At 36.7% G+C, this 288,358-nt stretch overlaps 1 long non-coding RNA gene across 1 annotated transcript; it reads left to right on the top strand.

The window, feature by feature from the left end:
- Positions 1–64,839: 64,839 nt before the first annotated feature.
- Positions 64,840–263,702, top strand: LOC309662788. Its single transcript, XR_014264963.1, has 2 exons — positions 64,840–66,960; positions 258,504–263,702. It is a non-coding gene; the product is annotated as an uncharacterized lncRNA (long non-coding RNA).
- Positions 263,703–288,358: the final 24,656 nt, after the last annotated feature.

The raw sequence follows: 288,358 nt of genomic DNA, 5'->3' as shown, positions 1-288,358 counted from the left end.
AAAAGCCCCTGAAAACTGTCAGAGAGAAATGGTGCATCATTAATAAAGGAATCCCAATTCAAATCATAGAGGATTTCCTTCTTAATCTAGGAAGCCAGAAGAAATTAACACAATATTTTTCAAGTGCTGAAGGAAAAGTTTTATCATCCATGGATTCTATGTTCACTGAAATATGCTTGAGAAATGAAGAGGAAACTGAAGCATTAAGACAGATATGACCTATCCTGGAGAAAGTTCAATGTTCACTTGACAAGAATGTGTATTACACTGCTCTTGGATGGCATATTCTGTAAATGGCTAAGTTCATATCATTTAAAGTTCATATCATTTAAAGTACAATGTTTACTTATTGATTTTCTGTCTGGATAATTTTCCCATTGATGAAAGTGGGGTACTGGAGTCTCTTACTATTCTTATTTCTTTCTATAGGTTTGTTAATATTTCCTCTGCATATTTAGGTGTTCCTATATTAGGTGTATAAATATTTACAAATGTTACATGCTCCTGTTGTACCGTTTTTGTCTCTTATTACAGTCCTTGTCTTAAAGTCTGTCTTGTCTGATATAAGTGTAGCTATCCCAGCTTTCTTATGGTTTCTGTTTGCATGGAATATCTTCTTCCATCTGTTTACTTTCAGTCTGTGTGTGTTCTTAAAGCTGAAGTGAGTCTCTTGTAGGCAGCCTCATATTTTTTTGTGTTTTGAGGTTTTTTTTTTTAATTCTTTCAGTCACTCTGTGATTTTTTATTGGAAAATTTATTTTATTCACATGTAAAGTGATTATTTATAGAATAGGTATAAACTTATTGTCATTTTGTTAAGAGTTTTCTGAAAGTTTTGTAATTCCTTTTTCCTTTCTTCTTCTCTTGAGCTCTTTCTTTGTGGTTTGGTGGCTTTCTTTAGTGGTATACTTACACTCCTTTCTCATTATCTTTTCTGCAGCTACTCTTGGTTTTTGCTTTGTGGTTACCATTAGGCTTACATGAAATATCTTAGAGTTATAACAGTCTATTTTAAGCTGATAACAACTTAAGTATGAATGTGTTCTGAAATTCTACAGTTTTTACTAGTTTTCTCCCCCCTCCATATTTTATAATTTTTATTTTCACAGTTTACATCTTTTCACTTAGAATATCCATTAACAAGGCACTGTAATTATAGTTATTTGCATGGCTTTTGTTTTAACCTTCATACTAGATTTAGTAGTGATTAACCCAACACCATTGCAACATTGGATTACTTACCAGTGATATTTATAATTTCATATGTTTTGTTTCTTATATGACAGTGTAAGTATAAGGGTTCTCTTAGAGTCCTTTCATTTCAGCTGAAAGAAGTCCATTTAACATTTCTTGTAAGGCCGGTTTACTGGTGATGAACTCCTCAGTTTTTGCTTGTCTGGAAACCTCTATATTTCTCCTTCAATTCAGAAGAACAGCTTTGCTAGGTAGAATGTTTTTTGTTGGTAATTTTCTTTTCTTTCAGCTCCTTGAATATATCATGTCCTTTTGGCCTGCAAAATTGCTGCTGAAAAGTGTGCTGATAGTCTTATAGGGGGTCTCCTTGTACATAACACATCATTTTTCTCTTGCTGCTTTCAAGGTTCTCTCTTTGTCTGTAATTTTTGACAATTCATTGATAACATGTCATGGTGTGAGTGTCTTTGGATTTATCTCATTTGGAAATTTTCTGGGCTGCTTGGACCTGAATGTCTGTTTTCATCCCCAAGTTGTGGCATTTTTTTAGCCATTGTATCTTCAAATAAACTTTCTGCCCCTTTCTTTCTCTCTTCTTATTCTGGGGCCCATATAATGTGGATAGAGTTGACCCTTGAACAACATGGGCTTGAGCTGGGAGGGTCCACTTATAGGGGGATCTTTTCAACAGTAAATCTTACAGTACTCTACAGTCTGTGATTGGTTGAATACCCAGACGTGGTACCGCAAATAACAAGGAAGTGCAGATGTGAAGGGCTGACTATAAATTATATGCAGTTTTGACTGCACAGAGAGTTGACACACGTAATCCCCATGTTGTTCAGGGGTCAACTGTACTAGTATACTTAAGTTGGCCTATAAGTACCTTAAGCTACCTTCATTCTTCATTCTTTTATTCTTTTTGCTACTCTGGATGAACTTCATCTTCCTATTTTTGAGTTTGCTGATCCTCTTTTCCACTTTATCTAGACCACTGTTGAAACTCTGTTGTATTTTTCACTTGAGTAACTGCATTCATTAATGTGATATAATGTTTTATATTGTGATTTCTGTTTGGTACTTTCTTATATTTTTATCTCTCTGCTGAAGTTCTTTGTTCATGCATTATTCTCATGACCTCAGTAACTTGGAGTCTTTATGGCCATTATTTTCAACTTTTCATCACGTAAACTTCTAATGTCTGATTCACTAAGGTCTTTTTCTAGTGTTTTACATTGTTCTTTTGCTTGGGACACATTGCTCTTTTTTTTCTTATTTGCTTGACTTTCTGTGTTGGTTTCTATACAGCAGATAAAATAGCTGCATAAGCCAGTCTTGGAGGTGTAGCCTCATGGAGGAGATGATCCTTATTGTTCAGCCCTGCCCTAGCTCTTTGTTGTTTCTCAAACCTTAGTGAATGCCCAAGCGACCTTCTTTTTTCTTAGTGGTTCTCAGGAGTCGAGGGTGTCCCAAGACCTGTGAGTGTCCCAAAGGGGAGGATCTCAGTCACCACCCAGATCTAGGCTGATTGCAAGCCAGACCCTCAAGCAGCAGTTTTGTTTTTGTTTTTTACAAATTTATTCATTTTATTTATTTTTGGCTGTGTTGGGTCTTTGTTGCTGTGTGCGGGCTTTCTCTAGTTGAGGAGAGGGGGGACTACTCTTTGTTGTGGTGCATGTGCTTCTCATTGTGGTGGCTTCTCTTGTTGTGGAGCACAAGCTTTAGGTGCCCGGGCTTCAGTAGTTGTGGCACGCGGACTCAGTAGTTGTGGTGCACGGGCTTAGTTGCTCTGCGGCACGTGGGATCTTCCCAGACCAGGGGTCCAACCTGTGTCCCCTGCATTGGCAGGCGGATTCTTTTTTTTTAAAGATTTATTTATTTTATTGATTGATTGATTGATTGCTATGTTGGGTCTTCGTTTCTGTGCGAGGGCTTTCTCCCGTTGTGGCAAGTGGGGACCACTCTTCATCGCGGTGCGCGGGCCTCTCACTATCGCGGCCTCTCTTGTTGCGGAGCACAGGCTCCAGACGCGCAGGCTCAGTAATTGTGGTTCACGGGCCTAGTTGCTCCGCGGCATGTGGGATCTTCCCAGACCAGGGCTCGAACCCGTGTCCCCTGCATTAGCAGGCAGACTCTCAACCACTGCGCCACCAGGGAAGCCCGGCAGGCGGATTCTTAACCACTGCGCCACCAGGGAAGTCCCAAGCAGCAGTTTTTAAAGTATGTAAATATACCTCTTTCAGGGGAAGACTGGGAGATGGGCATTTCTGTTTGCTCCTGCACTGAGCACCCGGGGGGACTGCCAGTTAAGAGCTATTTCTTTGTTTGCTTACCAACGCCCCCGCCACCCGGTTGAATATTTGAACGTAAGCCCCGTTGGCCACCAGAGCCAGGCTATAAAGGCATGTGTCTTCTGGGTGGTAGCCACAAAAGCCATGGCACCAGATGTGTGCACAAGCTCCTTTCATAACAACATCAGTGACCTGGGGCAAGGCAGAGGAAGCGTGTTAAGATGGCCCCTACCAGTCTCCCAGGTCTTTGGAAAGAATTGCAGTTGGCCCATAGATGTTAAGGTAAAAGCTTGCCCCTTTCAAGATAAGCAAATAGGCCTATTTCTTGGGAAAACTGGATATTTTGGTATGCTGCCTTTGCACTGCACAGTGGATGGATAGCTACAATGAGTCCACACACGCCTGATAAGAACTGTTTCATAGTTTGTTATAGCCTAGTGAGTCTCATGATGCAAGCCCCATTGGCTTTCAGAGCTAAATGTTCTGGGATCTTGTCTCCCAGGTGGAAGTCTTATAAGTTGGGTTGCCAGTCATGAGGTCCAAACCCTTTACTTTTACAGTAGAGGCTGGGAATTGTGAGTCCCCTCCCAGTTGTTTGTCACTGTGCTGGGAGTGGGGTTTATGGTGAGATTGTGTCTAGGCTCTCCTACCCATTTTGATGTGGATTTTTTTCTCATTCACCTGATGTTTAGGAGCCATTCTACTAGTTTGGGTTGCTTTCAAAAGGAATTATACCATATGTAGCTATAGATTCAATTTATCCATGGGAAAAGGAAAATTCAGGAATCTACTATGTTGCCATCTTGAACTGGAACTTGTATGATTTCAAGCTTCTTAAATTTGCTAAGACGTTTTTGTGGCCCTTCTATGATCTATTGTGGAGAAAGTTTGTGGACTTGAGAAGAATGTGTATGCTGCTGTTGGATGGGATGATTTATATATGTCTGTTATGTCTATATCCTCTAAAATAGGATTCATGTCCAATCTTCCCTTATTGATTTTCTCTCTTGATAATTTATCTTTTGCTGAAACTGGGGTATTGAAGTCCCCTACTATTATTGTATTGGAGTCTATTCCTCCCTTCAGGACTCTTAGTATTTGCTTAATATATTTAGGTACTGTGATATTAGGAGCATGTATATTTACAATTGTTTTATCTTGTTGATTTGTCAATTCTTTATCATTATATACTAACCTACTTTGTCTTTGTTACCATTTTTGGCATAAAGTCTATTCTGTGTAATATGTTATATTCTGATAGAAAGTGTATTTTTGTCTGTCTTTCTTTTGGTTTTTACTTTCATGGAATATCTTTTTCCGTCCCTTCACTTTGAGTCTACATGTGTCCTTTAAGCTAGGTTAATCTCCTGTAGACAGCATATAGTTGGTTCTTATTTTTTTATCCATTCAGCCATTCTGTGCTTTGTGAATGAAGAATTCAATGCAATTACATTTAGAGTAATTCTTGATATCATAAGAATTACTAATGAAATCTTTTTAATATCTTTCTGGCTGTTTTACAGTTCCATTTTTCCTTTTGCCTGTCTTATTGCCTACATTTGTGAATTGGTGGTTTTCCATGGTGGTATGCTCTAATTGCCTTCTCTGTATTTGTGTGGTTACCATGAGGCTTACATAAAATCTCTTATAGATAAAACAGACCACTTTAAACTGATAACAATTTAACTTTGGTCGTGTATAAAACTCTACCTTTTTATTCTTCCCTTTATGATTTTGATGCCATAATTTATCTTCTTTTATATTATGCATTCATTACCAAATTATAGTAGCAATAGTTATTTTTAATAATCTGTTTTTTCAACCTTTATACTAAAGTTAATTTGTTAACACCCCATCATATTACAGGATTAGTATTTTCTAAGTGTTATGTATATTTACTTTTACCTGTGTGTTGTGTATTTTCATATGTTTTCATGTTACTAATTAGCGTGTTTTTATTTCAGCTTGAAGAACTTCTTTCTGTAGTGTTTAAAGGCAAGTCCAGTGGTTATGAACTCCCTCAGCTTTTGTTTGCCTGGGAGAGTTTTTATTTCTCCTTTATTTCTGAAGGGTAACTTTGCAGGATAGGGTATTCTTGGCTGGATTTGTTTCCTTTCATCACTTTGAATACATCATCCCACTCTTCTGGCCTAGAAGGTTTCTGCTAGGAATCCTGCCGATAGCTTAATGGATTTTCCTTTGTAGGTTACAATCTTTTTTCCTTGCTGCTTTTAGGGTTATTCCTTTGTCTTTGATTTTCACAGTTTTTTAACTAATATGTCTTGGAGAATATCTTTTTGAACTGAAATAATGGGGTGGTCTTTTAGCCCTATGAACTTGGAGTCCAAGTTTCTCCTCAGGTTTGGAAAGTTTTCAGTTGTTACTTCTTTAAATAAACGTTCTGTGCCCTTCTTTCTCTCTTCTTCTTCTGGAAATCCAGTGATTCTGAGAGTTATTCTTTTGATGTTTCTCATAGATTATGTTGGCTTTCTTCTTTCTTTTCATTCTTTTTAATTCGTTCTTCTCTGACTGGGTTATTTCCATTTTTTATCATCTAGATCATTGTCTCTATCTTCTGTTTGATCTAGTTTGATATTGATGCTTTCTTTGCAATGTCATTGAGTTCTTCAGTTTCAGAATTTCTGTTTAGTTCTTTTTAATGATTTATATCTCTTTGCTAAATTTCTCCTTTTGTTCATGTACTGTTTTTCTGATTTTGATGAATCATATTTTCTGTTTTCTTGTAACTCTTTGAGTTTCCTCAAAACAGCTATTTTGAATTCTTTATCAGTTAAGTCACAAAATTGCCCATTTTTGAGCTTGGTTACTGGATAATTATTGTTATCTTTTGGTGATGGCATGTTTCCTTTATTCTCCATGTTTCTTGTAGTTTTGTGTTGTCGTTTTTGCATTTGAAGTAGCAGTTGCCTTCTCCAATCTTTACTAGCTGCTTTCAGGTAGGAAATATTTTTGTTGGTGCTGCTTATATCTGGAGCTTACTCTGCCCTTTTGTGGATACACCTGCTCCATGCTTCTTTCTCCCTCTGGTGGCAGAATCCTTAAGCTTGTAAATCTTCTCTTGATTACCAGCCACCAGCTGCTGGAAACCTCTGTTTTGTTTTCCTGATGGTGGAGCTAGGGCTCATTTTTGTGGTTCCTCTCTTTCCTGCAGATGCTGTTCTGTTCTCTGAGAGCATTCTGTGTCTACCGGAGCTGGTTCTTGCTCCAGCCCTGGGGAGTGCACATGAAAAGCCAGCTACAGAGTGGGAGTTGGTGTGGGCTTAACACTTGAGGTATTGGGGCTGCCTGAGGGCCAGGTGGAGGGATCTTCAGGTGAGGTTTTCCTAGCAGCTATGGGTAGCTTTACTGCTGGAGTCCTTAAAACAGTCAACAGGAACCATGTCCTTTTTGTGCTTTCTGATATTCTTATTTGCTTCTTTCCTGATCTCCTGCCTTCCCCCCTACCCCCCGACCCACAGTGGAGGGCTCCGTTCTGTAGTCTGAGTGCTTTGGCAGAGAAATGTTTCTTTAGCTGTGTCCTGCAAAGCCAGAGAAGGCTGGCACTCACTCACTGGTCTCCTTTCCTCTGATGAGAGAAGTCATTGCTGGCTAGTTCAGCCCTATGCCCTATCACACTGGGGCAGGGATGGTGCTGGCAGAGTTCTTTGCCAAAGGCTCTCTCTTGACTGCTCATGTCTGCCCAAGTCAGCACTCTGCAGATATTCCCTGATTGTGGCTGAGAGTGGCTGAGGCTGGCTTACAGGCTCCTGCTGGTTCCATAGCCTGTACCCAGGTTTGGCTACCTATTACCCAGTGGTGGGTGAGTCCCTCCACATATGCAGCTGGATTCTACAATTTCCACAGAGGCACTTTTGTTCACGCACAGATACCAAATTTTAAATTTTAAATATTAAAATGGGGGGCAAAAAGTAGGGGTGTCTTGTGCTGCCATTACATCTCTCCAGAGACCCGTTTTAAAGGCACAAAACAAAAACAAAATTCAAAACACTGAAAACATTCAATTACTCTCCATTCTGAGCAACTGAATATACAAACAGACAATAGATAGACCATTTATAAAAATAGAACTCCAACCCACAACATGTGGCAGCCAGCCCAGGAAACCAACCCGTTAGCTACAGTAACCAACCCAAGATGCCATCCTGCAATCTCTAAGTCAGTCGTGTGGGGAGTCAGAAAAAAAACATAGTCTCTAGTAACAATCAAGGAATTAGCACAATAACTCCTGTAAAGTTGGCTGAAAATGGCCAGAATTTGATTAATAGTTCACAGCTTCCCTAATTTTTGTCTCCACTTTCAACTGAGGACCAAATAGAAAAAGCCAAATATGCACCCCTGACCAATCACATCATCACCTAGGAAGCCTCCTTTCTGCTTAGTTTTTCTCCCACTTCCCCATGGCAACAGCCCCCAATCAGGGCATGCTTGAAGTCTTCCCGTCTTTCCTCTGTAAAGCTTCCGCACTCTTCTGACTTCTCCTGGGTCTCTGCCAAAACACAAGCCATGGCAGCTGACTTCTTTGCTACAGCACCTCTGAATAAATAACTTTTGCTTGTTCTCATTTGGTTGGTCTTTGCTTATTTTCACAATTCCTTTCTTTAAGAGAAAAGGACAATGCGAAAAATATGCAGGAAAGACAGTTTTTTTACATGTATACCCATCTCTATATAAAAGATAAAAGAAAAAAGAACATAGGTGTTGTCGAGAATTCCTTGGTGGTCCAATGGTTAGGACTCCGTGCTTTCACTGCTGAGGGTCCAGGTTCAATCCCTGGTTGGGGAACTAAGATCCTGCAAGCCACACAGTGCGGCTAAAATTAAACAAAACAAAAGACAAAAAACAGGTGCCTTAAAAAAAAAAGAAGAAGAACTTATGTGTTGTCTAGAACTGTTCACAAATTAACTCTAAGTTATCTGGTCATTTTCAGGACTCAAAGCGGTTGCATTGCTAAATAAGGACAACATCTTATGCGTCCAGGGATGTGAAGGACATGGTTGGTATCATGAGAGTGGGACTATCTGTGCAGCAGTGCCTACTAACGCTCTCATTCCATGCTCTCTGTGTTACTCATTCATTGCCACTTATCCTGGCACACATTTATTAAAAATTATGTATTAAGTATCCTCTATGGATGTGATGGAGGTGTGCTAACAGTTGGGATAGTAGGATAATGGGAACATGATTTAACTTCTTACATAGCTCCAGCTCTGAGAGAGGGAAGAATACTAAATTGAAAGTAAATAGGCTAGAATTTCAGTCCTACTACTAAATTAGCTTTTTGAACTTAAATAATTGTCCTTGCTCTTTGTGTGCAAATTTCTCCCAAACAATCCCAATTATAAGTCTTAGAAGACTCCTCATATATAACCAAAGTCTTAGCCCAAGTTCAGCTTTGACCCAGAGTTCAAAGGAATCTGTGATCATGCTGCATTTGGTTGTGGTAATAATTTCTGAAAAGTCAGGAACACTGAAATGCAAGACAGTTTAAAGACTGAAAGAGATGACAGGCTTTGCTGTATGACAGAATGAGAGGAGCTGGTTACAAATAAGTGGTTTAGGTGGCTCAGATGGGCTGTCATCAAGGCAAACAAGCCCTTAGAGACCAGAGTGGAATGCAGCCCTTTGATAGGAAGGAGTGTTATCGATGCTTCAATGAAGGAAACTTGTAGATCTGAGATACTTACTTTTTGGAATGAATTAAAAAAGAGTGGTATGAAAAATCTACATCCCCTTCTTAGAAACAAATTGAGCTTACTTGCAATAAGTAGCAGCCTTCTAATTGTAGCTCTGGTGTTAAATAACTTACTGACCTTGAAAGAACTGAGTGACCTTTACAGAGCTTACGTGAGTTATTGTTTGATATACTGGAAAGATCAGAGACGGAGAAGTTAAACATCATTTGTTCAGTCCATGACTGGACATTAAATGTCACCTTATTAAAGTCTCTGCACTTCAGCTTTGTCATTTGCAAAGGAAAGGCAATGTCCTCAAGCGTCAGTGAGGAGTGGTGATGGTGTCAGTGAACCACAGGCATGACATGCAGCTCACACAAGTCTGCAGGGAAGAGTGGATGTGATGGTTATCATTTAAATGATGACATAGGGCTGAGATTGATAAGGTCACTTAACGGTCTAGGTTCTTTTACTCAATATATTTCATGGGGGATATTTTGGGTTTATGATATGGATAGAAGAAAGATGTATATTTTATACAGAAGATGATGAGTACCCAACCAAAAAAAAAAAAAAGCAATGAACCTACATCAACCTGATGGAGTTTTCCTGAATGTGTCAGGAGAAAAGTATTTAAATAGGAGTATCTGTATCTATAACTACATCTATAACTATGTCCTATGCTGTAAAGAATTACCAGCATCCCAGAGAAAACCAGAGTGAAAACTCTAGGCCATTCCCTCCAGTCTTCACACAGGTCTAGAACCTCCACAAAAGATTCAGATTCCTAGTCTCTTAAAATGGCTAAAGAACATATAGATTAACTGCCAGCCTTTAAATATGTTCCCCTCTTTCTTTCTTTTTTAATTTAAAAATCAAAACCAATTTCTAATTAGCAGTTACTTAAGTTTTCAGTCTTCATGGAGTCTTTTAACAGTTTCTGCAGCAGGATTCTCCATTGATAAAGGCTCAGTTAGGCAGTGGGAATAAAGAAGAGATAGTTTCAGAAATTCTTTTAAGAAGATGCTGATGCATACCATATAAATTATATTATCTCCTACTATAAATGCCATTATTACAAAGAAAAATTAATATGTAATTACCTCTGCTCCCACATGCAGACTGCACTTGGCAGAAAGGACTGAGAATGGTAGTTCAGTTTTGGCTCTACCTCTTCCTTGTTGAAGGGCAATCACTTAAATTTTCTGTGCCTCTGGAATTTTATCTCTAATATGGAGAAAGCAACATCTCAGAGATTTCTGTGTGTGTGTGTGTGTGTGTGCGTGTGTGTGTGCACGTGCACACATTTTAACCAAGCATTTTCCCTATTTAATGGAACTGCAAACTGAGTGGTAAAGTGACTTTCCAAAGTCAGAGCTTGTTGGTTCATTCAGTCAATAAATGAGCACCAGTTTCGTACCAGACCTTGTATGGGGTTGAGAGAAATGCAGTCCTGCCTTCAGGGAACACCTGGTATACTTGTGTTTTGAGGTCAGATCACTCACTGACAGAACACTATTTTGTGTCCGTGCTATCAACATTCTCTTTTGAGCAAACACTGAAGCTCTTTAGAGATGGTTCATTTTATAGTCGGCTTTGTGTCCTCTCTTTCAGTTTCTTGTCTGTCTGTCCACCTAAGTCTAGCATGTTCTTTTATTGATTGATTGATTGATTGAATTACAGTTGATTTACAATGTTGTGTTACTTTATGGTGTGCAGCAGAGTGATTCAGTTATATATATATATATATATATATATATATATATATATATATATATATATATATATGCCTATCCTTTTTCATATTCTTTTCCATTATGGTTTATTGCAAGATATTGAATATACTTCCCTGTGCTATACAGTAGGTCCTTGTTGTGTATAATATATACACACATAGTAGTATGTATATATTAATCCCAAAGTCCTAATTTATCCCTCTCCCCCGTCCCCTTTGGTAACCATAAGTTCGTTTTCTGTGTCTGTGAGTCTGTTTTTGTTTTGTAAATAAGTTCATTTGTAACATGTTTTAGATTCCACATATGTTCTTTGATGACATAGCTCTATTGAAAATGACCCATGGTGGTGGTGGTGGTGGTGTTGGTATAGCACCACTTATGGTGAGCATAGTAGGACCTTTTGACACCACTTTACTTGTATTGACCCATGGACTCCTCATAACAACCTGTGAAGTAGTTTCTGACATTAATCCCATTTTACTGATGAAAAACCCAAGGCCCGAGTGCACACAGGTAGTTAATGCTAGAGTTGGGATTCAGACCTCACTAGACTGACTTCAGAGCCCACACACCAGGGTTACCCAAAGTGGGATCCTCAAGTCAGAAGCTTAGAATCATCTGGGAGCCTGACAGAAACGTAAATTCACGAGCCCCAATCCATCCTACTGAACAAGCAACATCGCTGGGGTTTGGTGCCCAGAAAAGGGAAATCCAACAAGCTCACCATGTGATTCTCCGCCATAGAGTCCCTGCCCTGAGCCACCACGTAGCCCTGCCCATCAGTGACTGATTCAGCTTAGAATCCAGCTGCCTGTGACTCTGTCCTTGACCTGCAAGCAGCATGATCACCATCTTTAAGCAAGACCCCCGGGCTAGGTCTCCTCCATCTCAAAACCGTCAAGGGGAAGGGTTCTAATCTAACAGTGGTGCTCAAACTCAAGAAGATTTTTAATGATTAATTGAGGTGATATATTTAATCTAGTTAGCTTTATAGTTAGTCTTATAGACAGTAAAAAAAAATACAATTATGTGCTTACAGTATTATTATAGATTGTCAATATGCAGTGGTTATTACTTGCAATTTAGCTTAAGGGAGTATAGCTTGAAAAACCTCTGCTCCTTCACTATTCTGAAACTTTGTTCTAGGGTCTCCTCTTCATATTTTGTCCCAAAAGCCTCAGTAATATTTGCTCTCATGTGACATTTAAACATATACTGCCTTGGATTTGTTTTTGTGCATGCTGCTTCTTGTACTACATTGTAACTCTTTTGAGATCTCTTTAAGAATTAGAAGAGTATTTTCCAATTGCTTGCAGGAGTGGATATGAATGATAAATAAGAAAATAAAGTGATTAAAATATACCTTATAGGAGGCATTAAAGTGATGCTTACTTTTAAGAAATACTGCTTTATCTGTTTCGGTGATGCTGGAATGAATGAATTAGGGAGAGGGAAACTGACTGGCGGCCACTGAGTGATAGCAAAGTAGAAAGGTCTATGGACAGCTGAACTCCTTCTGTCTCATAAATGAACAGAGCCTATTAAATATGACAAAGTCATTTTTAAATCCATTTATAAAACTCCTAAGAGGGTGAAGCTGCAGCACATCTATTTTCATTTGTAATATGGGGCATGTTTTCTCAACAGTGGTCTAATAACTCAATGTGTGATGTTAGCAATTTTTATCCTCCGTGTAGTAGAAAACATTACCATCGAGCCCCAAAGCGTCATGAAGTTCTTAGCTGAGTAGAAGAATCTCAGAGAATGCCTCTGACAGTAGTTTATGCCTCTTGTTATTACTTAACTGAGAATTATCAAAATGTTTAGAGTTGATTACTTCATATTATTTTAGGACCTTATCGTTAGCTAAGGTGTAAAATAATGCTCATAGTACTGAGGAAATGCATTATATAATATGACTATTTGATATAAAAGTTACTAAATATTTAGCTAATTGGAACTAGAACTACTAAATAGCAAAAGAACTTATAGGAACGAACCAGTCTAATCCTGTTACATTTCAGATGATGCAACCCAGGTTAAAGAACTGATGTCACGTAGTTAGCGAAGTCTAATCTTTTATTCACTTTTATCAGGCATCTACTGTATGCCACAAAGGTAGAATACAGAGAGGAATTAAATACTTTCTCTTAAAAGGGGATCAGAATACTGCTATGATTTGGAGATATAAATTTTTGTTACACACATACCAATAGTTAGTTAAATAATAAGCAGTTATGTTGCTGTTGTTGATGAAAAATCTACTTATGAACTGAACCACATGCAAAATTAAAACCATCAATAAAATCAGAAATAGAATTTTCACAAAAAGAAGACCCCTTCATTTAGGGAACCTATTGTTTTCTTAAAGATGTAAAGGATATCTAAGGTAGTAGAACCAGTCTTCAGGACTTTAGCTATAGCAACAAGGTTACAGGGGTTGCCTAGGAACAGAGCTCATTCACAAGACATGGATGAGTGGCTGAGACACGTGATGGGTGGGGGGTGATTGATGGAGTGGTTCACTGGCTCACTGCTTCCCTGACAAAGCTGGATAAACTACCCCATTCCCACTTTGGCTAAGAGTTTGTAAGTGTGGCACTCCTGCTCTTCCATCAGAGCCAGCAATAGATGTGCTGGCATCATTTGATTTGATTTCATTCACAGGAGAGGATGAATGTAAAATGAGAAAAGAATGAAGGACAATGCCTGAAAGTATGTCAACATTTCAGGGGTGGAAGGGAAAGAACCTCAAAAAAATATCAGTTTTCTGATGAACAGTTTTCCTCTGTCACTCTTATACCTTGAAGTACTTAAGGAGTTATAATCTGTATTGATATGCTAGTTGGCATTTTTTATTTGTATATCCTGGATTTATTTAATAAGAATTTAAGTTAATAAGAACCATATTTAGTGTGCTCGTCACTTGTAGCACAATTCTTCAAGTTCTCAATAAATGCTTGTTAATTGATTAATTTAAAACTTTTCCCTGTAACATGAATGGTTAAAAAAAGTTCTCTTAAAAAGGTCAAGTTAGCTACAAAGATAGAATTTTATTTACTTGGAGGAATTATAGCCCACTGGAATGTCATAAAGATTTTCAGAAAACTTACTTTACTTAAGCCTTCTCTAATTGACGTATTTTCAACAAAATACACATAATCTTTAAAATTTACCCAATTATAAATCCCAGAATATGGTCAGAGGCAATGCTCAATCATCCCAATTAATTAGTGAAGTTTGTTGCTGATATTTTTATTTTTTTGAGGAAAATTAATCTGCCACTGTTTAACACATGCATCTAGAGATCTAACTACAATTTCAAATTTCATTCAAGGATGGATTCAGTCTTTTATGGCTGAGAAGTTCTGTGAAAAGACACCTAATATACAAAGGTCACTAATTTCTAACACGGACTACAAAAATCAACTAGTAACTTTGACCTCCAGTGACTCAAAATGGGCCAAATGGATATCAGGCAGAAAATAGGATAGTGGGCTCTTTTTAAGTCAATTTTTCTTCGTTCTGTTAATTGGCAGTTTATCTCCAGAAGGAAAGATACAAAATTTTCACATTAGGGAGTTTGATTTTAGATTAATGGAGGCTCTAATACAGATTATGAACCAGCAGTGTTAAAACTATCTAGTATTTAAACTCTCTGTATGTTGATTTACTTACTTGTACAATGGGAATGAATAATCATATCTAACATTAGGAGCTTCTGCAAAGATTAGAGATTGTGAATACTGAGTATTTATTATAGAGCTTGGAACGTGGTGAGAATGTGGTAAATGATCGTATTTCGGTTGTAGTTTTATTTTCCCTATTGTTTTTCTTTATTAGGATAATTTATTGATTAGACATAGCTATGAACAGCAATGATTAGAGGCGGAAGGCATCAGTGGAGTCCATTCTTTGGACTTGTTGGAACCACAAAAATAAACTATTCAATCTAAGCAGTGATGGATTTGAGCTTGCCAGCATGCTTTTTCTTCTTTAGACTTTGCAAAAATACGGTGGTCAGATACTTTATGCCACAGTAGTTAAGAGTTCTGCTTTTGGGCCAGACAGACATGGGCTTGGCCCAGCTTTACCATCAACTTGTGTGGTAGAGTGTAATTTCCAAAACCATCACTCTAAAGTAAAACTGCTGAAATCTGAATAGATGGGTGTACTGCTTCTATATCCATATCCTGGTTGTACACTATTATTTTGAAGATGATACTATTGGAGGAAGCTGGATGAAGAGTGGAATCTCTCTGTATTATTGTTACAGTTACATGAGAATCTGCAATCATTTTAAAACTTCAGTTAAAAATGTCTAAAACACTACGTCTGGTCCCACATGTTCTTCTAGAAACGTACCATTCCCTACCAAGAGGCAGAGTCTACTTCCTCTCCCCTTGAGCCAGAGGGGCATTGTAACCACTTTGCTGAACCAAACGTGGCAGAAGAGACATTGCGTGATGTCCAAGGCTAGGTCATAAAGGGCAAGGCAGATGCCACCTTTTAAAAAAAAAAATAATTCGAGTATAATTGATTTACAATGTCATGTTAGTTTCAGGTGTGCAGCAAAATGATTCATTTATACATGTTCATATATCCATTGTTTTTCAGATTCTTTTCCCATATAGGTTATTGCAGAGTACTGAGTAGAGTTCCCTGTGCTATACAGTAGGACCTTCTTGGTAATCTATTTTATATATAGTCGTGTGTATGTTAATTAAAAACTCCTAATTTATCCCTCCCCCCCTTTCCCCTTTGGTAACCATAAGTTCGTTTTCTAAGTCTGTGAGTCTGTTTCTGTTCTGTAAATAAGTTCATTTGTATCATTTTTTTAGATTCCACATGTAAGTGATAACGTATGATGTTTGTCTTTGTCTGACTTACTTCACTTATTATAATAATCTCTAGGTCCTTCCATGTTGTTGCAGATGGCATTATTTCATCCTTTTTTATGGCTGAGTAATAGTCCATTGTATATATGTACCACATCCTCTTTATCTAAGCACAGATGCCACCTTAATCCCCCTTAGCATTCTTGCCCTTGAGCCCAGCCACTCTGGTGTGAGAAAGCTCAAACAGCCCATGTGGGGGTTAACTGACATCTCCACTAACAGTCAGCCAGACGTATGAGTGAGTGAGCTTCAGATGATTTTAGCTGAGGCTCTGACCCTGTGGGTCACAGAAAGGCCACGCCCACTATGCGCTGTGCAAATTCTTGACCCACAGAATGTGTGAATCTGTGAGCATAATGGATGATTGTTTTACATTAGTAACTTTGGGGGCAATATATCACATAGCCACAGTAACTCAAATGACAAGGCTAGCTAGATTTACTTGGCAAATTTATTTAAGAGCTTCACACCTCATTATTCTTATGCAAAAACATCATAGAAACAATGTTAAATTCACAGTAGCATGAAGAATGAGTAAAACAGAATACATAAAGTTTAGTGGTTGACACTTAGAAATCTTGAAGAAAGGGCTTATTCTATTTATACGATGGATAATAGTCTTTTCTTGTTTCCAGAACCCATTCATCGCATCACCAGTCAGTCCCGAGGTCTGCAACGCCCTCCTCTCAGGAACACAGCGCATCAGTGCTGCTAAATTCCAGCCCCATGAGTTTCCTAATACCTGACTTCTTCAGTGAATTCCCGTGAGCCCAGGCGCATTCGGTGCCTCACTCTGTCTTACCTAAGCTCCTGCAATCACCTCTGCTCACCCACTTGCTGATCCATTTCTTGTATCAGCTGGCATGCTTTGAAGCCCGGCTTCTGTCGTGTCCTTCTTAAGTCATCACATGATCTCAGTATTTGATCCCAGTTGTAGTTTAGATTCCTGGCATTCCCCTCAGATTACCCCAGGCAGGATGAAGATCAAATAACAGGGAGCAAATTTGCAACCTTCAGGTCAGATCTGGTCAAAGGTTATTTCAAATATGCTTTGTAAAAATGGAAACCTTTAGCAAGTCGAAGAGTTCAAATAAAAATTCAGGTTTCTGGCTTATCTTTTGAAATACAGAAAAATGTAGTAATACCTGGCCCGTATTCCTCGCGTCCTGATTCCGCTGGAGCTGAGGAGTCATTCACAGGGGCTGTCACTCTCCAGTTCACATGTCTGCAGTCATGCAGGACATGCACGTACATGTATGCGCACCCAGCTTCACTCCTTCCCTTATTTCTCTTACCCTGGAGAATAGGAGCTTATGACCACTTGTTCAGATGTGTTACCTGATATTCAGGTGTTGCTGTCATAGTCTGGCTAAAAACTATTCTTCATTAAAATATTTTATTTTATTTTATTACTTTAAAAAAATTTTAGTTGGGGTATATTTGATTTACAATGTTGTGTTAGTTTCAGGTGTATGGCAAAGTGAATCTGTTGTACATATACATATATCCAGTTTTCTTAGATTCTTTTCCCATATAGGCCATTACAGATTATGGAGCAGAGTTCCCTGGGCTATGCAGTAGGTCCTTATTAGTTATCTATTTTCTATATAGCACTGTGTATGTGTCAATCCCAATCTTCCAATTTATCCCTCCCCCACCCTTAACCCCTGTAACCGTAAGTTTATTTTCTACATCTGTAACTCTATTTCTGTTTTGTAGGTAAGTTCGTTTGTAACCTTTTTTTAGTTTCCATACATAAACAGTATCATATAATATTTGTCTTTCTTTTCTATCTGACTTACTTCACTCAGTATGACAATCTCTAGGTCCATCCATGTTGCTGCAAATGGCATTATTTTGTTCTTTTTTATGGCTGAGTAATATCCCATTGTATATATGTATCACATCTTCTTTTATCCATTCCTCTGTGGATGGATATCTAGGTTGCTTCCATGTCCTGGCTATTGTAAATAGTGCTTCAGTGAACATTGGGGTGCATGTATGTTTTGAATTAGAGTTTTCTCCGGATATATGCCCAGGAGTGGGATTGCTGGATCATATGGTAGCACTCTTTTTAGCTTTTTAAGGAACCTCCATACTGTTCTCCATAGTGGCTGCACCAGTTTACATTCCCACCAACAGTGTAGGAGGGTTCCCTTTTCTCCACACCCTCTCCAGCATTTATTGTTTGTAGATTTTGAAATTAGAACACACCCTAGCACTGCACACAAAAATAAACTTAAAATGAATTACAGACCTAAATGTCAGGCCAGATACTATAAAACTCTTAGAGGAAAACATAGGCAGAACACTCTGACATAAATCAAAGCAAGATCTTTTCAATCCACCTCCTAGAGTAATGAAAATAAAAACAAAAATAAACAAATGGTACCTAATTAAACTTAAAAGCTTTTGCACAGCAAAGGAAACCATAATCAAAATGAAAAGACAACCCTCAGAATGGGAGAAAAGATTTGCAAATGAAGCAACCAACAAGGGATTAATCTCCAAAATAAACAAACAGCTCCTGCAGCTCAATATCTAAAAAACAGTGCAATCCAAAAATGGGTGGAAGGTCTAAATAGACATTTCTCCAAAGAAGACATACAGGTGGTTAAAAAGCACATGAAAAGATGCTCAACATCACTAATTATCAGAGAAATGCAAATCAAAACTACAATGAGATATCACCTCACGCTGGTCAGAATGGCCATCCTCAAAAAATCTACAAACAATAAAATATTTTGAACAGTAAAATATACATACATGCTAAAGAACACACACACATGACATACATGCATATTGTAAAGAATAAAACAATGAGAAGTAAATACTCCTGTGCATACCACCTCAAGAATAAGAATTTTGCCCCAACTTCTGAGGTCTCTTGTGCACCTGCCACTTTCACATTTCCCTGCTTACTCCCTAATATCATGTATACTTTGTGTTAATCATCCCCCATGCTACAATGTAGATTTAGTTGTTTTGAAGGGGATTACATTGTATATGTTATCCTGTTACTTGATTTTTTTTTCTTTTGCTCAACATTATGCTCATATGATTTATCTATATATTAGTCAATTCTTTTGTACCGCTGTATAGTATTATACAAACCATGAATTATTTATTTATTCCAATGTTGATGGCACTTCGAATAACCTCTCACTTTTATAAAATTATGAAGAATGTTGCTATGAAAATTTCTAAACATATCTCCTTATGTATGAATGCTAAGCACACAATGTTGTGAAATACTGATCATAGAGTATGTGCATATTCATTTAACAAGGTATTACCAAACTGTTTGTAAGATCAAGTTTGACCATAATCTAGGGAAGTCCTTTGTGCCTAGATCTGTGGAAATTTTTTTGCAAAAAGAAAACAAAACAAAAATAGACTAAATTCTGTAGGTAACTAGATCCATCCTCTGCCCACTTCAGCCTACCACGCCTAAGTTTGGTTGTTTCAGACTTATTTTCCTTTACTGACTCTTGTTCGAAGAATAAATATCTCAGTAATTGGGTGTCTCAATAATCTGGCCCCAGGGTAGAAAAATTCCTGTTGCTTTCTAATTCAAGTCAGCTTCTTAGAACACACTCCTAGCTTCTGTGACTGTGGCGTCTGCCATTCTCATCGGGGTCCTGGGTATCCCTGCATGGCTCTCAGACACCTAAGATACAGTACCAGCTACCGTAAACCCCAGCTGTCACATGTCTGAAGGATTGGCTTTCTTATTTGTTTGTTCGTATGTTTTGGGTGGTTCCGGGAGAACCATCCTAACTTATGTGAGCTCAACTATTTCTCAACAGTGTGTTATATGGGTTTGGTTGTTGTGAAGCAAGAAGTTTTCCTCAGAGTCTCTGGTCACTCATAATTGGATGCTTGCTGTTTAGAACCTTTTTATGTACATCCATGAGTAAGCTTGTATTACAATTTTTTTTCTTTCTCACACTGTTCTTTTCTGGTTTGGGTATCAAGTTTATAGTTGCTTATAACATGAGTTGAGTAGTGTGTGTGTGTGTGTGTGTGTGTGTGTGTGTTCTCCCTTTGAACTGTAACTTTATTTTATTTTATATTTTTAGTTAATTTTTGTTGGAGTATAGTTGATTTACAATGTTGTGTTAGTTTAAGGTGTACAGCAAAATGAATCAGTTATACATATACATATATCCACACTTTTTAAGATTCTATTCCCATATAGGTCATTACAGAGTATTGAGTAGATTTCCCTGTGCTATACAGTAGGTTCTTATTAGTTATCTTTTATATACAGTATTGTGGAGGATTATTTTTTTTAAAAGAACATGTAAAATTTGAATTATCTCTTTCTTGAATGTTTAGATTTTCTACTACTGAATATATACTACTGATTGTATACCTTTCATGTTCATATGATCTTTTAGGTTTTCTATTTCTTTTAAAATTATATTTATGAGGTTTTTCTCTTAGGAGTTTTTAAATTTTTTTTTTCCTCTTAAGATGTCCAATGTATTAGCATAAATATCCATACATTAAATAAATAGTGAGCATCCTTTCTGCATCAGACACTATTGTAGGTGCCTGGGCTGTATCAGTGAACACAGCATCTAAGATCCCTCTATTCATGACACATACATTCCAGTGCTCACTGGTACACTAACCATTCCCTCAATTTACCTCTAGTAAACTGGAAGGCACATGTCAGGGTCAGAGTGCAATTCCTGGTCCAAATCTTGCCTTTGGTTGTATAGTTTACAATCTCTTTGTTAGCAGCAAAGTCTTACAACCCTTTTGGTTCTTGTGGATCTTGTGGCCCCTACAATTTTGCCCAACCACTTGACTGTAATTTATGTTTCTCATTCAGATCCTGTATATATACTGAGTATTGACATTTCATGGAGTTTGGTAGCTTTTCTGTAAGACAACATCCTCTGACCATGGGTATTATTTTTACTCTTTTGTTATCCAATTTGATAATATCTGCCTGAATACCAGTATTTTTGAAGAATATCAGTTACTTCAATTAATTCACATCTATCATAATTACTGATCTTAATAATCGTGGATTTCTTAATATGTGAGCTTAATCACTGCAAAGCCTCCTTTTAGACTTACTTATTGTTTGCAGTTCATCCTCTTCATTCACGAGAGTAGCCAAAGTTTGTCTTTTTGTTTTTTGTTTTTTTAATTTGTAAAATATGGAACACATTTATTTCATGAGATTACTGTAAGCAATCATGAGATTGCTATAAACACATGATTTCATGAGGGCGTCAAGAAATATTTGCTGTTATTCAATCAATCCTCAGACTCTTGCTTTTCCAGCTTCTTGTGTTTCTGATTTTCACATCTTCACTGTTTCTTTGGGACCCTGACATCTTACAGTGACCACCAGAAAAAAGGAAAGTCAGTCAGTGACATACTGAGAACAGAGTTCCAAAGGGTGGCAGAGAACAAAGGAGGGCTCAGAGACTGAATAAACTTGTCCAGTTTGGAAGAAACAGTTATAATCTGTGCTTTAAATGTATTAAAATGTTGTGCTCCTGGCTTTTAAGACAAACTTACAATCAAATTTGGTTATTCAACAGCTCCTAAAAATGTTTATGAAAAAGGAAAGTAAATTTTTGAGATTAAATATCTCAATACTGGTTTGCTTTGTAAAAGTAAAAATACACTTGAAAAAAATATTAATTTCTTTTCAACACTAAGGGCTTGAGAGAAAAACAAATCCATTTGTTTCTACCAAAATGAAGTAACCTTGAACTTATGTGAAAGCAGACTCTTCAGGCTGTTTCTAAATTAGCAATAAATAAGCACAGGCAGATGACCCAGGAAATGTTCTGATACTATCTCCAGTAAACCTTGTTTTATAAACACATTATGTATGTACATATTGATAAATAATGGGCCATATCCTTCCTACAATAGTTGCCGGCCCTTCCTCCACAGGTCTTCAAAAGTATTTAGACTTAGAAAAGTGCAAATTCCTTTCTGCTGTGGCTCACTGGAGGAGTTTCTGCTCCTTCTCTAAGTACCTAAAGAAGTAAATTAATCCAGAAACATGATTCACAGTTGTCCCAATACCTTAAAAAAAAATGGGTCAGACAAATTCTTGCTCGAAAGTCAATAGAAATTATTCAATATTGGACTGATCCTTTCGCTTACAAATAAGAGCCTGTTAACCCAGTGTTGTTTGAAGCAGCACATGAAGTGTATCCTTCTGTCAACGCCAAGTGCAAATCCCACTGGTGCAGCTCATCATTATGACGTGCTTATCTCAGTTTCAGCGTGAATCTCTGTCCATAGGGTCCAGGAAAAATAACTGCTGGTTATAGCATTAAACAGCAGTGGCAGAATGCTAACATATACTAAGAACTGATTATGCATCTACAGTAGTAATTGGAATTTATTTAATTTTCCTCCCAATCCATACAAGGTATGGAGGCTATTGTGTAATTGAAGAAAACCTGATTACAGAAATGAATTAACTTATGTAACATCAAATAGCCAGTAAAGTGTAGTGCTAAGAGTTACCCTCAGCATTGTATGTTTTCAAAGTCCATATTATTTGCACCTACCCTAAGATCCCCACTTTGGTTTCCTTACCATTTTTTTTCTGATGCCTAATGAATACATTTTAGGAGTTCTAAGAGAAACGTTTTATGGGTTATTTTGTTTGTTTGGTTTGTTGGTTGTTTTTTACGTTGTAGACAATGAAGAAAATGTAAGAACATGGTAACTAAGCTTCAAAATTAGGCACTGAAGAAAGGAACTTGGGTAGGTTTCAGAGGTAGGAGTTCTATCTCCACATGTACCTGACTCTCCTTGCTGAAGGACCTTCCAAAAATGGCTTTCCTCTGCCCTGCCTCAGCTTCTATTGTCAGAGGGAACAGAGAGCTAATAATCTCTGCTCTACATTTGCCTCAGTGTTTAGGATCAAATAAATAAGATTAGAGTCCATGACTGAGACTCAACAAATGTGAAATCACCAGCAAGGTTAAATAATTAACCCAGCTGTTTGCTCCCTGCTTGTGTTTTGTCCCAGGGCCATTGATATTGAATCAAACATTCAGTTTTTTCAATCAGTAATTTTGTTTTGAATGCCAGACAAAACACAAAAGATCCTCCCCTCATAGAGCATACAATCCAGTCATCTCTAAGATATTATTTAAATAATCACATGTTTAAGTGGAAAAATAACAGCAGAAATAAGTTCTATAAAGAAGAAAGTGTGACTGTGGGTGGGAATGTAAGTTGGTGCAGCTGCTGTGGAGAACAGTATGAAGGGTCCTCAAAAGACTGAAAATAGAGTGGTCGTATGATCCTGCAATCCCACTCCTGGGCATATATCCGGACAAAACTATAATTCAAAAAGATACATGCACCCCAATGTTCACTGCAGCAGTATTTACAATAGCCAGGTCATGGAAGCAACCTAAATGCCCATCAACAGACAAATGGATAAAGAAGATGTGGTACATGTATACAATGGAATACTACTTAGCCATAAAAAAGAATGAAATAATGCCATTTGCAGCAACATGGATGGAACTAGAGATGATCATACTAAGTTGAAGTAAGTCAGACAGAGAAAAACAAATATATGATATCGCTTATATGTGGAATCTAAAATATGACACAAATGAACTTATCTACAAAACAGAAACAGACTCACAGACATACAGAACAGAGTTGTGGTTGCCAAGGGGGAGGGGGGCAGGGGAGGGATGGACTGAGCGTCTGTGACTAGCAGGTGCAAACTATTATATATAGAATGGATAAACAAGGTCCTACTGTATAGCACAGGGAACTATATTCATTATCCTGTGATAAACCATAATGGAAAAGAATATGAAAAAGAATGTATACATATGTATAACCGAATCACTTTGCTGTACACCAGAAACTAACACAACATTGTAAATCAACTATACTTCAATTAAAAAAAAAAGAAGAAGGAAGTGTGATACCATGAGATCATATAATAGATGGATCTGTTCTAGTCCGGGGGACAAGAGTAAAACCTTTTAGAGGAAGTGAAGATTGAGCCAACATGTTCAGAATTAGTTTACTAAATGAAGGGAGGAGAGAGGAGTTCTCTGTGGAAGAAGTCATTTTATGTAGATGCCACACAGTAAGAGAGAAGCAGGGTAAACTGGAGAATATTTTTTAAAAGGCCAGTAGAGCTCAAGTGTGTATGGATATTGTGTGTGTGTGTGTGTGTGTGTGTGTGTGTGTGAGAGAGAGAGAGAGAGAGAGAGAGAGAAGGAGAGAGGGAGAGAGGGAGAAGAGAAGTGTTAGGGCAAGTGGACGGTCAAGTGGTAGATAGAAACCAGATCATGTAGGGCCTTCTCTGCCTATATAAATATTTGGCAGTTTTCATACAAGTGTTTTATGAGTGATAAGGCCATATCATTTCCATTTCAAAACATCCCTTTGGCTTCAGTGTGGAGACCAAATTGAAGTTCAAGAACAAAATTGGATGGAGACTGACCATCAGGTAGGTTGATTATCTTTCTAACCAGAAGCTCTTTCATACAAAATATGCTGTTGTTACAGTAGGGCTGCAATTATAATAGAAAGATTTGCTGTATTCTTAGCTGTCTTTTCTTTTTGGATTCGATATCTGAAGAATAAGCTTGTTTCGCTTCACTCTGCTCATGGTATTTTTAAATGTCCCTTCAGAAAAATGGAGTAATTGTTTTCTATCACTATATTGATCTAGAATAACCCTAAAACCCCTATAGGGTTTCTGTTTCAGGCAATTTACCTGTAATATTTTTCACCTCTGCCCTTGTGCACAATGGAAGTATTTATAAAGTTCAGTTGTCCTCATGTGTTTAATCCTGAGATTTTTAGGAAGGGCACTGCAGGGTAGACAATGGGATTAACTCAGATTTGCAATTCTACCTTCTCTCTCTTCTTTTATATCAATATGTCATGGTGCCTAATAAAATATGACTTCAAACATTTTCTTTTTCTTGTGTAAACATATTTGGTGCTTACAGTAGATTTCAGAGAAAATGCTCATTTTATTTATTTATTTATTTTTAAATTTTAATTTTTATTTTTTATCTTTTTTTATTTTATTGGAGTATTGTTGATTAACAATGTTGTAGTAGTTTCAGGTGTGCAGCAAAGTGATTCAGTTATACATGTACATATATTCATTCTTTTTTAGATTCTTTTTTCATATAGGTTATCACAGAATATTAAGTAGAGTTCCCTGTGCTATACCGTAGGTCCTTGTTGGTTATCTATCGTATATAAAGTAGTGTGTGTGTGTGTGTCCATCCCAGACTTCTGTCTTATCCTCCCCCACCCCCCTCCACGTTTCCCCTTTGGTAACCATAAGTTTGTTTTTGATATCTTTAAGTCCATTTCTGTTTTGTAAATAAGTTAATTTGTTTCTTGTCTTTTTTTAAATTAGATTCCACATATGAGAGATATCATATGATATTTGTCTTTGTCTGACTTACTTCACTTAGTATGATAATCTCTAGGTCCATCCATGTTGCTGCAAATGGCATTATTTCATTCTTTTTTTTTGGCGAGTAATATTCCATTGTATTTATGTACTACATCTTCTTTGTCCATTCCTCTGTCGATGGATTTTTAGGTTACTTCCATGTCTAGGCTATTGTAAATAGTGCTGCTATGAACTTTGGGGTGCAAGTATCCTTTTGGATTATGGTTTCCTCTGGGTATATGCCCAGGAGTGGGATTGCTGGATCATATGGTAGTTCTACTGATATTTTTAGTTTTTTATGGAAACTCCATGTAGCTCCTCATAGTGGTGGTACCAATTTACATTCCTACAAACAATGTAGGAGGGTTCTCTTCTCCACACCCTCTCCAGCATTTATTGTTTATAGACTTTTTGATGATGGACATTCTGACCAGTGTGAGGTGATACCTCACTGCAGTTTTGATTTGGATTTCTCTGATAATTAGTGAATTAGTGGTGTTGAGCATCTTTTCATGTGCTTTTCAGCCATCTGTATGTCTTCTTTGAAGAAATGTCTATTTATATCTTCTGCCCATTTTTTAATTGGGTTGTGTGTTTTTTTGACAGAGCTTCATGAGCTATTTGTATATTTTGGAGATTAATCCCTTCCTGTTGCTTCATTTGCAAGTATTTTCTCCCATTCTGTGGGTTGTCTTTTCATTTTATTCATGGTTTCCTTTGCTGTGCAGAGGTTTTTGACTGTAATTATGTCCCATTTGTTTATTTGTGTTTTTATTTTCATTACTCTAGGAGGTGGATCAAAAAAGATATTGCTGCAATTTATGTCAAAGAGTGTTCTGCTTATGTTTTCCTCTAAGAGTTTTAAAGTGTTTGGCCTTATATTTAGGTCTTTGACCCATTTTTAGTTTGTTTCTGTGTATGGTGTTAGGGAGTGTTCTAATTTCATTCTTTTACATGTAGCTGTCCAGTTTTCCCAGCACTATTTATTGAAGAGGCTGTCTTTTCTCCATTGTATATTCTTGCCTCCTTTATCAAAAATAAGGTGCTCATATCCGTGTGGGTTTATCTCTGGATTTTCTCTCCTGTTCCATTGATCTATATTTCTTTCAAATTTCAAGGCATGTTTAAACCATTTCAGGTGTTTCCCTTAGTGAACAGATAGCAGAAGTGAATGTGGTCTAAAAAGGTTCAGAGAGACCAAGATACCCATTGGATTTCTAGCCCAGCCTCAGGAAGGTTTTATTCATGTCTGACTCTCTTGCCTGTCTGAGCTTTGTTTTCCATATTCTTCCCAGCACTGGTAAAATCATCCATCTAGGCTGATTCTCTCATTTTTCTCCTAATGTGCTTTAATCTTTCATCCACACCCCTGAACCTGTGTTCCATCTGCTTTAGCTCAAATGGCATCTCCTTTAAAAAATCTCTCATGACCCCCCTCACCCTCAATATCACACTTCTCTCCTTTGGATTTCACTCTGTTCTGGCCAGATTGTCATCATTATGCCAGTAACACTTACTTATATGAGTTTGTCCATCTCCATCTAAAAGATTTAAGCTCCCTGGAGCCAGGATTTCCCACTTATATGATTTTTCCCTGCTTCCTAATATTTTGCTCTTTGATACCTTGTCATCATTTAATATCAATTGCCGTTTGCTCTCTACTATACTTAACATCATTAAGGGTCCACCTCATAGCCTACTTCCCAATTCATACTTCCCTGACCACAGCAGCCAAAAATTGATAGCTGTTCATCCACCATTTCTGACTTATGTTAATGTGTCACTAACTGCCTCAGAATTTACTGGTTGAAAATTGCCATTTTATTTTTGCTCACAATTCTATGGCCCAGGAATTTAGGAAGGGCTCTGCCGGGTGGTCCATCTGTGATCCACATGGAAGTGGCTGGGGCAGACAGGTCTGGAGCATCTGCTTCATGAAGGGGTCCTTCCTTCACGTGTGGATGCCCAGTGTTCCTTGTTCTCTTTCCCTCTCCTCAGTGGGGTCTCATCCTCCAGAACCTCTCCATCACAGTGCGACGGCCTCACAAAATAGGATTTCTTATGTGGAATTTAGCTTCCTCTGGAATGAATTCTCTGAAGACCTGGAAGGAAACTGAAAAGCATTTTCTGACCTAACTCTGAATTATGCAGTGTAACATCTTCCTTATTCCATGGGTCAAAACATGAGTCTTACATGCCAACCATATTCAAGGGGAAGAGAAACTCAGAAGAGCATGAACCAACAGCCATGTTTGCTGAGTTTGGGGAGGTGCCTTGGGAGACTAGGGATCACATTTGCATTCTTTATTTGGCAGGAGACATGCATTTATAGACTCTCATTTCTAACTGCCCTGTCATTTGTGTATGTTCTGTGCTGTTCCATGGAGACCATGTCCAGGTTCTATCAATGGAATTCAACCATTTGTATATGATTGACTGAAGCCTAGAAAATCTCAAATCACTATTTTCTACCAGCCTGATAACCTTTTAATTGCATAAGTCCACAGAAAATCGACATTCATTAGCCAGGTTAGGTTAATCAAATCCAGCGATCAATGGAGATGCATATTTTGCAGCTCAGTTGCTCACCAAATCCTACATGCATGGTAAACATTTTTAAGACTGAGATCTCACATTTGTAATTTTGATTTTGACAGTACCTAGCATAGCATGATGGATGTATTATAGTCATGGAACTTCCTAGTTGAATAAACTGGTGAATAAATAAATAAATATTCTACATCTTTTCTGAAGATGTAATCTTAAGAAATGGACTGATACCTGGAAAAAAATTTAAGTTTGACACATGGAAAATAATTGTGAACTCAGAGCTCAATACCCATTCAGTACTCACGTGAATGATAGACTGTGTCTATCATGGATAAAAAAACATGAGGTGACCTTTTGCTTCCTTTGAAATGCCAGTTCCTGTGTTTCCCTTTCATTCAGCGTCATTGATGCTAAGTACACAAGGCATGCTAAAAAATGAAAAAAATAAATCAAGCAGTCATTTGTCTGCCAGTTGCCAAAAATGTTGTTTGGTTGTTGACTTTTTTTAAACAAATTGACTAGTTCAAATGTTGGCAACTTTTTCTTAAAAGGCCGGTTGATGGTAATATTTTACGCTTTGAGGGCCATATTGTTTCTGTCACAACTACTCAATTCTTTCATTATAGGGCAAAAACAGACATTGACAATAAATATGTAAATGAATAACTGTGTCTGTGTCAAATAAAACTTTACTTACAAAAACAGTCTGCTATCTCATAGGCCACAGTTTGCTAACCTCTGGTCTAGTTCAATTGTTAAGAAAAAAAAATAGGCACACATAATGTTTAACTTGTGCTTATTTTGTTATCTGGAAAAAATAAGACAAACTTTTTTTATGCCTCAGAACAGATTAAAAAAAAAATACTGAAATGCCGGCCCAAGAGAGCCCATGCTAGACTTTCAGTCCTGGTGGAAGAATAGTAAGAGATCCTACCAGAGATATACAGAGGTCAGAAAGCTTGCAAGTGCTTTGGGTCAAAATGAGGAAAATGCGTTTAAAATACCAAGTCCAATAGTTAAAGCCAGAGTCAGAAGTCACCAAAATGTGTCAAGATAGGGATATGGCTAAATACATACCAGCTGGCCATGCTCAGCTGCCAGGTGTCCAACGTGTATCTTTATCTGTGGTCACAAATATGGTACAGGTTCTGGGAAGACAGATGCCAGGTAATGAGCAACTTTATTTTAGATGAGGAATTTGTATTTAATTTCTGTGTCCACCACCCTTTACTCGTTCATCTAGCAAAATACACCAAAGAAATATCCCAGGACACGATCTCTACCACTGAGATGCTTGAAGTCTAGTTAATAAAATATCCTATATCAACATGAAATAGACAAACATATACAATGCTAATTCAGATGATACAGAATGATGTTCTATACCAGTGTTTCTCAAATTTTCATGCACATATAAACCACTGGTGATCATGTACAATGCCGATTGTGATTCGATAGATCTAGAGTGAGGCTTGGGTTACCACATCTGTTTCAAGCTTCCGTGTGATGATATTCTCTTTGTGCATGGACCCCATATGAATTAAACAATAGTCTATGCAATTTTAGGAGAGACCATCAGGGGCTGTGTGGTCAAGGATTCCCGAATGAAGTAAGAATGGGGCTATGCCTGGAAGTAGACATTCAAATTCAAATAACTTACAAAAGGCACGTGGTGTAAAGGGAGTGCTCTAAAACCTGGTATCATTGTTGAGCCATCAAGTGTAGGTATAGTTAAAGCAAGGAACCAAACTAAAAGTAACGATCAATCCTTGCAAAATGAGAGGTGCAGAGTTCTCCATCGTTCCATTTCCTTGTATGCAGCGGCACTGGGCTAAATCAGGGGGATCATTGCAGATGGGGAGAATCATCTCACACCAAAAAGCGCTAAGCTAGAAGCTCTTACCTTTTTTTGGACCCACGGACAGAGGTTAGTGAGAAGGGGAAAGGTTAGGAAAAGTACTACATCAAAGTAGAAAGAAGTGCTTCAGCTGAGGCCCCCACAGGGGCTTCCATGTGGAAGTGCCTGGGCTGGACATGCAGATATGCACATTAGGATGGCCAGCCTGGGAGGAGGGGAGCCTGAGTCCTTGACCATGACGTCCTCCAGAAAACTGCAATGCACAGTTGGGTGTACCAAGTCTAGTGTGGGGAGGGTAGCTTCCCCTCATGAGGCTTGCCTGGCAAAGCCTTGCAATTGTCCTGGTCAGGTTTGAAAAATCACAGATGGCATTCTGGCCTGGAGCTGGACTCCTCACCTATGTTATACCTCCGAATGATGGCCACTCTTCGTGATCAGCTGTTGTTTCCAGGAAGGAATACAAATGTTGCCAGATCTTCAGTTTTTTCAAAGGAAGCCACAAATTTATATTTATACATGAAGTTCTCTGATTTTCACATGCTGGTGACTATTTTCTAACATTATTATTCTTATTTTTTAACAGTTTGGACTCAAAACAAAACATGCTTTATTTTCCTGATCCAAGCTGAGAGCCAACAGTTATAACTTCTGCTTGAAAGGATGATAGAATTTGGCTGAAAGATAGGGTTATGGAGGAAACGTGGAGTGAGAACAGCAACAATAAAAAAAAATGCCCATCCTTTGAGGTGAGCTTGATGTAGTGTGGGATCAGGCCAATTTTAAATTTATTTTAGCTCGATGAACATTTAGGTTGTTTCCACATCTTGCCTATTGTGAATAGTACTGCAATGGACATAGGAGTGCTATTATCTCTTCAAAATCCTAATTTCAGTTCTCTTTCTATCTTGGAAAGGGGACTGCTGGATCATATGATAGTTCTAGTTTTAATTTTTTGAGGACCTGCCACACTGTTTTCCATAGCGACTTCACTGTTTTGCATTCCTACCAACAGTGTGCAAGGTTTCCAATTTCTCCACATTCTTGCAAATATTTGTCTTTTATTTTTTTTGATAATAGCCTTCCTGGCAAGTGTGAGGTAATATCTCATTGTGGTTTTGATTTGCTGGTATATAGGTATAATTAAATACTATTCAGCCCATAAAAAGGAAGGAAATCCTGCAATATGCAACAACATGGATAGACCTTGACGTTATGCTAAGTGAAATAAACCAGTCACAGGAAGACAAATAGTGCGTGATTCCACTCATATGAGATATCTAAAATAGTCAAATCCATAGAATCAAAGAATGTAGTAGTGGTTTCCAGGGACTTGGGAGAGGGAGAAATGGGGGGTTACTACTCAATAGGCATAAAGTTTCAGTTAAGCAAGGTAAGTTCTAGACATCTGCTATACATGTACCTTTGGTCAATAATAATGCATTGTATACTTAAAAATATAAGAGGGTAGGGCTTCCCTGGTGGTGCAGTGGTTGAGAATCTGCCTGCCAATGCAGGGGACACGGGGTCGAGCCCTGGTTTGGGAGGATCCCACATGCTGCGGAGCAACTGGGCCCGTGAGCCACAACTACTGAGCCTGCGCGTCTGGAGCCTGTGCTCCGCCACAAGAGAGGCCGCGATAGTGAGAGGCCTGTGCACCGCGATGAAGAGTGGCCCCCGCTTGCCACAACTAGAGAAAGCCCTCGCACAGAAACGAAGACGCAACACAGCCATAAATAAATAGATAGATAGATAGATGATAGATAGATAGATAGATAGATAGATAGATAGATAGATAGATAGATAAGAAAGAAGGAAGGAAGGAAGGAAGGAAGGAAGGAAGGAAGGAAGGAAGGAGGAAGGAAGGAAGGAAGGAAGGAAGGAAGGAAGGAAGAAAGAGAGAAAGAGAAAGAGAAAGAAAGAAAGAAAGAAAAGAAAGAAAGAAAGAAAGAAAGAAAGAAAGAAAGAAAAAAGAAAGAAAGAAAGGCCACAAATACCTTGGTATTCTGCTGGGTGTCTTGCCAGCCTGTAGATCAATTATTTCTAAAAAAAAACCAAAAAAACAAAAATAAGAGGGTAAACCTCATGTTAAGTGTTTTACCAAAATAACATTTTTTAAGGTCTTTAAAATTCATTTTATCTTCTAATTGGCTCCATGTCATGAGGCCCCTGGACCTTCCCAAAACTCCCATGTTTTTAAGACCTGAGCTCTACGTGTAGGAGACTGTAGGGCAAACAATTGCTGGGCTGTTTCTTGTTAAAATGTCACAGTTTTCAGAGCTATAGTTCATCCCATTCAAGCACCCTAGGAAACGATCGTCCACAACATGAACTCACAGACCCAAAGTGAAAATGTTTTTTCCCTGACATAATAAACATCTCTTTGTGCAGTTAAAGAATAAAGGGAGACATTTATTTTACAGGGCTATTGACTGTGTGATGGGGTACCTGAAATTCCCAGGGTGGCTATAACAATGACAGGGACTTGTTTGTGTGCCTTTAAATATGTACTATTGTGAATGCCAAGCTGCAAAGATAAATCCTTCTGAGGAATAATAGGAGACTTTCTGCTTTGGAAATGAATGGCCCTCTGGATAGCTATTCCCCAGGCTCCAAATCTAAGGGCAGTTTTTGTCTGCCCATCCCCTCCCCACACATAGAGATTTGCCAAGGCTTCTGCTGGAATGGTGTTCATATCTTTCTTTCCTTGGTGCAGGGATGTCCCATTTTACTACCCAAGCCAGAGGTTCTGCACCACATTTGGTAATTACTGCGTAACTTTCAAATTGGTCTCTCTCAATGTCTTCAGATTATCTCTGCCTATTACCTAATATCATCTTTTCAAAAATTTAACTCCAATTTCACCTTCAATATATTGAATAGACCAAATTAACAAAAATAAACAAAATAATTAAAAAGGGAAAAAGAAATAAGTTGATAGTCACAGCTGCCCTTCTGTACCACTTTATCTACATTTATTCCTGAGTTTTTTTACTACCTACATATTTCAGGCTTATATCGTCAAGAAATAAATCTTTTAACTTTATATCCCTAACCCCCTGGCCTTCTTCTTCTCACTTCTATGTTTGACCCTTATTCAGCATTTGCATCAAATTCATACCTTAACTCCATGGAAGCTTTTCCTTTTCTTCCTCAGCCCATAAACAAATGTTTTAATTGTTCAGATTCTTTTAATGTCTGAGGGGTTTTGTGTGTGAAGGAACAGTCACACTGTGTGCATTTGGTTTAATTACCTTACAAATCTATTTTTACAGGTAATATTCATTTTTATATTGAACTCTTAACAATATAACACTTATTCATATATTAAATTATCAAAATCCAAAGGTCTTGCACATCTTGTACAAGTTATCAATCAAAACGAAAGATACTGAATTTCTTTGGACTTAAAAGTTTTTATACACATATTTAACCAAATTTTTCTGAGCAAATTAATTAAAATAAAATGTCCTAGTACCTTTAAATAGACAAACAAAAATCATGAGATAATTGAAACCTCATTAATGCACTTACAGTTATATTAATTGTAAAATTGCTAACTCCTGAGGTTTAAAATTTTTCTTTGTAATTGCCAGTTTCATCATTATTACTATTCTTTTTATTTCCAAGGTTAGAGTAATCGTAGAGGCCATTTACACCTTTTTCGAATTTCAATAATCTTCCTAGTATCAAAGGAAAAAAGAGTAAACTGTCAGATTGGCACAGGTTCTGGATCTGGGGGATGTGAATGCACTAATTCCTCTTTGCAGAGGCCTTGGTGCTCAGTAAAACACGGTTCAGAGTTGAACTATCGATCGTTTATAATTAGGTCTTTGTTATTTAAAGTAAAATTTAGTAACACATTTCATATAGAATTTAGTTCTTGAAGCTTGGAATTTTTACCGTAATTTAATTACTAACTCATCATGGTGATATGGTATATTGTGATATATGGACTTACTGGTTTATGGAATTGAAAATTCTAGAAAGCTTTATCAATATAAAGAGTAGGATCTCATTGATGTGTCATCTACTAGGAGATGAGGGTTTAAATCTTCTTGGGCAATCATTTAAGAAACGACCGGGAAATTCATTTTGGAACTCACCATCAGACCTTCTTGGTACATCACCATCAATGGTGATCACTGGCCATATACTTTTTCAACCTTCTTATTTTATATTATCATTGGCGCTAGTGGATCTTAGTCTTTACTGAGAAGAACTGACTCAATTACAACTTATTATGTTCATTCCTTTCTAATTGCACACACGTACAGATGCACAACCCTAAAAGGAAAAGAAAAATGATCACCAATCTAGTATTCATTATTGTTAAGTATGTGTGTTTTTATCCCTATAATGTTCAACCACTTTTTATATTTATAATTACTTTTATATACTCCATATATGTTTGCATTTTTCATATTATCATAAATTCATGATATTTCATAAGTAACTACAGTTATTACTGTCAGTTATGATTATTAATGATGCACAGATTGTCACAGCCCGTCCATTAGAACCTCCTTGGTCCTTTCAGTGTTCTCCTGACACTCTTGAGTGTGTCCTTGAATTTTGGCAATGATAGGATAGTCTATGCCCATCCAAAGATTTCAGTCTACTCTCCAAAGATCCCTGCTTCTAGGTACACTATAACCTATAGAGAACCTTTGAGAATATTATGAAAAGATGGTGTTTCTTCCTGGTAAACACAGCTTCGTACCAGATCTTGGGGCTTGAAGCAGCAATGTGCCCTTGTGTAGTACACACACTGCACACCTGTGCAGAGCAGCCCAGCCTGCTCCCATGTAGTGGTCAGTATTAGAGACTAATAGTTCATTCTAGTTCATTCACTTACATGTACAAATTGGACACTAGTGCTACTTCAGATTTTGCACGGTGGTTAAAAGCATGGGTTTGTTGGAATCCCGGCTCTGCCACCAGCTATGTGACCTCAGGCAGCTCATAATCATGTCTACACTTTTGCTTTCTTAGGTCTAAAATGGGGATAATAATATTATCTACCTCAAAGAATTATGGTGAAAATTAGATAAGTCAACATACCTAAAGCTCTTAAAAGAGTGCTTGGTACATAATGAGTCCTAGAAAAATGTTTTCTATACCCACTACTACTGCTTTCATTGACAGGATTGAAAAAAAGGGGATTCGCATTCATGCCTTAAATTTACATGGCTATTTTCATGTATCCTATCATGCAGCTGTGCTCTATCCTTAAAACATAAAAGTTGTACTCACTATCATAACTTTCTTCTATGATGACCATTAGGACATGAAGGACAAAAGAGCATACTCCTGTAAACAAAGGGGAATATAATTGGCTGCTGCTGAGAATGAAACTAAGAAATTAACACACCATGCATCCAATCAGAGAGGAGGAAGGTCACTTCAAAGAGGCGTGTGAGGAGTCTAAAACATGTATCACTTCACTTAAGTTACTCTAAACGATAAAAATGATGTAGATTGTTTTGGGGCACGTAAGTATTTCATTATTTCTAACTGACCAATTAAAAACAGGACTACGATTTTTGAAAAACATGAACTATTTCAGACTGCTGTAGTCCTGTGTCAGGATGTCTTCCCTTCTGTACATCTAACACTGATCTTTTTTGGAAAAATCTTCACAATCCTATGCTTCTTATAATCTCTCCTAGCTTCTGTTTAGAGTATTTCCTAGGTGCCAGTATCTTTACTTAGGGTATCACATTTAATTCAGACAAGAACCATATGAGCTCCATATTTATTTCATTTTTCAAGATGAGGTAGCTGACGGTGACAGCAGTTCATCAAAAGTTCATCAAACTGAGTAAGTTTAAAGTTCAGGTAAATGCAAAGGCTGGGATTAGAACTTGGCTCTGGTTAAATGACTAATGTGCTGTTCCCTATAAGTCAGCTCACATCTGAGTTGAATATTGCTGATGAATTAATGCTACAATTGATTTGACTAAAATGTTAGAATAGGAGAGGTTTAAACAAAAGTATTAATTTTCTAACTTTTAAAATATAGGTCTCACCACTGATAATTAAGGTACATTAGTTTTTGATCTTTCTATGCCTCTATTTCTTTTATGGTAAAATGAAGACAATAGTGGTATTACCTCATAGACTGTCAGGGAGATTACAAAAGAAGTATATGCAAAGTTCCTTTCAAATAGAAGGAACTCAATTAGGGTTAGCTGCTGTGATTATTATTACCATTTTCTTGATTATACACTCCTCCTCATATAGATGAAGGTTGGAAACTCTGGAGTGAACAATTTTCCTTGACAAGCCCAGAGCCCCTTGTGCCAACCCTGGGCTCAGCCATCTTGTGCTGCTTTGTCTACAATTTCAGTTTCCATTTTCTCGGAAACCCATGGCCTTCTCTCCAGAGTATATTTTAACACACTCTACTTCATTCATTGTTGGTGAGTGATTTATTCTCTTTATTTTTCGTAGAGCAATGGGTTGTATTCAGGAGAGAGTCACCAAGGGAATGTTAAGTCCAGGAAGAAATGTCATGAGAGCATCAACCACAGTGACCAAAACCTGGTCTTGGTCTTGGAATTACAAAGATATTACAGTGAAATTGATGAGATAGGAAATACATATGCTGTATTAGAGGCACTAGGATAGAAATATATTTCAGTATATAATAGAGGCTTGTAGGAGGGCATTCCCATTTCTACCTTGTGTGGGTATGGGGGTCTGGAAAGAATTCCTAGGAGGACAAATTTGTTTAATTCAAAAATTAAGCAGCTTTGTTTACATCACGTATACCTTATTTCTGGTGACAATCGTCTCTCGCCTTTACCAATAAATAAGTAAAAGTCCAACTTCTCTGCTGCTTGCATTGGTTGATTTGGTTGACTTGCTGTCAAAAACAGTGTAGAATCCTCACTTTAAAAAATATCAAGAGAAATACCCAGGGACTTTTTTTTTTTTTTTTTTTTTTTGGCTGTGTTGAGTCTTCATTGCTGTGCACGGGGTTTCTCTAGTTGCAGCGAGCGGGGGCTACTCTTCATTGTCGTGCACGGGCTTCTCATTGCGGTGGCTTCTCTTATTGTGGAGCATGGGCTGTAGGTGCACGGGCTTCAGTAGTTGTGGCACAGGGGCTCAGTAGTTGTGGCTCTCGGGCTCTAGAGCGCAGGCTCAGTAGATGTGGCTCGTGGGCTTAGTTGCTCCGCAGCATGTGGGATCTTCCCGGACCAGGGCTCGAACCCGTGTCCCCTGCAATGGCAGGTGGATTCTTAACCACTGCGGCACCAGGGAAGTCCACCCTGGGACTTTTAAGAGATACAAATACCTTTTATTTTCACGTTCTTCACTTGGCTATCCCCATGAGACAATACTATCAAATAAAAAGAGTTCAGTCAGCAAATAGATTTTTTAAATATATTTTTTAATCATAAGGAGAGTTAACAGCTCTTTAGCTGTTTTGAACACGGCTTAATAAGTGAATGAATTGGTTTCAGACTCTCAAAATATGTAATTAAGCACTAAAGACCATAGCATGAAGATTTAAATTATTCACAGAAGATCCTTGGAGTGGCTTACAAATGCATTACCTGTTCTATGATTCAGTTATGCAGTACCAAACTTATTACTGTTCCTATTAATACAACTTGTACTTGACACAGAAAAGAAAATATCTTCCTTTTTTGTTTAACAAAGCTTCTTGCTGCAGCTCTGTTTGGCCAGTCCTCAGACATATGTCATTATATTGAATCCATAACCTTGCATCACATTCAAAGAAATCTCAGCTCATGCATGTGCTTTGGGAATAGCCAGGATAAGGGAGGAGGTTGTTGTAATCCCCAATGCTGTGTTGATAACAAAACTAAGCCTGGTGTGTTTACCACATCACTCTAATCCTTGGTACTTCCTAAGTAGCAGCTACCTAAGGGCAGCTCCTTCTTGAGTTCTAAATGAAGACATAGAATTTAGACACAATATTTGCAATGGAAAATAGTGTGTTCTTAATTACTAGGTCATTTCTAATTGGGAAAGAAGAAATACATTACATTATATGTAAAACACCTCATTGAGTGCAAGTGTGCAATATGTTATTTTAAAGTAGGGTTTACCACCCAGGATCCTGATATGTGGAGAGCAGAGGTCTCTTGCCTCTCACTGGGTGAAGCCAAGGAAGGTGAAAAGGAAAGCTCACTTCTTTGTAGGCACCTATCCAGAAGCTTGGTCTAGATGGCTTCAACAACATTTGAATTTGCTTTTTGAGAGGTGGAAATAAATTTATTTGTTTTGCTGTACATTGTTCGAGATTTTTTTTAAGTAGACCATAGTGGGGAGAATGTTAGGTGTGGGCTTGGTTGTTCTAGTGGCACATTCTCATGTGTTAAGATATTCACTCACCACTGGGGTGCCCACCAACTTCTCTTTTCCTTTAAAAGGGCCAATAAGCCTCCAAAATTCCTGCCTCCTTAGAGAGACATGAAGCGGTCACAGGTGCTAGACAACAATAAGATGATTATGTTCTGAAAATAATAATAATAATGTAAGGTTAGCATGCTATTTGGTATTTCATGTAAATAATCATATTTTGCTTTAAAACGTGAATGTGATGCCAACCTTGGGTTCCCACTGCTTCTAAAAAATCCCAAATCATCACCACATCATACAATGCCACCCATTTCTCTCTACAGTTATCTTCACTCTAATATTTTATGCTTATCATATTTTTTTATGCTCCAGCCATATTATTCTCCCTTCAGCTTCTTCAGTGTGATAAGCCATCACCCCTGAGGACCTTCACATATGCTGTTAACTCTGCATGGAAAATTACCCCCAAACACATCCCACTTTTATTTGCACCTAACCATCTTCCATGTAGGTAATCAAATCTCACTTTCTCAAGGAAGCCTTCCATATATTCTTGAACAGTCTGGAAAGGAAAGCAGGGTCCTCATCAGTTAAGTTCAGGGGCTTAGATTTTACTCTTGGCCATTTGCATCTCTGGGAGAAAGTTCAGTAGATGTATATATGACTGACTGGCTGGGGGGCTCATGTAGTTGTCAACAGCCCACAAGTTGAGGTGAGATGGACCCAAGTTCAAATCCAGACTTTGCTAAATATTAGTAGTGTCCTATGGGAAATTCATGCAACCTCCCTTTAAAGCCTGTTCAGTGTTTCTGTTAAATGGATAAGGGTGATGGTGATGATGATGACGATGGTGACGATGATGATGGTGATGATGATCATGACGGTGATGATGATGACGGTGATGATGATGACTGTGATGATGGTGACGATGATGATGGTGATGATGATGATGATGATGATGATGATGATGATGGTGATGATGAAGGGGATGATGATGACGGTGATGATGACAGTGATGAAGGGGATGATGATGATGGTGATGATGATGGTGATGATGATGATGAAGGGGATGATGATGATGGTGATGATGATGGTGATGATGATGATGGTGATGATGATGGTGATGATGATGACGGTGATGATGATGATGATGATGACGGTGATGATGATGGTGATGATGATGACGGTGATGATGAAGGGGATGATGATGATGGTGATGACGGAGATGGTGATGTCAGTGATGATGATGGTGATGATGATGGTGATGATGATGGTGATGATGGAGGGGATGATGGAGGGGATGATGATGATGATGGTGATGATGATGGTGATGATGAGACGATGATGATGATGATGATGATGGTGATGATGGAGGGGATGATGATGATGGTGATGATGAGACGATGATGATGATGATGGTGAGATGATTTTATAAGAATAAATGAAGCTTAGATGAATACGAGTTAGGGATAAGACTAGAGGAAGATTGTTGTTGGAGGAAGGATAGCACCAGTTGTTACTGCTCCTTTCTTTTCCCTGCCTAGCTGTTTAACTGGGCTAGCAATGTTGAAAGGGTAAGGGGTGTAAATCAGATTCCCTACTACCTCATTTGACAAAACAGTGGTTCTAAAACTCAGTATGTATCAGAATCATGAGACTTCCTGGTTCAGTAACTTTAGGCTTTCCAAGAATGCCATGATAACAAGAACCCCAGATACACAGACTGTACTTTGAGAAGCAGTCAGTCCTGCGCTAGAGGAAAATATGCTCATAAATGAGGATTAGCACAGACTCATTCTCATTGTGGAATTAAAGCACTAGAAGGGTTGTCAGAGACCAGTGGTCACTTCACAGCTAAGAAAAATAAATCCAGTAATGGAACAGCCCAGGGGTATGCTTAAGATTACATATCATGTTAGTATCAGAACCAGTCCCGGGACCTGGGTCTCCTGTGTCCTATCTATTTACCAGTTTTCCTTATTGTCCCCAAACTTCATTTGCTCCTACACCTGTTACTACTCCCTGGCTTACAAGAATGACACAGAACGCTTCTGGTGTTATTATGGACGTATTTAGAAGAACACTTTCGAGACATCTAAAGTTAGAAATGCATAGAAATGTAGATAGGAAGAGTCTTCATGCTGTGAACAAAGAAACACATTAAAATTCATGTATCCTGCCTTCCTGTCCCAGGAGGAGACAAGCCAATATCCCAATAGTTTCTTTACATTGCAAGGGAGGAAGAAGACTTACATGTCTCTCCATTGTCTAACTTGTGGAGGTTGTAGCATTGAGAAATCTTGGAAACTCTTGCTTAAGTCACTCTCAGTGTCTTATGTAGCCATCCTGGGGCATTTTTATTTATTTATTTATTTATTTATTTATTTTTGGCTGTGTTGGGTCTTCGTTTCTGTGCGAGGGCTTTCTCTAGTTGCGGCAAGCGGGGGCCACTCTTCATCGCGGTGCGCGGGCCTCTCTCTATCGCAGCCTCTCTTGTTGTGGAGCACAGGCTCCAGACGCGCAGGCTAAGTAGTCGTGGCTCACGGGCCCAGCTGCTCCGCGGCATGTGGGATCCTCCCAGACCAGGGCTCGAACCCGTGTCCCCTGCATTGGCAGGCAGACTCTCAACCACTGCATCACCAGGGCAGCCCCATCCTGGGGCATTTTGAAAGCCACATTGAGTCACAGAGAGAATATTACTTAAGAAGAAATCCTCACGGTATTGTTACAAGGCTGTATTGCAATATTCATGGCAGAGTCTGTATGAACGTCTGATTATATACTACAAAAGCCACAGTGTTTTCCTCTTTCCCTTGTGTGTTTTCCCTCTTTCCCTTGTGTGTTTTCAAAATATTTCTCCAGCCTCATACTACAAGCCAGTTGCCATCACTCACAGCCAAATTGGTCATACACTTGACCTTCACTGTGTTACAAGGCTGCCTAGCTATTTTCTGTATTTTCTTGTACATTCTAGATTACCCTGTAAAAATGAGGCCAATTTCTTACCTCATAATCACATAATTTAATACTGCCACTAAGAGAAGACTTCGATTCACTGTTAACCATGTATGAAGCTCTGGGCAATGTGCTTTGTGTGCATTTTATTTAATTCTCACAAAACCCTCTGAAGTAGGTATTTGCTCCAGTTTGACAGGACATCCCTGAGGCATTGAGAAGCTGATTGGTTAAATAATTGTTCAAGGTCCACAGCCAGTTTCTGCAGTTAATATGATTTGCCTTCTTTGCCTGATATTAACATGAATACAGCCATTCAGGAGAGAGGCATATTTTAAAGCTGACCCTTGCCAAAGTTGGAAAGTAAGCAGGGAATTTGGTAGATGAAACCCTTTAGTACTAGAGCATGACATTTATTCTTTAGAAATAATTATGTAGCCCTGACTTGATTTATTTGATAAGAGTTGATGGCTCAGGCATGACTACCCACAGATCTAAGACAAGACTCTCAGGTCTGACTGAGAGAAAGAAAGAAAGAAAGAAAGAGGGGAAGAGAGAGAGAGAAAGAAAGGAAGGAAGGGAAGAAGGAAGGAAGGAAAGGAGGAAGGAAGGGAGGAAGGAAGGGGGGAAGAAAGGGAAAACAGAAAACATGGTAGACATAAATCATAAATTTTGAAAAAGAATATTGAGTCACTTCTCTTCAACTTAGCTGCGTTTGAGTTGTGTTTTTACACGCAGCAAATAAACAAAAACCCTGCCTATGACTCCTTGAACTCAGTGCTAAGAACATTACATTTCTTCTTCTCTTTGCCTGGAAGTTTTCTTTCTGCATAATGAAACACTTTCTTTTCCCCTTATTCCTCCCTGACATTTTGATTATTATGTTTCCTTTAAAAACAATATTATTGGGAGTTGACTGGGTAGAGAGAAAAAAGAAAAAAGAGAAAAACAAAAGAAAAACAATATTGTGTAGTGCTGTATAGAAGATATTTATTGAAAATTATATTACTAGTAGTCAGGAATCTTATTGTTGAGATATTAACATTGATAACTATCCAATGCCTTTTTCAAGAACTATGATAAAGTAGACAACTTATTTCAAAAATGATTATATACCGTTGTTTGAGTTCCATGCTAGCTATTTATACAAAGAAATTACATTCATGCTCTAGGATAGTATTTTACCTGAATTATTTTGTAGTCCTGTTGATTCAGCTGTTGCATCAATAGTGTTTCAGTTTTAATATTAAAATTTAATTATACACTCCAAAACCCCTGACAGTATAAAAGTTTTCTTGCTTATCAAAGCACCAGATATGAGTATCTTCAAAGGTTTATTTCTATTATGTATATAATCCTGTTTACATGTTGAAGTTTCAAATTATAGATGTAGTGGAGGCATTTTTATTACTCTGCGCTTTGAGAATTCTGGATATTGTAATACACCCTATTAGAATTGATGTACTGTATCATTACATATTATAGATAAACTCATATACCACTAATGTGAGAGGGGTTATAAAATTGAAATAGAATAACAATTTTTTTCTGGTTTCTCTGGTGCTTTATGCACTTCATTTACTAAAAAAACATAAAATGGTCAGTAAAATATTTACTAGGACTTTGAAAGTCTCTAAAGACATAAATTGAATTGTGCAGTATCTCGGGTTTTCTATAAACCACCTTGGTTCAGAATACAGCAGTCCAGCATTTTTTTTTTTTTAATTGAGTATATGTGTCTTTGTAGGCCGATCTACTTCAATCCAGCATTAGAGAACATTTCCATTTTTCATTGAATACTTAGAATTTTATGTATAGTTTACTGATAAAATATTACTATATATGTGGTAGCTTTGCAATTATTTTATATGAAAGTTGATAATACTTTTACATATTTGCCTAGAACAGAGCAGATGAATTTATGTTTCTTAAAAAGCTAGCCTTTATAAAATTAAGAAGTTCCCCAAAATCTTCCATTAGTAGTGTCTCCTTTGTGTCATTATCTTTGTGCTCCTGTGGCTATGGTCTGAATATTTGTGTCCCCCCAAAATTTATACATGAAGTCCTAACTCCCAAAGATGATGGGATTCGGGCCTTTGGAAAGTAATTAGGTTTCAAAAGTAGATTCCTCACGAATGGGATTAGTGTGTTTATAAAAGAAGCTCCAGAGGAATCTTTGACCCCTCCTGCCAAAGTGAGGACATGGTAAGATGGTGGCAGTTTTGAGTAAGGAAGAGGGTCCTCACCAGAAAATGTGACGATGCTGGCTTGATCTTGGACCTCGCAGCCTCCAGAAAGGTGAACAATAAATTGTTATTGTTTATAAGCTACCCAGTCTGAGGTTTGTTGTTATAGCAGTCTTGTGCTGCAGGATGCATGGTGCATTATGAAACAGAGGACTTAAAGCTTAAAATATGTCATGCCTCCCAGAAAACATAATTTAAAGGAGGAACCAGAAGAACAGCAGTGTGCAATCCAGTGGAAAAATATTGCATTTTCAATCATATGGTTTTTGGGTCCCATTTGGAAAATGACTGATTAACGCTTGGAGGTCTCGTCAACCCTTTATGCCCATCCCTCAGGTTTGGTCATCTATACCCCTAAGGTAAAAGTCTGGTCCTGGCAGCTAATGCTTTTGGTACCATCAGTATAAATCTGATATGTATTAGTTTGGTTTTATGTGTTAAACAAATGTGATGCACACATTTAAAACTTGAAAAATATCTACACTTCAACATAAATGTTTCCTGTTTCCTTCTCTAGTCCCATGTCCCACTGTAATCACTATAGCCGTATACAGTCATACCTCAGAGATGGTGCGGGTTCAGTTCCAGACCCCTGCGATAAAGTAAATACGGCAATAAAGCAAGGATTTTTTGGTTTCTCAGTGCACATAAAAGTTACGCTTACACTATACTGTAGTCTATTAAGTGAGTAATAGCATTATGTCTACAAAAAACAATGTACATACGTACCTTAGTTTAAAAAATCCTTTATTGCTAAAAAATGCCAACCATTATCTGAGCCTTCAGCAAGTCGTAATCTTTTTGCTGGTAGATGCTGACGGCTGCTGACTGATCAGGGTGATGGTTGCTGAAGGTTGGGGTAGCCGTGGCAATTTCATAAAATAGGACAACAATGAAGTTTGCTGCATTGCTTGACTCTTCCTTTCAGGGGTGATTTATCTGCATCATGCAATGCTGTTTGGTAGCATTTTACCCACAGTGGAACTTCTTTCAAAATCAGAGTCAATACTCTCAAACCCTGCCACTGCTAATCCAACTAAGTTGATGTAATATTCTAAATCCTTTGCTGTCATTTCAACAGTTTTCACAGTGTCTTCACCAGGAGTAGGTTCCATCTCAAGAAACCACTTTCTTTGCTCATCCTTAACAAGCAACTCTTCATACTCATCTGTTAACCTTTCATCCTGAGATGGCAGCACTTCAGTCACATGTTTAGGCTCCACTTCAAATTCTAGTTCTCTTGCTATTTCCACACCTGCAGTTATTTCATCTATTGAAGTCTTGAACCCGTCCAAGTCATCCATGAGAGTTGGAATCGTGTTCTTCCAAACTCCTGTTAATATTGATATGTTGACCTCTTCCCCTGAATCATGAATGTCCTTAATGGCATCTAGAATGGTGAATCTTTTCCAGAAGGTCTTCCATCTACTTTGCCCAGATCCATCAGAGGAATCACTATCTATGGCAACTGTAGCCTTATGAAGTGTATTTTTTAAGTAAAAAGACTTGAAAGTCAAAATTCCTTCTTGACCCATGGACTGCAGAATGAGCGTTGGGTTAGCAGGCATGAAAACAACACTCATTTCATTGTCCATCTCCATCAGAGCTCTTGGATGGCCAGGTGCGTTGTCAATGAGCAGTCATATTTTGAAAGAAATCTTTTATTCTGAGCAGTAAATCTCAACATCAGGCTTAAAATATTCAGTAAGCCATGTTGTAAACAGATGCTCTGTCATCCAAGCTTTGTTATTCCATCTGTGGTAAAGTAGACTTAGCATAACTCTTAAGTGCCCTAGGATTTTTGAAATGGTCAATGAGCGTTGGCTTCAGCTTAAAGTCACCAGCTGCATCAGCCCCTGATGGAAGAAGTTTTCACATATGGAGGTATGAAGAAGTCATTCTGGCTTACACAAGATTTCACTTAAACTTTATGCTAACTAGAATAGCCTGTTTTGTGGCCTATTAAACATATATTGTACGTCTGCTTTAACCATTAAGGAAAATAATGCACTTTAAGTCAAAATGGAGTAACTGTGGTTCAGGCATTCAAAGTGGAGCTAAGAGGCCATTGTGAATGTGGTTTCAGACACGCTCCTCTATCACTGAACTGTATTAGATTCAAGGACACCATCATCCATTCTAAAAATAATATCTGCCAACAACTGCCAGCTGCAACCTCATGGTCATAGGGTCTCTCCTTATAACTATGCAGACATTTCAGACCCCAACCAATCCTTGCTTAACAAGCACCCTTACTTCTTGGAGCTCCAATCCTAAAGCTGGACAAACAAGTTATGTTATTTTGTGTGTTTTGCCTATACGAGCCTCCTTTATTTTGTAATCCAGCAGAACACAATTCAAATGTTTCTAAATCTTTGTCTCCCGGGTTATAGTCTTCAGTTAGCTTTGAAGAAAACTCTCTTCCATTCATAGCATAGATTGTTTTTTAAAATAATTTTTATTGGAGTATAGTTGCTTTACAATGTTGTATTAGTTTCTACTGTATAGCAAAGTGAATCAGCTACATGTATACATATATCCCCTCTTTTTTGGGTTTCCTTCCCATTTAGGTCACCACAGAGCATTGAGGACAGTTCCCTGTGCTATACGGTAGGTTCTCATTAGTTATCTATTTTATACATAGTATCAATAGTGTATATATGTCAATCTGAATCTCCCAATTCCTCCCACGGCCCCCTGCCCTTTCCCCCTTGGTATCCATATGTTTGTTCTCTATGTCTGTGTCTATTTCTGCTTTGCAAATAAGATCATCTATGCCATTTTTCTAGGTTCCACATGTATGCATTAATATACGATATTTGTTTTTCTCTTTCTGACTTACTTCACTCTGTATGACAGTCTCTAGGTCCATCCACAAATGACCCAATTTCGTTACTTGTTATTGCTGAGTAATATTCCATGGTATATACGTACCACATCTTCTTTATCCATTCATCTGTTGATGGACATTTAAGTTGCTTCCATGTCCTGGCTATTGTAAATAGTGCTGCAATGAATATTGGGGTGCATATGTCTTTCTGAATTATGGTTTTCTCTGGGTATATGCCCAGGAGTGGGATTGCTGGGTCATATGGCAGTTCTATTTTTAGTTTTTTAAGGAACCTCCATACTGTTCTCCAAGTGGCTGTATCAATTTACATTCCTACCAACAGTGCAAGAGGGTTCCCTTTTCTCCACACCCTCTTCAGCATTTATTGTTTGTCATAGACTGTTTATTGATTATTTCTGACAACACTGCTACCGAGATAGTCAGCCTGTAATTTTAAGCCTTAAAGCCGGGCATTGTCTTCTATTCTCTGTGAAAGTCTTAGATGGCATCTTCTTCCAATATAAGACTGTTTTGTCTGCACTGAAAATCTGTTGTGTAGTGTAGCCACTTTCATGAATGATCTTAGCTAGATCTTCTGAAAAACTTGCTACCGCTCCTACATCAGCACCTGCTGCTTTACCTTGCACTTTTATATTATGGCGTTAGCTTCTGTCCTTAAACTTCATGAACCAACGTCTACTAGCTCAAAACAGTTTTTTCTCAAGCTTTATCATCTCTTTAAGCCTTCATAGAATTAAAGAGAGTTAGGACCTTGCTCTAGCTTGGCTTTGGCTTGAAGGAATATTGTGGCTAGTTTGATCTTTTATCCAGAGCACTAAAACTTTCTCCATTTCAGCCATAAGGCTGTTTTGCTTTCCTATTATATGTGTATTCCCTGGAGTAGCACTTTTAATTTCTTTTAAGAACTTTTCCTTTGCATTCACAACCTGGCTAACTATTTGACGCAAGAGACTTAGCTTTTGGCCTGTCTCAGCTTTCAACATGCCTTCCTCACTAGGCTTAATCAAAATTTAAATTTAAATCAAAAAGTGCTTCCTTTCACTTCAACACCTAGAGGTCACTGTAGAATTATTAATTGGGTTAATTTCAATACTGTTGTGTTTCAGGGAATAGGGAGGCCTGAGAAAAGGGAGGGAGATGGGGGAATGGCTGATGGGTGGAGCAGTCAGAACACACACAACATTTATTTATTGTTTGCCATCTTATGTGGGCGGAGTTTGTGGCACCCCCAAACACTTACGATAGTAACATCAAATATCACAGATCACCAAAAGATATATAATAATAAAAAATTTGAAGTATAGTGAGAATTACCAGAAAATGACTCAGATAAAAAATGAGCAAATGCTGTTGGGATAATGGCCCCCATAGATTTGCTGGATTCAGACTTGCCACAGACCTTCAATTTATGAAATATGCACTATCTGCAAAGTGCAATAAAGGGAAGCACAATAAAACAAGGTATTCCTGTAAGTGGGCATGTGAGAGATTAACTTATATTTCTTTTTTTAACAACTTTTCAGCATTCTGTTCTTTTATCCAATTCTTGACTAAAAAATCAATTAGTAATACTAAGTTATTAACATTTATGCATTTGTTTGAATTTTTGCCATTGCATTTGATTGTTTCTTGTTATGTGAGCTATAATTTCCAGAAATAACTTATTTTGATTTTTTTTTCAAGAAATCTTACCACTTAACCCCTAAAATTGATTGATTTTACCCATCACTTTCTTTAATCTCTTCCATGAGAGGTTCTAGTAACTGGCAGTTGCTAGGTGGTGCACTGCCTAATGAGTTATATCATCCATCATTCAATGAAATTTTAATTGATGTTAGTGTTTTCACAGAGATAAGAGGAAGACAGTATTATCTCTTTAAATACTGATTATTTGGAACAGTATTCTCTAGGCACAACATTATTGCACAAGGATGTTCTACATAATCAAAACAGAATTAGGCTAGAATTAGCTAGAATTAGGCTAGAATTAGCCTAATTTCTTGAAAAACCTGCAGAAACCAAAGAAGAGAGTGTGTGTGAGAACTCCAGAACAGTATGAAAAAGCCTTTCATTCTTACCTCACTAATCTCATTTTCTTTATACTTCACGGGCTAGGTGCATTTTCAGAATGTTCCATGCTTTCTCTAATCTTTGAAGCTTTATATATGTTGCTTTGCTTAGATACTCTTCCACACAGTTTATCTGTGTACTTGTCAAAATCTCATTAATCCTTCAAAACTGAAAACAGGATTTAGATCATTTGTAAACACATATTTGAGCTTTATTTTCTGCCTTCCAGTCAGAAGAAGGTTCCTTGCTTCTTTTTCTCTGTGGCGTCTTGTGGTTACATTTACAATGACATTTATAATAGTATAAATGTATTTATACTATTATAAATGTATAACTGTATTTATACATTTATAAATGTGTTTATAATAGTATAAATGTAGCTTCATCTGGTAGTTTATTTTTGTTTCTTCTGCTAGACTATAAGCTATTTGATGGCAATAAATTTATGTCATTCATATGGCTGTCTCTGATTTCTTAAAAATATTTGCCGAAATGAAAATTATACAGATGGATATATGGCTAATCCATAAGTGATTTTGGATTTACTGCCCCAATGTAAAACAATACTTCTTTAAGATTAGAGTAGAACTTGAGTGAAAATGAGAGAAATTCCTCAGGATTCAGATAAGCTTAAAATAGACAAAATATACATCAAGATATTGAGTCATTATCTGATTCTTATTTCCTGATACAGCTCTCTGTACTTACTGTTTGGCAAAATAGTCAGAAATGTTAGCAAGAAAAAATAGGGTATATTTACAGGAAAGTGTGGGAGCAATTTGTTATGTTAAAATGTTTAATTACTTGAACAGATGTTCCTTTGGTACATTTTAAGCTAGGGTCTGTCAAAACACTGAGGATAAAATAATCAGATAATTCTCCCCTTTCCTTGGAATCTTGTTGTGTATTATGAGAAAGAGATACAAATAACCAATTACGTGAAATATCTCCTGTTTTCATAGTGATGTATTAGTTTCCTGTGGCTGCTATAAAAAAAAAAAGTTACCACAAACTTAGGGGTTTAAAGAAGTAGAAACTTGTTTTCTCACATTTTTGGAAGACAGAATTTCAAAATCAAGATGTTGGCAAGGCTACACTACCTGGACACAGAGTCTGGGGGGGAAAATCCAAAACCCATTCCATACCTCTTCCTCTTAGTTTCTAGTAGCTGCTGACCTGCCTTGGCTTCCTTGGCTTGTGGCTTCATTACTGGCTTCTCTGCCTCTGTCTTCACGTTGCCTTTTGTTCTTCTGTCTATATAATCTCCCTCTGCTTCTCTTTTATAATGACACTTATGATGGCATTTAGGATCCACCCAGACATTCCAAAATAGTCTCCTTATCTCAGTATCATTAATTACATCTGCAAAGACCCTTTTTCCAAATAAGGTAACATTCACAGGTTCTTGGGATTAGATCCTGGCATCCATTATCAGCTTACCACAATGATATGTACCATATGGAGGAGGAACATGGCACAAAGAACAGTGCATGCACTTGAAGAGCTTAAGAAAGCTGCAACAGGATTCCTGAAGTTAAACCAGAAAAAAAAAATGTAGAGGTATATGGATAAGAGGACATGCAAAGAGCATTATTCAAGTCAGAGGCAGGAAAATTAGCATAGTTAACATATATTCAATTGGAGGCTATTCTAGCGCCAAAATTAATTCCATACAAACCTTCCCTTTGAACAGCATTCCCAGCACACTTCCTAGCAGAATAATGTTGAGACCCCAGAGAACCTTTTTACATTTGAATATTTTCAGTCTGCTTTAGTCTGGGCTGGTACTATTCTTACTGGTAATACCGTTTCAGAAACTTTATGTGTTTTTTAATGAATTTGAGTCTATTCCAGTCTAACAAGTCAGAAAGCCACATCAATACTTATTTTCTGTATAGGCCTTTCTTGTTTGGTTTATTCAGTATTATTTAGGTGTGCCAAGCTTCTTAGATTCCTAGAAGCCCTTACTTCCAAGTGAGAGAAGTAGAGTGAAATTGTTTATCTTTCTTATCTTTTCTGTATATTCTGTAAATACCTGTGTATGCATATATTTTTATGACTGAATGTCAGAATAGGAACCATGGGAATCTCTTGAGGATACTTAATTAAAATGCAGATTCCAGAGCCCAACAAGTCTTACTCAGTAGGAACCTCTGATGTTATATATTAGAAACAAAGAATTTAGAAGATCAATGATTCAGATATCTATTACAGCAATATAGAAAATTAATATTTTAAGTTAACTTAAAAATTAAGTTATTTTTTAAAATAATGAATTGATGATAATAAAGATAAAAGAAGAAACTAATAAAATAGAAAACTAAATAGATAATATACAGTATAACAAAAACTTGGTTCTTTAGAAAAAAACAAATAAAATTAATAGCATCTTAACTTAATTGAACAGGAAAAAGTGATTAGGCACAAATATCCAATGTAGGAAATGAAAAATAGAAATAAGTGCAGACCTTATAGCTATTGAAAAGATAAAAACACATTATGAACAATATGGCAATGAAAGTTTAAATAAAATGATGAATTTAGATAAAAGACAAAATTTACTAATAATGTTGCAAAAAGTTACGGGAAACTTGAATAATCATTAAATAAATCAAATAGCTATTAAAAATCAAATCCATAATTAATAAGCTTCAACAAGCAATCCTAGGTGCAGCTGACATCATTGATAAACTGAAACAAAATTTTAAGTAGGAAATAAAGTTAACATGACACAATTGTTTCCAGAGAATGGACAAAAAGTAACATCTCTTCCTATACACTTTCCTCTGTATTTTTAAAATCTACATTATCGAACCCAGGTTCGGCAGCTCACCACCAGAAGCCAATAATTTGAGAGGCAAGTGTCAGTAGAAAGGAAAGGTGCTTTAATCAGAAAAGCCAGTAATCTGGGGAGAAGGTAGACTCATGTCCAGAGACCAATTCCCAAGATTCTGCTCAGCCATGACAGTTTTAAAAGGGAATAATGGGGGGTGGGGGGGAGAATCTCAATAACTCATCAAGGCAGGAGGGTGGGTCCTGCATCCTTCTCCATTGCATCCAGACTGGCTGACTCTCTCTTCAGATGTTAATTTGCCCCGTGTGATCTGCCTGCAGTTGATCACACAAGGTGATCTTTTCCTTATCTAGGAGAAGAATCAACAGGTTAGGCAAGGCATGTTGTGCTTCAGGAGAGCTTAAGTCAGGAGTTAGGTTAAATTGCCTAGTGATCTCATTCCTATAATGAGGTTCTTTTAAGGTTAGAGGGGAACAGAAATGGGCAAACAGGAAATGGGCAAAAGAGCTGCTTTCATCTATACAAAGGAGATAGCACAGTAGAAAAAGGAGCAAATTCTTGTACATAAGTTTCCAAAAAGACCTAAATGGCCAAAAAAGCATATAAGAAGATGCTCACTCTCATTTATTATCAGTGATGTGAAAATTAAACCATAATAAGAAACAATTTTGTATGTACCAGTATAGCTAAAATTAAGGAGATTAAAAATAGCAAATTTTGGAAAATATATGAAGAAACTGAAATTCCTTTGCAATGTTGAGAATGTAAATTTGTACAACCACTCTGGAAAATTATTTTGTGGTATTTATTACAGTAACAATATGCAAAGCTCTTTTGTATTTTCTTATACAAATATAGACAGCAGAAATGCATGCATGCATGCATATGTGCTCTCTCCCAAAATGTAGAAGTATGTGTATAATAGCATCATTCATGAAAGAAAAAATTTGAATGTTCACCCACAGATATAATGAGTTATATTCATACATTAAAATACTAGACAACAACAATAATGAGTAAACTATTGCTACATTCAACAAACATTAATGAATCCCACAAACATAATGTTTAAAGAAAGAAGTAACACATCCCCCCCAACCCCAAAGTTCATACTTTATGATTCCATTTATATAAAAGCCAAAAACAGGCAATACTTATGTATGGTCCTAGAAGTAGAGTCACCAGTTATGTTTGTGAGACAGTAAGAGTCTGAAAAAAAACTTTCCAAATGTGAGCAGTATTTAGTTTCTTTAACTGAGTGCTACTTATAAGGGGATGCCAATTTGTAAAAAGTAAATACCTCTCTTTTGGTTACATATATACATACATATATGTATACACATGTATTTATATGTGCTATATTTCATTTGATTTGAGTGTTTATAATAATTAAAACAATAAGCAAAAGACGAGCAAAAGGTGGTTTTTTGAGAGCGTAATTTTCTCCTCAATTTTCCTCCAAGTTTAAATACAGATACAAACCAACAATTCTTTTAAATAAATACCTGTTATTACATTAAATGTTTTACAAGTATCCTTAACAATTAAGTTTAAAGGGAAGAGGATGAAATGAAACAGAAGTATCATGCAGTGGATTAGAAGGATTGGTAAGAGGTTCTGTTTCCTGGAATTTAGAACGAAAACAAAAACAAACATGTTCTAACAAATAGAGTGTTTGACTGTGTTGAGTATTTCTGAGACGATCTGTGACTCACAGACCAAAAAGCAGCCTTTTGGATTGGGCAATTTTGGAGCTATTGTTTACTTTTCTAGATTGGCTTAAGTGGTGTGGTAAATGCAGAAACAAGTAGAACTGATTTCGGAGGCAGGCAGCAGTAAGTGGCAGCTTGCAGCAAGCTGCAGCAAGCAGGAGCTGGAAGCAAGATCTTAGTTCCGGGACCAGGAGTCCTAACCACTAGACCACAGGGGCCAGCGGCTAGGGCCTGGACCCTTAGTTCTTGCCTGCCTTGTCAAGAATGAATTCAGGCGAAGAGGCAGAAGGTAAAGAGAAAGGTAAAAAATTACTGGAAAAGCAAAGTACATGCGGAAGGGCGCACAGGCAAACTCAGAGGCAGAGTTGCGCCTTTGGGAAATTCTTACATTCTTTATGAAGGGGCAGTTTTCCGGGTCTTTGTCTTCCTTCTGGCTAAGCATCTTGCTTTGTCCCCCCCTGGCTAATTAGTCTCAGGACCCTCCCCTTAGGTGCGCACGCACCTCTCAGCCAAGATGGATCCCGACGTGAAGGCATCTGGGAGAAGCGAGAATCACGATGGCCTGGCGTTGTCCCCTGACTTTTGACCCCCAAGGAGCCTTTCTGTGCTTGTGCAGTGTCTCCCTTGACCCAAGCAGGGGGGAGCGGAGATCCCTTGATCCTTTCCTCAAACAAGGTTTAGCTCCTCTTTGTCTCTGCCATGACTGTCATCTTAAGGTGTCCACAGGAGACAAAGCCTGGCTCTTTACCCTGTTTCTGTTGTTGCTTCCATTTCGGAGGGCAAACAGGAGGCTGATCGTAAATGCCTAACCTGGAGCCCAGCTATCTCCTGTCTCAGGGAATGCAAACATGGGGCTAGTTGCAAGTGTCCGGCCTGAAGCCCACTTTTTTCTGCCTCTTGAAATGTAAACGGGAGGCCAGTTGTAAATGTCTAACCTGGGGCCCATCTATCTCCTGCCTCAGAACCTGTTAGAGATTTCAGAGGCAAAGAATTTTGGAATCTTAAACGACATCAGGTTCAGCCCTTGCATTCACTGTGAGCTCCGAGGCCAGCAGTAAAGAACCTTGCAGGTAAACTTACTGAAATTAGTTGACATCACAGCCTATGCTGCTGAGATCACCAAAACACCACCTTTTTGCTTTGAGTAATTGAGTTGTACCCAGAACATATAAGGATAGGATAAGCTAATTAAATTAGTTCTTTCATGGGAATTATTTCAAACATGTGATATAGAAACACAATTCACATGTTGACACATTTTATTAATGAATATGACGAAAACCCTAATCTCTAGGTGAAGACTCCTTTGACCTATTTTATTTTATTCTTTAGCTTTGAACATGATAATTTAGAGACTTAAATCTTGCTTTGTCCTGAGGGAGGGGATATATGTATACATATAGCTGATTCACTTCATTTGGACAGCAGAAACTAACACAGCCATTGTAAAGCAATTATATTCCAATTTAAAAAAATCTTGCTTTGTATCTGATATTTAGAATATTAAAATTTTATTAAGTTATGGCTGTTTACTTATTTAGATATTTATGTCAGTGGAAAAAGTATACAGTAAACCTGGTAGAGAGTTTTCACATAGGGAATATTTAATAAGCAGTTTATGACGACAGCAGACCAAAGATCCTACAATTCACATTTCCAGAGTCAGATAGCTTTTATTTCTCTTTTCAAGACAGAGACTGCTTTCCTAAACCAACTGGTTACAATACATTTATATCTCTGTGGGTGACACTGATGAGATTCCTAGCTTGGTTACCACACCTGTGTCCTGGATTGAATGCAGAATTTTGTTACCTAAGACATTTTGTAATTTTTATTTCATTCTTGTGAACTTGACTGTGATTTCCTAAATGAGACACTGGTAATAAGGCACCAGAAAATCAGGAAAAACAATGAATGTATTTTGACTTAACTGGTCTGTGATTCAAACAAGACATCAAACTTATGTATTCTTTTATTATAATTCTGCTTTCACAAATATGCTTGCCCTACCCTTCTGACATGTCAATTATATCATTTACCTTTCCCGGAGATCCTATGATTTATCAACAATGTCTGAAGAGCTCAGGGAACCAATAATTGCATCTAGCCTTTTTTAGTATTACATTTCTAGTAGCCACAATGAATAGAGATTTGTTAAATTAATAGGGTAAAGTACTCCTTTCAAAATACATGTGACTTAAGGGAAAGTTCATGGATGAAACTTGAAAACGTTAAGGTAAGTGAAAGAAGCAATACACTAAGACAATGTGCTGTATGATTCCAATTATATGAAATGTCTTGGACATGCAAATCCATAAAAGCAGAATGTATATTAGTGGTTACCGGAGACTGGGGGAAAGGAGGGTGGCTGCTAGTGGGTAAAGGGTTTCTTTTTGGGGTAAAAAGAATGTTCTAGAACTAGAACATTGAAATTTTCTAGAATTCACATCTCTGTGAATATACTAATAAAACATTGAATTTTACATTTAAACAAATACATTTTATCATATATGAATTACATCTGCATAAAAAATTAAAGAAACCCCATATGATCATATCAATAGAAGTATAAAAGCATCCAACAAAATTCTCCAGGCATTCATCATGAAACTCTAAGAAAACTAGTAATAAAGGGGAACTTTCCTAATATAATAAAGAGCATTTCTAAGAAAATATTACCTAACATTATGTTCAATCATTAGAGACCAAACACTTTCTATCTAGGATAAGAAATAAGGCAAGCAGGTCCTCTCTCACCACTCATATTCTCACATTCAGCATTTTGCCGGAAGTCCTAGCTAGTTCAATAGAAAAGTAAACAAATGAAATGTATAGAGACTGAAAAGGAAGAAGTGAAACTCTGTTTGCAAAGAGCATATACCTAGTAGATCCCCAAATATCTATTTTTTTAAGAAAATAAACAAACCCTAGAAGTAATAAGAGAGTGCAGTAAAGTGTAGGACACAAGATAAATATGCAAAAGTCAATTGCTTGCCTGTATACCAACAATGAATAACTGGAATTTTAAAATTAAAAAAAAAAAACAACAGTTAAATAGTGCCACACATACAAAAAATAAATACTTAGGTATAAGTCTAACAAAACATGTACAGGATATATATGCAGAAAAGATAAAACACCAAAGAAAAAAGTCAAAGAAGGTATAAATAGAGAAATATTCCATGTCTGTACTTTGGAAGACAATTTCATTAATGTGCCAATTCTTCCTAACTTTAGCTAAAGATTCAACACAATCCTCATCAAAATCCCAACAAGCTTTCCTATAAACATTGAAAAAGTTATTATCAAATTGATATGGAAAGGGATAGGACCTAGAATAGCCAACACAATTCTGGAATAAAAGGTCAAATTTAGAGTATTCATGTTACCCGATTATAGAACTTATTATAAAACCACCATAATTAAGACTGCATGTCGATTGACACAAGTACAAACACATTGATGAACAGAACAAAGTAGAGGATGCAGAAATAGACCCACACAAATGTAATCAAGTTATTTTCTATAAAGGCAGAAAGAAAATTCAGTGCAAGAACAATTGTCCTTTCTAAAAATAGTGCTAGAACACGTGGATATCCATATTAAAAAAAAAAAGAAACTAGACAGAGACCTCATGGTTTTAAAAATAGATCATAGAGATAGATGCAATAGTCAAAACTATTAAACTTCTGTAAGAAAATATAGCAGAAAATTTGCTAATAAACTTTTAGTTTTTAACACAAAGCAAATCTATGAAAGGAAAATTTGATACGTTGGCCTTTATTAAAATTAAAATTTTTGTCCAACAAAAGATGCTGTTTAAGAGAATGAAAAGACAACCTGTTCACTGAGAGAAAATATTTTCAATTTGGGGATGGTTAAATAGGTAAAACACAGGGGAATTTTTAGGGCTGTGAAACAGTTTTCTATGATACAATAGTAGCAGATACATGACACTACTAATTTGTCAAAACAAAGGGAATTTCATAAAAAAAAGAGTGGACCATAATATATGAAAGTTCAAATAAAATTCAGCAGAAGATTGGAGGATCTTCTGATGTAATGCAGACTGTGATGAAAGAATCTAATTCTATTCCAAATGTGGGGCATACGTGACTAAAGAGGGTGAAGGAAAAGGGGCTAACCTAGGTAACGCCAGAAAGAAGTAAAGACTGTAAGACTAGAGATGAGAACTATATATCAGCACTGTAGGTAAATTTATTTCCCATATGGATACAGGTTAACAGTTCTGAAAGCAGTGTTCATGTACAGTGGGATTGGACAAATAAGTAAATGTATGGTAGACGGTGAGAGCCAGATTTCTCCCTGTTGGAATGGGAGCTTAGTCATAAGCAAGCAGGAAAGGCTAGAATGAACCCTATACACTAGATGAAAGTTGGAGACATCAGCAGGAACTCACATTGAACTTAAAATAAGTATATATGTCCCGTGATGTGATGTGATGTTATGAGGATGGCAATTCTGTGGTCTCCATCCCATTAACCCATAATCCCAGTAATCATAAGAAAAATATCAGAGAAATCCCAATTGAAGGACATTCTACAAAATACCTGATCAATACTCCTCAAACTTGTAAAGGTCAATAAAAAAAAAAAGAAAGAAAAAAGAAAATCTGAGAAACTGAGACAAGTCTAAATGAACCTAATGAATCTACTTGTAGGAATATATGAACTAGATTAGGGAACAGAAAAAGAATATGGGGTAAAAATTAAGGAAGTATGAAAAAGTATGTGCTTTAGTTAAGAATAATGTATCATTATTGATGTATTAGTTGTGACAGACGCACTAAGGTACTGTTAACAGAAGGAAAGTTGGGTATGAGGTACATAGGAACTCTGTAGTGTTCTTGCAGATTTTGGTAATGCTAAAATTCTTCTGAAATAGAACAAATTTTTTTAAAAAATGCAACTGTCAATTATTGGCTTTGTGATCCTGGGGAAGTTGCTTATTATCATAGTATCTCAGGGTTTTTTTAACCTGAAGATGGGAATAATTGCATCAAATTTATGGATTTGCAATTCAGAGCAAGTGGGAAGTATTTTTTAAAATGCTTTTGAAATTGTATAGTAAAGGTGGGTGTTATTGGTACTCAAAGGAAAAGAGAAAAAGTGCATGCCCCACTAGGATACTTGATATTAAGACTTCCTACATATTTTACTCAAAGTGTGTTTGTATGAGTATATTCCAAGTAGTAAGTGTATGTGGTTGATTGTGTGCATATGCCTGTGTGTTATTGGTATATTTACAGAGAAAAATTATATGCTTCCCAATATATGATAAATATAAAATATCTTCCACTCTTATTATGAACAGATTTATTCAGAGCAAAATGAGTGACATACATAATAAATAAATGCAGATGTTATAAAAATAACAAAACTCTTAAGCTGTTTGATAAATCATGAAGATATCCTGTTGCAAAATATATAAAGCAATTTGCTCTTTGAAATACTGTAACAATCGGATATAGTCAAATCTCTCCTGAGTTTAACAGAAACCACAGAATGACTTAGCAATCCTTAAATCCACACATGACAGTACTTAAGCAGGTTTCATAAATGATTTGCAATAGAAGGAGGATTTTACTATAATTGTTCTCCGTGGCCATAAAAAGCATTATGGAATAGAAAAAAAAAATAAGTGCACAGTACAAGATGTGGAAGGGAAAACACTTTTAATGAGCTAAAATAAATGTATTATCATCTATATAAGGACTGAAGGGGGTCTTTCCAAGTACCTAAGACCTATCCTCTAATTTTTCAAACAAATAAGTCCAGTTTCTTCTTGATTAAGTCACAAAATAAGTGGGTTTTAAAGCTTTGGGGTATAGAAGTATCTCATGGGGTGCTTGTTAAAATTATCCTTGACCCTTATCATCAGAGCTTATATTGGTCCTTTTTTGAAAACAACGTTGTTTTGTTTTTATTTTTTCTCTGGTTGTCTTTTAAGGTTTTTTTAGTTTTCAGTAAGCTTACCATAATGTATCTATAGAAATGTTTGCTTCTTTGCCTTGATGTCTTGAATCAATTTTTGAAATTTTTGACTTGTTTGACTTTATAACCATAGCTGACTATTTTCATAAACTTGAAGTTTGAAGAGTTTTTGGACAGGAAACATATCTGTGTTATAGATAATTAGGTCTCTTTACCATATCTTGAACATATGCTCTTCTTTCTGTATTTTAATTCTTTGATTTTCTATCCTGTTTCAATCAGAATATTGTTATTCTGATTTATATGCTAGTAAACTACTCTCTTTCACACTGTCCAACCTGCTGTCTAAACCCCCAGGTAAAATGTTATTTTCATTTATTGGATTTTTGTGGTTCTTAAATATACATTTGAATTTTTATATAGTATCCAATTTTCTAACAAGATTATGTATCCATTTTGTCACCTTATTTAATAAACAAATTAATCACAGATATTATAAAGCCCATTTCTTACAAGAACAATATTTGACTCCTATAGTCTATGTCCATTTTTATCAGCTTTCTTTAGATTTCTGCATTAGATTTTATCTTTTTACATTCCTGGTGTTGAAATGAATTTTTATGCTCAAGATGGAACTGCTCTTGCCCCAGGTGGTCCATCAGCAAACCAAACTTTTATGTTCCTCTAAATGCTCCACTTGACCAGAAACATAGTTTATACAGTCAGCCAATCCCCAGATGTCAAGCTAACTCTAGGCTCCATAATTCTTTGTTCCTTTATCTTTCTAAAGAAGGTCAGATATGCAACCCCAGCCAACCATGGCCTGTTCCCATGTTGCCCCTTCTACTGCTCTGTAAACTCTTGCCCAAAATCCCTCAGGAAGAATGAACCACTGCTTGTAAGGCACTGTATTCCCCCAATCCATGGAATGCTTTCCCTTGAATAATGGACATCAAACTTGTTACTAAATTGTTTTAGTTTTGTGATTTGACCCTGATTATTGTTAACCAAATACTGTTGTGAATGAAATGATGTATAAATAATTTGAGGTACTGAAAAATGTTATAATGATTTACTTTTGTTTGTGACAGCCGGTTAAGGTGGGGACAAATAATTATAATACAATTTGAGATTAAGAATAGAATGTTAGTTTTAGGAAATCTGAGATTAAGAATAGAATGTTAGTTTTAGGAAATCTGGTCTAGACCTTCAGAGTGACATTCAAAGCCTGAGAGAATCTGTTATCCAATTTTTGTCTCCCATAAGACCATCAAAATCTCTGTTTAAGTTCAGCATCTTCACCTTCGATTTCTCCTAAACTTTTCATTCTCCAAGCATCAGCTTTAGAGTCATTAAGTTGTAGATTCAAAGAAAAACTCTCATTGGTTTCAGAAGATATGTTTGCATACATAGACAATTCAGTGGATTCAACAAATGAAAAGTATTAGAACTAATTTAGCAAGGTTGCAGAATATAAGGTCAATTTTTAAAAAATCAGTCACATTTCTGTATCTGAATAACAGTCAACTGGAAAATGAAATTTAAAAATTAATTTATAAGAGTTCAATTTCCAGCTCTGACATAAGCCTGGACTGAAAAACAATTTTCCTTGGATGCAGTTGAAAGGTAGAAGAATATGCCATCCCAAAACATGCCTCTTTGGCCTAAGGATTATTTTGAGCTGATTATTTTTGAGACACACAAAAAAACTGTGCAGACAGGAAAAAAACTCTGAAAACAGAGTAGAAGATTTTTTACCCTTTTGTAAAGACAAATCTACATTTATAAAGGCAATTTCCATTAGAAAGGTGCCTGTAACCGAAGAGAGCTATTACCAGAGACAACTTTTTCACCTGAGAGACTTGTTTGCTTGCCATGGCAATCTTTGTTTACCAAATATTTCCTCCTTTCACCTACTTAATTGCTTAATTGCTTCCCTCCCTGCCCCCAATATCTTTCTTTTGTCTTTAGCTGAAGATAGTATTTAAGGTGATGGCTTTGGCCATCTCAGGGAGTTGGATTCCTTGGTATCTCCCATGTGTCAACTGAAAAAAAAAAATGTACAACTTAGAAACTGAGAGTTATGTTTTATTTCATGGACATTCTGAGGACTTCAAACCCGAGACACAGCATCTCAGATAACACTGAGAAACTATTCGGAAGAGGAAAGGGCGGGATGGGGGGGAAGCCAGAATGTATAAAAGTTTTTGCAACAAAAGACCAGGTAGTCAGAACATCAAAAGATTACTGTTAGGAAAATCAGACATCTCAAGTTAATGAATTTAGTGCTTTTCTATGTTTGGGAAGATGCAAAGTCTGGGTTCATTGAAATCATTCCTTTGATATGAACCTCAGCTATCTTGGGCCAGTGTCCCGTTTTTTCTCATCCTGAGTATCCTCAAGGTGCACTTCTGGGGGTGGTTGCAGCATTCTGTTTCCATCCTGAGTTCCCTCGGGGCTCACTGTCAGGGCTGTAATGTGGTGGCTTGTTGTCTGCAACATCCTTTGTTTACTGATATGGCAGGCAATATTTTTCATTCACACATCCATATTGAGGTATATATTTAATAAACTTGTGCGTTTTTTTTTTTCTCCTTATTAGTCTGTCTTTTATTAAAAGGGGTGGCAGCCAAGAGTTCAGAAGGGTAGAGGAAAAATTATATTTCCTCCCTTACATATTAGAGAACTGTTTTAGGGGAATGCTACCACCCTGAAATCAAGAGACAGAGTAATCCAAAGAGACACAGCTGAGAACTGGTTTCCTGGAGCAAAATCTCCTGGAGTCGTAAACTGGTAGAAACGCTTAAAATGATAATTTTGACAAATTGCTAGAGGCCAATAGAGTACCAACATGACAGTGAGACACTCCTAGGAGGTGCCATCTTAGAGAGGCCCTGCACTTTTATTGGCTTTATTTTCAGGAACCCTACCAGCTTCTCATAGAGAAGATGCAATAAATAACCCCTGATGTCTCTGGCAGGGGGATGGAAAGAGTAATCCTTGTGAAATAGTCCTAGAGCCTTTTCCATAACAGGGACATACTCTCTGGAAGAAAGCCCTTACAGGGTCATGTTCCAGAACAACAAGAGAAGGTATTCCTCTCACTCTATCCCCCATCTCACCTAAGGAGTGGGACAAAGTTATACAAGAAGAAACACTTATGACATCAGAGGTGCCGACTGAAAAACAACAACAACAAAACACAGCACACACACACACACACACACACACACACACAATGTGAGAGCTATGAGTTCAGTTTTATTTGGGGCTTTCTGAGGACTATAGGCTGTCAAGAGACAGCCTCTCAGATAGCTCTGAGGAACTGTTCCAAAGAGGTAGGGGGGAAGGTCAGTATATATGTGATTTTGGTGAAGGGGTGGGGGGGGTCCATGCAATCAAGAACACAGTTTTTGCAGAAGATTGCTGCTAATCTCGTGAGGGTTACTGCTAGTCACGAGGAGCAGATGTCACCATGCATGATTTTAATGCTTTTCTAGGCACAGGAGATGCAAGAATTGAGCTCCTAAAATCTTCTCTTGACAATATCTAACTATCTGAAAGCCTATTCTGCCAGTTTTTTCCAGAGCACAGAGTGTCTCATTCTTAAACTCCATCCTGAACTCCTTTCAGGGTGTGTTGAAGGTCAGCGGTTGCTGTGGCTCATGATTTAATCCTAGTAGACGTAGATGGCAAGTGCCAATTTTTAGTTGGCAGGTATCTGCCATCAAGGCATGGCTCTTGCTTTTAAGGTTCAGGCCTTTGCCATGTCTTAGTTGGATATCAAAGATGTAAATGCAGTGTTAAAATGATCCATCTGTTTTGGATGAGTCAGAACAATATGTCCCCAAGCACTGTTCTTCCTCCAAGAATGCTTGATCTCTGTCTTCTCATTACCATTCTCAACTTCATAGTTTTCATGGTAGCTGCTATTTGGAAAGCCTCCATCAGTCTTCCTCTGTTTGTGTGGAGCGCTGCCCTCTGCTCAACAATGGCCGAGACATGAGCTTCTAGGGTCTATTCTCTGCTCAGCTCCTTAAAATGATGGTTACTTCACCTCTCTCTGGCCCTCATCTCTGCGTCCACTACTCCTCAACACTGTCATGAACTGCAAGGACTCTAGCTCTCTGTTGCAGTTAGAAATTGTCCCAAAGCAGAGAGCTGAGTAATTGTGGAACAGACTTCTTATGAGTCTTCCTTCCTTCCTTCCTTCTGCCCTATTTTCATGGAAAGTTTAATGTAAACTCCTTAAGAAAAAACAGTATAGTATCTGTAACTTATTAACATTAAAAAATTAATATGAATTGACTGAATTGCACTGAATTATCTTCAATTGATTAATCATTGTGAAACAGGAGGGAAGGGGAAGGGCACAACCTTTGAAAGAATGACATAGCCCAAGGACATGACATAAAATAATTAGAACCAAATGGGTCCAAGATGGAGGACAAGTCAACTTCCACTAGACCTCGAGCCTCAGTACACGCTCACTGTAACACATCACCAAGCTAAATGACACACCCACAGGTGCCATGACACTTCCAAGACTGACCTTAATGATCAAAATGTGGGCGGTGGCCCAATTCTTGGAAATCCTCGCCCCTTCCTGAAATAGCTGGAATACTCCTCCCACCCATTAGCCTATGAAATTACCCACCCCTATAAAAACTGACAACCCCATACCCTGGTGCCTTTCTCGCCTTCTGACTTGGCCCACACTCTGTCTGTGGAGTGTGTTTGTCTCTAAATAAATCCACTTCTTACCTATCACTTTGTCTCTCACTGAATTCTTTCTGTGAAGAGATATCAAGAACCTGAGCTTCATTAAGTCCTGAAACCAAGTGTGTAATCTCAGTTGGCGGACTGTGGGTTTTGGCCGGGTTCAAGTCCCGGCTGCTTGAGTTCAAGTCTCAGTCTAGGTTTTATCTGGGTTCGAGTCCCGGCCATGTGGGTTCAAGTCCCAATCAGAGTTTTGGCTGGGTTCAAGTCCTGGCATGGGGGCTCAAGTCCCAATCTGAGGTGCATGGTTTCAACTGGAAGAATTCATAGAAAAAAATATTGGACATATAAGAGTTAAGTTTCTTGAGAAAAAAAATTGCAGATGAAGCTAAGTGAGATAATTCTTTAAGTAATATTCTCAATTAAAACTTCAGCTAAAAGTAATTCACTGAATCATGTTTTATTGGGTGGGGAATTTTGTCAAGGTCATTTGGAGGTTGGGTCTAGCTGGTCCCAAGGTAGGTGTCTAGGAAAACAAAAGGAAAATCCAGTCCAACATTGAAGGAAGTATACTGTGACAAAAAGGCTGGATAAGTAAGACAGTCCAGAATAGAATCTTTGAGAATGTCCATCTAGCATTCTAGCATATTTTCTGGAAGATTACAGTAATAGCTCTATAGCAAATATTCTCATAGTGTTAACATTAAGTTTGTAACAATTACATAAAGTACACATAATTAAAATAGATGGACCTCAGGGACTAGTAAGTGCTTAGTTAAAAACTTTTAGTTAATCTTGAAATTTCTACAAATTGAAGGAATATACTTAGCAGTGATAAAAATTTGTCCCTTTGATATTTGATCTCTTCTTAATTTGAAGAATTTACCAAATTGTTCTTAAATATATTGTTGGTTTTTGAACAGTGCAGGGGTTAGGGGTGCCAACATCCCCGTGCAGTCAAAAATACATGTACAACCTTTGACTTCCAAAAAACTTAACTACTAATAGCCTACTGTTGACTGGAAGGCTTACCGATACCATAAACAATCAGTTAACACACATTTTATATGTTATATGCATTAAATATTGTATTCTTACAATAAAGTAAGCTAAAGAAAAGAATGTTATTAAGAAAATCATAAGGAAGAGAAAATACATTTATAGTGCTGTACTGCATTTATCAATACCATAAGTTTATGTGGTCTGTTTACAGATGAATTGTCTGTCAGTACCTACATCAATATTGTCTTATATAATACAAGACAATGTAGATGTTATATGTATTACTAACACTAGACATCAAAAATGAAAAGATAATGTGAAAAAGAAATTCATGTTTATTTACAGGCATAGCAATTCATGCATTGATAACAAAGAAGCAGCAATATGACTGCTTTATGATCACCTAGTGCAATCGATACAATTGCTTCATAGTAGCCTAGCCTATACACTAATAAATGAATTGTTACTAAAATTTTTATGGCATACAGTATTACCATCATATTCATAATAAACTATTGGGAACATTGTTACATTAAAAATAAAACTTAACCTGTGATGATAGGCTGATACACAGTTTCTCCAATTATAAGAGGGGGAAATTGACAGAGAGACAATACTGTATGGTAAAGTAATTCTTTGAAAGCAAAGTTATGAAAGAGCAATAAAACTAACACATTTAATTTTATTAAATTTATTAAATAATTTTATAAATATTAAATGTCACTCATGCCTATGCAATGGTAAGCTATCCACTCCAGTACAAGTCCGGCACACGGTGTTCTACATGATAAATACTTAAGCAGTAATAATGGTGATGACACAAAAAAACATTTAACACAGTTCTTGCCATATAGTTATTAGATTTTCACACACAGACATTCACACACACACACGACAGGTAAGTTTTCTAAGTGTGCAATATGATGATGATTTACTATTAGTTAAGTGAGGTGGATCATCATAAAGGTATTTATTCTCATTGTCTTCACCTTGAATAGGCTAGGAGGAGGAGGAGGAGGAGGAGGGGTTGGTCTTGCTGTCTCAGGGGTGGCAGAGGCAGAAGAGTTAGAGTGGGAAAGGGAAGCAGGAGAGGCAGGTGCACTTGGTGTAACTTTATCAAAATACATGTAACCTCTCTCTGACTTTTTTGCTTTTTCATTTCTCTAACAATGTTCCTATACAGGACCAATCCTTCTTCCACTGTTTGCTTTAGTTTTAGTGCCTGTGTCAGAGGAGGGTCCATGTCCTTAAAGAAGTTAAAAGCAGTCATGAAAAATCATAATCCTTCTGCTAGATTGTCTGATGTCAATTGGTTTCCTGGCACTGCTTCTTCTAGGTTTCCTCCTCATCATCTGTCACTGGTTGGGAAGCACTCATCTCCACCAGTCGTCTTCTGTTAATTTCTCTGGCATGGTGTCTATCAACTCTTGAATTTCTCCAAGACCTATATCTTGAAACCCTTCACCCACCCACCCCCACCTTTTGTGCCATATCTACAATTTCCTTTATGATTTCTTTGCTTGGCTCTGTCGTAAATCCTGTGAAGTCATGCGCAACATCTGGACAAGTTTTCTCCAGCAGGAATTTATTGTTCAGGGCTTAGTGGCTTTCATGCCTTTTTTGATAACAAGGATGGCATCTTCACTGGTGTAATCCTTCCAGACTTCCATGATGTTCTCTCTGTCAGGGTTCTCTTGCATAGTGTTGTCAATCCTTTCCATAGGGCACCATATGTAGTGAGCATTACAGGTCCTTATGACCCCCTGATCTAGAGGCTGAATTAGAGACATTGTATTTGGCGGTAGGTAGACCACTTTGATGCCATTGGGGTTGAACTCATGGGTTTCTGGGTGGTCGGGGCACTGGCCAATATCAAAAGAACTTTAAAAAGCAGTCCCTTACAGAGACAAAGCATCAATACAAACAACCCAAAAAAGGGGTTCTCATTGTTCAGGCCTTCTTATTGTACAACCAGAAGACTTGCTGCTGCTGTTTATATTTTCTCTTCAAGACTCGGGGCTTAGAAGCTTTATATAAGGACAGTCCTGATGGTAAGCCCAACTGCATTTTCACAAAGCAGTAGGATTATCCTATCCCTTCCTGCCTTAAATCTTAATGCTCCCTTCTCTTCCTTTCTAATAAATGTCTTTCATGACATTATTTTTCCAAGAATAAGGCACTTTCATCTGCCTTAAAAATCTGTTCAGGCAGATATCCTTCCTCTTCAACGATTTTTTTAATGGTGCCTGGGAACTTATCTGTTGTTTCTTGGTTGGCAGAATCTGCTTCTCCTGTTATCTAGACATTTTTAAAAGCCAAACCTCTGTCTGAAATTATCACACTGTCCTTTGCCGGCATTAAATCTCCAGCTTTAGATCCTTCACCTTCCTTTTGCTATAAGTTTTCATATAATGACTTTGCTTTTTCTCAAATCATATGAGAGTCTATAGGTTTGCCTTTCTTATAACAATCCTGCACCCACATAAAGCTACATTTTCAATATGAGATAAAAAGGTATTTCACAAAAAGTGCAAGGCTTTTGTGCCTACTGGCCACAGCTTCATAAATTTCTTTCTCTTTTTTTACAGTGGTCCTTACACTGGATTCATTTCTCTTGAAATGATAAGCAACCACAGTTGTAGACTTCATTCTATGGTATGTATCAAGTAATTCAACTTTTCTTGTCATGTCATGACTTTTCTCTGCTTCTTAGGGACACTTGCAGCATCACTAGTGACACTTTGTATGGGTCCCATTATGTTATAATGTTTACAGTATTGCGCTGAACACAATGAAAAATACACAAGAACCATGAGACGTCACTTTTTGCTGTGATATGCAATTAACTGGAGAGAAACTGCTCATGCAGAGATGGTTACTGTCACATGGTATTTTAATCAGAAACTCCCAAACCTTGAGCTCACTGCATTAGCAGCAGGAAGTGGCTACAAAATCATTACAGTAGTACAGTGTGTACTGCAGATAATTTTATTTAGTTACGATTTAATACTGCATCTTATTTGTTTACATTTCCCTCACCTGGGAATGGTGCCATGTATGGTCTATAAGTGTGTGTGTAAGTTTTGATATGTTTTAAATTTTTATAATAGATTTGTGTATATTTTATGGTAGTAAATGATAAATTGTTGTCTATAATATTTTATGCATTCATGACATACCAAACTTTTTCTTAATTTTTTCAACATTTGTAGGTTATGTAGTTTGTCTGAAAGTTTTTTCAAATTGTCACAAATCTAAAAAAAAAAAAATTACAGTATATTTATTGAAAACAATCTGTGTATAAGTGGACTCATGCAGTTCAAACCTATGTTGTTCAAGGGTCAACTGTACATGCAACACACTTTTTGCAGAAAACACACATGAGAAGAATCAAACCCCAAAAGTTATAAGAGAAACAGTATTGGAACACTAGCTATGTCGTTCACTGCTGTGAACAATGTAATAAACTAGAAAGGAAGGTAATAGGGTATGAAACTCCTTTGCTAGGGGATGGAGTATTATGCCCTAACAGAAAAAGGTGGCAAGCACAGATAACAGCCCAGCCATTTCAAACACACTGAGAAGGAAATTACCAAGAGTAGAATACATTTCAAATTTAAGTTTCACAATTATTTAAACATCTAGGTCTACAAAAGTTAAGGGTCTTTTCATATAATGAAATAAGTCATTTTCAAGATTATTTGCTCTTCCTAAACCTTCTCAGCAACCTCTGTAATATATTTCATTGTGTGATAGCTAAAGGCAATGAAAAAAAGATCTTCCTCACATTAGTCCAACTTTTCCCTGGTTTAACTAAGCATTCAAAATGTGTGGGAACACTTCTTGAGAAATTGCTGAAATGCAGAGTATTCTTTCCACCTAAGAAGAATACATTGTTTCCTTGTGAAAAGTAAAGGGATACACAATAAAAAGTCAATTTCTTCTTCATGATAAAAATAAAGCCAAACAACTAAGTTATTAAATAACCTACTAGATCACAAAGTAGACCTTTTTATATTCTCAGGTAAATAGTCCTTGACATTCACCAAGTGAGGAGAGAATGTAGTAGAGATCCCAATAATGTCTTCTTCAGTTTGGAAAAATGTAAATCCAAACCAACCAGTAATTAATCTTAATTCATGCAAAATGCTGTTTTACACGGGGAGTGAAATGGAGGGTTAGGCATGAATGTTAACAGTCATTTGTTCAAATGAATGTCTTTGTAGGCCATTCCATCATCAAATTCTTAGGTAGGGAGGAAAGCCAAAGGAGTGGAAGATGGCTATTAATGAGAGCAAATGAAACATTTTTACGTATTCATTTACTTTTCGTTTACTTATTCATTTATTTATTTATTTATTTTTCTTTATCTGCCTTCTACTATAAGATATAAGTACCATGAGGGCAAAGATCTTGCAGTTTTGGTCACTGCTGTATTCCAGTGTATAGAATGAAGTCTGAATCATACAAAGCACTCAATTACTGTTTTTCCAGTGAATAAGTGACTGACTAAATGAAAACAAAATTTTTCCCCCAGCTGAGTCCATGGGAAGTGTCTTAAGGTCTTCAAAGTAGTAAGATTCAAACCAGTTTTGATTCAGCGTGCCTGTACTTTTGTGTCTGGAGGGGTTTCAGTGTATGGTAGCAACCAATACTGATTGTTAAGAATTATGATTTCAGGAGCTCAGGCTTGATGGAGATTGAAAGTCATATGACTGGTTCAGAGTTATCTTCCAAGCCCAATCCATGAACAAGCTACTCTTCACCGAGGATGATAGAAGGTAGAGGAGAGGACCCAGGCTCTACAGCTGAACTTGGCCCAGATTTAAGACCAGCCTTACCTGTATGGATGTTTGGTCACTTTGCCACAGCCCAAATATTCTGCTTGGGAAACTTTATTGTTGTGCCTTCTCCAAACCACTTCTTATCTTCCAACAAAGAGACCTATTGGCCACTTTGTTGCTGAGATGTTTTAAGGAGAGTGAGTGGCACTTTGAGGTTCAGAAGTTCAAGGAGTTTGTTCTCTACCACCTCAGACTTATGAAGTGACTGTGAATAGAAAGGAGCCTAAACTCAAAGGGAACACATTGACTGGTCAAGTCACCATTTCACTGAGAATAACACGGGTGACTAGTCAGCTCTCCCCAGGAACATTAACAATCGTTTGTCTAGCTCCTCGGCTCCGGTCATTCAGTTCTGTATTCCCAAGGCTAACGTCTAGTTTCTATATTACCAAGGCTAGACACAAGAGCACCTCTTGCTTATCCAGACCAGAGTTTCAAACAAGCCTTAGAGGGAACAGAGTGAACTCCAGAAGTTTCTGCTCTAACTAGGTAAACCACATGTCTCTTTTTGCCCAAGACAGTTTCAGTTTACATCTGATATTCTGGAGTTTTTTATTAATATTTTCACCAAGAGTATGTCAAAAATAACCTAATTCAAATGATAAGTTATATGGAAGCTCTAAGATAAGGCGTACATAGTGCTGGAGCATTTCCATTTGGAGGATAAACTCAGATACTGGAGTAGCACAACCAGTTCTTTCAGAGGACACCCTGGTTAGCATTATAGATATGTAACACTGGATATTAATAAGTAGCCTCAAAAGGAATTAAATGCTTATCAAATTATAAATGTATTTAATAATTTAATAAATATTTGAATTCTGACCTTATAATCCAAAGACAGTACTAGAAAATTACTATGTTGCAGCAATAACTATGTCAGAAGTAATCATAATATGGATATTTTGCATTTGTAGAGTGGATGAGATATCAAAATTTCTTTATGTCCATTGTATGCATGGTTTTATTTAAACATTATAATGACTGTTAGCTAAGTTAGTTCTCCCCTACTTTATTTTTTTTTTTACAGACACAATAAGAGTGTTATGAGGAGTTTATATTTTAATGTATTTATTTTATGTGAAAAGGTGATGCTATAGAAGCACTCAGGACCATGTATTTTTAAAAAAATCTTTGCCAAATGGAATTGACTATATCTGGAAAGCCATCATCTCTCACCTCTTCTGTCTGTGGGTTCTGCTTCTTTGATTAGTGTTTAGAGACAGGTGAATGCAATTCCAGATAAGAGCAAGTCTATAAACACAGGTGTTCAAGGCTAACAGCTCTCCAGAGGAGTAAACACTTGATCTTGGTCTCATTGGACACCTAATCTGATCTACTGAAATAAGGGCTCCAGATGGATTCATAATGCTACTTTGTATCTACAAAGGGCTTTTCTTTAAAGTTCAGAGCTCCACTTAACATGGCATGGTTGGAATTTGACAACCACACACAGACACACAAAGACACACACAGAGACACACACACACACACACACAAGTGCACTTCTGTATGTAGAGACCTAGCTATGGGACTTCAATTAAGTATCATAAAAGTTAGAAATCTGAAGATCTGCATCTAGTATCTGCCAGTAAATAAAACAAACAAACAAACAAACAAACAAAACCCCTAAGATTCTAGCATTTTGAAAGAATTGCCATAAGTAATCCCAAACCAACCAGTTGTAACAGTGAGTGACCATTAAGTGAGCCTAGAAAACACAGTAAATAAATCCTTACATTTACAGGGAAATTTTACCTTTTGAACACATTGTTTTATTTCATCCATAAAATTCTCTCACGATGATTTGTAGGACTGTTATGATTCCCCATTTACAGAGAAATGTAAATAAAATTTTCTCGCATTTTACATAGTGTTCTCTAATTAATAATATCACATATATTATTTCCATGATTTTCAGAGTTGGTTAGATTTGAAACTTGTTCATGTATGATCTCACCTGGAGTCTCAGGATGGGTAGTCTAATAGCAGGGTGTTCACGTGCAGTGTGAAAGGAGTGGGGGTCTGTCCCAGCCCCATTCTCTGGGATGCCTCTTCATCTCATCACACACCTCCTGAAGCATCTCGCAGGAGCGCCCAGAACAGACACCTGAGCAACATTTTAAAAAAGTTTTCCTTTATATTTTATTAATCTTGTAAGGAAATCATATGAATTCCAGAAAAGGAACTTAAGAAATGGAGATTTAGTGATGACAGTCCTCTTGTCTGCAAGCAGTCAGTTAATACGCAGCCGTAGAGGACCTTGGACCTTGGATTTATGGTCCTTATCCATTATTTTTCCACTCTCTGAGAAATGATTAAAATTAAAGTTCCAAACGATCAGACTGCTTATGAATCCAAAAGAGAGCAGATTTCCTTGTTCTGGAAGTCTCCATATCACTGATCTGAATACACGGTAGGATTAATCAACCCATCACTATCCTGGCAAAGATCTCCAGCAGTTGGCTTTGTCCAATTTTGTTCAGATGGAGCAGAGAATCTTTTTTTTTTTTTTTTTTTTTTTACTACCTGAACTTCTAGGTGTTCAGACCCTGGATTCTATTACAAGAGAGCTTAAAGTATCTTCTGCTATTAAATAGAAGGCTGGTCCACTGGGGATGAGTCTTTGATAACAGAGGAGCCTAACTGCCTTCTGTGGGTTCCCCAGTAGATCAAGTGGCAGCCTAGTGTTCCCCCATCTAACAGCGTCCAGAAAGAAAACTGGATGCCACTTAGGCTCTGCACAGCTCCCTGGCACACCCAGTGCACAGGATCTGCACATGTATTCCCTGCTGTCTCCATTTGTGTGGCTCCCTTTCTCTTCCTGATCTCTTCTGTCAGCTCCTATTGAGTCAGGGAATGGTTAAAAAAGAAAAAAAAGTCTCTCTCCAGTTGTACACACAGATTTTGGTAATCTTAGACCATGCTTTTAAAACTTATGTTGAAGTATGCCTGATTTATTTCTTGGTCCTACAGTGACCCATTCTTCCAAAATCGGTGGCTAATTCATGTCCAGCTTCCTGAGATGGTAAAAGGAGAACATGAGAAGAGACTTTTATGAGTGAGGTGGCATGAGGATTAATATTTTGGAATATTATGCTACCAAATATATATTTACCACCTAGCTAGCTCTCTAGCTATAAAATCTGTCTATGAAGACAGCTATCTTAATTTACTAAGTGATTTCGAAATAAAGGTCTTTCTATTATGGAGGAAGTATATGTCTTAACTAAATTGGTAATTTCAAGAATTCTCTTCCTATTTCTATTTATACATATTATTTTTAAGAGAGAGGGTTCAGAAATAGTGTTTAATAAGTGTTAAATTTACTGAGCACCTACACACTGAACTAAAGACTCGACATGAACTGCCATATTTTAATCCTGATGAAATTTCTGTAAATTTGGAAAACTGAATAGGCTTTAAGATTCAAAATAGGACTTCCCCGGCAGCAGAGTCATTAAGAATCTGCCTGCCAACGCAGGGGACTCGGGTTCGAGCCCTGGTCCGGGAAGATCCCACATGCCGCAGAGCAACTAAGCCCGTGCGCCACAACTACTGAGCCCATGTGCCACAACTACTGAAACCCGTGCACCTAGAGCTCATGCTCTGCAATGAGAGAAGCCACCGCAATGAGAAGCCTGCGCACCGCAACAAAGAGTAGCCCCCCGCTTGCCACAACTAGAGAAAGCCTGCGCACAGCAATGAAGACCCAACCCAGCCAAAAATAAATAAATAAATTTATTAAAAAAAAAAAAAAAAAGATTCAAAATAATGCCAGATGGCAGAGTGGATTGGGAGACAGTTTGGGGCAACCTGTAAGCTCAGTGTTATTTTATTTCACCTTATCTATTCTTAAAAGCTTGCTCCAATTATAGGTGATATAGTGACTGTAAATGTCAAATGCAGTAGCATTATTCTCCAGGATCTTGAAAAATCTGCTGCCATAATAAGATGTGGAAAATCAGTTTAGACATTCTAGGATGTGTCAGAAGTTGAAAATGTGAATTCTTAATTGTTTACTATTCACTTCTTGGAAGTTTTTGTATCATTGAACACGTAGAATTATTTTCCTTATTGCCACTTTCATTTGGCACATAAATACAATGTTATCTTGTTCTCAAGATCCCAGTCTTTTTTCTTTGTGTAGTAAAATGGTATGACATACCCCTCATGTGATCTTTACTGTGGGTAACTTACCATCCAGAGTACTCCTGAACAACCCACCAGGCCTTTCTAATTGCTACAGAATTATAGGAGACATCGTTGTAAAGCAGCTTCAGTGGCCACTCTTACAGAGACACTAGCAGTTCTTAGGTGTAATAAAAATAACCACCACCTCTAATGCATCACTTGACATAGTTATCATACTACCCTTTGGTATCACATTATACTCAATTATTTGGAAATTATGTATGTAATATTAGATACATTTAATGCCATTAGCCCTGCAGTATCTAAAGTGCTCAACAGAAATACAGTTCTAGGCTAGGAATTATTCTGAGTAATTGAAGCTTAATCATCTAAAGAATTTTCATCACCTCATTCACTTGAAACATTATTAACATACTTGATTTCTTTTATCCCTTGGAATTAGTACAGATACTTGGTAAAATGCCATGCAGTATTTAAAAACCGAAAATACTGAGGGGTCTTCAGGTCACTGGTCTGAACATCGATTCTCTTTTTATATTACAAGAGATAATGATATTAAAGATACAGTTAGAATTAAGTCAGGATTTAGCATAGGTCTGTACACTCCGTGAATAAGATTGGTTTCTTTTGGTTTGTCCTTCCTTTACTGGTAGTAGACATCAGAAAACCACTGAGTGCTTCAAAGTAGCTGAATTATGGTAAAGAAATCATAGATTACAAAAAATGTTTTCATTACCACTTGGCACAAATTCAGAATAGGATTATTCTCAATAAGTTTCCTTTAAAAAACAAAATGATTTGTTTTATAAAATTTGTAATTATTTACAAAATTTTAGATATACATCTAATCATAAAACTTTACATACTTTCAGACTGTCCATTGAAAGAGAAAGTGTCAATTTAGGGCACCATCTAAATATAGAAGCTTTGTGAGGGCTCAGAATATTAAAATCATCTAAGTAATTTGAGAGTTTCAAAAGACAATATATAAAGTCTTAAAATGCCCATATCTTGGTACAAGATTTTATCCTTTAGTGACTGATCCTTAAAATTCATATATATTGAATTGAACTGAAATTACCAAAGTTACTTGACAATGTTAATACATGTTAGATAATGTTTGTATACAGGAAGCTTCCATTAAAATAATTTGATTCAGAGAAATTCAAGTTATGAAGAGAGATATCATTAAGTATATAAAAACGGTCATTCTTTCAGTTAACACTTACTGAGGATTTATTATATGTCAGATCCTGCAAACACTAAGATCTTAGGATAAAAGATGAATAACTCTGTCCTTATCCTGTGTTGGAATAAATGGCATGATAAATAATCAAACGAAGAGTACAAGAAAATATTATATAGAACACAATAGAAGTGTGAAGAAGGTAGAAGATGAAAGGTCAACATGGAAGGATGTACCTAACACTGAAATGATTTCCTATAAGGAGTTTGATTTTTGAAAGATGATAATTGTTGCTATGAAACAAAGTGAGAAGGGAATTTCAAGCAGAAACTTCAAATAGTTTGTTACAATGGGAGGAGCTAGTGTAAGGATGAGTAGGAAGAGCTGTGAAAATTGGTGACGTTAAAGAGACAAGGCGAGGGCTTCCCTGGTGGCACAGTGGTTGAGAGTCTGCCAGCCAATGCAGGGGACACGGGTTCGAGCCCTTGTCTGGGAAGATCCCACATACCGCGGAGCAGTTGGGCCCTTGAGCCACAACTACTGAGCCTGCGCGTCTGGAGCCTGTGCTCCGCAACAAGAGAGGCCGCGACAGTGAGAGGTCCGCGCACCGCGATGAAGAGTGGCCCCCGCTCGCCGCAACTGGAGAGAGCCCTCGCACAGAAACGAAGACCCAACACAGCCAAAAATAAATAAATAAATAAATAATTAAATTTTTTTAAGAAAGAGACAAGGCGAGCTTAGATCATGATAGTACGTTTGGATTTTATCCTACCTGTAATGTGCAAAATCTTTGTTTTAATCATTCTATATTATAGACAGATAGAGTCTCTCGCTCTTTCTTTCTCATCTCTATGTCTATGTCCATGTCTATCTCTATCTCTCTTTTGTAACAGCTTTATTGAGATGTAATTCATATAGCACCAAGCAATTCATCTAATGTATAATTCAATGTTTTAACATATATTCAGAGAGTTGTGCAAACATCCCCACACTCAATTTTATAACCTTTTTATTAATCCAAAAAGAAAAGCTGTACACTATAACAATCATCCTATTTCTCTCCAAACTTTCCAACCCTAGGCAACCACTAATCTAGTTTATGTCTCTATAGATTTTTATATCTTGGACTGTTCATACAAAATGTCCTTTACTTATCATGATGATTTCAAAGTTTATCCATGTTGTAGTCTGCATTAGTACTTCATTTGTTTTTATTACTGGTTAATATCTTGTTGTATGGATACACTCTATTTCTTTATTTGTTTGTTTATTATTGATCAGTTAATAGACAGCTGGACTATTTCCATTTTGGAGCTATTATGAATAATGCTGCTTTGAAAATGTGTATATAAGTTTTTTAGCTATATTCTCTTGGACATACTACTGGTACAGGAATTACGGAGTAATATGATGACTGTTTAGTCTTTTGAGGAACTACCTATTTCCAAAATAGCTGCATCATTTTGTATTCCCACCATCAATGTATGAAAGTTTCAAACTCTCCACATCCTCACCAAAACATCTAGGAACCTTTTTAATTACAACCATCTTAGTGGAAATAAGTAATATCTCATTATAGTTTGATAGCAAATATTTAGTTACTAATGATGTCGAAGAAATTTTGTCTGCTTATTGAGCATTTGTACATATTCTTTGGAGAAATTTCTACTCAGCTATTTTGACCACTTTGGATTCGGTTATTTTTCATATTATTATTTAATTAAGAGTGTTTATGTTTTAATTCAAGTGTCTCATCAGATATATGATTTGCAGCTAATTTCTCCTATTCTGTGTTTTTACTTTACTGAGAGTGTCTTTTGAAGTACAAAATTTTAAATTTTCATGAAGTTTAATTTATCCACATTTTCTTTTCATACTTGTGCTTTGGTGTTATATTTAACAAATAATTGCCTAATCCAAGGTCATGAAGACTTACCCCTGTTTTCTTCTAAGAATTTTATCATTTTAGCTCTTACATTTAGGGCTTTGGTCCACTTTGAGTTTTTGTTGTTGCTGTTGTTTATTTATTTATTTATTTATTTATTTATTTATTTTTGTATGTGATGTGAGGAAGGGCTTTAACTTCATTATTTTGCATGTAGATATCAAGTTATCCCAGCATCACTTGTTCAAAAGACTATTAATTTCTCCTTATTTGATTATTTTGCCTTTCTTGTCAAAAATAGTTTGTAAATGAAAGGGTTTATTTGTGGTCTCTTAATACTATATCTATATGTCTATCATTATTCAAGTATCACACTGACATGCTTATTGTAGCCTTGTAGTAAGTTTTGAAAATGGAAGTATCAACAAATGCAAATTTGTTGTTATTTATTAAGATTGTTTTTGGTATTCTAGGTCCCAATGATTTCCATATGAATTTTAAGGTCAGCCTATCGATTTCTGTCAAAAATCAGTGTGGGATTTTTACCTGGTTGCACTGAATCTGTAGATCAATTTGGGAAATATTGTTATCTTGACAATATTAAGTCTTCCAGCCCATGAACATGGGGTGCCATTTCATTTATTTAGTTTCTTTCAACAATATATATATATTTTTAGTTTTTAGGATATGTTCTCTTTTTATTTAAACCTATTTCTAATTATTTTACTCTTTTGGAAGTATGATAAGTTGAAGTGCTTTCTTGATTTCATTTAAAATTAGTCATTGCAACTGTATAGAAGTATAATTGCTTTTTGTACATTGACCTTGTATCCTCCAACATTACTGAACTCATTCATTAGTTCTTATGGTTATTTTAGTAGATTCCTTAGAATTTTTAATATTCAAAGTCATATATCTGAAAATTGAGATAGTTTTACATATTCTTTTACAGAATAGCTGCCTTTATTTTAATTTTCTTGCCTAATTCTGGCTAGAATTTCCCGTATAATGTTAACTGTATGTGGCGAGTGGATTTTTCCCAATCCTAGGGAACGATATCCAGACTTTCACCATGAAGAACAGTATTAGCTGTGGACTTCTCCTAAATGCTCTTTATCAGGACTTGGAAGTTCTATCTATAGTGTTTTTGAGTATTTAACATTAAGGAGTGTTGGATTTTGTCAAATGTTTTTCTTCATCTATTGAAACAGTCATGTTGTTTTTAATCTATCGGTATGGTATATTACATTAATTTAATTTCAGATATTTAGTCAATCTTACATTACTGGAAAAAAAATCCCATTTATTCCTTTTATGTGTATAATCCTTTTATATGTCACTGAATATGTTGTACTGGTATTTTCCTGTGGATTTTGCATCAATATTCATAAGTGATTTAGTATGTAGTTTTATTTTCCTGTGTTGTCTTTCTCTGATTTTGCTGTCAGAGTAATACTGGCATCATAAACAAAGTTGGAAAGTATTCCTTCCTCTTCTATTTTTGGTAGAGATTGCTAAGAATTGGTATTAATTCTTCCTTAAATGTTGGGAAAATTTTACAATTGAGACCATCTGAGCTTGGGAATTACTTTTTTTATTTCTAATTTAATCTCTTATTTTCATGCAACTATTCAGATTTTCTATTAATACTTGAGTCAGCTTTGGTAGTTTTTGCCTTTCTAGAAATTTATCAATTTCATCTAATATATCTAATTTTTAAATTATTATTTGTACATAGTATTCTATTAAAATTCTATTTGTTACTAAGTTTGGTAGAAACATCCTCTTTCATTTCTGATTTTTGTAATTTGAGTCTTCCCTGTTTTTTTCTGCTTAGTCTAGCTAAAATTTTGTTACTTTTGTTGATCTTTTTACAATTCAACTTTTGATCCAATTGATTTTTTTCTGTTGTTTTCCTAGTCCTTATTTTTGTTAATTTCCACTCTAATAGTGGAATAATTTCCACTCTAATAGTTTTATTTTTGTTAATTTCCACCTTCCACTTTCTTTAGGTTTAGTTTGATTTTTTTTTCTTTTTAATGGCTTAAGGGGAAAGATTAAGTTATCAAAATGTTTCTTCTTTTTTAATACAGGATTTAAATTTCTTGGTAAATAAGTTCTTCCTTTGATTCCTTTCATAAGTTGTATCTGTCATACCATCATTTTCATTAATCTCATAGTATTTTCTAATTTTCCTCATGATTTCTTATTTTTCTCATTGGCTATTTATAAGTGCATATTTTAACTTCAACATATTTTTAAATTTCCAAAATTTATTTCTATTTTCTAATTTAGTTTCATTGTATTTGGACAACATACTTTGTATAATTTCAGTCATTTAAAATTTAATGGGGGTTATGTCCACGCATGTGGCAAATTATGGAGAAAATTCTGTGTGCACTTGTAAAAAATGTGTATTCTTCTATTTGGGGTTTAAGTGTTCTACAGATGTCTGTTAGGTCTACTTGGTTTACAGAGTTGTTTAGGTCTTTTGTTTCCTTGCTGAAATCATTTGTACCTGGTCTACCCATTATTCATAGTGGGATATTGAGGTCTTAAAAATAACTGTTGAATAGCTTGGTTTTTTTCTCCCTTCAGTTCTGTCAGTTTTTGCTTCATGTATTTTGGGGCTCTGTTATTCGGTCCAAAAATATTTATAATTATTATATATTCCTAATTAATTGAATCTTTTATCATTATAAAATGTCTTTGTACCTAGTAATATTTTTGTTTTAAAGTCTATTTTGTCTAATATTAATCAGGCCACTCCAACTTTCTCATTGTTGCTGTTTGCATAGTATTTTTAATGTATATATGTTACAACCCCCCCCAATAGTTATAACTATTACTCTATACAATTTTCTGTCTTTTAAAACGAAGAGAATAAAGGAGAGCATGTTTGTATTTATAGAGTTTGTTATAATAACTTTCCTATTTAACATTTCTGGTTATTTTTATTTGTTCCTGTAGATTCAAGTTACCATCTGGTATCATTTCTTTACTTCAACACAGCTTTGCCCCCAACCACCTCCTTTGTGCTTTTATTGACATATATATTACATATATGTTTCAGGCCTGAAAATAGAATTACTTTTTTCTAATATAATTGCTTTATAATCAGTTAACAGAAAAAAGAAAAATATACATTTATACAGTCTTTTACAATTACATAATTACCTTAACTGATGCTTATTGTTTTTTGGTGTGGATTCAAATTACTGTCTGAGATTATTTGCTTTCCATCTGAAGATCTTCCTTTAATATTTATTATAAGGCTGATCTGTTAATTTCAATTTTCTTCACCTTTAGTTTATTTGAGAATTCCATTTTTTTACTTTTACTTTTGAAAGATAGATTTACTAGACATAAAGATTCTTGACTTTTTATTTTTTTATTTCAGCACGTTGAGTATGTCATCATGCTGTCTTCTGCTTATATTGTTCCTGATGCAAATTCAGCTATTAGTCTTATTGGGACTATCATATATTCAATGAGTAAGTTTTCCTTTGCTGCTTTCAAGGTTTTCTCATTATCTATAGTTTTCAGCATTTTTATTATTAGAGGTCTGTTTGTGAATGTAATTTGTGTTTATCCTGTTTGGAGTTTGTTAGTTTGTTCACTGTATAGATTGATGTTTTCCATAAAATTTGAGAAAATTTCAGTCCTTCTTTCTTCAAATATTTTTTTCTGCTTTTTCTCTCTTTCCTCTTATTCTGGTACTAGACTTATATGTATGTTGGTATGCTTAATGGTATTTTATCTACTTCTGTTTTTTATTGTTCTTTCTTATTTCTCTCTGTTTTGGATTGCATTATCTGTAAAATTCTATCTTCAAGTTCATTGATTGTTTCTTTTGCTAGTTCACATCTATTTGATTTGATCACTTTTAGTGAATTTTTTATTTCATTTGTTGTACTTTTCAACTCCAGAATTTCCATTTGGGTTTACTAAAAATAACTTATATCTCTTTCCTTATATGTTCCATTTGACAAGACATCACTGTCACACTTTAAGTAGGCTTTTCTTTAGAGTTTTTAAGCAAATTTATAATGACTGCTTGCTGTCTTTGTCTATTAAATCTGTCATCAGAGCCTTCTCAGAAGCAGTTGCTTTTTGCTTTTGTTCTTGCATATGAGTCAGACATTCCTGTTTGTTTGACTATGTACTAATTTTTGTTGAAACCTGGAAATTTAGATAATATATTTTAGCAACACTGGATAGTGATTCCAGCCCCAATTTAGCACTTGTTGTTGATGTTTGTTTGCTTGTTTGTTTGATGACTGGCTGTAATATTTTAGTGAAGTTTACCTATCTCATAGTGTGAAGCCGTTAATGTTGCTCCTCAGAGGGCACAGCATTAAACATGCATACAGGGATCTGGGATGACAGTGGTTTTGGCTGATTGTCCTGAAAAACTGTATGCCTCTGTTCATATGCACCCAGGTATTAGCCTTGACTAAGTATAGGCTCATTGCTCTGTTGCTTTTAATTATGCCCTGGACCATATTTGCTCTACCACCTGATTCTATTAAATCTGGGCCCTGTTACATGAGTAGGTTTCTAGACTAATGTTTAAAGTTAATTCTTGACCTATGTGGGCTCTTTTTTGCTGTTTATTTACTTTTTTTTTTTTTTTTTGGCTTCACCACACAGTTTGTGGGATCTTAGTTCCCTGACAAGGGATTGAACCCAGGCCCTTGACAGTGAGAGCGCAGAGTACTAACAACTGGACAGCCAGGGAGTTCCCTACAGTTTAACTTGTTGCCATCATTAAGTGAACAGCCTCCTCTTAATTGCTTACTATGATAATCTCCATTGTTTTCAAGAGTGCCCTTAAGCTTGAACTTCCTCACACTGTGTTTCAAATAAATTAAGTTCCTATGGGGAGAGCTTTAGAACTTTCTGTTATTATACCACACCACTTACTGTGGGTAAAATCTCTGAACCACAGCTCTGGAATTTGGGACAGGAACATTGGCCTGCTTTTCTTGGAGTGATATCCACATTTAACACATAAATCACTGTGTATTTTCAACTTGCTTCTCCTAGTGGGGGACTTCTTCCAATTCAAACAAGCTGTAGCAAGTAAAATCAGGGATCAAGTAGTCTCAAAATGTTGTTCCTGGGTTAGAACCTCCATTTTATGAATGAGATATAGGAGGAGAAAGGGAAACCTTAACTCCTCAGTCACACTCATCTGGAATTTAGACTGCAGCACAGAGCTGGAGAAAATGGGAATTTTCCTTCTATTTCTACTTTTTGAGAGTTTTTATCATGAAAGGGTGTCAACATTTGTCAAATGCTTTTTTATGCATATATTGAGATAATCATATGATTTATATCCTTTATTCTGCTAACATGGAGTATCACATTAATATACTAATACTAGGTAAGAAAAGACAGATTCTGTAGCATTCGAGCACCAACCTGCTCTTCCTCTAGCTCCCCACAACCCAGCTTAACATGATGAAACCCCATCCCAGGCAAGTTCAGCCAATAAAACAGGGCTGCCTTTTCCTGTCAAAGGCTATTGTATTTCCACTTGAGGAGAAGATCACCAGCATTTTCACAGAGATTGTATTGAATCTATAGATTCCTTCAAATAGTACAGACATTTTAACAATATTAAGTCCATGAAGATGGGATATCTTTCTATTTGTTTGTGTCTTGTTTAATTTCTTTCACTAACATTTTGTAGGTTTTGGTAAATAAATCTTTCATCTCCTTAATTAAGTTTATCCAGTAGTGTATTTTCTTTTTGACACTATTGTAAATGTGTTGTTAATCAGTAATCAAAACCTCCCAACAAAGAAAAGCCCAAGACCAAATGGCTTGACTGGTGAATTCCACCAAATATTAAAGAAGAATTAATGCCAGTCCTTCTGAAACTCTTCTAAAAAATTGAAGAGATGGAAACATTTCCCAATTCATTTTACAAGGCCAAGATTACTGAGATACCAAAGCCAGAAAAATGTACCACAAGAAAAGGAAACTGGAGGCCAATATCCCTGAAGAATACAATGCAGAAATCCTCAACAAAATACTATCAGACTGAATCCAACAGCACATTACAAGAATCATTCACCATTATCTTATGAGATTTATCCCCAGGATGCAATGATGGATCAACATAAAAAATCAATTAATGTGATACACCACATTATCAGAATAAAGGATATAAATCATATGTTATCTCAGTAGACGCATAAAAAGCATTTGACAAATGTCAACAAACTTTTGTGATAAAAACTCTCAAAAAGTTAGAAATAGAAGGAAAATTCTTCAATACAATAAATGCTATGTATGAAAAGCCCACAGCTAACATCATACTAAATGGTAAAAAATTAGAAGTTTTTCCTTTAAAATCAGAAACAGGGAAGTGATGCCCACTGTAACTGATTTTATTTGACACAGTACTAGTAGTTTTAGTTAGAGCAATTAGACAAGAAAAAGAAATAAAAACATCCAAATTAGCAAGGATAAGATAAAATTATGCCTGTTTGCTGATGGCTGGTTTTATATATAGAAAGTCCCACAGATTCCATAAAAAAAAAAAAAAAAAACTGTTAAAACTAATAAACATATTCAGTCAAGTTGTAGGATACAAAAATCAACATGCAAAAGTAGTTGTATTTCTATACACTAACAATGAACTATCTGAAAAGGAAATTAAAAAAATAAAATTCCGACACTTTTAAATTTTTTAACACTTATTATTTTTATATTGCTTGATTTAATTGGTAACAAAAGCAATGATAGTGACAATTTGGCCTCATTACTCATTTAAACAGAATGCCAATAATATTTCACTATAGTAGTAGAACTTTTACTACTAATTTTTTTAAACAGCTGTATTGAGATATAATTCACATACCATACAACTCTCCATTTAAAGTGTATATTTTAATGTTTTTTACTATATTTGCAGATATATACAGTGATGCCCACAGTCAATTTTAGAACATTTTCATCACCTTAAAAATAAACCCTGATATTGAACTGCATGAGCTGTTTATATATTTTCGAGATTAATCCCTTATAGGTTGCTTCGTTTGAAAAATTTTCTCCCGTTCTGATGGTTGTCTTTTGTTTGTGGTTCCCCTTGCTGTGAAAAAGCTTTTAAATTTAATTAGATCCCATTTGTTTATTTTTGTTTTTATTTCCAAAACCCAATCAAAAAATGGGCAGAAGATCTAAATAGACATTTCTCCAAAGGAGACATACAGATGGCCAAAAAGCACATGGAAAGATGCTCAACATCACCAATTATTAGAGAAATACAAATCAAAACTACAATGAGGTATAACCTCACACTGGTCAGAATGGCCATCATCAGAAGATCTACAAACAATAAATGAAAAGGGTGTGGAGAAAAGGGAACCTTCATGCACTGTTGGTGGGAATGTAAATTGATACAGCCACTACGGAGAACAGTATGGAGGTTCCTTAAAAAACTAAAAATAGAACTACCATATGACCCAGCAATCCCACTCCTGGGCATATACCTGGAGAAAACCATAATTCCAAGAGATACATGCACCCCAATGTTCATTGCACCGCTATTTACTATAGCCAGGACATGAAAGCAACCTAAATGTCCCTCAACAGAGGAATGGATAAAGAAGATGAGGTACATATATACAATGGAATATAACTCAGCCATAAGAAAGAATGAAATAATGCCATTTGTAGCAACATGGATGGACCTAGAGATTTTCATATTGAGTGAAGTAAGTCAGACACAGACAAATATCATATGATATCACTTATATGTGGAATCTAAAAAAGGGGGGTACAAATGAACTTATTTACAAAACAGAAGTAGAGTCATACATGTAGAAAACAAATGTATGGTTGCCAGGGGATGGTGGGGGTGGGATAAACTGGGAGATTAGGATTGACATATACACACAACTATATATAAAATATATAACTAATAAGGACTTATTGTATAGCACAGGGAACTCTACTCAATACTCTGTAATGGCCTATATGGGAAAATAATCTAAAAAAAAAAAGAGTGGATATATGTATAACTGATTCACTTTGCTGTACACCTGAAATTAACACAACATTGTAAATCAACTATACATCGATAAAAATTAAAACACACACACACACAATAAATAAATAAAAATAAGCCCTGACCCATTAGCTATTACCTCACTACCTCCAATGCCCAATTCCAGTCATAAACAACCACTAATCTGTTTTCTGTTTCCATAGGTTTCCTTGTCCCAACCATTTCATATGAGTGTAATCATATGATATATGGTATTTTGTGTCTGGCTTCTTCCACTCAGCATAATGTTTTTATGGTTTATTTATTCTGTAGTACTTCACTACTTTTTATGACCGAATATTATATTATATGTGTATATCGTATTTTTGATTCATTCACCAGTTGATGGTCATTTGGTTTATTTCACCCTTGTGATAGCCAAAGTTATTAATAACAGAATTAACAGAATGTCAAAGGCGGGTAGGCAGAGACCCTGGAAAGCCAATGGGGCACATACATTCCAAAGACAATCTGCCAGAGAAATCTCTCTTGCTCAGAGAGGCCAATTTTTGTTCTCTTGAGGTCTTCAACTGATCTGATGAGGTCCACAACATTATGAAGGGCAATCTGCTTATTCAAAGCTCACAGATTTAAATGGTAATCTCATCCAAAATTACTTTCTAATTTAACAAATACATTTAATCTTTACACACATTTTGACTATTTTGAATAATTCTGCTGTAATAATCTGTGTACAAGTTTTTGTGGACATATGATTTTATTTCTCTTCAAAATATAGCTAGGAGTAGAATTTCTGGGTCACGTATAATTCTATATTTGTTTGAAGAACTGCCAAACTGCTTTCCATAGTGACTGCACCATTTTACATTTCCATCAGAACTGTTTGAGAGTTCCTATTTCTCCACATCTTCACCAACATTTGATATTATCTGACCTTCTAAATTCTAGTCATCCTAGTGGGTGTGATGTGATATCCCATTATTGTTTTGATTTATATTTTCATAATGACTAATAATGTTAAACATCTTTTTAGGGGCTTATTGGCCATTTGTGTATCACCTGGAGAAAGGTCTATTCTGATACTTGGCCTGTTTTTAAAATATATTTTTTAAATTTTTGAATAAAAAATTTTTTTAATGTTTCAATAGTTCTTACATTTCTACTTTCAGTTATTTATAGTAAATTGTGTAAGATAATGTTCAACTTCATCCTTTTACATGTGGTTATCCAATTGTCCCAACACCATTTGTTGAAAGAACTATCTTTCCACAATAAATGGCTTTGAACCTTGTCAAAAATCAGTTGACAATATACACGAGTTTATTTCTGAACAGTCAATTCTATTCCATTGAATTCCAATATCACAGTGTCTTCATTATGATTGCATTGCAGTAACTTTGGAAATAATGTGTCTTGCAACCTCATTCTTCTTTGCAAGACTATCTTGATTTTTCTGGGTCACTTGAATTCACATACGAATTTTAAGACACAGTTGTCAATATCTGCCAAGAAGCCATTTGGGATTTATAAGATCGTGTTCAATCAGTAGTTCAACTTGGAAAACATTGACATCTACCCAATATTCAGTCTTTAGATCCATGGATGTGGGATGTTTTTCTATTTATTTAGATATTCTTTAATGACTTTCAATAATATTTTGTAGCTTTAAGATATAACTTTTCACTTCTGTAAACAATTTTTTCTAAGTATTTTATTTTTGATGCTATTTTAAAAGAAATCATTTTGTTAATTTTTCAGTTCTTTCAGTACCAGTATGTAGAAATAAAATTAAATTGTTATTTGATCTTGTATCCTGCATCCATGCTAAATTCACTTATTAGTTCTAATAGTTTTTCAGTGGATTGGAAATATCTGTTTTACAGCCTGCTTTTCACACCAGGCAAAATCTCTGAGCCAAGGTTTAGGAGCTGAGCTGGGGACAATGGCAAGCCTCTCTGTGTTCTGTCCTATTTTAGTAACTAAGTGCTTAGTGAAGAGGGGAGCAGTTTGCTTCTCCTGACATGGAAGCACTGACATACAAGCCAGGGACAAGTGATTGGGGCCCCAAGTATTCTCAGTATTGTCATACCCCAAATAGAGCTCCTATTCCACAATTGGAAACTTTAGGGAAAAAGAAAACCTTCACCTCTTGTGCCCAGAACTTAGCCTTGGCAAAAGGTAGCTGGGGGTAGGATTAGAAATGCTGAAATCCTGTTCTTCCCGAGAAGAACACCCATTCAACTGGGCCTGGGGGTATGGAGGGAGCCTGTGTTCCTGGCGGTACCAGCCTGGAGGGGGGTCTCTGCCTTGCTGATCTAGAGGGAGAGGAAAGGGAAAGGGATCAGTTTTGGTTAAATAGTATACTCTCACTTTTTTTAGTGGATCTTTATAGATTTTCTTGAATCTATTTCTTTCTTCATTTGCTATATGCCCTTAGGATCATTTCCAGAGGCTTCACTTAAAATTATATACATATATATATCTTCATTCTTTTCATTCCAATTATTAACAGGTATGTGCTTATTGGCATTTTGTTAAATGTTTGGGGGTTGTTTTTGTAGTTCTTTTTTGTTCTTTTCTTCTTTTGCTGTCTTCCTTTGTGATTTGATGACTATCTTTAGTGTTATGTTTGGATTCTTTTCTTTTTTTGGTGTGTATCTCATAGATTTTTGGATTGTGGTTACCCTGAAGTATATATATGATTTTTTAAGTTGATGTCCTGTTAAGTTCAAACACATTTTATCAACTCTGCATTTTTACTCCCAACTTGTTTAATGTTTTTGACTATATAGTTTGCATATATTTATGTTGTGTATTACTTATCAACTTATTGTAGATATAAATGATTTTGTCATTTAACCTTCCTGCTAGCTTTATAAGTTGTTGATCTACTACCTTTACTGTATACTTGCCTTTACCAATGAGATTTTTCCTTTTGTAATTTTATATTTTTAGTTGTGATCTTTTTATTTTATGCTTAGAGAAGTCTTTTTAATATTTCTTGTAAAGCCTCACTAGTGTTGCTGAACTGTTTTAGCTTTTTCTTGTCTGTAAAACTCTTTCTCTCTCCTTCAAATAAGAATTATATCCTTGCCAGATAAAGTACTCTTGGTTGTAGATTTCTTTTTTCCTTTTGTCACTTTAAACATATTGTGCCACTCCCTTCTGGTCTGCAGAGTTTCTGCTGAAAAGTTAGCATATGGGAGTTCCCTTGTACATAACTAGTTGCTTTTAATAGTCTCACTTTATCTTTAATTTTTGCCATTTTAATTAAAATGTTTCTCAATGTGGACCGTTTTGGGGTGTTCTTGTTTGGGACTTCCTGTGCTTCCTGGACCTGGATGACTGTTTCCTTTCCCAGGATAGGAAAGTTTTCAGCTATGACATCTTCAAATATGTTCTCTGCTCCTTTCTTTTTCTCCTCTCTTTGTGGGACCCCTGTATTGTGAATGTTAGTACACTTAATGTTATACAGAGGTGTCTTAAACTGTCCTCATTTTTTTAATTCTTTTTTTTTTTCTTTTTGGTTTTAGTGATTTTCACTACTCTATCTTCCAATTCACTGATCCATTCCTCTATTTCATCTAATCTACTCTTGATCTTTTATAGTGTAATTTTATTTCAGTTATTATATTGTTCATCTCTGTTTCATTCTTCTTCCTGTTTTCTAACTCTGTGTTAAACTTCTTTCTATATTTGTCCATTCCTCTCTGGAGTTCGTTGATCATTTTTATGATCATTACCTTGAACTCTTTATTGGGTAGATTTTATATCTCCACTTTGCTTAGCTCTTCTTCTGGGTTTAAATCTTTTTTCCTTTGTTTCAAAAGTATTACTCTGTCTCATCATTTTACCTGATTCTCTGTTTTTATTTATATGTATTAGGGAGGTTGGTTATGTTTCCAGATCTTGGAGAAGTGACCTTATGTAGGAGATGTCCTACGAGGTCCAGCAGCACTCACCCAGATCTACATGCTCTAGGAGTGCCCACTAAGTGGGTTGTGTGTGCCCTTCTGTTGTGAGGGGGCCAATGGCTGTGGGCATGCTAGTATGCATGGCTGGCCTCTGGCCTGTTTGGTTCCCAGGCCCTGTCGAGTGTGGAGTTTGCAAGATGCTGGTGGGCAGGACCAGATCCTGATGCAGCTGGTGAATGGCATAGGGAGTTTAGGTCCTGGTGCCAGCTCTTGGGGTTCAGGGCTGGATCACAGGCAGCTGACTGAGGAGTCCCTGGGGGTGGTCTGGGCGCTAGTGCTGGCCCACTAGTGGGTGAAGCTGGGTCCTGGGGTGACTCCTGCAGATCAGGGCCCTGGAGCTAGTTCTTGCCTGCAGGGGGACATGGCCATGGACAGGAAGGTCCCAGGGCTGGTGCTGGTTGCTGGTGGGCAGGCTAATTCACAGGACACCTGGCTTCAGAGGCTGGGAGTCCAGGAGCTGATCTCAGCCTGATGATTGTCAGGGCCAGTTCCTGGGGCTAGTGCTGGCCCACTAGTGGGTGGGACCAGATCCCAGGAAACTGGCTAAGGGTCCAAGGTGTCGTAGAGCTGTTTCTGCCTGCTGGGGAGTGGGGTTGGGACCCAGGGGTTTTAGCCTGCCCACTGGTAAATGAGGATGGGTCCCTGGGCTAGTGCCAGCCCACTGGTGAGTGGGGATGGTTCCTGGACCCCTGATGGGGTTCTGGGTCCCACAGTGGCCGGGGGCCTCAGGGGGGCCTATGGTTGCTGCCAGCCTACTGGTGGATATAGCTAACCACTTGCCTTCGGGGGCCCCAGGACTGGTGCAGATTGGCTGGTGGATGGGGCCTGGTACCAGTGCTAATAAGCTAAAGGGAGTGTTCCAAAATGGCCTTGCCATTGTACCACCAGTGTCCTTGTCATAGAATGAGCTCTTAAAAATGGCTGCCACCAATGTCTATGTCCCCAGGATGAATCCCGGTTGCTTCCTGCCTCCCCTGGAGGTTCTCAAAGATCAGCAAATGAGTCTGACTCAGGCTCCTTTCAAAATATTGCTTTTGCCCTGCATTTCAGAGCATGTGAGATTTTTGCATGCACTTTTAAGAGTGGAGTCTCTGTTTCCCATGGCCCCTGGCTCTCCTGACAGCACACACAACTGGTCTTCAAAACCAAATTTCTGGGGGCTCATCCTCCTGGTGCAGGACCACTGGGCTGGTTACCCCTATGTGGGGTTGGGACTCCTCACTCCTTGGGGAGAACCTCTGCAATTCTCGTTATCCCCCCATTTCTGGGTTGCCTAGCTGAGAGTGTGGACCTTGACTATATCAACCTCCTTTGCAACTCCTTGTGGTTCCTTCTTTATATGTTTAGTTGTCGAAGATATTTTCTTCTAGTCTTCAGACCATTCTTATCAATATTTGCTCTGTAAATAGTTGTAGTTTTAGTGTGCTGTGGGAGAATGTGAGCTCAGGGTAAAGACCCTAGAATTGATTTTAACGTTAGTTCCAGCACATTTCAGTTGTGAGACTTCGGATGAATTAACTAATCTCTCTATTTTTAATGTCCTTACATATAAACAGTGGTAATAAATAGTTAACATTTTGATTGCTTATTATGCTGCCTAATGGGTAAGAATTAGTACTCTGGAATCAGATGACTTGGATTAGAATCCCAGCCCCGGCAACCTGTTTACTGTTATGTGAGACATGCTTTATACTTTATAATATACCTTAAGTTGCACCATGTGTAAAACAAGGAAAATAAACCATATAGTTTAGGAAAAGTAAATATAATGAACAAACCCCTTTAGTAATGACATTTAGAAAATCCCTCCTTCACAGGCCAAGTTTCTTCAGCATTTGCTATTTAACTATTCTTTCTTCATTAGAGAAATTATATCCATAGCTTTGGGTAATTATATTCTTAAGATATTATTTATATGTGTCACAGAAGAAGGGCATGACAACCTGAGATAATTTTTCTTTTTTCTCGCCCTTTGTCATAAGAAGTTTTCATCTTTTCTGCTTAGTATATTTCTATCAGAGAAGGAGAGAATTAAAACATGAATGAATCAATGGATCAAATGCTTTTAATAGACAATATGGCAATACATCAATATCTAAGTCCTGTTTAAAAATCTCTTTTTCTTTCTCTAATTTCTTCTCCCCTACCTTTCTTCCTTTTGTAGTTCCTTTCTTAGTTTGTTTTCCTATCTTCCTTACATTTTGTTTAGTTCAATTATATGACAGACCCTCTACTCAGTGCAAAGGATAAAGATAAAAACCAATTTGACAGGTGGTCTTACTGAAGTTAAATATGCATGGGAGATTTACACATCAACAGATAACTCTAATGATACGTGTAGTAATATTACTAATCAATAAATATTGTTGAAGTACAGGTGTTCAGGCAATTAACTTTTCTAAGAGAATGGTAGATGCCAAGAAAATATTGAAGAACAAATGGCATTTGAACTGGCATTTGAAGAATGGTAGGCAAATTCTGGAAGGTATAAGTCAATTTCGTGGAGATACTTTGCTTGCTTTACTGATTTCCAGAAACTTGCTGAGCTGAGTGGAAATTATTTTTTTTTCAAAAGATGTTCAGTGTAAAATTTAGTTTACGGTGTTGGTTTTCAATACTACAGGGGTCTAAATATTGAACAATTAATTGAGTTTTTGCCTTTCTTACACATGCACGCATGCACACACACACACACGACTTTTATCATTTCAACATGAACTAATTTATATTGAAATTGGATATTTATCCACATTGCCCTCCTTCTACTTTTTTTCTGTCCATCTCCACCAACTAAGCATGTGGCACTACCATGCTGAACTACTGGACATGGGAAACCTCAGAACACATATTATTTTTATGATTGTGGCTGATATTATTGAGGGAGCAGGTAATTCTCTATCTCAAGTATTTGTTCTCCAAATATTTGTGTCCTTTGTTTCTCAATCTAGAGTCATTCATTAATAACTCCAAATTTTCAGACAAAGGGATCAAGTTTAAGGAGAAAATACAGTTATTTTGTGAAGTGACTTTTAAAGATAAGAAAGAATAATTTGGGGAAGTTGCAACATACCTTTGTTCTTGGTACAATTCAACCTCAAGTTTCTAGAGATGAGATGAAGTCCTCACTTAACTCTGAATCGTTTTCATTTTCTACCCCTGCTTTACATCCTGCTACAAAGAATTAGAATAGAAAACTAGGATTTGGAATTAGCAAACACTCAGATGTAGAAATGCTATTAAGAATGTCCACAGTACATCTGAAATTTTGAGAAGATCCACCCAACTCAGATCCAAGGAAAGAAAAAAAAAATTAATCAATGGATTTAGTAAGATATTTTAAAAGTCTAACTTGTTAATTTTGATCATTTGCTAGTTTCTGATTGTTTTAAGACACGGTTTCAATTTATTCAGAATTTTATTGCCTGTTCCCCAGTTCACTGGAATATTTTATTGTCTTCCCAAAGCCAAGGGAGAGGATAAGATACTGTTGTGAATTTTATTTTATAAAGAAACAGCCCAAATCATTATTTATTCATTTTCACAACAAACCTTGAGAGATACATGCAGGACAAGTAAAGCATTATTTTCTACTTAAAAAAAGAAGATTAAAAAATTTGGACATTGTTTAAGAAAAAAATACTAGAAATTGTTTTTGCTAATTCAAATTTCAACTTAGAATTCAACAATTCTTGTTATACAGGAGTCTACATCAGTAAACTAAGCCTTCAATAGTTCAATTGCATCTCTCTTAAAGAATAGCAGCGAGCTTTAGGCACTTCACACATATTCCCATTGTTGTTTGTGTATTTAAATTTTCCCTGGAAGAATGCAATACACTCTTAAAAACTCTTTTAAAAAGAAACTTAAATATGATTTGCAAGGGTAGATCATTGCAAATGGCTGTGAGAATAGATTAACCAAGTAGTGTTTTCTTGTTGCTTGGTTTCTCTGGGAGGTGAATTCATAACTTGTTTCTGGCAATTGAAAAACTAGACAGTTCATTACATTTATGCTTTTAAACTTTGATTTCTCTATTTTGTCTTTTTGTATTTGATTCCAAATTTTTCTTCTTTATCCTAAGAGTTAATGGTACATTGAGGCTGAAGATAGTTACGAGAAAAGCATGTCTAGTAAGTCTCAGACAACTGATTCAGTAAAGAAAAAAACTGGCTCCTTAGATACAGTCAGAATCAAGAGTTGGAAAATCCAGGGAGGTCTCAACAACAATGCTAGAAAGAAGTAACCCTGATGCTATATTAAAGGTGAGCTCTCTGTATGCTTTGATTAATCCAAGATTATTACCATATCATATAATAAGTGATAGGAAAAACAACAGCAGCAAAATCATGGGGTGATATAGAGAAGAAAGATCCAAATGAGGGAATCAGGTGGAATTTCCTAGAATAAATAAGAATGAGCTGAGTTTGGAAAGATAAATAAGAATTAGGATGTCCAGAATATGAGGATGGGCAGATGGAGTTCCAGGCTGTCTATGGAGTTTTGAGAGTGTGTTCAGTAATAATTTCCAGATTTTTGATAGGAGTTGAAGCTGAAGAGAAAAGAATATAATAAATGGCTACTTTGCTATAATGAGGAGTTAGAATTTTATCAAAAATAAAGGCAGGGAAATATGCATTATCCTTGCTACATTTTTTTAAATAAACTTATTTATTTATTTTTGGCTGCATTGGGTCTTCGATGCTGCGTGCAAGCTTTCTCTAGTTGTGGCGAGCAGGGGCCACTCTTTGCCGTGCTGTGTGGGCCTTTCACTGCGGCAGCCTCTCCTGTTGTGGAGCACGGGCTCCAGGTGCATGGGCTTCAGTAGTTGCAGCACACGGGCTCAGTAGTTGCAGCTCCTGGGCTCCAGAGCACAGGCTCAGCAGTTACAGCGCACGGGCCCAGCTGCTTCACGGCATGTGGGATCCTCCTGGACCAGGGCTCGAACCCACATCCCCTGCACCAGCAGGCAGACTTTCAACTGCTGTGCCACCAGGGAAGCCCCTTGCTACATTTTTTAAGAAGCTTTTCTTCTGGACAGTTTTTCTATTGGTCCTGGTTCTCCATGGGGTTTGCTTCTTTTGATGCAATCAGCTGCAACAAGTCACCTCTCCCCAAAAGGACTTGCTGCGGACTCTCTCACTGGCTTGCTCAGTGCAGACTGCTTTGGGTAGACAGCTGGCTCATGCTGGTCTCATTGGATTCACATCGTCACTCTTATTGAGTGGAAATGGTTGGAGTCCTGGTAATGTTCATGACTTGACAGCAGGTGAATCTTGCTGTTATGTGACATAAGAAAATAGTTTTAAAGATAATCTGACACCTGGAGATCAGTATTACTTTCTCACAAAAGGAGGTTTTTTTTTTATCAGTAGGGTAAGAATTAAAGCTGAGCGTATTTGTCTCAAAAAATAAAATCTTTACTTCCTCATAAGGATATTCTACAGTTACCACATGTGGGTATCATTTTCAGTGGAGAAAGTAATTTTGGAATTTGTTGAAATCCAAGTGGCAATGGGAAAGAGTATTGATTAGAAAAAAAATGATTTGCTTTGATGTTTGCTGTACCTAGGCTTGATATATATATATATGTTTCAGGTAAGAAATTGTGTATTATATATAGACTATGCAAGAATTCTGATTCATTTCAATTTTTGTTTAATTTACAGAATAAAAAAACAAACAAAAACATCCCGGGATCATTCCCTTTTTTATATGCCTTATTAGAATTACTGAAGTCATCTGACAGCAGTGATTTTTCTGATCCAAGAAGGGGTGTAATTATCAACTTTTTTTTCATTCCAAACATTAATCTAACTTTAAAATTCTCTCATCTATTTCATGTCTAATGGAGAGATGCCTATAGGGTGTTATTATTCTCTTTCTCCTTTGAGGAGATTACAGGAAGAAATTATATTATCTTACAGAGGAGGAGAAAGCTTACAGAAAATGTTAATAAGAATTAGGGTGGAAGAAGTTATTAAGGAAAGTGATTTTTAGTGGATTATTTCTTTTAAGATATGTGTGCTTACTTTAAAAACTTAGATGAGGACTTCTGGATATCAGCTATGAAGTTAATACTGTCCTGTCCCCATAAATATTACATTCTGTAATTTTGTATGTTCTCAAAAAATTAGAAATTTGACAAAGCACTCTTTTTATTGAGATATATTTGACATGTAATACGGTGTAAGTTTAAATTGTATGTGTTGATTTGATACTCATATATTGCAATATGATTACCACCTTAGCATTAGCTAACACCTCCATGAATTCAGAAGATTATTATTTTTTGTGGTGAAAACATTTAAGATCCAATATCCTAGCAACTTTCAAGTATATAATACATTATTATTAATTATAATCACAATGCTATGTATTAAATCCCCAAAACTTACCCATCTTCTAAATGTGCATTTGTATCCTTTGACCAACTTCTCCCCAGTTTCCCCACTCCACCCCCTGGAAACCAGCATTTTTCTGTTTCTACAGGTGCAGCTTTTTTTTTTTTTCACACATATGTAGTATCATTCAGTGTTTGTCTTTCTCAGTCTGACTTATCTCACTTAGCATAATACCCTCAAGTTACTTCCATGTTGTTGAAAATGGCAGAATTTCCTTTCTTCTCATAGTTGAATAATATTACATTCTACATACTACCACATCTTTTTCTGTTCATCCTCTGACTGACACTTAGGTTGTTTCCATATTTTGGCTATTGTAAATAATGCTACATTAAACTTGGAAGTACAGCCATCTTTTCAATATCCCATTTTAAGCTCATTTAGATATATACCTAAGAATAGGATAGCTGAGTCATATGGTAGCTCTGTTTTTGGTTTTTGGGGGAGCCTCCTTGCTGGTTTCCATCGTGGCAGCACCAATGTACATTTCCTCCAACAGCTCTAAGGATTTTCTTTCCTCCACGTCCTTGCCAAAACTTGTTGTCTCCTGTCATTTAGATGACAGCCATTCTAACAGGTGTGAGGTGATACTGCATTGTGGTTTTGATTTACATTTCTCTGATGATTAGTAACATTGAACATCTTTCATGTGCCTTTATTATTTGTACATCTTCTTGGGAAAATTTTCTCTTTAGTTGCTCTGCCCACTTGTTAAATGGATTGTTTGTTTATTATTGAGTTGTATGAATTCTTCATATATTTAGAATACTAAATATCAGATACATAGTTTACAAATATTTACTCCTCTTCTGTAGGTTACCTTTTCACTTCTTGAATGTTTATTTTGCTGTACAGAGACTTTTTTGTTTGATGTAGTTTGACTTGTTGATTTTTGCTTTTGTTGCTTTTGCTTTAGGTGGTGTATCCAAAAAATTGTTGCCAAGACCAATGTCCAGTAGCTTTTCCATGTTTTCTTCTAGGAGTTTTACTGTTTCAGGTCTTATGTCTAACTCTTTGATCCATTTTGAGTTAATTTTGTTAGTGGTATAAGATAGGGGTTCAATTGCATTTTTCTGCATGTGGTTATCCAGTTTTCCCCAACATTATATACTGAAGAAGCTATTCTTTCCCCATTGAGCATTCTTGGCTCCCTTGTCACATATTAGTTGACTGTATATGCAGGGGTTTATTTTGGGCTCTCTGTTCTGTTTCTTTGGTCTAGGCGTTTATTTTTATGTGAGTACCATACTGTTACTGTTTTGATTACTATAGTTTTGTAGTATAGTTTGAAATCAGGAAATGTGATGCTTCCAGCTTTGTTCTTCTTTCTTAGGATTGTCTTGGCTATTTGGGGTCACTTGTGGTTTCATACAATGTTTAGGATTTTTTTTTCTAATTCTGTGATAAATGCCTTTGGAATTTTTATAAAGATTACATTAAATTTATATATGGCTTTGGGTAGTATGGGCATTTTAACAACATTAATTCTTCTGACCAATGAACATGGGATGTCTTTCTGTTTCTGTCTTTTTAAATTTTTTTCATCGAAGTGTTGTAGTTTTCATTGTACAGATCTTTCTCTTTCTTGGTTAAATACATTTCTAAGTATTTTATTGTTTTTGATGCTATAGTGAGTGGGATTGTTTTCTTTTTTTCCAGATATTTTCTTGTCTGTGTAGAGAAACACAACTGATTTTTGTATGTTGATTTTTATGCAGCAACTTTACTGAATTTGTTGATTAGTTTGAACAGTTTTTTGTTGAGTCTTTAGGATTTTCTATGTACAAGATCATGTCATCTGTAGATACAATTTTATTTTCTCCTTTCTGATTTGGGTGCCTTTTATTTTTTATATTGCATTATTGCTCTAGCTTGGACTTCCAGTACTATATTGAATAAGAGTAGTGAAAGTGGATACTCTTGTCCTCTTCCTGATCTTTGAGGAAAAGCTTTCATCTTTTCACCATTGAGTATAATGTTAGCTGTGGGTTTGTTGTATATGACCTTTATTATGTTGAGGTATGTTCCTTTTATACCCAGTTTCTTGAGGGTTTTTATTATAAAAGGATGTTGTATTTTGTCAGGGTAATTCAATGGGAAAAATAAAAATATGTTTATAAATATTGCTAGAAAAAATGTGCTTTGTGTTTTCATACGAACATGGACACATTTTTCCTTCCATACACAAGAATTATTTTGAAATGGAAATAAAATTCAGAATTATAAAGTTTCTGGATATTGACATAGGATAATTGTAGTTTTATGTTAAGTAAAGTTTGTTTTCATGGATAGGACACAAAAAAGACAAACCATAAAAGAAGAAAATTTAAATTGGATTTTATCAAAATTAAAAATTCTGCTTAATCAAAAGATACCAGTTAAGAATATGAATAGACAAATTAGTATCTGGGAAAATATTTGCAGCAATATATGAAAAAAAAGCTTTTATCTAGGATATATACAGAAACTTTACAAGTCAATACTAAATGACAGCACAATAATTAATAGGCAAAATACTTAAACAGAATTGTCACAAAAAATATTCAAATGGCTTAGAAGCACATGAAAAGATACTCAATCTCACTAGTAATCAGGAAAATGTAAATGACAACCACAATGATATTCCATTTCACATCCACTAGAATGGATAAAAGTTTAAATAAAAATTGCTGACAAATATTTATAGGGATATGGCATAACTAGAACTTTGATACATTGCTGACAGGGGCTAAAAATAATTTAATCATTTTGAAGAACTATGCAGAAGTTAATTATAAAGTTAAAAATGAATCTACTTTGTGATACAGTGATTTTACTCTCAAGTACTGACTCAACAAAAGTACAAGCAGATGTTCACCAAAGACTGGCCTGAGAATGTCCATAGCAAGTTTAATTGTAACAGACTCAAACTGGAAAAAAAAGAAAAGAAAATGTCCCTCTGCTTGTGAATGATAAACAAATGATTTTATAACCATACAATTGAATATTTCATAGCAATTTAAGAAAATCTCCCAAGTCAACTCATCACATGATGAATATGAAAATATATTAAGTGAAAGGAAGTTGTTCAGGACAATAGATTATATATAATATGATATATGATATCATTCATATTAAATACAATTACAAGCAAAACTAATCAATGGTAATGAATATCAGATAGTCAGTCGTAGGAGAAGGAGGGTTACAGAAATGTTCTCTTTACTTTTTTTGGTAGTGGTTACAGAATTTTATACAACGGGCTAATAAACTCATTGAATGTAAAACATTTAAGATCTGTGCAGTTTAGTTTATGTTAGTTGTATCTCAATTTAAAAATACAGCAGGACGTCCCTGGTGGCGCAGTGGGTAACAATCTGCCTGCCAATGCAGGGGACATGGGTTCAAGCCCTGGTCCGGGAAGATCCCACATGCCGCGGAGCAACTAAGCCCATGCGCCACAACTACTGAGCCTACGCTCTAGAGCCCGCGAGCCACAACTACTGAAGCCCACGCGCCTAGGACCTGTGCTCCACAACAAGAGAAGCCACTGAAATGAGAAGCCCATGCACCACAACGAAGAGTAGCCCCCACTCGCTGCAATTAGAGAAAGCCCGCGCTCAGCAACCCAGACCCAACACAGCGAAAAATAAATAAATAAATAAATAAATAAATTTAAAATAAAATAAAATAAAATAAAAATACAACATGATCTATTCTGTGAAGGCAGGGATGGGTAGCTGAAGCAAACATAGAAGGGGCACTCAGCACAGCTGTGGTGGTAATGGAGCTGTCCCAGTTCATAGGGATGACATGGCCTTTTTGTGAAAGAGTCTAGACCAGGAGCCAAGCTGGGTGTCACACCATAGGGAAACTAAGCTAAAAGTGGGAAAGTCAAACTGTTGATCTAGGTGTGCTTTTCCTTTCCTTTTAAAAAATTCCTTGCCTTGACCTTTTAAATTGTTCCACTTTATTCTCATTTGTGCCAAAGGGAAATAGGGACACTTCTTTATCCTTGCATGAACCTGACGGCAGTGTCCACAGGAGGCCTGAAAGGGTTGGAAGGGTTGGAAGATGTGACACGAGAAGAAGATGCTCAGTGGATGTGTTCTCAGAGTGTGGTCCCAAGAACTAAAGGATCAGCATCAGCTGGGAGCTTGTGAGAAATACAAATTCTCAAGTCACAACTCAGGTCTGCAGAGTCAGAAATTGCATGCGTGGTCATCTGTGTTTTAAACGTAGCTCTCAAAGGGACTCTGATGTGCCCTGAGATTTGAGAGACGGTGCTCAAAGGAGAAGACTGTTCTCAGGGGGAAATCGTCAAGGTTACAGCGCCTCCTTCCAGTGGGTTCATGTTCCATTCTTGAAGATTTAGTTTTCTATTATGTGTTGTGGGTACGAGGTGGCACTTAAGGATTTATATTCTGATAAATCCCCATGGAATGCTGCTGCTGCTGGATGGGACACCACACTTTGAGAACAGAGTATTATATGATTAGAGACCAAAAGTGTCTTCATATGAGGTCAGGGAAGCTTCCTGGAGGGGCAGAGATCTGCGGGAGTCTTCAAAGAGGTAAATTTAAGGAGAATTTTTTTTTTTTTTTAAAGAAATAGTAGGTAGTAAGAGGATTACAAGCCAGTTAAAACCTACATGATTCGAGTTAAGAAGGTGTGAATTACTAGGATGGTGAGAAATCAACGAGAATAGAAAAGAGATATACTATTCTGATAAAAAAGTGCTACTGGGCAGTAGGAGAAAATAAAGGCTGTGGAGGAAAATGGGGAGGCCAGTTTATGTGCTGAACACACACTGATGGCCTGTCTTCTAACCCCTCGTTTCACAAAATGACTCTAAACTCCTTTGGAATTGATTTCCTGGTTTGCTGTCATGTAAACAGATCTTAATCCACATCCCCCTAATCTCTAAAGCCATCACACTAGTCTCTTCATGTCTTTTGTATATACCCTGTTCTCTCCTCCTCATCTAATTTCCTTTTACCTGTGAAGGAATTTGTTTAGTGTAATACACATTTCAAAACCATTTTACCTATCTCAGCAAATTATATCTTCACAACTGCCACTGACATATTGCTCCACTTTCCAAATGGGGAAACTGCAGCTCAGAGGGCTCGAGTGTCCCACCCAAGGACATATAGGTTATTAGAAACAGAATTGACCCCTAGGAAATGCTCCTTATGTTCTTGAAGTATTAATATCTTTGACTTGTCCTGGCTTCAGGACTGTTTTCTGGGAAGTCAGTGTAAGAAAAGAAGACATCATTCTTAGAATCCTTCCAAAACATAACTCTTACTGTCTGTCACTGCCTTTTAATTTTCCCCTGCTACCTCCTATTACTTTCCTTAGTAACTGTATTATTTAGCTCTATTAAATATTTAAGAGTGCAGGATGAGAAATGTCATGGAAAATAAAGTTTTATTATCCATAGGATGCAAAAACACATGTATATTATGTGAAGAGACAGATGCACAATCCAGAGAAAGATTATGCCCCCAAGCTATCTTTTATCATCTCCCTGGCTTGGGTCTTGCCATGGCTATTTATGCCTTTCTGACCTCCAAGAGGAATGACTTCACTTCTGCATTCCTGCTAAAAGGCAAACTCAGGGCTGTTCAGAGTGCTGCGTCACTGTGACCAGTGTCCCAGAATCAATCTTCTAAAAGGATTAATGATCGGGAATCACTTAGACATTTCCAGTTCATGGCTTTTCTAGAGTGGTTAACCTCTAACCCATATCCAAGGTGACAAAACAGCTAAGTAGCAGAGTTAAAACTGGACCCTACGTTTGCTCATCTCTAGTTGAAGTTTGTTTGCATTTACCTCTGGCTACAGGAATCCATTTTGTTCTTGGTTACTGAAAGTATAATGAGGCATTCTACGTGGTCATTTTTGGCCAGTGGTCTTAAGGTGACTCTGGGCAAGGAGAATGGATGATGCTGACATTGTGTATATAACTTTGTAGCAACGATATCTGGGTCTCAAACTTTCTTTTGTTTTGACGATCTTTCCACCTGTCGGTCTTCATGTATATAACCACTGAGTCCTGACAAATGGTGTTGCATGATAAATATTTGTTTACCCATTCATTCTTTTTTTTTTTTTTTTGATGAATATTTAGTGAGATCCAGTTTTTGCTCTGTATTGTTTTAGTCACTGAGGATAAAACACTAAATGAAAGAAACAAGGTTTTCACTCTCTAAATCCTAGTGGGGGAGACAGATATTAAGGAAATGAATGTATAAAGGAATGAGGGTTGCTGAGTGCCATGAGAGCATATACAGGAAGTTTGGTAACATGTCATGTACTGAATATCTAAATAAGTGAACTATTATCTAAATAAGTCTGCATGAGGTAAAAAAGATTACCCTTTAGCTCCTATTGGGTAATAAAAAATAATAATAATAAATGGAGATTAAGTCAATATGGAGTTGAAATTAGATGGTGGTAATGTCACTGTAGGGGGCAGAATAATGGTCCCCAAAGGTGACCAGGGCCTAAGAACTCGTGAATATGTTTTCTGCCACGTCAAAAAGGGACTCTGCAGATGTGATTAAGGTTAAGGACCTTCAGATAAGGAGATTATTCTGGGTTATCTGGGTAGGCTCAATCTAATTGTATGAATCTTTGAAAGTGGAGAACCTTTCCTGGCTGTGGTCAGAAAAAGAGATATGACAACAGAAGCAGGGTCATACGGATGGCAGCACGAGAAGGTCTCAAACTGTTGTTGCTGGTTTTGAAGATGGAGAGAAGGGACCATAAGCCAAGGAATGCAGGCAGCCTCTAGAAGCCAGACTAGGTAAGGAAACAGATTGTCCCAGGAGTCTTGAGAGAGAGTGCAGTTCTGTTGTTCAGACACTTCAATTTTAATCCAGTGAGGCTAGCAGTGGACTTCTAACATGAAGAGCTGCAACATAGTAAATTTGTGTTGTTTCCAACCAATGAATTAGTGGTAATTTGCTTCAGCCGCAATAGGAAATTAATACAATCACTACAGAGGTGACTGTGAGGTCAGTAGAATCAGAACATCATTAACTTCACTTACTCCCATCTGTCTTGGTTTTTCTTTCCTGGTAGCAATATATTCTTTCTTTTCCAAAAGGCTTTAGCTTTGTAGACCCACAATCCTTTTGGAAAATTTTTGGAGCAAATATATCATATAGATGTGTTTAAATTTTATGTTCCTCTTCCCACTGGAAACAAAAGTTCTTTGTGAATACAGGCTTGCTGCTATGAGGTTTGGAGGAGCCCCTGGCAACACTTTTATCTGGGGACTGCAAGTGTTTAAAAAGTATTTCTTTTTATCGCAGTTTGACTCTTGAAAGTAATTGTTTCTATTTTAAAAAAAAAAAAAGAAAACAAAAAAACCTCTTTTTTTCTTAGTAGTATTGCATTATAAAAAGAGCAACTATTTTTTTTCTTTTATTTAATATACTTGGGAAGTTAAGTTTCCAAAACGTTTTTCATATCTGCTGTGCATGGCACAAGATGTGAAATTTTTTTATTCGTTTATTTATTTGTGCTTGTGTGTTTAATGTTTATAATCACCCATGTTTTTGGAGTATGTTAACCCAATACTAAAACTTTAAAGAATTAATACAGTGATTGGACTTGAAAAGTCACATCTTAGTGTAGCAGAATCATATACTTCCAAAAAGTATTAAGTACTAAAAAAATACTTTGCTTCACTTAAACCGTCTCTTTGCTGTATATTTTACACAGCAAACCTGACCTTGGTTTTGCTAAATATAATAAATGAAAACTTGGTGAGAGATTTTAGAAATGCTTTACATGTGATACTTATTGCTAGAACTAAAGTACTCTTATTGAGTCTCAGAATGCACACACTCAGTTCATAATCACCTGTGAACTATATTGCATCTATATTGCAGAGCTGTCATATTTTCTGAAGTTTGAATTGGGCAATGGTCTGATATAAGGATACCATTTGAACCTAAGACTACTCCCCCCACACACACACTCCTGAATATAATCCTGTGGCCCCTATTACCCTGTTAAATACCTTGATGGACAAGTCATCATTTATATCTTTGAGGAAATTGACAGAACTATCTATCATTTCTCTCTCATCTCCCCACACATCTATCCACTATTGTACTTTGATGCCCAAACCTTTGTGTACCCCTCTCCTATTTGTTTGAGAATTGCTGAGATAACCTCCTTCCCAGGGCCCAGACCCTTATAGGTAATATGTACCTTATAAGAAGATTCACATTCGTTGGGGCAGAATCTTCCCTAAAGTAGTTAGACGCCAAAGGCTTTAGTCTTCCTGTTGGCTAATGGAAATTATTTGTAGCAATGAAATTGAGGCAGTGCTAGTTCGGACAGGACTCTGTGACTCGGCTTAAGAGCCTGAGCAGGCCTTCCCTGAGCACCTGGCATCTTCAGTGAGGTTAGGCTGTCTGGTCCTGCCTTCAGGGTCACTTCCCATATAAGGCCCCAAGTCTGATTTTCTGATCAAGCCCTAGGCCAGTAGATGTGCAATAAGTCAGTGCTGTATTGTCCTCCTGGGACCTACTGATGGACATATTGGTTCACCTTTGTGTCAGCCTTCTGAAGAACCTCTTTCTCCACCTTCAGCACTTCTAAAACCTGCCAGGAATGGGTGAGAATCTCAAAATCTAAGTGCTGTTTCTAGGCTACCCATCTTCTCCTTCTTCCTCTGGTGAGGAACAGAAGGCAGCATCAGAATAGATGTACATTTTTTAAAATTAATTAATTAATTTATTTATTTATTTTTGGCTGAGTTGGATCTTTGTTGCTGTGCACGGGCTTTCTCTAGTAGTGGTGAGCGGGGGCTGCTCTTCGTTGCGGTGCGCGGGCTTCTCATTGCAGTGGCTTCTCGTTGCAGAGCACGGACTCTAGGCACACGGACTTCAGTAGTTGTGGCACGTGGGCTCAGTAGTTGTGGCTCGCAGGCTCTAGAGTGCAGGATCAGTAGTTGTGTTGCATGGGCTTAGTTGCTCCGCTGCATGTGGGGTCTTCCCAGACCAGGGATCGAACCCGTGTCCCCTGCATTGGCAGCCGGATTCTTAACCACTGCACCACTAGGGAAGCCCTAGATGTACATTTTTAAATTATCTGTGTGTCCATAGAAATGTTCCCTCATCATGAGAAAAACACAACTGCTCCAGCTCCACTTCTGTAGATCATGTAGATAGACTCGGTAAGTGTATATATTTCTTGACAAGACTCAATAGATGATCTTGAAAAGAGGAAATATTCTTTACAGTTTTTTCAATGTTCATACATTTTGCACTTAGTGACCCCTTGTCTGATAGAGGCACAATTCTCTTGTGTCCTTGATAGATTCATAGACATCCATCAAGACCCATTCCAGATGTTGCCATGTTGGTTTAACTATCACTGGTAAAACAGTGTCTCTCCTTCTGTGCTCATACAGCTCTGTGTGCATATATAGCACCTAATTACCGATGCTGTCTTATTATTGGCTTATCTGGCTTTTTCATCATCAGAGCCTCAAGAAGGGAAGGTCCTCTTCTTTGTGTATCTGGCATACAGTTTTAATCATGCAGCAAGTGCTAATGAAAGTATGTTAAACATAAATGGATATAGCTGCATCCCACTGTTAAACCTCTGACTTCAGTCTCTCCTTCAGTGTGCCAAGGACAAGTCATTTGTCTCAGTCTGAAGGTATTCTGCAGATACTTCACGAAGGATCAAAACCTGTGCTGGGATCAGGAATGTGTGTCCTGATGGAAAAGTCACGTTGAAGAAACCTGAGCTTGGTAAAAAAAACAAATCTCTGTTTGTTAAATTGACCCACAATTGCAGCTCATTTCTCTTATTGAACATATATGTGTATATCTATACAAATATGTATATTTAGATTATAATACCAATATAGTCACATTTTAGCAAAGTTAGACATGTTAACAAACAACCAAATTCCAACTCCCTAAAATTTTTGCTGTTACTGATTTGAATGTATTTTGAATGTATTTATGTCGTATAGGTATAGACATACATATACATAACAATGCTTCTGTTTTAAAGTAGTTGGCCTTTTTATTTCATTACACAAATAATGGATGCTCATTGCAAAATATTTATAAAATGATGAAAATTATATAAAATAAAACACAAATCCCATATACTTAAATCTCTAAAAAGGATTATTACCATTTAGTTCTATTTTCCTCTAGATTTTTTTTAACAAATTTATTTATTTTATTTATTTATTTTTGGCTGCATTGGGTCTTTGTTGCTGTGCGCGGGCTTTCCCTAGCTGCAGAGAGCGGGGGCTACTCTTCGTTGCAGCACGCATGCTTCTCATTGCAGTGGCTTCTCTTGTTGCAGAGCACAGGCTCTAGGCACACAGGCTTCAGTAGTTGTGGCACGCAGGCTCAGTAGTTGTGGCTCGTGGTCTCTAGAGCGCAGGCTCAGTAGTTGTGGCGCACGGGCTTCGTTGCTCCGCGGCATGTGGGATCTTCCCGGCCCAGGGATCAAACCCGTGTCCCCTGCATTGGCAGGCAGATTCTTAACCACTGCACCACCAGGGAAGTCCCTTTCCTCTAGATTTTGTTCCAGGAAAAATTTTTATACACACACACACATTCACTAGAATTTTCTTTGGTCTATGAGTTCAATTCGTAAAATAAAACTTAATTGTAATATTGTGACATCTTTGTTGGTTTTTGGGGAGAGGAGAATGATCTCATGTCAGTCATTTAAAAATTATTAGAAGATACTAGATTCCATGTAAATTCTCTATAGATGTAGTCGCTGGAAACCCAGGTAGGTCAAGTGATTGAAGAACACAGTGGGATTGTTGATGATTTGGGATCACTGGGCCAGGGACTAATTGGCAAAATGCTGAAATAGTGATGAAATAGGGTAAATTATGCAATTCCTCACGCCACTGTGGTTTACCTCCACCAAGAGACGGGGGAGATTGGCCACATTAAAGATATTAATCAGGTTAGTGACCTTGAAAAACCATCCTTCATTACCCTCTGCTTTGATGCATAGAGTACAAGTAGGTCTGTGGCAGAACCAATGAAATGCATCTTCAGAAATCTGAGTAAAGATCAGAAAACCCCACGGGTTTAAATTAAAGTGAATGGCTTGAGAATGCTAATGAAGGTTAAACTTTCAGAAGCCTAATATAAACCATAGGAAAACCTGATTCTTAGATTTGGATAAGCTGTTGAAGGCTGGATAGATTTTACAATATTCTTTTTCCTGCTTTTTCTGTCTCCTGTCAGTAAATCTTACAATTTATCACAAAGTTAAAAAATCTTTAACTGGTTTCATTGGCCACGTAACTATTTTCTTTTCTCCATCCACTCCCCATCCTTTGTAACTTTATAATACTTTCTAGAGCCAACCACATTTTCTATTCCTGGGCCTAGAGTATTTTCTAACCACCGATGAAATCCTAGTTATTATTTTTAACTTTACTACTACATTTTGATCCAGAAGGATAACAAAGAGCTTTGATAGATGTTGGTGGACACTGAGAAATATGGAGTGTTTCTTTATGTTAGGAGGAAAAGTCTCTGAAAAATCCTCATTTGCTTAAGTACAACTAATTCTATACGATAGAATGTGAGATGTTCTTATTCTAACTTAAGTAGAAGTTAAAAATTATTTTCTTTGCATATGTGGGATCAAAAAGTTGAATTATCCCTATCCCAAGTAAAAACTGCAGATATTTGAGGACATATTTTTCTCAGAAATGTTTCTTACTAGGGTAAACATCTCTAATTCATTTAACTTTTCTTATTCTGACATATCGTGAGCACTTTTCATGACTGTGTTACTCTTCCTTGAACATTTTGAATTGGACTATATTTACTTTATGGTGTAGTTCCAGAACAGAATTCAGAATTTCAACAGTGTGGACAAACAGGCCATTTGAAAGAGGCTCTTCTCTCATGTCTAGAAATATGTCCTTTAATATAAACTAAACTCGCAATAGCCACAGGTGGACATATTATAGCTATAGAGGTTGAACAAATTATTTTCTAGTATGCCTAAATATTTTTGTAAAATTTTGGTTTCTCTGGATTCTGTCTCTCCTAGACTCTCATTCTAGAAATATGTATTATAATATGAACTAAAAATCACGTTGGTTTTTGGGCGGGCATAGGATACCATTTTGGTGTGTTTTACATTTTGTTGACATCTATTATTGAAATATATTACATACACACATCTTAAGCTGGAATTTCTATGGAGCCCATCTCTCCCATTTTTGCTAATAAAGCTGAGTTTTGAATGTAGGTGTGATACTACCTTTTTATCCCTGATAAATATTATTTTATTAGATGTGTGTGGTAAGACTACTTACATGAGTCTAGATACTTTAGTATCTATTTAGATTGATGTTTGTTGTCCAATATATTTGATATTCCATATATGTTAATGCCATTTTCTTCATTTGTTCCATGAATGACAGAACTGAAGTCAGAGAGTTGTCATATATCACTTGACTATAAATCCATTAACTATTAACCCTTCTGGTAATTAATCCACCCAATTCTGGATCTTGAAAAATATAAATTATCATAAAAGATTTTGGTAAATTCCTTAAAACTGAAAAATATTACATGTAACATCTTATTTCAAGTTAATCAGGTTAAGTGATCTTGTCAAGGATTAATTGTAGTTCACTTGTTCTTCATTTGATCTTTTTCATTGGCCTTTGTGTGACCTGACTGTTCCAACTTCCAGGTGCCCGTATGTTCTCTTTGATATATATATTTTTTTATATCAGTTCTTTCCTAGATTTTTATACCTTCTAACCTCTTGCTGTTTGAATTCTTTCTCTTGTTTTAGTTTTTTCCTCAAATCTAATATACAAGTTTGTATTTGCAAATTATTTTGTAAATCATCATCATAACATCTGCAGATCTATACACTCCTCCGGTACTGTTTTTTTTTTTTTTTTTTAAGTAGACATTTTTGGAACAGTTTTAGGTTTACAGAAACATTGAATGGAAAATACACAGAGTTCCCACATATTCCATCTCCCCATTTCCCCTACTCAACATCTTGTATTAGTGTAGTATATTTGTTATAACTGATGATATGATATCATGTAATATCTGATCTGATATTGTATAATAATAATAATAATGTATCTGACAATTGTATAATGTATATGTACCTGATATTGAATGATATCTGATCTGATATTGTATTATAATAATAATAATGTATTGATAATACATTATTATTAGCTAAAGTCCATAGTTTACATTAGAGTTTGCCCTTTGTCTTGTACATTCTATGAGATTTAACAAATGTATGACATGTTTCTACCATTGCAGTGTGATATAAACTACTTTTACTACCTTGAAAATCACCTGCGCTCCACCTGTTTATCCCGCCTTTCCTCCTCTGGATCCCTGGGAAGCTCTGATTTTTTTACTATCTCCATAGTTTTGCCTTTTCCAGAATTTCATATGGTCGTAATCATAGTATGGAGCTCTTTCAAAGTGGCTTAGTTCACTTAGAAATATGCATTTAAGGTTCCTGCATGTCTTTTGTGTCTTGATAGCTCCTTCTAGCATCTCTTCATCTTCTCAGTTATGAAACTCAATGAATTGTGATTCAATAAACTCAATAGCAAGTTTTCTCAGGCATCTGATAATTATATCAGAAACCCTGTGAGTTCTCTCTCAAAATATCTCTTGAAATAAGTTCACCTTCCTCAATATTCATTCTCTATTTTTTCCACATTTTCTCTTTAGAAAGCGACAAGCCTGCACATATCCTAGGTTTTTTAAGCCATTCGTTTCTATTTGATATCATATTGGATTAATCTACCTCCCTCTTAGAAAAGCTGTTTGGGAGTTATCAGATGTTGGAGAATCTTGAGTTTTCCTAATAAGCTTTAACTCATTTCCTCCACAAGGGAGGTAACACTGTGCTGGGAATAAACAAGGCCAAATGTTCGATCCTGTTGGCAAAACAATTGTTCTTCTCCCTAGTGCCTGCGGACAGCAGCAGCCAGCCAGCCGAGTCTGTGGTTTGTTTAATCAACATGGTAACCAAAAAAGCCTGTCTTCCTGGCTACCAGAAATGAGAAGTGCACAGAACATGTTTAATTAATTAGAGAACAGGATGTCGTTTATGCCATTGGCATCCGGTAACTCTCAGAAAGAGACACATCACCTTCTTACAGCATCAGATTATAGAAAAACAAGTTACATGAATGGTTTTCTCAAGAAATAACGTTTAAAGACAACCTTAAAGCTATTCTTTACCATTAATACAAAAAGAAATAAGTAACTACGTAAATAAAACCACAAAACAGACAAGGAAACCAGTCAACAAGGAGCAGTGTTCCTTTGTTCGTGTCTAAATTGGATCTGGTAGCAATGACTGAACACGAAGTCTCAAAGGTACCTAGGTGTGTGATACGGGTTGTCTCGTTTAATCCTTAAATAGCGTAGGAAACATTGTTAATATCCCATGATTTGTGAGGAAGCTGAAACTCAAGAGTTTATCAATTTTCTACTGGTCACAAGGCTAATAAATTATCCTTTTCATTTTATTTTCTACTTTCTCCTCCTTAAAAAATCTCTACTTTGATCAGATGTTCTTCCTGACTGGCCTGTAAGTACACATTGTGTAGTTCAACTGTTATTTTATCTACACGTACTGAAGAGAATTATCCAGCCTCTAGTAAAAGTTGGGACAAGTTTGCTCTGAGTTAGCTCACATTTTTCATTACCTTTATTTACCAGACACCTAATGCTATACAGTTTATTTCACATAATCTCATTATTTATGCTAAAAGGTAGATATGATTAATCTAAATTTTGTGGATCACATATTTGAGATTCCAAAATTAAATAACCTGACTAGTACTATAGAGCGAGTAAGTGGTCTGAAGAAAGATATAAAGCCAAATTCATCATCTTCTTAGCCTTTTCACTACCCAGCCCACACCAATGAACTCATATTGCTGAATATCTCATGTATAAATACCATCAAATAATTTCCATTTATGCTAGACTGAAAAATTTTACTTAGAAGGACATTTTGTAGTTAAATTCTTTTTTATTGAAGTATAGTTGATTTATAAAGTTATGTTAGTTTCAGGTGTACAGCAAAGTAATTCAGTTTATATATATATATGTATATATATGCATATATATATTCTTTTTCAGATTATTTTCCCTTATAGATTATTATAAGATATTGAGTATAGTTTCCTGTGCTCTACAAGTAGGGCTTTGTTGTTTATCTATTTCATGTATAGTAGTGTGTATATGTTAATCCCAACCTCCTAATTTATCCCTCCCTTCTCTTCCCCTTTGGTAACCATAAGTCTGTTCTCTATGTCTGTGAGTCTATTTCTGTTCTGTAAATAAGTTAATTTGTATCATCTTTTTAGATTTCACATGTAAGTGATATCTTATGATATTTGTCTTTCTCTGTCTGGCTTAGTTCATTTAGTATGATAATCTCTAGATCCATCCATGTTGCTGTAAATGGCATTATTTCATTCTTTTTTATGGCTGAATAGTATTCCATTGTATATATATACCACATCTTCTTTATCCATTCATCTGTCAGTGGACACTTAGGTTGCTTCCACGTCTTGGCTATTGTAAACAGTGCTGCTATGAACATTGGGGTGCATGTATCTCTTCAAATTAGAGTTTTCTGCAGATATATGCCTAGGAGTGGGATTGCTGGATCACATGGTAGCTCTATTTTTAGTTTTTTAAGGAACCTCCATACTGTTCTCCATAGTGGCTGAACCACGTAATTGAATTCTTTATTAGGTATTGGGGCAATTTTTGTGGAGCACCTTGAATTCTGTGCTAGGCACAGAGGACAGACATATGTCAGACAATGCTTGTGTCCCCAAGGAAGCTCACCATCCAGCCGGAAATAGAGACATGGGAACAAACTACGGCAGTGAAGTGGGATAAGATTTATAATGGATATTTATTTGAAAATTCTGCAGTTTTATTAGGAAATACTGTGATCAAATCAGTTGGGTAAGTTGGGAGTAGCACGCGTTCCAACGATTTTAGGGACAACAACTTTCTACTCCCGTGCATACCCTCATCACTTGCCATGCTGGATGGCACTTGGAATATCCTAAATAATCTACCCCAAAGATTCATGACTTTTGGAGGAGGGCACCAAAACTACATGACCACCAGGTGGCCCGAAAGCTGGACTCAGACAGGTGGAGGCTCCCCACCTCCTCCCCTGTCCTTGGAATATGCATTCTGCTTGCCTTCCTGCTTCTAGAAATTGCTCCAAGAATAAAGTCTTGAGATAAAACAGTGGTATTGAGATTATCTGGACTTTGGTACATGGCTCAACCCCAAAAAGGCCTCCTGTGTATGTGACTAAACCCAGTTAAGGCCTCTATACCTCGAAGATACTGTAGCTTCTGCTCCAGATCACGACAATAAAACAAATACTGCAATGAAGTGAGTCACACAAATTTTTTGGTTTCCTAGTGCATATAAAAGTTATGTTTACATTATGCTGTAGTTAATTAAGTGTGCAGTAATGTCTAAAACACAATCTACATGCCTTAATTAAACATTACTTTATTGCTAAAAAATGCTAACCATCACCTGAGCGTTCAGCAAGGCATAATGTTTTTTGTTGCGCCAGAGTCTTGCCTCAGTGTTGATGGCTGCTGACTGATCAGGGTGATGATTGCTGAAGATTGAGGAGGCTGTGACAATTTCTTAAAATAAGACAACAGTGAAGTTTGCCACATCTATTGACTCTTCTTTTCATGAATTATTTCTCTGTAGCAAGCAATGTTGTTTGATAGCATTTTACCCACAGTAGAACTTCTTTGAAAATTGAAGTCAGGGACTTCCCTGGTGGTGCAGTGGTTAAGAATCTGCCTGCCACTGCAGGGGACATGGGTTCGAGCCCTGGTCCAGGAAGATCTCACATGCCACGGAGCCACTAAGCCCGTGTGCCACAACTACTGAGCCTGCGAGCCACAACTGCTGAACTCATGAGCCACAACTACTGAAGCCCACGCACCTAGAACCCATGCTCTGCAACAAGAGAAGCCACCGCAATGAGAAGTCCATGCACCACAACGAAGAGTAGCCCCTGCTCTCCACAACTAGAGAAAGCCTGTGCTCAGCAACAAAGACCCAACGCAGCCAAAAATTAATTAATTAATTAATTTTAAAAAAAAGAAAAAAATTGGAGTCAATATTTTCAAATCCTGCTGCTATATCAACTAAGTTTATGTAATATTCTAAATCCTTTGTTGTTATTTCAACAATCTTTGCAGCATCTTCACCAGGAGTATATTCCATCTCAAGAGACCACTTTCTTTGCTCATCCATAAGAAGCAACTGCTCATCCATTAAAATTTTATCATGAAATTAACAGCAATTCAGTCTCATCTTCAGCCTCCGCTTCTAATTCTACTTCCCTTTCTTTTTCCACTACATCTGCAGTCACTTTCTCTACTGAAGTCTTATTTATTTATTTATTTGTTTTTGGCTGCATTGGGTCTTTGTTGCTTTGTGCGGGCTTTCTCTCGTTGTGGTGAGTGGGGGGCTACACTTTGTTGCAGTGCACGGGCTTCTTTTGCGGTGGCTTCTCTTGTTGTGGAGCATGGGCTCTAGGCATGCGGGCTTCAGCAGTTGTGGCTTGTGGGCTCAGTAGTCATGGCTCGTGGGCTCTAGAGTACAGGCTCAGTAGTTGTGGTGCATGGGCTTAGTTGCTCCGTAACATGTGGGATTTTCCCGGACCAGGGCTTGAACCCGTGTGCCCTGCATTGGAAGGGGGATTCTTAACCACTGTGCCACCAGGGAAGTCCTCTACTGAAGTCTTAAAGTCCTCAAAGTCATCCGTTATAGTGACTCCAGAAAGTACGTAGGCTAATGTAACAGAAACCTAGAAGTAAAATGTTACTTTTAATATATTCTTATGGGTTTCTACCACCTCTAAATAAAAATATTATTATTTCCGTATCTTCTTCAAATGTTAAAATTACTATGGACTCCTACCATAAAACTTCAATCCCAGAGCCAATGACTTGGATTAATTTAGTTTGTATTTTAATATTCATTTTATATATTCAAGAAACAATATTTCAAGTTGATTTTATGCATTTGTGTGGTCAACACCTTATTTGCTCATCTATCAATTTAATATTTATACATTACATGCAACTAGAACATTGTTCATGTTTTATCTTTAATATATAAGTATACTACATTTAATTTATATCTCTTGTTGGACATTTAGGTGCATATTAGTGAAGATAATCTCAGTTCTGCTGCAATAGTGTGAGTCTTGAAATGGCATTTCTTAACATAACAAAGCTTTATTTCTGGCTGACCTAAACTATAATGTGGGTCAGGGAATAAGCCTTGTTCCACATCTTTTAACTCCTCAGTCTGGAAGACGTGTCCTCCAAATGCACTATGTTAGGGCAAGAAAGGGATAGAGGAAGCACACTTGTTGTTTTATCACTTTTGCTCATATTTGATGGTCAGAATTAGTCACATGAACCTAATCTAATTGTAAGGGATTCTGGAAAATATAGATATGCATATGGAATATTTAGGCTCAACTATAACATGTCTAAATTGTCATTTTACAGTGTGATGAACACTCTTGCTCATGTATGTTTGGGCTAACGTGAGAATTTCTCTGGGATAGGAGTAGGATTTGCTTGTACGGTTTACATATTTTCTATTTTGCTGGAGCAGACATATTGTTCCCCTATATGGTTGTGACGAATTATGTTCTTTCATTAGGTCCAAAACAACTAAACTTGCATTTTGACATCCATCTCTCTGTGTTCACACTTCCCAGTTATATTCAAATCAGCAACAGGAGAGGACATTATTTTGTTTTGTTTTCAGTATGGGTCCTTAAAACTCCTTTAGTCCCCACAAATTTGTGAAATTTGGGAGAGGGGACTCTTTATTCTTTTATTGATCTATTTCTATATCAATACTGTGTTTAAATTACTATATCTTTATAATTCTTCATCCCTTTCTGTGTTCTTAGTTTTCAGAATTGCTTTGCTGTTCTTGAATTTTCAAAGTTTTGCTGGAATTTTTAATCAGAGGTGTGTTAACATGGGTTTTACAGATTTTTAAAAGATAATGTCCATCTATTAATTAGTAAACTATGGCTATAGCAAGGTCTGTTTCCTTCAATTCCAGATAATTTTTCCTCTGTAAGATGTTTCTTGAAGTAATTTGTTAAATCATTTAATCTCAGTCTTTCTTATTCCAAATTATGTATAAAGCTAAAATTTATTTCAAAAGGCAGTTTAGATGTGAGAGACTATATGTATGTGTTGATTTCATAGTTGTTAAATTCTAAACTTACTTATTTTTTATTGCAAGTTCCTCATTAATCTATGAGATATTTAGAGTGGCATTATTTATTTTCCAAATACTGGAAGTTTTGGGTCTCTGTTTTACTATTTATAATTTCATTGCATTGTAGCCAACATATGTGTTCCCTTTGATTCACGCTTTTTGAATTATTTGAGTTTTGCATTCGACAGTCATGTTTTATAAAAGCAATTTGTATTTTTTGAAACATCCTCTATCACAGTTTCTTAGAAATTTGATTATGGCATGCACCTTGTGTGGCTTTAAAAATGTTTGTGTGGGGACTTCCCTGGTGGTCCAGTGGATAAGACTCCATGCTCCCAATGCAGGGAGCCTGGGTTCGATCCCTGATCGGGGAACTAGATCCCGCAGGCCGCAACTAAGAAGTCTGCATGCTGCAACTAAACAAGATCCCACACGCTGCAACGAAGATCCTGCGTGCCGCAACTAAGACTTGGTGCAGCCGAAATAAATAAATAAATAAATAAATAGGGGCTTCCCTGGTGGCGCAGTGGTTGAGAATCTGCCTGCCAATGCAGGGGACATGGGTTCGAGCCCTGGTCTGGGAAGATCCCACATGCCGCAGAGCAACTAGGCCCGTGAGCCACAATTACTGAGCCTGCGCGTCTGGAGCCTGTGCTCCGCAACAAGAGAGGCCACGACAATGAGAGGCCCGCACACCGCGATGAGGAATGGCCCCCACTTGCCACAACTAGACAGAGCCCTCGCACAGAAACGAAGACCCAACGCAGCCATAAATAAATAAATAAATAAATAAAAATTTAAAAATCAATCAATCAATCAATCTTAAAAAGAAATGTCTGTGTGTATGTGTGCTTGTGGGTTTTTGAACTTTCTCTGGCATATGGTGCTATAGTTTTCACCAAATTTAGGAAAGTTCCATTCATTACTCTTTCAGATAGGTAGTAGAGATATAGAGACAAAAATGGATAAGTTGGTAAACATATATATATATATATATATATATATATATATATATATATATCATACTGACTTCTCTTTTTGGGACTCTGAATATATGTATATATTAGTGTCTTTGACAGTTAGGGATGCTATAACAAAAATACCATAGACTGGGTGGCTTAAACAACAAACACAGTAAGTCCCCTACATACGAACCTTCAAGTTGCGAACTTTCAAAGTTGCGAATGTGTGTTCCCATGTCCAGTCACGTAAGTTAGTTCACATGTCTGGCATGCATTATCACGTGCGTGTATCCTCTACAAATGGTCGTGCTTTTGTGTACTTTACTGTACAGTAGTGTTGCTGTATGACATGAGGAGCTTACTAACGAAGACCTAATGGAATTGGAGGCCCAGAGAAAGGACAAAGAGAGACAAGAGGAAGAAGAATTACTGAAGAACCGAAGAGATTCATGATGCAGGAAATGGCAAGGGGATTTTCTTTATTTGAGGAGGCACTGTTAGTTTTTGACACACAGGGCCTGAATGTAGTACAGTACTAGAAGGTTACAGCAGCCATTCAGAATGCAATCCAGTGCCATCGTGTTATCTCTGATAAGAAAAAAAGAGCTACTACCCAGACATCACTGGATTGTTTTTTCAAGAGGGTGGATAGAATTGAATCCAGCAAGGAACCAGAACCTGTGGCATCAACGTCAGGCGTGAGTGACATTGCAGCTTGCCCTCCGTCTCCTGTTGCTGACGATCCTTCAGCTCTACCGTCTCCCACCTCCTCTCCCTCCTCCAGTCAGTAACTCTTCCTGCCTGTTCACTCGATGCCAGCCCCTGTATGCCAGCTGTTGTACTGTACTACTGTACTTTGCAAGGTACTGTCCTGTAAGATTAAAAAGGTTTTCTTTATTTTTTGTGTTTGTTTGTTTCTTATGTATTATTTGTGTGAAAAGTATTCTAAACTTATTACAGTACAGTACTATATAGCCGATTGTGTTAGTTGGGTACCTAGGCTAACTTTGTTGGACTTATGAATAAATTGGACTTACAAACGCGCTCTTGGAATGGAACTCATTCGTATGTAGGGGACTTACTGCATTTATTTCTCATAGTTCTGAGGTCTGGGAACTTGAAGATCAAAGTACAGGCAGATCCAGTATCTGGTGGCGGGGTAGGGGTCCACTTCCTAGTTTGTAGACAGTCCTCTTTTTTGGGGATGGGGGAGTATCCTCATGTGGTGGAGAGAGCAAGCTCTGGTCTCTTCATCCCCTTATCAGGTCACTAATCCCATTCGTCAGGGCTCCACCCTCATGACCTAATTACCTCGCAAAGCCTTCACCTCCAAATCACAAATCACACTGGGGATTTACACTTCAACATACGAATTTTGGGGAGACATAAACATTCCATCCGTAGCAGTTAGATGTGCTAAAGATGTATTACATCACTTATTAATATCCCCCCACAGGTCAATAATGCTGTGTCCTTTTGCTTTGTTTTTGTTTTTGTTTCTCCCTGACCTTTATTCAGATTGTATTATTACCATTTGAGGATACAAAAAAAAAAAAAGAAGAAACTCAAAGTTCACTGTTCTTTTCTTCAGTGTCTATGCTGCTATTAATCACTTCTAGCAGATTTTTTAATTTCAGGTATTGTGTTTTTATCTCTAAAGTTCCATTCAGTTATCTTTTATATGATTTATTTCTCTACTTTTTGTGTTCTTTTTTATATTATTAAGCATATTGATAAGTTTTATAAAACTGTGTTAATGTTCTCTTCTGCTAATTTTATCATGTCTGTGATTTCTAAGCCAGTTTCTATTGATCAGATTTCCTCCAGGTTTTGAGTGACTTTTTTCATTCTTTATTAAAGTACTTTTGGATAGGATGTTAGACATTAGAAATGTCCTGTTTTTCGAATTCTGTATTCTTTGTATTCCTCTAAGGAGTGAAAGAATATTTGATTCTTTCTAGCAGGTGGTCAAGTTACTTTTGAATTAGTTTAATCATTTTGAGGTTTATTTTAAGATTGTTTTGGGTAGAACTAATGTAGAGTATATTCTAGAGCTAATGCAATTCCCTTTTAAAGCATGAACTGAAGGTCTAGGATATATTCAATGAAGTCCTACACTCTGGGTGAAGGAAACCTCAACAATCCCTGGCCCTGTGTCACCTTTGAAAATTGATCATCATATCACTCTGTACAATTATTCTTTCCTTGGAATTTATTCTCTTCAGTCTTTCAGGGTTTCACACTACGCATGTACCCACTATATTCAGTGAAAGACTTGTGGGCCCCTCTGTAGACTTCTGGAGCTTTATATTGCTGTATCTTTAGTTCCCTAGCACTCACTACCTTTCTGAACCATTTCTTGTTGTCTTGGGCTCTGAAAATTCCAATATCTATATCCTCAACTCAGTGAGATTGCCAAGTGTGCTATGAGTTCCTCCTGCCTTGTGCTGTCATATGGAAATTACCTCTAGTCAGAAAGTCTAGGGAGCTGCTCATTCAGCTTGTTTCCCTTTCCTTGTGAATTACAGACCTGTGTTGCCGGTGGTATAATGTCTAAAAATAGTTATTTCCTTTATTTTCTCTAGTTGTCTAGTTGTCATAGGGCAAGGGTAATGTTAGAACATCTTATTTCTTCCTGGCTAAAGAGCAGAAATCCTCCTGTGTTCTCCTTTCCTTTTTAATAATGATTATGTATTCTGTTAAGTATATTTTAAAATATTATACCCTTCATTCTGTGTTTAGAGCAGATTTGTGCAGGTTGTAATGCTCACTCTCCCATCTTTATTCGAATTCCCATACTATTCAGTTTAATTTTCTTCTTTTGAAATAATCTTAAAATGCTTACTTGATTCACACAATTGAACTTATATATCTTAATGGGATAGAACTTTCCTAGCTGTCAATTATAAATAATAGAAACCCAACTCAAACCATATCAAGGGGAAAAAATGTTTATGTAAGTATTTGAATTTTGGGTTTTAAATACTTTTCGGTCCAGGGACTCTAAATGAATATTTCTCTCTGTCTTTCTCTGTGTCTCTCTTTCTCCTTCCCACTTTATTGATGTTACCTGACTCTGCTTCCTCTCTTCCCCCTGTATTGGCCTCATTTTATCCTCCTACAATTATAAGGCTCATAGAAGCCTTAGTGGTTAGAGGACATCCACTCTCTACATAGCAGTTTCAGGGAAGTCATTTTATCATATTTGCTATTTCCTGTAGCCACCCCAAGACAACTAGTATATTAAAAGGATTGGGTTTTATGATTATGTTGGCCTGAGCCTTATGACCACCATATGCAATTGTTTTGGGGAACCAACAAATCCCGGCCACACAAGAACAAATTATTATGTTCTGCTTTGTATTTGTGTCACTTGTTTTAGTAATATTTGATTTTTGAAATAAAGCACACACTATATGAAGACTCAAAGAAGAACTTTTAAATGAGAAATTAATGCCCAAAAGGCCTAAAATAAAATAGGAACATTCCAGTAAGCGCTTTTTGTTTCCAGCCTTATTTTGTACTCGTTTTCAAGTTAATTAGCTGTTGCAATCAAATTGTTCTATTCACTGTCAACTGCCTTGTTCGTTGCTAGGCCTCATTTCTCTAACTACTCTCCCCACCTGGAATATTTTCAGCCCCACATCCTATGCAATGAAAAATTCTACGTATTCTTCAAGGCTTTATCTGTAAAGTGTTGCCTGATTGTCCAGGTTTAAAATCATCTCTGTTTCTCTTTCCTCTGGTGTTTCTCAATTGTTCAAGCCATTCTTCTGGCATGTAGCAATGTTATTTATCTTCTGGGGGGTAAATATTTCATCTTATCTGCTAGACTATAAACTTATTTAGGACACATATTTTGTTTTATACCTAAAGTATAAGTGGTTTGAATAAGAGGACAGAGTTTGGGCTCAGATAACTTTGGTTTTGAATTCAAGAACAACTTTTCATTCTCTGTAAGATGTTTCTTCGTCATGTTATTGAATACTTAATACCTCTGGGACTAGGTATCTGTGCTTGTCATATGGGGATGATGATATCTGTGTTTGTCAAGTGAAATGTCCTATGTCATATTACAGGGCATTTTCTTAAAATAAACCCTTTTTTTTAATCCCCTCTTTCAACCATCACTATGCCTCACACACAGCCAGAGTCGAACAAATATTTGCTGATTGATTGAATAGTACAAATTAAGACTCAGACTTTACAGATTTGACTTCAACATTTACTTAATTTAATAGCATTAGATGGGAAATGAAAATGCAGGGAAAAAAAACAGATTATACTCTGTTGACTCCTGCCTTTCCCTATCCTTGGCTTATTTTTGTAATGGACAGAAAACTGGCATTATGGCTTTTTAACAAGACTATGATGATGCTATTACTTTATTTTTCTTGTTTTCAAAGAACACCTGGCCATGGTGGTTTATAATGTTTATTAACAGACGGTTGTTGGACATATCAACAAAATCACTTTCTAAACAGAACAGTCTTAGGTTATGATTTTTTTATCATCTTTCCTTTACATGAAACTGTTACCGAATTAAGTCATATGGACCCTGCTTGGCCCGAGCCTGGCAGAGGCTCTCTGCCTCAGTGGGAGGAGGGTTCTTTTTCCATTCAGGTTTGAATAGGCTGAGATGGACACAGCGCAAGCTTTATTCAGTGGCCAAAGAATGGAGAAGCAGGAGCTAAGTTCACAGATCAAGTTCTTGCCCACCTGGTGAGAGGGATTTAATTTTAAAGAGTAAAGACAAAAGGAGGAGCGGTGAGGCTAATGCCGGGGAGGCATATGCATTTGTTTACTGGGGAAGGGGCAGGGCTGTTTCCAAGGGAGGGAGGTACCACCCCATTTATTTTATGACTGAACCATAAGGTCAGTCATAACCACAAGTAGGTGTGTCATTTAATTTGCTAATGTAAAATCAGCGTATAATGAGACTCAGGGCCTGTTGGAGGTCAGATTCATCACCTTCTTGGTCCCAGCTGGTTCCATCTAGTCGTTTTTTGTTTGTAGCTTCCTTTCTTATCTCTGGACCCTTTAACTTAAAGATTTAGGTTCACTCCTGCTAAAGGTTGGGGGGCGGGTTTGGCAGGTTTGGAGCAGGGGCGCTGCTGCTAATGGTGGGGGTTGGAGGATTTTGAACAAAGACCTGGAGCAGCTCTGGCAGCAAAACTAGAGAGGGAAAAAATATATAATATTTTACCAACATTGCCATGGCAGGAAGGAACCCTGTTTGTAATCGTCATCATTTTATAAGGTAATTTTCTTATACAAATCATCTCAATGACACAGAGTTTTTAAATTCAATTATTCAGGTGATGAAGTTAAGGCTCAGAATACAGGTAATTGAAGTAAGAGTGCTTTGGGATGAGAACCCAAATGTTTCAGATTCTGACGCATTATTCATTCCAATATGGTGCTACCTCCTGACTAGCCTCAAGAAAATAGTTTGCCCAAAGCGTCTATCAACAATCCTACTATAAATTAACTTTGACAGACTATATATAAAATAGACTCCCATTTATTAAGAGAACTTTTTTTATATTAATAGAGAACAAGAGGATTTTTTGCTGCTTTTATTCATTCTCAAGCTCTGCTTTTTTTTTTTTTTTTTTTTTCTTATTTGAAGTCTCTGTCTTGTATTTGTAACATCAAAGTCCAGTCCCCAATGACTGCAGTGCTGTCACAAATAGAAGATGACAAGTTCAGGACTGAGTGAAGCAGCAGGAGAAAATAAGCTCTAAAGAAACAAAGATCTTATTTTTATAGTAATTTGCCATGCCATGTATAACAAAGGAAAAGGAAGGCAAAGTGTAGGATTGAGCCCTGTGATATATCTCTTAGAAAATATGGTCTCATATAGATTAACTGTACATGACATCAGATATTTTTAGCTAGACTATTTATTGGTAGTCTAAGACACTACTTAGACTATCAATAAGTCACCTCTCACTAAAATTTTCCTTGTTTGGAACTCAGATCATGTGCAGGGATTACTGTGGTGGCTGAAATAAACAGTTAAGAAAAAAATATATTTTTATTTATATATGATAAAATTTTGGGTGAACCCTGATAATTTAACTTATTCTTTACATTTAATACGTAGTACAGAAATTATCTTTCACTCTCCACAGATATGTTGTTTTATATAAACTAAATCTCCAACCCCAAATATTGGCCTATAATAGTCACTTACTGTGTTTGTTGGCATGAACTTGAGTTAATATTTTATCTGTTCTTATTAAATATATTTTTATTGAAATGTTTCAAAACATTAATTCATTTAAGATTATTTTGTTATGAAATAATTTTAAGCAGTGACAGATTTATTTTTACTAAGCCTCATCTGTAACTATAAATAGTACAAATGCAATATTAAATAAAGTACATATGACTCCAGTCTTTTAGAATGCTAGAACTAAGTTGTTTTAATTTTTTTAATCCACATTGTTATTTTTCTTTCACAGTGAGAGTGAATAAAAAGAGTCTTTTTAACTGAATTTCTGATATATTTACCTCACAGAATTTTCTGAAATGGATAAATATTTATATAATGGAATTTTCTTATTGAATTTCCTCTCATCAAGGTGCCAAAAATCCAATCTAATAAACATAAATCAAAGTAAAAAACAAATGTTTGGGTTTGTATGGCACCAAGATAAATATTGATTTAGGCAAGTTAATTAGATATGTGATTCAATCAATGAAAGAAGTCAAATCAGCTAATCCACTATATATTGACTGTTGATTGATTGTGTGTGTCTGTGTATGTTTTAATGGAAAACTCAAAAGGAAGTCCACTGATGCGTGTACGAAGCTCAGAAGACAGAGGGGAAAGCGTGAAAATGTTAACTTGCTGGAGTGCTTAAGTTAACTTTTCCCAGACTGAGGTCTTATAGATGCGAAGTGTAAACAAAGACAATTCCTCTAAATGAGAAAAAGAGCAGAGAAAGAGGACTGTTAATAGCGTAGAGGGAGAGATTTTGACTTGTCTGCTTCTCTGCATTTTTGGATAATTCTAGCTGTGCTATAAAGCCCCACATCCCCATAGAGATGGAATTTTATTTCTTAATCACATAACAATTCATCTCATATTTGCTCCTGGTTTTGTAGTGTTTGGGGAACCCATTTTTTCACATTCTGTGCCTTGTTTGATCCTATGGGCTTATGGTATTAGTGTCCTCTGCTTTCTGTGTTGTTTTGAAAAGAATAAGTAGAGAAATTACAGATACTTTCTACCACTTTGGCCCAAAAGTGATGCACAAAATTTCTCCCACACTCCATTGGCTAGAATTCAGTCATTGGTCCATATTGACTGTAAAAAACCTGGAAAACAGAGTCTGGCTTTATTACCAAAAAACAAACAAACAAACAAATTAGTGAATAAATGAGTTGGGCAAAAATATAGGCATTCTCTATTAAACTACTAATTGCATTTTCATTCTAGGGGACATTTGTAAAAGAAAAGAAATATTCAAAGAAAAAAAGTAAGAAAAACGAAACAAGAAAAATTCTGGAAAGAAAGAACCAGTAAAGAAAAATCAGCTGAAAATAGGGGAGAATGTGGAATAGTCACAATACATTGACATGTTTCACTTTTCTGTCTCTCTCTATAATTTCTCTTTTCCTCTCTCTTTTCAACATTTCCTCTCTCTCTGTGATTTCCCTTTTACTTACTCTCCTCCATCCCTATTTGTGTGTGTGTGTGTGTGTGTGTGTGTGTTTTCTATTTTGACTCTTTTAGTCCCCTTTTACTGCCACTTATCCTACGGAAAAAGGGTGTTTGCACGTATCCTCAGGGGTCTTCTGAAAACAAAACAAAAACATAAAACACCTTTACTGTCTAATTCAGCTAAACAACGCTTATGGCTAAAATTCCAAGTGAGGCAGAAGGACAAATTGCCCTTATAGGACAGTCCCTACAAAGGATGCTCAGTGTGACTTGCCAGCCTCTCATGACATCATAGGCTATGCCTAAAACTCAAAGTCTAATATAAACCCAGAAGCACTCTGTCCATTCTTTCTTTCAATTAGGATAACGCTACTTCATCCATAAAATAAATCTCAGGTTCCTATAAACTGAGAAATTGAAGCCAAATAGTACTAGACAAAAAAAAAAAAAAAAATTCTTTGATTTTGTGTGTACATGAAAAAAGTCTAAAAGTCTATGAGCACATTGCAGTATATAAGCATCATTACCTAGAACAACCTATCTGTCAAGGAAGCAGTAGACATTTGTTTGAAGTGAAAGAATGCCTTTTTTTCATCCTTTTGAATTGTGCTGTATGCAAATACAATGAATGGAAAAGAAGAATTGCATTTGATTTGTCTGGTTCAGGTTGATGTATTACTTAGTAATTCATTTATAGCTGTACCTCCTTTCCACCCTCTAGTCATTCTGTAGTCATCTTAAATCTGTGAACCTAGATAAATTTTGACTAGTTTGCTCAGAAAGTGATGTGTATATGTATATGTGTATGTGTTCTTGACAACTCTAAATAATTCTTTACACAATTTATCCACTTGAATTCTAATAAATATCTACACAAGTAGGGGAAAATGTTAAGTGAACTTGAGTTTGAGATTGTACTTGATAAACTCTAAGAATACTTATGGAACTCAACTGTTTACATAATCAGAGATAATCTAGAACATTCATTTCATATGCTAGATGATAAAATTGAGACACATAGAATTTATTTGCTCAAGTGCCATGTATAATGTAGCAAAACCTTTTATATAATTTAGTATTTCTCTTACTTTTTCTATAATTGTACTCAGAGTATCAGAGGTAAATGTACACTCCACAGTAAATGGTTTTTTGCCCCCTTGAATAGATTTTCCTATATAGTATCTTTAAAAACTAAGGTACAAAGATCACAGCTCTTTTCATTTAACCAAAATATGCTTAAATTCAGTGAGGGAGAATATAAATACAAAAAAGTTTTCTTAAAACTAATTTAATTATTCTCATATGTTATGGATTGCTTGTTTGAAAGATTCTTTATTTTTCCTTCTGTTCTATATAATAATCTTGCTGGGTAGAGTATCCTAGGTTGCAGGTTTTTCCCTTTCAGCACTTTGAATCTATCATTTCACTCCCTTCTGGCCTGCTAAGTTTCTGCAGAGAAGCCTGCTGATATCCTTATGGGGATTCCTTTGTATAGGACTCTTTGTTTTTCCCTGGCTGCTATTAGAATTCTCTCTTTAACTTTTTCCACTTTAATTTTGATATGTTTTGGTGTGGGTTGAGTTGGGTTCATTTTGTTTGGGACCATCTGTGATTCCTGCACCTGGATATCTTTCCCTCTTCAGGTTTGGGAAGTTTTGGGCCATAATTTCTTCAAATACATTTTTTTTTTTTTTTTTTTTTAAATTTTATTTATTTATTTATTTATTTTTTTTTATTTATGGCTGTGTTGAGTCTTCGCCTCTGTGCGAGGGCTTTCTCCAATTGCGGCAAGCGGGGGCCACTCCTCATCGCGGTGCGCGGGCCTCTCACTATCGCGGCCTCTCTCGTTGCGGAGCACAGGCTCCAGACGCGCAGGCTCAGTAATTGTGGCTCACGGGCCCAGCCGCTCCGCGGCACGTGGGATCCTCCCAGACCAGGCCTCGAACCCATGTCCCCTGCATTGGCAGGCAGACGCCCAACCACTGCACCACCAGGGAAGCCCTCAAATACATTTTTGATCTCCTTCTCTCTCTGTTCTCCTTTTGGGACCCCTATTATGCAAATGTTGGTAGACTTAATGTTATCAAAAAGATCTCTTAGACTGTCTTCATTTTCTTTTTTTTAATTTGCTTTTCTTTTTGCTGTTCTGATTGGGTGATTTCCAGTACTCTATTTTCCAGATAACTTACGCATTCTTCTGTATTACTTAGTCTGGTATTCATTCTCTCTAGACTGTATTTTATTTTGGCTATTAAATTCTTCATTTTTGATTGGGTCTTTTATAGTTTCTATAAACTATGTTAACATTTCTATGAAAATGTTAACACGTTCACTGTGTTCATGTATTTTTTTACCTAATTCAGTTAACATTTTTATTTTCAATGCTTTGAATTCTTTATTTGGAAAATTGTTTATTTCTGTTTCATTATTTTTTCTGGGGTTTTGTCTTTCAGTGGAGAGCAGTTCCTCTGCCTTTTCATTTTATTTAACTTTCTCTGCCTCTATGAATTTAGGTTGAACTGTTACCTATTGTGGTTGTTACCTATTGTGGTTGAAGTGGTATTCTTATTGGGACTGTTCTTATACAGGCTCATGAACCCAATGCCTTTGGTGAGAGAGCTGGATGTGATGTGGATGCAGTGACATCTTTCTTCAGGATGTGCTGGCAGCTATCACCTTGGTAGGGGTGGGGCTGGAGATGGAGGGGCTAGAGCTGGAGCCTGTGTGAGTGGGACTCCTTCTCTGCTAAGTGACCATCGCCACTTTATTTGGGGTGGGATCTTATCCCAAGTTGCTGGAGCAGAAGCCCTGACTGTTGGACCGAGCTGGCTCTGTTCTGTTTTCTTTCTGTGTTGTTTTCCCCCTTCCCACACTGGGAACCTTGCCCCAGAGCAGGGGAGTGCTGAAGCAAATGGGGCCCCTGTAGGCTCTCGGCTCATGTCAGCCACAGCGGTGCCAGCTGTGGTACGCTGCCTGTTCAGGCTTCCATAGCTGTTTCCCTCATTCCACTCAGGCCCAGCCTCGGGGGCAAGTCCCCTTTGTCACTCACAGAGGACCACTGCCCCCAGCCTCTGCCGCCCTCACCCTGTTGTGCAGCCACGCAGCAGGGCAGGCGGGGCTCATGTGTATTCTCCGTGTATATCGGGGTGTGAGCCGTGGTGGTGCAGCGGCTGTCAGAGGTTCGGGCCGCTTCAATGACCTGCTTGAATAAGTGCCAGTAAGGGCCACTGTCACCCCACCCAGGCTCTGCCCTGGGAGTGGGTAGCCTCTAGTCCCAAGGTCGAGTCTTCTCCCTGGTTGTGGCCCCCACAGGTTCATTGCCATGCTGTGGTTTGGTGCGAGCAGGCCCAGAGCATTTACTTGCTTCAGGCAGGGGCGTGTGCCTAGGGTGGCGCGGGAAGCTCGGCGGCACGGGAAGAGCGGACCTGTGTCCGCCCTCCAGGGTGAGCCAGCATGCCGGCGTGCCTCACGAGTGGGGTCCGGGCTTCCCGCACCCTTCCTCTCACTTCCTGTGGTCCTGCAGCCAGCCAGGGGGGCTCGTCCCCTTGCGGAGGTCTCCAGGGCCAGGCGCCCAGTTCACGGCCCTCACGGCTCCCTCCCCAGGGTGGCCGTCTGCCTGTGTGTTCTTCCCTTCCCTCTGAGTCCCCTGCCAGGGGCACCGGTCCTGACTTGACCACTTTTCTTCCCTTGCTACCCAATTATACGCACATCTTTCTTCCAGCCTTGGATGTACAGGAGTCCTTTTGCAAGTTTCCAGATAGTCTTCAGTGAGAATTCTTCCACATGTACAAGTATTTTTGATGTTCTCCTGCGGGGAGGTGAGGTCTGCGTCCACTTGCTCCACAATCTTGATTGATCCCCTGTGTCTTATCTTTTATTATTTGATAGTCTAATTAAAGACTTGTCAATTTTGTTGATCTTTTCAAAGAGTCAAATTTTTGTTTCATTGATTCTCTCTGTCATTTAAAAATCTCTATGTCATTCACCTCTGCCCTAATCTTTACTAATCTCTTTCTTTTGTTGACTTTGGGTTTAGTTTGCTCTTCTTTTTTCCTGTTGTTACAGTTTAAAATTAGGTTACAGATTTGGCTTTTTTTTTTAAGTGTAGTTGGTTAATGGTGTAAATTTCCCTCTCAGTATTGACTTTACTGCATACCATAAGTTTTAGCACATCATATTCTCATTTCCATTCATCTTTAACTATTTTCTAATTTCCCTTATACCTTGTTTGTCCTACTGGGTGATTCAGTGTATGGTGTAAGTTTCACAACTTTGTGAATTTCCAGTTTTCTTTCTGTTTTTTTTTTTTTTTTTTTTAATTTCTAGGTTTATTAAAATGTGGTCAGAAAAGATATTTCTATAATTTATTTTTCTTAGATTTATTGAAACTTGTTTTGTTGCCTAACATCTGGTCCATTCTGGAGACTGTTCCCTGTCATGAGATTGGAATGTACATTCTGCTGTTGTTGGGTAGAGTGTTCAATTTATGTCAGTTAGGTCTAATTGATATATAGGGTTGTTGAAGTCCATTCTTTTTTAACCAAATCTTATTCTAAATGTTCTACCCATTATTTAAAGGGGATAAGGGCAGGGCAAGGTCAAGCAAAAATGGGAAAAAGTTTTAATGCTTTTTAAAATATTTTATTTATTTATGTATTTACATCTTTATTGGAGTATAATTGCTTTACAATGTTGTTATTTTCTGCTGTATAACAAAGTGAATCAGCTATACATATACATATATCCCCATATCCCCTCCCTCTTGCGTCTCCCTCCCACCCTTCCTATCCCACACCTCTAGGTGGTCACAAAGCACCCAGCTGATCTCCCTGTGCTATGCGGCTGCTTCCCACTAGTTATCTGTTTTACATTTGGTCGTGTATATATGTCCATGCCACTCTCTCACTTCGTCCCAGCTTACCCTTCCCCCTCCCTGTGTCCTCAAGTCCATTCTCTACATCTGCATCTTTATTCCTGTCCTGCCCCTAGGTTCTTCAGAACAATTTTTTTTTTATATTCCATATATATGTGTTAGCATACAGTATTTGTTTTACTCTTTCTGACTTACTTCACTCTGTATGACAGACTCTAAGTCCATCCACCTCACTACGAATAACTCAATTTCGTTTCTTTTTATGGCTGAGTAATATTCCATTGTGTATATGTGCCACATACTCTTTATCCATTCATCTGTTGATGGACACTTAGGTTGCTTCTATGTCCTGGCTATTGTAAATAGTACTGCAATGAACACTGTGGTACATGACACTTTTCTTTTTTTTAATTAATTTATTTATTTTTTCCATTTAAAAAAAATTTTTATTGGATTACAGCTGATTTACAATGTTGTGTTAGTTTCAGGTGTACAGTAAAGTGAATCAGTTATACATATACATATACATATTATCCACTCTTTTTTAGATTCTTTTCCCATATAGGTCATTACAGAGTATTGAGTAGAGCTCCCTGTGCTATACAGTAGGTCTTTATTAATTATCCATTTTATATACAGTAGTATGTAAATGTCAATCCCAATCTCCCAACTCTCCCAACTTATCCCTCCCCCCTCTCTCCCGTCTGGTAACCATAAGTTTGTTTTCTACATCTGTGACTCTACTTCTGTTTTGTAAATAAGTTAATTTGTGTCATTTTTTTAAATTCCACATACAAACAATATCATAAGATATTTGTCTTTGTCTGACTTCCTTCACTGAGTATGAAAATCTCTAGGTCCATCCATGTTGCTGCAACTGGAATTATTTCATTCTTTTTTATGGCTGAGTAAGGTTCCATTGTATATATATGCCACATCTTCTTTACCCACTCTTCTGTCAATGGACATTTAGGTTGCTTCCATTTCTTGGCTATTGTATAAACTGCTGCAATGAACATTGGGGTACATGTATCTATTGAATTATAGTTTTTCCGGATATAAGCCCAGGAGTGGGATTGCTGGATCATATGGTAGTTCTATATTTAGTTTTTTAAGGAATCTCCATACTGTTCTTCATAATGGTTGTATCAATTTACATTCCCACCAACAGTGCAGGAGGGTTCCCTATTCTCCACACCCTCTCCAGCATTTATTGTTTGTAGATTTTTTTATGATGGCCATTCTGACCTGCGTGATGTGATACCTCACAGTAGTTTTGATTTGCATTTCTCTAATAATTAGTGATGCTGTGCATCCTTTCATGTGTTTGTTGGCAATCTGTATATCTTCTTTGGAGAAATGTCTACTTAGGACTTCTGCCCATTTTTGGATTGGATTGTTTGCTTTTTGATATTGAGCTGCATGAGCTGCTTGTATATTTTGGAGATTAATCCTTTGTCAGTTGCTTCATTTGGAAATATTTTCTCCCATTCTGAGGGTTGTCTTTTGGTCTTGTTTATGGTTTCCTTTGCTGTGCAATAGCTTTTAAGTTTCATTAGGTCCCATTTGTTTATTTTTGTTTTTATTTCCATTTCTCTAGGAGGTGGGTCAAAAAGGATCTTGCTGTGATTTATGTCATAGAGTGTTCTGCCTATGTTTTCCTCTAAGAGTTTTGTATTGTCTGGCCTTACATTTAGGTCTTTAATTCATTTTGAGTTTATTTTAGTTTACGGTGTTAGGGAGTATTCTAATTCCGTTCTTTTACATGTAGCTGTCCAGTTTTCCCAGCACCACTTATTGAAGAGGTTGCCTTTTCTTCATTGTGTATTCTTGCCTCCTTTATCAAAGATAAGGTGACTGTATGTGCGTGTGTTTTTCTCTAGGCTTTCTATCCTGTTCCATTGATCTATATTTCTGTTTTTGTGCCAGTACCATCCTCTCTTGATTACTGTAGCTTTGTAGTATAGTTTGACGTCTGGGAGCCTGATTCCTCCAGCTCCATTTTTCTTTCTCAAGACTGCTTTGGCTATTCGGGGTCTTTTGTGTTTCCATACAAATTGTGAAATTTTTTGTTCTAGTTCAGTGAAAAATGCCATTGGTAGTTTGATAGGGATTGCATTGAATCTGTAGATTGCTTTGGGTAGTATATTCATCTTCACAATGTTGATTCTTCCAATCCAAGAACATGGTATATGTCTCCATCTGTTTGTGTCACCTTTAATTTCTTTCATCAGTGTCTTATAGTTTCCTGCATACGGGTCTTTTGTCTCCTTAGGTAGGTTTATTCCTAGGTATTTTATTCTTTTTGTTGCAATGGTAAATGGAAGTGTTTCCTTAATTTCTCTTTCAAATTTTTCATCATTAGTGTACAGGAATGCAAGAGACTTCTGTGCATTAATTTTGTATCCCACTACTTTACCAAATTTGTTGATTAGCTCTAGTAATTTTCTGGTAGCATCTTTAGGATTCTCTATGTATAGTATCATGTCATTTGCAAACAGTGTCAGTTTTACTTCTTTCCAATTTGGATTCTATTTATTTCTTCTTCTTCTCTGATTTCTGTGGCTAAAACTTCCAAAGCTATGTTGAATAATCGTGGTAAGCGTGGGCAATCTTGTCTTGTTCCTGATCTTAGTGGAAATGGTTTCAGTTTTTCACCATTGAGAATGATGTTGCCTGTGGGTTTGTCATATATGGCCTTTATTATGTTGAGGTAAGTTCCCTCTTTGCCTACTTTCTTGAGGGTTTTTATCATAAATGGATGTTGAATTTTGTCCAAAGCTTTTTCTGCATCTATTGAGATGATCATGTGGTTTTTATTCTTCAATTTGTTAATATGGTGTATCGCATTGATTGATTTGCGTATATTGAAGAATCCTTGCATTCCTGGCATAAACCCCATTTGATCATGGTGTATGATCCTTTTAATGTGCTGTGGGATTCTGTTTGCTAGTATTTTGTTGAGGATTTTCGCATCTATGTTCATCAGTGATATTGGCCTGTAGTTTTCTTTTTTTGTAGTATCTTTGTCTGGTTTTGGTATCAGGGTGATTGTGGCCTCGTAGAATGAATTTGGGAGTGTTCCTCCCTCTGCTATATTTTGCAAGAGTTTGAGAAGGATGGAGGTTAGCTCTTCTCTAAATGTTTGATAAAATTCTCCTGTGAATACATCTGGTCCTGAGCTTTTGTTTGCTGGAAGATTTTTAATCACAGTTTCAATTTCAGTGCTTGTGATTGGTCTGTTTTTTTTTTCTATTTCTTCCTTGTTCAGTCTTGGAAAGTTGTACTTTTCAAAGAATTTGTCCATTTCTTCCAGGTTGTCCATTTTAATGATATATAGTTGCTTGCAGCAATCTCTCATGATCCTTTGTGTTTCTGCAGTGTCAGTTGTTACTTGTCCTTTTTCATTTCTAATACTGTTGATTTGAGTATTTTCCCTTGTTCTCTTGATGAGTCTGGCTAATGATTTATCAATTTTGTTTATCTTCTCAAAGAACTAGCTTTTAGTTTTATTGATCTTTGCTATTTTTTACTTCATTTCTTTTTCATTTATTTCTGATTTGATCTTTATGATTTCTTTCCTTCTGCTAACTTTAGGGGTTTTTTGTTCTTCTTTCTCTAATTGCTTTTGTTGTAAGTTTAGGTTGTTTATTTGAGATGTTTCTTGTTTCTTGAGGTAGGATTGTATTGCTATAAACTTCCCTCTTAGAACTGCTTTTGCTGCATCCCATAGATTTTAGGGAATCGTGTTTTCATTGTCATTTGTTTCTAGGTATTTTTTTGATTTCTTTTTTGATTTCTTCAGTGATCTCTTGGTTATTTAGTAACGTATTGTTTAGCCTCCATGTGTTTGTATTTATTACAGTTTTTTTCCTGTAATTGATATCTAGTCTCATAGCATTGTGGTCAGAAACAGTACTTGGTATGATTTCAATTTTCTTAAATTCACCAAGGCTTGATTTGTGACCCATGATATGATCTATCCTGGAGAATGTTCCATGAGCACTTGGGAAGAAAGTGTATTCTGTTGTTTTTGGACAGAGTGTCCTATTAATATCCATTAAGTCCATCTTGTTTAATGTATCATTTAAAGCTTGTGTTTCCTTATTTATTTTCATTTTGGATGATCTGTCCATTAGTGAAAGTGGAGTGTTAAAGTCCCTACTATTATTATGTTACTGTTGAGTTCCCCTTTTATGGCTGTTAACATTTGCCTTATGTATTGAGGTGCTCCCATGTTGGATGCATAAATATGTACAATTGTTATATATCCTTCTTGCATTGATCCCTTGATCATGATGTAGTGTCTTTGTGTCTTGTAATAGTCTTTATTTTAAAGTCTATTTGTGTGATATGTGAATTGCTTCTCCAGCTTTCTTTTGATTTCCATCTGCATGGAATTTCTTTTTCCATCCCCTCACTTTCAGTCTGTATGTGTCCCTAGGTCTGAAGTGGGTCTCTTGTAGACAGCATATATATGGGTCTTGTTTTTGTAACCATTCAACCAGTCTATGTCTTTTGGTGGGAGCATTTAATCTGTTTACATTTAAGGTAATTATCGATATGTATGTTCCTATTACCATTTTCTCAATTGTGTTGGGTTTGCTTTTGTAGGTCTTTTCCTTCTCTTGTGTTTCCTGCCTAGAAAAGTTCCTTTAGCATTTGTTGTAAAGCTGGTTTGGTGGTGCTGAATTCTCTTAGCTTTTGCTTGTCTGTAAAGGTTTTAATTTCTCCATCGAAACTGAATGAGATCCTTGCTGGGTAGAGTAATAATGGTTGTAGGTTTTTCCCTTTCATCACTTTAAATATGTTCTGCCACTCCCTTCTGGCTTGCAGAGTTTCTGCTAAAAGATCAGCTGTTAACCTTATGGGGATTCCTTTGTATGTTATTTTTTGCTTTTCTCTTGCTGCTTTTAATATTTTTTCTTTGTATTTAATTTTGATAGTTTGACTAATATGTGTCTTGGCGTGTTTCTCCTTGTATTTCTCCTGTATGGGACCCTCTGCACTTCCTGGACTTGATTGACTATTTCCTTTCCCATATTAGGGAAGTTTTCAACTATAATCTCTTCAAATATTTTCTCAGTCCCTTTCTTTTTCTTTCCTTCTTCTGGGACTCCTATAATTCGAATGTTGGTGCATTTAATGTTGTCTCAGAGGTCTCTGAGACTGTCCTCAATTCTTTTCATTCTTTTTGCTTTATTCTGCTCTGCGATAGTTATTTCCACTATTTTATTGTGCAGGTCACTTATCTGTTCTTCTTCCTCAGTTATTCTGCTACTGATTCCTTCTAGAGAATTTTTAATTTCATTTATTTTGGTGTTCATCATTGTTTGTTTGCACTTTAGTTCTTCTAGGTCCTTGTTAAATATTTCTTGTATTTTCTCCATTCTATTTCCAAGATTTTGGATATCTTTACTATCATTATTCTGCAGTCTTTTTTGGGTAGACTGCCTATTTCCTCTTCATTTGTTTGGTCTGTTGAGCTTTTACTTTGCTCCCTCATCTGCTGCGTATTTCTCTGTCTTGTCTTTTTGTGTAACTTAACTGGGGTCTCCTTTTTGCAGGCTTCAGTTTCGCAGTTCCTGTTGTTTTTGGTGTCTGCCTCCAGTGGGTAAGGTTCATTCAGTGGGTTCCTGGTGGAGGTGACTGGTGCCTGTGTTCTGCCGGATGAGGCTGGATCTTGTCTTTTTGGTGGGCAGGCCCATGTCCAGTGGTGTGTTTTTGGTTGTTTGTGAACTTAGTATGATTTTAGCCAGCCTCTCTGCTAATAGGTGGGGTTGTGTTCCTGTTTTGCTAGTTTTTTCTCATGGGGTGTCCAGCACTGGAGCTTGCTGGTCATTGAGTGGAGCTGGGTCTTAGTGTTGAGACGGAGATAGCTGGGAGAGCTCTCGCCAATTGATATCACATCGGCTGGGAGGTCTATTCTGGTCCAGTGTCCTGAACTCGGCTCTCCCACCTCAGAGGCTCAGGCCTGACACCCGTCCAGAGCACCACGACTCTGTCAGCCACATGGCTTTTGGGAAGTGTGAGGTCTTCTGCCAGCATTCAGTAGGTGTTCTGTAGGAGTTGTTCCACATGTAGATGTATTTTCGATGTATTTGTGGGGAGAAAGGTGATCTCCACGTCTTATTCCTCCTCCATCTTGAAGATCCTCCTCAAGATATTTTAGACATGCCTATTTTTTGGGGCTGCCAAAGTAGGTGAAAGTAAAGGTGAAGTCTGAGTATCTGAAATCTGGCAAGGCGTGGTCATGGCGGGCCAGGGTTGCTCAAGGTGCAGGGGAGCCCGACCTTTAATGTTATTTTAAGTGGTCTTTTCTTGATTCAGTGGTTGCTTGTTTGCAGTGAGCTTTTGTCTGTTTTCCAGAGTTCTGAGTTGGTTCTGTCAATTTAGCTTGTTTTTGATGTTTCTGTGGAAGTACAAGCATCAGGAGCTATGTACAATATTATTTTCCTGATATCACTCTCTCTCTAAATTATTTTTAAGCATTCCTTTCCTAAATATATCCTTCCCTGGAGAAATGGTTTGGGGACTCAATGTAGGCAGTATTGTTTTCCATATTTCTCCTCAGTATTTTATGAATATAGACATATAGGTATATTGATATATAGATATGAATTTTTAATAATACTTTATATCAAAAGCAGAAGTCACAAATTCTAATCAACCAAATTCTCTGTGATGATCTTTAAGGCTCACTGCATCTGTTTATTTTCATAACAGAAGCCGTTTGCTTTATGTGAGAACAGATGTATGTGTGATTATTTGCCCTGAAATACCCAAGCACTGGAGTAAAGCAGCAATTTACAATTGCTGCGTAAGAGTTCTTTTAAGTACACAATTAGTGAACAATGAAGAACTCATTACCTCTTATATCTTTACAGTCAAGGAAACAAACAATTAAAATTGGTGGTGTGAAAACATGTGTAGATAAACTTACATACACATAAACACACATCACACTATTCCAAGTTTCCTGAAACTGGAAAGCATCGGCTATCTTTATTAAAGACTTTCCTGTAGATGAAAAAATTAGCCAGAAGTTGGTTTTGTCTTGGTGTCCCTTAACCTTTTGATATTTGTTTCCATTATTTAAGTAATTATTTATTTTTGATAAAGAAGAGGGGAAAAACAACCATAGAAGAAACAGGGATCATAAGGAGAAAACTACCTTCATTCTTGATCTGGTAAATCTTTGCCAGATTAATCTCTATTTAGTTATCCCCTTGCTGATAATAGAACACTTATTAACAATTCCTCCAAATGAATTGTTGATTTTTCAGTAGCTTTATCTATGTTTGTGTAAATGGAAGATATGCTTGTTTACAATACCCTGCTCTGAATCATTTGTTTTACCATATATGGACTCCAACAGCAAGTGTACTATTAGTGCACTACAGCAATCCTGTTACAGTCATGGTCATCAATATTATGCTTTTCTAGGAAATTTTTGATACCTTCTCTTCTCTCAAATCTTTATCTGCTCTTCCCCCATATTCACCTTTCACTTTTAGGTGATGACCTTCCTTCTTCCACTGAGACATTTTCATCATAAGAGAAATCAGCTTCACTCATCCTGTGCCTGCCAAGTAATATATATATATATATATATATATATATATATATATATATATATATATATATATATATATAAAATATATATTATATATAGATAGATAGGTAGATTCTACCTTTGTTCCCATTGCTACGCATAAGACCTTCCTGAGCCTAACCCAGCTTTATATACAGCCCAGATCTTCCCTAAAATTCTAGATGCATACATGGAACTGGCCATTCATCATCTTCTTTTGGAAGTAAACTAGGTACCTCAAAAATAATTTTAAAGTAAAATCTTTATTGGCTTAAAACATAAATAGTTAAGAGTATATAAAATATGATTATACAGTTCAATATATTTCTAAAAAGACAACACACTGTTTACCAGCATCACAGAAGTCCCTCTTTTGTCTTTGCTGATAAGTATCAACCCCCCAGTTAACAATATCCTAATTCTTAATACTATAGGGTAGTTTTGTCTGTTTTTACACTTTATATAAATGTAGGAATCCTACAGTATGTACTCTTTTGCACCTATTTTATCTTAACGTTATTTGTGGGATGCATTCATGATGTTACAAAGAGTTACACAGCTGTATAATGTTGTATAAATATATCATAAGTTACTGCTGGTCACTATTTAGTTTGCTTCTAGTTTTGGGGTGTTACAATAGTGCTGCTATAAAATTTCTTGTACATGTCTTTTGGTGAAATTTGTGCACACCACTATTTGGCATATATCTCAGAGTGAAATTCCTCAGTATATGTATATTTTGCTTTAGTAGACACAGCTAGACAGTTTTCCAATGTGGCACCAATTTATACCCTCATCAGCAGTTTATGAGTGTAATCTCGATATCATATATCCAAAACCTAACTTCTTTCTGCCTACCACAATCTCTTCTAAAGTCATCTACCATTTGAATAAGTGGCAAATTTATTTTTCTGTTTGATCACTTATGTCAAAAAAAAAAAATCCTGACAACATTTTTAACTCTTATTTTTCTCATTGCTGTACTTCCAATCCATCAGCAAATCCTGAAGCCTCTCTTGAAAAAGCATGAGGCATACAAATGCATATCAATGGTATACGTACATATATTAGTACAACCACTTGTTCTAATCTGCCATGACTTCTTGGCTGTTTTTTTTTTTTAACAACTTTATTGGCATATAGTTGCTTTACAATGTTGTGTTAGTTCTGCTGTGTTACAAAGTGCATCAGCTATATGTATACATATATCCCCATATCCCCTCCCTCTTGTCTGGTTTTTAATTGGCTACATGTTCCATTCCATCTCTTACAGCTGGTTCTCCACTGAGCAGCCAGAGGAATTATAAAACATAAGCCACATCTTATCCTCATTGGTGACTCATCTCACTCAGAGTAAAAGACTCTTACAGTGGTCTCTCAGCCTTTATTACTTTGTCCCTTGTTTCTTATCTTACCTCATCTCCTGCCCCTTTCCTCTTGCCAACTACACCCCTGCCACACTGGCCTTCTTGCCATTGCTCAAATGTCTGAAGCATGGTCATATCTCTGGTCCTTACACATTCTATTATTTCCAACCAAGTGCGCTTCTCCAGGAACCCAGTCTCTTCTCAAGTGTTAACTCATTAAAACGTAAATATTAACCCCTGCACCTCCCTTGCACTCCCTTTTCCCTTACTTTCATTTGTCTGTGTAGCAGTTATTGAAATAGTAATTGTTTATTTACAAATTTACCAACAGTAGAGAAGATGTATGGCAAGAGTATGACTTTGTTTTATTCAATCTGTTTCCCAATTACCTAGAACAGTGCCTAGGATGAACTAGATATTAATATGAAGTATATTTGTCAATAAATAAATGGATTTCTTTCCTCCATGAATAAGTAATTTTTAAAATAGAGTGTTAACCCAAAGGCATTTTTAAGAATTAAAGAATATTTAAAAGATAGTTTAGTCCAAATTCTTCTGTTCAAACTAAAAATCACAAGGGAGATACTCAGAGATACTAAGCAATATGGAAGCATTAATCAATTGTCTGTAAGACTAAAAGCATTTGTACTTCTAAAAAGTTAATTATTTGCATGTTAATTATAAATTGAGTACTATAACATTTTGATTACTTACATAAACTATATTTAGCATGATTCAATATTTCCAAATAGTCCTTGGTTACCCAGTGTTGTCATTAGACATAAGAATGATTGCTCTAAACTGTGATAACATTGTGGATTCTAACACTTTTTACATTTGCATGGATCAATGCCAAGATCAGAGATTTCTGAAATAATATGGATGTGGCAGCTACATAATCTCAAAAATTCCTCGGGCTTCCCTGGTGGCGCAGTGGTTGAACATCTGCCTGCTAATGCAGGGGATATGGGTTTGAGCCCTGGTCTGGGAAGATCCCACATGCCGTGGAGCAACTGGGCCCGTGAGCCCCAACTACTGAGCCTGCGCATCTGGAGCCTGTGCTCTGCCACAAGAGAGGCCGCGATAGTGAAGAGGCCTGTGCACCGTGATGAAGAGTGGCCCCCGCTTGCCGCAACTAGAGAAAGCCCTCGCACAGAAACGAAGACCCAACACAGCCAAAAATAAATAAATAAATAAATAAAAGATTACTATTAAAAAAAAAAAAAGAATCCACCTGCCAATGCAGGGGACATGGGTTTGAGCCCTGGTCCGGGAAGATCCACATGCCATGGAGCAACTAAGCCCGTGCGCCACAACTACTGAGCCTGTGCTCTAGAGCCTATGAGCCACAACTGCTGAGCCCGTGTGCCACAACTACTGAATCCTGCACACCTAGAGCCCATGCTCCGCAACAGGAGAAGCCACCACAATGAGACGCCCGTGCATCGCAATGAAGAGTAGCCCCTGCTCACCACAACTAGAGAAAGCCCGCACGCAGCAACGAAGACCCAACGCAGCCAAAAATAAATAAATAAAATAAATAGTTTTTTTAAAAATCCTCAATATGATCCACATTAGCACACTTGAGTTTTAAAATATTCAGTTCAATTGTGGTATCAATGAGAAAAATCATTAGAGATTAAAATGTTATTTTGCAGGGTTGTTATTAATAAATATCCATGCTAAGTGCTCATTCAATACAAGTTGGAATAAACTGGTTTAAGGGAAGCAGGAAGACCTTTTCCCCCAGATTCCTTTTTCCCTGGTTTTCTAATCCAAGATATTGCATATTTAACAATGAATTACTTCCCTTCGTCAAATATACATGTGAAGTAATAAGAAATACATATGCTGGTCTCTGGCTGTAGTCCCTGACACAGGGCTTGTAAAACCTTTGTAAATTGCTAAGTGATAAGAGAACTGGGAGCATCTTTCATTCTATTGAGGTGACTCTGGGTGAGCTCCTGAATGGGGATGGTCACCAGGAAGACCAATCCATGCTAAGAAGCTTAGAACTTTCAGCCTCACTTCTCATCCTCCAGAGAGGGGAGAGAGGCTGGCCGTGGAGTTAATAATTGATCTTGTCTACATGAGAAAGCTTCCATAAGATCCCAGTAATATGGGATCTTGGGAGCTTCCAGGTTGATAAACATATTCACATTCCAGGGCAATGCACTCTATGGAGACAAACCTCCTGCACTCAGGACCCTCCCAGACCTTGCCCTACGTATCTCTTCAGCTGGTTGTTCATATGTATCCTTTATCACATCCTCCCTGAGTTCTGTGAGCTGTTCTAGCAAAAAATCAAAGTCAAGGGGCAGGAGGTCATGGGAATCCCTGATTTCTTGCCAAGCTGGACAGAAATTCCAGGTAACCTGGGGACCTACTATTGCAATTAACATGTAAAGTTGAGGGGCAGGGCAGTCTTATGTGACTTAGACCCTTCCCCTGTGAGATTTGACGCTATCACCAGGTAGATAGTGTCAGAATTGAGTTAAATTGTAGGGACACCTGGCTCGTGTCACAGAATGATGTGGTGTGCCTAAAACCAGGGTGTCAGAAGTGAAGTGTTCTGTGTGGTAGTAGAGAAAGACACAGGAGGAGAACTGTAGGTTTTTCCAATAGAACACATTACGATATGATGATGTTAAATCCTATTCTGGGCTCAAGTTTCAATCAGAGAAGTAGGACAGAACAGAAAAGGACATTGAGGGGAAAGTTAGGATGTCATAGAGACTAGAATATCTAAAGACGGTACAGACGGAAGGCCCTAGAATCCAGCTTTTATTCCTTTTCTGTAGGTAGTGTGTGGACAAGAAGGGCTATGATATAATTCAGAGTGGTCATTAGTTATGCAGGACTGAGTCAGCCTGAGTCTTGTCTTCATCAATTTTGAACACTTGGATTTTGAGCAATTTCCATCATCTCTGTAGCCTAAAACCCTTTGTCGTCTAAGGATCATGGTTCTTATTTTGTGCTACGATTAAATAGGTAATGCGTTAAAGCTCTGGTTACATGGTTTAGATTAAATAAATATTATCTCTCTGCTTCTTTTCTGCAGATGCTCTTAGAAACAAGTCCTGTGACAATTTTCTGAGTCTTCTTCTTCTTTTTCTTTTTTTTTTTTTTTTTTTTGGTGTGGGGTTTGTTGTTCCAAAATCAGGATTTCTGTATCAAGCAGACACAGCCTTAGTATGTGCTTTCTCCTCTCTCCTGACATTTCACAGACTAGTGAAGGACATGGGAGTGATACTTAATGAATTTACATATTATAGTTACTTTGGTCTCTGAAGGTGAAAGATTCTGTTGAAATTCCAGGTACAGCTCACTGGTTGGATGGAAATGGACATATCTGAATGTATCAACCAACTCCAGCTGAATTTCAAAACCTCCAAGATCCATTGAACCATCAAGTACATTTGCAAATGTGTCTTCACTTAACCTTTTTTGAATCAAAGATAATTTAAAGAAAAAAAAATTTAGCTAAGTAGTTTGAGTTCATTTACACTTATATCATCAAAATGCCATATTGCAAGCACTTTAAGCCATTTTGAATTCTTCTGATATGTTTAAAAGCCTTGAAAAAAGTGTGTTTTATATTTACAAAAAAGGAGCTGACATATATTAACAAAAGAGAACACACCCCAGGCACTTGATTCTTAGAATATATTTGCAGTGATTCTTTCTCAGTGGTATCATAGATAAAATTTGACCCTTCTGCAAAGTTAAACACATACCTCTTTTTCCAAAACAAAATTTCCTCTTTATTTTCTCCTAAGCACAAAAAGAGGGTTTATATATAGGAATGTGAAGAGGTCCTTGCAGGGGAGGAATTTAGAAAAAGAGCAAAATTTATTAGTTAGAAAAGTTCTAAATGTAATGGTGAGAATAAACTCCTCAAAAATATAGAGCATGCTCTGTGCCATTGGTAAGATGCTTTCTGTACCCTGTATGTTTCCATAAACCCCTCACAAATGCTGAAGGTCCACCCAGAAGTCTACCCCAGCCCAGAATCAAAAGGCACAGACACTTCACACAGGTTATTTTCTCCTGTCCTCCTCCTTTTATACCTTGCTTTTTACTCTGGTTTTCTTGGTGGTCGTGGTGTTCCTGTAGATAGGAACACGTGCATTAAGGGGGAAAAAAAAATCATTCTGAGGATTTTTGTGTATGCAACTCTCATGTTTCATGAAGCCTCTTCCCCAATCATGATTATATGGGTTCCTCTTAGATGGAGGACCCAATGATGAGAGAGTCATTGGCTCCCATCACCCCTCCAACACTCTCTAAAGCCATCCTTGAAACTCAACAATTGAAATAAAAAGAGCTTTTAATAAAACAAAGTAGCTCCTCTGTCAGTGAGATTGTTGACCCTAAGTTGCTCCAAAATAAGCCCTCCAGAGCCAGCACTGGAGACCCCAGCGTGGTATGTCACTGACATATTTTTCTGTATTTCTGTGTGTGTGTGTTTGTATGTAGTTACGTACATAGACTTGTATATAGTCTATAGTTTTTTATTTCTGTGTATGTATATACATATTCTGTGTATGAGTATTTTTGTTTCCTGTGTATGTGTGTATTTCATGCCTGTGTGTTTATCTCATGTACACAAATAGGAATACATATATAGATATAGATGTATTTGTTTTTCACATACTTTTTTTTTAGACATAATGCTATCGCACACTTAATACACTACAGTATAGTATAAACATAACCTTTATGTGCCCTAGGAAACCAAAAATTTATGTGACTCACTTTATTGTGGTGGTCAGGAACGTAAGCTGCAATATCTCTGAGGTCTGCCTGTATATGTTTATCAGAAAATAACACCATCGGGTGTTGATGGGAAGAGACTTGTGGTCGGTTATTTTGATGAGAAGGGTGAACAGGGGAGCCTGAAATACACATTGCTGCCCAACATGTGAGGCATCTCAGGAGGGAGGGCAGTGGAGGAAACGAATGCACTGGGTACCCAAGGTTGGAAGGTTATATTAACAGGCAGGAAAAAGTAGTAGGAGATCAAACAAAACTTGGATCTTCCTGCAAACTTGGCCTCAAGTGAGCCTGTGAAATATATATAGGTAACAAGGTGAAGCCAATAAATATTAAAAGCATTTGAATAATTCCTATCCGAAGCAGAACAAGTTTGCTTCTTCTGTATTGCTAGTTTAGCCAAGTGTATGAACCATAGTATAGTCAGGACATGGAAGCAACCTAAGTGTCCATCGACAGATGAATGGGTGAAGAAGATGTGGCAAACATATATAATGGAATATTACTCAGCCATAAAAAGAAACGAAATTGAATTATTTGTAGTGAGGTGGATGGACTTAGAGTCTGTCATACAGAGTGAAGTAAGTCAGAAAGAGAAAAACAAATACTGTATGCTAACACATATATATGGAATCTAAAAAAAAAAAAAAAAGGTTCTGAAGAACTTAGGGGTAGGACAGGAATAAAGACGCAGACATAGAGAATGGACTTGAGGACATGGGGAGGGGGAAGGGTAAGCTGTGACAAAGTGAGAGAGTGGCATGGACATATATACACTACCAAACGTAAAATAGCTAGTGGGAAGCAACCGCATAGCACAGGGAGATCAGCTCGGTGCTTTGTGACCGCCTAGAGGGGTGGGATAGGGAGGGTGGGAGGGAGGGAGATGCAAGAGGGAAGAGATATGGGAACATATGTATATGTATAACTGATTCACTTTGTTATAAACAGAAACTAACACACTATTGTAAAGCAATTATACTCCAATAAAGATGTTAAAAAAAAAACATGCCAAATGCTTTTATACTACAGGATTGGCTTCAATATGCAAAACTGTTGGCTGGCTACATAAGGGCCTCTTTATGGAAGATGTATCATGAAATAAATGATGCATTGCTTTTCTTTCTTTTTTACATTTTTGACAAAATTACAGACTTAAAAGTTGCTAGACTAATACAAAGAATTACCATATATTCTTTACCCAAATTCTCCAAATGTTAATATTAGTATATTTCTATATTTGTTTTGTCATGCTCATCTCCCCCTTTCTCTCTCTCCAGATAGTTAGATAGATAGATTATAGATAGATAGATAGATAGATAGAGATATATGCAGACAGTAGGTATCTGTGTATATAGATAGATATGTGTTTGTTGATCTATATAATCTATTACTTATTTATCATCTATCTGTTCTTTTTAAGAGTAAGTTGCAAGTATGATGTTTACTAATAAATATTTGTGTTTCCTTGAAATTGGACATTCCTTTTCCTACATAAAAGCCATGATTATCAAAATCCAGAAATTGCCATTGACAGAACAGCATTATCTAGCCTACACACAGTATCCTGATTTTATCAGCTGTTCCAATATTGTGCATCATAATCAAAGCAGATCACATTTAATGTGTTGCACTGAGTTGTTATGTGTCTTTAAGCCTCTTCTAACCTGAATGATCCTGTCTATCCTTGGGTATCTTGACATTGATATTTTGGATGAACATAGGTGATTTCATTTATTTTTCTTACTGAAGAATAGTTGATTTACAATATTATATTATTTTCAGGTGTACAACATAGTGATTCAATATTTTTAGATTATATCCCATTTAAAATTATTGCAAAACAATGGCTATATCTTCCTGTGCTGTATAATATATTCTTGTTGCATATCTATTTTATACCTGGTAGTTATTATATCTTAATACCATACTCCTACCTTGTTCCTCTCCTCATCCCTTTCCCCACTGGTAACCACTAGTTTGTTTTCTATACCTGTGAGTCTGTTTTGTTATATACATTCATTTGCTTTATTTTTTAATACCACTTGTAAGTAATAACAGAGTACTTGTCTTTCTCTGACTTATTTCACTAAGCATAATACTCCCTAGGTCCATTAATGTTGTTGCAAATGGCAAAATTTCATTCTTTTTATGGTTGAGTAATATTCATATATATTCATATGAATATATATATCACATCTTCTTTATCCATTCATCTATCAATGGGCACTTATGTTGCTTCCATATCTTAGCTATTATAAATAATGCTAATATTATAAATGTTCATAACAGCATTTGGGTACTGCTATGAACATTTGGGTACATGTATCTTTTAGATTTATGTTTTAGTTTTTTCAGATATATACTCAGGAGTGGAATTGCTGGATCAAATGATAACTCTATTTTTAGTTGAGGAACTTCCACACTGTTCTCCATAGTGGCTGCACCAGTTTACATTCGCACCAACAGTGTACAAAATCCCCTTTTCTTCACATCCTCGCCAACATTTGTTATTTGTGTTTTTTTTGATGATGGCCATTATAATGGGTGTGAGGTGATTTCTCATTGTGGTTTTAATGTGCATTTCTCTGATGATTAGTAATATTGAGCAGCTTTTCATGTGCCTGTTGGCCATCGGTATTCTTCTTTGGAAAAATGTCTGTTCAGGTCTTCTGCCCACTTTTTGTTTTTTTTTTTTTTTTTTTAATATTGAATGTATGAGCTATTTGTTTATTTTGGATATTACCACCTTGGTGATCATATCATTTGCAGATATTTTGTCCCATACAGTAGTTTGTCTTTTCATTTTGTGGATGGTTTTCTTTGCTGTGCAAAAGCTTTTAAGTTTAATTAGGTCCTATTTGCTTATTTTTGATTTTATTTCTTTTGCCATAGGAGACAGATCCAAAAAAAATATTGCTATGATTAATGTCAAGTAGTGTTCTGCCTGTGTTCTCCTCTAGGAGTCTTATGGCTTCAGGTCGTACATTTAGTTCTTTAATCCATTTTGAGTTTACTTTGTGTGTGGTGTGAGGGAGTGTCCTAATCTCATTCTTTTACATGTAGCTGTCCAGCTTTCCCAGCACCACTTACTGAAGAGACTGTCTTTTCTCCATCTTTGTCATAGATTAATTGACCATAAGTGTGTGTTTACTTCTGGATTCTCTTTTCTGTTCCATTGATCTATGTGTCTGTTTTTGTACCTGAATTGGAATCTCAGTTCTTTCTCTTAGTACCTGTAAGATTTGGGCATGTAATGAATTTAAACAATATTTTCCCCACTTACAAAATGAAGATGATATACAACAAGCTATAAATAAAACCCTTGTGAGGGAAATCTCATTGTTTTCTAGAGAAATAGATTCAGTGGAAGAGAGTGAGAATAAATACACAGAATCTTAGGCTGAAAATTTGAAGTTGGAGTTTTACAGAAGCCAAATGATAGAATAATTTAAATGTTCTAGTTTGACAAAGAAAAGCCCCTGCATGTGTAGATGTGGTAAACTTCATTTAGGAAAAAATTGGAAATACTATAAAAAATATTATTTACATGTGATTAAGTGGTCAAATATATATATATTAAATTTAGTACTGAGTGCATTATTTTTGTTTAAGCTTTTACAGTGATTATTTGGAAATATTATCTCACAGTAGATTTGCATCCACCATGCATCCTTTATCTTAATGAGGATCAGTTCAAGAAAGCCATATGAAAATTTGCAAGTTTGGTAATACTCCAAATTTGGACGGAGTGTGGAAACATAGAATCAATAATTATTGGTAGAAATAGGTATAAAATGTTTCATTCATCTATTCATTCATTAAATTGTATGCTTACTGTGTTCCAATAATTATGCTAGGAACTAGGGATACAAAAGTGAATAAATAAAATCTTTGAGCAAACATTTTTGAGAAAAGTTTAGGAAACACCTGCTAAAATCAGAAATAAGCATATGCTTCAACACAGCAATTCCATGGATAAAATTTAACCAAACCTATCCAGATAATTGTAGAAAGACATTCAGAACAGCATTATTTATAATAGAAAAAAAATAAAATTAGTTTAATGTTTACCTACAATAGTGGGTAACTTAACTACCTTAGGCTACAACTTTAATGATGTAATATTCTGGAGAGACTAAGAATTAGGTAGATTTTATTATAGAAGGAAAAGAGTGAACTGTATATTATTGCCCTATAATACAAATGTATGTGTCTCTGACGTGTCTCTATGCTTTCATCCAAAAATTTATATAAGAAACTGTTAACAATTAATTCAGGAAATTAGATGCACGGTATAAGTGAGGATAGAGACTTTTGCTTATCACAACTTTTACTACCATTTAAAGTTTTTAACATATGCATGCATCAGTATTACTTAAAACATTAATGAACATCAAAAAAGATACAGATTAATGTTCCTTGATTTAAAACCCTATCCATTATTTTACCACATGCTCTCCTTATTAGGAGCTATGTGATCAAGCTCTTCTAGAATCTGCATGAGATAAAACATGGGAACAAATCTACACATATGACAGCTTTCATCTTCAAATTTCCTGTTGAAAGATCCAATTCATGTGAAAGAGAACTCTTGCTACCACTGCTGGAAACAAAGAGAATCTCCTCAAAGATGTTGATCAGGATGTGACAGAGAAGAGGGTAGAGAAAGTGGAACGAGGCTTAACTTCCCTAACAGTCACCATGGATTAAACCCATATGCTAACTGCCTGGAGGTTTCTTCCCAGCCCTGTCTCCATCCACACAGTGTTCTTTTTCTCCTTTCCAATTAACATTTTCTCAGTGACATTTGTGTGTCAGAAGAAAGGAATTCCAAAATTTTTGACTCCATAAAATTTTTCTCTTCTTGACCTTAAGACAAAAATTTAGATTCAAACACAGAATTAAACCATTAGCAGAATAAACATAGGATTCATATCTTTCATATAAATTAGGGAGTGAGAGGAGACATGGTTAATAAGACCAGGAGGGAAAAATTACAAGAAAACATAATAAACATAGAACACAGAAAAAGAAAAGTAACACTAACAACACATGAGTTTCTTCATATATATAATTTTATAAAAAACATCTAGCTCAATCTCTTTTATGAATGTAGATGTAGAATTCCAAAATAAAATATTACCAAACTAATCCAGCATGTCATGAGTTACTATGGTGTCATACAGGAATGCAATTTCCTTCTGAAAAGCATAAAATTTATTAATTTAATCCATAATGTTAATATGTTACAGAAGAAAACAACATTAAACTGGGTCAGTGTTTCCTAGCAGGGACATCGATTGCATTTGAGGAAAATACTGCCATGCATGGCAGAAGCTTTGGCATGTCCGGCGTCTCCCCAGTGAATGCCCCTAGCACTCTTCAGTTACTGGAGCGACCAAAAATACGGACTCTCCTTTTTTGCACCATGTTCAAATGCTCCCTGTGGGAGACTGTTGAACATCATGTCTACATAGAAACTAAGAAACTTTCATCAGGTTTAAACCCATTCATTTGTATCCCCTTAAGTCTTAATACAGTGGGAATAGTTATAATTGTCTTTAGATATAAAAACAGCAAATATCCTTCTTAAAGGTGAAATGGTGGAATCCATTGCATTAAAGTCAGAAATAAGAAAAAGAAGCTGATCTCACCACTATTATTCATCATTATGGGGAGGTCATGCCTATGTCAGCATCAAAAATGGGGGAAAAAGGAGAAATAAATCTCTATTTCTTAAGTCTTAATGGTAGTGAAGGGAATCATCTCCCTGACAAATCAAAGAGATGTATAAGTAGTCAAAAATAAATAAATAATTGCATGAGTATGCAAACGTGTGTGTGTTTGTGTGTGTGTGATGTAAGAAGACACATAAATACAGCTACATAAGTATATAACGGTTGTGTATATATCAATAGTAAATAATTTAAAATGCAGTGAAAAGGAAAACCCCAATTGCAGTAACAAGAAAAGTTTAATATGGGAAAGCAAACAATAATTTTGAAGACCTGTATGAAGAAAATATTAAACTTTATTCATGGACATAAAGAAAATTGGAATTAACGGAGAAACAGTCTATGTTCTTGGATTCTCTCCCAAATAAATCAAACATTTTAAGCACAACTCCTGTAGGTGGGAATTTAGTATATGATAAAACTAGTATTTCACTTCAGTGATGATAGGATGTATAATTAAATCAAAGGTTTTATGTCAGATTCTCAGTGGAATTTTGATATTTACTTGATATTTTGAAAAAAAAATTCTGAAATTCACGAGGAAGAACAAATTCTGTAAAGTAGATAACTTTAAAATAAGAATAATTAGGTAGTATTTACCCTAAAAAAATAAATTATGTAATAAAGATATATTAGTTATAGCAGTGTTATATTAACACAGAGGAAAGGACAGGTTACAAAATTCAGAAACAGATTCAACTGCAAAAAGACTTTAGCATATGAGACAGATGTCACTTTAAGTTAGTAAGAAAAAAGTATGTTCTTTAGAAATATTTAGGTCAATATTCTGAAAAAAAGAAGTTCTATAGTTACTTTATAATTTTCACCAGAATAAATTGTAGAAGGACTATATATTTAAAAATATTAAATAACATTCCAAATCTACTAGGCAAAATTTAGAGTGGAAATAAAGACACACAAGTTTATGGTATTAGAAAAGTTTCTTTTCAGATTGACAGTCAAGTAAAAGCACAAAAGAGGAAAAAATAAAAGACTGATAGGTATAAGTACCTATAAAGGTAATAGTTTTAAAATAATAAACATAGACAACAAATTAAAGACCGGAAAGTAAACTAGCAAAAGTAATAGATAACTGATTCACATATGAAACAAAATGATTAATAGCTCTAATTAGAGCATTTTATAAATCAATAAGAAAAGACAATAACTAGTAAAAATGAGCAGGAGTATTAAAGGACTTATCACAAAAGTGAAAAGTTTTAAAGAGACATAATGTGAAAAGGCATTTATCCTTACAAGCAAAGAAATGCAAATAAATACAATGGTATGTTTTGTCTATCAGAGTAGATACACAAATAGATAGATGATTTTCAAGAAGACATTCAAGAAGGGTTCAATGAAGGGACTGTTTACAAATATTTGCATAGAAGTAAGAAAACCCATAAGAAAAGGTGACTTGACTGCATAAAGTAAGTCACTGCTACCCTTGCCTGAAGGGACAAGAGAGTGCATGGTTTCCAATAAGAGCTACAGTGGGAAGAGAGGGCTACCCAACAAGAGCTGTGATCTTGATAAACCACTGCAAAACCGCATCAAAAAAGGAGGAAGAAAGGATGATCAATCCCTTTTGGTCCTATGATCTGGATAAAACCAATTGGAATTGACATGGCAAGACAGCTAGGCTGTATAGGTCCATAGAGGATACCAAACAAGGGTGAAAAATGAAACTTAGGACTCAAATGCAGAATATATAATACAAAGACCTAATAAATCATTAAGCAAATCTAAGGCATAGATAAAAGTTTGAGAGAAGGGAGAAAAGTTGCTCATGTGTCCTCTGTGCAGTATCACCTAAGGAAGCTTTTGGGTAGAAGAGGTAAAGGATCATAAGAGTAATATAAAACAGGAAATGATATATTATGAAAAACTTCTTGAAGATGAGTCATAACATAAGGAGAATGAAGAAAAATAAGGAGAAAGTGAGTAAGTGAATGGAGAATTAGAAATGGTCAGAGAAGGGACAACAGAAGGAAGAGACAAAGGAGAAAGAGGATGGACATGGTCTCTAGCAGAAATGAAAAAAGGATAGACTTGTGGTGGATTTTTGTAGTAGAAAGAAAGAAGAGGTTAGACTCACTCCCAAATTAACTTCTCGCCCATCCTTCTCTAGTTCTTTCCCTCTCAACACCCTCATATCTAATTGATCTTATTCAGTTTTTGACCAGTGGTTTTCTTCCCAATGTCCCCTATTCTGACTATTCTGTTTCATATCACCCTCCGGATCCCTATACCCTGTTCAATTTTCCTGTCATCTGTTGACATACAGTATAATTTACTTCTTCGTATAAGTATTGTGTAGAGTGTGTTCAGCCATGTAAAACTAAGCTCTAAAGGGCCAAAGATTTTGTTTAGTTTATTCATGGATGTATCTTAAAGGCTTAGTACAGTTCCTGGTACAAAGTAGGTGCTTAAGAAATGTTGTTAAGTGAATGAAGAAATAAATGAATGACTCACAGAGACTACCTACATAGCAGCACAACTGAAGCAAGTTCTGTTTCACCATATCGTCCCATTTTGCAAATTGACTGGTTGCTTTTCCCTCCTGACAGAGTCTCCATAAGAAAGAATAATCTCCACATCCTTGTACAGGCTTTTCTTTTTGTGAACCATGTGGTTAGATATAATCGGATTCTTTTTTTTTTTTTTTTTAATTTTTTTTTATTTATTATGTTTATTTTTGGCTGTGTTGGGTCTTCGTTTCTGTGTGAGGGCTTTCTCCAGTTGCGGCGAGTGGGGGCCACTCTTCATCGCAGTGCGCGGGCCTCTCACTATCACGGCCTCTCTTGTTGCGGAGCAGAGGCTCCAGACGCTCAGGCTCAGTAGTTGTGGCTCACGGGCCCAGTTGCTCCGCGGCATGTGGGATCTTCCCAGACCAGGGCTCGAACCCGTGTCCCCTGCATTGGCAGGCAGACTCCCAACCACTGCGCCACCAGGGAAGCCCCATAACCGGATTCTTATGCTGAATAAACACTTATGACTTTGGGTAAATTATGTAGCATCTCTAAACATCTGGAAAATTAAAGTAACAATCCTTTATTTTGGGGCTTGAGAAAGACATCAGGTACAAAGTATGTACCAAATAATTCATTGTTATTTATTTGCCTTTCACGTACCTCCATGCTCTTGCTTCAAAAAGGACCACAGCTTGGCGGTGGGGGGGGGAAACCTATGAAATCTGTTTTGCCTTAAATGGAGCAAACATTGAAAATATCCCCAGAGGCAACCTGTACCTGAGAAATTTTATTCTCAGCTTTGCAAATCTGATACGTGAAAAATTTGGCAAAGGATCAGACACGCAGCCACGGGTTTAGATACTTATCCAAAATTACCTTCTGAACATTCTGAAATTTTCTAATTGCTAATTGCCAATCAAGGGCTGTTTTGTAAGGCTTGATTCCCGCCCAGCTCCCACAAATGTTAATAGACTTTTAATTTAAACCCAGAAATGCAAAACAGGCTCATTTTTGGTCTGAGATCAGTCTTTAACAGTTGCCATTTTGTTACTTTTTTTTCAAAATATATTTTACAGGCAAGAAAATTTGGCCAAGGAGCATAGCACCTTTTGTTAACATTCATTCCCTTGCATATGCCAATCTCTGAAATTCATGTTGGTTTTATAATCTTCATGTAAAATAAACAAATGAAAATAAGTTAAGTTTTAAATTTTTGAAGTTTTAGGTCAAAAGAAATTCAAGTTTCTGGGTCCAAGGAAAAAGATTAACAACCATATTATACATTACCCAGTGAAACAAAGCAGCATTGACTTTAAATAAATCAGCCAAGAGGTGGTGAACTTGATCAAATAGTAAGAAATAGTGTCTGGTTTCTATTCTGGACACACAATTCAAAAAAGTACCTAGTTTGTGAATGTATTTTAATCCTAACTTTGTGAAGGAGAAAACAAAGTCTTAAAAGCCTAGGGAAGCACTAAGTAAGTTGCATGAGTATTTGGTCAGTAAGTTCCAGAGACTATCTGAAGTCAGGATGTCTGATTCAAGACATCTAATCTTAATTGTCTCTTTGTCCATTTATGCTAGTAAACTATCCCAAGGAAATCTAAAACTTTGTGAATATGATGGATATCAATCTCTTGGTTATTATATCACAAAGGAGAAAGGATGTCACAAAAGCATTTAAGTTCTCCAATCAATCAACTTTGAAGTAATCAGGAGAAGGATATGCTGGGTAGGCTTGGCCTAATCATATAAATCCTAAACATAAGGGTCTAAAAGCCTAAGAGGATTTCCATCTGTCCTGGAAATTAGTCAGAGGGATTTCTACAGTTACAAAGAAATTAGTCTGCCAATAACCATGGGATCTTGGGAGAAAATTCTAAGCTTCAAGATGGTACTATAGCCCAGGCTACCTACCACCTTGATCACAAACTTTGTAAGACCCTGAGTAGAGGCCTCAGCTAAGCTGAACCCAGACTCCTGACCCACAGAAACTGGGAGATAATAGATGTATGTGATTTTAAGCCACCAAGTTTGACGTAACTTATCACGCACAATAGAAAACTAATATGTACTAAATAAGGATAATAATGCAATGCTCGGATAACTTACACAGATGCAAAGGTCTATATTTATTCTCACTACAGCATTTTGAACACATCCTATCCATCCTCTGAGCTTAACTCTTCTCATCTAAAAAAATGAGACTTGCACTTAATTTTCACTTTTTCTTCCAAGCAATTTGCCTGCAATTTGATACAGCTGATAATAGAAGCTTCAAATATTGAATATGGGAAAAGGATGAAATAGTAGAGGACAACGTTTTCTTCTAATATCCTAAAACCAGAATTATAGACCTTCATTTTCTCCACTTCAGAGTTGCCCCATTGCTACTTTGCTTTGCTTCCTCTATTTCTGTGCCCCTCTTTGATTCAAGCCTCCACAAATATTATTGTGTAAATAATTCATACTGCTTTAGGAGGCCCTATCATAAAACTTTACAGCTAGGCCACAAATGCAGTAGTTCCCTTTGGATAAGGTAACTGTTTCTATTAATAACTTTAAAAAACCCAGTTTAGAAGTCAAACTAGAATCAATTAAAATGAATAATACACTCAAAGCACCTAGGGAGAATGACCCTAATCCCAAGAACTATAAATTTGCGAACAAACACTCTGTGAACTCATTTCAATTAAACTATCTTAGGTGAGTGTTCAAATGCCCAGAAAGTTTTTATACCTACTAACTAAATCACTGTTTGTCATAGGGTTGAGATTAAATGTTCTCTCCTCTTCCTCAATTTCCTTCTTTTTCCTAGATTCTGGAACATACTAAGGCTTCAAATAGCTGAAGAGGGCATTTGGTAATAAGTCTATGTCATAAGAGAAATGACTCTTTTGACACAATTATGCTGTGAGGATGACAATATTGACAGCGCAAAAACACTGATTTACTGGTACCTACACCAAAAATAAAATATCTCAGTTTATATTTTAGTGATATTGTTTCTTTTTTACTGTCATTGAAATATAGTTGATGTACAATATGATGTTAGTTTCAGGTATACTACATAGTGATTGGGCATTTGCATACTTTAAGAAATGATCACCACGATAAGTTTAGAAACCATTTGTCCCATACACAGTTATTATGATATTGTTGACCATATTCTTTATGCTGTATTTATTTTCTAATGGAAGGTTTGTACCTCTTAATCCCCTTCACCTATTTTGCCCCCTCCCCAACCTCCTACCCCTCTGGCAACCACCCTTTTGTTCTCTGTATCCATGGATCCATTTTCGTTTTATTTTTTTGTTTGTTTGTTTACATTCCTTTTATCAGTGAGATCATATGGTATTCATCTGCTGACTTATTTCACATGGTATAATACCTTCTAGATTCACCAGTGTTGTCACAAAGGGCAAAATTTTATTTTTATGGCTAAGTAATATTCTAGTATGTGTGTGTGTGTGCGTGTGTGTGTTTGTGCATGCAACATTTGATTTATTCATTCATCTAATAATGCAAATTTATGTTGCTTCCATATCTTGGCTACTGTAATTAATGCTGCAATAAACATTGGGGTGACTATATCTTTTCAAATTAGAGTTTTTGTTTATTTAGGTAAATACACAGAAGTTAAGTTGCTGAATTCTATGGCAGTTCTATTTTTAATTTTTTGAGACATCTCCATACTGTTTTTCCATTATGACTGTACCAATTTACAATCCCACCAACAGTGCAGAAGGGTTCCCTTTTCTCCACATTCTCAACAGCACTTGTTATTTGTTGCCTTTTTGATGACAGTCATTCTGACAGGTATGAGGTGGTATCTCATTGTGGTTTGCTTTGCATTTCCATGTTAATTGGTGATATTGAACATCTTTTCATGTGTCTGTTGGCCATCTGTATGTCTTCTTCAGAAAAATGTCTATTCATGTCCTCTGCCCATTTTTAAATTGGTTACTTTGTTGTTTTGACATTGAGTTGAATGAGTTCTTTTTATATTTTAGATATTAACACTTTACCATATATATTATTTGCAAATATCTTCCCCCATTCAGTAGGCTGCCTTTTTGTTTTGTTGATAGTTACCTTCATTGTTCAAAGCTTTTTAGTTTGATGTAGACCCATTTGTTTATTTTTGTTTTTGTTTCCCTTGGTTGAGGAGACAGGTCCAAAAAATATTTCTAAGAACCTATGTCAAAGAGTGCACTGCCTATGTTTTCTTCTAGGATTTTATGGTTTTAGGTCTTACATTTAAGTCTTTAATTTACACTGAGTTTATTTTTGTATATGAGCTGAGAAAGTAGTCCCGTTTGATTCATTTGCATGTAGCAGTCCTGTTTTCCCAACACCATTTATCAAAGGGACTATTTTTTCCCATTGTATGTTCTTGCCTCCTTTTTCATAGAGTAATTGGCCATAGAAACGTGAGTTTATTTCTGGGCTCTCTATTCTATTCCATTGATCTATGTGGCTGTTTTTGTGCCAGTACCATATTGTTTTCATCACTGTAGCTTTGTAGTATAGTTTAAAATCAGAGAGCATGGTACCTGCACCTTTGTTCTTCTTTCTCAAGATTGCTTTGGCTGTTCAGGATAATTTATGTTTCCGTACAATTTTTAGAATTATTTGTTCTAATTCTGTGAAAAAAGTCATTGGTATTTTGATAGGAATGTCATTGAATCTTAAGATTGCCTTGGGTAATATGGTCATTTTAGCAATATTAATTCTTTCAGTCCATGAGCATGGTATATTTTTCTATTTGTGTTGTCCTCAATTTCTGTCATCAGTGTTTTATACTTTTCAGAGTACAAGTCTTTTACCTCCTCAGTTAGATTTATTCCTAGGTATTTTATTCTTTTTGCTGCAGTTATAACTGGGATTGTTTTCTTAATTTCTCTTTCTGATAGTTTGTTATTATAGTATGGATGCACAATGGATTTCTGTATATTAGTTTTGTATTCTGCATCTTCATGGAATCCATTTATTACTTCTAATACTTTTTTGGTGTTACTGTTAGGAATTTGTATATATAGTATGATGTCATCTTTACTTTTTCTTTTCCAATTTAAATTCCTTTTGTTAGTTTTCCTTGTCTGATTTCTGTGGCTAGGACTTTCAACAGTATGTTGAATAAAAATAGCAAGAGTGAGCATTCTTGTCTTGTTTCTAATCTTAGAGGAAATGCTTTCAGCTTTTCATCAATGAATATGATGTTAGCTGTGGTTTTGTCATACACAGCTTTCATTATGTTGAGGTATGGTCCCTCTATGTCTATTATCTTTAGAGTTTTTAATCTTAAATTGATGTTGAATTTTGTCAAAAGCTTTTTTTGCATTTATTGAGATGATCGTATGAATGTTATTTTTTAATGTGTTAATGTGTGTCATGCTGATTGATCTATAGTTCTTGAACCATCCTTGCGTCCCTGGAATAAATCCCATTTGATCATGGTGTATAACCCTCTTAATGTATTATTGAATTTGGTTTGCTAATATTTTTTAAGGATTTTTGCTTTTATGTTTATTAGTGATATTTGCCTATAATTTTCTTTTTTGTGGTGTCTTTATTAGGTTTTGATATTAAGGTGATGCTGACCTCATGGAAGGAGTTCAGAAGCATTCCTTCCTCTTTAATTTTTTGGAATAGTTTGAGAAGGATAGGTGTTAATTCTTTAAATGTTTGGTAGAATTCACCTATGAAGCAATCTGATTCTGGACTTTTGTTTGTTGGGAGCTTTTACTATTATTATTACTATTACTATGGTTATTATTATTATTATTATTATTATTATTACTGATTCAATTTCATTACTCAAATTAGTCTGTTCATAGCTCAGAAGCTCGGGCTCTTCCTATTCCACCATCTTGGTCACACACCCTTTAGCCATATTATTCTGAATCTGGTGATATTATTCTGAATCTAGTATTAAAAATAAGAGGTGGAGCGTCCAGGAGGAAGACCAATTAAGAGGATTTGTCTATAGTCCTTAATAAAGATGATGGTGAATTAAACAGAATTAAACCAGCAGCATTAGGAATGGGAAAATGCCTGTAACTCAGAAAGCACAAGTGAGATTAGACTGACAGGGTTTGAGATTGATTAGCTAAGAAGAGTGATAGAGAAGAAGAGTGAAGGTGGTGCTCAGGTCTCCATCATGAGAGAAAAAAATGACCAAACACGTCAGAAAGGTAGTCCAGTTAGTGGCGTGGAAAAGGGATGATCTTTATTTCTGCATTAAAAAAAAAAAAAAAAGATTGCCTGTGGAACTTCCAGATGTGTCTACCAGAGAATTGAAGATATGTGCCTATAACTCAGGAGGTGTATTTGAGTTGAAAAAACATTTGAAAATCATCAGGATTTGGACAATAATTAAAATTAAAAGAGTTGATTGGATTGCTCAGGGGGAATGGACCATATAAAAAAGGATGCTGAGGCCAGAATCCAAGCCTGACAAATGGGCAGGGGAAGAGGAGCCTGCCGAGGTCCTGAGGAGAAGGAAAATAAGGTCAGTGTCTTTTCACAGATGTCAAGAGAAAGGACTGTTTCGAGGACAAAGAAATGTTCAATAGCTTCAAATACTGCTGAAAGACTTAGTAAGGACAGGAATATTGTTGCATTTGGCATTTGGCTTATTTGAATATTTTGCTGTTATAAATATTGCTATAATAAATAAACATTATCGCCTAACAATACCTCTATAATTTATGTGGCAGAGCTGTTTAGCTCCTGACAAAATTGTCTTTTCCTACTTTGTGGACATAGCTAGACAACATATTCAAATCTCCTTCCAGTTGTGTGAAGTTATATGGCTAAGTTGTGACAAAAATAAAACCAAGTCACCAACAAAATTAGCAAAAGCCATATATTCATGTGTTTGTGCTGTATGAGAACCCATCTGCCATCACTTTAGTTTCAGTAGTAGAATGTCTTAGTTAGCTCATGTTGCTATAATAAAATACCATAAATGAGGTGGCTTAAACAACAGACATTTATTTCCCACGATTCTAGAGGCTAGGAAGTCCGAAATCAAGGTGCTGGCAGATGTGGTGGCTGGTGGGGGCCCACTTCCCGGCTTGTAGACCACTGCCTTCTTGCTGTGTGCTTACATGGCCTCTCCTAGGTGTATGTTCATGGAGAGAAGAAGAGGAAGCAAGCTCCCTGGTGTCTTTTCTTATAAAGGTCCTAATCCCATCATGGGGGCTCCACCCTCATGACCTCATCTAAACCTAATTACCTCCCAATGGTCCCACCTCTTGATACCATCACATTAGGAGTTAGGGCTTCAACCTATGAATTTTGCAGGGGACAAAAACATTCAGTCCATAATATAGATTAAAAATAGGAAACACATGAGACAGTTTCTGCTTGGCAAGCATCTATTAGTGTGGAATTTGGAAGCCAGGAAGTGTTTCTAATTTGCCTTCCAGTACATTTGGGACTCCTTGCTTTGTTGCGAGGTGTTAGCAAGCAGTTTGGGGTATTTTGGAAAAAGAAGAGGAAGATAATTCACTGTGGATGATTATTTCCTGGATCAAGTGAAGATCTATGTGCTGCTTTTTTGCAGGCAAACTATCATGATGGTCCTTAAGGGGGTTGGGGATTAGCTGGTAGGATAAGCAGGTTCTCAATTCTAACCGATAGTAGAACATGAACTAAAGTGAAGCACTGCTTACCAGCTTGGCTCATGAAAGCTCCGAGGCATGTTCTTCCATGTTCTTGCATTTGTTTGGCTTTTGCCTTTATTCTGTTACCTTGAAACCACTGTACAAGACAAGTCCATTTGGATGCTTGAATCAACACTTGGAGAAAAGCCCAATTAGGCATATCACTTTGGAAATGACCCAATTTCATTCCTTTTTATGGCTGAGTAATATTCCATTGTATATATGTACCTCATTTTTATCCATTCATCTGTCGATGGACATTTAGGTTGCTTCCATGACCTGGCTATTGTAAATAGTGCTGCAGTGAACATTGGGGTGCACGTGTCTTTTTGAATTATGGTTTTCTAAGGGTGTATGCCCAGTAGTGGGATTGCTGGGTCATATGGTAGTTCTGTTTTTAGTTTTTTAAGGAACCTCCATAGATGGGTGGGATAGCAGGGGAGGGAGGTCCAAGAGGGAGGGGATATCTGTATACATATAGCTGATTCACTTGGCTGTACAGCAGAAAGTAATGCAACATTGTAAAGCAACTATACCCCAATAAAAATAAATAAATAAAAAATAAAAAAGTAAAACTCATGCAATTGGAGAGAACCGAAAATGTAAATTAAAACGTAAATATAAAAAAACAGTAATATCACTTTGGGAGATATAAACTTCTATCTTGTTACTACTTTGGAAATGGAAGTTTATTTTCATCAGGTAAATTTTTGGAAAATATTTCACAGGATTTTTTCCTGTCTTTAGTTTTTCTTTTTAAAAATTTCTGTAGTAAGCATGTATTTTATAACAAAGAAATATAGATTATAAAATCCAAAAAGAAGTTCACATGGAGAAATTATTTAATGTTAATAAGTTCTAGTTTCTTCATTCTTCATGTATTAAAATGAGGAAATTTTATATGATTTTTCATATTCCTCTCTCTAGGATAATGTATGATTTATAACACCAGTTAACGGAATCAAAGTATAGCATATTTCACTTTTCATGATGTTTATTGACATTAAGTGAAAAAATGTGAGAGAAAGACATTGTTTTAAAAGGAAAAAGCTATACAAGAAGTTGCTGTGTAAGTTGGGGGCGCTACATTTCCCTTTCCCAGTGACAGTCTGTCCTGCTGACTTGGGTAAAGTTACCCTGAAAGGAGTGTTTATGAGGGGTTAATTGCTGTCTTGGCTCTGTCTGTCAGATTCCCGTTTTCACTTTTTCTAAGTTTTAGGAACAGCAAGCCATTTTATTTTTATTGAAATAAATTGCAGATTTATTGGTTAGCAGTATCTCTCCTACTTTTCTTTGCATCTCCTTCAAAATCTGGCACATTTACTTAAATACATGAGTCCCTTAATATATTTTGTCCAAATAAGTTGAACTGAAACACATCTATAACACAGGACCACTTTTCAATTGTTAGTAAATCACCTCATAATTAAATTATCAGTTTTCCTCCAGTTCAAAGATGAAATTCCAGAAATCCCATTTATCTCTTCAAACATTTCAACGGGTTTTATACCGGTCACTAGAATCTATCAACAATGCAGTACAGGTCCATACAATGCAAGTGTTGGTAAAGGAAGTATCTACTACTTATTCATTAAATAAAGTTTATAGAATACCTACTATGTCAAAAACACTGTTATGGAAACTGGGGATGTAGCAATGAACAAAAATGACCCAAGTCTTGCCCCACACCCCACTTAATTTAAATTTGCATGGGAGCAATATTTGCTGCTTAAAATATATCATCACCAGTAACCCTCTCCATTCTGTGGGGAGGCATCACCCTCTGGATGTGACATGTGGATATAGTGAGGCTTAGAGAAGTGACGTAACTTGCTCCATGCCACTCTTCAAGTGACAGAGCTGTGATTCCATCACAGGCACACCTTAGTTTCAAAGCCGGCTGTCTTTGTTTTGTGTTCATTGTCTACATACAAAGTTGATTGAAACTTATAAAGAAGACTTTAATAATAACATACTGCATTATGCTCCAGATTAGCTGGCAATATTTGCTGCTGATGAATGCCGTCATCCCCTTGAAGCTACTGTTTCCTTGTTTAATAGATTTATAGGCTTGCACTCCTGGCTGGACTCAGCTGTCTCCGTTTATAGTTGTTAAGGTTCTTCTCAATACATTCTTTCTTTTTCCCTTTATACAACTTCTTCCTGATGGAGTTCATCTACCTGTATATTGTTAATTACTATGTATATTATGATGGAATCCAAATCTGTTAACCAACAGTTCAGAAACAAAGACCTGATTGAAATAAATAGGTGTTTCCTTGGGTTCTTTTTTTTAGAACTGCAGCCCAAGAGACAGAGTTTCAAGAAGCACTTGAATTGTGTTCTGCTGGACCACAGAATGGAGGAGGCTTATAAAGGCAAAAACCTCAAGGCCACAGTTAGCTACATGACTTGTTTATCAAGAATTATAATTGCACCTGGAAAGAAGTAAGGGTGCTTGTTAAAGAGGAGTGGTTGGGATACAAAATGGTTACATAGTTATAAGGGGAACTGATGTGAGACGCTGTGAGACCACTAGGTTGCAGCGGGCAGATGGTGCTTTAAAAATCGCTGGTATCCTTGAGTTTAGTGCAGTTCACAGAAAATGCCAGTTCTCAATGGTGCAGGGATGTGTCTGAGACCAGATCCTCAGTGATCCCCTGACTCTATTTTGCACACCTGAACTGTGACCACTCCATTATCTAAACTCAGACCACACTCCTGGATATCAGACACATGTACTGAAATGACTACTGGATATAACTATTTAGATATTACTGAGACGTATCGAAAATATTTTATAAAAATAGACTTCTTACAACTCCTCAGTACGTTCACAGCCACCACACACACACACACACACACACACACACACACAGACACTACAGACATACATACAGACACACACAGATACACACGCACAAACACAGACACACACACACACACACACACACACACAAGAACTACTGTTCTTCTGTATTCTCCAAAGGAATGGCGTCCCTATCCATCCACTTATTGAAGGCAAGAAAAAATTATAATTTGAGCATCTTTCATTTCCTGCATCCATTCCATAGTCATACCAGTACTATTACTTAAATATTTCTCACACACATCTGCTCTCTCCTTTTCCATTCCTACCTCAGATTTATTGTTCTGTGGACTAGAGTTAGTTACGGGCAAAGGTCTGACTCGGTGAATCTCATGTTAATTCAGAGGGTGCTGATTTCACTGTGGGTCCTCTGAATGTCTGTTGTCTCTGACAACATCTCGGAGCCTGGCCCACAGCTCTGATTGCAGTGAGGTTTGAGGAGGCTCTCATATGTAAGTGAGCTGGGAGACTGAGGCCAATCAGAACTGATAAATGACCCAATGGCTCTGGTGCCAGGACGTTCTTAATGAGGTGTGTAGGGCTGGGCATTGTTCAGTCACCAAAAACCTCTTAATTAATGGTCAAAAATTGGGAGAAAACAATGCATCAAGCAATTTGCTGATGATAACAAATTGAGGAATATTGGACATGCTATTTATTATGAATCTAACATTTAAAAGGGATTTAAATGATTACAATTTTTTAAAATAGATCTTTATTGGAGTAAATTGCTTCACAATACCGTGTTAGTTTCTGTTGCACAACCAAGCAAATCAGCCATAGGCATACACATGTCCCCATGTCCCCTCCCTCTTGAGCCTCCCTCCCATCCTCCCTATCGCACCCCTCTAGGTCATCGCAGAGCACCAAGCTGATCTCCCTGTGCTATGCTGCTGCTTCCCACCAGCCAACTATTTTATATTCAGTAGTGTATATATGTCGATGCTACTCTCACTTCGCCCCAGCTTCGCCTTCCCACCACATGACCTCAAGTCCATTTTCTATGTCTACAACTTTATTCCTGCCCTGCAACTAGGTTCATCAGTACCATTTTTTTTTTGATTCCATATATATGCATTAGCATACGGTATTTGTTTTTCTCTTTCTGACTTATATCACTCTGTATGACAGGCTCTAGGTCCATCCACCTCACTACAAATATCTCAACTTCGTTTCTTTTTATGGCTGAGTAATATCCCATTGTATATATGTGCCACATCTTCTTTATCCATTCATCTGTCGATGGACATTTAGGTTGGTTCCATGTCCTGGCTATTGTAAATAGTGTTGCAATGAACATTGTGGTGCATGTCTCTTTTTGAATTACGGTTTTCTCAGGGTATAGGCCCAGTAGGGGGATTGCTGGGTCATATGGTAGTTCTGTTTTTAGTTTTTTAAGGAACCTTCCATAGTGGTTATATCAATATACATTCCCACCAACAGTGTAGGAGGGTTCCCTTTTCACCACAACCTTTCCAGCATTTATTGTTTCTAGCTTTTTTGATAATGGCTATTCTGACTGGCGTGAGGTGATACCTCATTGTAGTTTTGATTTGCATTTCTCTGATAATTAGTGATGTTGTCTAATAATTAGTGAGTGTCTTTTCATGTGCCTCTTGGCCATCTGTATGTCTTCCTTGGTGAAATGTCTGTTTAGGTCTTCTGCCCATTTTTTTAACTGGATTGTTTGTTTTTTTGATATTGAGCTCCATGAGCTGTTTGTATATCTTCTAGATTGATCCTTTGTCTGTTGTTTCATTTGCAAATATTTTCTCCCATCCTGACAGTTGTCTTTTTGTCTTGTTTATGGTTTCCTTTGCTGTGCAAAAGCTTTTAAGTTTAATTAAGTCCCATTTGTTTATTTTTGTTTTTAATTCTGTTACTCTAGGAGGTGGGTCAAAAAATATCTTGCTGTGGTTTATGTCAAAGAGTGTTATTCCTATGTTTTCCTCTAAAAGTTTTATAGTGTCTGGTCTTAACATTTAAGTCTTTAATCCATTTGGAGTTTATTTTTGTGTATGGTGTTAGGTAGTGTTCTAATTTCATTCTTTTACATGTAACTGTCCAGTTTTCCCAGCACCACTTATTGAAGAGGCTCTCTTTTCTCCATTGTAAGTTCTTGCTTCCTTTGTCATAAATTAGTTGACCACATCTGCATGGGTTTATCTCTGGGCATTCTATCCTATACCATTGATCTATATTTCTGTTTTTGTGCCAGTACCATACTATCTTGATTACTGTAGTTTTGTGGTATAATTTGAAGTCATGGAGCCTGATACCTCCACCTCCATTTTTCTTTCTCATGATTGCTTTGGCTCTTCAGGGTCTTTTGTGTTTCCATACAAATTGTATGATTTTTTTTGTTCTAATTCTGTGAAGAATGCCATTTGTAGTTTGATAGGGATTGCACTGAATCTGTAGATTGCTTTGGGTAGTATAGTCATTTTCACAATGTTGATTCTTCCAATCCAAGAACATGGTATGTCTCTCCATCTGTTTATGTCATCTTTGATTTCTTTCATCAGTGTTTTATAGTTTCTGAGTACAAGTTGTTCACCTCCTTAGGCAGGTTTATTCTCAGGTATTTTATTCTTTTAGTTGCAATGATAAATGGGAGTGTTTCCTTAATTTCTCTTTCTGATTTTTCATTGTTGATGTATAGGAATGCCAGCGATTTCTGTGCATTAATTTTGTATCCTGCAACCTTACCAAATTCACAGATTAGTTCTAGTAGTTTTCTGGTGGCATCTTTAGGATTTTTTATGTATAGTATCATGTCATCAGCAAATAGTGACAGTTTTACTTCTTCTTTTCCAATTTGTATTCCTTTTATTTCTTTTTCTTCTCTGATTGCTGTGGCTAGGACTTCCAAAGCTATGTTGAATAAGAGTGGCGAGAGTGGACATCCTTGTCTTGTTCCTGATCCTAGTGGAAATGCCTTCAGTTTTTCACCATTGAGAATGATGCTTGCTATGGGTTCGTCATATATGGCCTTTATTATGTTGAGGTAGGTTCCCTCTATGCCCATTTTCTGGAGAGTTTTTATCATAAATGGGTGTTGAATTTTCTCAAAAGTTTTTTTCTGCATCTATTGAGATGATCATATGGTTTTTATTCCTTAATCTGTTAATAAGTGTATCACATTCATTGATTTACATATATTGAAGAATTCTTGCATCCCTGGGATAAATCCCAATTGATCATGGTGTACGATCCTTTTAATGTGCTGTTGGATTCTGTTTGATAGTATTTTGTTCATGATTTTTGCATCTATGTTCATCAGTGACATTGGCCTGTAGTTTTCTTTTTTTGTGATATCTTTTTCTGGTTTTGGTATCACGGTGATGGTGGTTTCGTGGAATGAATTTGGGAGTGTTTCTCCCTCTGCAATTTTTTGCAAGTGTTTGAGAAGGATTGGTGTTAGCTCTTCTCTAAATGTTTGATAGAATTTGCGTGTGAAGCCATCTGTTCCTGGACTTTTGTTTGTTGGAAGATTTTTAATTACGGTTTCAGTTTCATTACTTTTGACATGTCTGTTTATATTTTCTAATTCTTCCTGGTTCAGTCTTGGAAAATTGTACCTTTCCAAGAATTTGTCCATTTCTTCATGGTTGTCCATTTTATTGACATATAGTTGTTTGTAGTAGTCTTTTATAATCCTTTGTATTTCTGCAGTGTCAGTTGTGATTTCTCCTTTTTCATTTCTAATTTTATTGATTTGCATCCTCTCCCTTTTTTTCTTGATGAGTCTGGCTAAGGGTTTATCAATTTTGTTTATCTTCTCAAAAAACCAGCTTTTAATTTTATTGATCTTTGGTATTGTTTTCTTCATTTCTATTTCATTTATTTCTGCTCTGATCTTTATGATTTCTTTCCTTCTACTGACTTTGGGTTTTCTTTTTTCTTCTTTCTCTAGTTGTTTTAACTGTAGTGTTAGATTGTTTATTTGAGAATTTTCTTGTTTCTTGAGGTGATATTGAATTGCTATAAAATTCCCTCTTAGAACTGCTTTTACTTTGTCCCATAGGTTTTGGGTCATTGTGTTTTTGTTGTCATTTGTTTCTATGTATTTTTTAATTTCTTCTTTGATTTCTTCAGTGTTCTCTTGGTTATTTAGTAGCTCACTGTTTATTTGTGTTTTTTACAGTTTTTTTCCCCGTAATTGACTTCTAATCTCATAGCATTGTGGTCAGAAAAGATGCTTGATACGATTTCAATTTTCTTAAATTTTCCAAGGACCCAAGACGTGATCTATCCTGGAGAATGTTCCATGTGCACTTGAGAAGGAAGTGTATTCTGCCACTTTTGGGTGGAATGTTCTATAAATATCAATTAGATCTAGCTGATGTATTGTGTCATTTAAAGCTTGTGTTTCCTTATTTATTTTCTGTTTGGATGATCTGTCCATTGATGTAAGTGGGGTGTTAAAGTCCCCGACTATTATTGTGTTACTGTCGATTTCTCCTTTCATGGTTGTTAGCATATGCCTTATGTATTGAGGTGCTCCTCTGTTGAGTGCATAAACATGTATAATTGTTATATCTTCTTCTTGGATTGATCCTTTGATCATTATGTTGTGCCCCTCCTTATCTCTTTTACCAGTCTTTATTTTAAAGTCTATTTTATCTGATATGAGTATTAGTACTCCAGCTTTCTTTTGATTTCCATTTGCATGGAATATCTTTTTCCATCCCTTCACTTTCAGTCTGTATGTGTCCCTAGGTCTGAAGTGAGTCTCATGTAGACAGCATATATATGGGTCTTGTTTTTGTATACATTCATCCAGTCTGTGTCTTTTGATTGGGGCATTTAATCCATTTACATTCAAGGTTATTATCGATATGTATGTTCCTATTACCATTTTCTTAATTGTTTTGGGTTTGTTCTTGTGGGTCTTTTTCTTCTCTTGTCTTTCCCGCTTAGAGAAATTTCTTTAGCATTTGTTGTAAAGCTGATTTGGTGGTGCTGAATTCTCTTTGCTTTTGTTTGTCTGAAAAGCTTTTGACTTCTGCATCGAATCTGAATGAGATCCTTGCTGGGTAGAGTAATCTTGGTTGTAGGTTTTTCTCTTTCATCACTTTAAGTATATCCTGCCACTCCCTTCTGGCCTGCAGGGTTTCCACTGAAAAATCAGCTGATAACCTTATGTGGATTCCTTTGTATGTTACTTATTGTTTTTCCCTTGCTGCTTTTAATATTTTTTCTTTGAATTTAATTTTTGTTAGTTTGATTAATATATGCCTTGGTGTGTTTCCCCTTGGGTTTATCCTGTATGGGACTCTCTGTGCTTCCTGGACTTGACTATTTCCTTTCCCATGTTAAGAAAGTTTTCCACTATAATCTCTTCAAATATTTTCTCAGACCCTTTCTTTTCCTCTTCTTCTTCTGGGTCCCCTATAATTCGAATGTTGGTGCGTTTAATGTTGTCCCAGAGGTCTCTGAGATTGTCTTCAATTCTTTTCATTCTTTTTTCTTTATTCTGCTCTTCAGCAGTTATTTCCACCATTTTGTCTTCCAGCTCACTTATTCATTCTTCTACCTCTGTTATTCTGTTATTGATTCCTTCTAGTGTATTTTTAATTTCATTTATTGTGTTGTTCATCTCTGTTTGTTTGTTCTTTTGTTCTTCTAGATCTTTGTTAAACATTTCTTGTATTTTCTCAATCTGTGCTTCCATTCTATTTCTGAAATTCTGGTTCATCTTTACCATCATTACTCTGAATTCTTTTTCAGGTAGATTGCCTATTTGCTCTTCATTTATTTGGTCTTATAGGTTTTTAACTTGCTGTTTCATCTGTGACATAATTTTTTGCCATTTCATTTTTTTTTTTAATGAGTGGGACTGTGTTGCTGGAGTTTGTAGGGTATTGGGTAGAGCTGGGTCTTGGTGCTGAGATGAGGAACTCTGGGAGACCTCACTCCGATGAATACTCCCTGCGTTCTGAGGTTCTCTGTTAGTCCAGTAGTTCAGACTCAGAAATCCCACTTCAGGAGCTTTCCCCTGACTCCGGGTTCACAATTCAAATCCCACAAGCTACCTGGGGTGGCAAAAAAAAAAAAAGAGAGAGAGAGAAAAATAACAAAGTAAAAAATAAAATTAGACTAGGAAACTAACAGATATGTTAGAAAGAATGTAAAAATAAAAATATAGATGAATCAACAACTGGAAGGTACATCAGTACCATAACAGTAAAAAAGAGAAAGAGGGAAAGGGGAAGAAAAAAAACGGGGATGGCGAGGGAAGGCCTTGGCTGTGGAGTGCAGGGCCTAAGCAAGGGCGAGGTTTGGGTGGTGGGCGGGGCCTATGCTCAGGACCCACAGGGCTGGAAATGGCCCTGGGGACTGTGGGGGGTGGGGCTTAGGCTCATGGAACAGAAGGGGCCCACGTGTGCCCCCCACTCCAGTCTCAGTGGGCAGGGGACCTCACCTGCGAGCCTAGCAAGCTTCCTGGGCTTGAGGGGGTGGGGCAAATGCCCTCCTCTCCTCGCCTGCTTCTCCCACAGTGCCCCTCCCACCTGCCTCTCCTGATCTCCCCGGTCACCCTCCTATTCCCCCAAGGAGCCACGTGGCCTGGAGGGGGGTTTGGAGGGCAGGGGATTGGCCTGGGAGCTCAGCAGGCTCTCTGGGCCCCAGTGGGCAGGGCAGTCACCCTCTGCTCCTCTTCCACTCCTCCCCAAGGGCCCCTCTCGGCTGCCTCTCTAGTTCTTCCCTCGGCCTCCTTCCTGTGCCCCCCCATGATTACAATTTTAGAGAATGATTCAACTCTTTTATTTGCAATGGAATACAGCTCTGAGTGGCAGGCTAGAGAATAACATTATGTAAAGCAGATTCCCAAGGTGAGACATTTAAAAGAACAAGTATGAATTTTTTAATTTGTCTGATTTTTCAACTAATCATCACACTATTTACATTTTTTTTCAAAACAGATAGAAATGAAAATAACAGTGACTCAGGAAATTGAATTAAAGTCATAGCTCTTCAGTGGCAGAGGTGGTATTATAATATTGATTGCTTAATTAATGCTCTAGAATGATTCACACAATAACAAATCTGGAGGAAACAGCTTAGAAAACCAAGGATCAATATTTATAATCATTTTTGCCTCATATTTTTATCATCTTTTACATAGAGCACTATACTGGGGACTGTACCTTTTGTGTTTCAGATAAAGTCCTTTTTCTTGGACTACTCAGATCCACTGAGTTTCCTGGTGATCACAAGAGAACCCTACAAAAGCAGTAGGCAGATTAATGCCATCCCTGAAAGGTGCCCACATCTTGATCCCCAGAACCCGTGAATATGTTAATTAACATAGCAACAGGGACACTGCAGATGTGATTAAGGTTGCAGACACTGAGATGGGAAGATTATCCTGGATTATTCAGGTGGGTCCAATAAAATCACATGGGCCCTTAAAAGCAGAGAAGCTTCTCTGGCTGCAGTCAGACAGTAGCAGAGGAAGGGGAGGGAAAGAGGTACTCCACCCACCGTTGTTGGGGCCACAAGCCAAGGAAAGTGGGTAGCTCTAGAAGTTGATTATGATGCCCAGGGGACAGCCAGCTTGGAAAAGCAGGCCAAATTCTGCCAAGCGCCTGCATGAATCTGGAAGTGGATTCTCTCCCCGTCTCTAGTAAGGAATGCAGCTCTGCCTGCACCTTGGTTTTGGCCTGTGAGATTCTGTATATTTGGAGGGGGAAGTCAAACCCGGCTGTATGTGGACTCCTGAGCTACATGGCGGTGATGCAGTAAAAGGGTGCTATCTTCAGTCACTAAGTTTGTGGTAAATCGTCACAGCAATGGGAGGCAACTGATACGCTGAAGCAAAGAGATAGGGCAATAAATGGAAATTTAGATGCAGAAAATTATCACCTAGTCACCCATATGTAGGCTAGAAACCTACAAAGGGTCCAAAGAATGATCGTTTCCCTTGAAGTTAGATGTTGCTCAAGTTGTTCATGTTCAGGTTTTTAGTCTGGTCATTTATAAGTGTGGGGCTTATACTTTTTTAAAAAATGTCCATTTTAACAAGAAAAGTATTAGGTGCTTTGAAAAAGATCTGACTATAAAGTGTGCAGATTTAAAGTCAGAGTTTTTCTATCATCTGCACACTCAGCTTACAGGGTAAGCAAGGCCATTTATCCCAGATACGTTTCTATATATTTATATTCACTGCTTCTTTTATTTATTCATTTTTTTTGGCTGTGTCATGCAGCTTGCGGGATCTTAATTCCCCAGCTAGGGATGGAACCCAGGCCACTGCAGTGAGAGCGCCGAGTCCTAACCTCTGGACTGCCAGGGAATTCCCTATTTATTCATCTGAATAGGTAATATATTATCATAGTTAAAGATTCAAAAAAAAATTATGAAAAAAAATTTCTCCCACTTCTATTTCTATGTGAACAGATCTTCCCCACCCCAAATGAGTAATCCTACTTTTGTATTCATATGTGTCCATCTAGAGATTTTATGCATACATACACAAGTAAATACTAATATATCTTTACCTTCTTTTAAACCACATTTGTAACACATCATTCTATAATTATGCTATGCACAGCATTCTATAATTTTTTTTCACTGAATATATATACTGTGGAGAACATCCACATTACACAAAGCTTCTACTTCAAGCAATATGATTAAATAACCAATATATTTAGAACAATTTTGAGGACAGAGAAAATTACAAATGTACATAAAACATGGTCTCTTTTATCAATAGTCATCTCTTCTAGTAAGGTGGTACAGTAACTATGAAAAGATCTACTGAATAACATAGTTCTGAAAAAGCCCCACAAGGTGACTGCAGACAGTAAGCAGCATAGATCTTAAGAGTGGAAGGTCACTTCCAAATAGGAGGTTTTCATATGAGTTCACAGTTGAAACAAGTCATTTATGGTGCTGAAGAAAACACAAGTGTTCTAGAGAGACATAAAGGGCAGGAGAAACATCATGGTCAGAAAACCTGGCTTGGTGGGAAAAAAGCAAAACAAAATAGAACAGAAATGGTCACTGAGGAGATGAGAAGGTATTGACTGGATAGTGATCGCCATGTGAAGAAGTTTGAAGTTAAAAGAGACCCAGGTAAAACTCTGGCTCTACCCTCTCCTAGCTTATTACTAGATGATCTAGGACTATGGGAGTTCCTGCTCCAAGGGGACTGGGAAAGCCTCTCTGAGAAGGTGACTGATGGATGTGATAGTGGATGAGGCATCTAAAGGGCTTAGCACTGTGTCTGGCTCATGGTTAGTGTAAAAAATGATGATTATTATTCTTATTTATCCTAGATTATAGGGTTGGCCTGAAAGCCTTTACAGTGGATTCTTTCGTAGGTTCTTGCTAAGTTAACATAGATTATACAAATTATTTTGTGGTGTATAGGACTCAAACCAAGTTTGAAATCTGGTTAGCTTCGCAGTTTGCAGCTCTTGTGTATTACTTCTAACCTCAGCAGATGAGCTTTCTCAGTAAAACATATAGTAGATACAAGGAGCAGTGGTATCGGAGTGCACCATCTCATTGGGATTCCACTGCCCCCTTGGGAAATGACAAGAACAGATGACCATTAACCCTTTTAACGCTGAACCAGGAGTACCTTTACAGAAGTAGATGAAAAAGGAAGGCTGTGGCTTGTGAGTATAAACTTCGAGGAGATGGGGTCTGAGACATGGCAAGGGCTAGACCATGTAGGGCCCCACAGGCCATTGTAAAGAATTTAGGACCTTTCCGTTGAGTGAAATGGGAATTCACTGGAGGTTTTGAGTTCAGGAGTGAAATGGCTTAACTTACGTTTTAAAACTCTAGCTTCTCTGTGGGGGGAGAGGTGAAAGAAGGGAGATCAATTAAGAAGCTACGAAAATCATCTGAGAGAAAGATGATGAAGACATGGACCAGGGTGGTTGTTGTGGAGTGCTGTGACTGATTAGATTCTGGAAATACGCCAGTGGAAAAGCCAACGGGATTTGTTAATGGGTCGGCTGTGCTCTGTGAAACAAAAAGAAGAGTCAAAGTTATGATGTGATGAAAATAGCACATCACCTCTGTGTCTTCTTTCCCAAAATCCACACACCGTGTCTAATGAGAAGAAAATCATTGGACAAATTCTAATAGTGGGACATCCTACAAAATACCTGACCACGACTCCTCAAAGGTGTCAAAGTCATCAAAAACAAGGCAAGTCTGAGAAACAGGCACAGCCAATAAGACTCCAAGGAGACATGAGAAGGAAATGTAAGGTGGTACCCTGTAACAGAAAAAAGGGCATTAGTTAAAAGCTGAAGAACGCTGAATGAAGGATGGACTTGAAGTAATAAAAACTTATCAGTATTGATTCAGAATTATCACAAATTTTCCATGCTAATCTAAAATGTTCATAATAGGGAAAACTGAGTTCAGGGTGTACGGGTACTCTCTGTACCGTCTTCGCTTTTTTTTTTTTCTGTGAATTAAAACACTCTAAAAAGTAAATTACATTAAAAAAAAAAAAGAGAGTCATGATGACTTCAATTTTTCTGTCCTGAGCAACTGGAAAAATACAGTAGCCATTTATGGAAAGGGAGACATGGGGTCCTGTGAATTAAATATGAACTGCTTCTCCCTTTTTCCCTGACATTCTCCACTCTATCTTTAAGACACACAGACAGAGGATTTATTGCCACATGAGAGACCTGGGCAACTGAGAGACTGAGTTAAAGTGAGTTTGAATTTCCTGGGAAGGCTTCCTGGAAGAAGTGGGCTTGAGGAAGTCTCTGAAGATGGGACAAGATTTGCAGATGGAGAGAGGATAAAATCCTCCATTGCAGGGGACTTAATTCCTTCTTTTGTAATATCCACATTTTAATTCCACATATTTCCTTGCCTCTTTCGTTGATGCCTTTGGCCATTGAGTAGAGTTACTTTGATTAACTTTTGCCTGTATTCACAGTCATTTACTTTCATTTTTCTCAAATCATGTTTATTATTAAGGAACAGATAGCCCTTTGGGGACACATTAATTTTCCTGGGAATCCTTTCCCATGCTGTGCTGCTGTCCTTTATCTCCTCGTTCCATTTGGCTGCAGTCAGCACTCTTTTCCTGTCTCATGAAACATCTCTGATGAATAGCATTGCTCTCACTGCTATTATTACAAACAGGAGATGCAACTCTCCACCATCTGCAATCACAGTGCTTCCAAAGACACATTAGCCACATTTAAAATGATAACTCCTTCACAATATTCTAAAGAATTCCTTTGACTCAGGAGTAGCGATCAACTCTAAGGTCATTCATTCCCAATCATATTTTCTTCAGGCAGCACTGAAGTAAATATACTACAAACAGAGGCATGCACACATATAATATATTTCTTACCCATTTGTAGGGATTAGCCAGTTTCTCTCTTAGCATCCATTATGGAATATCTGGAAAAGTAAACAATTAGCAATTAATCATTTTATGAGGCCTAATCCTCTCTTCTTTACATTTCCATATTCTTCTATCAATTATCAGTATGAATGGAAAAAGAAATCCATTCTCTCTTTGCCAATTTTATATGTCATTAACAAATTTCTTCTTTCCCTTCTGCCAACTAATTTCACCCAATAGGTGGGGCTAGGCAGTTTGCTAACACATGCCATCAAGTAAGGAGGCAGATGATTCAGTGAGTAAAAATAATCATTGTAAAGTCTAGTTGCTGTTTACCCTTAACTGGTTTTTCTCTTGTCTAAAGGATTTGACTGTTCATCTAAATAACATCTTGGGGTTATGACAGCCAGAGACTGCCCTTAGGTTACAGATCGGCTCTGGATTTTCTCTTTTGGTTATGTCTAACAATACAGAACTGGCACCTTTTTATATGCAAGCTTAAATTTCAGCTTTATTCAAGTATAATTGACTATAAAATTGTAAGATATTTAAATTGTACATTGTAGTGATTTGAGAGATATATATATATATACACACACACACATTGTGAAAGGATTTCCATCATTTAATTTCTACTCATAGCAAATTTCCATTATACAATGCAGTGCTACCAACTGCAGTCACCATGTATATGTAGAACAATGTATGTGGTTTACACATGATCTTCAGACCTTGCGCATCTGATGGAAGAAAGTTTTTACCCTTTCACCAACCTCTCCCTATTTCCCCCACACTCCAATCTCTGGGAACCACTTTTCTACTCTCTATTTCTATGAGCTTGACTATTGTTTATAAGATTCCACTTATGAGTGATACTATGCAGTATTTGTCTTTCTCCGTCTGGATTATTTCACTTAGCATAATGCCCCAGCTTTTTAGGGCTGCCTTCTGACATACATGGGCTCAAATAGAGAGGAAACGCATGATGTCCAGCTGCAGGGTTTTCCCACAACCTCATCCAGCCTGTTGCTGCTGATGCATGGCAAAGGAAGGGAATAAAATGGAAATACTGCAGCAGCCTGTGGGTACAGGGCACTGGCCATTCTTGTTCGGTCACAGTCAGAGACCACATTTCTGTCTACAGGTCATAAGTGCAGTCAAAGTGTCAAGGCTGCAGAGCTTGGCCTGGTTACATCAAATTGCATGAAAAAGAAGCTGTAAGGGCATTATAGCAAGAGGAATGGGTGTATTTGTGGTTTTCACCAGAAGAGTCCAGGCTGCTCCAGGTGTTATTAGAATATCCAATTCAATGAGGAGACCCAACTGCAGTCTCAAAACTGCCTCATTATGACACCATGATCTTACCCACATAAAAGGAACCACATTGCACAGTGAATTGCTATGGGAAAAATAGGTCCAAGAGGTCTGTAGTGATGTTTTCCCAACTATACTCTGTATCAGCCACTCAATGAAAATAAATGTAACAGGTGACCTCAGGGACAGCACTGAAGCCCAGGACCAGCTCTTGAGTGAAACACATTTGAAGAGCTCACAGAGAAAAGGGAGTCTGTGTTTTTTCAAGAAATATGAAGGAAGAAATTCTCCCTAAGTAGAAGATGTGGAGGCATACCTAGATTATGCAGATTCAAATACTAGCTATCTTAGAGAGGGGAGTGGTACAGCAGTTGTAACCAGAACCTGCCATAAGTCATTCAGTGTGATTTCAAAGTCAATGTCTATGGCTAACATCCAAGTACCTGTAAGATAGGGCTGTGTAATACAATTAAAACTACTAAACAAGCTGTCAGTAACATGCCTACATGGGAAAACCGAGAGCACTTGCTAGATCATTACCCAAAAGGCATGGAGAGAAGTTTCTTCAGCAAAGTAACAGAGCACATCTGAAGATGAGAGCTTCCAGGGGTAAAATCCAGGAGCCCAAAGTAGCCACAGAAATTTGGTACTGGACCATATGCCTAGATACTGGTCATGCAGAAAAACGTTAGGGCAGAGGCCCAAGAGATATGTCTAGAAGCAGCAGAGGAGAATATTTTGTGGTGCTCATAAATACTCAAGATGCAACTGTGGCATTTATGAAATTGGAATACAAGGCTGGCTGAGTGTTCTACCATTTCCTACCTGAGAACCAGCCCAAAATGATCATCGTGTGTTTCCACTACTGCAGTTTTATTTTACACCAAATGTTGGTGAGATTGGAAGGAACATAGATTATTTAAACAACTGGAGAATTATGAAGTGGTCATCCTGAGCTAGTCATTGTTGAGAGATACAAACGAAACCAAAGTCTTAGTCCCCTAATTTTTCCTAATATACTTATCTTAGGTCATTGAATTATGGAGTGTGTGCTGCTAGCTACATGAACCTGGTTTTGAATCCTACTTCCTTCACTTATTACCTTTATGGCCTTGTAGAGCTTACTTAGCTTTTAAATTTCAACTTTCTAATCTGTAAAGTGAGGACAATATTTTATGCAATTTATATAGTTACAGATATATCTAGATACATACATAGATAGAATTACCTATTGATAATTATATATCATTATCTATATATTATACATATAGAGATAAAATTATCTAGAGATATAGATATGCGTATCTATATATGCAAAGAAAGCATACCTGGAGTATATTTACATATACAGATATATGTGTATGTACATATACATATATTTTTTGTGTGTGTTTATTCTGAAGCTTTTATTTTGGAGTCCTCCATCACCAAATGACATGTTTAATGTTTACAACAGGAATTAGAATTTTTAAAAAATTTCTACTATTTTAGAGTAAAATTTTAGATAATGTTCCAAACCATCATCAAAAAATGCAGAGCAAACCTTCCTGTATATAAAGTGTACATAAAACAAGGTACTATCTATATCTATATCTATGTATATCAGAAATTTTAAAATATAGATGCTAATAATTTGATTATTCAGTCCTTTAAGGAACATGATGTTCAAGGCTACTGTTTTCCTTATTGAAGGGAGAATAAGGTAGCAGTGACTTGCAGACACACCTTGAAATATTGATCCCCTTACTTGTCTTCACAGCCTCCCCTTGATTGCTTTTATCACAGTATATACTCTCTAGTGTAGCACCTGACTTCAGAGATAACTCCCCATGAGGTTATAAACCTCTACAGAAAATGAATGGTGTCTTAGTTACCTTGTGTTTCTGTTATCTGGCACAGGTCTTGGGACTTAGTAAGAACTAAGAAGACACAAATAATCAAGGAAGTGAAGTCGTATGCTATGACATTTTCAGTTATGAAGACTTTCAATGGTGCCATATAAAAGTTAACGTGTTGTTTATGTCCAAAATCTAAAATAATGCAAATCTCCTCAAGAAAAAAATTCATCAAGAATAACATCATTTCAGAGTAACATTTTGAAAGTGTATTTATTGCTGCCGGTTTGACTGCTGTTTAGAAATACTCACGCTGCAGGACCAGGGCCAACTTCCTTGTCAGAGCTCAGATTATCAATAAACATCGTGTCCCCACACCATCCCCACAACAAGCCCCCAGTGCCTTCAAACTGCCACAGTCTCTGGTCAGCTTCTTAGTCTCTTGGTCACCGCTTCCTGCCTGGCTTTTCAGCTTCTATGCCAATTACCACCAACCTGCTTCTTCCCAGGAAGAAACGCTGTGAAAATGTTGGGCTCACTTCTTCATGCTTCTATCCTCTGGTATCCTAACCCCTCAAGACTTGGCTACCCCTATTGCTCTGAATTCTAATTTTTTGTCCCTGCAGCTCTATATTTTTGCTACCAGCTTTTCTCAGTCTTTTAAATGGCACTTATCTTTCACCTTCTGAGCTTGTGGAACCTATGAATTTGCAAAAGTTTCGAAGGGGAAAAGCGGGGCAAAATCAAAGACATACTGTTGGATATTTTCCTTTTTATTGGGATCCTTATTTCTAAATCCTCTGTAACTTTGATAGCTTTCGGGTACCTAAAAAAAGATTTCAAAAAATGTATTTATATCAGTATCTATCTATTTATTTATTTTCTGTATCACTGTATATTCTCCCCCTATCTAATAAACATCTCATCTGTTGTTCCAAATCCTGTCTTGTGCTAGGAATACCCTGATACGTTCTTTTTAACTACAGTTCTCAAATCTCCTTTATTATTTGCTTCCTCCCCACCTACTCACTCAGTCCTCACTCTTTCAATTTAGTGATGCTACAGGGAGACTTGAATGGGAAAACCACAGGCTTATCCTGATGGTTGACCTGAGTTTTATCCAAATATTTGCCACATTTCCAAGCCTCTAAGATAATTTTTTCACTGTTCTTCACCTGACCATGAAGCCATCATAACATATTTTAAGGTTAATTTTTTGACAACATTCTACTTCCAGGGCCAATGTTGCAGAAGTCACAGTAAGTAGCAGGAGCTAGTGCAACAGACAGACAGACCCTGAATTTCCAGTAGGTTAATATTGTAAGAGCTAAGTTCTTGCTCGCATCACATTCAGATGGGACTTAGCAACTCCCCAGGGCTGTTCTCCTCTGGACAGCGACTGAGGGATCCAGGCCATTTCCCTCCTGGTCATGCCATCTGTCATCTACAGCCTTCCCTGCTTTGGTAGGAAAAGTCAGGGCTAGAGGAATCCACAGGTTTTTTTGTTTTATTTTAAAAGCTATCCGTGAAAGTGATTTATGAAACCCCCTTCTATACCTATATATTATTACCAGAATTAGTCACAGGACTCTCCATGTATGAGGCTTAGGAAATAAGGGTGGGGAGGGGAGGCACATTCTTCACCACAGGCCATGCACTAAACAAACACCAAGGCTGGAAAGAGCATTACCTTTATGTGGAGACACACTAAAACAGATAGAGGGCTTAAAAATATTTTCTGACTTTACAGTGTTGCCTTTTCACTCACTTTTGTCTTCCCGTTAGCATGAAATTTTACTGAAAGGCATCAAGTCCAAGCAAAACAATTGATGTTATTAGGAGGAATCTAAATTTCCAAAGAATGATAGATTATTCAACTCTCTTTTTATTTTTGGTGTATTAATATATTAATGCAAAACATTTAATTGGTTCTGATGCATTCCCTATAATTAAACACTTAATTTCCTCAGATTTTTCAGTACTCTAGTCAAAGCATGAATAATTATCAATAAGTTAAAGTAAAAAATAAAATCTTAAAAAGTCTATGTATTTGGTGTGTATGTTTAAGGATTCACAAATGAGAATAGAATCTCTTTATTCAATAACATAATTAGTAAGAGTTGAAAAAAAATGGGTATGATTAATATACATTTTTGACCAAATGGTTAATTATGTAAAATAAATGATTAGAGGCCAATGTGGCTTTCATTCTATGAATTTAGAACTGACCTTCATGCCTATTTTGCCCACCAACTCTTACATGTCAAAGTCCAGTTTTCAAGTGTACTTTAACATTATGTCACATTTCTAATTAGAGAGCATAATTGGGAGATTAGCTTGATATTTTATTTAGTGCATATTTATTCTCTCTTGTTTTCTCCCTCAGTGTAGTCTCCCGTCTGTTTCTGTTCAACCTGAAATTATTAGTTTTATTCCTCACTGCTTCGTGTTTGGAGTGTGTCTGTGTTGGTGATTTTTTTAATCAGTGAATTTCTGTATAGATTCTCTCATGGGCACATTCATGTTGAGTCTTGGTCATAGTTCTTTAGCCTCAAGAGCACACGCATTTGACTCAAGCCATCTGTATGTGTGTGTGTATATACATATATGTGTGTGAGTGTGTGTATACAGACATATATCATATATACACACAAATAAACCCATATGATGTGTTATAAATTGAGTAGGAAGAGACTGATAACTTTTTATTCTCATGTGTTTCTCCTTTTATATTAATTTGGGGTCAGTGTATCATGGTCACAGATAATGATGGACCCTGGAAAAATTGTGGAGAATGAAAAAAGAATTTGGACATCGAATGAGTGATGTACCATGGAACTGGCAGAAACTGATATATCCAACTACCCTTATTAAGATTATATTGAGTGAGGAGACTGAGGGGGGAATCAGGGCTTAATTTAAATGCAGATGAGTAATAAGGAATCTACAGAGACGCGAAATCCTCCTAACAGTGAATCTGAAAAAGTATAAAACTTAAGAGACCCATGCTTCCCATTTGGGTACTCATTGCTTGTGTGTTTGGTTGAGAAAATCAAGAAACAAAAAGTAGAGAAAGAAGCATTTTATTTGACTATATTTTTCTACCTATTATTCCTCTGTTGTTAAGTTATATCTTAAGTATTTGGTAGCCTGCACCATCTGTATTTTCTCCTCACTAAAGGCTACAAAAGTGAATTACAGTTTTGATGTAATTTAACAAAAGTGCATGCAATTTTATCTCACTTATTACATATCATGAATTACATAATGCCAACAGTGGGTTGATATATATTTCTCTTCATGGCAAGAGTATATTTACTATCATAACCTTTGGATATATTTGAACAAATATATTAGAAAGGACATTTGGCACAGGCTAAGTTTCAGGAAGTTAGTTTGAGTGATAGGTTAGAAAAGAATACTAGTCAGTTGGTTCTGACAGCATCTGGAACCTTGAACCTATATTTGAAAGGCAGCCTCACCTAATGTCCTGTTTTTACTGTTCCTGACAGCCTTTCTGTAAAATCCATTAATGTCCATCAGGTTAAGGTCATGAAAGAGGAAAGGGGTATTCAGTCCATTTGTCTAGATTGTCAGAAGGGTCAGAAGGAGAAACAAGCCAGAGAAAAGTTGAGTGGTTCAGGTAACTCAGACTAATTTTTGTATGAGCAAACCCAGGACTCATAACTGCTTTTTCTCTATCTACAGAAGAGGCCAAGCCTGCTTCATAAACAACCTCTGGGTGCTAAGATGCAATTTGTAGGATATCTTCTTGGATATTAAAAAGAATGACACCCTTAAGTGGCTTTAGATGATGCCCAAGTTAAGTGCTCCCTATTAGGCTGAATGAGATTGTAAATACCTTGAATCAAGTGACTTTTATTAGGTAAAAGATCCACTGTAAATTTTTTTTTAAATAAATGAAATGAAAAACGGAAAAAAAAAGAAATAAATCCCCAGAATAAAGTAGTTTAAATAGGAGTTTGTTTCTCTAACATGGCAGTCTAGTTCATCAAAAAGAGCTGCGCAGTTTTGCTACACAAGGTTATTCAGGGTCCCAAGTTCCTTCCATATCATTGCCGCAAAAACCTCTAGATTGTTGTTCTTATCTGTGTGATGGAAAGTGCACTATTGCAACATCTATGTTTCGGACCATGGGAAGGGAAAAAAATGTCAAAGTTCAAGGAGAGGCCTTTTTTTAAATTCTAAGATGGCTTTGTTGCTCACATCTTTTCCACACACATTTCATTGTTCCAAACCTAGTTGCTTCGTCCTATCCATCTGCAAGGTAAATGGGGAAAAAGATAGACATCTGACTTAGAAGAAGGGACAAACCTTTTTTTGGAGGGATATTAGCCTGCCGCCACAGCACTGCATCTGTATATTGCTTCCTTTTTACCAACCTCTTCCATCCCATTTAAATATCTATCACCATTTGACACATACGTGCAGCACTAATGGTTTCACTTGAATGGAGTAACTGACAAGCTAACTGTGGGTCAAAGAATTCCTATCTGCCTCTGTATGTCCCAGTATCTAGAATCAGAACTGTGGCTTTTCTTCTGTCATCAAAGCCAACAAATCTACAAAATAGCTCACAACATTGTAGCACAGACTGGAGACATTCTTCATAAAGTAAGAGTTTGACTTGCTCTCCAACAGTGGGATGTGTCAAGACCATGGAGAGCAGTGGGCTTGAAGGCTGGTGATAGATTTTGAAATACAGCTCAGTGTCTAAGATTTTTCACTGAGCTGTATTTCAAAATTCACAGTATAATTGATCTAAAACAGAATTCTTGTGTAAAATAATAAACCAAGTGTTTAAAAAGATTAATGACAAATAAAATCTCTAAAACTACTCAAGCAGCAAGTGAAATAGCTCAATCTGTATTAAATTCTTGTCAGAGCCTGTGATGTGATCATTTTTACCAAAAATGTCCCTGTAAATTGCCATGTGATTAAACCAGAATCATTTATTTACAAATTCTAATTTGGAAGACATCTAACATATGTTTTCAGTCTATTTAAATTTCCCTAAGTACTCTCTTGGACGTTTTAGTTTTAACAAGATATTTTTTCATTATATCTTATAGCCTTGAATAATTTGTCCACAATAAAAATGATTAATGAGTCCAAATGGAGATTGTGTGCATATGTCCCATATGAGTATCACCTATACAGGAGCTGTATTTCACCTGAGATAAAGGCTTCCCCGAAGAACAGAGAGATTTCCTGCAGAGGTTACTTGAAAAGCCAAAGCAGTGTTAGTGAGCCTCTGTTGAATCCTGTGCAAGGATATATAGTATATTAAATATCCTGTGAAGAATTCCTCGACCTGTCTCTCTGTACTCACATATGTCTCCTCAGCTGTCAGAAAAATCTCTTGATTGCTTGCCAGTCTTTTTCTTACGGTCCCTGAGTAACCAGAACAAATAAAGATAAAATACCTGTGTCAGGTACCTAAGCCAGCTTTATCTTATAGCCCTGCAGCCAAGTCAAGCTTGTAAATCCTCCCTCCATAAACAGCCCTCGTTGGGTCTCCTCCTCCTTCATGGACCCGCTGTCTCATTCAGCTGATGAGTTGGTCTACTGTCCCAGGGAAATGATAGCCTTAGAAACAAGAGGTGGGCAGGCGAAGCATGGCAGTTTATCTGCTGTGAAGTCTCACTTGTCTGTACACTTGTGATTCTTTGTTTGGTCCAGAGGAAACTTGAGGTGGAAGTAGGGAAACGTCATATGGGAGGGAAGAGGTAGACAGAATGTAAAAAGAAGCCAGTCACTATAGGCATGACCCACTGGCCTTCCTTTGATTTTGTGTGTGTGTGTGTGTGAAGGAAGCTCTTGGTTTGAGTTGAGTTAATATTATAAATGCAGAAATTAAGTTGGGAGAAAAAGGTAATTTGACAGTAAAGAATTCTCTGTATTGAGTCAGATTCTGTTATTTATTTTGGTCAATGGTAAAATATGCACAGGGTTATCTTTAGTGCTGCTATACCAAGTATTTACATATCTTCCCCTTTAAGGCACATGGAGGATTGCAATTCTTATGGCTTTAAAGTTAGCAAGCCTAAGATGACTTGCTTTGGTCAACGAGACAGGAGAGGCTAAGGCATAGAATTCTCTGATACCCAATGCTTCAGAGAGTCTCTGTTCATGGTCCTCAAGAGGCTTTTATTTTTCCCCATGCCATTTTCACAAAGGGGCCAGGACCTTGGCTTCCCTTCCCTCATAAATCTCTGGTAGAGACATGCTCAGTCTGAAGGATTTCTTTATTTATGCCACTTGCCAGTTCCTCTCACTGCCCCATCTCTGGGGTGTTCGAGAATCGGTGACTCAGGGAACAGTTCAGTTGGCTTTACATCGAGCTCTGCTGGTAAAGGTAAAATGCATTCACTTCAGTCAAAGTTTTAAAGACATCCCATAACACTGGTGTCCTGTGACCTAGTGTATGATTGACTACAAAGAAATAGCCATGATTTCTATTTGAGTCTTTATGGCCTTTTTGAAAAAGAAGTGGAAATAAAGCAGCCAAATGTGATACAGAGAAAAATGTACGCACCTGGTCCAGGAGAGAATAAATTGGAAAGTAAAACATATCAGATCACAAAGTAATTATAAATCGTAGGCAGCAAATGGCACAGGTAGGATATATCATAAGAAGTCAGGTAATGAGGGGAATTTAATTGCCCACAGAGGCAGCATGTGAAAAAATAGAGTGTGAATATTTGAACGTGACAGTCATTACAGAGAATTGCAAAGTGGCTTGTAGCATGTATATTACATGCAAGACACGTTACTTCTATTTTTTATGAGAAAGGGATAACAAAATGTTTACTAAGCTTTCTAGTTCTAAAAATCAAATATAGCTGATTGGGGCAGAAAGTTCAGAGTGTCTTCACAAAGGAGAGGAATCTACTTTCTCCTTGAAAGATAGGAAGCCTGTTATAGGCAAAGAATCAAGAGGTAGAATGAGCAAACTTGTAGGAGTAGAAAAGCACAAAATGTTTTTGTGGTAAAATGGTAATAGCTAGCATTGACTGAGTGCTTCCTATGTGTGAAACAATGCAGTACGCATTTTCCAAGGATTAAACCACTTAAGTTTCTCAACTCAGTGAGGTAGGATCTTTACCTCCATTTTATAGGTGTGAAATCTAAGACAAAATGAGGTTAAGTAACTTGTGCGAAGGTGGAGTTGTAACTGGAATTCCCAATTTAGCTACTATGTTATATTTAATTTGACAAATGTAAAGGAAATTTCTTCTAAGGGACAACTTGAAAATAATGATGGGAAGCTAGAGTGAAGTCAGCTGATGGGAAAACCTCAAATGCCAGGCTAAAGAATCTGTGTAAATTCAAAAGATATTAAATCTGCTTCAAGGTAACATATTCTTATTGAGAGAGGTAAGCATTAACAAAGACTAAAAAAGACAGTTTGTAGCAAAAGATATTTTGCATATAAGCATAGGTGTACAGACCTAGCACTGACAATACATGTGGAGGTTTAACATATTGAAGTTGAATTAAAGAATCCTACCCAAGCTTTAGAAGTCCTTAAATTTTGAAATAAATGATTCTATCCTCTAAATTTGTTACAAATACCTGGGAGAATCTTATTTCTGAATGCAAAGATATTACACCAAGTTCACTCTAGCAGCATCTGGATGTTACTTTCTCAATATCCACTGGCTGGCTTAGATAGGATGTATTAAAGTTGTGTTTCCACCCATAACTAGAGTATCCCCTTTCTGATCTTAAAATTTTTCCTCAATTTTTTTGAAGAATCTAGATGTATATCCAGCCATGGAAAATAGATAATTGCGTGCTATAACGCAAAGGCAGTCTATTTTCTGGCTGTTCGGTTTTTCTGATCTTAAATGCAAACAAACTCTGGATTCATTTATAGAATATGGTCCTCAGTATTTGGAGCTTTCCTGTAGCCATACTAAGGATAACTTTCATTGCACTTCTCACATAGAGATTAGAGAGGATGGCGGATCCTCTTGTTTTATCCTGTTTTTCCATTCTTAAAGCATGCATTCCACACCGATGAGATAGAAGAATGGGAGATTCTCCAGCCTGGATTTCCTTTTGGTCATTTTCTTTTAGGGCAATCTCCTCTCACATCTGTATATCCCTGACCATGTATAGGTGATCCTTGCTGGAAGTTTGTTATAGTAGTTCTCAAAGTGGGTTGAGAGGGACAAATATTCCTCTTTGAAAGACTGCTCTCAGATAGCCCTTTGGTAACGGGGAGTGAGATATTTTCCCCTCCGGATTTTTTTGTTGTTGTTGCCCTTTTCCCCCCTGTGGCACCTTGAAAAAAAAAAAAAGCCACTCAGTCTCTAACTTATTGAATTTTAGAAACTCAAAATAGTATGGTGAGAAGATTCATAATTATACCTATCTCTCAGGGCATAATGACTTAATTAATATACCCTTCATGAGACTTTGCGCTGTGGGAAGTACACAGCTGCACGAGCTGATGGAAATTAAGGTGGTGTCGTGAAGCGCAGAAACGTGAGTGTTTTGATTGTGTGTGTGTTTTAAATGTTTGATATTTTTTTTTTTCTTCCTTTTGGTTTAATTTCTGCACAGAAATCTACTCTTCCCTTTCATCAGCCTGTAGATGATAAATGTGGCGGAGGACAAAAGTATACAAACTTGAAGCGACTAAAGCGGCTGATGGCAAAAATCAACCATAGCTGGATATTTCTGGCTCAAGGCTATTTCAAAGCATGCATTTCATTCTATGTTTTCTATTTTGCTCAATTATTCATCTAAGAATATTTCAAAATGGTTTAGGAGTAGGTGTTTTATTTTCAGTCTCATCACCTGCATGGATTCTTAGGGACCATATATTTCACTTTTTTTTAAGTTACCTAGAACCCATGTAAATTTATCCTCCACCCTCTTTAAAAAAATATTACTGTATCACATGGCACTTCTAGGTGTCTTTTGCTTATTAGAAGTGAGAACTGCTTCTGCTGGAGCTATTGAAACTTCCTACCAGGAAAACTCAAGTGTCAGTGAATCTCAGCCAAACACTTGGAGCATTTCTGATGGAGGGAAATTGAGCTGAAGCAGCTCTATTGAGGCCGAGGCAGACTTTGAGCTTGGACCACGCCCTCCAGCCACCCCGTGTTCATACTCCCTTTCTCTCTCTTCTACATGGAAACCCTTGGAAAGAGGGCATCATATATGTGTGTGAATGTTTTTGCCTATTAAACTAAATTCATGTGCTGAGAATCTGAGTTCCAAGAAATCAGGTAAAGCCCAACCTAGTAATTTGGTAAAAACCAAAAGGACAGTGGTCAAATAAAAGATCAGTTTAAAGCAAATGTTGAGTCACAGGCATTTCAAAAGACACTGAGGCCTATGTTCAGAATGGAACTGTGTTGTCTCGTGGTTGATGGTGGTGGTAGATTTTTAGTTTGTTTTGTTTTAAGGTAAAGAAGTTGAAACGATTCAGTTACTTCACATTCCTTTTTTTTCAATGAGAACAGTTGAGGAAGTGCAGAACAAAATAGGGAAGAGCCACTTCCAACCCAGATCATGAGAACAACTGAGACAGCATTTTTAGTGGTTTAAATAATTTCAGGTCAAGAATCCATAGGAATTATAGTCAAAATCCAAAACAACAATGTGGATACACCTGAGATTTTCTGAAACGTTTTAAACCACCAGAGAGGCTCCAAACATCACAAGATGTATAAATTGGGCCATAAAGGCTACAAAGAAATGAATGTAAAGTGTTGGAATTAGCAAGTGGTAAGTTTGACACGGAGATTCAGTATGCACTCAGGAGTCAGGATGCTGGTGTTGGAATCTGGGTTCTGCCGGTTACTAGCTGTATGAACGCGGTTCAGTGAACCATGAACTCCCGCATGACACAAAGCACTTGCCTGGACACTGTGCTAAGGTACTTGAGCAAACATTACCCTGGCTTCTACCTACCCTATCCTGTGTCCCTTAAAGGTGACCGCAGCACCTGTGCTGAGTCTTTGCTCAAGAAAATGCAATGCTGCCAAACTGCAAAATAAACTTTGTTCCAATCTACATTGCCAAACCATTTTCATTACTTTTCCACTCATTTCCTTTCTGTAGTTTTGCATTTTCCCAATGCCCCCTTTTTGGTTCACCTTTTGTCTTAGTTGGAGTTGAGCTCGGCTTATAATGGAGTCTCTTCCTTACAGCAGTAGTCTAAATAAAATCTGTCTTGCTACCCTTAACAAGAATCGTTATGCTTCAGTTTCCTGCCTCTAAAATGGTGATACTTACAATACCTTCCTCTCAGCCTTGTCATAAGGATTAATGAATAAATATTTATAAAAATGCCATACAAATGTTTATTAAAATAATTTTAAAAATTCTAGCTAATGCCCAGTAATCCTTTTAATACAGGAATTTAAACTTTAATATAATTTGTCCATCATGATTCCACATTGGTTGTCTGGATCGCCTGGTCCCAGTCTACTATTCAAATGTCACACTCAATGTCAGGTATATCAAAACTTCTTCTCAATTAATCACGTTGTAATGCTCATTTCTGCACCCTTTCTGATGCAGGCACATCATGAAATCTTTATAGTCTTGCTCAGTGTACATTTCTTTATAAAACCTCACATCCGTTTTCTCTTTGGTACCAAGCATTGTCATCATAATCTCTCATAATGCTTAGCACTGTATGGGTGTACTCTTTGATGTTCTGGTATTTCAAAAACATTTAAAATTTTGCTTTTTAGTTTGCAATGTGTTTTTATACATACTGGCTTATAACAATACTATGAAACATATTTTTATTCTTTTACCAATAAAATACATAAAGAAAGTCTTAAATAGTAAGCAATTAAACAGGTTCACTTAGCTTGTAAATGGTGAGGCCAGGACTTTGCCAGATATTCTTTCCTGGGTAGAAATCCGGCTTCACTACTTAGTCAGTGAGTGTTCTTAGGCCAATTAATTACTTGGAACCTTCGTAAAATGGGACCATAATATTCACTTCAGAGGCTGTTGTGATACCTCAAAACCATGATTTATAGAAAATACCTTGAAAGTTGTCTGTTTTATAGAAAACGTTTAACAAATTGTTGTAGACTGAATATTTATGTCCCTATTTATTAGGTTTCAAAATTCAAATGTTTTGAAACCTAATCTCCAAAATGAGAGTATTGGAGGGGGTGCCTTTGGAGGTTCAGTAGGTCATGATGGAAGAGTCCTTATGAATGGAACTAGTGCCCTTAAAAAAAGAGCTTGGAGAAAGCTGCCTTGCCCCTTATACCACATCAGGACACAGCAAAAAGACAGCTGTCTAATTCTAAACTCATTTTCTGAAATGTTGGAATCCCAATGCTCACAGTACTTATTACTAGATAAATAGACAAAACCATTTGATAATTCATTTAATTTGCAAAAAAACCCCCAAAAACCCACAAACTATTGTTCTTCCCCCTTTAAACACCAATTCTTTGTATACTTCAAACATCATATATCTTTCTGCAACTTCTGTTCAAAGATATCTCAAATAATATGAAAAGTTAAACAAACAGACTTTTGTTCGTTTTAGTACCATAATGATGAGTATATGAGCATAATGGAAAATTAATAGTTATTCATAGTATTGACCTTAGATACACTGATGAACTCACTATCTTTATAGCCAATACATACATAATGAACTTCAGAAGAATTATAGGGGGAACGCTATTTTGATTTACTAAATTAAAGTGGCAGAGTAGTTCAGTGATAACAGCGTAGGCTTTACACTTAGACCTTAATTTGAAGATTCCTCCAAGTACTCTTGGAATGGACTTGAGTATTTCACTTTGCCATAACCTCAGCATCTTCATTTAAATGCTCGAGGTGCTGATTGACATATCAAGGGACCTTTCTGAAAATTAAATTAGGTAACACAGTTATTACATTTAATACTCACTACATGGTAGTAAATTATTATATACTGGCCATATGTCCATGTACATAAAGGATAAAATGATATAAAATAAAATATTCAAATCATAAGCACTAATTTATAACTATTAGCAGTCCAGCTTATAGTACAAGGAATAGTTTTTCCTAAAGAAGCTAATAACATATTTGAAAATACGAGACTATATACCTAAAATAACATTCATTATTTTAAGATTCATATAAGAAATGAAGGTCAATTCATCTCATTTCCATGACTGTTGGTCTTGTTATGGTAGAGCACAGGTATGTTGAAGAAGAAGTAATATATAATAGGTAGGTTTCCAAACTTCATTAATAGACTTACTTGCTATCAAAATGGCTGACTGTTTAGAGTCCAAGGGACTCTGGATGGAGTATTGAGCTAGCCAGGGTTCTGTTTCCCAGCAGGAGATATGCCCTTAGAACTGGGTTTTGGTTGACTATGACTGAGTGTCCATGTGTCTGGAAGAGAGACTATTTACAAGTTGAAATGTGTTCTCCTGGCACGTGGCCCTTCAGAGGTGTGTTGACTAGAAGAGGCTGACTGACTGGGTCCCAGGTCACTTTATGAAGTGGCACTTCCCATGGTGAAACCTACCATCTGCTGGCTCACAGCCCTGGACCTCAGACTTGTCAACACTCCTGTTTGATGGGATGTGAAGATGCCAGTTCATGCTAACAAAGCTCATTTGACCAATGTTTAAGATTCAACTGCCAACTAAACAATTTGTGATGAACAGAAACGGAACTGCGAAACATTCGGTCATCATTCATAGGAGAGACTAAAACATTCTCCCCCTAGTGGCAGATTGTATTGATGGGAGGACAAATGGCATTTAGTATTTCAATATCTATTTCCCCTACTTCTTTATATATTCAGAACCCCAAATTCCAACTAGACACATAACCATCCAAATAACAACTTCCATGCAGCTTGGGTTGGCCATGCATACACGTTTTTACCAGTGTTCCTATGAGTGGTCATAATGCGAAACTCCTGAAGAAGGAGTTAGTTATACCATGTAAAGCCAGCTGGGCTGAGCATGTGCTGAGGAGAGCCAGAATAGCACTATATTTCAAAAGATATGTCACCTACTGAGAGTGGCAACGAAACAAATTCCAAGAATTCTGGAATGCTAGCCTTACATTCTTTATGTGAAGGACTGCCTTAAGGGAGAGACACATAAGCATCTGTCCTTCAAGCTACTGATATTTTTTTTTGCCGTTTGTTACAAACAACCAGATCAGTTCCCTGACTAATGATCACATTGACACTCCTTCATGTTGTTGAGATGATGACCTCTTGTCCACTCCATGTAGCATCTGTGCCAATTTTTAGTGTAATGGAACTTGAGAGGAGTTGGTAGTCGGTGAGTTTTAAAGGGACCAGAGAGTCACATATGGAAGAATTTGGAAAGAGAGGGCCATGCTGAGCAAAGGTCAAAGAGGAGATGAGGGTGGCATATATAGAGAACAATGTGGATCTTATTATGCCTGAAACAATGAGGTTAGTTTAGAAAATTAGGTCAGACAAGTGAGGGAGGAGCACACTAATTATTAGCTAGGTGATTTGATTAACTGAAGTTTTCTGTTTTTCCATAATTCTGAGACATTTCCAAGAAGCATATGCAATGGAGGAACTGAGAAATCCATTACAGATTCTCCATGGGTATTATGACCCATTTTACTTCTCTGTTGTCCTGTTTAACTACTTTGATGCTTCTAAGATATAAGCCCAGAGATAGCATCTAGAAGCACAAAGGGGCAAGACAGGAGTAGAGAGTATATCTGCTCAGTACATTTTAGCCCCTAGGAGGAAATCTGCTATATAAATCCCACCAAAAAAAATCCCAAAACCTAAACAAACAAACAAATAAATAAATAAATGCATTTGTGAGATTCAGGTTCAAGTTTGGGGATGAGTCATAATTTCAGATAGCTTCAGCCTGCAAATCATCTAAAATAAAATTATATTTCCCTACTGACAATTAAGCATGTTCAAAAATAGCAGAACTTAAAGCAATGGTTAAAAATAGGAAGACAAAATGAAGAATAAAAGGATCATAGATAAAAATGTAATTTCCCTAGAGTTAGTTACATTCCCTGTTTTTTCTTAAGCTGTTCTCTAAACAAAGCCATCTGGGTTGGAAGGATTTAGTATTTCTCTTTCTCTGTCTTTTTGATGCCAGTACCTTGTGGAGTGGTTAGTTTATGCCCACTCAAGTCTACTTAATCTGCTTGTGCCAGACAGAGCATGGTAAACTCAGTAAGAGGGGGTCTGCTCTGCCTTTCCTCTCTCTTTAACTTATTGCTTTAAGATCATCTCCTCATGTAAATACTGCTTCTGTTTTATAGATGTAGGGTTTTAAGCATTTGATAGTTATTAAAAAGTGCTAAATGGGAAACAAGTATTTATTGGACTGTGTGCTAGACTTGTACAATTTATTTTATTTTCAAATTTTTTATTGAAGTATAGCTGATTTACAATGTTGTGTTGCTTTCAGGTGTACAGCAAAGTGATTAAATTATATATATATATCTTTCCTTGGACATTTTTCCCTTAGAGGTTATTACAAAATGTTGAGTATAGTTCCCTGTGCTATACCATAGGTCCTTGTTAGTTATGTATATTATATATAGTAGTGTGTTTATGTTAATCCCAAACTCGTGATTTATCCCTCCCCTCCTTTCCCCTTTGGTAACCATAAGTTTGTTATGTCTGTGGGTCTATTTCTGTTCTGTATGTAAGTTCATTTGTATCATTTTTTTTTTTTAGATTCCATATATAAGCAATATCATATGATATTTGTCTTTTTCTGTCTGGTTTACTTAGTACGATAATCTCTAGGTCCATCCATGTTGCTGCAAATGGCATTATTTCATTCTTTTTTAAGGCTAATATTCCATTGTATAAGTATACCACATCTTCTTTATCCATTCCTCTGTTGATGGTCATTTAGGTTGCTTTCACATCTTAGTTATTATAAATATTGCTACTATGAACATTGGGGTGAGTTTATCTTTTCAAATTATGTTTTTCTCCAGATACATGCCCAGGAGTGGGATTTCTGAATCATACGGTAACTTTATTTTCAGTTTTTTAAGGAACCTCCATACTGTTCTCCATAGTGGCTGCACAAATTTACATTCCCACCAGCAGTGTAGGAGGGTTCACTTTTCCCCACACGCTCTCCAGCATTTGTTATTTGTAGACTTTTTTTTTTTGGCCGTGCCGCTTGTGGGATACTAGTTCCCCGACCAAGGATTGAACCCATGCCCCCTGCAGTGGAAGTGTGTAGTATTAACCACTGGACTGCCAGGGAAGTCCCCTTTATTTGTAGACTTTTTGATAATGGCCATTCTGACTGGTGTGAGGTGGTACCTCATTGTAGTTTTGATTTGCATTTCTCTAATAATTAGTTATGTTGAGCATTTTTCATGTGCCTCTTGGCCATCTGTATGTCTTCTATGGAGAAATGTCTATTTAGGTCTTCTGCCCATTTTTGTGGACTTCAAATTCCACAGATGACCTTACCTATTTTCATTTAATTCTTTTGAGATGTTATCCCCATGATGAGTAATTGCCCCAGGATCTCTCAGTTGAAATGTGAAACTGCTAGACTGCATGCCCAGGACATCTGATCTCAAAGCCTATGTTCCCCAATTCTAATAAGTCCAGTAGCCACATACTTCCACTTTCCTCCACCTTGAAATGTGCCACTGAATATAAGAATCTGCAGTCACATGATTAAGGATATTTATATATGATTCTTCTCTATTCCCTACCTACAAAAACGTACACATTCTCTTTTTAGGGGTTAGAGGCTAGCAGCTGTGGGTGACATGAGCTGTTTTGAGGTTGAATGGTATTACCTAACCTTTATTTAAACAGGATCACTCTGGATGCTGGTTTGAGAATACACTTGAGGGAGATAAGGATAGAAACAGAAAGATGTGTTAAAAGGCTAGTTCAGTGTCTCATATATAGTGATACAGACAGTGAGAAGTACTAAGAATATGGATATATTTTGAAAAGAGAGTTAATAGGATTTCCTTTAAAAATTAGAAATTTTGGTAGGAGAGAAAATGAGAAGTAAAGAAAGAATTCATCTTCTGGCCTGGCTAAGTGGAAGGCTGCCATTAATCCCGAGATGGGGAAAGTTCAAGGTGAAGCGTGTTGGTGGGTGCGTGGGGGGCCATGTAAATCAGTTTTGAACACGTTAGATTTGAGATAGGATTTGAACGTGCAGATGGAGATGTTGAGTAGGGAGCTAGATACATAGTCTGCAGTTCAGGAAAGTGATCTAGGACGGATATATAAATTTGGGAGCCTATATATAAAGATATTGAAAGCCACGGGGCCAAATGAGATCATTTAGGGTGTAAGCATAGTTAAAAGTGAGAGGAGAATCAATGACTAAAACTTCAGACACATCAATAACAGGACATTGTGGAGAATAGGAAGATGCTGCGAAGAAACTGCTATGGGATATAGTATATAGGAAATTAAATACAATAAAGTTCCACATAAGGGACTTTATATTGACTGCATTCACTTTTAACAAATGTGTGCTCTAAATAAACTTTATTTTGTCAATGAGACAAAACTTCTAAGTTCAATGATTATTTCATGCAGCAATCATTAACACTTGCGCAGTGCCAGGTGTTGTCGTACACATTTGCAAAATAAAAACAAATCTTAAGAAAAATCCCTACCCTCAAATAATTCAGTCTAGAAAAGAGAAAAAGACCATAACATAGGAAACATGCATTTAAAATTGTCAAAGCATTACATCATAGATGTAAGTCAAGTGCTGTGCTCTAAGACTCCTAACTAAAGCCCCTTCACCTTTTGTCAAATTCAAGGAGAGAAATCATGTTTGAAAATGTAAAGAAGAGACCTTGTAATCACAACTTGGAACTCCTTTTTTTCCCCCCTTCCTCATTTAAAAGGCCTCTTAGGGGGCTCTGATAGCCCTGCAAGTCATATTTCACACGCAGGCATTTGACTTGCAAAGGACATTTGGGTAATATGGCAGAGTCCAGGAAGAAACCTTAACCACTTTCTTTTCGGAAACCAGATGACCTTCAACCCCAAACTACCCCTCTCTCCTCTATAGATGAAAAGGAGTGAAATTATCTTAAATGATACTAAAAACAAACAAGCAAACAAACATTTCAGAAAATGAAATTTGTAGAATACTTTCCAAGTTCTGGCCAGTTTTGGTGAAATGGTAAACATCTTATGAATAAGCCTCTTACTTTTAAAAAGCAGAAACAGACTCAGAGACTTAGAGAACGAACTTATGGTTACCGGTGGGGAAGTGTGGGAGGGAGGGATAGATTGGGAGTTTGGGATTGACATGTACGCACTGCTATATTTAAAATGGATAACCAACAAGGGCCTACTGTATAGCACAGGGAACTCTGCTCAGTATTAGGTAACAACCTAAATGGGAAAAGAATTTGTAAAAGAATAGATACCTGTATATGTAGAACTGAATCACTTTGCTGTACACATGAAACTGACATAACATTTTCAATCAACTATACTCCAATATAAAATAAAAAGTTAAAAAAAATAGTGAGCAATATGCTGAAATATTCAAAATGGGGAGGCTAATTTTGAAAGGCCCAATGAAGCTTTATTCTTTGGGCACTTGAGTCTACAGAGTGTCAGAGATGGCAGGTGTGGCCCTAACCACATTTCACACCTCAGAGAGACACAGTGGACAAGTCTAAATGAGGCATCTGTCCAGAAGTGGGCTGCATCTGAGGCTGAATGGAGAACAGATAGTGGATGGAATACAGCTCTATAATGAGTAAGTAGCCTGTCTATCCAACTCCATGATGGATCGAGTAGCAAAGCATAAGTAAGCATATAACTAACCTGGATAAAATAACAAAGTAAATATAACAGCCCAAACTATAACAGGAGGTGAATACAAGTGCATCATCCATTGTTAGTGAATGTAGGTATGGATTCAACAGAGGATATTACCTATCAATAGCTGAAATTCCATTTCTAAGAATTTGTCCTGAATATATATATTTGAGTGATGCAAACGTTGTGAATAAGAATGTTTTTTGAAGCATTGCTCCTTAATGGTAAATACAACAAACAAACAAACAAACAAACAAAAAATTAAGAATAATCTAAATGTTAACCAAGAAAAGAGAAGTTAATATATAAATTTGATGGTAGGTATAATGCAATCATTAAAAAGAATGAGAGTTTATATTCTTCCAAGAAATACTAACTGAAAAGTATAATCAAGAAGAAAAAGAACATGAAAAAGAATATATATATATGTGTGTGTATAACTGAATCACTTTGCTGTGCAGCAGAAATTAACATTGTAAATCAACTATACTTCAATAAAATCTAAAAAATAAAAATAAAAAAGAATAAAAATAAAATTATTAACAAACATATATATATATATATGTAAGCATATGTCTGGAAATTTTCCGAAAGATTGCATTAAAAATATTAAATGAGTTTATCTTTCAGTATTAAACTTATGGATAAGGGTTAGGAGGGGGATAGATTCTTTTAGGTTTTTTTTATTATTATATGTTGACAACATTTTTATAAAAATTAAACATTTATTGAAATTTTAAAAAATACAATTCTCCCAGTTAAGTGGAAGTGGTGTTGGGCTGGATCTCCATTTTTAGACTAACATGGAATGTATTAGAATGAAGACAATGGCTGAGGCTTATTCAAGGTTTTCACACACTTAACCATAGACAGGATGTCACATCCTCAGCTTCCCTGGATCCTGGTGGGACTGTCTATTTGCCTTCATGACTATTAGTGTAAAGGAAATTACTCTTCTGTTGCTTTTGGAAAAGTTATGTGGATATAGCTGAAAGCTTCCATTTCCTGCTTTGCTCCTGGGATATCATGATCGAGATCCAGAACAACCTGCTTGTATAATTTTGTAATATCAAAGCAATTCACATCCAGAGACAGTGGGCCGCAGGCCCTCACTTTCCCTCCTTTCCCTTTAATGAGATACCCAATTTGGATATCTCATTTCACACTTGTTTTGTCTCACTGCAGGGGATGTAGTGCTCACCACATGCTCATGTTCCTAAACGTAACCACCTCAGCACCTGCCGACTATTCATGTACAATATTTTCTGGGCACTGATTGAATAACAGTATTTTATATGTCGTGAAATTTCTTTTTCTCTCTTAGTGATCCCCAATCCTGTGATTCAGTTTTCTCTACTTTTTTTTTTTTTTTAATCATTAGGGAAGGAAAACCTATACTTAAAAACCTAATAAAGAAACTATTTAGTTCTCTTTAAAAAGCAAAATAAAGTGTGAGTCATATTCTTTGACAAGTATGAAAACACAACATTTAGAAATTAAGGTTTTGATAGGTTTCTTGTATCTCTGCACTTCAGACTTCCAGTACAAAAATACATATTTGTGACTTCTATCACAGGTAAGCAACTAGAACAACACGCAAGGTTCGAGCTGAAGAGAACTTCAGTACGACTTCCCCTCCCATTTAGCAGAGTGCTGAGCTGCTGATCACATGTTTGGGGTTTTCATTCCCACCTAGGCTCAGGCTTTGAGGGTTGTTCCTCCTGGTAAATGACATTTTAGGACTCCACAGCTCCCAAGACTAGGGTGGACTTCTGAATTAAGTATACCTAGTGAGACTTTATATTTAGGACACTTGGAATCGGGGCACTGAGGTTTGGGTTAGTTGGTTGTTGGTTTCAGAACAGCAAGATCTACAGCTCTGCAACTGTGGAGTCTATTTTCCCATATGTACTTGAAAGGGTCAGTATGCTGGTCTGCAGAGAGGAAGGAAGGGAAGAGACTGTGTAGGGGTAGAGAAGGGGTAGAGATGACTTTTTAGTCCAATGCTGTTACCAACCTGGGTTCTTGGCCTTCCTTCATCAGTAGAAATTGATAAGAGACCAGACAAGAAATTCAGGCAAGGCTGTATTAGGGCTTCTGCTGTAGCAGGAGGGAAAGAAAATGAGTAAGAGTTTCCCTTGCTTGCTCCCCAAGCAGGGGGCGAGCTGGTTCCGTATATGGGAGAAGGTAGGGGCGTGTCCAGGGGTCTGGCTGGAGGGGTGGCTTAGGTGGTCTGCCCACCCCTTTGGTGGGATTGAGTGCAGGGGGGATGCACAGTACCCTGCTTTTTCTCCCAACACCCTGCTTTTGCTCCTGACTCTTCAGAAGTGGCAGTTGGGTTTGGTCTTTTTGTATCTTATTGTCCATGATTTGCCCCAACTACACATGCATGCAGTTATTTTCAATCCCTTATAATTTCTTTGTATTTTGTTGCTCAAGGAGATGTTTGTCCAGGTGCAAGCACTGCAGCAAAGGGTCCCAGGTCCCAGGTCCCAGCCTGTCTCAATACTGTTTGCCTCTGTATTCTTTATAAGGGGCAGAAAAACTAACCTAAACTTCCTTAAGCCAAAATGAGAATTACTTGTTCATGGGATTAAAATATCAGGGGGAGCTACAGTTAAGGTTTAATCTAGTACCCAGATATTTTTCTGACATCAAATGTTTTTCTTTTTCCATTCCTTGACTCTACTACCTTAAAATATACTCCTCCATTCTGAGACAATTTCATCCCATATAGTGTCAAAATGGTTGCCAGTATTTCCTGTTGATAAATTCAGGTTAAAGTACAGAAGGAAAGAGAGAAAAATCTTTTTCCAGAAATTATTGAAGCTTTCATTATGTCTTACCAGCTCAAATTGAGTCCCCAAACCCAAATTCTGCATCCAGCTTTATTACAAAGTGAGTTTCATCACCTCAGATTCATATGTTGAAGCCCTAACACCAAGTGTGACTGTATTTGGAGATATGGCCTTTAGGGATGTAATTAAGTTTAAATGAGTTTATAAGGATGAGATCTTAATCTGATAGAACCAGTGTCCTTATAAGAAGAAGGAAGAGACATCATATCTCTCCCCCCACCCTCCCACCCCCTGCACATAGGACACAGAAGGAAGGTGGTCAACTACAGCCTATAAAGAGAGGCTTGAAACTAACTCTGATGGCACTTTGCTTTTGCACTTGTACCCTCTAGAACTGTGAGGAAATGAATTTCCACTCTTTAAGCCTCCCAGACTGTGAGTTTATTATGGCAGCCCAGGCAGACTAATACAAGGGTATTGCGATGACCCTGATAGAACGAGGTCTGGTTTTGTGTTTCACAAAGTGTCATTGACTGAGTTTCAACTTTTCATGTACTCCTGAATAATGAATGTAAAATGTTTATTTCCTGAAGTATCCCAACCCTGTCTGCAAGACAGTATGTAGTTTTCATCAAATACTCAGAATATCCGTGACCCACAAGCAAATTTTATATCAGCAGTTCTCACACTTCAGTGGGCATCAGAATCACCTGGAGGATTTATGAAAGCACAGGTCGCTGGGCTCCACTCAGAATCTGCTCCGCTCAGATGCAGCTGTTCTGAAGTGGGACCGATCATTGCAATTCTAACAGGTTGTCAGGTCCTGGTACTGCTGCTTGTGGTCCAGGCACCGCAGTCTAAGAACCACTGGCCAATATGTAAACTTCACTCTCCCTGAATGGGTTGATCTTCCCTCATGATCTCTGAAACAAAGAATAGCTGTTGGGCTGGGATACTGGTAACAATTTAGACTATAAATCCACCACATAGAATCACTGAACTCCCAGTTCCCTGAAAGACACAGATAAAGGCCTGACACACATTCCTAAGTTGTTTTTATAGGAAGCAGACCCCCACCAGATGAAAACTTCTGACCACAGCAACGTAGACCCTAGACTGGTTGAAACCAGTGGGTTGATGATGCTTGAAACTTCACCTTGATGCCAACCAATCTGAGAATTGTGCACGAGCTGATCATGCACCCTGAATCCCCCTCTCCCACTGCCTTTAAAACCCCTTCCTTGAAAGCCATCAGGGAGTTTGGGTCTTTTGAGCATGAGCTGCCCCTTCTCCTTGCTTGGAGCCCTGCAATAAACGCTGTACTTTCCTTCACCACAGCCCTGTGTCAGTAGATTGGCTTTACTGCATGTGGGCGAGTGGACCCAAGTTTGGTTCCATAACAGTGTGATCTCCTTCTGGAGGCTTCTTTGGCTGCCCCATCCCACAGTTCTGAATGAGTCAGGTGTCCGCTGCCCATGAAGATCTCAGTTAACACCACATACCTTTGTCTTGTCTCCCTCACTGGTTATACATTACTTGAGACCATGAATAGTAGGTTGTTGTTGCTTTTGTTAGTATCTTAACTTTTTGTATCCCCTGTACCCAAGCATAGTAACTGGCACACAGGGGAGGCTCAATAAGTAGTCCTCTGCCCCCTACATCCCAGCCATGTCTCGGGGGAGCTCTGCTGCCTATTGACTGGTACCCTACAGCATCATATTGAGGAGGCTGTACATCCTAGTATACATGTACGCAAGGCCTGTTGTCAATCTCCCTATAGCTTGTCTTCACAGCTCTCAAGGTGAACCATGAGATATTAAATATCTTGGTCAAGTTTAAACACAAATTTTGAAGAGAATCCACCTGAATGCTCTTTTTAAGATCTCATTACTGTAATAATATAGGACTCTTTGTAACACATGCAAACTGATGACTTCCAAAGTATGAAAAATAACCTTAATTTATGCATAATTAGTTCAATTATAGCAGCTTATTTTTGAGGCTAGTTTAGGAGGAAAGATAATCATCTGTAGACAAATACAAGTTTTCTGTGAATAAGCCTCTTAAGATTAGAAAATTAAGACTGACATTAATTATACATAAGTCATTATTGTATTTAGGGAGGAAAAGACATATATAAAGATGATGAAAATTACCAGTATTTATTCAATTTACAGTTAGAAATCTCCTTTCTCACATCCTTAAAGAATACAGTCTGGCTTGAAATATTGGAGCTTGCTAAACGCTCTCTGATAACAAGAGTACATTGAATTGATTTGAGAGTGTATTTTTTTTTTCTTTCCTGAGAGCAGGAATGAAAGCAACCCTATAATTCTAATTATTATATTACACTTTTATAAAGGGGCAGTTTTCTTTTAATTTTTTTCTCCCTCTAGATTCTCTGAGAGTACATATTCCAGCCAAAGTGGGCATCTGAAATTGACTGCCTGAATCACTTTTTTGCTTGCGCATTTTTGTTTTAATGTTTCTGACACTTTGACATATTTGATGTTGCCTCCTGGTTATACTGCATTCATTCTAAAATGTCCACATGATTATATGGGTGAAAGTTCAATTTCTCTTTCTCTGGAATTGGTTATGGTGATGTGGCAAGGTGGAAAGGGACTGATTTAAGACAGAGAAAGGCTTGGCTTCACATCTGATATGCCATTGGCAAGGCTTGGATCTCCATGGAACTGAAGTTCCCCATAGGCAAAAGGGAATAAGACTATTTTCCATTGCTTCCCATGGCAAATTATAAACCCTGAGAAATATAATACATTACATGAAATATAATCTGTGTTCCCTTCTGAGAATTTACAACGCTTTAAAATTTTATATTTATTTTGTGATTATTTTATAAAGATCTGCCCCATTTTTTGGCTATGACTTCCATGACAGTAGACATATGTCTGCTTTGTTTGTGTTGTAGCCCCAGAATCTCACAGATAATGGTAGCTTGACAAATATTTGTTGAATAGTTAAAGGAAAATTATAGTTTTAATCAAGAGTCATGGACCTTTGCATGGCTTCACCAGTGGATAGAGAAAGTACCCTTAAAGTTTTTTGAGTACAGAAAGTGGAAAAGAGCATGTTCGAGATTGTGTTCAGCAATTCTAAATGGCATGATTCACAAACATGTTAAGAATATTCATGTATAAAATAAATAAGCTACAAGGCTATATTCTAAAACATAGGGCATACAGACAATATATTATAATAAGTTTAAATGGAGTACCTATAAAAATATTCAATCACTATGTTGTACACCTGAAATGAATATAATATAATATTGCAAATCAACTATACTTCAAAAAATCCAAATATTTAAAAATGAAAAATAGTCATTATTTACTTGGAGCTCATTGCAGTAATATTTATATTCTGGGAACTCCAGAAATGATGGAACCATAATTTACTTATATTTAGATTGTCCTATAGTAATGTCCCTGCAATACTGGAATATCAGACTTTTCTCAATTAGGGGAAATTGAGAAGTTATATAGTCCAACCCTTTACTTTTGGAGATTAGATACCTGAAGCCCTAATACAGAGAGTGACTTGCTATCACTTACTTGAAATGGACGATGGTGGTCTTAGAGAGCTATCTCCAAAGCAATCCCCTGAGAGCACTTTGGCTTCGAGTTACTTTTTCGCAGCACCCTAAACTAGCATATTTCCTCTGCTTCAAAACATTTCAAAGTGCTCTCAGCAAAGTCCTCTGAGCACTGGAAGAATGTCTTAGATTAATTCAGGAAAATGCAATCACATTAAAAGACAGCAATGTACATAAAAGTATAAAGAGAGAGAGATGATAAACCATGAAACAGGGAAGGAGAATAAATAGATTTTGGTCTGGTAGCATTTCACTCCTTTACTGGCAAACCTTGAGTCTTACCTGACCAAATGTCACTATGAAAAAATAAAATAAAAGCAAACCATCATTAACGGCAACAAAAGAAAAGCTATGTGAGGCTCCATGCTTGCACATCTGAGGAAGCAGTTAATGAGATGCATCGTGAACAAGAGAGAAATTATAACATAATGGGGCTGCCATGCATGGTGGGCAAAGTTAAAGTAACGGGTACAATGCAGTAGATGTCCTTTTTAATATTAATGCAAGGAAATGAGCAGCACACTTTGCACCTTTTGTTCAGATTTCTTTCTGCTCCCACTCTGTGCCCTTAAGCTGGCTGGCATGCCTGCTGAAGGGTTTTGTCCCCCAGCTGTGGGGCTGCATTATTCCAGTGGACAATAATGACTAACTGTGGTTTGCCTGGCTTGACCAGCCTTGGAGTCTGTGTCAGGAAATTGGCTCTCAGCCTCTATTTTTCCCCACTCCTGCTTCATCAGGAAAGAACCCCCACATCAAATATGGTGCCCAGGACTCAAGCTCCAAAACGGATCCAGCAGAGGAAAAGTTACCATAACAACAGCAACATTAATAATAACAATAAACCCTTAGGTTGGTATTTCGTTCTCAGTTAACCCATATAGGTAGGAAGAACAGATGGATTAGCTCCATTCTCTGTGTGAGAAAACTTCGGTATAAAGAAGGACTGATGCTTTTGACTGTTAAGTCACTCCTAACACCCAGGTCACTGCTGTTTCCATGATTAAAGGCTGCCAAATAAGATTAGAACTACCACTGCTAACTTATCCATCTGGTGGATTTGGAGGCTTCTGAGGAAAAAAAGTGCCATGTGTCATCTCCAACTGATATTCATTAGGAGATTCGGGGTTGGCGGTGCTCTTGGAAGCTTTATAAAATGACAATTGGACATCCAGAGTGAACTCTTTCCCTCCCCCACAGAACATGTAATTCAATTATAACAACATGTTTACCAATAATGCAGTACTTCAACGTGAGGTTACTTTGCCGTCATTAATTAGTGCATTATCTCAAGGACATGCATCTTTATGCCTCAAGTTTCTTCAGTCTGTCTCTTGTACTTTGAAGAAAATCACTCAGCAGAGCTGCCTTTTTTGGTACAAACACCACAACTCAAAGCATGGGGTCAGGTTAACTTATTTCTGTCAGTATTTCCCACACATTTCACAATCCTTGTTGAATACACAGCATAGGTTGGCATTTTTTTGAAACCTATTTTCCATTGCTTACTTTTAATTGGAGAGTAAAAGTCAATGGGTAGATTCAGTTTAATTCCACTCAGATGTGAACAGTTACTTGCTCAATCAGCACTGTCTGTTACATTTCTGTGTTTGCTAGGTACACATTAACCAAATCTACCTTATTTTTTAGTTCCTTTCTTATGTTCTAAGATACTGTAATGCAGAGTCCCAGCAAAAAATCTGATGAGAAATATAAAATGTTTCATCAGCCTCCAACAAAATGATTGGGTGCACAAATCCCTTGGGAGCTTTAAGTTCACACTAAGGTAGGTCTACAGAGGTGATGCAGTGATTTGAGGAAGTAAGAATATTATGCAAGATTTTTAAAAATGTTAAGGTAAAAACATAGAGATCATAAAAGGGATCTTGTGAATTGAGTGATGGACTTTAAATGAAACACTGCCATTAATTTATTGATACTGATAATATCTCTATCAGGACAGATATTTCTTGTGCCTAATATTTATGAAGGGCCCACTCTACCCAGCACTGAGCTGAATGCTATAATGGTAATGACTCCCCAAACCCACTAAGCATTAAAATCACACATACCTTTAGGTTTTTGTTTGTTTGAAAAACAGATATCCCAGCTCCTTCCAGCCCTAATAGATCAGAATCTGAGTTGGAGGGTAGTGGCACAAATGGAATTTATCACTCTAATAATCTTCTCAGGTGACTCTGATGCAACCCATTCAGTCCTTGGAAACTCTTCCTATAGGGAACAAAGGACGTAGGGCTTCATGACAGTCATCTGTATCCTGGGAATATAAAGGCAACTTATTGATCCTTGGATGCATTGGGTACCAGCATCTATCCTAGAGGTGAACAAAGTAAGACTGTGGACCAAACCTGGCCCTGTTCTTAGCGTTTTTATGTCTTGAGAATTAAGAATTTTTTAACAGAGTTGAACAAAATCAAAGGAAGAGCAATATTTTATGACACATAAATTATATATGAAATTCAAATGTCAGTATCTGTAAGTCAAATTTTATTGGAACATAGACACACCCACTTGTTTACCTATTGTCAATGTTTGTTTTCACACCACAATGACTAAGTCTTTGAGACAGAGACTGTATGTGAATTACAGCCCCAAATAATTAATATCCAATTATTTATAGAAAAAGTTTACCAGCCCTTTTTTCCTTATTCTGAACGAAAAGTTGAAAGTATGTGCTTTACCAAATTTTAGTGAGAATTAGGAAGAATTTAGTGAGAATTTTTTTTTTATGAAGTTAAACCATTATAGATTTAATCATCATTAAGAGCTGAAAGTGGCAGGCTAAATTAGTGAGAATTTTAGTGAGAATTTAGTCAGAATTAGGAGAATTCTGAACAAAAAGTTGAAAGTATGTGCTTTACCAAATTTTAGTGAGAATTCCAAAATCCAGTATGGAATGTGTTACTTGTCAGGAAAGGAAACGTATTTTATCCTCTGTTTCCAGAAGTCCACAGTGAGAAAGAAATCTTCTAGGAGAGTCATTCTCAAAGTGCATCCCTGGATCAACAGCAGCAGCATTGCTTTGGAATGTGCTAGAAATGCAAATTCTCAGGCCCCAGGCCAGACCTACAAAATCAGACATTCTGGGATTGAGGTCCAGCAATCTGTGTTCTACCAAGCCTTCCAGAGGACTCTTGTACACATTTCCAGTATTTGGGGACCACTGGAAATCACTGTGCTGAAAAACATTTAGAAACAAAGCAGAAAATAATTATTACCAGGTGGACAAAATCCCATGCAACCAAGTGTGAAAGTCCATTGTTCTAGTCACTGATTGATGTTGACAAAAATCAAGGCATTTCTAGGCAAACACACAGACACAGACACACAGACACACACACACACACACACACACACACACACAAGAAAATTCTATTCTGCATGGTGGACACAAATTTATGAAGTTCCTCAGCTGAGATTTCAGGATAATAATGGCCCTAAATTTTATATTGACATAAGACTCCTGGTAGAGATCAAACACTGAGTGAAACTGGACATGTTTCTGACATCTGACAGAAATAGCCAATTTATGGGAGGTGAGTTATACTCGTTCTACATGCAAAAGACAGGATATCATTAACTAAAATGCTCCTCTGCAACTATTCTCTTATTTATGTCACACTCCCAGGAAATCTAAACACAGATGATCCCAGATTTAGGCTGGTACTGACTTATGATTTTTTGACTTTATGATGGTGCAAAATCAATATGCATTCAACAGAAACTGTACTTCAGATTTTGAATTTTGATCTTTTTCTGGGCTAGCTATATGTTGTATGATACTCAGTATTCTCTCGTGATGCTGGGCAGGGAGCCCCAGCTCCCAGTCAGCCACGTATCATGAGGGTGAACAACCAATGTATTCAGAACCATTCTGCAGCCATACAACCATCATGTTTTTCACTTTCAGTACAGTATTTAATAAATCACATGAGTTATTCAAAACTTTATTACAAAATAGGCTTGGTTTTAGATGATTTTGCCCAACTGTGGGCTAATGTAAGTGTTCTGAGCACTTTTAAGGTAGGCTAGGCTAATCTACAATGGTTAGGTAGGTTAGGTGTGTTAAATGTATTTTCGAGTTACAATATTTTCAATTTATGATGGATTTTTTGGGATGTAACCCCATCGTAAGTCAAGGGAGATCTGTAATTCACTGTGAAGATTCTCACTTCTTCAAAGCACATTCTTAACAACTCATCCTGTCTCCCTTTCAGAAATGTAATTCTGAAAAAGACTTAAAAGAAAAAAAAATCTTGAAGGATAAGCTCATAACACTTTTGAATCTCTCCAGATGCCTTAGGAACTTTCCCAGGTAGCGACAGACCAAATTTTCCTTCAGGATTCTGGAGTATGTTATGCTTTAGCTCCCATTAAAAACCAAAAACAAGCAAACAAAAAACCGCAAATGTGTTTCTTAGAGCCAACGATAATCGTAGTAAAAATGATGGGAATTTATCTCCCATGTATTCAGTACTCTGTCTGTGCCATGCACTGTTACAGGAATTCCCCACAGAGTATCACATTTTATCTTATTAGAAATCTAGTTACGTAAGTATCAGCATCTACCTCTTGGAGGTAAGAAGTCAATCGGAATTGGTTTTGAGCTCCTTGGTGAAAGAGGTGATTAGAGGAGGTATTTGAGAGAAGGGTGAAAAGCTCTAGGTATAAAGAAATTCTTCTGGGAACAAGAGACAAAATGTGCCCAAGTTGTCCCAACACTCAGCGTCTCCAGTAGAGAACACAGCATGACTTGGTCTTGGGCATCATCACCGTCCCCGTCTCCCACCGAGGCTCGGAAGCTTTGAAGGGATCTAGCAACTTGTTCTTGGCCCAGACACTGATGGGCCGCTCTGTCAGTGGCATTGCCAGCAGCCCATGGGCACAGCAGAAGTCAGAGTAGGAGCTGTAAGCAAGGCAGAGTCAGCATGCTGAGAGATGGCTGGTAGGAACAAGCTAACTCCGTGGAACCTCCCTGAATTCCCCAGGAGTTGAGGGATGCTGGTCCTCCTCCTACTCTGTTGAGGTCTCTGGTTCTGGTGGATATGTGGGGAGTGGTATGTCTTTCAATATTATATTGTTCTTAATGAAAATTGAAGGTGGCCCTGCCATGTGCTTTGGCACTAATATTTAGTAGTTTAAAGTATAAACCTTATACTTTATACAGGGGCTGACATTTAGGATAGAATTTATTCTGCACTCATAAAGAACCAAAAGCCTCAAAATTCTTTATGGGAGTTGAAAGAAAACTTCCAGCTGTGGCCCCTGGGTCAATTCAGTAGGCTATAAAAATAGGAGAGTAGAATACTACCAAGAGTAGAATGGGTATAAAAACTGTGCTTTCTACCACTGGTTTGTACCATCTCCATGAGACGTTTGGACCTGGGAGGAGCTGATGATGGGTCAGGAGGAGAAATGCAGCTCACATTGCTATCTTACTTAACCATAGTTTTGACTAGATGATCATTCTCTCTCCCAGGAAGAGTTTCTTGCTCTCACACTCTCCTCTCTTGGGCTCTCTCTCACACATACATACTCAGAGGTAAACACATATACACTAACATTCAGATCTACAAAGAGAATGAATTCCTGAAGTCAAGTCAGATACTTCACTGCTAGTGAACTGCTTTGGACTGTACATGCATTATCAGTGAAGAACCTATTCTGTGCCCCGTACATAAATCGTCACATTGAATCAGCAACCTGACCCAGTAAATATTTGTATCACAACTCTTCAGAGGAAGAAACCAAAGTTTCACAAAGTCAGCAGTTTACTGAAAGTCATACCTATATTTCACTTTTTATTTAATAGACTTTTCTCTCTTTGTTAAAACAAATTAATTAATTATTTCTTTTTGGCTGCGTTGGGTCTTCATTGCTGCATGTGGGCTTTCTCTAGTTGTGGCGAGCGGGAGCTACTCTTCATTGCGGTACGCGGGCTTCTCATTGCAGTGGCTTCTCTTGTTGTGGAGCACGTTCAGTAGTTGTGGCTCGCGGGCTCTAGAGTGCAGGCTCACTAGTTGTGGCACACGGGCTTAGTTGCTCCGCGCCACGTGGGATCTTCCCGGACCAGGACTCGAACCCATGTCCCCTGCATTGGCAGGCGGATTCTTAACCACTGCACCACCAGGGAAGTCCTGACTTTGGGTTTCTGAGTGATGCTTTGTATCACTTATACAAATGATCACTTGTATCACTTTTATCAGGAGACTGGTTAAAAGTCTCCTGGCTCTACATGTGCCTCTAAAATTGCTACTGAAATAAATGTTGCCCTCAGATGCTGCTTTTTTACTGAAGGTGTTTGAGTGGTCTTGATTTTTCCAAAATATTCTCAACCTGGTCCTGTAAGCTGAAGTTCTAAAATAAATTCTTCCTTTGAGCAAATCACAGATCCAAATTAGCACGAACACCTAAACGATTTTGCTTGTAAGACTTTATTGTCATTGGGCTTTTAACGATATTATTGATTCTGATGTTTCGAAGAAAGAAAGCACACTTTGGAATACACACCAAAATTTGAACTCTGAATAGCTAGAGATTTTCTCCCACGCCAGGTCCTCTGTAATTATGGAAGATGAGATCATCTTGACTTGAACCTCATCATTTCTGCCCCATGGCACATTTTGGAATATAGCTATTTCATCAAAGAAACAGTTGTCAGACTGATAATTTAAATAAATACAATAAAATTCTGTTGACCTGTGTTCTGAGGAAAATATCATGGCAGAGCAGCTTTGGACAGGGTTGTGCCTTTGGTGGAAGGTTGCCAAATTCAGAGCAAGGTCTTCCTCATGATTTTCACTTCAAAGTGAAGCAACTAGTTTTTGTTATTGTGCATTAATCTAAGTTAATTTTAATGTCCTCAAGATGTAAATCTTTTACAACTTGGAGATGAATTAATATAAAATATTCATTGGTTCTGAATAGAACTGGACAATTTCTGCCCTGTCCTACAAAGCTTTTACAAATGAAAGATAATCTCCATGAAGAATTTAGATGCCAGTCTGAGTTATGACTCTTGAAACAAAATGACCTCATGCATATTTAGACCCTGTATATTCACGATTTTTTTTGTAGGAACATTTGTTATTGGTTACAATAGTTTTCAGCTAAAAAATAAGCCCTGAATTGTGACTTACCAGACTCCCTGATGTCAGTTAAAATATTAATCTTGCTGGTGTTTTCCATTTTGCAAGAGGTTTTAAATAGACGAGCCCTTTATTTGAACTGTATTGTTATACAGTGACTCATTGCTGTTTCTGCCAAGAAATGGATCGGAAATAACATTTTTTTTTCCTGTAGAAGAAAAGATATATAATGTGTATGTAACTTTATATAAGATATCTAATTTAGCTTATTTTCAAAATTTAGGGCCAGAAACATCTCCAGTAGTGAAACCCTTGAATCATCTTAAACTTCACTTGAGTGGATATTTTACATGTATTATCATAATTATTTCTCCAAATACCTCTATGAATTAAGTATTATTGTGCCCATTTTACAAATAGTAATCTAAGGCTCCAGCTCTTATCTGCCTAGTATAGGATTGCACAGCTATAGTTTCTCTAAGTATCTTAGCAACCCCTAAAACGTATCTTTTAAATCTGCATTTTATAAAAGAGAACCTGTCTCTCAGGTTTGTATGTCCCAGTAACAAAACTCTCAAACATAATGGGATGACCACAGCCATTCCTCTTTCCTAAAATAAGTCTGTTCAGTTGCTGGAGATTGCTGGAGATAACTCATTCTTCAGAAAGCTTCTCCAAGAGACACATGGAGCAAGGTGTTTTTCCAAACGTTTTTAGTCACAGATTCCTCTTTCTAGCACAACTCTGATTAAATTCTTCAGAACACAACCGTGCTCTCCATGGAGCTATGAGAAATTTCTAGTGAGATTGAAAAAAAAAATTTTTTTTTAAATTTAGGTTCATTTTAAAACTTTTATATTTCTTTTAAAAAAAAAAACAACATGATCTTGAAACATGTTAAGTGAGGACATTGTCTCAATATTTAGCAAGGAAAAAGTTGTCCAAATTAGATTTAGGGTTCCATGAAGATTGCACAACCACTGTCAACATTTTCCAATAATCATGGCTACATATCCAAATGAATGATCTAGATGTCTTTTTTTAAAAATGAGCTTTGGCTCATATATTTTATTCATTTGTATTTTGTCTTTCCAGATAACACCAAATAATTTATTTCAGTAGAATTGATCATTGGTAGCTTGTTTTTCTCTCCTTTGGTCTTTATATAGAAATAATATCTCAACTGACATTAAACTGAGTCTGTGCTTCTTTAGATCTCCTCAAAATCTGTCTTTCTGGAAGGGACAGAACTTTAGCTATTATTTTTAGGCAATAATCATAGCCTGTTTCAATGGTCAATATCTTTAAAAGGAAAGAAAGAAAGTAAAAAAAAAAGAGAAGGTAATAAAAATAATGAGAGAAAGCTAGACTTCACAGAACACAGAAATAGGATCTAACTCTCTTCTGGAACCAATTTCCTAAACTTAACATGAGTATTTGCTCTGTTACTTCCCCTCTTAGGACCCCTTTAAATCGTGTTCTCTCCTTAGCGCTGACACTCTTCAGATGCAGTATGTTGCTCTTATTGTGACTTGCCCAGGGCTGTTGTGACAAGTACCAGATACATGCAGAAATGGAACGGAATAAGAGTGCTTAAGGATAGTTTCCTCCCAGCTATTGCTAGGTCATAATAAACATGTTAATTCTTTCCATTATACTGCATAAACTCAATCCTTCCAGCCTCCACGCAATCATTTTTTGGTGTGAGTGATCATTGATCCAGAAGCACTTGCTGGATGTATTCATGTGATTGCAGTTTGTTATTCAAAGCAAATTGTACAGCCTGGATCCATTCACCTTACATTCTAACATTAGGGGAGAGGCTAAGGGCGAGAATGAGCATCTTCCAACCGCTCTTACCTGTAAAAGAAAGAAGGGCCGTGAGATGATGGTACAAGTTAAGGTGATGGATGTGCATCTCATTTTCTGGCCTTTAGATTCATAGCTGAGGCGGTATAAATTTGTACAAGGAAACCTTCATAATTTTGCACAGGAATTGGAGTAGTTTATTAAATCAATTATTCAGGTATTTATTGAGCATTCATTTTTTAACTTAGAACGTTAGTTATACTGTAAATGGCCAAAAGAAATTTTTTCTTCCCTCAAAGAAAAGTGAAATGTGAAATAAACCCATGAACACACCTATAAACACCTTCCCACTTATTCAACATAAGTCACATTTAATTCTTATAATTTCCCCATCTTGGAGATGAAAAATTTTTGCTTGGAAGACTAATTAGAAGTTAAATCACAATGTAGCAAATATCTCATGGTTTTAATTATATTTCCTCTTCATCATCTTTATGCAGATGACAATTCAGATGGTAAGTAAAGAAGTACTTAAAGGAGTAGAGCAGACTCTACAAATGATGTTGGAAATTAGAGGAAAAAGAAATCACAGAAGGACAGAAGTGATAAAAACGGAGACAGAACTTGGAGCAGTACTCAAGAGAAAGGGCTTAGAATGATAAATTAGGATAGAGAAGTCAAAAGGTTCCAAATTGAGGAAACAGCTCACACAAATACATGTATAGGAAGGAGTAGGTCCCTTATGAGAAAGAGTGTGTGTGTGTGTCTTGGTCTATTCTGTTTGAAGAAAAATGTTAATGATAAGGAAAGACGATTCTTTGCCAAGAACAAACCCTTGAACATTGCTCCTCTTTACAGCTTGAAAGAGTACGTATGTTGTTGCTCTCTGCAAAGCTCGCTGGGCAGAAAGCAGATGCTGGAACTTCATGTATCTTCAGTCACTTTAGGATTGATGTTAGTGGCTTCTTCTCTGCTTCTAAGCATCTTCAAGATTAGAAAATTTAATTCACAGAAATTCTTTCCTTCTGCATAGATGTTATCTCACTCTGTATGGAATTCAAGTATCTCTCAGTTGACCTAATAGCTACCAATTGTTTCGTGTGTTCCTGAGTCTGACTGGATGCAGATTTGGAAGCCCATAAAAGTTACTTTAAGGATCAGTAACAGAAAATAGGGATGATGCCCTGAGCAGATTTCAGACAACAAAGACTAAGTCCACGCATCAGCCGCCTCCCCCATCAGGCTGCCTTTCAGCATTATGTGGCACTTTAAAGAGCCACCTGTTTTACTAAATATCAAAGAAATGGTAATCTGATAGAGATTGCATTGAATCTGTAGATTGCCTTGGGTAGTATTGTCATTTGGACAGTACTGGTTCTTCCAATCCAAGAACATGGTATATCTTTCCACTTGTTTGTGTCATCTTCAATTTCTTTCATCAGTGTCTTTGAGTTTTCAGAATGCAGGTCTTTTGCCTCCTTAGGTAGGTTTATTCCTAGGTATTCTATTTTATTTTATTTTATATTTTTGATATGATGGTAAAGGGGATTGTGAAGGAAGCCAGACAGAGGAAGAGAAATATCATATGATATTGCTTATATGTGGAATCTAAAAAAAAAAAAAGATACAAATGAACTTATATACAAAACAGAAATAGACCCATAGACATAGAAAACAGACTTACGGTTACCAAAGGGGAAAGGGTAGGGAGGGATAAATTAGGAGTTGGGGGTTAACATATACACACTACTGTATATAAATAGGTAACCAACAAGGACCTACTGTATAACACAGGGAACTATACTCAATATTTTAAAATAACCTATAAGGGAAAAGAATCTGAAAATATATATATATATATATGAAATGACTCAATTGACATTTGGATGGACTTAACATTCCTTTGGGGAAAAAAGTACATATTGAGGCTCTGTCGGTAAAATCATTTAACTGATCCTGGCCTCTCTTTAGCTAGTAACTTACTCATGAGCCCAGGGACATATGGCAGTGTGACACCACAGAGATAGACTCTCTCTTCTGAAGTCAGTGCTCACTGCAGGGTTGCCTGGTGGGCTGTCATCACCTGGCATTGCTCATACAGATTCAAGTCTTTTCAGATTTTATCCAACAAGTCCTCTTTACCCACCTGCTCCTTCCTATTTTGGTTTACTTCACTGACTTCCAGATGACAAAGCGTAATCTAGAGGCAAAGGGTAAGGAGTAAGCAATCTATAATCTGCCCCTGACTAGCTCTGCGTCACTCTTATTTCCTTTACTTCACAAGTTCTCCATGGGCCTCAGTTTCCTCTGCTGTAAAATTCTATAAGATCCATTTAGTTTGGAGATGTTATGAGATAAAACTTTAAATCCCAATCTACTGGATGAAAACTAAATATATAGAGATTAGATAGTTAGGGTTACAGAGCTAAGACATTTAGATGTTTAGCATCAAAGAATATGTTAAAATCAGATACTAGTTTCTCTCCAATCAGTCTTTTTCACTACCAAAATGTTAATTAGCAGAATCACTGACAAGTCTGAATAGTATCTTTTCTCTTCCAAGGCCTAAAATATTTTGAAAGACATACTAGGATGCCCAATAGCCAGACTGGAAAGAGAAAGAGGCAGAGAGACAGAAAAGGGAAAATAGGAACCCATTTGTGAGTACCTCCTACGGACCAAGTGTTTTACTGTATTACCAAATAATCTCACAAGGTACCTAGGATCATCCCTAATTTTCTAATAAACTATTAGGAAGCAGAAACCATATCTTATTTGAATATGGAATTCTAGTGCTCCAGTGCAGGTACATGATGGTGCTCAAAAATGTTTTTTGAACAAGGTCAGGGAGGGAGGAAGTGAAGGAGGGAGGGCGGGAGAAAAATGAGTCATTAAATAACTTTCTCAGAGTCCTAGGCTGGCAAGGGGCAGAGTAGGGGTAGATAACCCTAAATACTCACCCTTAAATGATTGCCTTCTAAACACAGGTTGTGTCCTAAAATCTTCAGTCAGAGCTAACCGAGAAGAGCTAAGCATCAGTCTTAGCCAAAGAAAAAAAACAATAAAACTATAGTGTTTTTAACCTTGAACGTACTCCATAACCAAACATGCCACTCACTAAAAAATAGCTCTGGCCACACTCTTTTTGCTGACAGCAGACCAAGTGCAAACACTACATATGAAGTGCTTAAAACCAATTCCTATTGTCTCAGCTCTGTGTAGTCATATTGATCTATTTTTCAGTGAACTCTACTGAAATTAAAACTCAATTATTTAAAATGCGCTGCATTTAGACGATGACAGTTGTTTTACAGGGTGTCTGGGGAGACGCATGATCTCCTGGGGCGTGCTGACGGTTTCAGGTAGCAGAATCCCATTACCACCAGCTGGTCATTTATCCTAAAGAAATATCTTTTGTGAGACGGTTATTACCAACATAAGCTACTTTAAAAAATATAAACACGTGGATGATTCAGGGATTTGCCGGTATATATATTGGACACTTGGAGCTGGCAACATACTCAGAAGCCCATTATAAATTTTGGCAATTAACATTGTCCAGAGGACTCAAGAATCCCAGAGGTGTGGCAACCTTTGCTGACACTAGCAAAGCCATTGCTTCTCTCTGTGTTTTCTCACAACCAAAGAGAGAATCACACGTTTTCCCATTAGAGTAAATGCATTCACTGACTCATTCCCTCCCTCCCTCACTTATTCATTCCTATGCTTTTTTTGTTTCCCCTCAACAATGAACATCTTTTAAGCCTCATCACCTATTTTTAAAAACTTAGGAACCCAAAGATGAGACAAGTGTAATCATTTTCCCAAAAGACTCAATCTGGATGGAGAAAAAGTGATATAAAACAAAAATACAAGATACAATGTGATAAACGTACTGATAGAGATTATAATTGAGATCAAAAAGGAAAACAAAATAGGGATGGGGGCACTGAATTCCTCTGGGCTGTGTGTGTACAGTGTGTCTGGGCTGAGTGACAAGACATTCTGTCAGAGCAAGCCGCACTGAAGGGCTTGATGTCCAGATGCACCTTAAAATGTGTGCAGCACTAGTCACAGTAGCCAAGACATGGAAGCAACCTAAGTGTCCATGGACAGAGGAATGGATAAAGAAGATGTGGTACATATACACAATGGAATATTACTCAGCCATGAAAAAAGAATGAAATAATGCCATTTGCAGCAACATGGATGGACCTAGAGATGATCATACTAAGTGAAGTAAGTCAGACAGAGAAAGGCAAATACCATATTATATCACTTATATGTGAAATCTAAAAAAAAAAGGTACAAATGAACTTATTTACAGAACAGAAATAGACCCACAAACATAGAAAACAAACTTATGGTTACCAAAGGGGAAAGATGGGGAGGGATAAATTTGGATTTTGGGATTAACAGATACACACTGCTATATATAAAATAGATAACCAACAAGGACCTACTGTATTGACCTACAGGGAACTATACTCAATATTTTGTAATAACCTATAAGGGAAAAGAATCTGAAAAAGAATATATATGTATATATGTGTATATATATATATATACACATATATATATATATATTCTTGTGTTAGTTTCAGGTGTATAGCAATGTGATTCAGTTTATATGTATATATATATATATATATATATACATATAAACTGAAACTAACACAACATTGTAAATCAACTATACTTCAATAAAATAAAAACAGGAAAAAAAAGAATAAAGCTGACGAACATTGAAAAAGTTACGTAGGCAAAGGAAAAATGAGACGTAGGATTAGCAGTCCATATAAATCAAATAAATGACAAAAAGCATATTTTCTTGGAAATATAAGGAATAAACTCATATAAGGGAATATAAGGGGTTTTATATTGCTAGAAAATAAACTTCAAAGCAAGAGCTGATCAAGGGTAATTCTGGCTAAGCTGGAATCAGAGCACAGATAATCTTGTGTACCATTTTGGGAGTTCTGATGTTTATCATATAGTAATTGGGCAGTTCTTGAAGTGTTAGGAGCAGGGCAGGGGCATGGCCACATTAGGTTTATAGGAAAACGGATTTACAATACATTTCCTATTCATGTTTACAAAATCAAAACCCAGTACTTTTTAAAAACCTGGAAAACATTTGCTACAAACTTATTTTATAACATCTGACCTGAAATGGTGCAAGCTATTTATAGTCCTTATTTATCTCATGTACAGTGCATGTTAATTTGTTATGCCGGAGAAATATTAGCAAATGCCAATACAAGATGCTGCTCCAGACCTTACAGGCTTGTCATGAAGTAAATGATAGGCTGCTCCTTTGCAAACTGTTAAAAATTCTGAATTATGAAACTGTTTTGATAAAGAGAACGTAGGTGGACCACCTTAGAAGCTCTGTAGTTGAAGGGAGGTGAACTAATTAGCAGCTAATAATAACTAAGAGGACCTGTCTCTCTCTCTTCCAAATATATTCAGGAAATTATGGAGCAAACTCTGTGCGACATTAAATAAATCCAAAACCAAAAGAGCCATCCCTCAGGAAACTGTGGAGTATTTCTGCAGTGGGCCTTTTTCTTTAAAAGTCCTCATTATGTGATCAGGGCCTTTGGAGAAGGATGTGCCATGGGGATTTTTTGGTAATTCTTCTTGTCCCAAGTGAGACAATCGTATCAGAGATTTGCCCATGCTTATAAAGACCCTAAATTCTATTTGGTTCTTATTTTTTTAGACTGCCTAATAATAATTAAATTCTGCCCAGGTTTTTGAGCTTTCTTTATTATTATTTTATCTTTCTGAGCTTGAGCACATGGCAGATGTGAACCCAAGACTTGAAAAACAAAGGCAGACAACAGTGATCTGTGCTGTGTATCCATTTTTACTGTTGGCGTCCTAATTTAGGATGGGTCTGGATTATGTAAACTCTCTCCCAACTGGGCTTTTTGTCTCCAGAATGGCCTCTCTCAAAACAATTCTTTTGTTACAGGCAGATTTGGTGAAGCAATATTGTGCATATTATGCTTGGACTTGATTGTATAATTTACCTTGTTTGTTTCTTGTGGTCTTTTTGCAATATCTTTAGGTTGGTCCCACGCTGATACATCTCTGTTTATTATGCATTTTGGATGCCTTTTATGTGTCACTCATTTGATGAGAGACAGTGAAGGAGAGAGACCAAAAGAGTGAATCAGACCCAGAGACCATTGGATTCTGTTCTGTTGTCTCTGAACCCCTGTCAACAAGAGTCAACCCCATGAGCTTGGCCCCTCTCTGGGCCAGCAGGAAATTACTTAAGTAGAAATAATACCTTATGTATTATAATGAGACCATTTGGTATTTGTTTCTCTTTAGCAAAATAAGATAGTCAACTGAAGAAGTGTTCTCTATCCTCCATCCTGACAACTTTATACTTGCTAAAATGCAGTGCTGACCTGTTTCTTCATTCAGCTGCATCTTCCGTGCTACTCTGCCATGTCAAGAGAGAGCTATGGAATACACTGGAAAACTCACCCAGAACCTGTTGATCTTCACAATGGATTCCTAACTAGCATACGACTTTTGGAGACCTGTGTTGTTAATGCCTCTGTGGCATGAATTTGTTTTCAGCTTCCTTTGACCAATGGTCACTACAGCTGGCAGAACCTTATAGATTATGGTTTGCAGTTGGGTGGTTTTTCATAGTTCTTATAATGGCATTTTCTGTTTCTCATTCGTTTTGTTTTCATTGGATTTCAGAGAGGAGAGTACTTACTTAGCTATCTTTTACTTGAAGCCCAGAGTGACCCTTCTAAAACAAAATCATGACTCCTTTTGTTTCAGATTCTTCAGTGACTCTACTCTCTTGGGGATCTATCTGAACGCCTTACTTTGACCTTCAATGCCAACTTTCCAGCATCATTTCTCAAATCCTCCTTTCATATTCTAGGCTCAAGACATCCTGAATCATAATCATTCACAATTCCCTGCACACATCCAAATCCTGTTCACTTCTAGGCCTCTGCCATCTGTCTGGAATTTCCTTTAAAGTGAGTCAAGACAATTTTAAGGTACTCGTGGGTAGAATGCTGAGATAATTATTCTAAATAGTAATTTCTCTTTATAATGGGATGCATGGTAAAATGAAATTTATGTTTTTATTCTTCAGGAACTTAGTTTTAAATTCTGGATTCATTTCCATTTCAAAAGAAAAAAGATTCAAAAAAGAAATAAGACCCATCTATTTGTTCATTCTCCTAGTAATGTGTTAATAATAGAATGAACAGTAATACTTAGAAATAGCTGGTATAGAAGTTATTCCATTTTTATTTGATTTTGTATTAATTAGAGTACTGGCAGTTACCCAATAATTAAACCCCCAATTTTCAGAAATTTATTGATCCCTTATGTAATCATCTATAGTAGATGTTTCTGGTTGGGGTAGCTTACCACCATATGGTGATTCAGGGACCCAGGTTGCCTCCAGTTATGGCTTTTAAATCTTTTAGTGCCTGAGTTGTCCACATCCAGATGGCAGATTAAGGAAGGGAGAGTAGAGACAGTGCAAACTGTTCTTAAAAACCCCAAGACTATAGTAGTATACGTAACTTGTGCTACATTCCATAGGTGAGAACTAGTTACAGGGCCAAACCCACGTGCAAGGAGGAGTTGGGGAATTGATCTCGTGACCTAGAATCTTCTTTTCAGGGACAACTCAGTACTATAGAGGAGGGAGCAAGAAGCTAAACCGTTTGTCATAGTCGTGGGCTGAGTCATATATGTCCTTTGGCTTCATCTTTCGATAGAATTCTCTTTGAAAGCTTGTGTCCACAAATTAATGCTTTGTGTTATCCATCAATGTCAAAACATTCATCAAAAAGGAAAAGAAAAATATCTGATTGGAGAAAGCATTTGTTACTTCTTCAAAGGTTCCGTCTCTCGAGCCAGGGATGGGGTAGGCAGAGCATTCTCCAGTCTGCAGGTGTAGACCCTGGTTGGCCTAAACCAATTAGTATATCCCATCTTCCAGGCCATTGCAGTTGGGCAAAAATGACCATATGCCCCATTTTAGACTAATAGGAGTCAGGCATGGACATTTTATTTGACTTTTGTGGATAGTGAAAGCTTGCTTTTTTGTTGTAATTGATCGTGAAGATGAGAAGATATTTTGAACTGTGTTCATTTTTCTGTTAGAGAGGGAGAATTTATCTAAAAGTAAAGTAAACACAGAGAACATGGGGCTAATGGGGAGACAGAGAGAGAAGGAAAGTTGGACTCTGTTGACATTTTTTGGCATCTGAATTAATTACTTCTGAAGTCTACTGCTATGACTTTTTTTTTTATTTTACTTATGTCTATTTGTGATCTTTTAAAAGTCAATTAAGCTAGAATTCTGAGTGATACACATACCAAATAAGTATTATAAAGTTTAAAAGATCTGGCTTATATTCTGAAATCTAATTAGGAAAACTTAGTTACCTACAAAAGTCAAAAGAAACACCAACAAACTTAACACTCCTGAAAAGATTGCTAATAGACTTTTATTCACTGATAAAGATGCTTCCAACTAAGTAAGATACTGATTAAGTTGTCCAACATCTGATTAAAAAAAAAAAAGGTGGAAAGGAAATAATGAATCATAACCTATTTGAATTTGAAAGGGGTGAAGGGAGACCTTGATCATTGTTTTCTGGTGGCTGAAAAATTGAGCTGGATAATACATGGAAATTTCTTTCTTGATCCAAGTTTGGTCTAGACAAAGACTTGAAGGTACACAATTAATTGGAACAAGATCAAACAAGGAATTGCCCTGTCATTATGCAAATATCAGGGTATGAATTATGTGAATGTATCTATGTGTATATATATATTTATATATTTATTTATATTATATATCACATATATATGTATGTAAATTTTATGTGTATATAAAGAAAGAGAGAGTAAGTGAGAGTCTTCTATATCAGTCAAAGATATACACCCTAACATGCCACAGTCTTTGTTGATTCACATCTGGTATGGATAAAAGAAGTTGATAAATAATATGAAAATATTTTTGTATACTACAAAGTGTTAAATACGTAACAAGTATTATTACCATGGCTATGATTATAAAAGAAAAAAAGTAATGTCTGCCAAAATTTGAGCATAGGAATAATAACACTTTAAGTCATTTAACTAGAAATAAAAGAGTCTTTTATAAAAAGAGCATTGAATATTAATATTCAAATTCTTTAAAAACGAAGTTGTTTACACTACATGCAAATACAGAGCTTTTAAAATGCATTTAAGCCTATAAAAGAAATTTGCCAAAAAGTGTTATCTTGTAGACACTGAGAATTGTAAATGTGAATATATAATGACATCATTTACATTATAATGTTTTTATTTTTTCAATCACCATTTATGCAAAATACTCAAAAAAATGACATAAAATCATGCAGAAAATATGGCACTGCCTAACCTCTGCAGGAATTAGAATAAAAAATTGAAAAAAGAACACTGATTAAGAGGAGTATAAATGTATTTAAACATACTGTAAAGCAGAAGAAAACAGTGTTATGAAAAAAAAAAAAAAAAAATCTCAGATTGCCTCCAGGTGATTCATATCTTGTGTGAGACTTTTCAGTTTCATTTAGCACAGACTTCTGAGTTTCTTTTATTTCAAACCTTTATGCTGTGAGGAAGGCAATTTGGCAACCAATTTTAGAGGTGGTTGCAGCATATCCTGCTAAATTGTCATGTTTTTCCCCACAAAACACTTAAATAGCACAAATACTTTGTCAGATCAATAGTAAAATATTCTCTAAATGAAAGACGGAAGACCATTAATCAAACCTACATCAGAGTGAATGGCTTAACTTTACTCCATTGGAAGATTAAATCTAAGCATTTAAGTACACACACAATAAAAATATATGGTGTGCAATATTTTCCATCCATTCACTTTCTATATGACAGTAATATTGCCAAATTTGAAGCTTTATTTTATTCAAGAGCTGTCTTACAAATTACAAGTATCTTCTATACTTAAATAGTAGAGAACCAATGTTAAAAACAATTCTAGAAGAGGTAAGAAATAAAATATTGAGACCTGAGGAGAGTAATAACAATCAAATTGATGTGTGTGCTTGTGGCTTCAGGATTTCTCAGGTTCTAAGCCCTCTAATCTTCATGGGAACTGCATCATTCTCCTCATCTCCTCTCATGCTCTTAGGACCACCTCACCTAAGGTTAGGCCATCTTCACATAGGAGACCAAAAAGGAGAACTCTGGCTCAGAAATCCACCATGTATTTTTGTTAATCTGGTCCCTGCGTTCCTCTTCCTCCTATCCAACTTGGGACTGTTTGACACCTGTCTTCTCTTCCCCCTCACCTCTCAGTGTCATCCTTTTCTAGCTATATTCTGTTTTTTAGATTATAAAGGATTGACTGCCCTTCCATTGCCTAGACTTTTCCTCTAGCTCTGATGTTTTTGGTTATATTCTCCTTCAAATGAACCCATCTATTTAGACTGGATTCCCAGACTGCAGAGCTTCTGATAGGATTCCTGGTCCCACATTCCTTTTGTTTAAAATCTACAGCCTAGAAAGAGGTCCCCAGAGTAGACCATCTCCAAGAACATATAGAAATCTTATACTAAAGATTAAAGCATGTCTTTTATTTCTCATTTCTTCAAATTAAAAGAAAGCCAAACAACAGACTTCTTACTTAAAAACAAAATACATTTCTTCAAATTAAAAGAAAGCCAAACAACAAACAGACTTCTTACTTAAAAACAAAATAAAATGTTAGTATGTACCATCATATAATTCAAACAAATACCTCTTATTACCAAAAATACTGTGTTACAGACTTGCCAAGTAGTGTTGCTAATCAGCATATAAAGGTGATCAGCCTGAAACTAAGATCTTAAGTTTTAAGTGAAATATGTATCAGTAGGTTATGGTGGAGGGAAAAATAGTACATAAGAGCTATAAGCACTTTCCATCTAGTAAGCAACACAACTAAATTTAAACTTTGATAAAATTTCCTTTATATAGGGTTGGGGAAAACTTGAAATTGATCTTTAAGTGACAAAAATGTCAAACATATACTCACCTACTTATTGTTATTGAGGAAAAGCATGAAGTAAGCCTCCGCATGTGTTGTTGACTGAGGAGTCTGGTGTAGTTTGATAGGGTACATAATTTTATATATGTTTTAGCTGTCACAGCTAAGTCTTGGTCTATTTGGTAGGCTTTTTTTTTTTTTTTTGGTTTGATGGATATACATAGTGCACAGTGTGACCTATACACTATTGCAGGATCCATGAAACACCAAGAGTAGAACAGATGGCATTTGCAACTTTATGCTCTGTGTGGAGGCTGTCTGAGTGATTTGTCTCTGTATTACCTAACTTAGAGCCCAAGTGGCCAAAAGCTGTGGGAAGCAGTGGGCATGTATTGTGAAAACCAAAATGGGACTACAGACCTACAGACACATGGGGGAAAGAGATTACATTTCACCCAACAGCATCAGAATACACTTTTTTTTTCTCAAGTGAACATGGAATATTATCCATGTTCATATTTTAGGTCATAAAACAAATCTTAATAAACTTACAAGGATTGAAGTCATACAAAGTATCTTTTCCAATGACAATGGAACGAAGCTAGAAATCAGCAGCAGCAGAAAAACTGGGAAATTCACAAATATGTGGAAATAAACTATACACTCTTAAACAACCAATGGGTTAAAGAAGAAATCATAATTTAAAAAAATATGATGCCATAAATTGGATAACCTCAATGAAATTGACAAATTCCTAGAAACACATAACCCTCTAAGACTGAATCACAAATAAATAGAAAATATGAACAGATCTATAACTGGTTAGTATATTGAATCAATGATCAACAATACCATAAAAAGAATAGCCAAGATCAGATGGTTTACCGATGACTTCGCCAAACATATAAGAATTAACACAAATCCTCCTAAAACTCATCCAAGAAATCATAGAGGAGGGAATACTTTCCAACACACTCTGTGAGACTAATATTATCCTAATACCAGAGGCTGACAGACATTACAAGAAAAGAAAATTACAGACCAATATCCCTTATGAATATTGATGCAAAAATTCCTCTAAAAATACTAGCAAACTGAATTTAACAACATTTTTAAAGGATCACACACTGACCAAATGGAATTAATTTCTAGAAGGCAAAGATAGTTCAACATATAAAAATCAATGTGATACTTTACATTAGTAGAATGAAGAAAAAGCACGTGATCATCTCACTTGATAAAGAAAAAGCATTTTACTGAATTTATCAGCCCTTTATGATAAAAATACTCCATAGGGAAATACCTGAACATAATAAAGCCTACATAAGAAGAACCTACAGCTAATATCATACTCAATGGTGAAAGACTGAAAGTTTTCACCTTTAATATCAGGAACAAGGCAAGGATGCACACTTTCACCACTTCCAATCAGCATAATACTAAAAGTCCTTACCCAAGCAATCAAGGAAGAAAAAGAAAGAAAGCAACCAAATTGGAAAGGAATAAGTAAAATGATCTCTGTTCACAATGATATGATCTGATATGTAGAGAACCCTAAAGATTCCACTAAAAAAGAGAAATTATTTGACTTAATAAACAAATTCAGCAAATCTGTGTTGTACAAAATCAATACACACAGTCAGTTGTACAATAAAAATAAACAATGTGAAATAGAAATTATGAAAATAATTAGATTCACAGTGACATCAAAAAGTATAAAATACTTAAAAAATAAAGTTAACAAAGAAGGTAAAAACTTGTAAACTAAAAACTACGAATGTTGGGACCTTCCTGGTGGTCCAGTGGCAAAGAATCTGCCTTCCAATGCAGGGGATGTGGGTTCAATCCCTGATTGGGGAACTAAGATCCCACATGCCGCGGGGCAACTAAGCCCAAGTGCCGCAACTAGAGAGACTACAAGCTGAAAACTACAGAGCCCACGTGCCACAACTACAGAGCCCACATGCTCTGGAGCCTCTGTGCCACAACTAGAGAGAGAAAACCTGCACGCCACAACTAGAGAGAAGCCTGCGTGCCTCAACAAAGAGCCTGCGTGCCATAATGTAGAGCCCGCACACTGCAACAAATGATCCCACATACCGCAACGAAGATCTCACGTGCTGCAACTAAGAGCCGACAACAGCCAAAAATAAAAAAAAAATAAATTTAACAAAACTACAGAAGTTGCCAAAATAAGTTAAAGATGATACAAATAAATGGAAAGATATTTCTTGTTCATAGGTTGAAACTTTTTTATATTAAGATGTAAAAACCACAAGTGACCTACAAATTCAATCTAATCCCTATTAATATCACAAAAACATTTTTGTAGAAATAAGAAAATTTATTCTAAAACTTATGTGTAATATCATGGGCCCACAAGTAGCCAAAAATAACTTTGAAATCTAACAGTTCCTGATTTCAAAACTTACCTCAAAGCTACAGCAAAACAAAGTGGTACTAGCATACAGGAAAACAAACCAATGGTATAGAATAAATAGCCAATAAATAAACCCTTTTATAAATGGTCACATGATTTTCAATAATGTTACCACAATCATTCAGAGGGGAAGGATGATCTATTCAATAAATGATATTGAGAAGCTGGATATTTATATGCAAAAGAATGAAGTCTGATCTTTATCTTACACCACACATGAAAATTAACTCAAAATGGATGTAAGACCAAAACATAAGAGCTACCTATAAGACACTTAGAAGAAAACATAGGGCAAAGATTCACAGCATTTGATTTGGCAGTGATTTCTTGAATTTGACACCAAAAGTATAAGCAATGAAAGATAAAATAGACAAACTGGATTACACCAAAATTAAAAAAAAAAAAAACAACACTTGTACATCAGAAGACACTGTCAGTAAAGTGAAAAGGAAACCTTAGGATGATAAAAATATTTGTAAATCTTATATCTGATAAAGGGTTAATATCCACAATATAGAGAGAATTCCTATAATTTAACAACAAAAATCAAACAACCTATTAAAAATAAGCAAAGTGTTTGAACAGATATTTCTCCAAAGAAGGTATGCAAATAGCCAATGAACACATTAAAAGATGTTCAACATCACTAAACGTTAGGGAAACAGAAATGAAAACCATACTGAGACACTTAATACCCATTAGGATAACTATTTTTTAAAAAGGAAAAGAAACACAAATCAAAAAAAGCAAGCATTAGAAAGAATGTATACAAATTGGAACCCTTGTGCATTGCTGATAGGAATGTAAAATGGTGCAGCTGCTATGGAAATCACTATGGTAGTTCTTCAAAAAAAATTAATAGTAGAATTACCATATGATCCAGAAGTTGCAATTCTGGTTATACACCAAAAGTATTGAAAGCAGGAATTCAAAGAGATATTTGTACACCCATGTTTATAACAAAATTATTTACAATGAACAAAAGTTGGAAGCAACCCAAGTGTCCATCAATGGATGAATAATTAAACAAAATGTGATGGAACATTATTGGAACATTATTCAGTCTTAACAAGGAAAGAAAATCTGACACATACTACAGCATGGATAAGTCTGGAAGACATTCTAAATGGAATAAATCATGAAGAGGTATATACTGCATGATTCCACTCATATGATGTACCTAGGGTAGTCAAATTCATAGAGACAGAAAGTAGAATGGTGGTTGCCCAGGCTGAAAAGAGGGAGGAATGGGGAGGGTGTTATTATATAACACAAAATGAGTTTAATTTTGAGAAGATAAAAAATGTTCTGGAGATGGAAGTTGTTGATACTTGCACAACAATGTGAATGTGGTTAATGTTACTGAACTGTACACTTAAAATATTTAAAAATCAATTTTAAGTTAGGTATATTTTACCTCAATTAAAAAAAATAAGTCCAGAAAGATCCCACCTCAAAATTTTGCACTGCCTGTTACCTCTGCATGGAGCACTCTTGTCGCAATTAATTTACACAATTATTATTTTTTATTAAAGTACAGTTGATTTACAATATTATATCAATTAGTTTCAGGTGTACAACAGTGATTCAATATTTTTATAGATTTACTGCATTTAAACTTAGTACAAAATTGTGGCTATATTTCCCTATGCTGTATAATATATGCTTGTTGTTTATTATTTTGTACACAGTAGTTTGTATCTCTTAATTCCACACCCCTATCTTACCCCTCTCCCCTTCCCTCTCCAAATTGCTAACCACTAGTTTGTTGTCTATATCTGTGAGTCTGTTTATATATATATAAAATCTTTTTTATCCATTCATCTGTTAATGGACACTTAGGTTGCCTCCATATATTGGCTATTGTAAATAATGCTGCCATGAGCATTGTAGTGTATCTCTTTGAATCAGAGTTTTTATTTTATTCATGTATATACCCAGGAGTGGAACTACTGTATCACATTGTAGTTCTACTTTCAGTTTTTTGAGGAACTTCTATACTGTTTTCTATAGTGGCTGTACTAGTTTACATTCCTACAAACAGGGTGTAAGGATTCCCTGTTCTCCACATCCTCACCAACATTTGCTATTTGTGATCTTTTTGACAATAGCCATTCTGACAGATGTAAGGTGATAAATCACATTCTGATTTTGATTTGCATTTCCCAGTTAGTGGTGTTGAACACCTTTTTCTGTGCCTGTTGGTCATCTGTATGTCTTCTTTGGGAAAATGTCTATTTAGATCTTTTTTTTTTTTTAATTAATTATTTATTTATTTATTTATTTATTTATGACTGTGTTGGGTCTTCGTTTCTGTGTGAGGGCTTTCTCTAGTTGCGGCAAGTGGGGGCCACTTTTCATCGCGGTGCGCGGGCCTCTCACTATCGCGGCCTCTCTTGTTGCAGAGAACAGGCTCCAGACACGCAGGCTCAGTAATTGTGGCTCACGGGCCCAGCTGCTCCGTGGCATGTGGGATCTTCTCAGATCAGGGCTCGAACCCGTGTCCCCTCCATTAGCAGGCAGATTCTCAACCACTGCGCCACCAGGGAAGCCCTATTTAGATCTTTGGTCCAGTTTTTAAATCAGGGGTTTTTTTTGATATTGAGCTGTTTATATATTTTGGATATTAATTCCCTATTGCACATATTATTTGCAAATATTTTCTCCCGTTCAGTAGTTTGTCTTTTCATGTTGTTTATTGTTTCTTTTGCTGCATGAAAGCTTTTAAGTTTGATGTAGTCTCATTTATTTATTTTTGCTTTTGTTTCCTTTGTCCTGAGGAGACAGATCCAAAAATATATTGATACGGCCTGGGTCAAAAAGTGTTCTACTTATCTTTTCTTTAAGGAGTTTTATGGTCCTGTCCCAAGGTGCTGGAGCAGAATCCCTAAGGGTCAAGTCCTAGCTGGTTCCATTCCCTCTAAGTGTGTATATTCTCCTTGGGCATTTCTGCCCTAGTGCAAAGCAGTGCTGGAGCACAGGGGCTGGAGTGGATGCCTTGTGCAGACTGCAGTGCATGCTAGGAGATCCCAGCAGTCCAGCCAGAGCCCCAGGCATTTCCCAATCCACTGCCTCAGTGCGTTCACCAAGGTGGCCACCCTCACCCTGTTCACAGTCAGAAGCCAGTTTCAAGTCGGCTCCCCTTCTTCCAAGTGTGCACCACCTGCAACAGCACCTTTGCTCCAGTGGAGGGCAGCACTGAGCAAGCAGGACTGGAGCAGGCACCCAGGGCAGGCTGGGGTGTGTGCGGGGAGGGTCCTGGCACACCAACCAGAGCCCCAGGCAGCTCCAAATCCTCCACTTTCACATGCAAGCTATCAATTGCCACCATTGCTCTGTTCAGATGCAGGACCAGGTGTGAGCCTGGTCCCTTCCCCCGACCCCCATGGACCTCCACTTTCCTCTCCTTAGCAATAGCAGCCGTCACCCTAGTCAAGACTGCGCTGGAGCAACAGAGCCTGGAGCAGGTGCCTGATGTGGGCTGGGGAGGGCAGGGGAAACTGGCCAAAGCCCCAGGCAGCTTTCAGTCTACTTCCTCCTCCTTGTTCCCAGGAGTAAGAAAGTATTTGCCTGTGCTCTTCATGAGCAGAATCTTGGTTTCCTACAGCCCTGGGTCAGTCCCACTGGTATTCCAACCAGCTAAGGGGACTCATCTCCCTGGTGTCGGACCCTGGGGCGGGGATGCTGGATATTTGGCTCAGACTCGTCACTCCCCAGGATGAGTCCCTGAGCTCATGATGTCCCCCTTCCCTTCTGTGTGCCCTGCTAGGGGCATAGGTCCCCACCTGATCACTTCTCTTCCCGCCAGACTCCATGTGGATCTTTCTTTACAGCCTTGGGTGTAGAATCGCCTTTCTGCCACCCTCTAGATTGTTTACAGCAAGACAGTTCCTCCACATACAGATGTATTTTTTATATGTTTGTGGCGGGGAGGTGAGCTCGGTGTCCTCCTCCTCCTCCATCTAGACCTCATTCTGGTCCACAGTTAATTTTCTTAGCTCTTCCGTTCTTCACCCAGATGTCATATTTCAATGAGTAATATCCTGAGCGTCCCAGTTTAAGTTACAGTACCCTACCCAGAAACTTCCAAACTACCTGCACCCAATCTGTTTTTAATAATATTTATCACATTATACCTATTTATTTCTGTATTATGTCTGTCATCTTTGTCTGTTTCCTCACTAGAAGTTAGGCTTCATGACAGCAGGGATTTTTATCTGTTTGCTTACACGTGTATTTCTGGCATCCAGGACAGTGCCTAGCAGATGCTTTATAAACCTTAATCCTGAAAGTTGAAAGGATATTGCTGCATAATTAATTACGTATGTGATGTCATGCCTGGGCCTATGGGTACTGAGACACACCAAGTCTAATTATAAGCTGTAGGTTTTACTGTTCACTATCACTGAGTGTTTATCAAAAGGTCCACCATGATCTCAGCTGATATTTTGGGGAAAATAAGCAAACAATATCCATCCAAGCTTGAAAGTAGTATAGGAATAAAGTATATATCCCGGGGGAAGTTCAGTCCAAGAACTCCTAGAGATGATCAGGTGATAACAACAAAGCAATCTGCTAAGAGGAAAAAGATTGGTCCTCACAGCCAAATAGATGGTCAAGGTATAAATAATAACTAAATTTCATTTATGACTATTTCCAGGGTGTACGCAGAAATGTCTGCTGTTATGGAATCTAGTAGAAAACTAGTTTCCAGCGGTCAAGAATGATGGGATTCCAAAGTCACTGTGTTTTGTAATATTACCAGAAACATTACTTCACAATCTGGTGAAGGATAGAATAGTCCACTTAATGTTATAATAATGCTACTCTAAGATAGGTGTTAATACCTTTTAATATTATAAAGGGAAACCTTAAGCCCCAAAAATGTCCCATTACTTTCTCAATTATGTTGAACTCCCATTTATGATTTCAACATAAAACTTTCCAAGGAGCAAAGATATTGCTGTTTTCTTTGTTTTTAATTTGTAAAGAAAACATGACACTTCATTCTAGAATTTAATTTTACTTTCAAGGTAGCTAAGAAAGAGAAAATTATTACAGTAATCAAAACTTTCCTGATGAATCCGTTTATATACTCTTCTGTATTGTAAATGCAAATGTTGCAACAAAATAGTCAAGAAAGTATATATATATATACATATATAAATATATAAAAGATATAAAAAGGGCATAGAAAACAGTAGCATAATTCATGAGTTAAGTCTTTCAAAAATATATTTTAATGAACATCTTTTGAATATAGGCAAATAACTTTTCTAAAGTATTTTTCCTTTGAGATTTCAATAAAATGTTGGTGATAACATTACCAAATATTTATTTCATCTGGGTATAATTTAATTGTTTACATATTAATTTTCTCATCTCACTCTGATTATCAGAAAAATGCTCTAATATAAATTCTGTTAAGTTTGTCATTTTATATCTACTCGACATAGTTACCCAAATTTATTATTGGTATCATCAAATTGTTCTTAGCAATTTCAAAGCATTTGGAGAAGAAAAATGTACCAAGTTGAAGAGGAAGTAAAACTTTCCTTGATATAATTAATGTCCATTTTTATTCTTATTGTCTGGTCAATTATTTTAAAAGGTTACAAGATAATACAATAAAATTTTGATTGATACACTTAGCCAGTATGTTAGCACTGCAGGAGGTAAAACAAATTTTAATAAAAACAATTATATTAAATTCTAAAAGAAAGGAGAAAGCTAGTTCAACTGAGATTTCTCACTGGGCTTAAAAATGTATGAAATTAAAAGCAGTGAAAAAAGCATTACAATCTAGCTATAGGATGCCCCAAAATGTGATTGATTGACTTCATTTCAGGACAAATTTTCAAGCTGATTACTTCACCTCATGGTACACAAAACAATTACTTTTATCTGAAGGTTTCTAGTGATTGTCTAAATGGTTGTACATGAATGTGTCTCTTCTGGCTAAAGACTCACCATAGGCTCATGTATAGAAACCATAGCCAAATATTAGCTTAATATTAATTCAAGTGCTTGCTTGTAATTCTGCTCCTGTAAATAAGACTTTGCTCTCTTAATCTGAGATACTGGGTCTTCCTAGATATGATAACTTGAAAAAGTCTGAGTTATGTTTTAAACAGATGTGTGGAATATACATATAATTATATGTATACATAAATACTTTAAGTAAACATGTTACAGTCAATCAAACTTGACTCAAATAATAAAGGCTTCCTGTTTTAAAATTTTTTTTAAAAACTACATACCATTAATTATAAAGCATAACAAATAAATATTTCCTGCATATTTTAGGCCCTTTGCTAGGCCCTGAAGATATAAGCACTCCAATGTCAAGTTGCAATAAGGCAAAGTTTTCTATAGGAGGCAGTCTTGTATATTAAAGGCACATTAGGAGTTAATTAACTGGGGCAAAGGACAGGGCTAGAGGACAGTGGATATGATTCCCAGCAGAGCCATCATAAAGAGAAACTGCAAAACATTCACAGGGAACTAATAAAGTGGTTTTGAGTGGCTGACCAATAAAAAATAAGATAGGAGAAAGATGAGACAGGAGAGGTAGGAAGGGACCAGAGAATGAGAGCTGCAGAGGGAGCTTGAATTATATTCTGTGGCTGATACAGAGCCATCGAAAGGTTTTAACCAGGCAGGTTACATCACTGAACCTAAAGAATTCATTTTGTTAGGTGAAGCAAAACAACAACTAGCAACCAAAGCTTCCTCACATAACCTTCAGGAAATACTGGGAAATATTGGGATATTACATATCCCAATATATGTAATATCCCAATATTACATATTGGGATACATTACATTACTTTGAGCCTGCTTATTCAATGCAGCTTTTAAGGAAGAGCTGAGATTTTACCTCGTCCATCATTCTGATTCCATGATGATTTGGTTGACAGCTATCAATTCTATTCACATGATCAGAGCAATAGATACATGAAAGAGAAAAAAAAATCCTAAGAAATATAAAATTACAGCATAAAGCATGTAATATTAGGAAAGAAAGAGCCCCATTGCAGTTTAACTGAATATACATCATTCAACTATTCATCTATCCAAACTTCCATCCATCTTTCCAACCATCCCTCCATCCATCCTTCCATAATTCATCCATGCATCATCTATCATTTATCTGTTGCAGAATTCATTTAAAAGACCAAGATCCTTCTCATCTCCATGTCTTGCACCTGTTTTCCATTCCCATTGTGTTTAATATCATCCTCATTTTGAGGTTTAACAAGTCATTCCAGGCTCATGTAGTACTTTTCTTGCTCCAGACTTGGAAGTGGCTGTTTATCTAAGAGGTCTTGGTTCCTTTAGATAGAATATTAATCTACCCAGAAAAGAATTCAGAGTGATGATAGTAAAGATAATCCAAGATCTTGGAAAAAGAATGGAGGCACAGACTGAGAAGATACAAGAAATGTTTAACAAAGAGCTAGAAGATATAAAGAGCAAACAGAATTGAACAATACAATAAATGAAATGAAAAATACCTAGAAGGAATCAATAGTAGATAGAATATTATATTATTTGGGTGCAAGGGATGTTTATTGTTACTGCCTTAGTTATTACTTTTAGGCCTTGTCAGTGGACAGAGATAAGCCATATATATTATTTTTTGAAGAGGAAATACATCGTGAGACCATGGTGACATTTTAAAATGTTAATGTTGACTAAAATATATAAATAGACATGTAACACGATTCCATTTATATAAAACTCAAGAATATGCAAAACTAAGTAGTTTCATTTGTGGATGCATCCTAAAGTGATAGTCCTATAAAACAAAGCAAACAAGTGATTTCTGTTCCAAGCAGGATAAGGTGAGCTCCAGAGGAAGAGATGTTGTAATTCAGAAGTGGCCTCTGGGAGTGCTGACGATGCTCTTTTCCTTGATGAAGGTGGTTACATAATGTGTCTCTTCAGTTTAGAGCAGTTCCCTATGTTCATGATATTTTGGTGTGCGTGCGGTTTGCTAGGTTACGCGTGTGTTCATGCACTTGGTGTGCACGCGGTTTGCTAGGTTACGCGCATGTTCAGGCACTTGGTGTGCATGCAGTTTGCTAGGTTACGTGTATGTTCATGCAGTTTGTGTGCATGCGGTTTGCTAGGTTACGTGTATGTTCAAATTCGTGTGCATGCGGTTTGCTAGGTTACACGTATGTTCATACAATTTTGTGTACATATTAAAGTTCACAGGATAAAATTAATTTTAAAAAGTTGCTGTGGCCTGCTCTTCCCAACTTTTCTTAAGCATCACTGAGTTTTACTCTTCCCAACCTTCTTTCCCAACTACTCAGTGCTAGTTTTGAATATTCCATGCTTTAAAAAATTCATGCACAGCATCTGGAATTTGTTGGAGGAATGACACCAAAGACTTTTAATAAATAAACATGCTTTGGCTTGTTAGATCAGCTTTAGCAGGACAATTATTCTTTTTCCTGTGTGGTAATATTGGTCCACGCATGGGTAATAGCTCCATTTTCTCTCATTAACTGTTTTATCAAAGGCCACCATCCTTGGCTCTAAATGTCTAATTTGTGTTCCATTTATTTTAAACCAAAAATTTTTGCTGAGAACTTTGTAAGTGCCCGGAACTGTGCCACACAGCTAGTCAGCAACTCTCCTTCTCCCCATTCTTGAGGACATTCTGATTATGTTGATGAAACATCTTGGTGGGAAGTTGATTACTGGGAATCCTGTTTGCACTCAACGTCTGTAGCCAGCTAAAAGGCAAATGCTACTGTTATAAATCCAGATTTGTAATTGTAATTACAAATTATAATAAGAAATGAATCTAGTTTTCGACATATACCTTACTTATAATAGGTGTATGCTGGTATAAAGTAAAGGTTAAGTATTATTTTTTTATTCACATTAAATCGATTCAGAAGAGCAGTTCATTTTTAACTTTTTGTATTTTGTTTGTTTTGTTGTTGTTATTATTGTCTAGAATAACTGGTAAATGGTAGAGCTTGGGTTTGAATCCTGGACATAGTTCTCTTAGTTTAAATCTCATTCATTCCAATATTTCATTCTAATTTTCTCTGTTAAGCAAGCCTGATGCATCAGCCCTAGTAATTACTATGAACATGACACAGTCATATTTGCAGGCCAAGCTTTTGCCTTTATCTGGTGTTTCAGAACCATCTGAATCCCAGAACACTGGGCAAATTGGGCTCTCACGTACTTGGATAGAACCCAACACACTAACTAAAGCTGAAACTATCACTTATTTAGAAAAATGGGCATTTTGTTGCTATTAAAATGGGATAAGATCTAAATTCAACAATTTTTGAGGTGGTACAGAGTAGTGGAAAGAATCTTGGCATGAAAGTTGGGAAATATGGATTTGTATCCAGCCTCTGTGCTTGCTTATGTGAGGTCATCACAAGTAGGCACACAAACTCTGACAGCTTCCCATTTTTTACTGGTCCAAATTCCTCTGCATTCTGCCTCTATTGTAGCTTTCCTAGCTAACCTGTCTTTCCCGTCTAACCGTTTAAGTGTCTTTTCCTGTCTTTCAGAACACTCATACCCTATGTCTACCACACACACACACCCCCCCTAGTCATTCTGGATTTTGTTCTGAGTATGGTAAGGACTTTTCAACCTCAGGGCCAATACGTGGGCAGTTCCCAGGAGCTGTTATTTGATTTCTTCCTGAGTCAGCAAGACAGTGTCTTACTGTCTTTGTCAAGGTTACACATACATGAAATAAACTGACCTAAACTCCATAACTCAGATAAAAATGGGAACATATTTTTCAAGGGCTCTCAAAGGGCCTCTTGAGACCACAGGCTGAAAATATCAGATACTGGGGTATTGCTAAACTGTAATTTGCTAGAGGTTTGGGGTGGACAGACCTGTGAGTTAAAGACTCTGTGGCATCGGAGAGGGGGGCACACTTTTGGGGGTTTTACCTACAGCTAGGTAAAAAGCTCCTAGAGCTCCACAAGTTTCTCGCAGTGAAGATCGAAGAAAAATCCCCTCATGCTTGTGGGAAGGAGACGGGAAAAGTGGCCCTTTATAAAATATGTTTGATGATTCTGTTATTCTTAGCAAGGTCTGACCTTAAGGGGAACTATTTTTCCAGTGTCTAACCCATCGGTGTTTTGTCAGAGCCTTACTGACCTGGGGGGAGGAAATACCCAACTCCATCCCATTCTAGCTTTCCACATAGGGAAAGAGAAATACTCCAGCTCCCCCCGGTCATCATGACCACCTTGCCACAAGCCTGGCCACACTAATGCCTTCCAAGACAGTCTGGGGATCCGTCAAGAATGATACCTGGGTGAACCCCAGAGGAAAGAGGTTGTGAGTCAAAGCAAGAAGCACAAATCTTCCCACAAGGAAAAAACTCCTGGTGGGTGCCAAGCATGATGAAAATTCCTCTGCTTTGATCAGCAAGAAATCACACAAGGTAGTCTCCAAAGAGCAAAACCAAAGGCTGCTCTCAGGAGACAGAACAAAGGAGAAATCAACCTCTAGTGGTGTCAAGAAAGAGAAGGAAAGAGAAGACAACAGCATTAAGAAGTTCTATCCCCCTTGGAGGTTACTTCAGACAACTTTAAGAAGCCAAAACACAAAGTCTCAGAGAAAACCAAACCAAAGCAAACAAGGAAAGTCCAGAGGATGCAGACACAAGGATGGCGGCAGGAGACTCGTCCAGGGTAAATGAGAAGGTTTCTAAAACCTAAAGACCCAAGAAAGGAAACTAAAAACTTTTATCTTGGATAGAAGGTCACAGGACTGTTACCCTGAAGTTGAAGAGTTAGATATGGAGGATGAATTCTAGCAGCCCACCGTGTCTTGTGAGTTATACCTTAGCCATGACCAGCCTCAGAAAAAAAATAAAGATTGTGAAAACTTTAGTCACTGAACTTGGAGAAAAAAGACTTATAAAAAATAACAAGTTCTAAAAGCACTAGTAAAAAAAACAACGGGCCCCATCCAGAAATTACTTAATGTAAAAGAAAACAAGTCAGAGAAGCTACATCCATCTAGAGCTAATTCTGTCAAGCTGGAAAAGGCCTCACCAATGTATTACCAGTGTGGCCAGTCCTCCCACTTGATTACCCAAGTAAGAAATCAATTACCATCCACTTTCTGCCCTTGAATTGATGTCCTCCCTCTAACCAAAGCAAAAAAACCACTCTCTTCACCCCAGGCAGATGAAGAAGTTGGACTTGACTCAGAATGAATTTTAAGATGCAGGTGTATTCTAATTTCCATGTGTGCTTATCTCCCCCCCAAATAAATAAGAGCTGAAACTAGAAATAAAGTTGAATTAAACACATAAATAAAGAAAGCTATACTCCTTGTATACCTGTTAGTGTAATGACATTCATACCAGTTACAAATAGTTGCTGGTAACTTTCTTGTGTTTACCCTTGACAGCCAGATAATCAACATTCATGGAGTCCCTGTTTTTAATGGGCATGATATTAGCAACTACAAAATGAACTGCCATTTCCTTTAAACGTGGAAATCTATTCAGGAAGACAGTTTACATGCTAATGAAAAAACTTAGAAGCATGAGTCTTCAGTCATAACTTTTAAAGGATATTTTGGAAAAAGCTCTTCTTAGGTCCAAATTTAGTTAGTTAAAAATTTTCTTTAACACTATTGCTTTAATTGGCATTTCCCACACATCACTTGTAGGTTCAGCAGCATGTACAGATAAAACAATCAGTAAACGTTCTTGAATTATTTTAAGGTCATGTCCCTTATGTTTTTTTTCCATTTAGGGAACCATAAGTATATCTTAGCTTAGTTGTAAAAATCAAGTTTTAAAATTTCTAAAGTTTCAAGACATTTATTTAAACAAAAAGTTGAATTATCTTGGTCAAACTGGGCTAGAATAAAAACGTTAAGGATGTCCAGGTTTATAGCTGATAACCCACCTGAGTTTGGAAATAGTCTGAAAATAATATATATTTTAATCAGCCTTGAAAATGGTAGGCATGAAAAACGGCTGTTGAATGAGAAAAATGAATACATGTTAATAAAAATGATTTAGTATGAGGAAACATATTTGAGAAATGAAATGTTGTGGAGGTTTACTAAATGGACTTACCACAAAATCATAGTTAAGCAAATGCAAATAATTTTTCACTTGCAAGTGGTAACACATATATTGTCTTCCTGAGCCCGATACTTGATTATATATATTACAATAAAAACTGGAGAGAACTTAGCTATAGAATAAATTACATGAAAAAGTAACATAGGGACTTCCCTGGTGGTACAGTGGTTAAGAACCCGCCTGCCAATGCAGGGGACACAGGTTCGAGCCCTGGTCTGGGAAGATCCCACATGTCCCAGAGCAACTAAGCCCGTGCACCACAACTACAGAGCCTGAGCTCTAGAGCCTGCAAGACACAACTACTGAGCCCGTGTGCTGCAGCTACTGAAGCCCACGCACCCTAGAGCCCGTGCTCCGCAACAAGAGAAGCCACCGCAATGAGAGGCCCACGCACCGCAACGAAGAGTAGCCCCCACTCACCGCAACTAGAGAAAGCCTGCACACAGCAACGAAGACCCAGTGCAGCCAAAAGTAAATAAAATTAAAGCCAAAAAAAGGTTTTTTTTTTTAAAAAGTAAAAGTAATATATGAAGAGTGTTTAGAATTGTTTCTGGCACATAATAAGTACTACATGGTCAAGCTATTATTATTATTACTGCTACAGTACGGAAACAGTGGAAAAGGTTAAGTTTGGTTGGATATTTGTTTCACTCCAACCCTCACAAAATAGGTAACATAATAAAGAATGTCTTTAAAAAAAAAAAAAGAATAACTGTACAGTGGATAAGGTTGACATCAAATCATAATAAGTCATGCTGATAATACACAAATTTACCTCTGTGGTTTTCCTTCCTCAAACCCAGAACAGTAGGGTAATCATGAAAATAAATGAAGCAAATTCTAATAGAGGGATGTCCTACAAAATACCTGACCATTACTCCTCAAAACTCTCAACGTCATCAAGAACAAGCTGAGAAACTCATCTGAGAAACTGTTACAGCAAAGAAGAGTCTAAGGAGACATGGGGATTAAATATAACGTGGCACATTGAATGGGATCCTGGAACAGAAAAAAAACATTAACTAAAAACTAAGTAAATCTAAATGAAGTATAGACTTTAGTTAATAATAATGAATCAATATCAGTTTACTAATTGTGGCAAATATACTATACTAATGCAAGAGGTTAATAATAGGGGAAACTGGATGTGGGTTACATGGGAACGCTCTTCACATCTTTTAAAAACAATCTAAAGCTATTCGAAAAAATGAAAATAATTTGTTAAAAAAAGTACTACTGGAAGTGGGACTGAGTCATTTGGTAAAAACAAGTTAGCCAATTGATGCAAAAAGATAAAAGTGGGAAAGCAAGGAAAGGAGAACAAATGTGTATGGAGCACCCAGGATGTCCAAGATGCTCTGCTAGGCACCGTGCACGTGCAAAGTAATTTACTTACTTCATGTCTTATAATTGCATCTAAGGAGAACATTGTTATTCCAACTTTTAAGTGAATAAACTAAGTAGGAGAGGTTAAGTGACCTGTCTAATATCAAAAATGCAACAAAGAGTAGTAAGAGTTTCAACCTTGGTTGTTTGTTTAAATTTTTATTGCGGTATATAAATATAACACAAACATTGCCATTTTAACCAGTTTTCAGTGAAAAATTCAGGAACATTAATTATAATCACAATGCTGTATAACCATCCCCACTAACTCCAAAATTTTTCATCATTCCACACATAAATTCTGTATCCATTCCCCCCTTCCACTAGCTCCAGATAATGTCTAATCTACTTCCTGTTTCTATAAATTTGTTTATTCTATATATTTTATATAAATGAAGTCATACAATATTTATTCTTCATATAGCTTATTTCATTTAGCATAATGTTTTTAAGTTTTATCTATGCTGTAACATGTATCAGAATTTCATTAATTCATATAGCTGAATTATACTCCATTGAATGTATATTTTATCAGTTGATGTACTTTTGGTTTGTAATTCCATATGAAATTAAGAAACAGCTTTTTCACTTCCAAAAAAAAACAAATGGTTCCGAGATTTGCCTCTCTCTCCCTGGCCAGTGAGATTTCAACTTCTCATCTCTGGCCACCTGGTATTTTTGGACTAATGAAAACCAGGTGGGTCTATTTTTTTACCCATCCAACTGCCATGGGCAGATTCTCCCAGGAAACGTATGTATTCAGGTCCTGTTGTTTTACTTAAGAGGATCAGGAATCTCTGTTTCTGTCTGTGCTACCCTCCTACTCTCTTCTCTCCAACTCCGTAGGCATGATATAATGTGACTGTATGTGTTTAATATTGTGTGTGTGTGTGTGTGTGTGTGTGTGTGTGTGTGCTGATAAGGAGTGAACAGCAACCAACCAGATTGAATGGGCTAAAATAAATGGCTGGTGAATAAGAACAGCCAGTACTTTAATCCCAGGACATACCACCTAAGTGTCAGCTTCATATATACCATTACATATATTCATTGTCTAACCGTATGCTCACTCATATGCTTCTCTGATTGTTATCATGCATGTATGATGTAATTATTGATACAGACTTTGAAAAAATTTTATTGTGATAAAAATGTATCACATAAAATTTATCATCTTAACAATTTCTAAGTGTTCAGTGGTGTTTAGTATATTCACATTGTTTTGCAACCAAACTCCAGAACTTTTTATCTTATGAAACTGAAACTCTGTACTCCTTAATAACAACTCCCAAATTTCCCCTCCTCTCAACCCCTGGCAATCAGCAAACACCTTTCTGTTTCTATGAGTTTGACTACACTGGATACCCTCATAAAAGTGGAATCATGCAGTGTTTGTCTTTTTGTGATGAGCTTATTCCACTTAGCCTAATGGCCACAAGTTTCATCCATGCTGTAGTATATATCAGAATTTCCTTCCTTTTGAGACTGAATAATATTCCATTCTAGGTATATACGTATATACCATATTTTGTTTACCCATTCAGCTCTGAATGGACAATTGTGTTGCGTCTACCTCTTGGCTATTGTCATGGATACGGTTGCACCCTTAAGTCTTCAAGATCCTGCCTCAGTTCTTTTGATATTTACTCAGAAGTGGCATATCATATGGTCGTTGGTAGCTGGATCATATAGTAGTTCTATTTTTAAGTTTTTGAGTAACCTCCATACTGTTCTCCAGAGCAATTTCACCAATTTAGATTGCCACCAACAGTGCACGATGGTTCCAGTTTCTCCACATCCTCACCAACACTTGTCACTTTATTATTTATTTATTTATTTATATCAGTGATCCTAATGGCTGACATATATGCTTTTAGTACCTTAAGTTTTGAGGAGTGTTTTTTGTTTGTTTGTTTGTTTGTTTTTGCTATCACACAGTCTTGAGCACAGTATTCAATTTACAACAACAAGAAGAAGTCATCGGTAGAAAATTGTACTGGTGGAAAAAAATACCCCTTTGCTGACAAACAGTTTCTACAAAAATACTGGAGCATATAATGTGAGATTTTAAAGAACAGTCTCTTGTTATTATAAACCTATCAGGAGTTCCATACAGGACCACTCGTTCACATTCTCTACACATGACCAAGGAACTACAGAGCAACTTTCTGATGCATTATTCATTCCTCATGGCTGTATTCCTGCTTTTCTTTGCTGATCCATAAATGCATGAGTGCTTAATTTAATCTGATGTCACTCCCCAAAGCTGGTGCAGAGCTCCACCATTCCTGCTGTCACAGTTAAGGGGGGGGTCATGTGTCATGAACAAGGGAGGCTTGAACAAGAGGATACGTTTATGATTCAGACATAATTACCAGGGTTTAGTCAAATTAATATTAAATTTATAAAAGCTGTGTTCTCAAAATAATCTATTTATTATTTAAGGACATCCCTGGGTTCTCTCAAGCCAGGACTGTTGCTCTGACACTGCTGAGGCATGCCAGGAACGGAGAGCAGACAAATTGTTCAGTGAAGTTTAATTTTTTCTGCATGTTTTATACATAAGTAAATTGGAACATGGAGATTAGATCACACTCCAGCTGTTTCCTTTTAAATTGTGTTGTCCCTGTTATGTTACTCTAAGATAATAATAAGCACTGTCTTCTCCCTGGGGTTGCACATGAACACAGCACAAAAGTGATGTTAGCCTGAGTCATGTGCAAATTGTTTCATGTCCCTTATCAGGCACTGGTCACTATAGATTCTCTCTCTTGCTGGAGCCTTCAAATTGTTTTTTATGTTTTTATTGAGTTTGTTTATACATGCAAGGGTCAGCAAGGTTAAACCAATCACCAAAGGTTACCTAGTATGTTAGCACTCGAGGTGTGACTGTATTACTCAACAAAGCAGTTTATTCTCCTCTGCCTTTAATTAAGCCATATTAAGCGATGTAGTCAGGATGCTTTTCTCCTGGATGAAACTTTATGTCAATTCACTAATGCATAGCTTATATTTTCCATGTATTTTCTCTCGATGAAATACATACTGAAAGAGGTGGACCTAGAAACATATCAGTCTCACTATACTAACTTTTAAAAATTGTGTATAGAGAATAATTTACATAGGCTAAGGAAGCAAAATCATGCAACAGGTGTTCATTGATTATGTACTATATCTAAGGTACTGTTTGGGCAATGTTGGAGATTAAAAAATATTAAGCAGATGCATCGTCTCTATGCGGAAGGAACATATCTACCTGCTATGGGGAGAAGACATAAAACAGCCCAAATCCCCCCACAAAACACAGTCTCCATGAAATGTTCATCCTTGAAGATATTGTTCATTCTTGAAGATATTGTTCATTCAAGGACCACTCTCCATTACTCAGCCATAAAAAGGAACGAAATTGGGTCATTTATAGAGATGTGGATGGGCCTAGAGTCTGTCATACAGAGTGAAGTAAGTCAGAAAGAAAAAAACAAATATTGTATAAAATCGCTTATATGTGGAATCTGGGAAAATGATACAGATGAACTTATTTGCAAAGCAGAAATAGAGACACAGATGTAGAGGACAAATGTATAGACACCAAGGGGGGAAAGCTGGGGCGGGGGTGGTGGTAGGATGAATTGGGAGATTGGGATTGACATATATACACTAATATGTATAAAATAGATGACTAATAAGAACCCGCTGTGTAAAAAAATAAATAACTTAAATAAAATTCAAAAAAAAAAAAAGGACCACTCTAACCTGTGTCTGGCTGGTTCTAGAACCTGATAGCTTTCCCTACCTCAATTCACCTTTAAACATTCTTCCTTCTCAAAATATTCTCTTCTCATAAGAGATACCAGCTCAGGGAAGATAGAGTGATAACTTGAGTGTGGAAGGGCTTAAATATGCAAAACCATTGGACTTTGTCAACTTTAGGGGGCCAAAGAGCTGTACACAAACTGAAAATGTGTGGTGAATTGAGCTTCATGAACAGATGAGGTTCAAGATGTTTTGACATGTTATCAATATCCAATACAGCGACTATGGTATATCAATAATGTAGAACATTTTCATAATTGACAAGTCCTTCTTAGGAGGAAGCTAATGGTCACACTCCTTCAGTGAGTGAGGCAGCCACTTAAATGTGTTTCTTCAATTTCCTTGGCAGTTGTAGTAGTAAGATGGTGTCTATAAGACATTTTTTTCTCTTGAAATGTTAACATATTTTGTCTCTTACCTACGACTTAGTAAGGAACTTAGAGCAGCTTTTTATTGAAGGTGCTCAAAATACAAAGGTCGCACTATTCTCTATTTTTAAATGCTGTCTCTTCCCCTGCAATTGTGACTGGTGTTTTCACTCTGTTATCTTCCTAATGTGTTGTGTGATTCCTGCTTGGGGTATCAGATATTTCAAACATCTGTCCTTAAGGAATTGCCATTATTTTACTAGATATCCACTAAATTAGACATTTATCAAATACCTTGGTTCAGAGGTATAAGGAATCCTCTAAAAATTCTATTACTATTTTTACCTTTAAATTGGACATGGTAAGGAGTAAAATGTCTTTGAATTATTCCTACCCTCATCCAGAAATCTTTAAAAAAGTTATTTAATTCATCTGTGAATATTGAAGTAAAGTAAAACATCTGCCATTGTCTTCAAAATTTTGTTTCTTTAACTAGAGAACCAAAATATTTGAGCCAATTAGAAAAAAAAACTGCAAATGATACCAGTACTAAGCAACACAACAATAATGCTATAAAAAGGTCAGATTAGAGGAGAGGAATAAAATAAATTGTATTTATAAATGATAAAAGCATGTAAATAGATTACTTTATACAGAAGATCTGATTTATGTCAAACTTATTATAAATAATAGGGTGGTTGATTTTGCCAACGTTGATTGCCGAGAAAGTTCCATGTTCTAGGCGCTGTGCTGTGTGATGCCAATTAAGTGACAGCCCAGAGTAAGCTCTGACATCAAAGGGTTCGATAGGGTGACTGACAAGTGAACAAATAGTGATGAACTTGAAAAAAAAGTTAAAATAACAAAGGCATGACCCAAACATGAGGTGATCAAAAGAAGGGATTAATTAAGATGTGTTTGTGGTGATTGTGACATAGGAATGGATGCTAATGGAGGCATTTGCTAGGACCATGTTGGGAAGGGCCAGGGTATAATAGGGTTTGCATAAACTGCCAAGAATGAGGGTCTATTAATTTCCTCCGGATACTGTGACAAAGTACAAGTTGAATGGCTTACAACAACGCTAATCTATTGTTCTACCTTCCTGGAGAAGGACAACATGGGTTTCACTGGGCTAAAATCAAGGTATAGGCAAGGCTGTATTCCTTTCTGGAGGCTCTAGAAGAGAATCCATTTCTTTGTTTATTCCAGCTTCTAGAGGCCACCTGGATTTCTTGGGCCATCGTCCCCACCTTCCTCCCTCCTCAAAGCTACCCGTCCTCACAATTTTCTCTGACCACAGCCAAGGAAATTTCTCTGCTTTTAAGGATTGAAGTGATTAAATTGATCCCAGCTGGATAATCCGTAATAATCTCCTCATCTCAAGGTCCTAACTTTAATTACATTTTCCAAATCCCTTTTGCTATGTAAGGTGACATATTCACAGATGACTGGGGTTAGAATATGGACATTTTAGAGGACTGTTACTACGCCTCCCATAGAGAGTATTTCATGTCTGCAGAATTTTTGTTTTCTTTCTCTTTTCTTTTATCAACAAAAGTTTTCCTATTGACCACGCTGTGTAAGTCTTTTTGTGCAATACCAATAACAATAAATCTGTATTTTAAATGAATATAAACAGAAGGAAAGATAGATATATAGATATAGAAATAGATATAGTTGCAGATATAGCTATGGTACAAATGTGTGTAGGTAATTTTATATATTTTAGATATATTTTACATAAATATTAAATATATATATATATATATACACTTTATGTCATATCTCCTGTCTTCCACATTTCCTACAGTGTCTAAAACAGGGCTGTGTGCAGAAGAGATATTTGACAAGTACCTACTGATGAATAAAATGAGAGTTTCCTCTCTTTTTGCTGTATGTATCTTTGACCTCCTGAAACTTTAGAAAGCGGCCACTATGGATGGTCGAGCCTGTAATGAAACACTGAGACGGTCCTATTATATTGATAAGATCATACACAAGGCATAAAGCAAACAACTTATTGTATTATATTCATGATTCTCTCTTATCTTAAGCACAGACAGAAAATACAGTCACCAGTTTGCTGACCCTAATTCCTCCTAGAGTTGAACCCAAGTGAGGAGATTCTCCTCACTGTGCCCTACCCTGCAGTGCTAGGAACTGTGCGATGGTGCTGTCTCCTTATAGTCCAGTTGCTGTGTGTGCTTGCAGGTAACTCATGTGAATCGTTTTCATAACAGCATTGACGATTGTTTTTGCAATGGAACCTCACAGGCAAGAGGTGATGGAAAGGGAGATGGCTCCATCTGAGCTCCAGAGCTGAGCCAGAGAAACACAAAAAGCAGAGACCAGGCGGCTACTGTCATGACCTCAAATAAATGCTTGTTGGATAGGTGGCCTGAGTACACAAACTTTCTCTTTAAGGATAGCACAAAAGGGAGTTAACTGTGGGTGATAAAGTGAGTCTTCCCCTGCTGTGAACTTGGATGGTGTCTATCGGACATCAAATAATCAAAATAAGTCTGATGAAAAAATGAACAAGTTTAACTGAGTTCAACAAATCTTCAATAAGCAAACCTTTCAGGCCAAGCACAGTGCCAGGCACTGTTAAACACACTGTTACATAAAGAGTTAGGGTTGGGCTCTGTTCTCAAAGTGCTCATGATTTAGTTGACATGGCAACATCAAAGCACATGTAATATGTTGATATATGCATGAGACATCAAGTGAGAAAAGAGGAGGAACTACATCCGGGACGTTGTAAGAGAAGGCTTTATAAAGGAGATTTATAGATGACTTTTATCATATCCTTTATTTCTTAGTCATGTAGAGCAGTGTTTCTCTAGTGTTTTATATATATATATATATTATATATATATATAATATATATGTATATATATGTATATATATATAATATATATATAAATAAATGGGTATATATACCCATTTATACTCTTTAACTTTTATTGAAGACACTGAAGAGTGTTTATGTGAATTATAGCTATCAATATCCTTATTATAGTCAATAAAATAAATTTTTAAAAATATCATTATTATAAGTTAAAACTTTTGTTTTCAACATTTTTTTAATTGGAGTATAGTTGCTTTACAATGTTGTATTAATTTCTACTGTAGAGCAAAATGAATCAGCTGTACATATACATATATCCCCTCTTTTTTGGATTTCCTTCCCATTTAGGTCACCACAGTGCATTAAGTAGAATTCCCTGTGCTATACCGTATGTTCTCATTAGTTATCTATTTTATACATAGTATCAATAGTGTATATGTGTCAATCCAAATGCCCCAATTCCTCCCAACCCTCCGTTTACCCCTTGGTATCCATACATTTGTTCTCTACATCTGTGTCTATTTCTGCTTTGCAAGTAAGATCATCTATACCATTTTTCTAGATTCCACATATACGCATTAATATACGATATTTGTTTTTCTCTTTCTGACTTCACTCTGTATGACACTAAAACTTTTAAAATATAAATATTTATTTAATTCATTTAAAAGTAGTAGCAGACATACATTATTATTAGTTTCATGAAAGACAATTTTTTAAATTTTTTAAATCTATATTTTTTAAAAGAACAATTTATTGAAAAGAGTGCGAGTGGCTTGCATTTTTAAATCTCTCCAGTGTCTAAAAAGAAGACAGCCATATTCTTCTATCTGCATTCAGTCATTTGCAATATGTTCTTTAGGCTTTAGTATATGAAGAAAATTCTGTTCACATAGACATGTAGTTTTATTTAACAGGCATTTCAGATTATTGTGGATAACCTTCTTTGATAGGACATTAGAACTCAACAAATTTCACTTTCTTAAGATCAGTTATAATGCAGATTATTTGAATAAATCTTGTATCCCATTCATGATTTTGTTACATTGTGATTTGGTCATTTAGGACTATCCATTCACTAAATTTATGTAGATTTCCCAAACTTTGACACATTTTATCATACAGTATCAAAAGTCACCATCATTCATACCTTTACCAATCTCATCAGAAAATGTTGAATATTGTGAGGCTGTCATATTTATGTTGGCTGATACAAGTTTTCCAAAATCTAATTTTTATTTGAAATCGTGCAATTTCTTATTGGCCCAAATACTTTCAGTTATTGTCCTTGAGGTGATTAGCTCACCTTGTTTATTTTCATCAAAATATTCACCAAATACCTAAGTCCCAATAACCATCTTATGTCTCTCAATCATTAGTTCAAGTAAAAATTGGGTTCCATGAACAAAGAAGAAAGTTTAGCTTGCAAGTCAGTCCTACAAGTGTTTTATCCTTGAGGCAACCATTGTATTTCAGTATTCAGCAGAAATGCTTCATGTGCCCTTCTGCTTTTTTCCACACAAAATATTGAAAGAATGTGTACTACGGAGTGATACTTAATTGAAAATAATTTTTACTTCATCAAGAATATTCTGGGGCTTCCCTGGTGGCGCAGTGGTTGAGAATCCGCCTGCCAATGCAGGGGACACGGGTTCGAGCCCTGGTCTGGGAAGATCCCACATACCGCGGACCAACTAGGCCCGTGAGCCACAACTACTGAGCCTGCGCGTCTGGAGCCTGTGCTCCGCAACAAGAGAGGCCTCGATGGTGAGGGGCCCGCGCACCGCGATGAAGAGTGGCCCCCGCTTGCCACAACTAGAGAAAGCCCTCGCACAGAAACGAAGACCCAACACAGCTATAAATAAATAAGTAAAATTAAAAAAAAAAAAAAAAAGAATATTCTTATTTTAAACTGGCATTCTGGTTTTCTCGCAAGTATACAGTGGTGACGATTACAGTAACAACTAGCACCACGTTTGGGGCCTCCACTGGGTTTGTGCTAAGGGAGGCGCATCAGCTCTGCCCGCTGCCACTCTTGCACCATCAGCGCAAATGTTTACACGGGGGAAAAAAGGCACAGAGCATCTCAGTTTGATTATAAACATAATGTTGGCCTTGCAGACCCCTAAAAGTGTCTTGGAGACTGCAAAGAGTCTATGAAGCACACACTGAGAGTCACTGATTTATAAAATACAGAATAAAATTCAGTATAACAAAAAATAGCAATAACCCTAAATCATCCAGTGTTTATATTTTGGTGCACCTTTGCTGAGGCTACGAATGTTTAAGAAAACCTCTGTAGGCAGTACCCTGGATCCTCGTCGATTCCTCTTGCAGATTATCCTTCTCTGACTTTTGACTCAGTCAATCGTAATAGTGTTTATTAAGAGACCCTACTATGTGCCATGCACTGGTCTTCAAATAGCCACAATAGGAGACTGAGCTCTTGTTGAAATATTTCTGTTATGGTTGAAAATGTTCTCAAACTCCATGAATAACTTGAGGCAGCAAAACCTAGGCATACATTGTACTGTTTATTTTAGTCCAGACCTCATTTTTGACCCTAAATGATTTGAGTCAGCTGATTATTTACCAACCTTGTCCCCCGAGGCAGGGACTGGATAAAGAAATTTGCCGGAGCAAAGAATCTGTCTGATCTGAGGAAAGATAAGGTATCCAGAATAGCTTCCAGCATCTGGATATTTCAAAAACCAGCCACACTCCTTAATTCAGTGGCTTTCAAATAGACACTTCCTTGGATTAGTGGAAAATATTGATTTCATGTCTTCAGATTGGTTAAAAGCGTATACGGTTTATTTAGCATAGTTCCCCTCTAAACTGCTGAAAAAGCAAGGGGCCAGAAAACATAACCTGAAATGCTAGCCAACATTGTATTAAAACATTTTTAGCTGTATCTCTGATTCTGAAAAGAAAGTGCATATAACCTTACTCCTTTCTGCTTTATAATTTTCCTAGCAATTTCCACCCAGGTTACACTAATGTTTGTGTCCTCCCCAGCCCAAAGCCTTCTCTTGGCATGAAGATCAGTGTATATTAAGCCATCATGGAAAGATAATTTAACCAAAATATACTATGCATCTATTGTGAACCAAGTGCCATGACTTTGGCCTTCAAGGCCACATGTCAGTACCCACCAAAACATTTTAAAGGTTACATGAGTATTACCATTTTGCAGGGGAAGAAAAAGTAGATTAAGTAGATAAATCACTAGCTCTAACTGTATTGTCCCCTTCTCCCCTATTATCCATTACTAAATGGCAATGATAAGTAGCTATGGAAAGATAATTGATATTGCTCTGACTTCAGTAAGTACAAGGATCCCTGGATTCCTGTGAACAGTGTCAATGAAAAAATGTTGCTTGCCATATCACTAAACAAAGGATGTTGCAGCCATCAAGACATCACATTACAGCTGCTCCTAAAGGTGAGCCCTGAGGGACCTCAGGATGGCGATAAACCGGCTGCCCATTGCCAAGCCCTCAGCCACTGCAGTCACCCCTCAAACGTGCACCCTGAGGGGACTCAGGATGAGAAAGCACAGGATGCTGGCCCAAGACAGCTAAGGTGCACATCAGAGGAGTGATTTCAGTGAGCCCAGACTCTTGCATCTTCCCATACATAGAAAGGTGCTAAATTCCTTAACTTGAGATGTCTGGTTTTCTTTAATTAACGGTAATCTTTTGATGTTCCAACTACCTGGCCTTTGTGGCAGGAACTCCTATATACCTTGGGTCCTCCCTTGCCTCTTAGGAGCCATCCCTCAGAGCTCTCTGAGATGCTATGTTCCAAGCTTAAGTTCTTAGTTTTGCCTGCCGAATAAAGCATAATTCTCAACTTTTAGGTTGTGCATTTTTTTCAGCCGATAAAGGGAAGAAAGTACCTTGATGATCCCAGGTTTTCTTCATACGGATTGTGCAGCTGAATTGGGGTCACCACAACAAAACTCCACAAGGAAAAGGATACCATCGTGATCAAAGCAATCCACTCCCTTTCCAGGGGTATTCCCTTCTTAATATCTAAGAAGCACTGAAATAGCAGAAGAAGAAAGTCATGACTGAATGTAAAGCACCACTGAGAATAAACAAAGAAGAGATGTAAGCAACTTTTGGCAGGAGAGAAGTCCCTGCAGGAGGCCCCTTTGTCTCTGACACTAACCTTAAACCAGGCACCCCCGTGCTCTACTCATCTCTGGCCCTAGCACACCTTTCAAATCTTTTAATCACACAATATCTTGTCTAATCTCTTGGTTCCTTCCATAGATCAAAGAAGTAGAAATGAAAAATAAGTAATTAACAGAGGACTGCATCTCTTCCCTAGCTGCCCCTTCAGTAATCTCCCGAACAAACTGTGTGAACAAGACAGCATCTAAAGATCACGAGGAGTCCACAAGCCTGCACGCAGTGGGGGACGGCGATCACTCTGACCCCCCATCTCAGTGATTAACTGAGATTACTTCCCTTTTTCCCTTTAAAAACTTTCATGGCTGAGCAGAATCTTCAGAGATGGTTTTTGGGGGACACTGAGTCCACCATCTCCGCAGATTGCTGGCATTCTGATTAAAGGCAACTTTCCTTTCCACCGGCTTTTGCGAGTATAAATTTTTTAAGAGGTGAGCAGCCAGACCTGATTTGGTAACAGAGAAGACAAGGTTAGTGCCCTTGGTCTCTCTAACTGAGGCAACATGGTTGAGGCACATAGAAAAATTACTGAAAATACACCATGTGAATCTTGAATCTAAGTCGGTCAAGCTGTTCATGAATGCAGGCAAGGTCAGTACTCTTCCCTTCATGTGGTGGAAATGGAGCTAGACTTGAGAAAGATCTATATAATTTAAGTATTTTTTTATTTGTGAAATATGAATAAGTGGTCCAATATAACACCTTAAAATAACAGAGGAATACATTTTTTTTTCTCCTCCAAACTTTGTGGAAGTCACCAAGTCTCATTTTAGAATACATTAAGTCAATCATATATTCATCAGTAATTTGGGATTTTTTTAAATCGCAATTATTAGAAAAATGGAATTTCGCATTTGTAAAAAGGTGTCTTCTGACCTTTGGAAACCTTGGTTCTTTAGTTAACTAATTGTATGCAAATGAAAAAAATCAGTGAGCATATTTAAATGTAAATTTTACAGCTCTTTTTCTCATTTTTTAAGTTGTTTTAGTTCTTTCATTGGTTTTGTGCCAAGAGCTCAAGAATGTGATTTATTTATGTTTCCCTTTCTACTGTGTACCTAAGATGCGAAAACAGTCTATGTTTAATGATGGTCTGTGCCATCATTAAAAAGTCATTTTAACAAATGATCACAGAAGCCTCACTACTTGTACTCACCCTCCTGTCTCTCTCCAAATGAGCCAGAAGCAAGCACTTAGATTCACACTCGCCTAGAAGCCATGGCAACCTGCATCCACATCTGGGATTCCAATAGCACAATCTTTATCATGCCATCACCACCAGACAAGATTTATGAGACCTCCACCTACTGACACCACTGAGCTTGTTCAGTTTCTAGTCAGTTGAGCAGTTCTTAGTAAAGTCGGTTTTCATGCCGATACCACTGCGGTGGACACAGAGGGACACAGGGAGAAGGAGGGTGGATTCTTATTAACATGTGGTCTGTGCCCCACACTGTGCAAGGCTTTTACATATCCCATGTCACTAAATACTCATAACCCAGCGGAGAAGGCATCATTGTACTCATTCCCGAATGACAAATGTTTGTATCAAACTGGAAAAAAAATAGCCCAAAGTCAAACAACTACAAAGCAAGAGAATTAGAATTTAAATCTAGGTTTCTCCAAGTCCAAATTCCTTAAGATTATATGATTTATTTTGTTTTGTTTCAACTCCCTTCCACACCCCTCCTCTCCCTCATACATATACACACAGATAAACCTGTAGGTTGTGCTTGGTCTTGCCTTATATGTAAATTCAACAAATATTACTCATGGGCTACGACAGAAGGGCTTTTATCCAATAAAATTCCCCATAGTTTTGCTTTGTCAGTTTCTGAGATTCTCAGGGTAGTATGGGTTTCACCCCTCTGCCCGCATGTTAATTTACTCCGCAGAAGCTTTTGCCTTGTTTCAGTTGTGTCTGCGCCTTATGCCAATGACAATCCTGAGTTAGATAAATAAACGATATTATATGTGAACCACCGGAATCAAATGTATAATCTTGATTTCCGATGCCAAGCCCGGGGGTTGCAGGGGGCGGGTGGTACTAGGATCACATGACACAGAGCACACAAGAACCTGGCTCACCTCTGCTCCCAACAGGCTACACAGCAGCCGGTTTGCAGCACGGTGCCCTTCATCATGTGCCCCTCCTTGGTCCTGTCTGACCCTGCAGAGACCTGAGCCTCTCTGCCGCCACACTCACCTGGCCCAGGCCTTCTCATTGTGATGGGAGAACACATTACCGAATCCGGCCACGCTGCTTGCCACTTACAAAACTAATACTCACAAATGTTGGTAGAAAGGAAAGGTGCCTTTAATCAGAACGCCGACAATCTGGGGGGGATGATGGACAATCTGGGGGGGATGATGGACCCAAAACCATCTCTGAAGATTCTTCTCTGCCATGAAAGCTTTTAAAGGGAAAAAGACAAGTAATCTCAGTTAATCACTGAGATGGGGGTCAGCTTCATCGCCATCCCCCACTGTGTTCAGACTCCTTGTGATTTTTCTTTAGATGTTATCTTATTCACACAGTTTAGTCACTGTTTGCTCAGGAGATTACTGAAGAGGAAGTTAGGAAAGAGATCTGGTCATCTGTTAATTACTTGTTCTTCATTTCTATTTCTTTGATCTATGGAAAGAACCCACAAGGTAGTCAAGGTATTGTGTGATTAAAAGATTTGAAAGGTGTGCTTTGGCCAGAGATGAGTAGAGCATGGGGGGTAGGCTGGTTTAAGGTTAGTGATAAGACAAAGGGGTCTCCTGCAGAGAGCTCTTTCCTGCCAAAAGCTGCTTGCAAGTAGAGGCACAAAGTCGTGATGGAAGAATTGAGCTTTTCCCTTCTTCAAGTCAGATTCCACAGATCTGTAAAAGACAATAAATAATACCCACCTTGGCGTGTTGTGAAAATTATATAGAGAATACTTCTCTTGGTGCTCAGGATGTAGTCTTTGAGTTTAGGCATTATATCGTTGTTGAAGTGCAAATTCCATGTTAGTACTAAAAAATGGCTGTTGTCATCTCATAGGACTAGTCAATACCCATCTGATAGTAAAAGACAATTATAAACTAACAGATACATTTATATCCATTTGTCAAGTGCTGTTTTGCTTTGCACACAGCAACCATTTTATATACATGTATATTTTAAATAAACTACCTATCTAAATATATAATTATTTACTTATGATCTATCCAATAGTCTATTTTCTCCCTTTTATTTATACATTTATGTGTGTAGAGAGAAGAAAAGAGCACATTTATTCTATGTGAGGTAGTTGTGAGTGACCTATGAAGGAGTGAGCATAGAGGGATTTACAAATATAAATAAAATAAGCTCTTTAGGAACTTATAATTAAGAACTATATATATAAAAATTCCACCACTCAAGAAAAAAATATATATATAAGAGCCAAATTTGTATTGCATTTGGAATACACTCTATGTGTTCTGAAAAGGGAGAATTTGTAGGCTGGGAAATCAGAGAAGTATTTGGGATATGGAGCTTAAACGATGAATAAGGGAGATTACTGCTGTTCGCAAGGAACTGAAGATAGGTATAGGTATTTGCATGACTTAATTTTCATAGCACTGTAAAGTGGATATTATTTGTCATCATTGTATGGATGAGAAATCTAAGACTAAGGTCACACAGCTAGCATGAAGCAGAGCAGGTTTTTGGATTCATAATCCTTTAATCTTCATGAAAGGCTGCCTCTTCAAAGAAGAAAAGAGTCCTAGGTTATCTCGGATGGGATGGCGACCCTGAGATGTGGCACACAAGGAAAGGGGGCAGAACGAGATATTTTATTGAAGTGAAAGGAAGTTAAGAGATGGTTAGATCTTTTTATATTTATTTATATTTATAAAGGGAGAATATACTTATGTTTGTATTTATAAAGGAAGAAAAAAACAACAAAATCATTATAGACTGTCACACAATTCAACGGGTTTTGGAAGTGTTTTGTACATAAATTAATTGCCAAAATACAAATCTGATCATACTAGTTAAATTATCCTGGTATTATCCTGGTTAAACTCTTTCTGTGACTCATCATCATGTAAAAGATGTGGTCTCAACTGTTAGGTGGCTTTACAAATTGGCCATTCTCCACCAACTCACTCCACAAAACGCACACACACACACACACCTGTCCATTCTCTGGTTCTCTGCTACCTCATCAGTTTCAATTGCTGCTGTGTATTTGATTCTCCAGCAACTCTATAAAGTTTAGAGTTGTTTCCTCTGTACCCACCTTGATATTTTCACACCCATGCCTTTGCGCATTTTCTTCTCTTTTCCTCAATATATATGTAGATATTTTGGTGGGAGGAATCAGTAAATGAATTCTCCTCTTTCTCTAAGACTCCAATTCAGTGCCCTTTCTTCTGTAAAGTGTTCCCGGCCTCTGAAGCCCTCACTAACTCACCCCCAAGTTAGTTTGAATGATGTTCTTTTTGTCTCTGGTGCCTATTTCTGTCCTAGCACTTTTGCTGTGATGCTATAATGATCTATGACTAAATCTCTTCTTCACCTAAGCCATGGATTTGTTGAAGATGAGAACCATGGGTTTTATTCATCTTCATGTCCCTAATACATGTCAACAGCCTGGTCAAAAAAAAAAGAAAAAAAAACTTTAAAAAAATTAATAAAAAGTGAATACCTCTCAGATTGTTAGGCTTTCAAGTCTAGCACATTTTTCAGGGCTTCTATCTGGAAAAAAAATATTACTTATAGTTGAAAGCTTCTGATATCACTGTTGATGACCCCTGCCTTCTGGTCTTCACACCTTTGTGTAACCTCCTCTCCCTGAATGTGGGCCAGGCCCACATTGACTTCCTTCTGTAGCCAATAAAGTGAGACAAAAGTGATAGGATGTCACTTTTCAGATTGGTTTATAAAAGACTAAATTTTGTCATAACTCTCTCTGGGCTTCTAGCTTGCCAGCTCTAATGAAACTAGCTGCTACATGGATAGGCCCATGTGGCAAGGATCTGAGGGTAGCCTTTGGTCTACAGACAAAGAAATAAGACCCAGTCCAATAACTCACAAGAAACTACATCCTGCCATTAACCACATGAGTAAGCTTGAAAGCAGATCCTTTCCCTGTCAGACCTTGAGATGAGACCGCAGTCCTACTGAATCTCGACTGCAGCCTGTGAGGGCCCCTGAGGCAGTATCACAGCTGAGCCCCACTGGATTCTGATCTATAGAAACTATGAAATAATAAATGCTGTTGCTTCAAACCACTACAATTTGGGCAATGATGTACATAGCAGTAGATGACTAATGCATTATGCTACGGGAGTTCAAGCTTTACTGAGTTTGTTTTGCACACGTACCTATACATATACACACATCCTTTGCAATTCCATTACTTTTTATGATTTGGACAGACCTAGTTCAATCTAGATACGTATTGCTGAAATGATACATGCCCTCAGTTTTTAAAATGACTTGAACACTCTTAGGAATTAAAATGAAGCCTAGACATAAAATAATACTCATGTCTCACAAGTATTAGAAGGCAGATGCTTGTGAAATTCTACTTCTCACTGGAGAGAGAACTGCTGAAAATCAGACCATTTTTGTAAAAACATATATTTGTATTTAACCAAGTACTTATAACCCCACTTAATATCTAGCCTAAATCTAGATTGGGACTTTTTAAGGGTTTAGCTGGTCTTAGGCATTGAAGATGAGTTATATTCTGAAGGTGCATAATCATAATATCTTTTAATAACAGCATTGCAAGGCGGATTCATTTTGTTACAGAAGATTCTAATGGCATTATGCTTATTGTCATTACCTAGAAGTAGCGGCAATATTTTGTTTTCCATCTCAAAATACCCAGGGATGGCATTCAGTATCTTCAATTAAGGAGGTTCAAGAGTCATCAGCTTGGCATCTCTGAAGAGACAAAAAATAAAAAGAGAAACAATAGAAAATAGTCAAACAGTACAAAAAGAAGGTAAAGTGTCAGTAAAAATTTCTCAACACGATATGCTTTAAAGGCATGTTTATTTTAACAATCCTATCTGATTTTTATCTCTAATTCAAAATCCTAAGCTGAAGTAGCTAAGAAATGAAACTTGAAACCATATAAAATACAATTTTCAAGCCAAATATTTCAAAATGGTCAAACCCACTGATTTCTTCTCAGAGCATGAAGCAGAGACCAAGACAGAGTATAAAGTGAGACGTTTCCAACTGCACGGTCATACCAGCACAACAAAGGGATTTTCTTACCAAAAGGCAAAGGCAATGAAACTTCTAAAGCCAGGACAAAAATACATTAAAGAAATGAATCATAAAATAATGCATCTTATTTGAACTTATTGCACAGCTTATCACCACAGACCTAAGTTCATACTTCATGTAATTCTCAGAAAACATGAGAAAAGGCAATAATCTTACATATGCAATAGCATAAACACCATAAAGGAAAAGGCAGTGAGAATATAAAATAATAACACTGGTGAAGTGTACACATGTGTATGTTTATTTGTTTGTTGTAATTTAGCAGAACTTACAACTTCAAATGTGTGCTATTGCTTTTCCTTTTGAAGAAATCGTGAATAGTCTAGGGATGCCAAAGTGCTTCAGTAATTCTGAGAATTCTTCCTTAAAATCCCTTCAGAGATAGTTGGTGAGAAATGCACCAAACTCAGTTGCTCACAGAAAGGTAAACCAACTAATTTTAGCAGATTGATTGAAGTAAGGTAAATGTGATGGAGTCAGATGACCTGGAAAGTACCTTGCTCCATGTGTAAGGGGTAAACCCCACTCAACTCTGGCCAGTATTGCCACAAGGGCCCTCTGTTACCAGACTTACTCATTTTTAAGAGAAGCTGGAAATCATTAACGTGACTTTCTCTGATTTTTATGTTGGTAATTAATTCAAATGCAATTCAATGCAAAATAATTCAAATTATTTTGCAGACTAAAATGCCATGCAAAACAAAACATGTCTATGAGCCAGATTCAGCTTAGGGTGACTGGTTGTAATCAATCATTTATTCCAATAGCAACCCAACAGGTTTGGTTAGAAATAGTTGGACAAAGGTGGAGAAGGGGAAAGATGCAGTGTTGTTAACTCTTTAGCAAAAAGCATGTGGAAAATAAATGTGAAGACAGGGCAAAATAAAATAATGCTGAGGGAAGTTTCCAAGGCCAACAGTCTAACATTAGAGAAATACTAAAACAAATATTGGCATTTAAGAGGAAGAATTACACAATAGAGAAGAAATCAAGGGTAAGACTAACAGAATTTGAAATAACACTTAAATAAGGTAGGGTCACATTATATAGCCTCCTCAAAAAGACTATTAGACTAAGTAATGTATGTATTTAGTTCTGACTGGACAAAAGTCTCTTGTGAAATTACTTTCAGGTTGCTTGTTTGTGAATGACAGCTTCCCATAAAGGAGATATATTTATTGAAATGAAAAAATATTAAAATGATTTTATTGTTTCTACCTTACATAAATATTGTCTATTAGCAGAATAGTTAATGAGGTAGAACAAAGGGAAAATTTTTAATCCTCCCCAAAACATCTGCTACAAATGACATTAGAATTTTGATAGGAATTGCATTGACTCAATAGATGAGTTGAGTTGAATTGAATTGAGTTAAATTGAATGAGTTGAATTGCATTGACTCAATGAGTTGTACTGTCATCTTAACAATATTACATCTTCCAATCCATAAACAGGATGTCAGACCATTTATTTATGTCTGATTTAATTTATTTCAGCAAGATTTTGTAGTTTTCAGTGTACAAGTCTTTCACCTGCTTGGTTAAGTTTATTACTAAGTATTTTATTGTTTATTATTCTGTTGTAAATGGATTGTTTTCTTAATTTCCTTTTTGGTTTGCTCTTTGTTAGTGTACAACAAACCAATTAATTTTGTGTGTTGATTTTATATCTTGCAAATTTTCTGAATTCAGTTTTTAGATGTAATAAGGTTTTTTGGTTGTTTATTTAGGTGTGGAATCTTTAGGATTTTCTACTTATAAGATTATATCATCTGTGAACAGGAATAATTTTACTTTTTTCTTTCCCATTTGGGTGACTTTTATTTATTTTTCTTGCATAATTGCTCTGGCTAGTGCTTCCAGTACTAGGCAGAATAGAAGTAGGAAAAGTAAGCATCATTTTCTTGTTCCTGATCATAGGAAAAGCTTTCATCTTTCAACATTGAGTATGATGTTAGCTGTGGGGTTTTCATATATGAACTTTATCATCTTTGGGAACATTCTTTTTATTACTAATTTATTTAATGTTTTTATCATGAAAGGGTGTTGAATTATATCAAATGCTTTTTCTTCCTCTATTGGTATGATCATTTTCCCTTTTATTCTATCAGTTTGGTGTATTACATCAACTAACTTCTGTATGTTGAAACTTTCTTGCAATCTGGAAATAAATCTCTCTTGCTCATGTCTTGTAATCCTCCTGGTATGCTGATGTATTTGGTTTGCTTGCATTTTGTTGAGAATTTTGCATCAATATTAGTAAGGGGTATAGGTCTACAGTTTTATTTTCTTTCAGCATCTTTTCTAGCTTTGGTATCAGGGTTATGTAAGCCACAATGAATAAGTTAAGGAGTATTTCCTTATCTTCATTTATTTGGAGAGTTTGAGAAACATTAGTGTTAGGTTTTTTTTTTTTTTAGTGTTTGGTAACTTTACTAGTGAAGCATCTGTTGCAGGGCTTTATTTGTTGAGAGACTAATTGTTAATTCAATCTACTTACTAGTTATAGGTCTATTCAGATTTTCTATTTATCATGAGTTAGTCTTGGTATGTTGTGTGTTTTTAGAAATTTGTCCATGTCACTTGGTTGTCCAACTTCTTGGTGTATAATTATTCATAGTATTCTTTTATAATTATTTTATTTCTGTAAAATCTGTAGTAACATACCCATTTTCATTTCTGATTTAGTAACTGGAGCCCTTTCTCTTTTTTTTCTAGACAGTCTAACTAATGGTTTTATTAATTTTCTTGAATTTTTCCAAGAACCAAATTTTGGTTTTATTGGTTTACTTTATTGATTTTCTATTATATAATTTATTTATCTCTGCTATAATCCTCATTATTTCCTTCCTTCCGCTAGGTTTAGGTTTAGTTTGTTATTCTATTTATAGCACCTTAAGATATAAATTTACATTGTTGAATTGACATCTTTCTTCTTTTTTAATGTATGTATTTCCAGCTATAAGTTTCTCTCTTAGCAGTCCTTTCACTGGATCCCATAAGTCTTGATATGTTATGTTTTTGTTTTAATTTGTCTCAAAGTATTTCCTAATTTACCTCATGTTTTCTTCTTTGACTCATTGGTTGTTTGAATGTGTTGTTTAATTTTTACATACCTGTGTATTTTCAGTTTTCATCTGTTATTTATTTTTAGATTTATTCAAATGTGATTAGAAAAGATACCTTGTATAATTCAAATAGTTCTAAAATTTTTAAGACTTGTTTTGTGGCCTAACATATGGTCTAACCTTTAGAATGTTCAGTGTGCACTTTGAGAAAAATGTTGTGGGATAGTTTTCTCTATCTACCTGTCCGGTCCAATTAGTTTATAGGGTTGTTTAAGTCCTCTATTTACTTATTGAACTTCTGTCTAGATGTTCTATGCATTACTGAAATTTGAATATTAAAGTTTCCAACTGTTATTAGAGAAATATCTATTTCTCCCTTCAATTCTTTTAACCTTTGCTTCATATATTTTGGGGCTCTGATGTTTGGTTTACATATAATTGCCATAGTTTCTTGGTTAACTGACCCTTTCAATATATAATATGTTTCCTTGTCTCTCACAGCAGTTTTTAACTTAAAGTCTAATGTGTCTATTAGTGTAGCCACCTCTACTCTCTTTGATTACTATTTGCATGAAATATGTTTTCCAAAATTATTTCACTTTTAACCTACTTGTGTCTTTAGTATTAAAGTGAGTCACTTGTAGGTAGTATATCATTGGATCTTTTTTGCCAATCTTTGCCTTATGAGTGGAGACTTTTATCCATTCACATTGAATGTAATTACTGATAAAGAAGGATTCACTTCTGCCATCTTGCTATTTGTTTTCTGTATGTTACATAGCTTTTATACAACATATATCCTATAGAAAATTTAAAGTGAAGTTAAAAAACAAAATTGTAATAATACCAGCTTTTATATTTACCCTTGTGTTTGCCTTTACCACAGGACTTTGTCTTCATATGAATTAGAGTTACTGACTAGTGTCCTTTCATTTCAACTTTAAGGAAATCTTTTGCATTTCTTACAGGGCAAGTCAAGTGGTGATAAACTACCTCAGCCTTTGCTTATCTAGAGGTAGCTTAATTTCCCCCTCATTTTTAAAGGACATTTTTACCAGATATAGAATTCTTGGTTGACCTGTTTTTTCTTTCAGCATTTTAAATATATAATCACACTGCCTTCTGGCCCCTGAGGTTGCAGATGAAAACTCTGCTGATATTATTGGTGATCCTTTTTTTGGGTGAGCCACCTCTCTCTAGCAGCTTTCAAGACTCTTTCTTTGTCTTTGGGTTATGGCAGTTTTGTTATAATAGATCTCAGTGTGGATCTCTGAATTTATCCTACTTGGACTCTGTTGAGCTCATTGGATTTGTAGATTTAAATCTTTTCTCAAATTTTGGGGATTTTCAGCTATATTTCTTCAAATAATCTTTCTGCCCCTTTATCTTTCTCTTCTCTTTCTGAGAATCCCATAGTGCATATATGGTCAGTTTGATGATGTCCCAGAAGTCCCTTAGGATCTGCTCATGTTTCTCCACTATTTTATCTTTTTCCTCTTCAGACTCACTAATATTAATTTCCCTATCTTCAAGTTTTCTTATTTCTCCTGCCTTAAATTTTCTGTTAAAGCTTCTAGCTAATATTTCATTTCAGTTATTGTACTTTTCAGCTCCAGAATTTCTTTTAGGTTTTTTTTTAAATATAATTTCTATCTCTGGTATATTCTCATTTTTATATGTATATATATATATATATAATTTTATATATATATATATATATATATATATAAAATTTCTTTGATTTTCTTTAATTCTTTGTCTACATTTTTCCTTAGCTGTTTTAGAATATCTGGCACAAATGATTAAAAATCTTTGTCAGTTAAGTCAGATGTCTGGACTTCCTCAGGGAGGATTTCTGTCAACATATTTTGCTCCTTTGTGTTAACCATGTTTTCTTGTTTCTTTGTCTCATAAATTTTATTGAAAATTGATCATTTTACTGTGACAATATGCTAACTAAGGAAATCAAATTTCCCTTTTCATCAGGGTTTAATGTTTTTGATTGTTTTTTATTGTTGAAGGCTGTAGTGGTCCTTTTATTTTGAGACTTTCGTTTGTTTCTTCTTTTTGCAAAGACTATTACTTATCAAGTATGGTAACTAAAGTCTCTGTTCCTTTAGCTCATGTTCAACTAATGTATGGACAGAGATTTCTTTACTGCCACGAGTTGAAATAAGGCAAAAACAAACAAAAACCTACCATAAAATGAAAAAAAAGAAGAGTGGTAACCTCTTATTTGCAGACTGGCTCTGTATTGGGGTACTCCTTTACCCTTAAGCTAGGCTTGATCTGAGTCTATGAATCACCCAAATTGAAAGCTGAAATCTTCTCAGTACTTTTCTGATCATGTGTGCCTGAGCCTTCTGTCTTTCTGTGTTTCCTCCTATACACAGGTGCTTTTGAATGTCCTAATTTTTCAAAGAATGTCACTCCAGCTTCTCTTCTGGGCCTTAGATGGCCTACTGCATTCTTTTCCTCAAGTCTCTTGTCCCTGGTGTCTTGTTGTCACCTTATCATTTTTATAAGCAGTGCCTGCCATTTTTCCTTTATGCTTTCTGAGTCATACAAAAGAGAGTGATCACCTCACTTCAGTTTTTTAGGTATCGCCCAGTCGAGTTAGAACAGACTTACACAAAAATTTTCAAATAAGATCTGTTCTGCTCCCTTAGGTTGAAGGAGCTGTTAACCATGTCCAAGCTTTTACTGCTTGCCGCCTGACAGACCAATACATTGAGAGATAAGGTGTTGGGGCAAGGAATAAGGACTTTATTTGGAAAGCCAGCAGACCAAGAAGATGGCAGACTAGTGTCCCAAAGAACCAAGTTGGAATTCAGGCTTCTTTTATACTAAAAGGGGAGGGGGGTGGCTGGTTGTTGTAAACTTCCTGGTGCTGACCAGACCCCAGAGAGGATGTGATTATCCTTTGTTCTTGCAGCTGTGCAGGAAGGTCTGGTTGTGATGTTCCTATTAACCTCCAAGAAGACACATCTTACTGTCTATTCTGCAGCTTTTTATCTCTATATGAATGGAAATGTGTTACACCTTTAAAGTTTAAGCCTGGGAAGCAGAGCCATGCGAATGGGCTATCATGCAGATTTCAGGCTATAGGCAACATTCTTTTACAAAGTGCAGAGCCCACATGACTAAGCATAGAACACAGAGCAGAAAAGTTAGAACCAACGGAATACTCAGGGTTGTTCTTTTCTCTTACAGAGGAGCAATGAGAGCCAGCTGTTCCACTGAAGATCGATGTTGTCACTGCACCAGGGAGTAAGCAGGGTGATGGTGAGTAAAAATGCCACAAAATTTTCTACTTTAAACATTGATTATTTTTTGATTGGGCATATGCTTGCATATTGAAAACCTTTGACTATATTCCAGACCTCTAACAAAGTTGATTCAAATGGCTTCTGGTTGTTCCTTTGATGTTTCTGTAGGATAACAAGAATTTGGGGTTTTCTAGTCTGCCATTGTGCTGACATCACTCCCCCACTGCATCCATTTTTTTTTTTTTTACTGGGGCTGAGCATAGAACTGCTTTTTTTTTTTTAATTAATTAATTAATTTATTTATTTTTGGCTGTGTTGGGTCTTTGTTTCTGTGCGAGGGCTTTCTCTAGTTGCGGCAAGTGGGGGCCACTCTTCATAGCGATGCGCGGGCCTCTCACTATCGCGGCCTCTCTTGTTGCAGAGCACAGGCTCCAGACATGTACGCTCAGTAGTTGTGGCTCATGGGCCTAGTTGCTCCGTGGCATGTGGGATCTTCCCAGACCAGGGCTTGAACCCATGTCCCCTGCATTGGCAGGCAGACTCTCAACCACTGCGCCACCAAGGAAGCCCCTGCATCCATTTTTAAATCTATTTTTTGATGCTTGTTTTGATTAGTGGATAATAACATGTCAAAATTATTATTTTTTTGATTGCCACTGACACTTCTCATGTTTCTTGACTTTATCAAGGAGATATATTTTCCATTTTATAAGTATTTTTTAAATTGAATTTACCACTTTACATATTGAAAATTTTCTATTAAATTTAAATATATTTTGCAGGATAAAAATATTAGTCATTCTCATTATATTTTCTTTTATTGTATTAAGCTTTCATGAATGATGGTAGTTTTATTGTCTGAAATTTATAATGTGGAACAAATGATTAAAAACTGATTATAACCTGACAAAAATTTGTTATCCTGAGAGTCTATATTTTTAGGCAATACTTTCAGACTTGGAATATATAGATTTCAAGTTTACTTTGTTCATCCAAGGGATTATTAAACTTTGCTTTTGTTTCTCTATTCCTATTTCCTCCATTCTTCTACTGAAGAAATATACAAATCTATTTGTAAAGAATGGGAGTACATTTGCATGTTTATTGTTTTCTCCTCTCCATTCTTTACAGGTGGATGGATTGTTTTGTGCAAGCAGCATAGGCTCTTGCCAAGGCTGATAACTTACATTGCTTGGTGACTGTTCTGGGCAAGGTTTGCTTCATAGCATACTGACCTTCTGCTTTGATTACTCTTTCTGACATCCTGACCTGTTGAGTTAGGGTATTTTGAAACTGTAAACCCAAACATTTCATTCGTTCAGATAATACTCATATGATTATATGTTAACTTTTCACAGAGCTGATTTTTACTGCTATTTGGATAAACAAAGATGACAGTTTGTAGATCCTAAGGAATTTGAAATTATTTACAATTTCAAAATCTTGAATCAGAAGATTTTGGAACAATGAATCAGAATGCTTTTATCAAGTTAGTGTTGATCAGACCTACTGCCTTCACACACCAAGAATTTTGGAAAGTAGGGGGCAGGATAGAGTGGAGTACATGGAGCATACTGAGTTTGTGCCTGATCAAAAATACATGTTCTCAGAGTATTATTCCTGTCATTATCTTAACCACATAAGCATTTGCTGACTTAGTGACATAATGTTATACTAATAATTATATCCAAAGTTGTAAATAATTTGCAGTTTACAACACATTTTGACATATGTCATATTATTTTCATCTTCACCATAGCTCTGTGGAATAGATGCTACTAATATTTTGTTGTCATTCTCATTTAGGATTAAGATTAGTGAATCAGGTATTTGATCAAGGTTTAGCAGGGATTAAGTTACAGGCCTCAAACCATACCTTCTAATTCTAAACAGCTTAGGTGCCTGATAGAAGAATGTTATATAGACAATCTGAGATAGAAAGTTTGCCCATAAACTTGGAAGGAAACTGTGGCTACAGTAATCAAAGATTTCTATAAAATTCTCTGTCCTTACCATTATTGGGTAAGTTTTGAGTAGCAAAGCTTTTTGCTATAAGCAAAAATAAGGAAGAACAGTGGGCTGGATAAGATTAAAAAAAAATTAACTTCTAATATTGTGGTCAAAATTCAAACCTTTCATCACCAGAATGTGTGTCATTTCTGATAATATGAAAATGAACTTTGTAATGAGATAAATGGCATGTTGGATAAATTGTAGTGCTCAAGCGGAAGTGACAATAGATTTTGTAACCCAGTTTGGAAAGTGACAAATTTCTTTTAACAACATTTTCTCATGATAAAACTGCATAAGGATAAAGGAGAAACAGTGCTTTAAAAAGCAGAGTAAAATATTTATAGATATAGTCCATTGCAATCAAGGAAATAGTTACATGCAGAATCTGTTTTTCTATTTGACTCTTACATTCATATTGGTAGAGTATACTATTATTAAGCCTCTTATTTCCTTTATTAAAAATTAGACCTTGCTATGAAGGTCAAAATGGCAATGTGTTCTTGAGTTTTTCTTTTCATCATCTCAAAATAAAATAAAATATGGAGTTTCTGAAATTAAGTCCCTCAGCCCTTCACTTAGAAATTTTCCCTATGAAGAGAAAAGAAAGAAGCAGATTCAAAGTTTTACAGAAGTGTGTACATGTTTTTTTTTCTCCTGAAACCTAATGGAAAAATACTAGCAGTATGCATCCAATCTCTTAAAATGCAATTATTTACAATTAAAATGTAAACAAGTAGTTTACATTTCAAATAAATTTGTTATTCTGATTTCTAATTCCTAAAACTTGCAGACCCCTCACAGTTATATTTCACACCTTCCAGTTTAGATGCTGGCGCATGTTAAGAATATTTATTCATTCTCAGTTAAAGAAAAACCTGATAAAATCTGATAAATCATGTCATTACCCATCTCCTCACGATCACAGAACCTCATTAGACGTTTAAAGGTTAACCATTGATATTCTCTCTACCTTAAAATAAGGATTTACAGTTAAAAGTAAAAATGATTTTTATAAAAAAAAATTTCATATGCATACTTTATCCTTTTTCAAAGGCTTTTATATCTATCTAATTCAACTCCACAAACCACTATATAAGAACTAGAAAAATTATCTTAGTTCCCATTTGACATATACAGAAATTGAGGTTAGGAAAGGGAGCCAGGTTCATGGCAAAGCTGATAATACACATCCTGATATCAAGTTCAATGTATGGTAATTAGCTTAAGGGTACCCTCTTAGGATGGCAAAACAGAGGGACGAGGAGGAGGAGGAGGAGGAGGAGAATACTGATAGTACCAAATGCCAGAATGGATGAAACAATGATGAAACTTAATTGGAACTCTCACAAATTACTGGTGAGGAAGCAAAATGTTATAGCCACTCTGGAAGACAGATGGCACTTTCTTTTTTTTGGCCATGCCGCACGGGTTGTGGAATCCTCGTTCCTGGCCAGGGATCAAACCTGGGCCCCCTGCAGTGAAGCTGAGTCCTAACCACTGGACCACCAGGGAATTCCCAGATGGCACTTCCTTATAATGTTTGACATACAGTTACCATATGACACAGCAAGCCCACTCCTGAGTATTTACCCAAGAGAAAAGACAACTTATATTTGCCCAAAAACTTGTACATAAACACTTGTAGCAGCTCTATTCATGGCCATCCTAATGTGGTGATAACCTAAATGGCTTTCGATTGTTGAAAGAATAAACTGTGGTGCATCTGTACAATGGAATACTACCAAGGAAAAACATCAGAACAAACTATTGCTATAACAGCTTAATTGAATCTCAAAGACATTATACTGAGTGAAAGAAGTCAGTTTCAAAATGTTATATACTGTATGTTTTCATTTATGTGACAGTCTCAAAAAAGACAGTACTATTGTGATGGAAAACAGATCAGTCATTTTCAGAGGTTATGAGTGGGAGGGATAGTGCAACTATTAAGGAATAACATGAGGGTGTCTTTTGAGGCTGGTGAAAATGAAAATGTTTTGGTTCTTGAGTGTGGTGGTGGTTATAAGAATCTATAGGTAGGTTGAAATTTATTGAAGTATATAAACAATTTATTTTTGTTGTAAGATAATTTTAAAACTAAAATTAAAAGATTAATTTTAGAAGTTTTTTAAATTAAAAAAATTTTGTTAAGCTATGTATAGGTGATGTAGGTCAAGGCAAATTTAACTGATTTTCTAGTATCCTTTGCCAAAGTAAATAGCATCTACAGTATAAATAACAAAACAATTACACTGTTTTGGTCAAATTTGGAATTAAAAAAAAAAAACAGGTAAAGGAAGATTACCTGAATGATATACTCAGAAACGTGTGGTTTTCATTCATTCAATATTTTCCTGATATCTCATGTGACTTTCAGTGTATCTTTTTCACTTAGATGGCTGTCAACATAGGTTTTATACATTCAAAATAACTTATATTTGGAGGGACTATGTCCCTTACCTTTTGAAAATCCATAGCTGACATCTTTTAAGAAAAATTTATATTGTCATTGATGCTAGGGGACAAGCTAGATGTAATATTCTCAAAATTGGCTAAAAGTAAATCCTTTGTAAGATTGTGGATTGATTAAAAAGGAATTATCCTCTGTTCTTTCTAGGATTCTGAAGTTCACAGCAGGTGCCTATAAATATTGAAGACAGATTCATGAATTCCTAAGGAGTTTCTATTCACACTTCTATATTATTTCTGATTAACATGCTAATGAACAGTAATCTAATTCAATAGTAATATGTTAACATTCAAAAAGCAAGCTGATAATATTCTGTGGATAAATTCAGATTTCTTTGAAGCTGTTTCCTTTCTATCAGATTACTTTGGGTCAACCAATTCAGATAGCAGTTGTTTCATTTGTAGTTTTTAAATTATAGTTTTTAAGCCCACAAATAGTTGGGATGAAGAAAATCTGCATATTAGTATTGGGGATCCAACACAATTGATATTTAATGAGTAGATTTACTAATAAATGATAGAAAGGAGTCCCCTCACAAAAATGGAAACCTCTGTGGACTTAAAAGCTTATTAATATAAAATTTATGCACCATACAATTTACTTATTTTAAGGGTACAGTTGGTTTTAGCATACTCACAGACCATCACTACAGTCTAGTTTTAGAACATTTTCTATTCTCCAAAAAGTAATGTCATGCCCGTTTGCAGTTATTCTCTGTGCCCCGCTCCAACCCACCCTGACCCTGAGGGAATAATTAATTTACTTTCTATCTTTATAGATTTACCTATTCCAGACATTTCATGGACATGGAATAATACAATATATGGTTTTTATGACTGGCTTCTTTCACTTATCATAATGTTTTTGAAATTCATCCATGTTTTAGAATGTATCAGTACCTCACTCTTGCTCATGACTTGGTAATATCCCAAGTATACATGTACCACATTGTACTTATCCATTTATCAGTTGATGGACATTTGGGTTTTTTTCAGTTTGGGGCTATTTTGAATAATGCTGCTATGAACATACATGCACCTGTGTTTTTTGTGGACATATGTTTTCACCCTCTTGGGAAGATATCAAGGAGTGGAATTGCTGGATCTTATTGTAACTCCATGTTTAACATTTTGGGAAAATATCAAACTGTTTTCCAGTGTACCATTGAAAACAGTACCATTTTACACATCCACCTGCAGATTCTAAGGATTACAATTTCTCTGCATCTTACCAACAGTTATTATTTTCTTTCTTTCTTTTTTTCTTTGATTGTACAGCCATTCTAGTGGGTGTGAAGTCATATCTCATTGTGGGTTTGATTTTCAGTTCTCTATTAACTAGGTATGTTAAATATTATTTCGTGTACTTATTGGCCATTCATATACTGAAACACTTTGCCCATTTTTAAATTGTGTTATCCTTTTTTATATTATTAAGTTGTAAGCATTCTTTATGTATTCTGGATATGAGTCCCTCGTCAGATAAATGATTTCCAAATATTTTTCTCTCAGCCTGTGACTTAACTTTTCCGTTTCTCATGGTGTACTTTGGAGCACAAAAGTTTTTCATTGTGATGATCAAGAAACTTAAGATGTATGCAGAAGATGCACATTATGGAGGTTATGTAATTCTAGTATTTACTGCAATTTCATATTAGTTCTAGTAGTTTTTGTGTGGAGTCTTTAGGGTTTTCTATAATAGTATCATATCATCTGCATATAATGACAATTTTACCTCTTCCATTCCAATTTGGATACATTTTATTCCTTTTTCTTGTCTGACTGCTGTGGCTAGGACATCTAATACTATGTTGAATAGAAGTGGTGTGAGTTGGCATCCTTGTCCTGTTCCATATTTTAACAGGAAGTCTTTCAACTTTTCACCATTGAGTATTATTATTGGTTGTGGGTTTGTCATAGACAGCTATTATTATGTTGAGACATGCTCCCTCTGCACACACTTTGGTAAGTGTTTTTATTATGAATGGATGTTGAATTTTGTCAGAGGCTTTTTCTGCATCTATTGAGATGATCATGTGGTTTTTGTCTTTTCTGTAATTTCATATTGGATTGAATTGCAAACACAGATGTCTTTTCTTTAACATGAATTGCGTGCTGAGCTAAAATATAGTGCAAAAAACAGCAGCAAGTTGTTATTGATATAGAGGAGACAGTGATGGGGGTTTTTAGTCCAACTTCCTGGCAGTTATAGTTTGTGCCAATGTAACTGTAACTCCATCTTACTTTGACTCCTAAAATCAGGGAATGATGGAGAAAGGGGATGTGGATATATTTACAGCTCCTCCAGTATTCCAGTTCAGTCCCTTCCAGGCACAGGGTAAGATTACACTCCCACATTTGTCTAAAGCTTTGCCCAAGGCATGTGAGCAGAAGCGACAACAGCATTTCAACTGTTTGTAGACATTGATTTTTCCTTTTGCCATAGAGTTGGGCAATGTTCCAGAGAGAGGCTGTCCTAAAAGACTTGGTTCAAGAATGAGTAAGTGACACAGGAGTAAGAAATAACCCTTTGTTGTTTCAAGAAATTGAAATTTCATTGTTGTTCATTTCTGCAGTGTAACCTAGTTTCCCTGACTTGGCAATTGCAAAATGTATTAAGCCCCATCTCCTATGCCCATGGATTACATATTTTCTTACTATTAAATCAGTGTTTTATCTCCATCTTGCAAATAAGAAAACTGACTTCTTATAGATTATATAATAACTTGGGAATTTTAGTAAATTCCCTTAAGCCTCAGAGTTGGGATGCAAACCTCTTTCTGTCTGACACTCATTTCACCTCACACTCATTCCAAAAATCTCTGCTTTCTGGACTCATGCATATTTATGAAAAAACTAGAATTGTCAGAATTGGAAATTCAAGTGATATTACTAGATTTTGTTTTATCTACCTCTGTCTCCTAAAATAAAACCTCTGTTACAAATTCTATAATTAATTTGGATCCAGATATTTATAAAACTGGATTTAACAAACAGTATACTAGAGTTATGACTCTCTATCCAGAAAACAAACAAACAAAAGCAACCAAATGAAATAAAGGTTGTGTTTTGCTATCTCTTTCTTGATAAAATATATTTTTCAAAATTCAAAACACATGAAGGCAAAAAGCATATTTTATATACAGACAATTATACAGTCTTTTAACAGAAAAAAATATAGAAATTCACAAGTCAGAGGCCACCACAATGAATTAGAGATATGAACTTCATACAGATATAGGAAGCAAAACTTAGAAAGCAGAAAATCTAGTACACTTGAGGTACCTGAGGCAAAATCTTCTGCCACAAGAGATGCAGGATCTGTGACAGCCATGTTGTTATGCACTGTGATTTGATGGAGAATAATTTATTATCAGAGTAAATTCTGTTATCTGTGTCATGAGACTTTCCTGTACCAAGAAATGGATTGTAGGATTTGTGTTGTTGTTTTTTGTTTGTTTTTGCTTATTTGTTTTACATAAATTGGAAGAAGCTGTGTGGCTGTGAGATAAGTATAAATTCAATAATCAAGTTATTTGGGGAAATATGTGTGTGTATGTGTGCCTGTGTGTCTATTTTCTTAGCTATACATTTGCATGCAGAAAGAGAGAGAGACAAAGAGCACAAACTTAAAGCTACTACTTAAGGTGTAAATTAGGGGTGGAACAGAGGTGAGAAGTTAGGTGGGAACAGTTGACTTAATCCTACTATTTCAGTTAAGAAGAAGCATGGAATAGGGGAAAAACGTGGATTCGGGTATCAGGCTTATTCATTTTGAGTCCTTTAAAAAACTCATCTGGCAAGATAGTTCATCTCTTTTGCAAACTTGTTGTGCAAATTAAGAGTTCATCTAGTAATATATTCTGCATTATGCCTGTCGCAGGGGCACACACACCAGCACTCGGGCAACAATGATTATTATTATAGATGGCAGGTCTGTCACACTGAAAGGTTCATTTCCTCCCCTATAAAATAATGATAGAAGTATTCTGCTGGTTATAATGAATGCCTTGAGTACCATGTGTAAAATGGTAGATAACATTAGTTACCTTCCCTTAGGAACACACGCACACACACGCATGCACGCACACACATGCACAAACAAGGTTTTACTTTTTTCCCCACCAAGCTCTATCATTGAATTTAAACTTATGTTATAGATAGCTACCTTGCTTCTCCTTCCAATTTGTGTAAAACAAACATTGGGTCCTTTCATAAAACAACAAAGAAAAATCATTTCCAAGGGTCATATTAAACTTTACATTAGAAGAAAATAAAGTTAGGTCTTTTCTCAGTTTATTGTTAAATTCAAATTTACTGACCAAAAAAAATACAAAAACTGGTGTGCCTTCTTTTTTTTAAAGGGAACGCTATTTATTTATTTTTTTGTCTGTGTTGGGTCTTCGTTTCTGTGCGAGGGATTTCTCTAGTTGCGGCGAGCGGGGGTCACTCTTCATCGTGGTGCGCGGGCCTCTCACTGTTGCGGCCTCTCTTGTTGCAGAGCACAAGCTCCAGACACTCAGGCTCAGTAGTTGTGGCTCACGGGCCTAGTTGCTCCGCGGCATGTGGGATCTTCCCAGACCAGGGCTCGAACCCGCATCCCCTGCATTGACAGGCAGATTCTCAACCACTGCGCCACCAGGGAAGCCCCTGGTGTGCCTTCTTAGAATAATCTTAGCATTGAGTGTTTTATACAGATTTATTTAGCTTTAGCATTCTACTCTTCTTGTTTCATGATAAACTCTGGTCTGAACTTTTAATCCTGCCATCTGTATCTACTTACCTTTCTTGTGTATGAGTCACACATTGGGCCTCTGAATGCAAAGCTTTGCTGTACTCCACCTGCTATGCTGGTGAAGTTCTCGTGTGTTTCTGTTATTTACTTGTTCATTTGATTATGCCTTATTTCCCTAACTAGAGAGGGTACACATAACAGCATAGATGCAGTCACCATTGTATCTGCCAAAGAACGTAGCACAATAATTGGTATGACCTACATAATAAAGATATGTGTTTGTATAGTTTCATTTCATTTTTTGGATGGGGTACATACATACTAGAAAGAATAAGAACTTTGTAATCAGAAAGAGCTGACTTTTAATACCAGTTCTGTCACCTATTAGATATGTGTGTGACTATAACGAGAGTGTGTAAGCCTCAGTTTACTGATCTGTAAAATGGAGATACTGATATTTAGCTCAACATGCTCTTATAAGATTTAAAACATGATGTTTGAAAGTGCCAAACATGCCACTCAGTAATTCGGATTTTACAATTTACAGGTGCAGGAACAAGGCCCAGGTAAATTGATTTGGTCAAATTCACACAGCTTGTTAATTACAAACTCAGGAACCTTTGCATCTAATCTCCTTTGTAAGATTATATCTTGCGGTTCAATTCATACAGCCCTGCAGATTTTTCTCATGTGAAAACATATCTACTTTGTGCTGTAAATTCAAGTGTATTTATAGCCTGTCCTAAAGAACCCTCATTTTAAGATTGTTAGTTATTTAACACATTCCTTTTACAAGATTTAATTAACATCTTGGGTGCCAGACTTCGTGATTCAGATTACACTTCATTGTCGTAGGGTGACCAGATATCCTATGGTCCAAAACATGACACTTCTGATAGTGAAAGGTAGTGGGATAGATGCCAGATAGAATGTCAGGGCAACAATTGTAAAATGAAATTTTTTCCAAGGCAAAGTAAGACATATAGTTGCCGTATTTATAGAATAAGAACAAGATTGAGGTGGCAGCCTTGAAAAAAGGCAAATTATCACAACTTTAAATGAGTTTAATAATACCTATTTGAATGCAAGGTGTAAGAAAAAGGGACAGCATGAATGAGTCATTACCTAGTAGCTAAGATCATCATTCTGAGATTTGTGAAATTTCCTAGCCAAAATATTTGAAAATCTGGACAATTATCACAGAATAATGTTTATGTCAATTATTCAGTAACACATGGGCAAGCTCTTTCTTCAAAATGTACAGATAATTCTACAGTGTCATAAACTTGTGCAGGTAAATTCTCTGACATCAGCTTCTGGGGAGCATGCATATGTGGGTTTGGGAAATTTACCTGTGTTTAACAAATATGCAGAAAATTCACTGTCATCCTCAATTCTCCTAAATTTTCCAAACCTTACAGTGTGCATATAAAGTGACCAAGTCTCTCATTGCATTGGTGATGTGTTTATAGCCATCAATAGCAACAATAATTTTTTTATCAAGTTTTGCTCTTTGGAGTAGTACATTTATTTTCACCATTATGGCACTGAAATTAAGTGTCAGATCATCTTTTTAGTCAGAATTTTTTTCTTTTGTTTGTAAAATCTCTGTAGTATTCAATAGAATACTTTCAGGAAAGGATTGCTGTATTAAAAAAGAGAGAGAGGAGAAAAAAAGAAAGAAAGAAAGGAAAGAAAGAAAGAGAAGGAAGGAAGGAAAGAAAGAAGGAAGGAAGGAAAGAAAGAAAGAAGGAAAGAAAGAAAGAAAGAAAGAAAAAGAAAGAAAGAAAGAAAGAAAGAAAGAAAGAAAGAAAGAAAGAAAGAAAGAAAGAAAGAAAGAAAGAAAGAAAGAAAGAAAGAGAAAGAAAGAAAGAAAGAAAGGGAAAGAAAGAAAGGAAGGAAGGGAGAGAGAGAAAAAGAAAGAAAGGAAGGAAGGAAGGAAGGAAGCAAAAGAAAAATACAGAGACTGTTTCCACTCTGATGTTCCCTTATTCCCTCCAGAGCCTGGATGTATTTCTTTTCAACACCTTATGCTCTTATGTTTTCTGCAAAGATCTATGTTCTTTATTTGTTAAGTGCCTAAGAATATTTGCTTATGTGAAGGGAGCCTTAAAGTATTAGATATTAAATGTTTGCCTGGTTGAGAGGAACATGGATCTTTTGGAATAAATAGATATGCCACCAACAAAAAACATATCAAATAATAAAATGTTCATGGTGCCCAGTATTTTTTTGTAACTCTAAATTTATTTATAGATTTGGGCTGTCTAATAATAGTCAGCGCACCTCTGTTTTATGGTGAACGAGGGCACCCAGAGGGAGAATTCATTCTAATCATATTTAGCATCACAGAAATAACCACACAAACAAATCAACCAGCCCCTCACATTGTAAACACTGGGTAGACAGATGATTACACTGCTAAGCTCTTTACCTTGAAACTAATTCTCACTGGTTGAAATGTTGATTTATTTCCTACGAACTGCATTTATTTCAATGTTGAATAAATTAGAAGAATCTACTAACTTTGGGACAAAGCTTGAATACCTTTTTTACTTTTACATTATTGATTGATTTATAAAATTTATTTAGAAAAGGACCAGAGATTGCCTTTACAATAAAATTCCATGTAAGGCCCACAAATACTAATGCAAATAAAATAAAACTGAATAAAAGTAAGGGAGTAAAATTGTATATATATAATTTGTTTTATTTATTTATATTTGTATACATAGGTATTTGTTTATTTGTCATGTCAAAAGAGAAACCCAGTGGGCTATATTACTCTATAATAAGAAGTACATAAATTGATCAGGAGCCCGTAAATGAGATCTCTCACAATCTTCTCTACTTCAACTTCATTTGTTATTAGTTTGTAACCTATGTTATAACCAAACCCCTATGTTATAAATCACAAGATTCATTACCCTTTTTTTGCCTTTGTGCTTACCACAGATACTGTTCCCTCATCTTCCAACTTGTCCTGATACTTCTCACCACCTATTTATAAATAATCAATGCTCCTCTGTGCTCCTCTTGTTATTACCTTTGTTGAGTTCTTTTGCATTAAATGTTTTATCACTCTATTTTTCCCTCTACTAACTTGGAAATTCATACTTTCAGTGGTTGTCTTAGAATATTCAACACATATACTTAAGTTACCTATGTTTAGATTAACCAATAATTTAAATACCTTCCAGAGAGATTAAGAAATATAAACACCTAAAACAAAAGAGAGGAAAAAAACTTTAAACAATTATGTATTTTTAACTACTCCCAAATTATAGTATTATTCTCATGGCATTTTCATTATTTTATTTAGTTATTTTAAAACACTCAACATGATGTTATTTTTACTCTTTTATCCAATAAATATTCATTAAGATTTAACCCAGTTTAGCTCTTTCCCAAATCATATTTTTTACATCATATGTTTTGCATTGGGGATCACATTTCCTTCTAAGTATCTTCTTGAGAATTTTTTAATGAGGTTCTGCTGTTCTCAAACCACCTAGTTTTGTTGGTTGTAAATTGTTTTTAAGTTGTCAATTCTAAAAACTATTTTCCCTGAATATAAAATCCCAAGTTGGCAATTGTAAATATAATAAATATTTTTCTATTATTTGCTAGCTCTTATCACTGCTGTCATTCTGTCATTACATTAAAATGAATGTGTCTTTTTTTCTGCATGATTTTAGTACATATTTTTTAAATGCTTTTTTATTGTGGTAAAAGTCACATAATATAAAACATACTATTTTAACCATATTTAACTGTACAGTTCAGTGGCACTAAGTACATGCACATTATAAGTGTGTCTTTTTATCTTCAGATCCTTTTAAGATTTTCTCTATCTTTACTATTCTATTTTTTTCCCCTTAGATGTGTCTCATTGTGGTTTTCTTTATATTTCTCCTTATTAGAGTGTAGGACTAACTGAAACTCTAATTTCTTTTATTACTTCTAGAATTTTTTCATCCATTGTAGCTTCACATATTGCCTCTCTCCAATTCCCTCTCTACTCCAATAATTTCTCACTTTCTTCTCCATGTCTCTTTATCTTTTTGCCATCTTTTCATTTTCTGTGCTGCATTCTGGAAGATTCTTCTGATTTATCTTCATGAATTCTTTCTTAAGCATTATTTATACTGCTGTTCAAATCATCCATTGAGTTTTTAAATTTTAGCTATTGTATTTTTCAGAAGATCAATTGGATGTTTTGCTTTTCAAATTGGATGTTTTGCTTTTCAAATCTATCAGGTCACATTTTATAGTTTCCTAGTCCTTAGGGAAAATTTCAAGCTAGACTTCATAATTTTTCCTCTTAACACAGTAAGCATCGTTGTTTCATAACTTGTGTCTCTGCAACACTCATTCTACTGTACACATGTATGTATGTATATACGTCTGCATGTATGTGTGTACGTATATGTGTGTGTGCATTAATTTGTTCTGATTCTCTCTCATAGAGCCTTTCCTTTGTCTGCTTAGATTTGTTTTTCCCCACATGTGTCCTTGTCATCAAAATAGATTGGGTTGAGGCCTAGAATGAAAGTTCCTTCTTCTAAAAAATTATCTATAAAGTTTAAAATATCTGAGGCCCTTGAAACTAAATTCACGATTTGAGGTATTCTTCTAACAAGCACCTGGTGTAACTACCATTTAGAATATTTTAAACTGAACTCATGGCTTGAATTTTTTGTGTTTTGTTTTTGTTTTGAATTTTTGTTATTGTTTCTGGACCACATAGGATCAGTTTAGTTTTAATATCTCAGATGACTGTTTCCCACCTATTCAGTTCTGCACTATAATATTTATCCTTCTTAATCCTTGTGATGTGGTGGAGGAAAATTTATATCTGGTTTATCTTTACCCTAATATTACAGTCCCTTTGTGTCTTCAGCTTATTATAGGAGGGCCTCCAAGTGGCTAAATTCCTTGGAGTAGCTTGAGGTGTTTGACTTCTGATTCTTGTAAGCTCTGTGAAAATTATAAGCAAAGTTCATGTTTGTCAGATTAGCAAATGCCCTCAGAGCAAAAACTACTCCAGAATACTTTTCTCACTCTGGATACCAAGTTTCCCTTTGATTCTGGACAGATGACCTAGACTATCTTTAATACTTCAATGCTTTGAGTAAAAATTTAAAATATGTATATTCAAAAATATCTAGATGCTTTATGGCTGAAGGTTTAGTGCAAATAACCCATCCTACACTACTTTAAGAAATTATTTTAAGAAGAATATTATCACAAAACTCATTATCTTTATATATTGATACCCCAAAGGTAATTCCAGAGTAGAACCTCTAGGTCTTACTTATTCTTTCTCAAAATGGCATAAGAGTATATCATTTGGATTATCAGTGTATATTTCACTGGTGGAATGTCAATGGTCAAAACCCCCCAACTATGTGAAATAAGCTAAACAACAAGAGCAAAAAAACTTAGGTAGTTTATTTCAACCTAACAGGAAATCAAAACCACAAGCACAGAATATATAGCACCTAAATTAGAAAATTATACATTAAAAGTGATGCAAATGTCCATAACAATGACCCTGCCAAAAAAGCAAAACAAAACAAAACACTCTTTAATTTTAAAAATCAGGTGACTTCTGCTTCTGGAAAGATGGAATAGATGTACTTTTCTCTGTTCCTCCCATTTAGTACTACAAAAACCCTTGGAATTGTATATAAAACAAATAAGTGGAGAGAAAAAAGTCAATTGTATAGGGATGGTGGAAGCCAAATAACAGCATAGTGGTGTGTTCCCTTCTTTTCTTTTCAGCCTGGTATATCCCAGACTAGATACTGAAGAAACTGGCAACCGAGAAACCCCAATGGCACAGACAGAAAAAAGCTTCCCCCACAAAAGAAAATCTGCTGTGTGTAGCCAAAGGACCAGGAAAGGGGAAAGCTAGCAGGACAAAACACTTTGGGATAACTTAGTGAAATAGGATACACACATACGTACACAAACGAAGTTGCTCCCTCGTCTCCATACACACTATCAAAGTCAAGCAGGGAGCCTAGATTCCTACCCTCACCAAGCTGTAGTGAGATACCTCTCCCACGACTGTCTGCGGAAACCAGGTGGGGACCCCAATCTCCACTCTTAACTGGTGAGGAGGAGGTGTCCCTCCACGCCCTTATAAGAGTGGTTCCCGAGGAAACCTACTGGAGATCCAGGGCTTTCACCGTCACTCAGAAAGGAGACCTCCACCCCCATTGTCGGTAGAGACTATGTGGGGATTATGTACGTCCATCTCCACTCAGTAGTAGTGAAATGACCTTCATCGCTTCATCCTCCTGTGTGGGGAGGCCTGATGGAAATGAAAGATTCATACCACCTTTCAGTGGTAACGAGGCCACCCCTTAACAGTGTCAGTGAGGGTCTTGTCATGAGCAGTAACAAGAAGCTCCTGATCCTTGGAGCCCGGATAGAGACACAGTGAGAGCTGACCTCCTACTCCTACTCAGCAGTAGAAGGGAGCCCACATCCTGGTATTGATGGAAGCTGACTGTAAAACCTGGATTTTCACTCCTCACCTGGAAATGATGTGATGGTAACTCCCCTAAGCCTACCTGAGTGCTGTCGGAGGACACCAGTTAAAACATAAAGTTGTAAAAGATTCAGTCTTAAATAATAATTCCCCAATGTACAGTAAAATATCACCCATCATTCCAAGAACCAGGAAGATCCTAGAATGGGGTCAAAAAGAGAGCCTGCAAATGCCATCACTGAGATGACATAAACATTAGGACTATCTGACAATATTTTAGAGGAGCCGCCACAAAAATATTGTCATGAGACGTTCCAAACATGCTTGAAAAAAATAAAAAGTAGATCCAACATATGTAAACACCTCATACAACTCAACATCAAAAACAACAAACAACCCAATTTAAAAAATGGGCAGAAAAACTGAATAGACATTTTTCCAGAGAGAAAATACAGATAGCCAACAGGCACAGGAAAAGATGCTCAACATTGCTAATCATCAGGGAAATGCACATCAAAACCACAGTGAGAGATCCCTTTACACCTGCCAGAATGGCTATCATCAAAAAGAACACAAATAACAAATGTTGGTGAGGGTGTGAAGGAAAGGGAACCCTTGTGCACTGTTGGTGGGAATGTAAATTGGTGCAGCCACTGTGGAAAATAGTATGGAGGGTTCTCAAAAAACTAAAGATGAACTACCATATGACTCAGCAGTTCCACTCCTAGGTATATATCTGAAAAACAAAAACCAATTTGAAAAGATACATACACCCCAATTTTCAGAGCAGCATTATTTACAATTGCCAAGATATGGAAGCAACCTAAGTGCCCAGCAAAAAAATGAATGGATACAATGGAATACTACTCAGCCATGAAGAAGAATGAAATTTTGCCATTTGCAGCAACACGGATGGAGTTGGAGGGCATTATGCTAAGTGAAATAAGTCAGACAGAGAAAGAAAAATACTGCATGATATCTCTTATACGTGGAATCTATAAAATACAACAAACTAGTGAATATAACGAAAAGGAAGCAGACTCACAGATACAGAGAACAAACTAGTGGTTACCAGTGGGGAGTGGAGGAGGGGCAATGTAAGGGTAGGGACATGGGAGGTACAGACTATTGGGTGAAAGATAAGCTACAAGAATGCATTGTACAACATGGGGGAATATAGCCAATATTTTGTGATAACTGCAAATGGAGTGTAGGCTTTAAAATTTGTATAAAAAAACTAAAGAACATTAAAGAGTAGAAAGTGTCAGGAAAGAAATAGAAAGTTTCAGGAAAGAAATAGAAGATATGTAAAAAAAAAAAGTTAAAAGTTTGAATTAAAAATTAAAATAACCAAAATAAAAAAGCTAAATAGATAGGCTGAAGAGCAAATTGGAGGGGGCAAAAGAAAGATTCAGTGAACTCAAAGACAGAACTACAGAAGATACATAATCAGAAACAGAAAGAGAAAATAGACTGGAAAAAAATAAAACAAAGCCTCAGGGACCTGTGAGACTATAAGAAAAGATTTCACAGTTTAATCGTCAGAGTCCCAGAAGTAAAGAAGAAATTAGGCCAGGCCAAACAAGAACTTGAACAAATAAAGACTAAAAACTTTCCAAATTTGGCAAGAGACATAAACCTACAGATACAAGAAGCTGATAAAACTCTAAACATGATAAGCTCAAATAAATCTATACCAAGACACTTCATGGTCAAAGTTATAAAAACTAAAGATGAAAATAAAATTTTGAAAGTAACCAGATAAACAACACGTTACCTATAGAAAAAGCAATTTGAATGACAACAAACTTTTAATCAGAAACCTTGGAGGTCAGAGTGAAGTGGCACAACATTTTTCAATTGATAAAGGAAAAGAACTGACAACCCCAAATTCTATATTCAGTGAGAATACTGTCAAGGAATCAAGAAGAAATGAAGATATCTTCAAAATGAAGAAAACCTAAGAGAATTTGTGACCAAAATTACCCTAAAATAATGACAAGAAGAAATTCTCTAAACAGAAGGAAAATGATAAAGAAAAGCAGATCTTGAAAAAATCAGAATGGAAAAAAGAGCATGAAAAATTATAATAAATACAATAAGCTTTCCCTCCTTTCTTAAGTATTCTAAATGGTATTTGATAATTTGAGCAATAATTATAAGACTGTCTAATATGGTTCTCAAAAGTATAAAGTAAATAAAGACAAATTATATTATAAAAGGGGGAAGGGAGAAGGTCAAGTATCAAGACTAACTATAAAGCTGTTGTAAGTTGAAAAATGCCCACCTCCCTACAAAAACGTCCATGTCCTAATCCTTGGAACTTGTCAATCTCACCTTAATTGGAAAAAAAGGTCCTTACAGATTTAATCCAGGTAAAATTCTTGAGAGAGGAGATTATCCTAGATTATCTGAGTGGTTGATAAATGCCACCACAGTGTCTTTATAAGAGTCAGGCAGAGACAGAAATAATGTAATTCCATGGCAATGTAACCACAGAAACAGAGATTAGAGTGATGTAGCTACAAGTCAAAGAATGGTGGTAGCCACCAGAAGGTGGAAGAGGCAAGGAATGGATTCTCCCCTAGAGCCTCTGGAGGGGGTGTAATAGCACCTAACCTTGATTTCAGCTCAAAGATATAAAATTTTGGACTTCTGGTCTTCAGAACAATGAGAGAATAAATTTCTGTTATTTTAAGGTATAAAGTTTGGGGTAATTTGTTAAAGCAGCCACATAAAACTGATACAAAAGCCATAGTAATCAAGACTGAGTGATATTGGCAGAGGGACAGACACAGAGATCAATGCAACAGAAGGAAAGCAACTAAAAAATAGACTCACACAAATATACCCAGTTGTTGACAAAAGTGTAATAGCAATATAATAATAAAAAAGACAACTTTTTCAATAAGTACTGCTGGAACAATTGGACTTTCATAGACAAAATAAAAATTTAAAAACCCACAAAAAAAACCCTGCACAAATTCTACCTGTTTCACACATTATACAAAAATTAACTCAAAATGGATTATAAATTTAAATGTAAAATGCAAAACTACAATGACGTAGTTCTGACCTCACACCAGTCAGAATGGCCATCATCAAAACATGTACAAACAATAAATGCTGGAGTGGTTGTGGAGAAAAGGGAACCCTCCTGCATTGTTGGTGGGAATGTAAATTGATACAGCCACTATGGAGAACAGTATGGAGGTTCCTTTAAAAACTAAAAATAGGACTACCATACAATTATAGTGGGACCTAGCAATCCCACTACTGGGCATATACCCTGAGAAAACCATAAGTCAGAAAGAGACATGCACCACAATGTTCATTGCAGCACTATTTACAATAGCCAGGACACGGAACCAACCTAAATGTCCATTGATGGATGAATGGATAAAGAAGATGTGGCACATATATACAATGGAATATTACTCAGCCATAAAAAGAAAAGAAATTGAGTTATTTGTAGTGAGGTGGATGGACCTAGAGTCTGTCATACAGAGTGAAGTAAGTCAGAAAGAGAAAAACAAATACTGTATTCTAATGCATATATATGGAATCTAAAAAAACATGGTACTGATGAACCTAGTTTCAGGGCAGGAATAAAGAGGTAGACATAGAGAATGGACTTGAGGACACGAGGTCGGTGAGGGAAGCTGGGGCAAAGTGAGAGTAGCATCGACATACATACACTACCAAATGTAAAATAGATAGCTAGTGGGAAGCAGCAGCCTAGCACAGGGAGATCAGCTCGGTGCTTTGCGATGATCTAGAGGGGTGGGATAGGGAGGATGGGAGGGAGGCTCAAGAGGGAGGGGATATGGGGACATGTGTATGCTTATGGCTGATTCACTTTGGTGTACAGCAGAGACTGTACTATATTCCAATAAACTTCAATTAAAAAAATAAAATAGCATCCAAAAAACTAAAATATTCAGGACTAATTGTATCCAGGGAGATGAAAGATTCATACAGTGAAAATGATAAAACATTGCTGATAGAAATTTAAAAGACCCCAATGAATCAAAAGACATCTTGAATTAGAAGAAAATATCGTTTAGGTGGCGATAGTACTGAAAACAGTCTATGGATTCAATGTAATGTCGATCAAATCCCAATGGATATTTATGCAGACATGGAAAAGCTGATCTTCAAATTTATGTGGGATTGCAAGGGGCTCCAGTTGGCCAAAACAATTTTGAAAATGAACAAAGCTGAATGACTCACTCTCCACAATTTCAAAAATTACTACAAGGATATAGGAATCACAATAGCGTGGTACTGGCATAAAGATGGACATGTAGAATAAAATAATATAATTGAGTGTTCTGAAATAAACCCATACATCTATGACCAAGTTATTTTTGACAAGGATACCAAGACCATTCAATGAGGGAAGAACTGTCTGTTCAACAAAGTGTGTTGGGACAAATGGACATCCACATGCAAAAGAGTGAAGCTGGATTCTTACCTCATACCATATACAAAAAGTAACTCTAAATGGATCAGCAACCTGAATAGAAAAGCTTAGACTAGAAAACTATTAGAAGAAAACATAGGGTAAATCTTCATGACTTCAGATTTGGCAGTGGAATCAGATTTGACACGAAAAGCATGAGCAATAAATTTTTTTAAAAAATTAGATTTCATAAAAATGAAAAGTTTATGTGCATCAAAGGACATTATCAAGAAAGTGAAAACACAACATACAAAATGGAAAAAGACATTTACAAATCATACATTTGAAAAAGGGCTTGCTGTGGACTGAATGTTTTGTTCTCACAAAATTTGTATGTTGAATCCCTAATCCCCAGTGTGATAGTATTTGCAGTTGGGTGTCTTCTGGCACTAGTTTTAGATGAGATCATGAGGGTGCCCCTCCCCATGATGGGATTAGTGTCTTTATCAGAAGAGGAAGAGAGCAGAGCCCTCTCTCTTCTTCATGTGAGGTTACAGAAAGAAAACAGCCATCAACAAATCAGAAAAAGGGCGCTCACCAGACGCCAACTCTGCTGGTGTCTTGATTTTGGACATCCTAGCCTTCAGAATTGTGAGAAATAAATGTTTGTTATTTAAGTCACCCAGTCTGTGGTATTTTCCTATAGCAGCCCAAACCGACTAAAACAAGTCTGATATCTAGAATATATAAAGAACTCATACAATCCAACAAGAATAATTTTTAATTGAAAAATGTGCATACAAATGAAATAGTCATTTCTCCAAAGAATATATAAAAATAGCCAATAAGCATACGAAAAGATGTTCAGCATTATTAGTCAGTGTGGAAATACAAATCAAAACCACACTATGGTACCGATTCGTACCCACTAATGTGGGTTTTAAATTAAAACAGAAAGTAACAAATTTGGTTAGAACCTGGAGAAATTGGAACTCTGTGCATTGCTGGTGGGAATATAAAGTGATTCAGCTGCTAGGGAAAACAATTTGGCAGTTCCTCAGAAAGTTAAACATAGAATTGCCATATGGCCTACCAATTCCATTCCTAGGAAGAAAATTGAAAACATGTATTCAAACAAATACACGTACACATATGTTCACAGAAGCACTATTCACAATAGCCAAAAAGAGGAAACAGCTCAAATGTCCACAAAATTTGTGAATGGATAAACAAATTATGGTGTATACATGAAATGGGATATTATTCAGCCATGAAAAGAAATAAAAGTACAGGTGCATGCAACGACATGTGTGAATCATGAAAACACACTAAGTGAATGAAGCCAGACACAAAACATCACATATTGTATAATTCCATTTCTATGAAATGTCCACAATAGGTAAATCCAGAGAGAGGTTTACACATTGGTGGTTGCCAGATGCTGAGGACAGGACAGAATGTTGAGCATCTGCTTAATGGGTATGGGGTTTCCATTCAGTGTGATGAAGGGCTTTTGGAAGCCTTTCCAAAAAGAGGTGATGGTTACAAAACATTGTAAATGTACTAAATGCCACTGAATTGTTCACCCTAAAATGCTTAATTTTATGTAATGGGTATTTCAACTCAATATATTTTTTTTAAGATTTATATTGCACCTACAAGAAAAAATATATATTTCTCATGTAGTTTACATGTTTTGAGGAGAAGGAAACACCCTGGACAGATTGTTTAAAAAAAGAAGAAAAAAAAGCACAGTAAGAAAACTGCAAACCAATCTAACTTAGGAATATGTATTAAAACAACAGCAACAAAAACTAAATCCAGAATTAGTTTAGAGTCCAGTCGTATATTAAAAACATATTAGCCTATGACCAAATGAGATTACTTTGAGAAATCCAGATCTCTGAAAATATAGGAAAATTCATAAAAATAATTAGCCAGTTTAACACACACCAAAATACAACACTAAACTTAATCGTGAGAAGTGAAAATAATTGCATTAACAATTCAAAAGAAGAACACATTACTACCATCCATGTAATAAGAAAGTGAAATGAAAGTTTATATATAGGAAAACAGGAGCAATATACTAACTGTATTCTGGTAGCATGATAGTATATTAGAAAATCCAAGTAAAGTAACTGAAAAATTATTACAAGAAATAAGGTATATCATTAGAAGACCAGATTCATAAGGATGACGATGGTGTAAGTTGTTTCTTCAAACTAAATATCAAAAGAAGGAAAAAAATACCTTTCAAGTCCAAAAAAAGTTATCTGTTGGCAAGATTTAACCATCAGTCTGATAGTTGTTAATTTTTGACAATGTGTTATTTCATGATTTCCCTACACTATAACATACAAAATTCATATTTAAAAATATTATACAACTTTTATAAATCTGTACTGTGTCAGAACCAGTGTTTATATCCTCTTTTTTCTGAAACCAAATAATGGGATATATTTATTAATCTATGCTCTAATAAGAAATGATTAAAGAAGACTGATTAATGGGTGATTACTCCTGTGTACTTGGGTAGTTTTAGGAGAAGCTGAACCATTGGAACCCTACAGAACAAACTTCTTATATTAGTGATTGTTTTCGTTCAGTCACAGAATTCTTTCCTTCCTTCCTCACTGCCTCCCTTCCTTCTTCCTAACCTCCCTTCCTTCCTTCCTCTCTCCCTTCCTTCGTCCCTTCGTCCCTTCCTCCCTCCCTTGCTCCCTTCCTTCGTCACATCCTCCCTTCCTCCCTCCTATCCTCCCTTCCTCACTCCCTTCCTTCTTTCCTTCATCTCTTCCTCGCTCCCTCCCTTCCTTCCTTCCTCCCTCCATCCCTTCTTCCATTACCTCCTTCCTTCGTCTCTTCCTCCCTCCCTCCATTACTCCCTTCCTTCGTCTCTTCCTTCCTTCCTCCCTCCATCCCTCCTCCCTTACCTGCTTCCTTCCTTCCTTCGTCTCTTCCTCCCTTCTTCCCTTCCTCCCTCCATCACATCCTCCCTTCCTTCCATCCTTCCTTCGTCTCTTCCTCCCTCCCTCCCATCCTTCCTCCCTTCCTTCCTTTCTCCCTCCTTCCCTTCCATCCTCCCTCCCTCCCTCCCTTCCTTCCTTCCTCCTTCCTTCCTTCCCTTCTTTCCTCCCTCCCTTCCTTCCTTCCTTCCATCATCTCTTCCTCCCTCCCTCCCTTCTTTCCTCCCTCCCTTGCTTCCTTCCTTTATATCCTCCTCCCTCCCTCCCTTCCTCCCTCCCTTCCTTCCTTCTTTCATCTCTTCTTCCCTCCCTCCCTTCCTTCCTTCCTCCTTCCATCCCTTCCTTCCTTTGTCTCTTCCTCTCTCCCTCCCTTCCTTCCTTCGTTCCTTTATATCCTCCTCCCTTCCTCCCTTCCTTCCTTTGTCTCTTCCTCCCTTCCTCCCTTGTTCCTTTCTCCCGCCATCCCTTCCCTCCTTCCTCCTTCCACGCTTCCTCCCTTCCTTCCTTCCTCCTTCCCTCCCTCCCTTCCTTCCTGCCTCCCTTCCTTCCTTCATCTCTTCCCCCCTCCCTCCCTTTCTTCCTTCATTCGTCTCTACATCCCTTCCTCTCTTCCTTCCTTCCTCCCTCCCTTCCTTCCTTCCTTTGTCTCTTCCCCCCTCACTCCCTCCCTTCCTTCCTTCGTCGCTTCCTCCCTTCCTCCCTTCCTTCCTTCCATCCTCCCTTCCTTCCTCCCTCCTTCCCTCCCCTCCTTCCTCCTTCTCTCTGTCACTATCTCCTCTATCTCTTTTTTTCTTCCTCTGCTTTTGTCTAGGGAGGAATTCTTTAGAAGAACTTCTCACTCTAGGCTGTTGAAAGTGTAGTCTCCAGGACTAGGAAGTCACACAGACCACAAACTGATGCAAAAAATCTAGAGGTTACTACGAAAGAATGACAGCAATTGGGACAAATGTAGGAAAAGATGAGAGTGAATTGTTGATCAGAGCCAGAAAATTAAACAGGTTAAAGGCAGGCACTTCCTGAGACCTTGACATGAATGTGATCGTAGGGTACACTGATTTGGCTTAAAAGTCCAAGAGCCAAGTTCAGTGGTGCAGGCAAGTCATGCATTTAATGTTCACACTTTTGTTTAATATCTTTCCAGGATCTATGTTAGGAATTCATACTTCAGTGAGGCTGGGTACAAAAACTTACAAAGTTAACACAATTCATCAAGAAATGGGAAAGAGTCACTAAAACAGTATAATGACCTAATACTTGGCAGTAATATCATCCTCATTCTGGCAGTATGCTTCAAGGAGATGGAAAGGGCCTTCAAAGAGTTACAGGAAGATCTGTGAAAAAGGGAAATTTTAGCTATAATTTATTTTATTATGATCAACTGACCTCATCTAAATGAAATCAGTCAATCAAAATAGCAACTTGTGTCATTCCATTTATCAAAACCCAATACTAAAAGAAGAGAATTCAATATTTCTCCACCTGCCAGCTATGTAACCAAAGTATTCATTTTTTTCAGAATTAAAATAGATATGCTTTTTTGAGGAGGGTGGTTTAAATTTATATTTCTACATTTATCAGTTTCAGAAGTGGTGGTTTACTCCCCCTCATGAAAGATGAAGAAATTAGCATATTTACATTTCCTTCCACCCCCAAACCTGCTGGTTTTATGGCATCAAGTGGTACTTTTTTGAAAGTGACAATTTTAAATTTATTTTTATGTCATATGGCCATTATTTTGAGTATTACAATATTTATACTATGTATTGTAATGAACCATGATTATATAAGCTTGGTTCCACTTTTAAATGGACAAAATGTTCTCCGTAAGTTACTTTGCAAGCAAATCCCTAACTTTTCTCTGAATAGGTTTTTTAGATCATAGCTTGAAGTGCTTTTTTGGTTGTTTTTTGGTTGTTCTTTTCTTCCTGCATGAAAAAATCAGTGGTAATAAAGCTATTGGATCTTTTCATATGTGAGAATGTCTTTGTGTTGTATTCACACATGTAAAACAACTAGATGTGGAAACGTCAGGTTAACACAGATATCTCTTCAAAGCTGTGGACTATATTCTATTTTATTCTGAAATATGAATATGATGTTGTTGAGTAGAAGTCTGAGAGCAACTTGTATTTGTTTCCTTTGTCACTTTAGTCCAGTCTTCATGTTTGTAGGATTTTTTTCCATTATGCTTAAAAATAAGTACTCAAAATGTAACTCATACCTTTTACCCCACTTCTTTTGGGGAATTACTAGAAGATGTTTATTAACAAATTCCTTTAGTACAAGAATTTTTTATCCTATTTTATCTTGGAAATTTTCCCTTTTCATTATTATGCTCTCTATTTGAGAAATTCAAACTTTATAAATTTAACCTGATATTGTCTGTTTTCCTTGAGATGCTTCACTAGTTCTGATTCCGTATTAAATTCTGTGATCATGTTAATGTGTATTCCCCTATTTGCTCATATAGATACATTTTAAGTCTATATTCTTAACATCATGACTTTTATTTATTGTTTCATTTATTATTACTTTTATTATTATTGTTTCACTTTTATTATTTTCCTTTTTTTATTTTATTAATTTCATCTAGAGTGGTTTCTGCCTAAAATTATATTCCTTTCTAGAGTTGAATTGTCCTAACTATGTATATTCTTTGAAATTACACGATTTTTTTCTTTTTTTAAATGATTTTTACAAGTTTTGGGGAATAAAGGTCAAAGGCAAGTGCCATAAATTTCTAAGTTACATAGGGTAACACTGTCAGCTGTAACAATAAAGCTCCACATTTTGGTAGCTTAACAGAACTGAAGTTCATTTCCTGCTTACATAACAACCCAATGTTGGCAATCCTGGTCTGAGGTAATTAAGGAACCTAGGCCCCTTCCATCTTGAAACCATACTATCCACTTAGTGCCCTGCATTTTTTCTGTTAGCAGAAGGAGAAAAAAGAAGACATAGAGAAAATTCATCTGCTATTTAAATGTCGTGTCCCAGAGCAACACTCATTGCATTTGTTAGCACTGTATTGACAAAATTAGCCCCATGGTCACAGCTAGAAATGGGGTGGGAGGCTGGTAAATGTAGTGTCTGCCCGGGAAGCATCTTTATATCTCTATACGTCTATATATGGATGGGAGAGTAACCGTGTTGATGGACAGCTACCACATCTGCCATAGTCCATCCCTCTGACCACTGATGGTCAGTGAACATCCTTGTCACATGTAGTATATATTCACCCCCCTTGAAGGAAGATAACCCAAAGTCCCATAGAGTCACAACAGCGAGATCAGAGTTTAGGCTCTCTGGCTTATATTCAGCCCACTCCTTCATTTCTGGATGAGACTCTTTGTAGTCTTGACAAGTCACCTTATCCTTCAATATAATGGTAGGACAAAGACAAGATAACTGCCATAAAAACTCCATGCAGAAAAGAGAAAAATAGGAAACGTAAGTATCTACCTGCTGGAGAAGTGTTATGAAAGCCTCTACCCTGGCAACAGGGGAAACTACTTGCTGGTTCTGCTCCCGAGGAATAACTACCTTTTCCAGGTTTCTCCAGATGCCCTTGATCTTGCCTTCTGGGTTATGATTCCTTGTCTCGCCTCTAGTCATACTTGAGGTGATCAAAGGAGGATAATGAGGCTCCCTCCTTGTGCCAGTTATTACGTACTTGCTTCACAGCTCCAAACCCACCCTTCTACCTTCTGCTTTGTGATACTGATGCTGGTATGCAGACCGCATTTCTGCTTTGCCATATGGCTCCCCGTTAGTCTCTGCCCATAGGGGCACTAAAAGGACGCTGTTAGGGAGAAGCAGAGTGAAGAGACTTGCTCTTTCCTGTTTTTACCCCAGTAATGCTTCTTCACCACAGCCGCAGCAGCACCTTCCTGTATAGCAGTTCAATCCAGTTTGGTGCCTGTTCAACACTTGCAGATCTAGCTGGGTTGCCCATCCCTCAGAGACACAAACACCAGCCCAACAGTTCCCCAGCCTCACAGGTATGGAGTCCCTCCTTGAAACATCTAAAGGTAATAATTTCAACCTCTTCCCTTTGTTTCTCCAGCTCTAGGGATAATAGCTGTTTCCTGAAGTGACTACCTCTAAAATATCTTAGTCTTTTCTCTTTTTTTAATTAAAAAAAAATTTATTGAAGTAGAGTTGATTTACAACGTTGTGTTAATTTCTGCTGTACAGCAAAGTGATTCAGTTATACATATATATACATTATTTTTTATATTCTTTTCCATTATGGTTCATCACAGGATATTGAATATAGTTCCCTGTGCTCTACAGTAAGAACTTGTTGTTTATCCATTCTATATATAATAGCTTACATCTGCTAACCCCGACCTCCCACTCTTTTTAGACTTTTCAGTTATGTAGTTAACAGCTTTATATCTGATTAGTAATTCTTTATATTGTATTATCTCTCTTAAAATAACTGTGATGATTTCTACCTCCTAACTGGACTTTAGCTGATACAGACAATGGTACCAGAAGAAGTACTAGGAAGTAGAAATTCTGAGATGGGTCTGGAGTATTAGTTGGGTTGTACCTTTGGGTTTGAACACAGCATTGGTTCCTTGCCAGTGGGTAATGGGATTTTCCCTAATCCATGGACTATCATGGCTCCATGATTAAGCAAATTTTCACCCATGCTTGATTTTATGTGATAAAGTATAACTAAGGAAAGTGCCTTGAGTGATCAAATGGGCTGCTATGTTGACTCATGGCAGTCATGATGACTACAACACCTGGCATGGGGCAGATTTTTATGATTATTCTGGAGCATCTACAGAGAAAAAAAAAAATTACAAGCTCTCAGGTCATTAAACTCTCAAGTCACAGAGAACCAGAGTTCTTTGAAGGAAACCTTATATTCTCTTTTTTATCTTGTAGCCACAGAGATAATATTTCTGAAAATCAAAACCAAAATTTAATGGTGTTGGTTATAAAATTAAAGTGAAATCTGAATTCACAGCCTCCCCAGTCTTTCATGTAGAAGTTAAAGCATTCCTGAAACCTGGAATAGGAACTTCTGGTAGAATTTAGATGAAGCTCAGAATCTTGGAGCTTCAAGTCACTCTGAGCATGCATTGCACATAGAAACATATTTTTCTACCAAGTCTGAAAAGACTAGTCTTCCTTTTCCTTAAAATCCTATAGGGAATTTATAATAAAACAGCTGCTTTATTTAGGGATATAAATGATCTCCAAGATCCCATCCCAACCAAACTTTGTTGCTGTTGAACCCACAACTACAGTCAGATATTAGCATGTTTCAGGGGTCTACACAATCTGATCCCATAGAAGGTAGCTTACACATCCAAAGTATTGCAAGATTTTGTTAATTTAATTAAGCAGAAACCTGAGGGATATGTCTGTCTCATTTCAATATGTCTCCTTGAAAGGATACTAGACCAGGGAGAGCAGAATTCAACCAGTGTTGTTTGTTGCTCTTATGGTTGTTATTGTTGTTTTGATATGGGCGCACTTACTAGACATACTGGAAATGGCTCCTCCGTCTTATTTGGTTGGTTGAACTCGGGATTAACAATGATATTTAATGAGGTTGAAATATCAGAAGTTCCTTTGGGAACATAGAGGAAAATATCTAAAATGAACTTATTTACCGAATAGAAATAGAGTCACAGATGTAGAAAACAAACTTATGGCTACCAAAGGGAAAGGGGGGGGGGTAAATTGGGAGATTGGGATTGACACATACACACTACTATATATAAAATAGATAACTAATAAAGACCTACTGTATAGCACAGGGAACTCTACTCAATACTCTGTAATGACCTATATGGGAAAAGAATCTGTAAAAGAGTAGAGATATGTATATGGTTAACTGATTCACTGTGCTGTACACCTGAAACTAACACAACATTGTAAATCAACTATGCTCCAATAAAACTTAATTAAAAAAAAGAGGAAGACATCTAACAGCTTATGAAGATAGAAATGTTGGAGAGGATTTATCATATGCATCACACTACCTCATTATTCCCCAAGACAGCCCAGAGACCACTCTCTTCAGTATAAGGCATTGAAAAATCTATTGAAGGGAAGTTCTGTGGTGCTGTCTTGTCCTGCCCACGTGTGACAATGGCAAAGGCCATCATTAAACTTCCTGACTTCAGTGGGACTGATAAGATCCCAGAGCATCAAAGGCCAAGCGACAATGTTGAATTATTAAAGATGAGGCAGGTGCATTTCTCTTAGTAGTCAGCAGAGACTAAATTGTCATCAGACTGTTTTGAACTGCAGGGTCTTGATCAGTAGCTTAGTTATGATCGTTTTCCCAGGAATGAGATAGATGAGGGTTTCCTTCTGTAGCAACCACCAAAAACAACTTCTCTCTGATGGCCAGAAACGTGAACTCTTCACCACAGTGGAGAATCATACCTTCTCACCTTATTTTTTTATTTTTTACTTTTTTAAAATAAATTTATTTATTTTATTTATTTTTGGCTGCGTTGGGTCTTTGTTGCTGTGCGGACTTTCTCTAGTTGCAGTGAGTGGGGGCTACTCTTCGTTGTGGTGCGCAGACTTCTCATTGCGGTGGCTTCTCTTGTTGCAGAGCATGGGCTCTAGGCGCGTGGGCTTCAGTAGTTGTGGCACACGGGACCAGTAGTTGTGGCTCACAGGCTCTAGAGCGCAGGCTCAGTAGTTGTGGCACATGGGCTTTGTTGCT

Source organism: Balaenoptera physalus, assembly GCF_965194825.1.
Source record: "Balaenoptera physalus genome assembly, chromosome: 6".
NCBI lineage: Eukaryota > Metazoa > Chordata > Mammalia > Artiodactyla > Balaenopteridae > Balaenoptera > Balaenoptera physalus.
This window is presented reverse-complemented; position numbering and strand designations above follow the sequence as displayed.